Source organism: Panthera onca, chromosome A1 (genome assembly GCF_046562875.1).
Source record: "Panthera onca isolate mPanOnc1 chromosome A1, mPanOnc1 haplotype 2, whole genome shotgun sequence".
In the NCBI taxonomy this organism is placed as follows: Eukaryota; Metazoa; Chordata; class Mammalia; order Carnivora; family Felidae; genus Panthera; species Panthera onca.
The window spans coordinates 94,840,429-95,082,759 of record NC_138339.1 but is presented as its reverse complement, the minus strand read 5'-3'; the positions used below and the strand labels follow the sequence as shown (position 1 = coordinate 95,082,759).

Here is a 242,331-nt window from a genome sequence, read left to right as displayed (position 1 = left end):
ATGGGAGATTGGAGGGTCCCAAGGTGGCAAATTTGGATGAAGGCACAGATCTCCTATCCTCTATTTAAAAAAAAAAAAAAAGTTTTTATTAAAGTATAGTACATACTAAAAGGTGCACATTACACAAGTTCAATGATTTCGCACAAAATGAAGCATCTTAAAGATCAAGAGACAGAACATTACCAGCTTCCCAGAATGCTCCCTTATATTCTCTCTTTGGAGGGGGCAGGGTACTGCCTTCACTCAGCATAGATTATTTTTGCTTATATTTGAACTTTACAGCAATTGAATCGTACAGAATGTACTCTGTTGTCTGACTTTCTTTCACTGGACATTGTGTTGAAGATGCTAACTGTCCATGGTCATAGTTTGTTCATTCTTTTTGCTGTATAGTATTCCACCGTGTAAATTTACCTAAATTTATTCATTTTGCTACTGATAATCATTTGGTAATTCTCAGGTTTGAGACTTTATAAATCATGCTGCTAGGAACATTAAAGTAAATGTCTTTGGTGAACATTATATACATTTTTGTTGGGTACATACCTAGGAAACATACATACAGACATACATATATGTTCAGCTTCTATAGATATTATGAAATAGGTTTTCAAAGTAGATGATCTAATTTTCACTGTTTAATTAGTTTCTTTTTGCTGCTTGTAACAAATTACCACAAACATAGTGACTTAAAGCATTTTTTATTTTAGAATTTTGGAGGTCAGATGTGCAAATTGAGTTTGCCTTTTCCAGTTTCTAGACGTTGCCTACATTTTTTGGCTGGTGGCCCCTTACTCCAACCTCCAATCTCAATTTCTCTTTCAACTTGGCTGCTGTTGTCACATCTTTTTCTCTCCCTGCTTCCTTCTCTCCCCTAGACCTTCTTGCCTTACCCTTATAAGGACCTTTGTGATTATATTGGGCCCACTCAGATAATCCCATCTGAAGATCCTTAGTTTAATCACATATGCAAAGTTCCTTTTGCCATGTAAGGTAACATATTCATAGATTCCAGAGACAAGAATGTGAACCTTTTTGGGGGCCATTATTCAGCCTACTACACATAGCAGGTTATTGAAACCTGCTATATTGGATGGATAGAGAGAGGCTGGACTGCAACGAAAGAGAGTGAGGGAAAGGGAAAGGAAGGAGGGAAGGAGGAAAGAGAGTGAAAGAAAGGAAAGAGGAAAGAAAGAAAGAAAGAAAGAAAGAAAGAAAGAGAGAAGAGAAAAGAAAGATAAGGAAGAAAGGAAGAAAAAAGAAAAAAAGAAAGAAAAGAAAGATAAGGAAGAAAAAAGGAAGAAAAAAGAAAGAAAGAAAGAAGAAAAGGAAGGAAGGAAGAAAGAAAGAAAGATAAGGAAGAAAGAAAAAAAGAAAGAAAGATGCAGGGAAGAAGGAAGGGAAAGAAAGGCAGAAAGAAAAAAGGATGATGAAGCCTAGAGATTCAATTCACCTGGAGGATTGGCTCTGTTGCCCTAGGGGCTGTGCCAGGACTCATAGGCAGGAGAGGGAGGCTGATGCTGGAATATTACCTCTGGCCACCACTATCCTAGCATCACCAACATGTCTGGGGCCAACGGCTTTCATTGTAGAGAATGAGAGTCTAGGTCAATTTGGGCCTGGGCACTCTGCCAAGTGAAATGTTTGGGAAGGCAGACTTTTCTCTGTGAGTGTTGGTAGCAGCAAGAAAGCAATGGTGAACAGATCACATTATGCACTGTGGGTAAGACCCCATGGTCAGCAGACAGTGCCCCCACCCCACCCATGTTGCTGTCCATCTTCCAGGCTCGGGGGACTGATCTGTTTCAGGGTTGATGGTGGAATTGTGGGGACTGACTTCCCACAGTAGGTGAGGTAAGGTGAGGATGTGATGGGGTGGCAGAGCCTGCCAATCTAGGCAGGCATGCCCATGCCTTCATTGTAATTTGAATGTTAAAGGAAGATGGTTGGTTTTAACTCTCTAGACTTAAGGATCGGGACATATAGTTTCTACCTACTTCTGAATCTAATTTTGGTCCAGCAACCACACCCTCGAAGGAGATAGATGTTATTATCCCCATTGAAGGGGGTAGATGTTATTATCCCTGTTGAAAGAGATTAGATGTTATTATCCCCATTGTACCAATGAGATCACCAGGGCTCCAAGCAGCTTTCTGATTTACTGGAGGAGTCTCAGGAATGGAACCAAGAGCAGAGCAATCCTCATAGCTCTTCTTGCTGCCCTTGGCACTGTCCCACTTCCCTGGTGTGTGAGATCCACTGACACCTGAAGTGATGGGAGCTGAGAGGCAGAGCTGACCCAACATGTGCAAACCAAACTGGACACATCCTACTTTGTTGGTGATTCAGTGGGATTACCTGGTTTAATGCCTTCAAAAATATGTTTTGGTGGGGTTTTAGGAACAAGTAATGATAGATGCATGTGTTTGATAGGCATCTTGATCAGAAATCCCTCTACCAACTTTCTGCCTTCCAGAAACGAGCTGAACACTTTGGTCTATTGATGGAACTCCTCCATTTCTCTTCAGAATGGTTGTTTGTACTACAATTCATTTACTACCTCTTTAATTCAGATCTCAAGACAGAGAAGAGATGTATGGTTAGTCTGTCATTTTGTATATGTGCTGCCGAAGCGAGCACGGTTAGTCTGTCATTTTGAATTAAAAATCCCTTGTTGGGGCACCTGGGTGGCTCGGTCAGTTAAGCATCCAACTTCGGCTCAGGTCGCGATCTCACAGTTCATGGGTTCAAGCCCTGGGTCTGGCTCTGTGCTGACAGCTCAGAGCCTGGAGCCTGCTTCGGACTCTGTGTCTCCCTCTCTCTCTGCCCCTCCCCCACTCACGCTCTCTCTGTCTCTCAAAAATGAATAAACGTTAAAAAAAAAAAACGTTTTTTTTAAATCCCTTCTTGATCATCCTCCTGGTCATAATCATTATTAATTATTGTTCTCCTGGGGACGCCTGGGTGGTTCAGTTGGGGGTTAAGCTCCAACTCTTGATTTTGGCTCAGGTTATGATCTCACAGTTTGTGAATCTGAACCCCGAGTTGGAGCGTGCTTGGGATTCTATCTGCACCCCCTCCCACCCCCGCTCACATGCTCTCTCTTCCAAAAAAAATTTTTTTTAATTAAAAAATAAAATAATTGCTCCCTTGTCTTAAACAGCTTCCCTCTGTCCCAGCCTCTTTGTCTTCCTTTCTATTCCTCCCCCACCCTCCAACTTAGGTTTCTCTGCCTTGACTGCTTACTTAAGTTCTTCAAGTTCCCAAGGATGGTGTCAAATCTTTGGAATCTCCTTTTACCTCACCCTTTTCAAACTTGGGTCAAGTACTTGCTGGGATCCCACAGCTCTGCTGTGACCCTGGGACCTTTTTCTGTGAGTCTCCTGGATGGACCCTATTTTATAGATCCTGTGTCTTTGTCTTCCTTAATTCACTTCCTCTGTTTGTTGGTACATCTCTACAGTAACTTCCTAGGAAGGGTATGTGAAAGCTAAATTTTGGAGTCCTTGCATAGCTGAAAAAGTCTTTATTTTACCCTCACACTGTTTGTTTATCTGAGTATAAAATTCTAAGATGAAAATAATTGTCCTTCAGAAATCTGAAGGCGTTCCTCCTCTATCTTCTAGATCCCAGAGTTATGGAGAGAAAATCTGAAGACATTAAGATTCCTTATTTTTTATTTGGGACATGCCCACCCCCACTCCCACTCTGCCTTTTAGAAACAGGTAGGACTTACTCTTTTTCTACTGTGCTCTAAAATTTCACTTTTATTCACCTTGGTCTGGGTTTATTTTTATGTAATCTTCTAGGAATTTAGGAATCCCTTTGCATCTGTAAACTCATGTAGTTTAGTTCTGGGTAATTTTCTTGGAAATCAGTTATTAAATAGTGCAGTAAACAATATATAGACAGAGTGGTATAAAGCACTTGATTTTTAACTTTGAAGACAAAGCACAGAAGACTTCATTATAATCGCAGGAGAGATTAACCTTTTTATCAATCTCACTGATATAGAGATAAAATTATAGATGGCAGGGGGAATGAGTGGTGCAGTTGGTTAAGTGTCTGACTTTGGCTCAGGTCATGATCTCATGGTTCCTGGGTTCGAGCCCTGCGTCAGGGTCTGTGCTGACAGCTCAGAGCCTGGAAACTGCTTTGGATTCTGTGTCTACCTCTTTCTCTGCCCCTTCCCAGCTCACACTCTGTCTCTGTCTCTGTCTCTCTCTCAAAAATAAATGAACATTAAAAAAAAAGTATACAGGGGCGCCTGGGTGGCGCAGTCGGTTAAGCGTCCGACTTCAGCCAGGTCACGATCTCGCGGTCCGTGAGTTCGAGCCCCGCGTCAGGCTCTGGGCTGATGGCTCGGAGCCTGGAGCCTGTTTCCGATTCTGTGTCTCCCTCTCTCTCTGACCCTTCCCCGTTCATGCTCTGTCTCTCTCTGTCCCAAAATAAATAAAAAACGTTGAAAAAAAAATTAAAAAAAAAAAAAAAGTATACATGGCATAGCAGGGCGTTAGGAGAAAGGAAGTGAGTGAGGGGAGAGTGGGGTCTTTGATAGCCTCATCTTACAAAGTAGGGGGTGGTGGTGAAAAGGTGCTACCTACATTTAATTGAATAGAAATGACAGATGTTAACTACTGGAGACACTGGAATAGTGACACAGCTATCTCTATGGAGGGAAGCAATGGTGTGGTGAGGCTTTAATACTAGGGGAGCAAGCCAGGTTTGGGAGAGGGAATGACCTGTGCTGGGAAAGCAGGGAGGGGGTTAGGGTACAGCATTTAAACAGGCAACTTCTCTTGACCAGTTTTTCTGCCCTGTCTCTCACAAACTTCTTCTGACATGTTTTTGAGAGAGAGAGAGCAAGCAGGGGAGGAATAGAGAGAGGGGGACAGAAGATCCAAAGCTGGCTCCACACTGACAGCACAGAGCCCTACACAAGGCTGGAACTCATGAACCATGAGATCATGACCTGAGCTGAAGTCAGAGGTTTAACCAACTGAGCCACCCAGGTGCCCCTGATATATATTTCTAAAGAAAAAAAAAATTTGAGGTAAAATTCGCACAACAAAATAAACCCTTTTATATATTTATTTTTTCAAAATAAACCATTTTAAAGTTAACAATTCAGAAGTTTCAGAGACAGTATATATATATATATATATATATATATATAATTTTTTTTTTTTCTGAGAGAGAAAGAGTGTGAGTGAGGGAGGGGCAGAGAGAGAATTCCAAGCAGGTTCCCGGCCCCATGTCAAGCAAGACATGGGGCTCTATCCCATGATCCTGAAATCTGGACCTGAGCCGAAATCAAGAGTCAGATGATTAAGTGACTGACCCACCCAGGCACCCCAGCGACAGTTTTTGACAGTCTTAAGTGGTGGGTCCCGGAGCTGGTGTGGCCAAGGGATAACTGTCTCCTCCTTTCCTCCACTGTCAGTGGCCCTTAATCTCCTCATCCATTCAGGAAAATAATTTAGTTTCAGCTCTTGAGATGCAAATACATTTTTCAAGGCCTTTTTCATTTAAGAAAAGATCCAAATACAATGAATATTATCCTTTAGAGAGAGTCCTCTATAGAAGAACCTATAGGCTAAAGGCCATAGGAAAACGTTAAACACTAAGTTCCTTGTCACACTGAGCAAAACAGAGCATATTTTGCTTCCTATATTCATAATTTTCTTCCCCCTGGTTCCTTTCTGGTCATTTCTTTATGTCTCCCTCTTTCTCCATACTGTCCTAGCATAAGTAGAAGTCCCGTGGCTGAGCCTTCCCCCAACATTTTTTTTTTTTTTTGAGAGAGAGAGGGCGCAAGTGAGTGAGGGGGCAGAGAGAGGGAGGCGGGAAGAATCCCACAATCCCCAGCATTTTCTAAACCTTAACATCTTAGAGTGGAGATGGGCTACTTGCTATTTCCAAGCTGCCAGCGTTTTTCTGATTCATCTTTGGGAGAACATTGCTCTCCTGTTCTGGGAAGAAAAAAAAAAAATGCTTTGATATGCTGGAAAGATGGTAAGTGAGGTTTAACATCTCCATTGAAGAGTCCATGCTTAAAATCTGTCAGCCTTAGACTTGGATGTGCCCAGTCTCCCAAAACTCTTAGCTGTTCACAGAGGTCCCATGCATCAGGCCTTCCTAATAGGAGGAAAGTTGCCATTAAAGAATCGCTTCATAATGGCCTTTAAAAGTTACCAATAAAGGGGCGCCTGGGTGGCTCAGTCGGTTAAGCGTCCGACTTCAGCTCAGGTCACGATCTCACGGTCCATGAGTTTGAGCCCTGCATCAGGCTCTGGGCTGATGGCTCAGAGCCTGGAGCCTGCTTCCGATTCTGTGTCTCCCTCTCTCTCTGCCCCTCCCCCATTCATGCTCTGTCTCTCTCTGTCTCAAAAATAAACATTAAAAAAAAATTCAAAAGTTACCAATAAAATAATTAGCAATAAAATCTGTTTTATGTTCAACCCTTGGTCCTTAGGCTACAATCCATAGGCCAGGCCATCTTTTCCCTTGGGGGTTGGAGGTAGGCCTCTGTATCTGCTCTGTATCCTAGCAGATGAATATTTAAGTGGTTCTCTTGGACTGGAGACTGAACCCTTCAGAGTTGAGAGGCCCAATTTTTTGGTCCCTCTGCACATTGACTTCTGTGATATTACAAAAAGGCTGGAATTTTCTAAAATTTAGGAGATGCCTAGGATTCTTTTCTTGGACTTTGTAAATGGCTTAACAAATACAACTGCAGGGGCAGCAGTGATACTGGGTTATCCAGTTTTAGGACCGCTTCCTCAGAACCTAAGTGGGTAGATCCAAATCCTTTTGTGGAATTCAGAATTTCAAGACCATGAGGAACTGCTGTGTATTATGATAAGAAAGATGGACTTTGTTGAGGGTAGAGTTGGCATGGGGGCCTGAACATAGAGAAAATAAGTACTGCACTCTGAGAAGACACAGAACAGGCCTAATGGAGAGGCCAGTTGGGATACCCTGACTTACAGACTTTGGGGCAGTCAGGACCAGGATCTAGATTTAAGTATCAGCAAAGATGGTTTGGGCCCGGTTCAAGTGTTTTTACTAAATGGGTCTCTCTCTGTAAATGTATGTGTACATATATACGTGCATACACACACAAACACACATGTAGTATCTCTCTCTTTCTCCCCCTGTCTCTCTATTCACATAACAAAGAAATCTGTGTTCACCTCATGGTCACAAAATGGCTGCTTAACTTCCAGGCATCATGTCCACATTCCAAAGCCGAAGAAGGGTAAGGGTTAAAGGGCAAAAGATGTACACTATCTGTATCTCTCCTGTTTTTTGTTTTTTGTTCTTGTTTTTTTTTCTTTTTTTTTTTTTTTTTTTTTTTCAGTAAAACAATAGTTTTCCTTGGTACCTGACTCAATGATTTCCCCTTAAATTCACTGACCTGAACTGGGTCATATGGCTACCTCTGCTTGCCAGGGAAGCATGATTTTTTAGTGAATTCATTGAAATTACAATAAAATCAAGGTTATGTTGGTAAAAAAAGACTAACATAAGTTTTCTCCCTGTGACCCTGGACAATTACTTAACCTCTCGGTTTCCAGGTTTCCTCCTCTGGAAACTGGAAAACTGGTCCATAACTGTGCCTATCTCAGAGGATTATTATGAAGATTAAATGAGTTAATTTTTATAAATCACACAAAATATAACACTATAAAAGTGTCTGTTAAATGCATTGATAAAGGGAAGAGTGTTCACTGGATGGGGATGAGTAGGGCCTCCCATTAAGCATGGCTTTTCTGCATGGTAATTCTCTTCTGCAGTAACAGTCTCTTGACTGTTACAAGCTAATGGTAGCTCTACTTCAGGGATTATGGGGAGGGCTGCTGCCCTCACTTGGCGCAGGCAGTTGGCAGCAGCCTGGAAAAGCATTGCAAGGTGGTCTGTAGAGAGTGAGCCGGGGGCTAAACTCCTTAACGTCGCAAGGCACAAGAGTAGTAGCACAGCTGGAGCGGGGATACCGCTACCTTCCCCAGCATCCCTTACAGCTACTGTGACCATGTGACTCGGCTTTTGCCAATAGAGTGAGTGGAAGTGAAATGTGTGGAAAGGAAAACCCCTGGCCTTTGCCTTCTGCTCCTCTCCCATCCAATGACAGTGATGGCCATGCTGGAGCTCCTCTGTGAAGCTGCCAGGAAGCCTGTATCCCCGAATGACTGAGTGATACAGGCCCACCGGTTGACCCAGAACACCTACACTGAACTATTATATGAGAAAGAAAGAAATTTCTATTTTTGTTTGAGCCACTGCATTTGGGACTTATTCATTCCAGCCTTTTACCTCAACTAATACAATTACTATCATAATTTAAACTATTTAGGAAACAACAAAGACTACCTATGCAGAGGGGAATTGAGAGGTTGGGGTATAGTGATGGGAGGGAGTTTTGTTTTATTTTTACTCCATCTCTACAGTTGCTGAAATTTGAACCTTATAAATGTAATACTCAAAATCTTAAAAAATTTCGGGGGTGCCTGGCTGGCTCAGCAGGTTAAGCATCTGACTTCGGCTGGGGTCACGATCTTGTGGGTTCATGGGTTTGTGCCTGGCGTGGACTCTGTGCTGACAGCTCAGAGCCTGGAGCCTGCTTCGGATTCTGTGTCTCCCTCTCTCTCTGCCCCTCCCCTGCTCACACTCTGTCTCATACTCTCAAAAATCAATAAACATTAAAAAAAATTTAATAAAAAAGTAAAAAATTTCAACCCAACTTCAATTGAAACAGTTTAAAAAAATATTTAGTTAACTAGAGATGTCAATCCTTCACCACAGTGGTTTGTCGTTGATTGGCACTCAACCAGCACTTGATTTCCCCTATCCATGAATCCTATGAGCAGGGAGAGGAGAAAGGTGGGGGGGTAAATCTGGCAGAAAGGAGCAGCCAGGTGAATTCGTGAGTGGGAGGCAGACTTGCCTGTCTCCACCCAAGACCTCTCAGCTGGGTGCCGGCGATTGGACTCCTCATCCCCCAGTTGGACTGGGCATCAGCATGAAGGAGGTGATCCCTGCATGCAGATTAATGCCACTTCCATTTCCTGAGCATCCTATGTGCCAAGATGGTATCTTTTAATAGGAGGCACTCCAAGAGGCTTGTCCTGAATTTTTGCTTGGATGAGCAAGGTGATATTTTATACCATTTGAAGGAGCATTCAGTTTTCATCTCTGTGACCTGAGTTGACTTTTCCTGCCTCCTATGTTTTATGTTGGCCTGAAAGAATGGCTTATTATTTTTCCAATTGATGATTTCCAACAAAACTCCCATTTAAGAGACAAAAGGAAAGGGGCAGTATAATATTGAGTGACTTTCTCCTTTGGGACAAAACAGAAGTTTCTTATTTAATGTGGAGCTAGGGAGGGCATTGTGTGATTGATAGTTCAGAATTTTCTCAAAATCTAATGAATATTTGATTTTTTTTTTTTTCAACGTTTTTTATTTATTTTTGGGACAGAGAGAGACAGAGCATGAACGGGGGAGGGGCAGAGAGAGAGGGAGACACAGAATCGGAAACAGGCTCCAGGCTCCGAGCCATCAGCCCAGAGCCCGACGCGGGGCTCGAACTCACGGACCGCGAGATCGTGACCTGGCTGAAGTCGGACGCTTAACCGACTGCGCCACCCAGGCGCCCCAAAATCTAATGAATATTTGAAATGATCATTTTATTCTTGCTTTTTTGTTTTCTTTTAACATACAATGGGTCCTTTTATAAGCACTGCCCCTGGGAAAACACTGATGGCATTTTCCCCTCCTAGGTGCCCTTGAACTCAGTGTATTTTTCCCAGGAGAGTTTCTCAGTTGAAATAGTTGGTAAATTAGTAACAGAAAAAGGAATCAAATACTTTCAGAAATCACTTTTTAATAGTTTGAAAGTTAAAACATTAAAAAACTAATATACTGTTAGTACCAATTTAATGATCTCAGTTTAATCCTCCCCTTTGGTTCTCAGTTGCCCACCAGACTCAGCTTCATGCTGGTCCCTGAGGGTCCCTCATACATCGGCCACAGGCCTTCCTAGCCTTACTACCCGGCATTCCCTGTGGGATTCATCCAGAGCCACAGCCAGACTGGGTGCTGCTGGTTCCTGGGTGCATGCGGCCCACGACTCTCCCCTCAGATGCCATCTTGTCATGAAGTAACTTTCCCCTTCAACCAGAGGCTGCAACCACACTTTGTGGATTTGGGTCCATGTCGTGTGGAGTTAGTGGCACAGGGCTGATCTTAACCATCTTTGCAGTTCTGCAGCCTCTGACCTGGCCCTGGCACATAGTAGATGCTTATGAGTGTGAACTTCACTGAGGGGCTAAAGAAACAACCCAAGGCCAGACACATCTCTGTCAAAAAATGTGCGCTCTGACAGGGCTGACAAACCACAACCCATGGGCCAAGTCTAGCTGCTGCTTTTTTTTTTTTTTTTTTTTTTTACAAGGCTCATGAAATAAGAATGCTTTCATATTTTTACATGGTTGAAAGCAATCAAAAGAAGTAGAATATTTCATGACATTTGAGAATGACACAAAATTGAAATTTTAGTACTCATAAATCAAGTTTTATTGGAACCCAGCCACACCATTAGTTTACATCTTGGTTGTTTCTGTCTTCCCACTTTCACAGCAGAGTTGAGCCGTTGCAACAGTGATCATATGGCCAACAAAACTTGAAATATTCACTGTCACTTTACAGAAAGTTTGCCAGCCCCTGCCTTATAGGCAGAGGTCTTTGAAATGGAAATGTTCGTTTTTGCTCTCTTCCAAATCTATGGTTGTGCTAGAAGCATAAATGGCTATTATTTCTCTGGTTTTAAAATACTATTTACCATTTCAAAATTTTCTGAGTAACTGCCCTGTGTATAATAAACCAGAAGTATTCATTTCCTGTCACCCTCAAGAACATTCAATACATTCAGTACAGGTGGGAGGTGGCTCTCTGGAGATATGGTGACAAGCAAGATAAACAGAGTCTCTCCCCTTGTGCTGTTGACTCTAATGTGTGGAAAATTCAACAATCCATAATATAAAGTATGATCATTGTTTTGATAGAGAAGTTAGAAGGCACTCAGAAAACAGAAGGCAAGAATACCTTAGCTTGTTTAGGTAGCATCAGGGGAGACTTCTCAGAGGTGACATTTTCAGTGAGACCCGAAGGATAAGTAGGTATCATATCAGTGAAGAGTCTTTTACACGGGGGGGAGACAAGCTTCAATCTTATTTAAGCTACTGTTATTTGAGGGTCTCTGTTATATGCATGCAAACCTGTATCATAACGAATACATCTTTTTTTTTTTAAAGATTTTATTTTTAAGTAATCTCTACACCCAATGTGGGGCTCGAGCTCACCCCAAGACTGAGAGTGGCATGCTCTACTGATGGAGCCGGGCAGGCGCCCCCATTATTCATACCAGAACAGACACTTCCTTAAGCAGTTGGCAGGACCTGCTTCTCCTGTGGGAAAGGGAGTCAGAGCCCCTGGGTCGCCCAGTGCAGGGAGGAACTTTGCGTTCCAGGATATGGGACTCTGGGATGCTGGCTGCTTATTTCTCTTTAGGGAGGTTTTCTTTGTTTGGCCTCTGAATATCTTAAAAACGTAACAAAAGCAGAAGGCCTCTTATGTGCTGATACCACTGCATTTTGTCGGAGAAGTTTCTCTCTGAGTTCACTGTTCATTCTGAAAGACTGTCTCAATCCTTGAGCTCCTTGGCAAAACTGTCTTCCCATCTCTTTTCTACACCGCCCTTCCACATTGGCCGTGGAAGTGGTCCCACCTAATGGCAGCAATCTCGTGGAAGCCTGCTTGCCACTTTGTTTTCAGGGTGGAAGAATTGTTTCTGAGGCTTAATGGATTTACTTTGGAAGGAGGCTGAGAGGACTTAGCTCTAGTGTCTCTGCTGACATTTGTCACCGAAATTTCAGGTCACTCAGCCATCCCAGCTGATCTATAAAGCCAGGACAATGCAACATCTTAGGGAAATTAACACCATCTCTGTGAAGAACTTTAGACCAGGACTAAATGCCAGATATTATTTTTTACTTTAAAAATCAATGACAGTGTGTGCTCACAATGAAGATGTGCTTGCTTTTTCCTTCCAGTGATTCATTGTTCATTCCAAGGACTCACTTTGTCATCCAGAGGAGCCATGTAAATAGGAAAAGGCAGCTCAATAAATTAGTATCCTGATGAATATTGTTTCATTAACTGGACCAATCACTGATTCACATAAATCAATGAAGTGATCAAATAATGATGGAATAATCTATCAGCTGTAAACCTCTCCAGAACATAATCACCCTCTTACAAATGCCTCCAAGATGTGTTAAATTTATAATGACAAGTGAGAAAAGTGTGTAGTTAACATTTGTCATTTTGGTTGTCCGACATCCCAAAACTCCTCCTATTTGGGTGAGTGCAAGATAAATGGAGCCCAGGATCAGGTGTACCACTCTGGAAGCTGAAGAGGAGCAGATAATCCTGCTTTCGACTCCCTGGACCTGTGTATAGACATTTGGCCAAGGCTCAGCCAATCAGAGACTCTTCCCAAGACTTTGGCCCTTCAGGGAGTGATAACAAAGCCAGTGATAGTCAAATATCATTCAGAGTGACTGGGTGGAATTAAGACTTGAGTGAATGGTGACAAGTATCCAGGGCTGATGGTGCCAGTGCCAGCACCCTATACTGACTGAACCTCTGGTGGGGTATTGACTGAGCCACATCGCCCTGAATTCCTGTTTCCAAGATGAACTGTCCAATCTTCCAGTATCTTTCCAATAAATTTCTTTTTTGCATCAGTTAGCCAACATTGGTTTTATTATTTGCAAAAACACTGGCTGTTTCATATGCTATGTGAGAATAATATACATGCCATTATTCTGTACCTGGTCCAGTTCTAGACCAGGAAGAATTAATTTTAAAACAACAGTTACTTTAAGGGTCCAACTGACAGGAAAGCATGTATTTTACAAAGAATGTTGAGTTGTAACATGTTTGTTCAGTGCACTTAATTGCTGCTCACTCTTTGAAAGGACAAAGGACCAATCAGAGACAGGCCACAGTCTCCAAGAGCCTGACAGAATGGCAGTGGTATTTTAGAATTCAAAAGGACCTTTGAAACCATCTCAGCCAAACCCTTCATTTTACAAATAAGAAAATTGAGATTCAGGCTGGCCAAATGATTTACTCCAAATTGCATAGCCAATTATGGAAGAGCAGGGATTGTAATCAGTCACCCACTCCTGGAGAATTGTTTTATTTGTCAGGAAAGACAGGCAGGGTGAAGAAGGGAGTGGCGGAGAGAGGTATCTAGTTTGCAGAACTGGGATCACGAAGTGTGTTTGGTCGCAAGGCCAGGGCAGTCACAGGACCGGATGGTGAGGTCAGAGGGTTCCCACATAGAAAAGCTGGCTGCATGTTGAGATGCCGCTGGAATGCAGGGTTGGCTAACAGCATAGTCTCAGAGCTAGAGCCAAACATGAATCTCTCCTCTCATCCCTGAAATGTGTAGACAAGGAGTCTAAGTGTTTAAACAAAAAAAAAAAAAAAAAAAAGAAAAGAAAAGAAAACCCTATTGGAACTTGTCACTTTTTCTGAAACTCTGATGAATATAGCTGTCACTCCTGAAACTTTGATTCCCTCTTTTTTTGGTCTTTATTCTGACATGCCTAGTAGAATCTCATTGCAATTGGACCTGTCACCAGTCGGTGACACTATCTAGTTCTTAGGTAGATTTATCACTTCAGTTTGAGGTGTTTGCTTTACTTGTTGTGGGGCAGATATTAGTTATATGGACACTCCCACTCCCCAAAAGAACTAATAAACCATTTGGGAGGACGGTATTTGATTCATTTAGGCTTGAAAATCAACATGTAAAATAAATGTGCTTTCTCAAGCATCACTGCATGATACAGCATGCTTTCATGTTACGTTATTGACAGATGGGATGTCGATAAAAAAGGTACATCAAAGCACTGATGTACCTCAGGATAACTCATCTCTTCTGTATGCTATAGCCATTTAGAATTGCTTTTTGTTTATCATTTGATATATGCCCAATATAGATCTTCTTACTCTGTTTTAAACTTACATTGCTGCATGAGCAAAAGATCTGCAATGAAAAACAAAAAACTGTTTCCAAACCAAGCTGGTGATCCTGCAGGGAATGGGGGTGTTCCAGAACAGAGAAAACTAGAGAATGCATGCAAAACTGGGACAAGCCTTAGTGGGAAAAGTCCAGCCCATGTTATGCCAGGACAAAGGAGAGTTGAAACAAGAACCATTTCTGCAAGGCTGAGGTTGTAGCTCCTAGTTAACAAATATGGAAGGAAGAAAGAAAACTAAGAAGTGATCACCTGGTTAATATGTAATATTAAAAAAACTTTTTTTAAACTTTGAAAATATTTGGTGAGCATTTTTACAATGTAAAATAGTAGTGTGGTGAAAATAACCAATTGTTACATCCTGCATTAAAGTAATGTTTAGGTGATAATAACTAATCATGGTACAATAGGATTATTTGATGGTTTGTGGATTTAAGTTAAGGATGTTCTATTTCTTTTTGTTTTTTAATTAAATTTACATTGGGTTGAAGGTAGGAAATATGAGGCTCTTTTTTTAAATTTTATTCATTTTGAGAAAGAGAGAGTGAGAGTGTGCATGAACATAGGGCAGAGAGAGAGAGAGAGAGAGAGAGAGAGAGAGAGAGAATCCCAAGCAGGCTCCATGCTATCAGTGCAGAGCCTGATGTGAGGCTCAATCTCACGAACCGTGAAATCATGACCCGAGCCAAAACCAAGAGTTGGAGGCTTAACTGACTGAGCTCAGTGCTCCAAGGATGTTCTATTTCTTAAAGAATGGGGAGGTTAAGAACTAGAAAATTACTAAGAATTAATATCCCTTTCAGTTTTGCTTCCAACTCAAAGGAAATCATTTTAAGGCAGGAAATGTTAAAATGAACTATGAGGCATTCATACCAATGTCATAGAATCCGTATCTTCAAATTCTGTGGAAAAATACCTGTGTGTCAAGGCTCCTTGAAAAAGAATACCTTGTTGTTGTTGTTGTTGTTGTTGTTGTTGTTAGAACCCTTTCTAGTGGCTGAGTTTTAAGTGTTCCTTGACCCCAGTTAAGATTGATTATGTTTGTGACTAGGTAAGAGAGTTCACCCAGAATATTACCAAAGCCATACTTGGTGCAGTTTTCAAGATCTTATGCAAAGTAAGACAGGGATTGAATTCTAATTTTCAAAGAATAGGAAGATGTTTCCAAGATCCTAATAGATTCTGGTTTGCCATCTTGACTAGCATTCTGTAAGGAGTTCCTTAGTGTGGATGCAGTTGCCCCTGGGCAGGTCATTTCTTGGAAATGGACTGGATGCATTCCTTCTTCTAATCCCTTGCTTGCCTATTTTGTCCTTGCCTGCCCCCTCTTCTCCACTCCACATTTCTAAATCTTACAGCTCCTTGGAAACCCAGGGGACCTCCTCCACGGAACCTGTGCTGACCATCTTAACCACTATGGCATACTCCTTTTGTGAGCTCCTATAATATTTGTAAGTAGTAGTCATCTGATCCTTAGTTTGCATGTGGACTACTCTTTATGTGCCTTCTTAGTAAAATGCCAGGCTCTTTAATGTTCAGGGTCATATCTCCCACCTCTCAATTGCCAACAGTGCCACCTCAGTGTAGGCAATGAGCACTGGATGACTGATTGACAGCCCTACTCATCATGGTGGCTTATTTTAAATTCTGCAGAGAGAAAAAAAACCCAGCGTGCAGAGAAAGAGGGCTGCCTTCAGATTTCCAAATCCAAACTCAGCCTGAGGCTCATGTTGGGATTCCCTGTTAGCTTACGTTGACATGAGAAGGCATCTATTACTTGTCTTACAAAGACACGTGGACCTGACAGAACGACATAACGTTCTGGAATGTGGTTGTAAAAGGCAATGTATAACTTCTCAGGTGATCACTGATTTGAACAGGAAGCCTTGGGAGCACTGCAATTGACTAAATGACTCAGAAAGCTTTTACTGAGAGTCTTAAATGTAGGGCAAGGTATGGGAATATAGCAGATGCTTTCAGTACTGATGTCACATCCCCTTGAGCCACCTCTAATTTCAGTCAGGCCCCATAACCTAATAGTGACATTGAGAATGTATCCTTTAAAGAATTTTCATCCTTTCCTGCTTTATTCTCTCATTTCTGCTTCTTAGGATCACATCCCAAATAAATTACTTGTTTCTAGACCTTGTTTAGGCTTTGTGTTAGGGGGAACTTGAGCTAAGAGAGAGAGATATATAGGATATGATACTTGCCCTTAGGGATCTTATAAGTTTAGATGGAGTATTTGGACACATATTCTTGGATACAATAACATGAAAATAAAAGGCAGATTTCAATTTAATGACACACAAGTAGTACAGAGTCTAGTCCATTATGACTGATACAGATTTTATGAAATTTAGTAATAATTCTTCCAGCTCTGATAGTTCTAACTAGGAAGACTTGGTTCTTCCAGAATTATTATCTTTTGATATTTTATTAATCTCATATCTTACTAAAGCATTCTGTTCTTAGCTGAATATGAAGACGTGGGATTGGGTACATTTTGTACTATATCCTTGGTGATCTGTAATTATATCCTGTCATTCAAATGCTAGTCTATTCAACTTTACAGAGCTTAAACATCCCTTAACATTTTACTTCTCCTAATACTAATGGAACACTTAGGTGTTCACAAAATTATCTTGGAACATGTCATGAGAATAAACAAAATGAATTGAAGTTATCATTTTGTACTTGGGGCCAATTATTTTAAAGGAAAAAGACAGGGAACTTAATTTTTTCACTGCAAGACTAATATAGCACTATTTTTGAAAATTGGGAGGTGAATAAATACATCGTTGATAGAAATATATATAGAATATATCAAAGCTTGTTATTGTAATTTTGTAAATTTTTATGATTGGCCATATTATAGATACATTTTTAACACAATTGTAGCACTCGTAAATTTTGTATTAAATTCTATATGGAGCCAATTTTGGAGCTTTAAGAAGTCATTTTGAGAAATTTTCTGGTCACATATACTACTCTGGGATTATAGGCTGTCACTATCTACCAGACAGAGTTCGGTCCCCTTTCTTGAGTCACCTATGTCTTCTAGCCTCTTTTAGATAAGGGAATCTTGGTTGCCATGTTTATAAAGGAAGTCATAAAATTTCTTAAGATAATCAAGCTTTTAAAATATTGCAATGATTTTTTTTAAAGCTTTGTTGAAGAGAAATATGTGTCCTGAAAGCAGGGCATTGCTTGGATTTGCATTTCAGAGTCCGGGCAAGACCTTTCTTTCCTGCTAGATTTTAATTTTTTTCCAAGCCTTATGATAATAAGCATTTGTCTTCAGAGATGATGGTAGGCCTTAGTTTTGGTCTTTTACATTTATTTTTCCTATGCTTTCAGTGAATTTTTACTATGAATACTCTTGTCCTTCAATTCTAGGGACTTTCACGATTTCTTTGATACTTTATTTGTTTCCATTTTCTCTATTCTACTTTTTGGATCTTGTATTTTTGGCATATTAATCCTCTTGGATTAATCATGTGTATAATTTCTCTCCTAATATGCAACTTTTTGTCTTTTCTGCTTTTGGCAGGATTTTCTCAGACTTATCTTTGAACTTTATAAGAGATTTCTTTCATTACTAACATCATATTTAAATTTTTTTATTTATTAGTTAATTTTTAACAACTGAGACTTACTGAAAATATCAAAAGAAAGCACTTCATACACACAGTTGCCAACAGAAATAGGCAGCTCAGTAGAATAATAAAAAGTGGCTTATCAGGCTGTTTGTTGAATGGAGTATGCCACTAAGGACGCTTAAGCGTAGCCATGATACCTTTTTTGTTGTTGTTGAGAACTAACATCATATTTTTTAACTTCCGAGAACTCTTTTTTGGCATCTGAATATTCTTTTTCTATAGCATCACTCTTTTATTTCACAGGTACGTTATCTAGTTTAACCTAAGGCTATTATTAATAAGATCATTTTGAAATTCTCTTCTTTTCATTTTCTCTGAGTTCATATTTTCCACCTCACACTCTCACAACTTTAAATCTAGTGGAAGAGAGTCTTCAAAAATATAAGCAAAATTCCCAGAGTTTGATTTTATGGCCTCTGATTGACACAACTTGGGCTACTTGCTCATTATTGAACAAGTTATTGTGTAGGGCAATGCAGCTTTTTTTAAGTTTATTTATTTATTTTCAGAGAGACAGAGAGAGAGAGAGAGAGAGAGAGAGAGAGAGAGCGAGCAGGCTCCCTGCTGCCAGCACTGAGCCCGATGCAGGGCTCAAACCCAGGAACTGTGAGATCATGACTTGAGCCGAAATCAGCAGTCAGTAGCTTAACAGACTGTGCCACTCAGGCAACATTTGGAGATGTCATTTTCATGGTTGGTTGGGAGCGGATCAATGTTCTTCCCCTAGAACTAGAGAGAGTCAGCTCTGTTAGAACTGAAAGTGAGAGATGAGTAATTTTCAAAGAAAACGAGGAGGTTGTTTCTAGGAAGAGAGTCCATGGATATCAGATGGCCGAAAAATAAGACACATTCAGTAAAGCTCCTGGCAGAGGGGTTTCCTCACAACAACTTGGCCCAGAGCTCAAAAAGCCAGTGTCTGAATTCCTGCAGTGACCAGTTACTCACAGTTTCAAGGAATCCAGTTAATATCCAGACGATACTACTTTTTAAGGAAGTCTTACATTATGCCAAACCCTAGCTTCCTTCAGCTGTCATCTGTGATGGCTGCACCTTGGAGTTATGTGAAGGCAGCACTTACATTCTCAGGTCTTTCTTTTCAGACTCAGCATCTCATGTTGCTATAGCTCTTCCTCACCTGACAGCATTTTGAATCCTTTTTCTATCTTAGATCTTCTCTTTTTTCCTCTAGTTTTGTGCATTTTGCTGTAGCATGAGCAGTCTAGAGTACAGAGTACCATCAGGCAGTACAATTGATTCAAATTGGTTTCTGAATGTAATCTAAGATCAAGTAAAGAATTTCATTTATTCACTTAATATGTATTGAGCTATCACTATAATGATTCTTAAACCTCTGATGCACACTAGAGCCACTAAAGAAACTTGAAAATCCTTGCAGTGGAGCTCACAGGTCCGCACCCTGCCCTTGCTGCGGTCCCCATCCAGGGCCCTCACTGTCAGAGTAATTTATTGTGGCACTTGAGGCTACAAGTGTAAGTATCTTAAGCTCAAGAAGAAGTTAGAAGATGATGTCCCCAAATGCCTGGACATCTGCGGCGAGGGGACTCCCCAGGCCACATGCTTCTTTGAAGTGATGGTACCAAGGAAGTTGGTTCACTCCAAGAAGAGAGGTGATGGCTACGTGGACAAGGAGAGCAAATTTCTGAAGCTGGTGGCTGCCATGAAAACCAGCTTGGCTCAGGGCTAATGTGCCCTGAAGGCAGAGTCCAGTGCCCTTGGGCCAGCCCCTTGTGGCAGACACTTCAAGATGGGAAGGACTGAAATGTCTTGTGGGTGCATGGTCTCTTTCCCTGATGTCCCTGTGGCTGCTGGGTGGGGGCAGAGACAAACCCTGGTCCTTGTGTGTGTATGTGTGTGTGTGTGTGTGTGTGTGTGTGTGTGTCCCTGGGAGTGTAGCTCTGCACCCTCCCTTCCTTGCTTCTTCCTCTCCCTGCTTTTCCCCTTCTCCTGGCATCTCCCAGGCCCTGGCTACTCTCTGGCATTCGGGGTGGTCCTGCTTGGGGCTTCCGTCTCAGGGGGTGGCCAAGAGAGGAATCTGGATGAGTGACTTGCAGATTTCAGCAGTGTTGGCAACAGTTTACTATTCAATAAGCATTGGATGAGTTAAACAAAAAAAAAAAAAAAAAAAAAAAAAAAAAGGAGGAGAAGGAGGGGGAGGAGGAAGGGAAGAAGGAAGGAAGGGAGGAGCTTAAAATTCCTGATGCCCAGACCACACACCAGACCAAAATTGGGCTCTCTGGGATGAGGGGATGAGAACTCAAGTATCACTACTTTTTTAAGCTCCCCAGGGGACTGTGATGTGCAGCTAGAGTGGAGAATCACTTCTCTACTATGTGGCAGACCTCCTTAAAAATATAATCTCCATTCTTACGGGTTCCTTTAATGTATGTTTTTCAGAAAATGAATTAAAAAATTTTTTAATGTTTATTTATTTTTGAGACAGAGAGACAGAGCTCGAGTGGGGGAGGGGCAGAGAGAGAGGGAGACACAGAATCCAAAACAGGCTCCAGGCTCTGAGTTGTCAGCAGAGAGCCCGATGTAGTGCTGGAACCCCTCGAACCACGAGATCATGACCTGAGCCAAAGTCGCATGTTTAACTGACTGAGCCACCCAGGAGCCCCATTTCAGAAAATGAATTTGAGGCTTATTTGCATCATTTGCCTCTAAGCTTATTCACTTTCTGCATAGGACTGTTCATCAAGTCACATCAGGGAAAGCAACCTGGGGCAAGATAAGCCATTCGGCCAATGTGTAATTATTGAGGTTTCTGAAAAAAGTGATTATGTTAATACTAGATAAAATCTTACTTTTACATAATTTTCTCAGTTTGGCTGATAACTCCTAGAGGATAGTGTCTGAGTTTATTTAATTGACCTCACACTGCATCAAGGGTAACGTTATGTTCTGGTGAAAACTTAAGAGCTTTTGGAATTATTTTCAACCAAAAAAAAAAAATGTAGTGAATTAGAAACCATCTGTGAAGCTGCTGAATTTTATAGAAAAGGCTTCATTTAGACTGACATTTATCTTGTAATGTGGCAGTAGAAAAAAATTCTGAAACATTTTCAGAACAAAGGTTAAGGCCAAACTTACTCAGTGTGATGTTTATAAAGCATAAATCTGCACAGAAGAGGGTAGATGTATTATTTATGTTTAAGTACATGTCTATTGTGTGTTTTAAAATCTCATATTAAATAAAGTAGATTCACTGAGGAAAAAGGGAAAGGAGGGAGGTTGAGAATAGGGAATGAAGCAGGTCTCCTTTCATTTCCTGACTTTAGTTTTATTTATTTATTTTTAAAGTTCATGTATTTATTATGAGAGAGAGAGACAGCGTGAGCAGACAAGCAGCAGAGAGAGAGAATCTCAAGCAGACACTGCATGAAGCCCAATGGCAGGGCTTGAATTCATCATGAACTGTGAGATAACGACCTGATCTGAAATCAAGAGTCGGACGCTTAACTGACTGAGCCACCCAGGTGCCCCACACATTTCCTGACTTTAGAACACTTCTGCCCATTTTTATTTTGAATATTTTCAAACATGTAGAAAAGCTGAAAAGAATATTGCAGTAACATCTGTGTATCCTTATGTATTCCAAAGGCTCGAGAACCAGGAGAGCTGATGGTGTAGCCCTTGTTCAAAGGCCAGCAGGCTTGAGATTCAGGAAGAACCAAAATTTTAGTTCAAGTTCGAAGGCAGGAAGTAAAGCTGATATCTTACTTCGAAGGCAGTCAGGCAGGAAGAATTTTCTCTTAATAATGTGTGGCAAGATCAACCTTTTGTTCTATGAGGCCTTCAACTGAATGGATGAGACCCAGTCATGTAAGGGAGGACAGACTGTCTACCTATTTAAATGTGAATCTCATCCAAAAACACCCTCCCAGAAACTTTCAGAATAATGTTTGACCAAATACATCTGGACACTCTGTGGCCCAGTTAAGTCGACACATAAAATTATTAATTGTATTGGTTTTCTATTGGTGCAAACTTACATCACAAATTTAGCAGCATAAAACAACACCAATTTGTTATCTCACAGTTTCTGTGAGTCAGGATCCTGGGCATGGCTTAGCGGGGTCCTGTTCTTAGGGTCTCACAAGGCTGCACAAGGTGTCCCACAGGGCTGTGTTCTCATCTGAGACTTGACTGGGAAAGGATTTGCTTCTAAGTTCACTCAGGTTGTTGGCAGACTTCAGTTCTTTGAGGGCTCTGATTTCTTGCTGGCTGTCAGCTGGGGGCCATCCTCAGCTCCCAGAGGCCACGACAGTTCCTTGCCATGTGGGATCCCCGACATGGCCAGTTACTTCATCGAAGATAGCAAGCAAGGGAGAGGGGGACTCCACTCAGAAGCCACAGTCTTGCATAATTTAATTACATAATCATGTGGTTAAACATGTACATCCTGTCACCTTTGCCTTTTTTTATTTTGTAGAAGCAAGTCACAGGTCCTGGTCACACTCAAGGATAAGAAGTCACATAAGAGGATGAACACCAGGAGGTGGGGATCGTGGGAGCCACTCTAACTTTGCGTACCCAAGTCTCTATTTAGATATAAGAATTGCTAACATTTTGGGGCTCCTGGGTGGCTCAGTTGGTTAAGCATCCAACTCTTGATTTCAGCTCAGGTCATAATCTTATGGTTCATGAGTTCAAGCCCCTTCTTGGGCTTTGCACTGACAGCCTGCTTGGGATTTTCTCTCTCCATCTCTCTCTCTGTCCCTCTTCCACTTGTGCTCCCTCTCTCTCAAAAAAACTTAGAAAAAAAGAATTAACATTTTGCCACATCTGCCTTCTTTCTCTCTCTCTCCACACACACACAGACACACAGATACCACATATACACACACTCCCACATTTTTGTTGAACTACTTATAAATGTCATGATTAACGTTACCCTCTAAATACTCATTCATCTCCTAAGGGTAGTGCATTTCTACATAACTATGATGGTGTTATCAAGCTATTTTCGCCATTTATTTATTTATTTATTTATTTATTTATGCCCTCTTTAGCCATTAAATCTCAGCTCAGGTGTCACTGCCTCTGAGAAGCCTTCTTTGACTTCCTCAGCCAAAGTGAAGTTTCCTTTCCCACATCTCCTACTTTACCTGCTATTTTGTGCTTTTGCACATCACTGTTTGCTTACATGTTTGATTCTCAAATGAACCATGGGTTCCTTGAGATCAGAAACCATGTGTTATTGTCTTTGGATTCCATGTGCTGATGTGACTTACGTAGATGCTTAAGAATTTTTTGATGAAGGAAGGAATCTTAAAATTGAGTCTGCAGTGGGGCTGCAGGTGGGACAGTGGGGGCTGTGTTTTCACAGATAGGATCTTGTTTGATCCTGGACCATCAATTCCATGGGGGCAGATCTGCATCAGTTTTGTTCCCTCCTGTATCCCCATTGCTGAGCACGGTGCCTGGAAAGTGCGCAATAGAAGTGTTTTATATAAAAGCTCAATAAATGATTTTTAAAGTTTATTTATTTATTTTGAGAGAGAGACAGGACGAGCAGGGGAGGGGAGAGAGAGGGAAAGAGAGAATCCCAAGAGGCTCCACACCTCTAGCATGGAGCCCGATGTGGGGCCCAGACCCACTAACTGAGAGATCATGACCTGAGCTGAAACCAAGAGTTGGAGGCTCAACCGCCTGAGCCACCCAGGTGCCCCTCAATAAATCATTTTTGTGTGCATGAGTGATAACTCTGTGGGCTGAGACAGGTGCTGACATCATAATTTAGTGGAAGAACCAGCATCTTGGGGAGGTCAAATAACCAGCCCACGTGTTTTGGACAAGCCAAGCCTCAGAGTACCTGGCCTGCCACACCCCTTTTAGAGAGGGAGGGAAGACAGCTGCTCAACACACTTGGTTGACCAGGGAGGGAACTTTGTCCCACAAGCAGCCAGTCCTTATTGGGCTGACTTTAAAAGGTAAGTTCAGGGGCACCTGTGTAGCCCAGTCGGTTGAGTGTCCGACTTTGGCTTAGGTCATGATGTCATGGTTTGTGAGTTCGAGCCCCACATCAAGCTCTGTGCTGACAGCTCGGAGCCTGGGGCCTGCTTCAGATTCTGTGTCTCCTTCTCTCTCTGCCCCTCCCCAACTAGTGCTCTGTCTCTCTATGTCTCTCAAAAAATAAATAAGTGTAAAAAAAATTTTTTTAAAGGTAAGTTCAAACAATCATATTACTGCTTGAGAATCTGAATTAAGTAACAGAAGAGGGGTACCTGGCTGGCTCAGTCAGAGGAGTAGGTGACTCTTGATCTCAGAGTATTCAGTTCGAGCCCCACATTGGGTGCAGAGATACCTAAAAATAAAATATATTAAAAAAGGAAACAGAGAAGATGAGGACTCAGTAGTGGGAGGTGATAGGCTGGAGTTATGAGGGGCACACAATGCAAATCAGACACAGCAGGAAAGAGACCACACCTGGCAACCAGCAGAGCCACCCCCTCCCGCCCCTTTCCGAGTAGCCTTCCCATTCCCATTTCAATGTGTGTATGTCTTTATAGTCAACACTCTGTCCCACCCAATCACCCAAGGTAATTCCAGGAGGGTTACTTATGCCTTGCAACTAAGGTTTTTAATAAATGTTCCTATATGGACCCAGAATTGAAACCCAGGCTTCTGAGTCCAGTGCTCTTTCTACTTTTCCAGGGCTTAGGGACATTATCTTTGTGCAAATTTTAGCAGAGGGCAATGCAAAAATGGTGTATATTAAATGTATTTTAATGACAATGAAAAAAGCTATCTTCGTGACTATGAGTGGGAGGAAACAGCCATTGAGGCAAACCAAATCCCCTCTCAATTTAAGCTAGACCAGTTCGAGGGTCCCAAGAAACCGAAAACAGGCCTTTAACGAAGTACTTATTTGTTCAAGGTGTCTGCCTTCTCTGGTCTTTCAACACAGATCCCCAGGAGTTCTGGTCGCCCCCTCCCACCACCTGCCACCAGGCTTGCTGGGCAGGTGGGGCCAAAAGAGGAAGACAGGTGGCCACTTGAGCACGTGGCTTCTGCCCTTCAAGTTTCAAGGCTGCCTGCAAAGAATGCCAAGATTTTGGTTTCTATCGATGTGTGGCTTTTGACACGCGAGCTAATGAATATATTCCAGGTGCAAATCGTTCTTTCCCACGAGCTGTTTCTGCGGGTCTCCAGTGAGACAATTACCCGGTTCTACTTAACAGAATGACTCAAGGACGGATCTAAGGGCTGGCTCGTGACAAAGCCTGTATGTTTTCCTGCCCTCTTCCCTGGCTTTAGAAATTGCATTGAAAAGTTAACGTACACAATGTTGCAGCTCCCCTCGTTGCCCCCCACGCAGCTGCTTGTGAGGGCAGCTCACAAGCTGCTTGTGAGTGCTCCCGGCAGGCACTGCTTTTCAAGCGCTGAATGGGTAGGTTCACAACTCCCCGCAATGACAACGGTGGACCCAGAGGGGCTGGCTCACTCCCTCATTTCTCTGCAGAGATGCCTCTACTTAACGATTACCTACCTGGGCGTCACCTTTTGAAACTGACTGAAAAGAGCTTATCTTATAATCAACATTTCCCAGAAATCACTGGCAAGCCACAGGCTATGAAAAGAAACAGATTTTGAGAAATTGCACTTAATGTACGTTGTCAAAAGTCTGCAGAGCTGAAGGCCAGCACTTTGAATATTTTCAGATTTGATTTTCCAAAGAAAGGCTGTTTGAAGCTGCAGATATCTGGAGACGCTGATAAAAAACAAGAGGGAGATGTCCTATTGGAGCTGTATTTTCAGGAGCATGAGGGAGACCATTTTAAAGGTTAGACTTCACCCTTCAGTGGTTTTTTTTTTTATTATTATTATTAAAATTTATTGTCAAATTGGCTTACGTACAACACCCAGTGCTCATCCCAACATTCACCTTTCAGTTTTAATCTAAGCTTGAAAAATCATTAACTATGGAGAAGGAGACAATTAGGATTCAATTATAAATAAAAAAAACTACCACTAGGGTTGACATTCGGCTTAGACTGAACTACAGATTCTTTAAAAAAAGCATCCTGATAGACCCCCAAATGTGACATTTAGTGCTTAAGAGACTGTTGCCTTTTTTCAAAAAACTTTCTGATGTGAAAAGGAAACAACTCCTAGGAGGCATATAGCACAATATCTTTTTCAGTCACTTTCATTACTGTGAGGGTTTGTTTTCTGTGTTAACTTGGCCAGGCTATAGTACATGGTGATTTAATCAAACACAGATCTAGGTGTTGCTGTGAAGGTATTTTATAGATATAGTCAACACCTACAATCAGTTGACCTTAAGTAAAGGATATCACCCTTGACAACTGGCCTAATCTAATCAAAAGCAAGGCTTTTCCAGAAAAGAAATGGTCTCAAGATTTCAATATCAACTTCTGGCTGAATTTCCAGCCTGCTGGCCTGCCCTCACAACTGCATGAGTCAATTCTCTAAAATTAATCTCTTAGTATGTATTTCTTATTGTTTCTCTAGGGAAAATCTGGACCAATACTCAATGACATGTATGCACTTGATGTAATAGCTGAAGTTTTTAAGCTGGAAATTCAGTGCCAGTCAATATGGATGAGCCTGCTTTCTGCCCCCCTGAGTCTATACTAAGTGAATTGATAACATTCTTGATTTCAACCCAAATGTCACAAAGTGCTGTAGAGGTAGGAAGTGAGAAAGATGGGTGGTCAGGCTCCCTGGGGATGTTCACCAGCGAACTCTGGGTGACGTGAGGGCCAGCAAGAAGCAGTCACCAGCTGAAGGCCTGTGGGCATCAGACCCCCTTCCCACTCACAGTTAGGAACAAAGACCTTCCAGGAGTACATTTTGAGGAGAGAATATAGACAAGTCTGTGCCACTTATGGCCTATTGGGGAAGGACAGGCTTCCTATTCTAGATGGAAAAGCCAAATAAGAATATACCTCTTAACAGAAGAACATTTTTTACTAAATATAATGACATAGGCAATGAGAATATAGGTAATATAAAAACTAAAATCCAAGCCCAATGTGTAATGTTAAAAAAAGCCTGTAAATAATAAAATTATATACCTGTGCAAAGGGTGGTCTTATTTGTTCCATTCTTTACAAGAGACATTTAGTCTCTGCCCATGAATGAGTCACTTTCCTAAAATAAGGAGTTCTTTTCTAAGACCTGAACCCTGCTTATATTTCTCACAACCATTAAAGAACAATTAGCCTTAATGCCTTTTAGTCTTCTGGGTTCAAACACTTCAGGGAGCCTCACTAGAAGCAAGATGCATTTCCAAACCATCCACCCAAATCTCTTAACCTCAGAACAAAGATTCAAAAAATAGAAAACTCAGAAAGATATAGGTACCTCATGTGTATTACATTATTTATAATAGCCAAGATATGGAAGCAACCCAAGCGTCCATCTGTAGACGAATGGATAAAGAAGAGTGGTGCACGCACACGCACACACACACACACACACACACACAGAGCGGGGGGGGGGGGGGTGGAGAGAGAGAGAGAGAGAGAGAGAGAGAGAGAGAGAGATATTACTTAGCCGTAAAAAATGAGATCTTGTCATTTGAGACAACATGGATGGACCTAGAAGCTTTTATGCTAAGTGAAATAAGTAAAAAAAGACAAATACTATATGATGTCACTTATATATGGAATCTAAACAAAACAAAATAAATGAATAAATAACAAGCAAAAACAGACCTGTAAATACAGAAAACAAACTGATGGTTGCCAGAGGGGAAGGATGTAGGGGAATGGGCAAAATGGGTGAAGAAGACTAGGAGATCAGGCTTCCAGTTATGGAATGAGTAAGTCACGGGGATAAAAGGTGCAGCATAGGGAACATAGTCACCGGTATCGTAGTAGCATTTTATAGTGACAGATGGTAACTACACTTGTGGTGAGCAAAGCATAATATATAAACTTGTGGAATCACTATGTGGTACACCTGGAACTAATGTAACATTGGGTGTCAACTATACTTCAATTTAAAAAAAAGGAATTAACTAGATCCTTTACAAGGGAAAAAAGGAAAGAAAGAGAAGAAATAGAAAAAAAGAACAATCAGGAGAAGCAGCAGTTGTGAGTCTGGTATCTGTCTCTTTCCCTTTACAGATGTGGCGGAGTCTGGTGCTAGGTTCACTGAACCTGTTTCCTCTTCCCTCTGGTCCACAGCTAGCCTACATTTTGCAGCCTCCTGGCATTAGGGTGTGATTATGTGACAAAGTTTTGGCCGGAGGACTGTGGGGGAAAGTGGTATGTGTTCCTTCAAAGCTTGCCCTGACAGACCTCCCACATGTGATCTTCTGTGCTCTTTCCTTTTTAGCAACAACCTTGGAAATCCCTAGTTGAAGATAGAATCTCCAAGGTGGAGGGAGTCTGAATCCCTGAATCTCCACCCGGAGAGCTGCCTACTGGTCAGAAACACCTCTGTTGCACTTTATTTGAGCAAGAAATAAGCTTCCATGGTGTTAAGTCATTGAGATTTGGGGTTTATCTGCTAAGGTAGTAAATCCTTAACCAACACAGTAAGTGGCTAGCATTGCTTTTCACTTTTCATGTACTGTAGGGAAAGCTCACATCAAGTTTGTTTTCGTCTATTGACTGGGAATGTAATTTATAGCCATGTGGCTAATACAATGAAATGCCAAATCAACTCCAAATGCGGATGCCACATAGAATTTATTATAATGAGATTGACTATATGAGAGAAATTAAATGTGACATTTCAATTCCAGATTGCAAGATTCTATCTATCAACATTTTGAAGATGCTAGACATCTTGAGGGGAGACAAAGGTAAGGTAGTTTCTGCCTGGAAACAGCTGGCAGTCTGGCATAGCTGAACGAGCAAACACTATTAATTGTATTCTCATGTTCATCCTCCTTTCTTCCTTGCCAGGAGAACTTTGATTTTGTTGGGGTGGTGGGGAACAAAATGATAGGTGTTGGTCAAGATTCGTTTTAAGGCAGAGATCCTGAATTCTGATGTGCATTAGTAGAATTAGACTCAAGTGCTAGGAGGATGTGGGACAGGTTTTGCTTTCCTGATGAAAGGGAAATATGTGCCTGACATTTCTCACTTCCTCTCTTCCTCCTGCTGTGAACATGGCTTAATTTCTGAAGCAGCAGTAGTCATTTTGAAATCTTGAGGGAAAACCCCAGAGAATCACAGAGCCAGTAAATCCAAATTTGTTTACCCCACTGTTAACTGGACTTGCTGGTACTTGCAGCTGAAGACACTCCTAATTGATAAAAGAGAGATGAGAATAACAAACAGCTGTTAGGCAAGCTGCGGGTAAGTGCTATAACAGAGATAGGTAGCACTGGGTGATTCAGAGGAGGGTGAGAAGGAAGGCTTCATGAAAGAGGGAGCCCTCTGAATTTGGACAGGACTCTGAGGAACACATATGATTTACACTCGACGATACAGGGATGGAGCCATTATATGGAGAGAGAACTGCATAAGGAAGGGGATGTGTGTGGCAAAGCTTGGCTCTATGTGGGGACTTGTGAGGAGCTGCGGGTGGCTTGTGTGTGACATGGAGGGAGTAGAAATTTTAGACAGTAAGTCTGGGAAGATTGATCATTGCCATCTGGAGAAGACCATAAAGGCCAAGGTGGAGTTTGGTCTTAGCTGGGTCAGCATGAAGGGGAGACGGTGGCATAATAAGAGGTGCAGTTCAGAGACTATTTGTTGGCCATGTTTATCATAGTTTATTTGGATTGAAAACCACCAATTTAGATTACCCCAACAGTCCAAGTGAGAGCAAATAAAGACCTGAACTAGATATGGTTATGAAAGAGAACAGATTGGCGAAGTGAGGTGAAGTAGGTGAAGTAGGTGCTTGCCGCTGGATGGACCTGGGGCCTGATGACACCTGCCCTTCCTTGGTAAGGCCTTGTTCTGGGTTTTGGAATCTGGAGATGAAGTTTCTTCATGGTTTTTCCTCTGCCGGGAGCATATATCTGCCTTCCTCCTGACCGTCAGTCTCCATCTCTCTAGATCCTTCAATACCAAGCTCAAATCCCACTTCAGAAGAGTCCACATGTCTATCAATAGGAAAAAGGATAAACAAATGGTGGTGTGGCCATATAGTGGACACTACAAAGTTATAAAAAGGAACAAACCAGTGACACATGTAACAGCATGGCTGACTCTCACATAAATGATGCTGAGTGAAATAAGTCAGACATCCTGTATGATTCCATTCATACGAAGTTCAGAAACAGGCAAAAATAATCTAAAATGAGGAAAAAAAGCCCCAGAATAGTGCTTGCTATTGGAAAGGGGTATGAAGGAGTTTTCCGGGGTGATGGACAGAGGTTTGGGTCATGAAGACACATGGATTTACTAAAACCTGTAAAATGCTACACTTAAGATCTGCATTTCTCCATGTAGATCTTACCCTTCCCCCCAAAAGTAAACAAATTTTGAACTGTAGTTAATGACATACAAGCTTAAGAATCTAAGGATGAAACATCCTGAGATCTAAACTTACTTGGAAATGTATCAAAATATAAGAATGACTGATGGCTGGCTGGCTGGCTAAATATGTGGTAAAGCAGAGATAGCAGTGTTAACAATGACAGAATCTAGGTGATGGATAAGAATGGGTGCTTAATGTATAATTCAGCTTCTCTGTGTGCTTGAAATAGTTCATAATAAAATACTACAGGAAAACCCTTGAGCTTAAGATTTGATAATTCACCTATCAAAGAGGACTGGCAATAAAAAAAACCTGCGGGCAAACATTGGCCCTTTGCAGGTGCTATGACCAGGGGCTCTAAAAAAGGCGTCATTCAGGATGCCTTGACAAATAATTTTGTCTAGTAGGTGCAGCAGAAATTCTCTTCTCTATTTTCTACACTTTTTCCTGAGCTCCGGCATCATTAAGTCTTCCCCCCTTACAGACTAACCCTCTATTCCTTCAGGGTTTGTGTGTCCGATGGTCCTGGGGCAAAGAAGTACAGACCACCTAAAACATGTCCTCCAGTACTAAGTTTCACATCTAGTTTAATTACTGACTGCAAAGTTATTTGAAAATACCACACAACAGGGGTGCCTGGGTGGCTCAGTTGGTTGAGCATTGGCTCAGGTCATGATCTCAGGGCTGTTGAGGTCAAGTCCCACGTCAAGGTTTGCGCTGTCAGCGCGGAGTCTACTTGGGATTCCCTCTCTCTCGAAATTATACAAATTTAAAACACACACACACACACACACACACACACACACACACACACACCAGTGTGGTTTGTTCCTTTGTTCCAAGAGTAAAGAGATTTAGAGAATAAAGAAATGTCAATGTACAGACAGAAAAACTTCCCGGTCCCCTTGAGGTTTCCTGGGGAACAGAAAGGGCAGGACCAAATAATTAGAAATGGTCAGCAATGCAATTTCATTTTTGCCCCAGGAAAAGCCCAACTTCACATAGATTGTAGGGCTTCTTTCCTCTGTGTTTAGCCAGAAGCTCTATCCCTTTTATGACCAATACCTTTTCGTTAAGAGTCTCTAATTCTACTCCTGATACTCATTTAATGATGTATTTCTTTTTTGTCCTAACTGGAACATCCTTGTTCACAAGTTTCAATCTTTCAGAAATCACTATTTTTCGGAACCCTTTCGGCAGCTGGCCAGCCGACTTTTCCCTTACAAAGTCATGTTGCCTATAGGTCATTTGCTGCAGTTTTTAGTTTACCAAATATATATAAAGCATCTTGTTAAAGGGACATCTGTTCCTGTGTTTACTTACTATGTATCTCTTTGAGCTACTGATGTTACTTTCGTATGTATTTTTATTACATATTTAATGAAAATCTAGTTCTTAATATAGATCAGCAACACATCGTTCTAACCTTTACAATTTTACTTTCTCCAATCTCATACATGTTGATTTACAATTTGCTCATTTTTCTATTTTGCTTTATTCAGATGTCCTAGAGATATGAAATAAAGTTTCAGGGTTTTTTTGTTTTGTTTTTTTTCCCCTTGGAGGGCCAGAAGCACTCTAACTCAGTGATTTACATCCTTGGATACGCTTTAGACTCATCTGGGGGTGTTGTTTACTCTGCAGATTCTGGAACCCATCCCTCATACAGGTGTACTAGGGAGGACATTTTGAGAAACATTTATTAGGACATGGGTATGTTACATAATTTCAACCTCACAGAAACATAAAATGGGCTAACCTGAATATTTAGAACATATGTTCATGTTTTATTATTTACATTTTAGCCTCCAATTATCAACACTTGACAGTGCTGTTTTATAAATCAATGTGGAAAAAGGAAGACTTGCATTTGTCTTGAAAATGAACAAACCAGGCACCACGAGAGAAAGCCTGATGGTTTTCTAGCAATCGGTCTTAGGAATTTTGTGTGACCCTTGGCTAATTATGTTTTCTTCTTTACATTTTTAAGCGGACTCTGGGGATAAATTGCCATTAAGAGTCTGAAATTTTATGTGAGGTGTTCGAGTACCAGGAGGTCAGCACTTACAAACTAGCAACTTATTAAGGAAGAATTTTTACTAAATACATGAAAATGGTTAAATAAAATCAAGATCCCTAAAGTTTTGCAGTGAAAACAGTAGTCTCCTGCTCTCTCCCCCCAACCTCAAATGTCCTTTTCATTGGCAAGCATTTTCATCCTCTTAGCTTTTCCTTCTGGTAGTTACGTTCATGTTGGTTTCTTTCCTCCAGTTAACTATTTTGGTCATTTTTCAAATGAATGCATGTATTAAGGTATATTATTTTTAGCCTCTTAAAGTTTATAAAAAACCTGAGCAGTCTTCTGCCCCACACCCTCCCAACTCTCCAGATTAATGGCTTTTAACAGTTTCTTCTGTTGTTTTTTCTCAAATAATTGATTACATCTTGATTTGTTACTTTACATATTAGTGATTTCCTGATAGGTCAATGAGGATTTAGCAGTTAGACAGCTATCCCCACTTTTCCTCTCATATTGTCCCCAAATAGTTACCAGACTTAAGTCCTTTAGTCCGTTTGGGTTGCTGCTACATTCTCTTGCAAATTTCTAGATAGCAACATAGAAGGATTTCTCTTGGTATTTATCCATGAGTACAAATGTTAGGTCGAAGGGTATGTGCTTCTTCATCCTGAATAAATATTGCCAACAAACATGGTAAAAGGCTGACAATGTCAAGTGTTGGTGAGAATGCCACATCTGAGTATGTGGGATGGTACCTTACTGCAGTTTTAATTTGCATTTCCTCAGTTACTAGTGGGAATATTTATCTTTGCATGTATTTATTGGCTATTTGGGTTTCCTCTTCTCTAGATGGCTTGCTTCTAAGTATCTGAGTCCTAAAAATTCTAGATACCTGTAGTAATAGTTTGCTGATTATGTTCCTTGCAGAAAGCTCCACTGTTTTCTTAAGGATTGTAAGTCTCATGCAGTATTGATTCCTTTTCTTGTCTGTGATCTGTTTGGTTTTTTTTTTTTTTCCCCCTCTTTGGAAGATTTTAGTAAATTCCTTTATACTCTTGATTTCTATATTCTAATTTTACTGCTGAACATAAGGGGCTCAATTATTATGTTAATTGTTCATGAAATCCAGCACATAATACTTAAAAAAATCTAATTACAATAGGCATACCTAATTCATAAAATAACATGCTCAACTCTGATACTGTCGACAGTTTCAGCATACATTTTCCTACACATACTATATACCATCAGTAAATTTTTTAGGTATGATACACAATTCGCTTCTTTTATTTAACAGTCTTTGGCATTTTTCTGTCAGTACCTCATTCTTTTTAACTGTTACAGACAATATTAAATTCTACAGACATATTGGTTGGTTATTTCTTTATTGATTGTCATTTGGGCTGTTTCCAAGTTTTATTTTTTAAGGTTTTTTTTTTAAAGTTTATTTATTTTGAGAGAGAGAGTGCACGTGTGTGAGTTGGCAAGGGGAGCAGTGCAGAGGAGAGAGAGAATCTTAAGCAGGCTCTGTGCTGTCGGTGCAGAATCCGATGTGGCTTGATCTCATGAACTGTGAGATCATGACCTGAGTTGAGATCAAGAGTCTGACGCTTACCCGAATGAGCCACCCAGGTAGCCCTGTTTCCAAGTTGGAAAAAATTCTCAGTGCAACAAATTCTCTTGGGTCTATCTCTTTGTTGTTCAGGATTAATATTTAGAAGTAGAAACTCAGCTCTGGGTCCAAACCCAGAATATTTTTAATTTTAATTGATATTGTTAACTTAAATTCTAAAAAAGTTGTATTAATTTACAAGGCAAAAAATGCCCTTTCTTTGGATACCTAACAAATCCAAATCTTTGCTAACATGGTAGGAAAACATGTTTTAATTTTCACTTTTTAATTCAGTGAAGTTTAATTTTGTTTCCAACTTCATAAGTTTGGTTTCTTGCATTATCTAGTTTCATTTCACTACCTTTTTAATTTCTAATTTTAGCCATATGCTTGTTTTAAATCACTCTTTTTTGTAAAGAACAACTTTATTCTTCTATCATTGTAACATCCATGGAATCCCACAGAAGATCAGAGGCAGAATTTTTAGAGGTCTCAGACCTTTTCTTTTAACCTTCAAAAAGACAGTGTCCTACCTGCCTCTTTACTATCCCAATGGAATATACCAGAGTTCCCTCAACTTACTGATTGCCTGAGTGAACAGAACCTTTTTTGAGAAGAGTGAATGAAATGCATGGAGAATTCAAAGTCTCTATTTTGATTTAATTTTCTTTTAATATCTGAGTTCTATCTCTTCTGTTTATAATCCATGTCTGACCTTTGGACAAATCTGCCTAGTTCTATCTCTATAGGTCCTGGTTTCAACTCATGCTCTCGGGGAATTTTTTCAACTTTGGTTTTTGAAAGATATGCTACTGTAGGCAGGTGCTGGTCCTTGATGGGCATCATACAGCTATAGCAAAAAAGGTTTCATAAATGGTTATCTGATATGGAATAGTAAGACTAATCTTAACTATAGTCTACTTAAGATTAATTTATAAAATCTCATTGCTTACAAATAATTAGCCATTGACCTAAAGTCACAAAAGTCTTTTTTTCTAATATTAAAAAATATGTAATTGGAGGGGAGGGGGAACAACTAACTTGAAATAAACCAGAAAACACCTTCACATTAATTGTTCTTCTCATATACTTCAAATTTGTACTTAATGCTTTTCTCCTCCTGGATATCAGAAAGAACACCTGGGTATCTGTAAAAGAAAAATATGTGGAATAATTTGTCAATTAAAAAAAAGATATATACTGTGTCAATTAAAAAGAGATAGCTCAGCCAAAAGGCATCAATAAAGTAAATAAAAGTTTCGTCTTCATTTTTTTTTTCCACAATGGTAAGTCACGGTGAAACTGGGTATCATACAAATACACTATGGAACAGTGTAGGAAACAGAAAGAAAAACTTGCAAACTGTACAGAAAGTTAGGAAACAAAAAGTGCAATTTATCCTTTCCTTCTGACTCCTAATTCTTCTGTCTCAAACTAGCCACTGTCAGCAGTTTCTCTTTTACCTTTCCACTATCACCCAGCTAGTATGAAATGTAGTAACATTTTGCAAATCTTACACTTGATATCAAATTTCTTACGTGAGCAAATGAAAAACAAGATACAACCTTTAGCTGCTTAGAGTAGAACTGAAGTTATGTGTCCCGTATGGTGAAAGATTCTGCTGTTTAATCAGTGGACACCACGCTGCTCTAATTTCCCAGAGTGTTCCTCACGGCAGTTCTTTTATGGACATCACTGTTTATCTGAAATTTTCTCTCACTTAGATCTGTGTTCCCGCCACCTTCCAATTGAAAACCCAAGCCCTCCTTTGCGTATATACCAAGAGGCAGAGTTGCTAGATCATGTGGTAGTTCTATTTTTAATTTTTTTGAGGAGCCTCCATACTGTTTCCACAGTGGCTGCTACCAGTTTGCATTCCCACCAACAGTGCACAAGAGTTTCTCTACATCCTCACCAACACCAACACTTGTTATCTCGTTTTTTGTTTTTGATAACATATCAGGACCTCAAAGAAATATATATCCTCCCATGTTCACTGCAGCCTAGTTTACAGTAGCTAAGCAACCTAAATGCCCATCAACAGATGAACGATTAAACAAAAATGCTGTATTTACATACAATGGAATATTGTTCAACTTCAAGAAAGAAGGAAATCCTGCCATATGCAGCAACATGGATGAACCTGGAGGTCATTATGCTAAGTGAAATAAGCCAGTCACAGAAGGACAAATACTGCATTATCTAAAATGGTCAGACTCGGGGCGCCTGGGTGGCGCAGTCGGTTAAGCGTCCGACTTCAGCCAGGTCACGATCTCGCGGTCCGTGAGTTCGAGCCCCACGTCAGGCTCTGGGCTGATGGCTCAGAGCCTGGAGCCTGTTTCCGATTCTGTGTCTCCCTCTCTCTCTGCCTCTCCCCCGTTCATGCTCTGTCTCTCTCTGTCCCAAAAATAAATAAAAAACGTTGAAAAAAAATATTTAAAATGGTCAGACTCATAAGAACAGAGAGTAGAAGGGTGGTTGACAGGTGTTGGGGGAAAGGGGAAACACAGTTGTTCAAAGGGAATAAAGTTTGTTGTGTAAGATGATTAAATTCCAGAGATGTGCTGTGCAATGCTGTGTCTACAGTTAACAACACTGAATTGGAAAACTAAAATTTTGTTGAGAGGAGGTCTCATATTGTATTCTTACAATAAAATTTTTTTCCCACTGAAAAACCCACCACCAACAAAAAATCCCCTCAGGTCCTCCACTGAGGACTGTACTGACCACTGAAAAACCCACCACCAACAAAAAATCCCCTCAGGTCCTCCACTGAGGACTGTACTGACCACTCTCGTCTCCAACCCAAATCTTATACTTCCTCAGTATTGTGCGAGCTGCACCCCCATGTGCTCCAGGTGGGGATGAGGAACACCTGCTTTGATCAGACTTATGTTTGACTCTGGTTCTGTTGTCTTCATCCTTATGAATAATCTGGCCCTGAGTTCATTACATTAAGTGCTCTATAAATGTTATTCTTTAGTATTATGAGTTTCTTTCACCCCGTATTTTCTAAACTCACTGTAGCAGGGATAAGATAGGAAAAGATTTAAACCTCTTATGATACCCAGTGCAATGCTGAGTAATAACAGGTATTAACCTTTTGTTGACTAATCAGAGGTATGCCATTTGATAAAAAACATAAACATATAAAGTAACAATAGTATAATAACATATAAAGAAAATAAAATCTATGTTTCTATTTACTAACCATTTCCTGAGCTGTTTCTGTTCAACTGTTTTAGTAGCAATATAGCATTTTTCTTTTTTTAAAGCAGTGATTTTTCAAGGCCAACTTTTAACCATAATTTTAGTTTCTTTGGAATGAGTCACCAAAAAGTAACATTTACATTTTTGTGTGTTTGTAAAATTCTCAAGAGTATCAAGATTCTCAGTTAAAAGATAAAAGCAAAATATCAAAATTATTTCTAAAACCACAAATAATACTTAGAAATACTATGTTATTGGCTGGGTATAGTCAGCAGCCACGGTATTAATGTTAATCTGCTCTGTGAAACTGAAATTCAACTCTGCTTCGGCTTAATTTTACTTTTCACAATATTTATATATTCAGTCTATTATTCGTTCAAGAGAGAGAGCATGCCTACACATAGAGAGGGAGGGAGAGAATCCCAAGCAGACTCCATGCCCAGCGCAGAGCCTGACACAGGGCTCAATCTCACCACTGTGAGATCATGACCTGAGCCGAAATCAAGACTCAGACACTTAACTGATTAAGTGACCCAGGCGCCCCCATATTCAGTCTGTTTAATAATGACAGAACTACCCCAACCATCATAATTCCAAACTTTTCTGAAGAGCAAACTGCTTAGGAGCCACATATGAACTCTGAGTTTAAGCCTAACAGGATGTGGAAATGCCTCCTATTTGTTATGAACCACCCAGATAGAGATCCCCCTCTAGAATCTTCAGGCAGTAAGGAATCCAGTAGCTAAGAAGAAACATAAGATTCGAACTGACAAAGCATGAGAATACTGAGATGATGTAATGTAAAGTCTAAGAAAGAGGTAAATAGTTATCTATAAGAAACAACTCACAACTAAATTTAAATGAAGACTATAGCAAGCACAGGCTCAGGAGTCGTCGTACAAATAGAATGAATAAGGATCCTGTTGGCTAGTCAGGAACTAATGGGAACAGAAGAGGAACTGTTAGCCCATCAAAAACTTTCTTAAATTTGTCTATTGAAAAGGGGCATCTGTCCCAGCTCTGGAGCCAACTACGGCCTCAAAGGCCTCTTCTGGCCTTTATCCTCTTTGCATAGTTACATGGAACGCTGTTAACTACAAGGAAAAACCTGTTTGGGGCTCATTAAGCAGAAAACTGCTGGTATAAAACATTTAGGCCTGCTGGTTTGGCTGGAGCCTAGTGTGAAATAGTTTGAGATGGGAAAGATTTCTTATAGGTAAGATGAATGAGGGCACAGCCTTAGAGGACAGGCTGGAATGCTGCTGTCAAAAAAAAAAAAAAAAAAAAAAAAAGAAGAAAAAAAAGAATTATGCAGACAATGACCCATGGGGGAAAAAGGCAGACGCAAAGTAAAACCTAACTTTGTTAAGATTTTTTTTCTGCTTTTAGGTTTCTACCACTTGTGGCTTCACCCACATTCTAATTTTATTCCCTTTGCACTTCACAATAGTCCTCTCATCTTTATTTCATTTTACTAGTGCTTTTATTACCAGGAAGTATGGTGTTAATAAAAGATAACTGTTTGAACTGAAACTTATGTCACTACAAGAGGGCCACTAATAGGGAGAATGGGGGGTCTAACCTCTGTGTAGCTGTGGGAAAAGAAAAAGGGGAAGTAGAGAACAATCAGAGCTCATTTCTGGACAGTACGGAGCAATTCTAAGTTCCCCAGTGTACAGACATTTGGAGAGAATGCAGCTCAAGAATTGAGCAACATTACGGATTTTCAGGGACAAAGTATATTCTCTTTGTCTTTCCAGGTTTCTCTTTTTTCTACCTCAGGAAAGACTGACCTACTCCAGATCTCCCCTTAGGGGATTCCCTCCACTCTGCGTTCAGGAGGTTGTCACTATGTTGGTACAACTTCAGAGTAAGACAACCATCAAATTATGTAACAGGAAAAAAAAAAAAAAAAGACTCCATTTTCTTTCATAGCCTTGTCTAGAATGTCCATTTTTGAGCAATTTCCTTGGAATTTGGTTTTGGATAGAAATTTCCTATCTGAAGCTTCCCACTATTAAAATCTTCTAAGACATTTAAAGAACTGGGGAGCCTGGGTGGCTCAGTCACTTAAGTATCCGACTTTCGGTTTCGGCTCAGGTCATGATCTCACAGTTCATGGGTTTGAGCACCGCATCGGGCTCTGTGCTCCCAGTGAAGAGCCTGCTTGGGATTCTCTCTCAATCCCTTTTCTGTGCCCTTCCCTCATTCTCTCTCTCTCTTAAAATAAATAAATAAACTTAAAAAAATAAGTAAGAACTAACACCAATCCTTCACAAACTCTTTCGAAAAAATAGAAGAGGAAAGAGACCATTTCCTGACTCATTCTGTGAGGCTGGTATTCTCCTGACACCAAAACAAGGTGAACACATTATTAAAAAATGAAACTACAGACCAATATCCATTATGAATATAAATGCAAAAATCCTCAACAAAATATAAGCAAATTAAATCCAGGAACATATAAAAAGGACTACACATTACTACCAAGTGGATTTATTCCAGAAATGCTAGAATAGTTTAACACGAAAATCATTGAATATAATACACCGTATTTATTAATATTTATTAATATTAGAAGGATGTGTTAAAACCTAGTCTGAAAGCATTGATACGATTAATCTTCTACTTTTACTCTTCATAGCCAAAAGCTGAGAAGTACTTAAAAAAACTTTTTTTTAAAGTTGACGTATGAAAAGTGCTTTTAAACTAAAATGCTGTGAGTTTTCAAAATCAGGCAGTTTCATGCTGAAATCTTAACTCCATCTTTTCTTCCATCACCACCACTGCTATCCAAGTCCCTTGTTCTTTCACCTCAACTCCTGCAGCTAACTGGTCTCCCAGCTTCACTCTTGTCCCTTCTGTTCTCCACAAACAGCTGGAACAATGTCACCCTCTCTTCAAACCCTCTAAACTTGTGTCTGGTCTGACCCCTCTGGCCTCCCCCTTGCTTATAATGCTCAGAGTAGTCAGTCCCTGCTCAGGGTCAGGGAGCACAACCAAGCTTGTTCCTGCCCTCTGGTCTCTACACGAGCTATTTCTCTGGTTTCTGGAATGCTCTTCTCTTTGCATGGTTGGCTTCTTGACATTTAGATCTCAGCGTAGACACCACCTCTTCAGAGAGGACTTCTCAGACAATACGGTATTTACCACATCACAATATTTCAGTTCTCCATATAGCAACTCTCTTAATGTTTACCTTTCATTTACTACTCTCCTTTTCTACTACAAATACTCTAATCTTAGAGAGCAGTGACATCTTGGTAAGCACGGCTTCCCCAGTGCCTAAGACAGTGTCTGATGCTAAGCAGAGACCTCATAGAATGAGCTAATGACTACTCTCTAGATTTCAGTCAAATTATTAAAACTTAAACATCCCAAGTTTGTTAAAGCAGATTTCCCAAAATTCCTAGTTTTTTTTTTTAAATTTTTTAATGTTTATTTATTTTTGAGACAGAGACAGAGCATGAACGGGGGAGGGGCAGAGAGAGAGGGAGACACAGAATCGGAAGCAGGCTCCATCCAGGCTCTGAGCCATCAGCCCAGAGCCCAATGCGGGGCTCGAACTCACAGACCGCGAGATCGTGACCTGAGCTGAAGTCAGACGCTTAACCGACTGAGCCACGCAGGTGCCCCTCAAAATTCCTAGTTTTTGTCTGCAGAACACATTTCTACTCCAAATTCAATATGAAGAGATATACTGTTTCTCTGATTCTTAAGCAGGAAATCCAAAAGTACTTCAGACAAATTAATAACATTTTACTTACTCTGGGAGAAGTTTATATTTCTCCAAATCAATTTCTGGAAAAAATGTGTCACTTTCAAACTCCTGCATAATCCTTGTCACAAATAGTCTAACGTGGCCTGGCCTGTTCATGGCTTCCTTTGAAAAAACACAAGAGGCATCAATTTCTTTATTTATCTGTCAAAAGAAACAAACTCTTAAGATTTGTTTGTTTTAATTACATAGTCAAGTTTGTATCTGGTATTAAGAGACATGCTCCATAACTTGTCACCTCCAAAGCATGCTATTTAAATATCCTATTATTAAGTTTGGGGTCCTGCAAAGTATGTCTTAGTTATTTTGAGAATGGCACTAATAATTATCACTAATTATGAGAGTGAGTTTAAATATATTCTGGCCTCTAGTTTGCTTACATGAATTCTTTTTTCATTTAAGCATTCAGTATTATCTTCTTTCTTTGGTGGTTGTTTAAGAATTAAGAACCCTAAATTATCTAGTTGCTCTCCACAGAAAAATTTGCATATGTATATATATGGATAAGATAGTATATAATTTTATGAGACTTTGATTACTAAAAATCCCAAGGGCATACTTAATTAGTACATTTACACAGAATTTAATAATGCTTCCATTTCTTAGGAGATAGCTACAATGCTAGCAGGTAATTTACTTTCTTAGCCTCTGTTGCTAATGATTGTATTGGCCTTATATTGTTAATGACTTTTCTAACTATAGCCTATGCTACTGTTGATAGTTTCTATAGAAAAAACTGCACTTGAATGAATATCTTAAAACTCTAATAAAAAGTCATGAGTCCTAATTGCATCTCCAAGAAAGTAATAACCCTTGATTTTCAAATAACTTATGGAAGAAAAAAATATAAAATTTCAAGTGTGTGTTATCCTTGAAATTCCAAATAAGGGCATAGAACAAATGTTACTTTTTATTTTTGGCTTTTTACTACAGCAAATATAAACTCACTTATTCTCTTGCCCCAATCAAATAAATATCCTACCAATTTTTAATGTTATCAAAAATTAGAAAAACTGAATAGGACGAACCACAGCAGCATCTGAAAGTCTGTATCCAAGGAAATACTATATGGCACAACCTTTTCTGTAAAGGGTCATATGCAAATACTTTAGGCTTTGTGGACCATGTGGTTTCCTTCTTTCCTTTGTGGGCAACAGCAGCTGTAGACAATACTAAACCAATGGGCATAGCTGTGTTCCAATGAAACTGTGTTTACAAAAACAGGCTGGCCCCAGGGAAGATGAGCCTAAAAGTTCTACAAGTTATGGTGATGAGAGGCAGGTGCATAATACAAAATTACCAGTTGGAGATTCTACTTCCTTATGTGAGTTCGAGCCCCGCATCAGGCTCTGTGCTGACAGCTCAGGGCCTGGAGCCTGCTTTGGATTCTGTGTCTCCCTCTCTCTCTGCTCCTCCCCTGCTCACACTTTGTCTCACTGTTTTTCAAAAATGAATAAACGTAAAAAAAAAAAAAAATTAAATATTTATAAAAAGTAGATTTTCAAGTGAATGTGGTATTAAATCATTCAAAATGCATATTGAACAAGATAAAGAAATGACTTGTTTTCCTAAAAATTCATGCCTGGCTGAAAGATCAAAGGAAAATGTCCATTTCCTCATAAAACAAATAAAGCAAACCAAAGGTTGTAGAAACAGGTCTGGGATCCTGGTATATCTTTTCTTTTAAAACAAATTCAGTGTATATATGTTATAACAAGACACCAAAGTGTAGGGGCTGGCTTTTTTCCTTCCCATAAACTTTAATTTTTTATTAGTGTTTTAAGAGTCCAAAAATTCTATTTATTATCCTCAAAAATTTTGAAAGCTGAAAGTCATTTGGTATTCAAAAGAAGAAATATTTTGGAGCACCTGGCTGTCTCAGTCTGTGGAATGTGACACTCCTGATGTGAGGGTTGTGGGTTTAAGCCCCATGTTGGGTATAGCGATTACTTAGAAAAATAAAATCTTATGGGGTGCCTGCGTGGCTCAGCCGGTTGAGCATCAGACTTCAGCTCAGGTCACGATCTTGCAATTTTTGAGTTTGAGCCCCGTGTCAGGCTCTGTGCTGACAGCTCGGAGCCTGGAGCTTGCTTCAGATTCTGTCTCTCTCTCTCTCTCTCTCTCAAAAGTAAATAAACATTAAAAAATAAAATAAAATTAAATTAAAAAAAAAAAATACGAAGTTTTCAGCCGGAGCCTCCATCTTCCAGTAATTCACCAAGGGAAAGAGGAGAGGCACCTGCTGAATGTGCTCTAGGTGTTCTAGGAAACATGGAGTTGTTCTGTTGGCTACATACCTGTGAATCTACAAGAAAGGTTTATTTTGGACATCAAGGGAATAGGCACTGTTCAACAAGAAATGTTTCACAAATGTTACCACTGCAAAACTGGAAGAGTCTACAATGTTACCCAGCATGCTACTTGCATTGCTGTAAACAAACAAGGGCAGATTTTTGCCAGGAGAGTTAATGTATGTATTGAGCAAATGCACTCAAAAGAGCCGAGATAGCTTCCTGAAGTGTGTAAAAGAAAATGATCTGAAAAAGAAGGAAGCCAAAGAGAAAGGTACATGGGTTCAACTGAAAAGCCAGCCTGCTCCACCCAGAGAAGTACATTTTGGGAGAACCAATGGAAAAGAGCCTGAACTGTTGGAACCCCTTCCCTATGAATTCCTGGCATGATAAGTGTAAAAAAAAAAAAAACAAACAAAAAAACAGACCTCAAGACTGGGGAAAAAAAAAAAAAAAAAAGGACTATTTTCTCTTTTACTCGTTTTTTCTATTATTATGAAACATGTAATAGTTTTCCTATGCTTTCATATTATACAAAATTGTTAAGTTTTAACAAATTCGTATACATTTAGTCAGTGTATAGTAACTGAGAGCCCCATCCCTTTCTCAGTAAGGACCTATATATTCTTGGAAAAAGGGGAGAATTCAGTATATCAGGGCACATCTAGGGAGTAGAAAACAGTGCAATGCAAGTACAATTCTAAGGGAAGTATTTAGAATGTTTTTATCATTTTTTTTAGTGTTTATTTATTTTGAGAGAGGGAGAGACAGGGTGGGGAAGGGGCAAAGAGAGAGGGAGACACAGAATCTGAAGCAGGCTCCAGGCTCCAGCTGTAGGCAGAGAGCCTGACACAGGGCTTGAACCCATGAACCGTGAGATCATGACCCAATCCGAAGTTGGTTGCTTAGCCAACTGAGCTACCCAGGAGCCCCTAGAATATTTTTAAATTAGAAACATCAACTATTTGGAATTGAAAATCAACTGGAACAGGCTTAAAAACTCGCTTTTATATTTTTATTTACTTTTCATGATAGTATCTAAAACGAATAAATCAAATTGACAATGTGTCTAGTTTATAGTAGGGATAATGTACTTCCTTTGCTCATGGCCTAATTTTTTAAAAGTTCAGATGGCAGGGAATCTGAAGGCAAGTGGGGTAGAACATTTCTTTATGATTTTACTTACCTTATAAACAGAACTGCCTCCCACTACCCAAACCATGTCCACTTTATGTGCTAATTCTGGTTGCTCAGTAAGTTGTAAGGCATCATCCAGACTTTTGGCAAGAAAATGAGCTCCTTGTGGAGGTTCCCTGAATTTAAAAAAATTACAAATAATGTCTATAAAACCCATTCATACCAGTCAAGTAATCTGAATTGGAATAAGTAATTATAAAACCAAAATCATCATAAATATGAATTCTTTCAATAATAAACACTTAACATCAATATGGCCTATGACCAAAAATTCAAACCATATTTGTGTATGTACGGTCCACAATGAATCAAAAAACAGAAACACTTCTGGTATCTTGTGATATTTATGGTTGAAAAAAATCAGAAGAGTAGTGGTCTCTGGAGGGATGGGGTAAAGATTCACTGGGAAGAGGCATAGGGGAACTTAGGAGGGGTCATGGTAAAATTCTCCATCTTTGATATGAGGTTACATAGGTGCCTACATTTGTCAAAATTTAGCAAAAGTACATTTAAGACTTGTACATTTCATTGTATGTAATATTTATCTCAAAAGATGGGGCACCTGGGAGGCTCAGTTGGTTAAGCGTCTGACTCTTGATTTCAGCTTATGTCATGATCTCAGGATTCCTGAGATGAAGCCCTGCATTGGGCTCTGCGCTGTCAGCTTGGGATTCTTGCTCTCCCTCTCTCTGCCCCTCCCGAACTTGTGTGTGGGCGTGCTTGTGTGTTTGCTCTCTTTCAAAATAAATAAACTTAAAAAAAAAAAATTGTAAAGAAATATTGAACTCTAGTTAATGATATATATGCTGAAGTATTTAAGGGAAAACATACTGATGTTTCCATGTTACTCTGAAATGCTTAAAAAAAAAGATCATTGGATGCATGGATGGATGGTAAAACAAGCATAATAAATTGTTAATGGTGGAATCTATGTGTTAGGTATACAGGTGTTTAAGGTTCTTTATGTTTGAAAGATTCATAAAAAATGTTGGAGAGAGAGTAGTATGTTTGAATGACTGTAGTTTGGAATGATATTCGAACTGTTAATATGTGATGAATGGGGAGTAAAAGACTTTTCATGTTTCAAATATAGAAGTGGATGAAGTATTAATAAGCATGTATATTTTTTAAATTAAAATCCAAAGGAGAAAGAATTAATTTCAGTGTTACATCTTCAGTTTAATTTCTCCCTATCTCCACAACTGTTTATTTTTTCCTGGGGGGGGGGGGGGGGAGGGGGCGGGTGGAGAGTGATAATTCCCTTTATAATTGAAGAAACATAGAATTTGACTTTCATTGTAATTAGAGAACAGAAATTATAAATCAAAGTCAAGTTCTCAGAGTGATGCTTTAAAAAATTATGTAACTGCCTTTGAACTAGTGCTTGTAATAATGATTAATCAACAGCTAATGGAGATTATTAATTCTCTTCACTGCCTCCTCCCTCACCTCCTTCATAGATATTTTACTTATTTCACCCTTTGTCATCTCTAAAGGAGTAAGATAGCACAAAGAATGTATTTTGACTAAAAGCTGAAAAAAAGACTTGCACACCAGGGTGAGGTTAAATGAGCCAAGGAAGTCTCTAAGGTGTCAGGGAGGCTGCAGCGAGTAGGCTGGACAAGGCTGTGTAGGGGGAGAACTGAGTCTAGATTTGAGCTTGGGGAGAAGGTAGTCTAGCTAAAGTCTAGAATGACAAACAGAGTCCAGGTGGTTTTAGTAACTGAGGATGCTGAAGTCAGAAATGATGACAGGTGTCAGGGAAGAATGAAAAATGGTGGTTTAGGATCTGACTTAGTGACTTAGGATCTGACATAAGAGGAGAATTTGAAGAGGTGTCCTAGAAATTGGTGGGTTGTAGCAAAATAATTTAGAAGGTGGTATAAATGTTTGGTGTGGATTCAAAGAAAGGGGGCAATCATTCTGTGTAGATTGTGGAACAATGGCTTGAAATGCTTCCAGGGCTTAAGGTGAAGACTACTTTTTTGACCTTTTGTAATGAGTCTGTTAAAGGAAAACAAAGACTAGATTAAGGATTTGTTTCAGATTTTAATTATCATAAAGACATGGAGGAAATGCTTCTGCAAAATGTTATTCCTTAGCAGTTTAGGAATGTTTGAAACACTTGACCCAAGATGGGTATAAAAATATAAGCAAAAAGTTGAGCTAATGTTTGAGCTAATTAGGCCACTGTGTTCACTGTGTAAAAGCACAAATCCTAGGAACACAGTGAATAGTATATAGCAAACACTCAATACTGTGACTTATTTCATTGCCCACTTTACTTCCTCTATTTATCTCAGACTAAGAGAGATTGCATTCCCTGACAAGAGAGTTGGTATGTGGTTCCATATGTAGTCAAGCATGTGGACATCTTTGATACCTTGTTTCAAACTTAGAATCTTAGCTCCTGAAGAGGGCTGGCATGAGGACTAAGAGATAATGCAAAACAGTAGGCACACCAGTGATACTTCCATCCTTCTCCCTTCTCCAGAGAGGCTGCTTTTTACCCGGATAGTTACATTAGAAAGAAAATATCTAACATTTGAGGACCCGTTTGCTCTCCGAAGTAGTGGGAACAGGTAGTACTTTATATGCATCAGACTAGCAGTCCTATGTAAGTACTTTTATTCCTTTTTATAGATGATATTGAGGCTGAGGGATTCAGTGGCCAGTGGCTATAGATCTAGGAAAAGGTGGACCTGAGATTTCAACTCCAGCAGCCCGACATTGGGAGTCTGTGTGTTACAACTCCCTACATAGACAAGGGATTCAACTGGTGGCCATAGGCTACAAAGGTGTCAAATTCTCGTCCCCTCAGACCTCAGGATGGTGTGGCCTAGTTTAGCAGAGCCTTAAGACAAGTGTCCTCTGGCCTTGAGCAGCCTCATTTGATTACCTCAGGGTACCATATAAACATTATCCTTTCTCACTGTGCCTGATGTGAAAGATGATGTGGCAGATGGAATTCTGGCTCAATTTCCTAGACTGTTGGGAAAGCATTTAAAAAACAAAAAACCCTAGGCTAGAATCATATCTTAACCAGAATTCAAAAATACGTTCAATTTAAGACCTTTCAAACTCAGTCTCTGAAACAGAATTTCCAACTAAAATTAAAATTGGTTCAAGCATGCTCCATCCTCATAATCGAATACTATGTAGCCACTAAAAATATTCATAGAAATTAATCTTTCCATATATCAAATGGGAAAAAAAAGACAGGTTACAAAGTGATATTATGTGGGATCATCCTATTTTTATAAATCACCTAAAGACCATCCATTCTGTAAAAATTTCTGAACCCCTGCTTTGCTACGGGATATACTAAGTGCTGGGATATACTAAGTGCCACTGTACCAGTGGCAGGCAGAGCTCTATCTCAGCAGTGGCCATAATATGAAAAGGATATGCGATGGGGATGTGTGGAGGATGCCAGGTAGGCAGAGGTGGTACATCATCTGGGTGGGGTGATGAAGGAGAATACTCCTTGGAGAATGATCCCTTAGCTGACAGTCTCAAAGGAGATAAAAACATGTGCAAGACACGGAAGTGATGGATGACCATAGAGGATACTGAGGTTTATACTGAAGTTACAGAAGTTATTTATTTAACACAAGAAAGCTCCAAGAAAGTTGAAGGTAGAAGTAGTATGTAGTGAGGTTTAAAACAGTAAAGGGTAGCACAACAGAGCAAGGTCTTGAGAACAGGAGAAAACGGGAGTCTAGGATAAAGTGGTGGGGGCAGACGGAGGATTCTGGTTGACAGGAGGGGATTTTTGACTCAAGACTGTGGGAAGGAAGAACAAAGTGAATAGATAAGGGCAAAAAATGAGATCACAAACCTGCTCATTGTGCTCCCGTTAATATTTTCTATTAGAGACCAAAGGTAATTCTGCCAAAATAGAAAAGCTGGGACAGTAGGATCTGATATTGATAGGGTACTTTCTGTGTGCCATAAATTTAACATAAAAAATTTCAATTAATCCTCAAAATCACCCTAAGAAGTTCTCATTATTAATCCCATTTAGTAGATAAGGAAACTGTCATTCAGCAAGGCATCAAGTTAATAGGTACCAGACGAGGTAGTAGAAGCCAGGTTGGTAACTCTTTGCTGTACCAAGTATGTGAATAGTGAGGACAGAAGAGAGAAAGCTTTAATCACTGTGGAGAATATGACAGACCGTAAAAAATTATTATACTATGAGATATCAAATAGCTTTCATGAGTTGAAGACAATTTACAACAACTTATATCATGAAGGAAATTTTGGATTTACTAAAGATGCTCTCAAAGCTATAGCAATGTGGTAAAATTTATTTAATTTTTGGTTCCAAAGCCTTAAAAAATTACTTTATTGAGCTATAAGTTATATACAATTCAATTTATCCTTGAGGATTCAACTTCTTACATTGGAGGGTGGTGGTGAAAAACAGTATTTCTAAAAGCTTGCCTGAGCAATAGCGATTACATGGGTAAATCTCTCCCCTTTAATTCAGAATCTAGCACTGTGTGGCATACAGCAGGTGCCCAGGTTATGTGTGTAACTGACCCCCAAGTAGGGAAGCAGAAGGAAGCACAAAAAATAAACTCTAAAATGTTTTCCTAACTGGTATGTTTATTTCCTCAGAATAACTGATAATAAAAACTCTGAAATTTTCTGTCTTAAAAAAAAAACAAGTGAAATATAGCAACAAATGTTATATAAGAAACAACCAAACCCAATTACATGCACAACAGTGGGGGGGGGGGGGGTCATAAAGAAGAAATTAGACTCATCATTTGCAGAGATTTGCTGGCTCAATTGAATATCCCCCCCACTGAGATTTGTTTATATCTGTTGTAGCTCAAGCTAGCCATAAATAAACTTGAGTAGTATTCAAGAAGATGTTATTAAAGAGTCTCTGGGAATGGCTATACAGTCTGTGAATTTGGATTCTACCAAGTAAAAAAGATAATCAGAATATCCTAGCAACCAGAATAAGAGAACAGTATAAAGACTGAGGCAGATGGCAAGATGCACATCAACTTTTTCCTCATCATCCAAGGCGATCAATGCAAATACTCTGGTATACTTTCTTTCATGTTTTTACCTGTGCCATTCTAGAAGGGATTTGGGGAAAAAATCTATATAAGCCTGAACCCCCTTGGCCTACAGTTGTATAATGTTTTTTTCCTGCTCATAGTGTGATGGTCTTTGATGTGTTCACTTGGCTGGGCTATAGTCCTTGGTTATTGAGACACTAATCTAAGTATTACTGTAAAGGTATTTTGTAGAAGTGATTAAAGTTGATAAATTGACTTCAATCTGGGTAGGCAGGATTGAATCAGTTGAAAGGCCTTAAGAGCAGCTCCTCCAGCTTCCCTGAAGAAAAAATTTCACCTGCAGATAGCAGTTTCAGGCCCTGGTGAAGAGTTCCAGCATGCCCTTTCTGATGGTGTGCCCTACAGAGTTTTGGACTTGCCTAGCCGGCACCACAAATGTGTAGGCCAATTCCTTGTAATAAAGTCCCCAGGGCATTTCCAGGCATCAGGAACTATCTACTCCAATGTTAGATTGGAGGACAGGAAAATTCCTAGCAGAAGGCAACTGGAGACACTTCTCTTTCTTCAGGATCCCTAGGTCAATTCCAATACTTTCATTTTTTTCACCTGTAGACATTGCATAAAGAATACAAGTACAAAATATTATTTGGGTGTTGTGGTAAACTAGGAATAATCGGGCACAAGGTTATGACTGATTTTTAGCCCATCCTAAAATTTCTATCTTACTGTATCCAGGGCAGGGTATGGAGAGGGGATAAACCACTTAATCTTGGTAAACCCCAAAACATATGTGAAACTAGAAAAAAGTTATTAACTGTATTGTATACATGATAATTGAGCCTATTGAGTGACAGTTCAAAGAAACTGGCAAAGCTGTTACCCCAGTGACATTTAATGTAACTTTTCAGAGTGGTGAAATCAATCACTTAAGTAGCAGAGTGAAATTATTGTCATGTGGCATAAATAACTGCTTATTCATTTTCTGTAATCACCTTTATGACATTAAGCAGTGTGATCAATAGCGCTATATTTATACAATTTTGTTTTGTCATACACAGACCTCTACCATAAGAAATGGGACATGATTTTCTTGTGGTGAATTTGTGATAATACTTACTTGAGGTCTCTACTGAGAACTATATTAATTCTGTCCTTTAAAGGTCGATTCTTCTCCGGAATAGAGAACCATGTCTTTCTACCCATAATCACCAAATTCTGTTTACCTAAAAAATCACATAAAAATAAGTATATTCTGGGAGTATACATTTATATTTTCATATATTCATTTACATGTGCAGAGATAGGACTGTCACAGTGACACCTAGTGGATCTGCTTTAAAAATTAAAACTTAAAAACAGGCTTACAAAATTGACATTTATCACCCATTTCCTAAATATACTATTTTTCTCTTTGGTGTTATCTGATTTATATCCAATATTTAGTTTTAATCAATTGCAATTATGTATAATAGTGAAGAGCCAAGATTCTGGGGCAAAGTGCTGAAACTGAATGTATTCAGTCATCTACTAGGCAAGTCATGAATCTTCTGTGCCTTATGTTAATGGAGATAACAGTAGTTCCTAGTTCTAGGGTTATTGTGGGGATTGAGATTTAGAACATCTAGTAAGTACTGTTTAACTGTTTGATGTAATAGTATTATTCATTTGTATACTTTGTATTTATATTAGTAGCCATACTTTTAAAGATAGCTGTTTAGTATTCCACTCAATTAAAAAGCCAAAATGCTTTCAATTGTGCCTCTATTTTTTAAGTAAAATGCTTCCATAGAAACTTTATACACATAACTTCCATTTTTCATATAATTACGTGGAAGAAAAATCTTGGGAGTCAGATATCTGGATCAAAGGAATACACACATTTCTATAACTCTGGGTATGTTCTGGCAGGCTATCAAAAGAAGTGCACGTGTCTGTTTTAAAGAATCATCATTAGTTTGAATTTCTTTAAACAAAAATACTAACATTTACAAAATACAAGTACACTAAGCATTTTTCTGTATTTTACATCATTACTCATAACCAAATTATCACCTCCAAATGTGGAGACAAATTTTTTTCCTCTAAGAATTAAAACCCCAATAATTCATGGTGCCCCCTGTAGAATATGCACTGCATTTTCAAGGACAGAGCTTTAAGTGTTAATAAGGAGATATCAGTGATCAAAAATAACAGAGGCAAAAGGTGAGGAATTCTGATGAGAAATGGTACAGACTTGGCCTAACAACAAAGGTGGAGATAATGAGTGAAGAGCATAGGAAGACATTGGAAAAAAATTTAAAAAAAAAGAAAGAAAAAGAAAAAAGAACAAAAAGCCAAGTCGACCTTGGTATCCTTTCATCCACTCATCAAAGAAACACTGTGTTTACTGAAAGCAAGTGAATAGGCCAGGTGTTGGATGCTTTTCCTATTACTAGATCATACACTGGATTCTAGAGTGGTTCATGTCAATTCTTTAGCTTCAAGCTCCTGCTATCTTGTCTCTACCGGTGACCCAAGTGCAAGATCCAAGGACCTTGTACCTGTCCTGTTAAAGTTATGCTGCATCTGCTTTCTGATTGACTGTTTGTCTTTTACTCTACTATTTCTTCTCCTATGACCAAATACATATCTCTTAGGTTTTCAACGGGCATCTCACCACTATATTCTCTTCCATAGTTGTCCTCTCCAGTGGCTCAATTCACCCACTTTGCTGTACCTGAAATTATCCTGGAGATCCCACAAATTCCTCAAACCTCAAAATTATCATTACACCTGCACACTCTTCTCCACTTCTTTATTCTCCATGTCACCCAGACTCTCAAACTGAAGATCTGAGAGTTCATCCTTGATTCTTTCCTGCATCACCTTCACCTTTCTGATCTCCACATCGAGTTCATGTAACTGTTTCTTTTTGTTGTTGTTTTTTTACTTTTATCTTCTTCACTGCCTTCCAGGCCCTACCATCGCTGTTAGCAGCTATGCCAAAGGCCTCCTCTGGTCTCCTTCCCTGCTCTTTCCCTAAAGCCTGTACCTAGCTGCTAATTCTGCCCAGTACCTCAATTTACGCGTGCCCACATAAAATTTCAAAGAACTTTTTTTTAAAAAACGTGACAAACCTTGGGAACTGCGTATAAATCACTGGTAAGACAAAAGGTCCCAGATTAACATGGAAAACTTTTTATTTAAGTAAAATTTGCACTGATAAGCTTACTCAAGCAAGATGTTTCCCAAACCTCAATCACTTAAAAATCCCACATTACCTTCTACGGATGAGGTTGTGGTCATCCTTTGGAAATACTTGAATTCATTCCTATAAATTAGACAAACAGCGTTACTCAGAACATTATCTGGTAGGCTCAAGCCGTAACCCTCCCGACAGACGCTGCACTGGGGGTGGGGGGGTGGGGGTGGGGGTGGGGAAAAGTCCTCGCCTGGCAACAGGAGCAGGACGGAAATCGAGAACGTGGCCGGCCGGCTCCAGATGGCGGAAGGAAGCCCTGGTCCAGCTCCTGCCTGATCAGGTGAAAAGTCCGATCCCATCCTCCCAACCGAGAGTGTCTGTTAGGCCCCGCCCTGGTGCCGCGATCAAAAGCAACCCGCGCCAGTTCTCCCCGTCCCCCAACACCCAATCCAGCTCCGGGCCTGTAAGTACCTGAGCGGCGGCCAGGGCAGGTCCCCGTTCTTGCCGATGCCCATGTTCTGGGACACAGCGACGATACAGTTTAGCGGACGAACCATGACAGCCACTGTGAACACCACACCGCTTGCTCACAACCCTGGGAATCCCGGCCGACCTTGGCGCCAAATTGCAGCCATCCCGCCCCCTCGGTCCTATTTGTGCAGCCGAGACCCCGCCCCCTGCCCCGGCGCACGGCAGGGTCGTGACGTGCTCGCGCACGCAGACTAGGGGAGCTGCGGTAGCGTGCTCGCGCTCCCGCTTGGGCCCTGCCCCAGTGGCGTCAATCTGTGCCCTGCGATGTCGGGTCGGAAGCCTGCCTCTAGTCGCGCCGCTGCCGCCGGCCCAGCCCCTGCAAGGCAAGAGGTTTTGAGCAGATTCTTCCAGTCTACGGGAAACCTGAAATCCACTACGTCCCCCACGGGTGCAGTCCCGAAGGCCGGCCCTGACTCTGATTCCGCAGCGCCCCTAGCGTCCACTCTCCCGCCTCAGTTGCCGCCACACGTGGTGGGTTCGGTCCAGGACGGGGCGGGGCCAGCGGGGTAGATGGGACGGGACTAGATGGGCGGGGACGGTGCTTGTGGGTGGAGCAGGAGGAGATGGGAGCAGTACGCGAGAATCGACGAGATGAACCCGCACGATGAGATAGGGGCGGGGCTCAAAAGGGAGAAGGCGGGAAAAGCCCGGCGGGTCTCCTTTAAAAATGTAGTTCAAAGATTGTACTTTCCACTTGGAGTAATAGACTCGAGGCCAAGATCACACAAGTTCTTAATGGCAGAACTGAGAGAGGAACAGAGGGCTCCTGACTTCCATTCTGATTTGCCTGTGGGCAAAGGATACATCTTTTAACCTCTATTCTGCCTCCTTTTTAAAAAAAAAAATCTGGATTGAAAATTGAAGAGGAGCTTTATTTACCTTATTTATATGTACTTGGTTAGGTGACTGGAAGAAAATTGCCACTGAATCTCTAGTTTTTAAGGGTGCAACAGTGGTGCTAATATTCTCAAGCGACTGGGGTATAAAGGCAGTCATATTGTGCAGTTCCTCAGTGACTATACTTCTTATAGGTAAGATTATAAAGTCTGATAGACAATTTGGGTTAAGTTCCTTAAGGTGGTGCAGATGTGAATGGTTAGTCATTGGTTCCTTTCTGTTGCTTGCCACCTTTCAACTGAGTCAAGTAAGTTAAGTTTGCTTTGTTTTTACCAGGGACACTGCCACCAGGGAAAACCTCAGGGTGAGCCCCTCACTGGGTCTCCCTGGTACAGTATTTTTAAACTGAGAATATGGAAAGGGATTGCAGACTGGCTTTAAGCCACCTTCCAAGTTTGTTTTGTTTGGTTGTTTTATTTATTTTGAGAGAGAGAAAGAGCAATTGGGAAAGGGGCAGAGACAGAGGGAGACAGAATCCTAAGTAGGCTCTGCACTGCCAGGGCTCGTCAAACTTACAAACCCATGAGATCATAACCTGAGCCCCTCCAATGCGCCTACTGAGCCACCCAGGTGCCCACACCTTCCAAGTTTTAATACGGATGGGGTGACAGCTACTTCAAAGTCTTCCTTTCATTTATATTTCTTCCAAAGAGTGATTGTTCCTCTCTTGTCTTTGATTTTTGATGATAGTCTACATTTTCATGAATACACCAAGATTTTATTTTATAGCTACCGTTTAGAGGTTATTTGGTGAAGATCTTAATTTTTGACAGGTTTCCTACCAGCACATAGGTCATAATCTTACGGTATTTTTGGTAGTGAACATAAGCCAAGTTTGGATATGAAACAGTTACATTACAATTCACAATTCGAAAATGACAGTGTTCTTTTATTATCTACTTAATTTCACCTTTCCTAAATTGATATTTTTTTAGAAGGTATTTTATTTAACATAGGTAAGTAGGATGATTCAGGGTTTATAATCTGTGATAGGTGAAGGCTGACTGAGTACATAAAGCTATCAGTCTTAGTTCTAATTAATTGTAGCAGGGCTTGAGGTGCTGAGGTTCATGACCTGCCAGGCTTTACATTGTCTTTCATGATGGTAAAGACAGTTCACCCACAGTTCTTTCTAGAGCTGAAAGTATTTGATTCTGTGAAGAATGGAAGGCAAAGACCTTGTCATTCAGAAGTAAGGCTTAAATTATTTTGCATACATCAAGTTTTGAGATTAGACATAACACATCACTTTCCAATATAGGTTGTGGAAATCGGCAGAAGTAAAAAGAGACCACTGGAGAATGATGGGCCTGTTCAAAAGAAAGCAAAGAAAGTCCAAGAAAAGGAAGGAAGGAGTGATTCAGTAACGTCTGGGAATGTTGGTGAGTCTTGGGGCGAGGAGTCTTCATTCTCAGGAGTCATGACACTGACACTGTATTCTCCAAAGAGCAGAGGAGGTTATTGGAGAGTTGTGCCATTTTTTCCCTTTGTGGAAAAAAGATCTCCATTGCGTTTGAGTAGTGTGGCCCCTTCATATGTGGTGGTGTGAGTAGGAGGTTGGGGGAGTGGAGGTAGAGCTGGAATTCTGGAATTTGCTGTGGTTCTTCCCATTTTCTCTTTTATTTCTCCTACCTAATTTTTTGTCCTGATTTTTAAAAATGTTTATTTATTTTGAGAGAAAGAGAGAGAGTGAGCGAGAGAGAATCCCAAGCAGGCTCCATGCCCAGTGCAGAGCCTGATGTGGGACTTGATCCCACGACCATGAGATCATGACCTGAGCTGAAATCAAGAGTTGGATGCTTAATCGACTAAACCACCCAGGTGCCTCTGTCCTGATTTTAAAAGTTTTATAAAAATTTCAAATATAGAAATGTACAAGGTAGACCATGAAAGGACACTATAGTCACTCCCTTTTAGTGAGGCCTTATGGTAACACATATTTTGTATGTTATGTATATTATATGCTGTATTTTTAGACCAAAGTAAGCCAGAGGAAACAAAATGTTATTAAGAAAATTATAGGAGAAAATATATTGACAGTAGTGTACTGTTATTTATTGAAAAAAATCCCCAGTAAGTGGACCTGTGTAGTTCAAACCATGTTGTTTAAGGGTCAACTGTATTTTATAAATTGTATTATACTGTATGTACTAATTTACAGCTATCATTTTCCACTTAACAGAACACTTCAAACAGTTTTCAATGTCAAGGACATGTAAATCTACCCTGTGCTTTTTTAGCATGGCAGTGTTCTTTCTGTATGCTAAAAGTCTTTGGATAAAACCACCATTCTTGAGCTTGTGCACTTCTGGGGGTGGTGTTGGATTTATAGATGGCTGAGCAATGTTTCTTTAGTTTTTGGCCTCAGAGAGCTTGTTATGAGATGACAGAAAATGCTTCTTTCTTTATTATCCCTCAAAATGAGGTAGAGAATGAGACAAAAGAAAAGCCAAAAAAGTCTCATTTTAGTGGGTCAGCATTAAGGTATCTATCCTTCCTCAGAAGGTAAAATTTGGATTTGGGGTCAGCATGAAAGCCTTAGTATGAAATAACTATAGAGATGGGAAGGTATACTTAAAGAGAAAGATAAATCTGATAATACTCTTTCTGTTGTCAGTAAGGCAGTCGACTTAGGATGTTTTGAAATAAGACCTTTGCTACTTGTTAAAAATGGCGCTCGGGAAAAAGGGAAAGGAACACCTACCAGTCAAGCTCTTCCATTTGGTTTCCAGTCTTATTAGACCTTGTGCTTCATTTTCGATCAGTTCTCCTGCTGTGTTTTCAAATTCAGTAATCTTCTGTGGTGTCTGATTTGCCATAAATCTCATTCAGTGAAATGTTCGTTTCAGATATTATACTTTTCACCCTTAGAATTTCTACTTCTTTTAAAAAACACTCCTGTTTGTGTGAATTATATCTCAGTAGAGCTATTACCAAAAAAAAAAAACCCTAACAAAAACAAACAAACAAAAAAAACAAAAAAACCCACAAAACAAAAAACAAATTCAAAGAAACAAAACTTCCCTTTTGTTCTTTATTTTTTTTAATTTATTTTGTTCTTGTTTTTTTTCTTTACTTTTTTGATTATGTGGAATATATTTATAATATCATGTCTCTGTATGCTAATTCTGTCATCTCTGTCATTTTTGGGTCTAACCCTTGACTGTTATTTCCTTCTTTTTTCATGTCTAGAAATTGTTTGGATCACAGATACTTTGGACTCTCTGTTAATTACATGTTAGGTTTTGTGTTTCTTTAACGAACGTTGGATATTGTTCTTGCAAGCAGTTAAATTCTTCGTGGATTTGTTTGATCTTTTTAAGAATTGCTTTTAAATTTTGGAAGAGAAGATTTAGAGTAGTTCTTAAAGTTTGATTTTCTAGAGTTAGAAAGGAGTGCTCGGTAGCAGTAGCACATTATTGTATAGTATTTCTACTACCGGGAGACGACATTCTACCTTTAGAACATAGGTAATAGTGAAGGATAGTAACACTTTTAGAAGATGATGAGGTTTGAGTATTTATTATCTTTGTTTTTAATATAATTTATTTAACTGTAAATTTATATAATCTAATTTGTAATAATGGCTGTGTTTGACAACTGGTTCACAAAATTCTTAAAGATTTAACAGTTGCCTCTAGTAAGTAAACCAATATCAACTGGGCACATCCAATACACCACTAGTATGTAAGCTAGTTTGAGTTTTCTCATAGCTTGAGTCTCCAAGGATGACCACCCGGAGAGTCAGACAGAAGCTGTATTGATTTTAAGATCTAGCTCCAGAATTTACATAGTGTTGCATCTGCCTTACTGTGTTGGTTGAGTTAGTTACAAAGATCTGTCTTCGTTCAATGGGAGAGAACATATAGATCCTGTCTCTCAGTACAGGAGCATTAGCATCACATTGTAGGAAGAGCGAATGGGATGGGATATATATGTTTGGCCATTTTTGATAAATAAAATCTCCTACATTGCTCAAAATTCAGACTTGACATTTTTTGTTATTAATATTCTTATGTGAATTACATAAACATAGAACTCTATCTCAGAAGCATTTTAATAAATACAAATATCTGTTATCTTAATGCTATATAAATAAATTCACACTTTTATGAATACAATCCAAAGACTTGTAACCCACCCCCATCCTGGGAAAGTTACATTACATCTGTAGAAGGGAAGTCCTTGTATAATATACACACTCGTAGTATAGAGTGATTCATGTATACATTTTATTTTTCTATTTATTTATTTATTTACATCCAAGTTAGTTAGCATATAGTGCAATAATTTCAGGAGTAGATTCTATTGATTCATCCCCTACATATAACATGCAGTGCCCATCCCAACAAGTGTCTAATGCCCTTTACCCATTTAGCCCATCCCCCTGCAGCAACCCTCAGTTTGTTCTCTGTATTTAAAATTCCTCCAGCAACCCTCAGTTTGTTCTTTGTATTTAAAAGTTTTGGATGTTTTGTTGCCCTCCTTGTTTTTATATTATTTTTGCTTTCCTTCCCTTATGTTCATCTGTTTATATCTTAAATTCCTCATGTGAGTGAAGTCAACGATATTTGTCTTTCTGTGACTAATTTGGCTTAACATAATACCCTTTAGTTCCATCCACATAGTTGCAAATGGCAAGATTTCATTCTTTTTTGATTGCTGAGTAATACTGCATATATATATATATACACATACATACATACATACATACACACCACATCTTCGTTATCCATTCATCTGTTGGTGGACATTTGGGCTCTTTCCATACTTCAATTATTGTCGATAGCACTGCTATAAACATTGGAGTGCATGTGCCCCTTTGAAACAGGACACCTATATCCCTTGGATAAATACCTAGTAGTGCGACTGCTGGGTCCTAGGTAGTTGTATTTTTAGTTTTTTGAGGGACCTCCATACTGTTTTCCAGAGTGGCTGCACCATATTGCATTCTCACCAGCAGTGCAAAAGAGATCCTCTTTCTCTGTATCCTTGCCAACGTCTGTTGTTGCCTGAGTTGTTAATTTTAGCCATTCTGGGGGCGCCTGGGTGGCTCAGTCGGTTAAACATCCGACTTCAGCTCAGGTCATGATCTCTTGATTTGTGAGTTCAAGCCCCACGTCGGGCTCTGTGCTGACAGCTCAGAGCCTGGAGCCTCTTTCGGATTCTGTGTCTCCTCCTCTCTCTGCCCCTCCCCTGCTCATGCTCTGTCTCTCTCTGTCTCTTAATAATAAATGTTTAAAAAAAATTTTAGCCATTCTGATAGGTGTGAGGTGGCATCTCATTGTGATTTTGATTTGTATTTCCCTGATGATGAGAGATGTGTCGGCCATCTGGAGTCGTCTTTTGGAGAAGTGTCTATTCATGTCTTTTGCCCATTTCTTCATTGAATTATTATTTTTGGGGGGCATTGAGTTTGGTAAGTTCTTTATAGATTTTGGATGCTAACCCTTTATCTGATATGTCATTTGCAAATATCTTCTCCCATTCCGTTGGTTGCCTTTTAGTTTTGCTGATTGTTTCCTTTGCTGTGCAGAAGCTTTTTATCTTGATGAAGTCCCATTCATTCGTTTTTGCTTTTGTTTCCCTTGACTCCAGAGACCTCTTGACTAAGAAGTTGCTATGGCCAAGGTTAAAGGGTCTTTTGCCTGCTTTCTCCTCTAGGATTTTGATGGCTTCTTGTCTTACATTTAGGTCTTTCATCCATTTTGAGTTTATTTTTGTGCATGGTGTAAGAAAGTGGTCCAGGTTCATTCTTCTGCATGTTGCTGTCCAGTTTTCCCAGCACCTCTTGCTGAAGAGACTGTCTTTATTCCGTTGGATATTCTTTCTTGCTTTGTCAAAGATTAGTTGGCCATATGTTTGTGGGTCCATTTCTGGGTTCTCTATCCTGTTCCATTGATCTGAGTGTCTGTTTTTGTGCCAGTACGATACTGTCTTGATGATTACAGCTTTGTAATACAGCTTGAAATCTGGGATTGTGATACCTCCAGCTTTGGTTTTCTTTTTCAGGGTTGCTTTGGCTATTTGGGGTCTTGTCTGGTTCCATACAAATTTTAGGATTGTTTGTTCTACCTCTGTGAAGAATGCTGGTGTTATTTTGATAGAAATTGCATTGAATATGTAGATTTCTTTGAGCTGTATCTACATTTTAACAATATTTTTTCTTCCAATCCAGGAACATAGAATATTTTTCCATTTTTTTTGGTCTTCTTTAATTTCTTTCATAAGCTTTCTCTAGTTTTCAGTGTATAGATTTTTCACCTCTTTGGTTAGATTTATTTCTAGGTATTTTATGGTTTTTGGTATAGTTGTAAATGGGATCGATTTCTTGATTTCTCTTTCCATTGCTTCATTATTGGTGTGTAGGAATGTAACTGATTTCTGTACATTGATTTTATATCCTGCGACTTTGATGAATTCATGGATAAGTTCTAGAAGTTTTTTCGTGGAATCTTTTGGGTTTTCCATATAGAGTATCATGTCTGCGAAGAGTGACTTCCTCCTTGCTGACTTGGATGCCTTTATTCATTTGTGTTGTCTGATTGCTGAGGCTAGGACTTCTAATACTAGGTTGAATAACAGTGGTGAGAGTGGACATCCCTGTTGTGTTTCTGACCTTTGGGGGAAAGCTCTCAGTTTTTCCCCATTGAAGATGATATTAGCGATGAGTCTTTTCTATATGAGTTTTATGATCTTGAGGTATGATCCTTCTATCCTTGCTTTCTCGAGGCTTTTTATCAAGAAATGATACTGTATTTTGTCAAAAGCTTTCTCTGCATCTATTGAGAGAATCATGTGGTTCTTGTCCTTTCTTTTATTGATGTGATGTATCACATTGATTGTTTTGTGGTTATTGAACCATCCCTGCATCCCAGGTATAAATCCCACTTGGCCGTGGTGAATAATTATTTTAATGTATTGTTGGATCCGGTTGGCTAGTTGTTGAGGATTTTTGCATCCATGTTCATCAGGGAAATTGGTCTGTAGTTCTCCTTTTTAGTGGGGTATTTAGTTTTGGAATCAAGGTAATGCTGGCTTCATAGAAAGAGTTGAAAGTTTTCCTTCCATTTCTATTTTTTGGAACAGCTTCAAAAAATAGGTGTTAACTCTTCTTTAAACGTTTGGTAGAATTTCCTTGGAAAGGCTTCTGGTCCTGGACTTTTGTTTTTTGGGGGATTTTTGATTACTGATTCGATATCTTTACTGGTTATGGATCTGTTCAAATTTTCTATTCTTGTTTCAGTTTTGGTAGTTGAAATGTTTTTGGGAACTTGTCCATTTCTTCCAAATTGCCCAATTTATTGGCATATAATTGCTCATAATATTCTCTTATTTGTATTTCTGCAGTGTTGGTTGTGATCTCTCCTCTTTCATTCTTGCTTCTGTTTATTTAGGTCCTTTTTTTTTTTTTTTTTTTTCTTTTTGATCAAACTGGCTAGGGGTTTATCAATTTTGTTAATTCTTTCAAAGAACCAGCTCCTGGCTTCATTGATCTGTTGTACTGTTTGTTGTTGTTGTTGTTGTTGTTGTTGTTTCAATAGCGTTGATTTCTGCTGTTCATTCTTTAATAGGATGTGCTTTTGTCTCCCAAGTATTGATTGTCTTTCCAAATTTTTTCTTGTGGTTGATTTTGAGTTTCATAGTGTTGTGGTCTGAAAATATGCACAGTATGATCTCAATCTTTTTATACTTGTTGAGGTTTGATTTGTGTCCCAGTATGTGATCTATTCTGGAGAGTGTTCCATGTGCACTTGAGAAGAATGTGTATTCTGCTGCTTTAGGATGAAATGTTCTGAATATACCTATTAAGTCCATCTGGTCCAGTGTGTCATTCAAAGCCATTGTTTCCTTGTTGATTTTCTGTTTAGATGATCTGTCCATTGCTGTTAAGTGGGGTGTTGAAGTCCCCTACTATTATAGTATTAGTATCAGTGAGTTTCTTTATATTTGTGATTAATTGATTTATATATTTGGGTGCTTTCACATTTGGAGCATAAATGTTTACAATTGTTATATCTTGGTGGATAGACCCCATAATTATGATGTAATGCCCTTCTTCATCTCTTGTTACAGTCTTTATTTTAAAATCTACATGGGGCGCCTGGGTGGCGCAGTCGGTTGGGCGTCCGACTTCAGCCGGGTCACGATCTCGCGGTCCGTGAGTTCGAGCCCCGCGTCAGGCTCTGGGCTGATGGCTCGGAGCCTGGAGCCTGTTTCCGATTCTGTGTCTCCCTCTCTCTCTGCCCCTCCCCCGTTCATGCTCTGTCTCTCTCTGTCCCAAAAATAAATAAAAAACGTTGAAAAAAAAATTTAAAATCTACATATACGGCTACTCCAGTTTTCTTTTGTCGACCATTAGCATAATAGATGGTTCTCCATCCCCTTACTTTCAATCTGAAGGTGTCTTTAGGTCTAAAATGGGTCTCTTGTAAACAGCTCATAGATGAATCTTATTTTCTTATCCATTCTGTTACCCTCTATCTCTTGATTGGAGCATTTAGTCTATTGATGTTTAGAGTGAGTACTGAAAGTTATGAATTTATTGCCATTATGTTGCCTGTAGAGTTGGAGTTTCTGGTGGTGTTCTCTGGTCCTGTCTAGTCTTTGTTGCTTTTGGTCTTTCTTGTTTGTTTGTTTGTTTGTTTGTTTTTTTCATATTTTCTGCTCTCAGAAAGTCTCTCCTAAAATTTCTCACAGGGCTGGTTTAATGGCCACAAACTCCTTTAGTTTTTGTCTGGGAAACTTTTTCTCTCTCCTTCTGTTTTAAATGACAGCCTTGCTGGATAAAGAATTCTTGGCTGCATATTTTTCCAATTCAGCACATTGAATATATCCTGCCACTCCTTTCTGGCCTGCCAAGTTTCTTTGGATAGGTCTGCTGCAAACCTGATATGTCTTTCCTTGTAGGTTAAGATCTGTTTTTCCCTTGCTGCTTTCATGATTCTTTCCTTGCCTGAGCATTTTGTGAATTTGACTATCATATGGCTTGTTGATGGTTGGTTTTTATTGAATCTAATGGGAGTTCTCCATGCTTCCTGGATTTTGAGGTCTGTGTCTTTGCCCAGGTTAGGAAAGTTTTCTGCTATGATTTGTTCATATAAACTTTCTACCCCTTTTTCCTCTCTTTTCATCTTCTGGGGCTCCTGTGATTCTGAAGTTATTCCTTTTTTTTTTTTTTTTTTTTTTTAATTTTTTTTTTTTTTTAACATTTATTTATTTTTGAGACAGAGAGAGACAGAGCATGAACGGGGGAGGGTCAGAGAGAGGGAGACACAGAATCTGAAACAGGCTCCAGGCTCTGAGCTGTCAACACAGAGCCTGACGCGGGGCTCGAACTCATGGACGGCAAGATCATGACCTGAGCCGAAGTCGGCCACTTAACCGACTGAGCCACCCAGGCGCCCCTGAAGTTATTCCTTTTTAATGAACCACTGATTTCTCTAATTCTTAAGTCGTGCTCTTTTGCCTTAATTTCCCTCTTTTTTCTGCTTCATTATTCTCCATAAGTTTGTCCTCTATATCGGTGATTCGCTGCTCTGCTTCATCAGTCCTTGCCGCTGTGGCATCCATTTGAGATTGCATTTCGGTTATAGCATTTTTAATTTCGTCCTGACTAGCTTTTACTTCTTTTATCTCCACATTAAGGGATTCTATGCTTTTTTCAACCCCAGCTAGTATTCTTATTATCATGATTCTAAATTCTTGTTTAGATTTCTTGCTTGCTGTGTCTTTGTTAATTCCCTGGCTGTCACTTCTTCCTGTTCCTTATTTTGGGGTCAGTTCCTTCGTTTCATCGTTTTGGAGGAGGAAAAAGAATTAATAAAATAAAAAAACATAAAAATTAAAAAATTAGAAACAACACAAAAGAATCAAATAAATGGTACTAGATCCTAGGTGTGTTTTTGTTCTGGTTGTGAAAGAAGCTTGATGGAGTAGTGAAAAAAGGGAGAGAAAAGAAAAGGAAAAAAGGGGGGATAAGGGAAAATGTTTGACGATTAAAAAAAAAATGAATACAGTAAAATAGAATAAAATGAAAGTAAAATAGAATTTAAAAAACTTACAAGAAAGTAAAAAAAAAAGTAAAAAAGAATTAAAAATACTTTTTATAATAACAGAAAATATAAACTTTTTCTTTCTGTATTTAAGAACCAGAAAAGAAAAAGAAAAAAATTTGAGTAGATGGACCAGCAAACAGAATGAAATAAGATGGAAATTACATCCAGTTTCCCCTAGAAGTCAAACTATGAAGCACTTTATAGTCCATAAACTAAGCAGGCATAGAGACTGGTGGTGTTCCTCTAGAGTGTGGTTGGCCCAGTTGGTGTAACAGCTCCATTCTCCACTAGGTGGTGTTGCTTAGTTTACTGGGGTGGATCGTTGTGGTGCTTATAGGCGTGTATAACCAGGAGCGGGAGGAGTGAAAATGGTGTCACCCAGCTAACCAGCCTCTACTATCAGAACTCTGTGCTCTCGCCCATTGGCAATCAAGCACCCCTCCTTTGTCTCCAGCTTCCATCCACTCCCCACTTCTACACTGTCGGTGACCAAGCCAGGTGACTTCCAGGCGGCACCTCCCTCCCAAGTTTTATCTCAGATGGGGCTGTATTTCCAAATCCCGCACTTCTGAGGGCCCTGCAGCTTTGACCTGCTCAGACCCTCTGGGGGAGGGTCTCGCAGATCAATGGCCCATTGCCAACCTGCCCCCAGGAATGTTCCAGAGACCGCGCTGCTGCCAAGGCCCAGAGACTGTGGTGGGGTGCCAGCCTGTCCCAGAAAAAGTTTGCACGATTGTGTAGCAGCAGCGTTTCAGGGATTATGGTAAATCACAACACACATCTGGCGCCAGGCTTTATCCTTAACTTCTTTGTTCTGACACCAGCAAACATGGCTGTTCTCTGGGGTCTGATGAGACCTTTGTATGTGGGGAGGCCCCACAGCCTACCAAATGTCCTCCCAGCAGGGGAACTGCCTTTCGCCATGTGGCCCGAGGACCCCTTGGACCTCACTGTCTGCTTCTGGGGATTTTGCCCTTACCACCAGAGCTCTGCCAGGTATTGAGCTGCAGAGTTTTAGACTCTGTGCTCCCCCTGTTTATAGAATCTTAATGGTATTTAAACCCTCTCCTTTCTCCTTTCTCCCTTTCTTGTTGATTCCTTTGCAGCTGTTTCCATTCTTCTACTTTCTCTCCAGCTGCTTTCGGGGAGGGGTGCTTTACTCGTACTCTTCCTGTCTCCATCCTCTCTCTGCAAGCAAAAACAGCTCCCTCCCCTCCATGGTTTCTCTCTCCCCCAGTTCACCTCTTCACGCTTAGTACCTGCTGAGTTCTCTAGTTCAAGTTGTGCAGATTGTTGTGTTGATCCTCACATCAGTTTTCTAGGTGTGCAAGATGGTTTGGTGTTGATCTAGCTGCATTTCAGGGATGAGAGACACAAAACAAACTTCCATGTTACTCTGCCATCTTGGCCCCTGATTCATGTATACATTTTGAAAAGGGGAGAATAATTTGAAAGATTCACGTGTACGTTATCCTAGTTACAAGATTAGCAGGAGACAAGGTAAAATATACATCTGAAGAGAGCTTTAAATATGAATATAAAATATATGTATATGTATAATTAAATATAAATATGAAAAGTTTTAAACTCTTAGGAATAGGCAAAACACAAGTTTGCCCTCAGAGTGTTTTTGCTTTAATAGGAAAGGTAAGAGATGATATGAAATCCCTTTTTCATCATATTTAGTAGTAGGAAAAATAATGTATTCTGGCATATGGTAGATAGTAGACAGTAAATGATAGTTTTCCTTCTTTTTTATGGGTTGCTTGCCTATGAGTAACTGCCAGGTGGCAGATTGTGGTAAATGCTATGGCGAAATGTGATCCTGTTATAGGGACATGGACAAAAGATGATTTTAAGCTAGGGGAGTTACCAAAGAGTTTCATGGAAAAAGTAGTTTTGAGAGGGATCTTGAAGAATGAGTATGATTTTGACACATAGAAATTGGGGTCAGGGCATTCCAGGGAGAAAGAGTAGCATGAGCAAAGCTGTGCAGGTGGGATAGCAGGTGTGTTGGGAAAGGGTGGTGATCTGCCTTCCTTGGTGAACCCCCTGGTGTTGGTATCTCTAGGTCTTTCCCATTAAGATGATCAGTTCCGATAGACCAGTCTTCCCTGCTCTGGCCTGGAGTGGAGAGCTCTGGCTGCCTGTTATGAGAGCTGATGAAGAAGAGGCTGGGGTCTTAGCTTACAGTAAACCCATCTTCCCATTATTCCTCTGGCTTGGACCTAGTACTCCATCTTTGCCGTGCCTGTTTTACCTTCTCCAGAGGAACTTTCAGTCTTCTGCCGAGGTGGAGGAAGCACAGCTGCCCTTGAGCTTGGAGTAGGGTAGGGGTTTAGGATCAACTTGCTTTGAGCCAGTCTTTATTTTAGAAACTCCCTTTATTACATATTCTGTTGCCCCGATTCCTGAGCCTTTTAATTTTTTCGTGTTATAAATGGTATTGGTTCTTAGTTTTCTTCACTACTGGTTTTGGATTTAGCTTTCAGGTGTGCTAAATTGGTTATTGTTTATTCATTTTTCCTTCTAGCTTCAGATATTTTATTTGCACCTGTCACCTCTCCTTTTCTCTCTGTCCTTATCTGCTCATATATTTAAAAAAAAAAAAAAGGCAAAACCCTACTGTAGTTTGTAATGGAGTTTCATGGCCAAGGGAAATTATATGTATGTTTCAGCATGCTATCTTTACCCTGAATCTAAACGTTTCTTTATTTCCTTATCATGTTGTAGTTAGATTTATTGCTTTAATGAGAAGCTCCCTCAAAAATCTTACACTGGTTATGAATTGATATATGAGAACAAAATACTATTGTTATATTTTCTTCTAATTTGCTAACTAAGAGCCAAAGAAAGGTCTGAGGATGAAGACTGTTTTAAAGTCTCTGGAAAAATTGAAAGAATTCTGCTGCGATTCTGCCCTTCCTCAAAATAGAGTCCAGACAGAGCCTCCTCAGGAGAGATACGCAGTTCTGCCAAAATGTACTGATTTTGACGATATCAGTCGTCTCCGTGCAAAGAATGCAGTTTCTTCTGAAGATTCCAAATCTCAAATTAGTCAAAAGGTATGTGTTATATAGATGAATACCGATTACTCAGATCAATAGGTTCTTTTTTTTTTTTTTTTTTTTTTTTATTAATTTATTTTCTTTTAAGTTTATATGTTTATCTTGAGCGAGAGATTCCCAAGCACTGTCATTGCAGAGGCTGATGCGGGGCTCCAACTCATGAGCCCTGAGATCATGACCTGAGCCAAAACCAAGAGTCAGCTGCTTAAATGACTCAGCCACCCAGGTGCCCCAGTAGGTTCTGAGGTGCCATTAGGTTCTCTGAGTTCACACAAGGCAGTGGTTCCCAAACTTGGATAATCACCTGAATTAGCTGAGGCTGCTTTTGCATTTTAGTTTATTTTTTCAGTCCCTGGAGATTCTGATTTACTTTGTCTTAATGAGGGATGAATTGGTTTGTATTAAAATGTAATAAGAGCCATGTGATTCTAATGTACAGCCTGGATTATGAGCCCCTGACTTGGGGAGCTTCTTGATAATAAATACTAGCACAGTGTTTTATAGTCCTTAGAGTTACCATCATTAGCCTGGAAAATCACAGGCAACATATATTGTTTCTGTGGTTTTTAGTTGAAAGCTTGGTGATATAAATTCAAAGGCAAACTAAATATATATATAGATCTTTACTTCCACTGTTATATGATACATTAATGTTTTTTTCATCGTTGCCAAATTAGGAATTTAACTTTTGCTCCATCACTAACATCTCCAATTCAGAACAGTGCTTCTCAGCCCAGCTTTAAATTAGAATCACCTGGAGGACTTTAAAAACAGATAAAAAAAGACTTTTCTTCAGAATCATATTGGTCTTCACTAAGAACTGACTGCGTGTTGTTTAAAGCTTTCATTTTATTTTATTTTATTTATTTTTTTGAAAGTTTTTATTTTTATTTTTGAAGGAGAGAGAGAGCATGAGTGGGGGAAGAGCAGAGAGAGGGAGACACAGAATCCGAAGCAGGCTCCAGGCTTTGAGCTGTCAGCACAGAGCCTGATGCAGGGCTCGAACTCATGAACTGTGAGATCATGACCTGAATTGAAGCTGGACGCTTGACCAACTGAGCCATCCAGACGCCCCTAAAACTTTCGTTTTAACGTGTAGCAATGGTTGAGAGCCAATGAATTAGAGAAATAGCCTTTTATTTTTTTGAGTCATTTAAATGAAAAACTATGGATTTTTGAAAAGTTATGGATTGAAAGCTATGGATTCTTTACTCAGAAAAATACTCACACCAACACAATTTTGTATATATTATTAAGAAGTTTACACTTCTTCCCACCAAGTCCAGATTTATGAGCTCCTCCTTCAACTAAGCTGAGATCCATTGACTTATCTTAGGTCATCAGGAAAAAAAAAAAGGTTTTTTGTTTTTGTGGGTTTGTTTGTTTAATTTACACTTTCTTTTAATACTTAGAAGCAGTTCACCTGAGTGTAGTGGTCATAAAGTATAGATATCAAAAAGTTTGTCTATTAAATCTCATTTTATTAATTGGAGAATTTATCCTAGGGCTTCATGAGAGCTTGTTAACTAATTATACATAAAACAACCAGCTTGTTGTTTCTGATTCACTGCACATTAGAAGTCACCAGTTAGAAGGGACACCTAGAAGTAGTACATGGACGTCATTACAGGAGATACCTGACTGTTTGGTGTTATGGAAGGACACACATGAATGGTAAAAAGCTACCAATTGAAGTTAAATGCCCAGGGTCTACAACCATTAGTGTGGGGATCATCTGCCCCGTAAGTCTTGGTAGGTTTTAAAATTCCCATTTTATTGTGCTGATCATCCTGTATTGTCAAGACAAAGTTAAATTGAGTTCAGAATGCTGTCCCTGAGAATATAAAAAAGAGTATAGTGTATCATAAGTTTTTCCACCCAAATGATGAAAAACAACTTGCTTAATATTCAAGTATTCAGATAGACTTGGTATACTATATGGATAAAAGTTTCTGCATGCCTACTCTTCATTCCATATATGAATAAAGTATAAAGAACTTTTTTTTTCTGTAGGAGATATATTTTCTTAAAGTTTTAAGTTTTACAATATGTAGTATTCCTGGATTTTACATAAAAGATATAGAAACGAAATAGAAAATCCATCAAAATTAAAAGCAGATGACATTCTCTCATCTGATACATTGACCCACTTTTCTGTTGCCACAACTCCCCACACTTCACCATACCTCACCATCTCATTGCTGATCTTTGGAGATTTGCTTGGCTACACTACTCAGATAAATTACATCTCTACCTACTCTTGCAGCTAAGATGAATTTTTTAAACAGTTAGCAACTGTAGAGTACATGTTCCTGGACTTCCTCTTTGACCAGAGTCCCCTTACTGGGCCATATAGGACATTTCTCTTTTTCTCTTCTCTTCCCCTGCTGATCACTCTGTTTTCAATACATACATACATATATAGATATCTATATATGTATATCTATATCTATATATATCTATGTACATATATAGATATATAAATATAAATATAAATATAAATATAAATATAAATATAAATATATATTTATTTATAGAGAATGCATGGGAGAGGCAGAGAGAGAGGGAGAGAGAGAGAATCCTAAACAGTCTCCTGCTGACAGTGCTGAGCCCCACACGGGCTCAAACTCACAAACTGTGAGATCGTGACCTGAGTTGAAATCAAGAATCAGATGCTTAACCGACTGAGCCACCCAGGTGCCCCTAGGCTATATTTTTAATTCCAAGTGTAGCTGATAAAATTTTCAGATGATAGCAGTGATACAGTGACAGTTAGTTAGAAGGCAGATTTATGCTACAAATTTGTGTCATTTTACCTTTTATATAAATAAATCCCATAAAAAGGAATTTGCCTTAAGCTCTAAACTGGAATTATGGTTTTCACACATGAAGGTAAGGATAGCAGGAATACTAATGTTGAATTGTGACTTTGTGTTTTATATTTTCCAAAAGCTCTGTGTCATATTTCTTTACCAAAAAAATCGTGCTTCTTTCTTGGAATCAAGATTAATGGAATATACTTTTAGACTGTGCTTGGAAATTTGAAGCATTAAGTGCAGCTATAACAGATAGCATATGCTTATTGAAAGTGGTTTTACTTACTGTTGAGAGACCGATATTCATGTCTGCTCACTTTTTGTGCCTTATGCATCTGGGAATAAATAAGGAAAAGAAGAATGTTAATTACAGTAGATTTAATGAAATAAAACTTAAAAAGAGGTATATAACTCTTTAAAATATGTAGGTTTTTAAAATTTCCTTAAATAGTTGTACAGAGTTTAGTTTGGCTCATTTTTTAAAAGTCTTTTACTCTGAAAAAATTTCAAACTTGCAAAAATGTTTATCTGAATATACTATGTGCCTCCTACAAACTTTCACTTAGATAAACTAATTATTAGGTTTGTGCTGAATTTGCATTCTCTCTCTTTCTGAAAACTATTACTATGGTTAATACTTTGTAAACTATAAAAATCTTTTTGGTTGCCAGGACAAGACACTTTTCGATCTCAGTCCTTCTGGATCTTCACAAAAGGGTAATGACAATTTACAGACAACTTCTGATCCTAAACCATCTAACAAACGGACCAAAAGCATCTACACACCTTTAGAATTACAGTACATTGAATTGAAGCAGCAGCAGAAAGATGCAATTTTGTGTGTGGAATGTGGATATAAGTATAGATTCTTTGGGGAAGATGCAGAGGTAAGTTATTTTTGCAAATACTGTTCCATGTTTTCCTTATCCAGCCTTAAGTATTTTGCAATATTTTTGTTTCCATTTCTGACCTTATGAGAGAGCTAACGTAATCAGTTGCCCTTGAAAAATGCTGTCATTTAAAGTAAAAACTATAAATAAACACGGGCAAACTTGGTGGATGCTAGGCTTTTAGGGGAGGAAGTGAGGAACCCCTTTTGGAATGTCGTGTCTGTTCTCCATGGTGCTCACCCAGTACCTTTCATCCATTGCACGGTGATTGGATGAATCACTTAGTGAATGAACCATAATCGTGTGAATATTTACGTTTCCTGATGAAGACTCAAGCAGAAAAAATTTTGAGATGACCCATTTACTCTTAATTTATAAATTTTGATAGCCAGGAACATAGTTCCATGTCAGTGGAAGAGCACATTAACAGCCAGCCATCCACAGAAGGTGTTTGAAGTGTTACAGTGTCTTTGTATGTCCATCATCTTTTTATGCTAGTCTGAGTTGATTTTGTATTTGATTTTGAGGTATTTGATATAGGCCGAAGTTAATGAACATCAGAAGTGAATTTGAGTATTTAGTGGGCAGGCTTAGGGAAAGCATTGCTGGTGATGTCCTGTTGGAGTCATGTGTGATTGTGATCCTTCCACACTTTTAAGTCTCTGGCATCATGCATCATATGTCCTCAGAGAGTGATGAGGTGGCACATCTAACATCTATCTTGTGCGATAGTAAGTACAGACTTGGCCAACTTTTTTCTTCCAGCTTTTAAAATCCTATTGTGGCACAAAAGTGATGTTCTTTAGTTCAGGTGGCATCATGTGTTTGGTGTCATGAAGTAAAAGTTTGAAATAGCATGTTTTCTGGGGACACAAACAGATATGTAGTTGTCATTGTATAGGTAAAGGGTGAAAGAAAATGCTGTTTTCTCCCCTTCTCTCCAGGTTGAGTAGTAGATTTAGTCTTACCACCCAGTAAAGGCTGGTGTTTTCTAGCCTTGCAATGAGGAACTACTGTTCAGAGATGGGTGGGGCAGGGAATGAGAATGTTGGGATGAGCATTCCATGGCTCCAATGGACAGTGTCTGAGCCGTGGTGTTCTCCGGTAGAAAGCGGGGAGTTAGGTGGTGCTGCCTGATTCTGCACTCCTCTCATTTATGCATCTGATTAGCTAACCATACCAGGGGTTTCTCTTCTCACTTCCTCAAAGATGCCCACTGTCTGAGTAGCTTCAGAATTTATGTTTTATAGTATCTCCTAATTTTCAGTTAGTTGCATGTGCTATGTAGCAAATTCTTACTCTATTATAGTGTTTTGTTCTGCATTGAATATCATTGTGCAGGCTTTTAGGGGAGGCTCAGCACTTTAAGGTTTTGTTAGATCTAATCAGCATAGAAGACATGGCATATTTTTCCACGACATTGATATTACAGATGTTGGCTCTGAGGTTAGGTCATGGGAACTGCCAAAAAATAGATTAAACTATAGGCTTCTGTATGGGGACTGTCTTTAAAATTTTGTATTGATAGGCCATTCACGTAGAGAAGAAGTGCACAAATCCTAAGTGTATACCTTGATGGATTTTTAGCAAAGTGAGCGAACACCACGTGGGGATTCTTGAAATAGACATTTATTGATACTCTCTTTTTTAATTTTTTAGGTTGCAGCCCGGGAGCTCAATATTTATTGCCATTTAGATCACAACTTTATGACAGCAAGCATACCTACTCACAGACTGTTTGTTCATGTACGCCGCCTCGTGGCCAAGGGATATAAGGTCAGCCTTGTCTTTGACTTGAGGGAACAGGGTGATTGGATTCCCTTCCAGAGAGTGAAAGCATGTTTCATAAGATGGTATTATAATGGGAATTTGGCATTTGGGAAACAAAAGTGTGTCACAATTATTAGCATTATATCTTTGTGAGTTTTTAGCTTATTAGATTTTTAAGGTAATTTTTTTTTAAGTTTACTCATTTATTTTGTGAGATAGAGGGAGAGCATGAGTAGGGAAAGAGCAGGGAGAAAGGGAGAGAGAGAATCCCAAGCAGGCTCTGTGTTGTTAGTGTGGAACTTGATGTGGGGCTCAGTCTCACGAACTGTGGGATCATGACCTGAGCTGAAATCAGTAATTGGGCACTTAACCATTGAGCCACCCAGGGGCCTCTAAAATAAATTAAAAAAAAATGTGTGTGTGTGTGTATGTATATATATATATACATATATATATCTGTGGTAGAGTGTTTCTTAGTGGTTCACTTGAAAGCTCCTTGTAGTGTTTACTTCTTAAGCCCGACATGTGGACGTTGTGGACTAAGGTGTTTATTTTTAAATGTTTCAGAATTAACCTTTTAAGTCTTGAAGTGTGTTTCTTTAAAAGAAATTTCCATCAGATTTGATATTCAGTATTTCTTCTTTTTGTTGAAGGTGGGAGTCGTGAAGCAGACTGAAACTGCGGCATTAAAGGCCATTGGGGATAACAAAAGTTCACTTTTTTCCCGGAAATTGACTGCTCTTTATACAAAATCTACACTTATTGGAGAAGATATCCTTTTCAAATAGTAATTTTTCTCTTAAATATTACAATGGCTTTGTTTAAATAACATTTTTACTTAACTGTTCTTTGAATGGGTACCTTTTTGGTGAGATAAGGTAATCTAGTTACTTTGACCTTTGATTAGTGCACTACTGAAGAGGGAGGGATTGGGAATGGCTGGAAACAAGCATTTTCAAATGCCATAGTAAAAGGGGAGTTTGTCATACTTTAAGAGCAAAAAAGAGAGCCCGATGAAAGATGATAGCAAGTTAGCAACTGATTTGAATTGCATCTTCCCTACACTGTATGGGTGATAGTTAGGTGCTTAGGGCCTATAGGCCCCTCGAGATCCTCCCTAAGACAAGACCTAAAAAACAGCTTGTTAACTTCAGAATGTGAAAAGAAAACTACGAAGTTAACACACAGTTAATTGCTTATGAAAGGTAATAGTAGGCCATCCTCATTAATTGTTAGCTTCATAAGAATTTTATTATTTTAAAAAATAGATTGTGGGTGAACCTTTCTCACTTTGTGAGAACCCTCGGTGTGCACAGTGATTGCCCCCCAATTTTATAGTCATTCATTAATTTAGTGAATTACTTGAAGCAAAATGATTCTAATAGCACAATCATAAAATTCTATTTTTTAAAAACCCAGTAACTATATATGAAATGGGACAAAGATGCGTTTTAAAATGTTTACTGTGGAAAAAAAAAGCAAAAAAAAAATGTTTACTGTGGGATGGGGTCAGGTCTCAAAAAAAAATGTAGAGATAAGGTCTTAAAAGATACCGTGTGAAAACATTTCTTTTATGATTTAATACCAACCTACTTATTTAGAAACCTGCTTCTACCCAAATCAGCAAGACCATTTTGTTCCAATAAGATTACGAATAGGTACAACTCAGAATAGACCCAAAACCATGAACAATTCTGTACTGTTCTAAGCTGATCAGGCTGTAAGAACCTGGTAATTTTATTGTTTCTTTTACCTGAACTTGCATCTCTTATTAAAGCCTGCTCCTAAAATGGTACACCTCCCTGCTTCTCTTTTGGTGTTGTTATAACTCTTGCCTGCTGTTGCCTAAGTTGGGTTGTTTCCAGACTGACTTCATCCCAACTCAACACTTATCCCTGAGAATTTAATTAATGGACTCACTAAACACACACACACACAAACATACACATGTACACATACTATGTTTCTGTTTTCTTTTTTGGTTTTCTTTTTCATGTCTTTTAAAAATTCTCTTGCTATTTCTGAAAGCTTTAGGCACTTTAAAGGAGGAAAGTAATTTACATTATTTTAGTGTATTCATGCTTTGGAATTAAGGATCATGGGATTCAAGTCTCAACGTTATCCAAATAAAGAAGAGGGTTAATATTTGAGCTTCCCCAAGGGGTACTCTCCTAGGCTCTTTGGGAAGTGAGAACATAATAGCTGTCTATCCTCATGAGTCGCATATCTCAGGGGAGTTAAGGCATGTAACTATAATCAGAGTAAATCAGAACAATGAAGCCTGTGTGGAAGATTTTGCATAGAGCAAAAATGTCTGGGACAATGAACCATTGTTTTAAAGGAGAAAGCAGTTAATGGGAATGTAGCATATAATTTTCTTTAATAATTATTACATGTGAATCCTTTAGTCAAGCTGGATGATGCTATAAATGTCGATGAGATAGTGACTGACAATTCTACCAACTTTCTTCTGTGTATCTGTGAAGATCAGGAAAATGTTAAGGACAAAAAAAAGGGGAACATTTTCATTGGAATGGTGGTAAGTACTTTGTAGGTGAAGAATGAATGATAGATGTTCATGGTATCTCTGTGAGTAATCTTGTATGGTTTATAATGAGACTGATCAAGTGTGCCCTCAAGTAACTTACTAGAAAAATATTTTCCTCATAATTTGATATGTTAAATCACTAGTTACAAGTTTTCTCATATGGCTACTTGGCACTCTGTACTATGGAGACATCCAGGTAGTTTCTGTCCATGTGCTCTATGCATTTAGGGTTCAGGATGGACACAGTGACAGGTATAGATATAGATAAGAAACAGAGCAGAATAAAACACTAAGCCAACACTATGTATGGATAGCAAAGGGTTTTACAAATTTCCTCTAGGGATTTGAAATTAAATGCATGATTTTGTGATTGTTGTATATAGATTTGGAGTAAAGGGGATAGTTAAGGGGAAACGATAGTTGGCCAATGCAAAACTCCACGTTTAATTAACGTTAGGAATACTTACAGTCAGTTTTCTAGAGAAATATAATTTGTGAATCATGGTTTTATTGATTTTACCCTCTGGCAGTTTGTGAGTAAATTTGCCCATTTACAGACCCACATGGACTTGGCTCAAAACCTTAGAATTTTTAGTGCCCTTCAGAACTATTAGATTTTCTTTTTCTCTTGTTGTTAAAGCAAAAGTAGGACTCCTTGCCTAAGTAATAACTAAGTCTCTTTGGTTTTTTTTTTCTAATTTTTGCAATCAGCTGCAATATCAACACAGTTCTTTTTTTTTCCAGCAAAAATTCTTAACAACCCAAATGTCTCCAAAGTACCTTTTTAAAAAAATTAAAAAAAAATTTTTTTCAATGTTTATTTATTTTTGAGAGAGAGAGAGAGAGAGAGAGAGAGAGACATAGAACACGAGTGGGGAAGGGGCAGAGAGAGGAGACACAGAATCTGAAGCAGGCTCCAGGCTCTGAGCCATCAGCACAGAGCCCGATGTGGGGCTCTAACTCTCACAAACTGTGAGATCATGACTTGAGCTGAAGTCGGATGCTCGACCGACTGAGCCACCCAGACGCCCCTAAAAAAATTTTTTTTAATCAAGTGTTTATTTCTGAGAGAGATAGAAGGGGGTGGCATAGTGAGAGGGGGGTAGAGGATTCGAAGCAGTCTGTGTGCTGACAGCAGAGAGCCCGATACAGGGCTAGAACCCATGAACCATGAGATTATGACCTGAGCTAAAGTCAGATGCTTAACTGCTGAGCCACTCAGGGGCGCCTCCAAAGTACCTTCTAATACCTTATTTTGGGGGGATAACTCTCTGCTAACTTGACCTTTGCTTAACCAATAAACTTTCAGAGAGTTTGCATTACTGTTGGGTGGCTCTGAATGATTTTTTTTTTCTAAATTTTTTTTTTATCTTTGAGAAGCACTTTTTATCTAGTCACAGGCAATTGGATTTATTTACAAATAGTAAGGTTATTTGCTTTTAAGCTCTAACATATGTAATTTGCTAATTTATATTTACCTGAAACTCAGCCTAAAGAATAGAGTTGAATGTATATGATTCCTCTTTAGTGCTGAGTGGTTGCTGCCAGAATTAACCATTGTGTATGAACTGTGATGTGAAAAAATGAGAAATGATAGTTTGCCTCTCAAGTGTTTTCTTGGGTCTTGTCCTTGTTCTCAATGACCACTTTTGGGCTGATGACATCCAAAGCTCTGGGTCCAGGCTGCACCTCTCTCCTGACCTCTAGCCTCTTATATCTATCTTTTTGCTGGGCACGGCACTCAGAATTTGTCCTGACTCCTCAAACTCAGTGTGGCTACAATAGATCTGTTCTTTTTTTACCCTCAGTACTATTCTTGTTGGCTTTTGCCCTGTTGTGATGAGTGTCACTACCTAGGAGCTATCTTTTGGGTATTGGCAGTTAGTCTAAAATCAAAGTCTTTAGCATTGATAGTATCACTGCAGTTAGGCCCTCTGCCTTCATTCTGGGCAGTGCATGGTTTTATACAGACTAACTTTTTGTTACTTAGTGTCACATAGTAATAGATGTTGCAGGCATTATAATATAGACCATTTCTCTAATTAAAAAAAAAGCAGGGAGGTGGCGCCTGGGTGGTTCAGTCAGTTAAGTGTCTGACTTCAGCCCAGGTCACGATCTCATGGTGCCTGAGTTCAAGCCCCCACATCAGGCTCACTGCTATCAGTGCAGAGCCCACTTGGGATCCTCATTCTCCCTCTCTCTCTATCCCTCCCCTACTCATATTCTTTCAAAAATAAACGTTAAAAAAATAATTAAAAAGGCAGAGGGGAATTTGTCTGATAAATTTGTTACTTGAACTTCTATAAATAGCTTTTGTAAATGCTAGATAGATTGGGAGATAAACTTACTTATGTATACTAACGTACTTACATTCCAGCTATCTGGGCACTAGAGAAGGCCTCTCAGCTATCATTAAGGAGGTACTTTGAGCCAAAAATGAGGGACTTCAAAAAATTATAAAATATTCAAAAGAAAAATTAATGAAACAGTGCTTAATTATGGTAATATGAGACAGCGCTCTAGGGGTTAGGAAATATTTCCTCTGGGAAATAGGACATTGCCTTGAGAAGGGCCCCCTTCCTTCAGCAGAGGTTAACTGTAATCCAGACTTGTATGATAATAATTTCCTTGCTTTTAGTTCTAGTTTTACCTCCTTAAACTATATACAAATGTAAACATATTGTGTCTTTGGGAGTCTTGCTTCCTTTGCTTGCAAACTACTCTCATATAGTATTTGTATATGAGATTTATTTGTGTTACTGTAGTAGTTCTTACATTGTCATTGCCATATTTTATTTTATGATTTTCAGTTCATTCATTCTTCTCTTGATGGACATGTGGGTTCTTTTCGGTTTTGGTTGTACAGAGAATGCTGTTATAAACTTTTTTGTGCACGTTTTGTGGTATACCTATGGTATACCCTGAGTATATACCTAGGAAGGATTTGAGTTAGGAGTATGGAGTTTACAACTTTGCTAGGAAATATGACGCTGTTTTCCAAAGAAGCCATGCCAGTTGACCTTCTGTCAGCCATGTTTGAGTATGGGGGTGAGTATAGCTTATACCATCTGTCACTAGTGCCATGCATTTCTTCTTTCTTTTTTTTTTTTTAATTTTTTAAAAAATGTTTATTTTGACAGAGAGAGACAGATCATGAGCAGGGGAGGGGCAGAGAGAGAGGGAGACACAAAATCCCAAGCAGCCTACGGGCTCTGAGCTGTCAGCACAGAGCCCAATGCGGGGCTTGAACTCACAAACTGTGGGATCACGACCTGAGCCGAAGTCAGATGCTTAACTGATTGAGCCACCCAGGTGCCCCACTTTTTTTTTATGTTTATTTATTTATTTTGAGAGAGAGAGTGTAAATGGGGAAGAGGCAGAGAGAGAGAGGAAGACACAGAGTTCAAAGCAGGCTCCAGGCTCTGAGCTGTCAGCACAGAGCCTGACGCGGGGCGAGAACTCATGAACCGGGAGATCATGACCTGAGCCAAAGTTGGCCACTTAACCGACTGAGTCACCCAAGTGCCCCAGTGCCATGCATTTCTTTTCTCTTTTCTTTCTTTTTAATTTTTATTTATTTCTGAGAGACAGAGGGTGAGCAGGGCAGGGGCAGAGAGAGAGGGAGACACAGAATCCGGAGCAGGCTCCAGTCTCTGAGCTGTCAGGACAGAGCCTGATGTGGGGCTCAAACTCACAAACCATGAGATCATGACCTGAGCCGAAATCAGACGCTTAACTGACTGGGCCACCCAGGCGCCCCCATGCATTTATTTACCATCAGCAGAGGGCATGAGAGTGGCCTGTGGAGTGAGATCACCTGGATCTTGTTTCCACCACTTTATCACTCTGCAACCTTGGCTAGGTTTCTTACCTTTTTTCTCCTTTCTCAAACCATGAGTTTTTCCGGTTTATCTTTGCTATATTGGCTTGGGATGCTAGGGGGTAGCTTTTAGTTTTTATGGTTATTTCCCTAGATAAACTCTCTACTTGGGATTCATTCAGAGTTTGCTATATTTGTGTTAGTTTTTGGAAAAATTATATTTTTATTGATTAATTTTATAAAATGAAATAGAAATTTACTACTGCTCTGGTGGCCATGTTACTAGGAACTTATTACTGTTTAGTGATGACAACTGTTATTTGTACAGTACTATATAGTTTATAAAGCATTCGTGTTTGTTTGATCTGACCATTGCAGCGGCCTGAAGATGAAAGTCGGCTGGTTTATTCCCACTTAGAGGAGGAAACTGAGGGTTTGGTGACTTGTCAGAGTCATTCTGTCAGGTTCGTTGGATCTAAAACTTGGCTCAGGCTGTTTCTCGCATAGTGTAGATATTGGTCAATCTGACTTCTTACATAAGAATCTTGGAAAGTACACAGGTTTTCAAACACTTTAGAACTGGACTACACACTAGAGAGTGTATCCTCTTTACTGTTTCCATGTGTGTTTATAATGTGTCAAGGTTATATTTGGGAAAAATAATTTTTCTGTGATGTTGCATTTTTGTTTTCAGGGAGTGCAGCCTGCCACAGGTGAAGTCGTGTTTGATAGTTTCCAGGACTCTGCTTCCCGTTTGGAGCTCGAAACTCGGATATTGTGCCTGCAGCCCGTGGAGCTACTGCTCCCCTCACACTTGTCAGAGCAAACAGAGATGCTTATCCACAGAGCCACAGCTGCTCGGTGAGTTGGCACATCATTGGAAAATACTACTGATTTTGAAACTCAGATTTAATTCCCAGACTGGGAATTAAACTCATTAAATTTACACTCATTGAAGTTGTTAACAAGTTTTTACTTACAGAAGTATTTTAACAGTAGTGGTGGAAATTAAAAAAAAAAGAAAGAAAAAGGAAATTACTCATAATATCACCTTAATGTAGGACTGTTAGAGCGGTTTAATGATACTATTCAGTAATTTATCTTCAGTTTTTAGAGGTAATTTAGAGTTCATTTCTTAGAAAGGTTATTTAATTTTGAAAATGCTGAAAGTTTTAATTTGTGGCTGTGTCCAGGAGTTTTATTGATTAGATCTAATGTCATACGTCTTACTTATGCAGCAGTGTACTAGGCACTGTGGCATCCAGAGGAAGAGGATGTGTTTGTCGTCCATGTTTGGCAGAGTTTATAATCCATCAGGAGAGGCAGACGTGTACATATCTAACAAGATTCACAAAGCATGATGTTAAGTGACAACATGAAGGTACCTTGTTGGGACCATTCCATACTGCCACCTGGAGGAGTATATGGGGAGAAAAGACACTGGAAAGGCGGGCAATGGCTCCAGGGGACAGGACTATATGAACTGAGGAATTTGGACTTTAGACTAAGCAGGAAAGCCCATAAAGATTTTTATTTAGTAGATTGACAAATCAGGAAGTCAAATTGATGGGTAAGTGAAGTTCCAACTATTTTTTTGTTCTTAGAGTTAAGAGTGTCACGTTTTCATTTAAATTGAACTTCTAAGTAGCTTTCATAATAAATATTTTTTATTATAACACTAATCCGTGACCATTTAGGAAAAATTGGGAGTTACCAAAAAAATGAAGAGCTAAAAATAAGTCAAATCCTATAACCCGGAGATAGTTATTCTTAAATGTTTTGGTGTGTTAATTCTATGCATAGATATCACATTTTTTGATTTATGAAGTTGGATTCATGTTGCAAAATCAGTTTTGTGTCCTGTATTTTTACTTAAAATTCCCATAGTTAAAAAAAATTTTTTTTAATCTTTATTTATTTTTGAGAGAGAGAGAGAGAGAGAGAGAGTGCGAGCTGGGGGGGAACAGAGAGAGAGGGAGACACAGAATCCGAAGCAGGCTCCAGGCTCCAAGCTGTCAGCACAGAGCCTGACGTGCGGCTGGAACCCACAAACCTTGAGATCATGACCTGAGCTCAAGTTGGATGCTTAATTGACTGAACCACCCACAGGCACCCTCCATACTTTTTAAAGGGAAATTTATCTTATTTTATTATGGAAAACATATAAAATTATACCGAATAGTGTAGTGAACCACATGAATTCATCAGCCAGCTTCAACATTGCTCAACTCAGACAATTTCATTTCATCTATATCCCTACTCCCTCTCTTCTTAGATTATTTACTTGAAGCAAATTCTAGAGAACATCATTTCATCTGCTGATATTTCAGCAGGTACTCAATGGAAACAAAATGACTGCATCTCATTCAGTCATGTAAATGGATAATTTATCTATTCCCCTTTTGTTATGCTATGTTCATTTTTTTAACTTCCACAAATATTACTGTGATGAGTATCCATGCATAGAAATATTTGTGTGCATTTCTGATTATTTCCTTAAGCTAAATTCCTCCAAGTGGAATTACTGGGTCACAGGGTATAAACATTTATAAAGCTTTAGAATTGGTAATAGCAATTTATACTTCTGTTGCTACAGTACAGGAGAGTTGCTTGAACCTTGCTTACAATGGATCATGTAAACAATCTCTGCCAACTGGATAGGTGAAAAATTCTCTATCAAGTCCCCTTATTTGGTTTATAATCCTTTTCTGACAATGAGTTAAAACCTGAATAATTAAAACTGACACAGTAGACTGATTAAATAAAAAAATTAATAAAATTTCTAAAAATTTTTAAAAGTCTTCTAAAACTTTATTTCCAATATTTTGTGGTTTTAGTTTTGTTCATTTTTCTTTATAACTGTGTATATTCAGTTGACTTAGATATAACAGAGACTAAAGTTGATCAATTGAATGAATACTTCCATTTTTCTGATTTCTACTTTTTAAAAACAAAATAATAAAGGCAAAAATTCAATAAAAGGTGAAAATATTCCACAAAAACATTGCCAAAAATGAGTTTTTTTGGCTGGCGGCAGCATTGCCTATGATATTGCTAAATGTTTATTCATCAAATGAAATTCAGAAGGCATTTGGCATACTAAAAGATAGTTCTGGTGTCATATGTGGGCTTTCCCAAATTTGATGCTGCCTTTGTTTTGTTTTTATTTGTATTTCTTTAGTTAGCATTGAGAGTGTACAACTTTTCCTATTTTCCCGCGCTCATGTAATTTTTGTTTTATTCGCATTTTAGACTAAGCAAAGTCAAAAGTTAATCCCCGTTTCTGTGAGTGTCTAAAGCTGACTTATATCCATGGACACATGGAGTGCTAGAGATTCACAAGTTGAGCAAATATTGTAGCTCTTGTGATGTAGGGTTTGGGTTGGAAAATTGGCTTTTCACCTTACCGACTTTCAGTACTCACTCAACTGTGTTGTGTTGTCCTTCAGTTTCCTTTCCTTTCCTTTTTTTTTTTTTTCCTCCTTTTCTTTAATATAGGGATAATAAGAGTGCTTACCTCATAGGATTATTCTGAGTATTAAATAAGTTAATACAAGTAAAATGTTTGCAATAGTGGCTGGCATAGAAAGCCCTCTATAGATTGCAAGCTGTCTGTTAACTGTATGATTATTATTTATTATTATTTGCCATTGTGTTTTTAAATATTGCCTCTTCCCTGTTCTTTTCTGGAATGCCTTCTTATTCTGCTCTCTACGCATGGCCCTTTATGGTGTTATCTCCCACCTCCAGCCTTCTTTTAAAATTTTTTAAAAATGTTTTTATTTCTTTTTGAAGGAGAGAGAGAGACAGAGCATGAGCAGGGGAGGGGCAGAGAGAGAGGGAGACACAGAATCCGAAGGAGGCTCCAGGCTCTGAGCTGTCAGCACAGAGCCCGACGTGGGGCTCGAACTCATGAACACTGAGATCATGACCTGAGCCGAAGTCAGATGTTTAATCTACTGAGCCCCCCAGGTGCCCCTCCCACTTCCAGCCTTCTGAAACAAATGTCTCTCCTGTTATTTTTGGCTCTTGGGGATTTCCTCTTTTTTGTTGTTGGTTTTTGACTTTGTTTAAGAAACATTTTTGATTATATTTTAATTCACTGTTTCTATGGGTTTTTTAAATTTTTTTTTTTAAAGTTTATTTTTGAGACAGAGAGAGACAGAGCATGAACGGGGGAGGGTCAGAGAGAGGGAAACACAGAATCTGAAACAGGCTCCAGGCTCTGAGCTGTCAGCACAGAGCCCGATGCGGGGCTCGAACTCACGGACCGCAGAATCATGACCTGAGTCGAAGTCGGCCGCTTAACCGACTAAGCCACCCAGGCGCCCCTCTATGGGTTGTTTAGTATACTGTCTGGACCAAGTAAGTTTTTCATGCTTACAGTAGCATTCTCTTATTTTTGTACTTGGATCTCTCCCCATTTTGAAACTACTTCAGTAATCATCTGTATTTTAGTCCATTTTGATTTTCTTTAAAATTTAATCTAATTTTTAGCATTTAACACTTAATTCACTTTTTTTAATTTTATTTTTACTGTGTCAGGTGTGGTCCTGCCTTAATTTCCCCATGAGTGCTCGTGAGTCCATTTTACATTCATAACTTAGCTTTTATCAATCTGAGATAAAATTCCATCCATATTTTTTTAAGAAAGAACAAAAATCAGCAACAAGGATAGGGAATAGTTTTAATGTATGAACAACATAGCCTGTCAAAATTCTGTTCCATATTTACTACCAGTAAACCATATAGCCTTGAATTTTCAAGAAGAAATTTTTTTTTTAATGTTTATATATTTTTTTAGAGAGAAATGAGCAGGGGAGGGGAAAAGAGAGAGGGGGCAGAGGATCCAAAGTGGGCTCTGCACTGATAGCACAGACCCCGATGCTGGGCTCCGACTCAAGAACTGTGAGATCATGACCTGAGCTGAACTTGGATGCTTAACCGATTGAACCACCCAGATGCCCATTTTGTTTTTGTTGGACTTTTGCCTGTTTTAAACAGTGATAGGTAGATTCTGGTGTCTCAGACTTAGAATCCACTCTTTTTCTTCTGTAAATCTGAAGGTAAAAATAGCAGTTTTTGTCAGTTACCGGTTAATATATATTGATATTGAAGAACAAATAAAGCTGTGTGAGAAAAGGAAGAATGGCTTGGAATTAATGGAATATGCATTTTAAAGTATTAGCGTTTTTTTATAATCTTTGGCCACAAGGGGTCTCCAAAGGATTTTCTATTCTGTGAATTATCATTTAAAGAGTACCAGAACCTTCACATTTATTTTTATATCTCCAGGTAGACTTAGTTACTTTGTATCACATGGTAATTAAGAATAACTACATATTAGTGAAAGGTGACGCTAAGATAAAATTGTTTCTAAGTAATGATAAATAGATTTTCTTAGGTTATTTTTATTTATGTAAAATATGTTCATGAAGTTTTGGTTTGGATCTTAGGAAATCATTTTTACTATTTTTTGTTACCTTTCCCATTTGTTGTGAGAATATATAGAGAGAAACAAAGGGAGAAGGATGATTTTCAACCCTATATTAGTTGCACTTAAGGTCGCTTTAGCTTAGAGATGTTATATGTCTATAAAACTGGTTGAGAGGAAAACTATCGAAAACAATAGACAAATATTAGGCTGTGTTTAATAGTTCTCAAAGAAAGTGATATTTGAAGCAAATCAGAAGAACAGAGCAGATGGTGCCCAATTTTGTGTTCAGAGAGGTGAGGGCTTCCTGGGCCCTGGCCAGCCAAAGAAGGCTTTATGTAGGAGGTGGGCTGGGCTGGCAACATTTGCGGGATGGGAGGCTTTGAATTGGTAGTGGGGAGGAGGGAAGGGTGTGCTGTGTGTGTGCACATGTGTACGTATTTGTAAACAGTATGAGCTCTGAGGCACACAGGCTGGAAATACTAGAGGAGGTGTGAGGACGGAGGTGACACTTTTTCTAATTGGAGGTGAACTTTCATGTTGAGTAATGGGGAAGAAAGCGTTGACCATAAAATCCAGCCACGGCGACTGGAATCTGATGGAAGTCAGTAAGGCTTCTGAGCAAAAGAATGGCATGACAAAAGAGAAGAGGCAAGTCTACTACCTAAATGGGAGAACTGAACTTAAAACAAAACAAAACAAAACAAGACCCGTTTCCCTGAGGGGCAACAAGAATAAGTACAGGGAGTCTGGAGAATGTCATAGCTGGGAGTAGGAGGAAGGAAAATAGAAAGAAATGGAAAGGAAGGGGATAAAAGAGCTGGGTATAGAGCCAGGGCAAAGCAGGGATATGTGGTCATTATTTATCTGTTGCAAATGATATGGCCAATGGTATGTGTTAATTTTTTAGAGTATTGACTGTTAAAATTTTCTGAAGCTGCATGATATTGACAAAGATAGTTGGTTATAAATTAACCCTAACCAGTTCAGATCACTTATGAAGTATCTATAGAAGAATGACCTTCAGTACTACAGTGATCTAAGCAATTTGGCTTAGGAAATCCATGCTTGAACACATTAGGATTTACTCAAAGGTAGATGTGTATGCTGCCTATTTGAAGAAAACATTCAAATCTTGATGTTGGGGAATAAGAATAACTCCTACTGTGGATACTTCCAGTGTTAGAAAGAGAAATACATTATTATGTTTTTGTGTCCACAGACGGCCTTACATCTTCAAAAGTTTAGTCAAAACCATTATCTGACGTGATTGTTTATAACGGAGATTTGTACCATCTGAGTGTCTTTTATAGATATTTGAAATTACCATTGCTATGTTTTAATTTTGTGTTTCTCTTTTATTAAATTGTATTGGAGATTAAGTACTACTTTGTCATGCTTTGATTTTCAAATTTTTAATGGAAAATGTTTTATAGTTTCAGTATTAAAGTGAGATTATTACTTTGAGACCATGTGCATAAATTATCAGAGCAATTGTTATGTAAATTAGGTATCTGTGTTATGGCTAAAGTCCAACTTCTTGCTAATGTCATTAGTTGAATTTAGCATTAGTTAAAAAGTATCAAATATTTTTGAAGGATGAGAGGAAAAAAATAGACAGATATTACTGATTAACTTGGTTAAGAGGAAGTGTTCCACACGTATGAAATGTTAAGTGGCTAGTACTTGATGGTCTGAATTTAGTGATTGCACTCTTCTAATATGTTTTGTCAAAGCTTAGTAAGTTTCGTGCCTTGGGCTTATATGAAGTCATTTCAGTATGATTCTTATTAGGAGTTGTTGGGAACCAAGTAAATGTGGCATGTATCAAACACTGGGTGGCAGGCAGATACGAGCCAAAAAGTCCCTAAATTTGGTGGGAAGATGAATCTGGGTAAGGTGAGGGCATTCAAGGGAGTGTGAACACAGGATGGGGTAAGGGAATTGTGAACAGTGAGTTGAATGGGGTGTTGGGTGTGTATGGGCAAAGAGTGGCTTGGGACAGAATCTAGCACTTAACTGCTTAGCGAACATTTGCTACATGCCAGTGTGTTTATGGACAGAGGGGAGGACTGTACCTGTTTCATGGAGGATGCTGGGCACTACTGGGAAGAATTTGTGCTTTATTTTGATGTTTTATCTACTTTGGTGTACTGACTCCTTTTATTTAGTATTTTGTGTTAGAATTTTCTTCTTGTAAATTTGTCAAATTACTGGGGTAGTACATGTCTTTTGTAAAAGTAAAAATAATCTATTTTTTTAAAGTTTATTTATTTTTTTTAGTAATCTCTATACACAACATTTGGGGCTCAAACTCATGACCCCAAGATCAAGAGTTGGATACTCTACCAACCAAATCAGCCAGGTGCCCCCAAAATACCTGTTGTAAAGAAAACAATTCTTGCTAACCTTCCCACCCAATTTGATTTAAAGTATTTGTGTTAGAATGTGACTTTAATATTTATAAAACTTAGAATTTAGTGCTTTAACTTTATATCTTCTTTTTTTGTAGCAGTAGTCAAAATAAAAGTTGAAATTAAAATCAGGCAAATGTATAAAACTAGTAAACGGAAGTGAACAGTATTTTGGTACAAAGGATGATGTTCTTGTCTGAAAATAAATTGTTCCTCCTAATTTGAGTGGGATGTGTCCCCCATTAAGGACCAGGTTCTTTGCAGTAGTTTATTTTTTCTATACTGTGATGTGCTTTGTAGACTCAGCTTTTTACCACAGTTTTTCTTTTTGAACCACAGTGTAACTTAAGTGATTTGCTCTCTACTTTCATTTGAAGACTGCCTCTTTTTTTTTTCTGATTACACCTCAACAACGCAAGTGCTCTTTATTGCTAATGTGATGTTAAGCATAAACAGAAATGCAGGAACTGAAGCATGTGGCAAAATTCATTAAAAAATTTTTTTTTAATGTTTATATTTGAGAGAGAGAGACAGACAGACAGACAGATAGAGTGTGAGGGGAGAGAGGGGCAGAGAGAGAGGGAGACACAGAATCTGAAGCGGACTCCAGGCTCTGAGCTGTCAGCACAGAGGCAGGCACAGGGCAGGGCTTGAGCTCACAAACCGTGAGATCATGGCCTGAGCTGAAGTCAGATGCCTAATTGACTGATCCACCCAGGCGCCCCTTAAAAGGTGGTAATCTAGTTGATTTAGGACAGGTTTTTTTCAAACCAAAGTTCATAAAGTCAGTGTGGTAGTTTGCACCTAACAGTGAAAAAAAATAAAATAGAATTTATCAAAGTGCTTCACATGTAGTAAAGGTTAAGTGTTTCATAAAAGGCTTTTTTTTCAGTTTTATTTGTCTATGCATTATTTCTGCCTATAGGTATGCCTTCTGATCCTCTTTGCAATTCCTATCATGTTTGTAATTCTCCAAGAAGGGGATTAAACTCCTCATATAATATATTAATTAAATGTTATCTTAAATGATCTCATATATACATTCTTATTACCTAAAACTGATCAGATACTACCGAGAAGTATATTTTTAAATAGTACAAATGAGAGGCAGTTAACATTTAAGGACTGTATATTGAAAACTCTAAAGTTGATTTGCATACCATATATTGCCTACATAGAAAATGCAGAAGTGACAGATTTTTAGAAGTAATAAGGGTTCATCAAGATTGTTAAGTGAAATCAGTAAATGAAAATGAATAGTGTCTTAATACAGCAGCAACAAATAGTAAATATCTTAAAAGAAGGTACTACTTGGAATAGCAGCAAAAGCCGTATTATTTAGGACTGTATTCACCAAAAGAAAAACAAGACCTTAAAGAAAATTTCAAAACTTTACTGAACAAAGAAGAACTAAATCATGGAAGGAGGTGTATTAAAAATGTGTAATTAGTAAAGTAAACCTGTGATTTTACAAATATTTATGGTGTAGAATACAGATTCTTAAGTTGGTATTTGAGTTTAAAAAAATGTGGATTGATTTAACAGAAACTTGGATTGTAGTGGTGATATGCTCATAGATGTGGTAACGTCTTAAAAAACTTTGTTTTAATGCTTTTATTTTTATTTTTGAGAGAGAGAGAGACAGAGCTTGAGCGGGGAAAGGGCAGAGAGTGAGGGAGACACAGTCTCAGCTGAGCTGTCTCCCTGGTGGTCTAGTGGTTAGGATTCAGTGCTCTCAGCTGAGCTGTGAGCACAGAACCTGATGTGGGGCTCGAACTCAAGAACTGTGAGATCATGACCTGAGCCGAAGTCGGATGCTTTAACCCACTGAGCTACCCAGATGCCCCTAGATGTGGTAACATTTTTGAAGATGCAGGGGATAACTTAAGTTAGGGAATTGTGCTGGAGCACATAGTAAGGGCAGTGTATGTCATGTTTTTCTGTTTCTTGTCATTTAGATTTTGTATGTGTGTTTGAGCTAAATCTAATATAAATGGGAACATTGCTTGCATGGAAAAAAATTTCAGACCAGAGGTTTAGGGAAGTACAGATGATGATGAATTTGAAGCTTAGGTCACTTAAATTCCATGAAGATGGGTTACTCTCCATTTTTCAAAATAGTTTGCCTTTCTAAGTAAGATACTTTATTCTGCCTTCAAGTTCATGTTATTAATTTAGATAGCAGTAAATTCTAATTGATTATTTTGTTTTAAGTTTATTTTTGAGAGAGAGAGAAAGTACAAATTGGGGAGGAGCAGAGAGAGAGAGGGAGAGAGAGAATCCCAAGGAGAGGCTTGGGAATCCCCCATCAAGGGGCTTTACCTCAAGAACCATGAGATCATGACCTGAGCCAAAATCAAGAGCCAAATGCTTAACTGACTGAGCCAGCCAGGCACCCTGATTATTTTTTTCTTATCACTAAAACTATCTGTAATGATAGATATTTCTAGGATATTCTCAATTTATTGATACATCTTCTGAGTTATGCATTATAATACATTCATTTATTCTTAAAAACGTTTATTGGGTGCTTACTGGGTACCAAGTTCATTATTAGATAGTGAAGATGCAAAAATGAATAGGATCCCTATTCTCCCAATTCTTATTGTCTAGGGGATTGGTATTCATGGAAGTAAATAAACAATGATAACGAAAGCGCTGATTGTTAAGGTTCCAGAAAGTGACTGGTAGCATGAGGACATCAAGCTTTGCTAGAAGGAGTTAGGTGAGGCTTCCCAGAAGAATAGTCCAGCCCTGAGACTAGAAAAATGATAGCCAGGCAGATGGAGGTGTAGGAGAGCATGGTTTTCTTAGGGAACAGAAGCTAGTTTGGTCTGCCAGGGCAGGCATGGCAGCGTGAGACAGGACAGATGTGGGGTTTGGAGAGAAAGGTTGTGTAAAGTGAAAGTGAAAAAGAACCACGAGAGAAAGCAATGTAATGGAGGGGTTGGACAAAAAGTTTCCTGTGAAAAAGATGGAGAAGGAATGACTGGTGGCAAAAACTATATCATAATGATCCTTTGTGTCCCCAGTACCTATTATATATGGCTTGCATATACTAGGTACTTAATAAATGATCAATGAATGATTAAACAAGTGACTTTTGGAATAGGGAAGAAATGGGTATTTCCTATTTGTTTTTCTTAAGAAAAATGATTTAGGTTTTATAAAATGGAGGGATTGTTGTAGTTGGATATTCATACATGCAATATATATGATGATAAAGGTACATTTAAATGGTATAGATGTGGCCAACTCATTTACTTCTTTTGGGAAGACCATATTAATTCCTTATCATTTGGAAATTAAATAAAAACTTAACAAAAAAAAATTCCATATCATTTTTGCCTATGGTTTCTAGTCTTTAAAAAAAATAGTGTCACTTTAAATTAATTTATTTAAGCTTCTTGACATTTCCATGGATACTCCCTTACAGTAAATACTAATGGAATCTACATGGCTAAGTTTTCCTGTACAGGGAATTATATAATTATTTTAAAGATTGATATTGATGGGAAAAACAAGGTCCCAACCTCATTTCTGGTACTTGAAACCTTTCCTGTGTGGTACTCATAGGAAATCTCCCCCCCCCCCATGTTTGTTTGTTTTTTTTATCTTCCTCATTTCCTTAATTCTAGAGTAAGAGATAAATAAAAGTTGACTCCTTCGTTACTGCATTTCATTGTTTATTTTATGGTAATTTCACTTTACTATTTAGAAAACTCAGAATAAAAAAAGTTGCTCATGATAGTGGATTAAATAGCAGAAAAAATCTCATACACAGGAAGGAAATATCTTTAAGAAAACATTTAAAGAAAAGTCTTCTTAATAATAAAAATCTGTTTTATATTGGTTTTTTTAAAAAAATATTAATTCCTTTCCTGCTGGAAATGCCATTGTATTTTCAGTAGTTCTTTTTTTTTTTCTTTTTAATAACCAAATACAGAAGAAACATTCATAAGATTTTTTCCTTGTGGCCTTAACAAGAAAACAATTGTTTTTGTATTTAAGATTTGTATTGTGTTATTTTTATTGAGGTATAATTGACATAAAACATATTAGATTCAGATGTACAACGTAATGGTTTGATATTTATATTGTGAAATGATCAAAATAAGTTAACATCTAGTTAACATCCATCACCATGCATAGTTACAAATTTTTTTCTCATGATGAAAACTTTTAAGATCCACTCTCTTGGAAACTTTCAATATACAAGACAGTATTATTAACTGTAGTCACCATGCTGTACATTACATCCCCAACTAATAGTTTTTAATATATGCAGTCAGCACTTTTAATGGGTATGCTTAATATATATCAAACGGGCGTGTTCTTATATATGAAAATGCAGATTTTAATGTTCATTTATTTTTGCGAGAGAGGGAGGGAGGGAGGAAGAAAGAGAGAGGGAGAAAAAAAGAATGAGTGGGGGAGGGGCAGAGAGAGAGGGAGACAAAGAACCTGAAGCAGGTTCCGGGCTCTGAGCTGTCAGCACAGAGGGCAATGCAGGGCTCAAACTCATGAACTGCAAGATCATGACCTGAGAGCTGAAGTCTGATGCTTAACTGACTTGAGCCACCTGGGCGCCCCAAAATCCAGATTTTAAAACATGGTAAATAAATACATGATAGTTACTGTACAACAGTGTTTGCTATAGGGTTTATCTAAATTCTGAGCCCTTGTGTATTTTCATTGAGTATAACTCCTCAGGGGTGTCTTTACTTGGAAAGTATAAATGGAGTGTACATGTAATAGGTTTACTGAGAGCAGCTGAATAGGAAGAAACAGCATTTAAAGAGTCTGGAGGAATGACTTAACTGATTAATACAGAGAACCCCCAAGATGGGGCAAGACTGCTTAAACAGAAGGTTCGAAAAGCATTGCGTGAGGTATACACAGTTGTTTTACTGCTTCTGCTTGATTTTTGTAAATACACCTATTCATTTGGGGTTGGAGATTTAATTGCATAAAGTCCCCCAATTAAAGCATTTTATTCTGAAGTTACAAGGTCACTGAGGTAGTAAGTGGCAAAGTCCACTAGGACTAGATCCCCAGTCCTAATTGATGCTGGTAAGTCCACTTTTTACTGTCATTAAGATATAACCTAGTGGCAATCTAGAATACAAATATCTCCATAATTGAACTCTTTTTTTTTTTTAATTTTTTTTTTTTTAATGTTTATTTATTTTTGAGACAGAGAGACAGAGCATGAACAGGGGAGGGGCAGAGAGAGAGGGAGACACAGAACTGGAAGCAGGCTCCAGGCTCTGAGCCATCAGCCCAGAGCCTGACGCGGGGCTCGAACTCACGGTCCGTGAGATTGTGACCTGAGCTGAAGTCGGACGCTCAACCGACTGAGCCACCCAGGCGCCCCAAGAACTCTTAATATAGGTAGCCATCTGTGTATAATCTCTCTTCAGTTACTTCTTTCTTCCCTTTCCCTCTTCATGGTTCAGGAAGAGATTCCTTCTCCTTTCTTCCCTTGTAGCAAAACTTCCTTTCACTATCTATTTTAAATAAAATCTTGAGGCTAGCTTGATTTGAGAGCTTCTCTGGGCTTGCTTATGGTCTAAGTCTTGTCTAAGCCTATGTCTAAGTGGACTTAGACTTTTCATTTAGTCTTTGCAATGACTCCTACCTGTCAAATCTTCCCACTGAAGAGAGATTTCTAATTTCCTTTATTTTTCTTGATTACTCTGAGATTATTCTCTTATCTCTTGTTTTCAGGCCAGAAATTTCTTCTCTCTCCCATCTTTTTTGGTGGGTTATTTTTAACTGCTAGCCTGAGTTTTGATTTCTAGAGCAATAAAAGTCTGTGAAGTCCTGCTGTGTTTTTTTCCCCTCTACCATTTTGCTTTCCACTCTGTTCCTTCCTTACTCTCTTATCCCTGTTTTTGTCTTCTGTTTGGTGTTTGATTTAATAAATAATTTGACTTAATATACATAATACTGAGGTTGATGATGTTTCTCCAGGTTTACTTGGGAGCTCCCGCACACCCCAACAATTTAGAAAACTCTGACAAGTTCTTGGGACTGTTTCCTTCAGTGTCATCTTGAACTCTTTCTTTTTGTACCTTCAGCTGTGACACACTCTTCTTGGCCAGGCTGAGCTGGGCTCTGCCTCTCATAGGAGTGCTTGTGAATCCTAAACACACAATGTGGTTATACTAGGTTGTCCCCAACCCTAATAGGAAGGCTGGGAGAGAGGGGAATGCATGAGTGGATCTGCATTCCTTCCTTGATGGCCTTGTTGGATCATGACCATCCACAGATTTAGTCTTTACCTGGTAGGACCATTGAGATCAGAGGAGTGTCTTTAGGGTGCTTTGTGTCTAGTCAGGAAGGCCTGCACCTGAGCCATCATGGCAGTGCTTTTTTAACTGTGGTCCCAAGTCATTAATGACTCATGAAAACAATTTTATGGATGGCAATTACCATTTTAAAAAATGCATTAGAATAGTATAGAGTTGAAGATAGATAAGTACATTGTATGTAATAATCTAAGTATTGTTTAATGAAGCTTTTTCCATTTGCTATATATCCTAATCCTGTCTAACCCAAGAAAAAGTTGCTTCAAAGAATGACATATTGACTTCTGGTCATTCCTGTTAATGATGTATATACAATTAACACATTAACCGAATGTTTCCCTTTTCATTCAGCTTCACAAACATTTATTATACAATTGTCATGAATCTCATTGAGATTAGATTACTACCTTTGGGGTGCCTGGGTGGCTCAGTCGGTTAAGTGTCTGACTCTTGGTTTTGGCTCAGGTCATGATCTCATGGTTTGTGAGTTCAGGCCCTTTCTCGGGCTCCGTGCTGACAGTAGAGAGCCTGCTTGGGATTCTCTCTTTGCCTCTCCCCTGCTTGGTCTTTCTGTCTCTCTCTCAAAAATAAATAAACCTAAAAAAATTTTTGAAAAAAAAAAAGGAAATTATTACTTTTGCCCAGTGAGGGCTCCTAGTCTATTTGGAGAGCCAGCACATAATACTCATTGCTCTGGGTACAAAGCAGGTTAATACAGTGTGATAGGAAAGCAAACTGAATACTAAGAGTACACGAGAAGGAGAGAATGGAGCAGTATTCCTTAGTAGAAATGTGATCCACAAATGCAAGTCACATGTTATTTTGTTTATTTTTAAATGTTTTATTTATTTTTCAGAGAGAGAGACACACACAGTGCCATGGGCAGAGAGAGAGGGAGACACAGAATCCGAAGCAGGCTCTGACATGGGGCCTGAACTCACAAGCTGTGAGATCATGACCTGAGCTGAAGTCAGAGGCTTAACTGACTGAGCCACCCAGGCGCCCCCTTGTTTATTTTTTATTAAAGTATAGTTGACACACAATGTTACATTAGTTTCAGGTGTACCACACAGTGAATGATTCCCCAAGTCTGTACATTATGCCTATGCTCACCACAAGTGTAGTACCTACTATCTGTCACTGTGCAACACTGACTGTTCTTATGATACCATTGAACACATAAGCAATTTTAAATTTTCTGGTAGCCAGGGGTGGTGCCTGAGTGGCTTAGTCGGGTAAGTGTCTGACTCTTTGGTTTTGACTCTGGTCATGATCTCACGGTTTGTGAGATGGAGCCCTGTGTTGGGCTCTGTGCTGACAGCCTGGAGCCTTTTTGGGATTCTGTCTCCCTCTCTCTTTGCCCCTCCCTTACTTGTGTTCTCTCTCTCTCTCTCAGTAAATAAACTAAATTTTCTGGTATCCACAATGAAAAATAAAAGGAAACAAGTGAATTTAATTTTGAGGGTACGTTTAATTTAACATATCCCAAACAATCATTTCAACATGTTCTTCTTTTGCATTCTTTTTTATACACTAATTCTTTACATTCCTTTTTACACACTCAGTTTTTAAAATCCAGTATGTGTTTTACACTTAAAGCACATCTCGGTTCTGACTAGCCACTAGCCACATTTCAAGGGGTCAGTAGCCAGCCACATGTGATGAGTAGCTACTATGTCAGGCAATGGAGTTTTACAGAATGTAGGGAAACTTTATGTAAGAGAGGGCCTGGAATGATAGGTAGCACTTAACTAGACAGGTGCTGGGAAAAGCATTCCACCGTGAGAGAAAAGTTTAAACAGAGATGAAATAAGAATTTGTTAAAAAAAAAAAAAAGTTAGTGAAGCTCTTAGTATATACCAGGCATATTCTTTTACTAACATATAAACAACAGTTCTTTGAAGTAGTAACTATGTAATTTACAAACTATACATTTTTATAAATGAGGAAACAGGCTTAAGTAGTCGAGTAGCTCTGCACACAGGTGTGTGTGTGTCTTTCTGTCTGTAGAAGGCAGAAGGATGGCCCTCCAGAGATATTCACGTCCCAGTTCCTGGAACCTGTGAATACGTCAGATTACATGGTAAGGGGGAATTAAGGTTGCTGCTCAGATGACTTTAAGATGGGGAGATAGTCCTGAATTATCTAGATGGGCCCAGTTAATCACAGGAGTCCTTTAAATGTGGAAGAGGGAAGTAGAGGAGGTCAGAGTGATATGATGTACTTAATTTGACCCACAATGCGGGCTTTGAGGCAGAGAAGACAGCATGAACCAGAGAATGTAGCCTGCCTCTAGAAACTGGAATAAACAAGGTAGGAATCCCCCGGGCCTACACCAATGGGTTAACAAGGCATAAAGAAACACAAAGTCATAAAATGCTCACACCTGAGTTTGGGTGACCAGATTGGCACTCCAAGAATAGGGAGGCACAAAGGTGCCATGAATAGGGAAGTGCAAAGGCACCCCAAAATAGGGAGGGGTTGCTGAACCCCCCCCCCCCCCCAAATAAAGGCAAAGGCCTGAAATAGAATTGGCGCAAAGGTGCCCAATACATAGGAATAACAAGACTAGATATTCAGGATGAAAGCATCCCAAGTTTATTTAGCACTATAGCAGAAAGCTGCTTTCATAGGAGAATAGGGCCAGGTCAGGTAAATTGGTGAATTGGACTTTGAACAGCTGAGCTGTAGGCAAAGCAGCTAGGAGCAGAGATGGTTAACAAAAGAAAAGGTGTCTCGTTAGCCCTGAGGTTATTCCCCCTATCTGTCTCATCCCCCTAGGCTGGCAAAGATAAACAGGCACAGCACCTCCTGTCTGCTGTTAACAACCACCTACCCATCTGCCCACCGCCTGGATTTTGTTTTCTATTGACCCAAACCCCAAACACTGTGTATCTTCAAAATCCCCTTTCCCCCCTCACATCCACAAGTTAATGTTCTTAGTTTCTTTGTCTCTTTGTACACGCGCATCACGTTTGCAAGCCTTCTGATGTGAATAAATACAGGGCAAGGACCCTTATGCGGGCTCTTCTTGTCCCCCCCCCCCCCCCCCCCACATTAGCCATCTCTTGTTTTAATCCTGCATCCGCTCTTTTGCTAGACAAAAAGAGAACTTTAGACAAAGTCTATGACAACAAGGAACCCCATTCTCACCTGGAGCATCCAGAAAGGAACATAGCCCTGCCCAGTGAGACCAGTGTCAGACTTCTGACCTAAGTAACTATGATAATAAATGACTGTTGTTTTAAGTTTGTAGTAATTTGTTACAGTGGCAATAGCAGAGTAATACACTCAATATCTGTGGGTTCTGGCTAATGATGTAAAATGTTTTTCTTAACCTTTTGTTCATCAGTAGCTATTTACTGGAATTAAGTCAGACCACTGTCTCTCTTTCTTGGATGCTGAGTTTATTCTACCTCATTTTTCCCAGTAGCTGGAAAATGACAGGTGTTTAATACTGTTTAACTAGACATAACTTTTCTTGCAAATAGGAATATAAATACTAGCTGTGGTTCTGACTGAAATATTGGGAGTTTGGAAGTACTTGATAAAGTGGTGACTGCCATTTTCAAGTCTGAACAGTTTCTAATTGCTAAGTCAGGGTATCATTTATGTATGAATTACCTTATAGGTAAGTATACTTTACAGTTTTTTATGTAACTCTTAACTATCAGCCCCCAGATGTCACAAAGTTTATCTGTGGGTGATTAAATTGAGTAAGACAAGAGATTGCCCACCCATACATAATGAAATCCTCTTTCTTCTACCTCCCAGAGAACAGTGAGAACAGCTTGGCCTGTGGGTTGATTGTCATATTCTGCTTCCTTCCCACCTACTTTTTGCTACAGAGAGACAGAGCTTAGACTCTCCTCACATTCTGTGAAGAAAGGGCTTCCTTAGGTTAGTTCCATGGCCCTGTGTACAGAGAAGGAGAGAAGCTTCTGTCTTGCTTCCTGCTTGCATATTTCCTTCCACTTTATATTTCCTTCTATGCTAACAGTGCAAAGATTTCACTTCAGAGATATGTATTTTATCCACTCCTATCGTTATCCCATATGCTAAAATACTACCTTTGTCAAAGTGCTGATGTATGACAATGCTGTGCAAACACGTAAATATACGGTGATTTTTTTAAAAGTACAATTCTAGAGTTAAATGCTGGCTAAATGTAGCAGACAACAGTGGAATTCCTTAGTCCCCTGGGGCTGTGGTGATGTGAAGTGTTTGTGGGTGTCTCTATTCTAACTTCAGAAGTGGAAAATTTTCCTGCTTGCCTGTGCTTCGGGTGCTTATTGTGTGCAGCCTCATCTTCTGGAATTCTCTTTGTGGCTTGGAGAATCTGTATGCTTTTTCCTGCTTTTATTCCCAGAGGCTCTAAGCCATGCTGATTGCTCCTGAGTGACTACAGGTGCTTTTTTACCTTCTAAGCAATCCTTCCACGTAAAAACTGAGAATTAGACACGCAACAGATAAGGAGACGGTGATTTTGTTTTATGGAGAGATTTTCTCTTGCAGACTTCTAGGCATTTTCAGATTCTAATTTGATTTGGTGCATTTAAATAACAAGTCATGCAAGAAGGTTAAATTAATCCACTTTCGAAGAGTTTGATTTGCAAACCCATTACTTGTGTAAGGTAACCTATACCTGAGGCCAGAAGAATGGCACCCTTTCTCCCACCTCGTCTCTTATCCTTGTCCCTGGGCCCTAGCTGCACCAGACTATTGGCATGTTCAGAACATGTCATGTACAGTGAGAAATGGCAAGAACAGTGGTCTGAGTACAACGTCTAGGGCCAGACACCCTGCGTTTGAATCCTAGCTTCCTCACTTTTTAGCTGTGGATCTTAACATTTTTTGTGGCTCTGTTTTCCTTACTCAAAAACAGGTATGTAATAATACAACTATCTCATGAAATTGTAGTGAGGATTAAGTTAGTTAATACTCGTAAGGGCTTAAAACAGTGCCTAGAACATAGTGAGCACTGAGTAAATATTAGCTCTTATTTTTCTTTCATCATTTATTTTCTATCATTCTTAAGCTATTCTTAGGTTGCACATTGTGTTTTTCCCACATCTATCTTTTAAAATACTCTATATCCTAACAGTCTTACTGCTTTTCTGAAGCTGTCCTACACTTTTTAGGTATGATTCCAACCTTGGCTATAATTGGAATCGCATGTGGATATTAAATCCTGATGCTTGCATTTTTGGTCTGTGCCACAGCTGGCTTGTAGAAGCTTTGTGAATGAATTGTTATGTTTCCAGGAGTTTTCTGTCATGTTGTTAATGCAGGGGTAGCTTAAAGTCAGCCATAGCGGGTATGTTTACACACTTGGAATTGGCAGATACCACCATAGCATTCTTCTCAATCTGTTTGGTATTCTAGTGATTTGTTTATAAGCCTCTCTAAATACATGTTCAGCCTTTTGCAGAGTATATTAATTTGCTAGGGCTACTGTAACAAAGTATCACAGATTGGGTGGCTTAAAGACCAGAAATGTATCGTCTCCCAGTTCCGGAGGCCAGGAGTCCCAAGATCAAGGTATCAACAGGGTCGATTCCTTCTAAGGGCAGTGATGGAAGGATCCTCCAGGCTTCTTTCTGTGCCTCACAGAGAGTTATCTCCTTCCTCTATTTCTTTATATTGTCTTCCCTTCTGTGTGGGTCTTTACGTGCATATTTCCCTTTGTCATAAGGACCCCTGTCATACCGGCTTAGAGCCCACCCTAAGAACCTCACTTTAACTTGATTACCTTTGTAAGGACCCTGTCTCCAAATAAAGTCATATTCTGAGATACTGGGGGTTAGGACTTCCACATAATGGTTTTAGGGGGACACAGTTCAACCTATAACACAGGCAGGGACCTTCCTTTTTCTTTTTCTCTGTTTGTTCCTGTAGTATTTACACAGTGAAGATGTGTTGACTTGAATGAAAAAGGAAACACCAGTTAACTGGTGTGTTGTGTATAATTTTTTTAATTGTACTATGAATTTCAGATAGTCAATTTGTTGAATTTTTTTGAAGCATGTCTTTCTGGGCATAATATAAGAGTCAGTATTTATAGAGAAAAGCATTAGTTTAGGAAGATTTGTTATTTTAGGTTGTCTGAGGCAGGTGTGAGCTTGTTAGTCAACTCAAAAGGCATATGATCGGAGTGAAATAGTCTTGATTTTGTGTCTTGCTGAGAAAATGCTTTTAATCATGCATGAAAAAAATGAGATGAATTTGCAGTGATCTGAGAATGTTTTAATGCTGATAGTCATCTTTAGGATTACATAAGATGATTGTTCTCAAAAAAGTAGGTTTTATTTTCTTCTTTTTCTCAAAGGCAAATATGTCACGTAACGATTTTGTGATACTTGTGATTGGAAAAATATCTTTGGAAGCACAGGAAGCATAAATTATTTTTTAAAAAATTTACCTTGTGTTGAATGATTATATGTATATAAAACAGTGGATAACATTTAAACTGTGATCATCTCAAATTTGGAGCAGACTTTTTGAAGTTAAATATTTTTCTTCAAAATCATACACTTCTCCACACCACTGCTTTTTGCTGAATAAATATTGGAATTAGAAAGTTATTCCAAAAATGTACTTGAAATACACATGTGCACAGGAATTTCTGTAATTGTTCAGTTTTTGTTTAGTAGAAAAATTTCAGTTATAAATTATATCTCACAAATATCAAAGGCTTTATTTTTAATCTGCTTTAATCAAGTATAATTTACATGCAATAAAATTTCCACATTTTAAATGTATGAATCAAATCAATCTTGACAAATGGGTACATCAGTATAAACAACCCCCCAATTAGGATGTAGAACATTTCCATCTTACCAGAAGGTTCCCTGTGCCTCTTTGCAGCCATTTTCTCCCTGCCTCTGCCTCCTACTCTAAGCAAATACTGGTCTTATTAGACTGTTTTAGAATTTCACATCAATGTAATCATATACTTTTATGTCCAGCTTCTTTTAGCATAATGCCTATGAAATTCACCCATGTTTCTGTGTATCAGTAAGTTTTTTTAAATTGTTCAGTAATACTGCATTGTAGGAATGTACCAAAATGTGTTCATCCATTCACTTGCTGAACATTTGGCTTTTGCCTTTTTTCAGTAAAGCTGCTAAGAACATTTGTATACTAGTTTCTTTTTTTAATGTTTATTTATTTTTGAGAGAGAGAGAGCGAGACAGAGTGCAAGTTGGGGAGGGACAGAGAGAGAGGGAGACAAAGAATCTGAAGCAGGCTCCAGGCTCTGAGCTGTCAGCACAGAGCCTGATGTGTGGCCTGAACCCACAAACTGTGAGATCATGACCTGAGCCGAACTCGGACGCTTAACCAACTGAGCCACCCGGGCACCCCCGTATACTAGTTTTTTTTTAATGGACATATGTTTTTATTTGGGGTAAATACCTAGGGGTAGTGGAAGTGGAATTGCTGGGTTGGGTAAATACTTAACTGTGTAAGAAACAACTAAACTATTTTTCAAAGTAGTTCCCCCGTTAAATACTCCCACCAGTAGGGTATGAGAGTCGTAGTTGCCCTATGTCTGCATTGCCAGCTCTTGGTATTGCTAGTCTTATAATTTTAGCCCTTACAGTGAGTGTGAAGTGGTGACTCATTTTGGTTTAACTTCCTTTTTGGGGGTTGGCCAGTGATATTTTCATGTACTTACTGGCTATTTTGGGTTATATTGGGTTACTTGTCTGATTGAGCTATAAGAATTAGAATTCTTTCTACCTTCTGAATAAAAATGCTTTGTGAGGTATATGTATTGTGACTATTTCCTCCCAGCCTCTGGCTTGCCTTTTAATTTTCTTGATGACCTTGGAATACCAAAAGGATTTTTTTATTTGTTTGTTTGTTTTGTTATTTTTTAGAGAGAGAGAGAGAGAGAGAGAGAGAGTGTGTGTGTGTAAATGCAAGCTGGGGAGAGGGAGAGGAAGAGAGAATCTTAAGTAGATTGCACACCCCTTGTGGAGCCAGGTACAGGACAGAAGGTTTTGTTTTTGATGGTTTTGTCGATTTCTTCTTTTATGGTTAGTGCTTTTTGTGACCTAAGAAATCTTTGCCTACTTGAAGGTCATGAAGATTTTTCTCTTATGTTTTCTTCTAGAAGTTTTATAGTTTTAACTTTAACTTTTGGCTCTCTTACATATTTGGATTAAATTTTTTGGGCATAGTAGGAGTATGGGGATTGAAGTTCCTTTTTCTCCATGTAATTACTAGTTGTTTTCACTTTGGTAGTTGAAAAGACGCTTCTAGCCACATTTAATTATGGTTAGGCTTTACTTTGAGCTTAACTTTGAAAAGTAACCTGGATTTTTATGTTCTTCTAGTAGATATTTTAGACACTGAGTTTCTAGGATGTCATTTTAAAAAGTTTGGTCTCAAATGTTATTAATGTATTAGAAACATAGAGTGAATGGGACAGGAGCTCTAGACGCCCACTGTGCCGATTTGTCCCTACTAGACCCAATTAGAGATGAGTATAAAATCGATGACTCTGTGTGTGTGTGTGTGTGTGTGTGTGTGTGTGTGTGTGTGTGTGTGAAAAATTAAGCTAAAGCGTTGGTGGATCATCCAGGAAAACACAAAAATAAAGACTACACAATAAGTACAGTCTTAAGTAGTCAATTTTAGAGCTTAGCTGCTTTTGTTTTTAATTTTCCTTGTGTTTAAAAAATGATGTTACTATAGGTTAGCCTTTCTATATCTTTTTGTTCTCTAATGTTTTTTTGAAGACTGCTATTTAAGTGACTACTGAGTAACTTTTGTTTCTACTTGTGAAATGAAAATGCTTTGTGTCTAAGGAGCTTTCAAGTATCAGAAATAGGTGAGATGGTATGGAAGGGGTGCAGTGATTTCTGAAATCACCTATTAGCTTTTCCTCCCTTCACCCTTGTTCCGTTGGGGTGAAAAAGGTGCTATTGGAGACCTATCTTGGTAGCTACTGGAAATATTCCTTATTGCTGACATGTCTTTTTCCTTTTCCTGTCTCCTCCAGTTACACCTATTCTAAAGCTCTCTCTCTTTTTCCCCTTTTCTTTTGAGTATGTGACTACTTTCTTTTATTCTTAAGTAGTGGTAATAATAGTAATAATAATAGCAATAGCTAACAATATGTTTTAGACACTATTCTAAGTGCTTTCTATTTACTGACAGATTTAATCTTCACAAATACCCTGTGAAAGAGCTACTGTTCTTTTAACACTGATTTTATAGATGAGGCAACTGAGCAGAGAGATGTTGAGTCTAGGGTTGTATAACTGGTAAATGGCAGAACTGGCATTTGGTCCAGACTTCCTGGCTCTGAAGCACATGCTTTCAACCACAGTGTTACATGACCTTTCAGGAAAAACACACAAGGAAGTAACCATTCCCTTCCTTCACCTCTGTTTCTGGACTTAAAAAGGAGTAATGTTTTATAGCATAGTTGACCTATTATTTTGGTTAATATTTCATGAAATTTTCATTCCGTTATAATGCATATTACAGTTTGTATTTCTGTCTCTGGCAATAAAGTTTCTAACAAAAAGCATGTGTGCTTAAAACAAGGTAGCTTTATTTCTAAAGCTATTACTTTACAAACCACAGTCCCACGTGTCTAGTAGAAAGCACACGCCTTCCTAGCATGTGGTTCTTCTTCTGGGAAAGTGTCTTAGAGAAGGTGAGTCTTGGCCCAACTTTTAAATAAGAATGTGCACAGAGGTCTGGGGTATGGTCTGTGGAGATTGTAATGGGCAGACAGTTAAGAAAGTATGGAGGCTTTAAAATGTTGTTGAAGAGAATTCATTGTAAGAGATTTCCAGGGTCAGGGAAGAAAAGCTGGAAAGTCATGACCCTGGGCAGAAATGAATGGCTTCTTGAGGCCCTTGGGCTTTTTCTGCCTCCATTTCCTCCCCTTCACGTTTCCCCTTTCCCTTCGGTTTCCCAAGTTCGAGTATTGTAATCCTCTTATTTTCCTCACTTCATTGCAGAGAAGTAGTTTCATGTCAGGTTTGCCAAGACAGATTGGAGATTTTTTTAATGTATGTATTTTTAAAATTCATTTTATTTTATTTATTTTTTTAAAGTTCATTTATTCATTTTGAGAGAGAGATCACACCCGAGTAGGGGAAGGGGAGCGAGAGAGAGAGAGAGAGAGAGAGAGAGAGAGAGAGAGAGAGAGAGAGAGAATCCTAAGCAGCTCAGTGCTGAGTGGCTTTCCATCTCATGACCATGAGATGGTGATCATGACCTGACCCGAAATCAAGAGTTGCATGCTCAACTGACTGAGCCACCCAGGCACCCCAGATTGGAGATTTTTTGATGCATCTTTTCCTTAACAACAACAAAATAAGTAGTAATCACTATAGAAGAAGAAAAAGTAAAACCAAAAGTTTAGAGAAAGCTAGAGAAAGTTTTAGAAAGACATGAATTTTCTTAGTACAGACTTCTTACATTAATGTAAAACTTACCTCTTCTTCTTTCAAAGATCACAGCAGCCCTGCATGCTGGCCTTGAATAGTTCCTGGGGTTTGGCCCTCTGTCCTGAGGCCTCATGGAGCTTGCATAGTGAGTGAGGAACTTCTCAGTCCTCCCTTCTATTCCCCATCAGGCCTGTCCTTTGTGGATGGGCCTGGTGTGTTTACTTCCACTCTCTAATCCAGCAGAGGATCTAAATCTGCTTTTAGTTTTTAGTCCCCAATGGCACCTTGGCTAAGATTCTATCTCCTCCGCTTGGTGAGGAAGGCTGGGAGGAGGGTCCTTCTAGTCTCCAGAATCTCCAGGTACTCTGCCTGCCTGTTGGTTTGATCTAAAGCAGACTTAACCAGCTAAAATCAAACTTTAGGTCTTCCTTGCCTCAGTTCACTGTTGGCCATGTGGACTTGGGTAGAACTTGCCAACTTTCTTAGAAGCTGTGTTATAGTGTCTACTTCCTTCTCTGAGTAGCAAAAGATTCCGTTTCTCAGTTTGAAATCTCTTATTTTGTAGTGAGTTCTTACCAAAAATTTTTAAAGTTGAATGTGAACATATCAGCACGTATAAGTGAAAAGCTTGAAAGTAGGCTGGAATCAGGCCTGGCTGCATTTAGGAGCTCTTCTCCTTTGTCTCACCTCCTTGTGTTCACCTTCCTCTCATGTTCCACAAGGTGGCAGGATGGCTCCAGCGACTCTGTCCCTGGACTCAGACTCCAGGGTTCAAGTCCAGGGAAGTGGATGAACATCTCCTGGGAGTTTCTGTATAAATTCTGTAATCCATTCTTTCCTCTTCTTTCGCTTTTCTAATCAACAGTTTTATTTTTTGAAGAGGTAGTATATTCTAGTGGCTCAAAAATCTAAAAGAATTTGAAAGATAATGGGGTGAAAAGTCTTTCTTTCATCTCCTTTTTGTCAGTATGGAGCACCTGTCTTTGTCTTATTTAGTGCTTTTTGCCCTGAATTCTGTCTTGCCTGATAATAAAACCTTGTCCCATCTTTTCTTTTTAATTTGCGTTTGACTAGTCTATTCATCTAGGCAAGTTTTTTCCAGTGATCCCTTTGTTTTTAACCTTTCTGAATTACTTTCTTGTAAGTTTTACTCCTGATTATAGCAGAATTTTTTTTCCCCTTTGTAATCCAATCTGAGATCACTTCTATTTTAATAAGTGAGTTCATCCTATTTACATTTGTTGTTTTGGCAGATATATTTGATATTAGGTTTTTATTCTTTTTTTGTGTATTTTAAAGACTTTCACCATGTGGCCTATTGTCCTTGTTTTTGTGGGATGATTCTGATATTTGTGGTTGTCTTTATAATTTTAATTTCACATAATGCCCTTAGCCTTCCTGTAGTTCCCTACTATAAATGGTGATAAGACTAATGAATTTCATACTAATTCTCATACAGAGACATCGTAACTCTGTTACATGGTCTGTTTTATTCATTCTGGATCTGTGTTACATGCTATCCTCAGAAGAGAGAATTAATCATTCAGCCAGGATGCTTGGAACTCCATCAGTATTTTTATTATCAGTAAGAATACTGTCAGTAGAGGCTTTGTGAGTTTTCCTATAGCAGATTGTCAGCCTTTAACAAGGCTCTTTTTGTCTATAAAAATTATAGTTTCTAAAGTTAGCATAGATCATAAAATTGGTAAGCTGACATTTGTTTGGTCACAGTTGAACATTAGATCAAGATCTTTGTAGGTGGTCTATTATTCAACACCAGAGAGTCATCAGTTTTATGTTCAAGTTGACATTAAAAGATATTATTGGATCTGAAGTTACTTTTTTTTTTTTTTTTTTTTTTTTTTTTTAGTGTGGGTTCCACACTCATTGAGAGTTTTATCACCATTTAATTTTTCAAAAACAATACATTTGGCAACAGAGAGGCATGTTGCATATGAAAAGGATTTTTTTTTAATTAGAAATCTTAATTTAAAACAGTCCAGCTTGGCATACCCCATGTAATGACTGAGACTGCTATTTTGACCATAGTCCTCCGATCCAGCATAGAAGGGGAGTCACCACCCTGGGCCCAGGGAGGAGCACAGCCTCTGTTTAGTTTCCTTTCCATTCAGGAGGCTTATGCCCTGGCCACAAACAGCCTCTGTAAAGGATGGGAAAGGGAGAGTGTCTTTATAATTTTTTAGACTCAGGTCAGTTACATGACCATAGTTTATTTCTTTAAAATTTTTTTGGTGGAAGGATACTTACTACCCACCTGTAAAAGAGCAGCTGAAACCTAGACTGTTGTTGGAAAAGATTTACACTTCCTCTTTGTGTTCTAGTCTTGCAGTGACTGCCAGTGTGGCTCATGTAGATGACTGTTTCCAGTCTGCAGATTGCCTGTGAATCATCCTGAAAACTCTGTTGAAAATGAAAATACCCCTTCTCCCCTAACTTCCTGCTGAATTCAGATCCAACACATTTGGAGTATGGGATCTGTGCCTTTAATGTGTGTTGCAGGTGATTCTCATGCAGGTATTCCACAGACTGTAGTTTGAGGACATCCAGATCAAGAGTTCTCTGCTTAATGTAGAAGTTTTACTAAAATCTAGTTTGGCAAAATTCTGGTTGGATATTACTCATTATGTACACAGTGTTTAAAGTAGACATTTGTTTTAAAGATAGTGATTTAAATTTACCATAACTTTCTTCAATTAAGAAATCTGACAAAACAGATTTTATAACTCCAACCAGTTTGTGGAAAAATGTTTGCATGAAGATGTTCAATATACAGATTGCAGAATGATGAATTTAACACTCTTGTAATACTTCCATGAAAGCCTTAAGGATAACTAACAAGTCCATTTTTATCAAATTTAATGGGTTTCTAAATCCTTATCTGCTTATCAAACAAAACGTTAATTAGAACAGTAATTGAGTAACCAGCTGCCTCTTGCGTTCATTCTAGGAATTTGTACAAAATCACTGTGGAGCTCATGTAAGGTCATTCACTGTTTTTTGAGTTCCTAAATAATACCTTTACTACAGGCTTCTAAAAATCCAGGTATTAAGGGAGTCTACAGGAAGATAAAAATTGATAAGAGATTTGTTAAAGTTAGTCTGATACTCTCTATCCAGTGGATTAAGGTGAAAAATATCCTTCTTCAGCACCACAGATGGGAGAAAATCCTCCCTCTTAGATTTCTTCCTGGATCAGCTTATGCTTGCCTAGTCTTGTAGTAGGCAGAACAGAAAAAGCTTTTGGAGCTAGGTATGCTGGCACAGATTTTCTGGGGGAAAAAAAACCCAGTAAGAAATCAGGTTTATAACTTTACTTAAGTAGCACAGAACATCATGACAAGGATTATTCAGCATTAGAAAATATGAATAATATATTAAGAAATTAAGTGAGATAAGCCATGTGATTATTTTAACACATGTAGGAAGAGCATTAGGTTAAGACTCAATAATCCTTTATGATGAAACATTTTTTCCCAAAACTGGGAAACTTACCAAATCTTAAGCCAATAAGTCATTTATTCAAAAACTTGTAGCAAGTATTGTACTTAAGAGTGAAACTTTAGAAGGATTCCTATTATTGTCAGCAAGAAGACAAAGGATGCGTGTTAGCATTACCTTTGTTCAACACAGCCTGAAGGTCTTAGCCAGTAGTGTAATGCGATAGGAAAAAGAAAAGAAGATTAGAAATTATAAGGGAGAGATTAAAAAAAAAAACGTTTTTTTTCCAGGTGATATTGATGCATACATAGACAATACAAGAAAATAAATTGGAGTATTCAGTAGTTACTATGTACAAAAATTGATAGGTTCTGTATACCATCATAGCTCTCTAGTAAGTATGTTTCCCTTCACAGTAGTATTAATCTGTACATACCTAGGAGCACAACCAAAGATTATAAAACATGGAGAAAATTACATAACATTATTGTTATGTATAAAAGAGATAGAGAAATTGTACTGTCTTTAACAGTGGGATATCTCGATTTGTTAAGATACTTCTAAATTAATTCATTGTGTATCCATTCAAAATCCTAGTAAGGTTTTTGTGAACTTGGCAAGATGAACCTGAAATTTATAAAGAAAATCAGAGGCCTATGAGTAGTCAAGGCAATCTTGAAAAGCAAGGTCTAGGGGCAGTGCCACAGATACTGATACCACGCCATGGAAATAAAGGTACTGTGGTCCTGATACAGAGATATATTAAAAGAATGGTGGAACAGGATAGAGAAGCCAGTAACAGGGTCACACGTATATAGAAATATGATATTTATTGGATGCAACATTATGAAGTGGTAGAAAAAGACACAATGTTTTATAAACAGTGCTTTGAACATTAATGAATGATCATATGGAAGATCAAACTGTATTTCTAACTTTATACCATCCCCCCAAATAAATTCAGGTGAACTTAATTTGAAAAGCAAACCTTAAAAATTCACTAGAAAATATAAGAAATAATGGAATACTTAGAAGTAGTTAAAAATTAAGAGAGGTTTATCTGGCTTCATGTATAAATTTTCTAATGCTGAATGTAAAAGCAATTTATAGAAGGATAGGTGAAATAAAGTACCACTTAAGTAAAATTTACCACATGAAATAAAACAACATATTGTATAAAAATGCTAAGGTATATTGCAAAGTCTAAAAACCTATGTGGTACTAATATACACCAAATTAAAGATAGTGTTTACTTTTTCAGATGGTAGTGAGATGAATGTGACTGAGGAGGAGTGTGTGCTGTTTGTTTGCTTATTTATTTAACGTAGTGTTTTATTTTTTTTAAAGTCAAAATGGGTGTTTGTTTTATTTATTTATTTATTTATTTATTTATTTATTTATTTATTGTGCTCATGGAATATTTATTTTATACTTTGGGCTAAAATCTTATAGTACATTATTTATTAAGCTGCTCAAATATTTCAGCTTTGGCCATTGGTAGTTCTTTCAATTGACTCCCTGGTGCCCCTTTGACATACCCATCAATGTGAATTTACATTTTTTTATTACTTAAATTTTTATTTTTATTTTATTATTTTTATTTTTTATTTTTTGTTTTTTTTCTGTTTTATTTCCTATTTTATTTTATTTATTTTTTAATATTTAATTTATTGTCAAATTGGTCTTCATACAACGCCATCCCAACAGGTGCCTTTCTCAATGCCTGTCACCCATTTTCCCCTCTTCCCCACCCCCCATCAACCCTCAGTTCTCAGTATTTAAGAGTCTCCTATGGTTTGCCTCCTTCCCTCTCTGTAACTTTCTTTTTCCCCCTTCCCCCCCTTCCCCTCCTCCCTGGTCTTCTGTTGAGTTTTCGAGGATCCACATATGAGTGAAAACATAATGGTATCTGTCTCTCTCTGCCTGACTTATTTCACTTAGCATAACACTCTCCAGTTCCATCCACATTGCTGCAAAGAGCCATATTTCATTCTTTCTCATTGCCAAGTAGTATTCCATTGTATATATAAACCACATCTTCTTTATCCATTCATCAGTTGTTGGACATTTAGGCTCTTTCCATCATTTGGCTATTGTTGAAAGTGCTGCTATAAACATTGGGGTACAAATGCCCCTATGCATTAGCACTCCTGTATCTCTTGGGTAAGTTTTTAGCAGTGCTATTGCTGGGTCATAGGATAGATCTACTTTTAATTTTTTGAGGAACCTCCACACTGTTTTCCAGAGTGGCTGCACCATTTTAGATAAAATGTTCTAAAGCAACATGTGACAAATGTTAACATCAAGTGAATATCCAATAATAAAAGAAATCGGTGAATAAGTTATGACTTTTACATACTATGAAGTATTTTTCAGGCATTACAAACAATTAGCTGTTGCTAGGTCACTTTATGTGGAGAAATTTCCAAGAGTTACTGCTTATGAAATAATACACAGAGCTAGTGTGAAGTCATCCCATTTTTATAAAACAAGGACACGTTTGAGTATGAATGTATATGATATATGCTTGTGTTTGAGCATATGAACATGAAATAAAATTAAGTTTCACTCTAGGCTGTTAACATTGGTTGGTAGTGAGGTGACAAGGGAAGGAGGGGAGGAGGGGGGGAATGGGGAGCTCTGTGCCACAGAAGATGAGAAAGAAAATGTACTAGTCAGCATGGATGATATGGTTTTATGTACTCACATAATCTTAGACACGCATGCGTGCACAGAATTTTACAGAGACTATAGAAGCACTTTAAATGAAGACAGAGTTGACCTAGGGAGAATTTACTGTGTTTGAATGGTGAGTGTGGTAGAAACAGACTTAGCAAAAAGCCAACCAGACAAAGATGCCATTTCAGAGAAAGAATTACTTGATGATGTATTTAATTGGTAGAGTATTTAAACAAATGGTGCAATTAAATTAAAATGATGCTTTTCCATTTTTCTCCCTTTTGTATTTATTAAAGTAATTGACCTCAAATTCAATGGGTTCTTGATAATCCCAGTGTACTACTTGATATAAAATACCAGTGGTAAAAGTGGTAATTATATTTTATGAAATGAGACCTTTTAACAGGGAAACTTTAGATCTTTCTCTTTTTTTCAACTTACGAAGGAATAAAGAATGAATTTCTTTTTTTGGTCAGGCCAAGGCCTAAATACAGATAGTTCCAATTATGAATAATTATCTTTGAGGTTTTCATTTTTTTCTTTCAGTGTGCGGGATGACAGAATTCGAGTAGAAAGGATGGATAACGTGTATTTTGAATACAGCCATGCTTTCCAGGCAGTTACAGAGTTTTATGCAAAAGATGTAGTTGACATCCAAGGTAAATATTGTATATGTGTTAGCCTTAATGTCCTCAAATACAACTGAGTTGAGATTTGGATAAAGGTGCGAGTTTGATTTTCAACTTAATGAAAACTAGGCAGTTACCGCTAAATAACTGGCAAGAGTAGAGGCAGGTGTTCACTGTTCTTGCACTCATCAAAACACCCCCTGCAGCTTCTTCCTTTGTAGTTATGACTGTTTAGTAACTTCATGTTTTTGACAGATTCATTGGAGTGTAAGGTATTACTGATCACTCTTCCTTTTTGCTTCTCTTAAAAAATAGCCCGTTATTTTCCTTGCAGTTTTGCAGAGTATTTGGTTAAATCTCCTGATAAAGGCCAGTGTTTTGTTAGACTGATTGCCAGAATTTAAATACCAGAACATTAATGACAGGGTCTTAATATGTTAAGTAACCATTATTTGTTTAATTCACCTGTCCTCGCCAGGTATCATTGCTTGATTTGGTCTGTACCTCTCCTTTCTGCTAGTCCAACTTCTGTTAAGTTTCATTTTTATATCCTATCACATGTTATAGGACTGTTACCATTAGACCATAGATAGACCAGTCTCCCCTTGGCCCTCCTACAGGCACCAGTGTCTTGTTAGCATTTCTCTGCCCATCTCCTTTAATCTCTTGGTGCCAGATTGAATTGAGTGTCTGTGAGGGTAACCCACTTCTGACACAGTCTGTATTATCACAAGGGATTGTTGTCTTATGCTCAAGTAAAGACAGGACTAAGTCCCAGGCCTACCATAAGCCACTTTTGGCATCAGATTCACTTGGAAGGGTAGGGGAGAGGAAACCCAGCTTGCTAATAGGGCACTTGCTCCTCTTAGTGGGAATAGCCCCGCACAGGGTTTATAGCTGTGCATAGGGTCACTGAGGGCTGAAGTCGTGCTACTGGCCTATCCCTCCGAGTGACAGCTCAGCTGCAGAGGCAGGAGACACTCATCAGGATCTGCCCAGGTTTAGAAGCCTCATACAGTGCCAACTTCAGAGTCAGTATACTCAGAGAAGACCCAAATTGTAGAATCAGTAATTCTTCTTAGTCCAGGTGCCATTTACTGGTTTCAGGCCATTCTTAACTTTCTTTTTTTTTTTTTTTTTTTAATTTTTTTTTTTTTTTAACGTTTTATTTATTTTTGAGACAGAGACACAGCATGAACGGGGGAGGGGCAGAGAGAGAGGGAGACACAGAATCGGAAGCAGGCTCCAGGCTCTGAGCCATCAGCCCAGAGCCCGACGCGGGGCTCGAACTCACGGACCGCAAGATCGTGACCTGAGCTGAAGTCGGCCACCTAACCGACTGAGCCACCCAGGCGCCCCTAGGTCATTCTTAACCACATGCAGTGTTACCTCAGAACTCACTGGCACGTCATCTAATTTATCAGATATCCTGGGGACTAGAGATAGAAAGTTAAAAGATGAAATTCTCAGAAGGTGGAAGAGTTTCGCTAACTCTTTATTTATACCTTGGTTTTATAAAAAGCCACAATTGGAATTAATGTATTTGGTATTACTGATTTGTAGAGGATATTTTGTAATGTTTTTTATTTCTGAAAGTAGCAAATGGCTATTGCAAAAAAAGTCCAAACATAGTCGTGCATAAACAAAAAAGTAAAAGTCCCTCCCCTCAAATCTTTAAGAATTTTTCTATGTACAAATCTACACATATAACTATATGTGCATAATTCTGTATATTTAATCTAACCTGGATTTATTCTTTTAACTAATTTTTATTGATGGCCTATTTTGTGAAGCATCACACATACAATAAGGAATAAAACAGACAAAAATTCCTGCCCTTCTGGAGTTCACATTCTAAGGGCGGATACACACAATAAATTAAGTTAGTGTGTTTGAAGGTGGTAAGTTATTAACAAAGAAAATAACGCATGGAGGAGGGTGAACTTGAATAGGGTGATGAAGTAAGGCCTCACTGAGAAAATGGCACTTGAACAAAGATTTGAGCAAAGATTGAAGGAGTTTAGGGGTAAAGCCATATGGACATGTGAAGGAACAGTGTTTCAGGCAGAGACAACAGTAAGTACAGCATATCTCAGGTACCCGTTATGTTTAAGGAATAAGACGGAGCCTGGGTGCTAGAACAGAGTAACTAAGGAAGAGAATAAAGGAGGTGGAAGGCAAGTTGTGGGGAGTTACTCACCTCCACACCTCTGTAAGGGGTTGAGCTGCTTCTCTCATGTTGGAGGATTTTTATAAGCAAAGGAGTCTAATGGTCTGCTGCACATTTTAAAAAGGATTCTTTTGGCTGCTCTGTTGAGAATAATACCCTGTAAGGCACAGGGATGAAGCTGGGAGACCAGATGGTAAGCAGTATTCCTGCTGAGAGATGAGAATAATTGTACAACTTTTCCCCCCTTCACTCAGCAATATATTATGGATAGTTTTCTGTGCCTTTATAGATAGTTGTAAGTCACTCTTATTGGTAGATGCATAATAATCTGGACTTATCAAAATTTATTTAACTATTACCTTATTGATGTTCAGTTAAGTTGTCTCTAGATTTCACTATTACAAAAGATTTTTCAGCTCACTTCCTTGTAAATACATCTCTGACATGCATTTTAGAGTATTTCTGGGTCAAAGGGGATGGGCATTTTAATATTTTGAAAAAGTTGCTCAATTGCTCAGTTGCTCTCCAGAAAAGGCTTATTTCACTATCAAAATGCCTGTTTTTCCATGACCTAGGTATTTGTAATCTTCTAACATTTTTCCAAAGGGCAGTTTTAGGAAGTATTGTGTAAATTATCATTTCAATAACCATAAGCTGAATTTCACTTAACTTAAAGTTTATTTCTAACAATGGTGAACAATAATTTTAATGAAAGTCTATATTCTGTTTTTTTTTTAGGTTCTCAAAGTTTTTCTGGCATCATTAACTTGGAGAAGACTGTGATTTGCTCTTTGGCTGCTATAATAAGATACCTCAAAGAATTTAACTTGGAAAAGGTGCTTTCCAAACCCAAGTAAGTAATTTTTAAAACAAAACAAAACAAAACAAAACAAAAAAACAAAGGGGGTAGAGTTTTATTAAAAACATTTTCTTTAAGAAAAATTCCTTTTTAAAATTCTTTTGGCTTGAAGTTCATGTGCATTCATTTGGAAGTAAGAGCATCTGGGAAGTTTTACATTATTGACTTTTCTTTGATTATTGACTGACAAAAAGTCATCGTCTGTTTTCTACTGTATGTCGTCATTAAACCATAATACGTCCAGCTTTAGAGTGTGATTCAGTCTCTCCGTATTTCAGTGTATAAAAGTATTTCTTAAATTGAATTTGGTAAGTATGGTACTCAGAGAAGTTCAGCTACTATTGATAGAATATTCTGTTTAGGGGCAAGGATGACCTATATGGGTACTATTGGTGAAACATATTAATTAATATAAAAATATCCATAAGAATTTTGTCAATTTGTATTCATGTAGCTTTTTAATATACTGAATTCTAAAGCACAGTTAATTGGTAAGTAGTATTAAGTACAATTAAGAAGTGGTATTAAAAAACATTCATAAAACTTCACTGCCTTTCTTATTCTTAGTTTCAGTTCTCCATAGATCATAAAGTTGGAGATAAAGAGGATAGATACTAACATAGCTTTTTAAAAGAGTGATTAACTTTGTAGAGTTCAGAGATTTAAAAACTGGCAGTTGACATGCTAGGAAGATAATAGTCTAAAAACCAGTGGAATAAAAAAAGGTAGTGGGATCATTTTCTTGCCTTTCTGTATTTCACTTTCAGCAGCCCCTTGTTTTTGGCTTTGTGAAGAATTACCCTTTATCATTTTGACCTTGATAAGTAAGCTTCTTCCTGTTCTGCAGAGGTGGGTGGGGAAATAGGAGCTACCTCAATAAAATGGCCGAGTATGAAGTGGGGTACAAAGAGGTCGTCCTGATTTGGTTGTTGGGGAGGATGGGAGAAAGGCATGTCCCTTGGGAATCTTTTTGTAATGTCTTTTTTGGTGTGTGTTCTATGTAGTATTTAGGATAGAACAGAATATCATTTCTCTGAAAGCGTTTTGTCCTTTTTAAAATCAGTCTAAATGTCCATCAACAGGAGAGTGGATTTATTATGTTATATTCATGCAGTGTGGTGTTACACAGCAATGAAAATAAATGGACTGGAGTTACACATACCAGTATTCAAAAAATTGTGTTACCATTATATTGAGCCAAAAATCAAATTGCTGAAGGACATATAGTACATACTATTATATGAAGTTAGAAACATGTAAAAAAAGTCAGAACTGAAGTAGTGCTTAGGAATATTAGTTAAGAATACATGCATGTGTATGGGGGTGCCTGCGTGGCTCAGTCGGTTAAGCATCTGACTTGATTTCGGCTCAGATCACGATCTCACCATTTGTGAGATCGAGCTGCACATCAGGCTTCCTGCTTGGGATTCTCTCTCTCCATGTCTCTCTGCTCCTCCTCTGCTTGTGCACGCACTCATATTCTCTCAAAAAAAAAAAAAATTAAAAAGTATACACAGGTATATAGGGAAGGTACAAAGACATACATGGAAGTGATGAACAACAAATTCAGAAGAGTGATTTCTTCTTCTATTGGGGAAGGAGGGGAAGCAATAAAGGTTGGTGGGGGAAATGGCACAGGGGAGTTCTAATTGGTGTTTTATTTTTTAACCTGAGTACTGTATTATTAATCTGTATATCTTTTACTATGGCTGAACTGTTTTGTTAAAGAGTATGAGCCTGGTATTAACACCTCATTGGGTTCCACATTAAGCTCCAGTGATAGGATTATGGCAGAGATTGATCCATACGGTTGACTGTGCTGGATCCCTGTAATGAAAAGATGGCAAACTACCTACCGTTTGACTTCCTCAAGATAGAGAGCCCCTCTAAATGAGGTAGAATTAGTGACTGATAACTTGCCCATTTAGACTTGTTTCTATTCCTATATCACCAAGCAATGAAGTATTAATTTTAGAATAAAGAAACTGACTTTAAAAACAATTTTTTTTAATGTTTATTATTTATTTTTGAGAGAGAGAGAGAGAGACAGAGCATGAACAAGGGAGGGGCAGAGAGAGAGGGAGACACAGAATCTGAAGCAGGCTCCAGGCTCTCGGCTGTCAGCACAGAGTCCAACTCAGGGCTCGAACTCAAGAACCGTGAGATCATGACCTGAGCCAAAGTGGGACGCTAAACCGACTGAGCCACCCAGCCACCACCTCCCTGCCTTTCTATTTATTTATTTATAAAAAAAAATTTTTTTAATGTTTTTATTTATTTTTGAGACAGAGAGAGACAGATCATGAGCAAGGGAAGGGCAAGAGGGGGAGACACAGAATCTGAAGCGGGCTCCAGGCTCTGTGCTGTCAGCACAGAGCCGGACCCGGGGCTCAAACCCACGAACCATGGGATCATGACCTGAGCTGGAGTCGGACGCTTAACCAACTGAGCCACCCGGGCACCCCTCTGTGCCTTTTTAAAATTAAATTAAATTAAATTAAATTAAATTAAGTCAGGCTTTGATGTATTTAGAAGTAGATATATTTGGGTCTAAAAACATTATTGTGTCCTCTTTAGTTTTAAGTCAAAGTAAGAATAATACTAAATAGTAAAACGTGTTTAGTTATATTGAAGTTAAATTAGTTTATTTTTAAATCATCTAACTTGATAAATTACATGAAGCTGAATTCTTCTCATTTTGTATTTGGTGGTGGTGTTGGGCCTTGGTCAGGAAACTGAATCTGCTGATGACTTAGTATGTGTCTAATCTGGTAGTTGGGTGATCCCCTCCTCTCAATGCCATAGAGCCAAAAACAAGAAAAATGGAGATCCACAATGTTAAGCCCTCATATGGTATAAATTTCTATCACTCAGAATATGCCCAGCACCAACCAGGCAATCAGTAAATACAGGATTAATGGAAGAAAAAGAAAGAAGGAAGGAACTCATCCTGTGAGTGTGGTTTTGATTGGAAATTGCCAAAATGTCATTGGCAAACTGGTACTATTGTTTTGCTTAAATGTGAAATATGAATGATGATGTTACATAGATGGCATGTGATTGAACTTTGAAGATAATTACAGAAGAGTGATTCCACACTTACATTTTGGAAAAAGAATGTAACCTCTCAAGGTAATTACTTTGGAAAACATGAATGTTCTTGTGTATTGAGAATTCAGTTATATTACTTTAAAAGTTCAGCAGCATAATGGGGGACGCCTGGGTGGCTCAGTCAGTTAAGCGTCCGATCCCAGGTCAGGTCATGATCCCACAGTTCATGGGTTCGAGACCCGGGTTGGGCTCTGTGCTGACAGCTCAGAACCTGGAGCCTGCTTCGGATTCTGTGTCTACCTCTTTCTGTCCCTCCCTCACTCACACTCTCATTCTCTTTCAAAATTAAATAAACATTTACAAAAAATTTAAAAAACAGTTCAGCAGCATAAGATACTATTATATTTACTTCAAGTGCTGTGTTAATGGGGAAGTTTTTATTTTCCTTGTATTGCAAATGCTTTCATAAAAACTGGCATATTTCATAAAAATCTTGATATGCATTTGTTTTGTGCCTTTACAATAGAAATTTAGGATATTAGAGAAAATATGTCATTTTAGGTATTCTTAAAATTGGATTAAGTGAGGTTTTATTAGATAGGTTAAATTTGGAGGTTCCCAGGGTGGCTGGGTGGCTCAGTCGGTTGGGTGTCCGGCTTCGGCTTAGGTCATGATGTTGCGGTTTGTGAGTTTGAGCCCACATTGGGCTCTGTGTTGACAGCTTAAAGAGCAGAGCCTGCTTCGGATTCTGTGTCTCCCTCTCTCTCCACCCCTCCCCAACTCACACTGTGTCTCTCTCTCTCAAAAATAAAGAAACATTAAAAAGATTAAAAAAAATTTTTCTTGAGGTTCCAGTTTGTTTTGAGAGTTTAAATAGCTTTGTCCAGAGCAAAATAGTATAATAGAATAAATAGAATATAAGGGATATTAGTCATTATGACAGACTCCCATGTTGGATTCCCAAATTGATGAAATTGTAAAGGAATTGGCATTTTGTTAATGTTGGAAATGAGTGCTTTTGTCTTTTCAGATGACTTTTATTAATATTGGTATGGTCAGAACTTCACATGGTTTTTGGAAATTTAGGAAAGAATGAGAAAATCCACCCCAGGTGAACTGTAACAGCTTTTTCTTAGAAAACTTCTTATAACAGAATGGTAATGTAGAGTGTTTACTTTTACTAGTGAAAATGAATTTTACAATTATTTTAATGACCTTTAATGGGTAGAGGCCAGAGATGTGGCTGAATATCCTAAAATGGACAGGATATTCTCTGTAGAAAATACTTATTTAGCCCTAAATTCACTAGTCCAAAAACCAGATAAAGATACCATAAAAGAAGAAACTATAGACCAACATGAATATGGACATGAAAATCTTCAAAAAAATACAAGCAAATGGAATCCAGCAAAATAAAGGATTATACATCATGACTATGGGATTTATTCTAGGACCACAGGTTTGGTCTAACAAATGGAAAATTAACGTTCTGTACCGTGTCAGTATAATAAGAGATAAAAAGTACAGGATCATCTCAACAGACAATTAAAACTCCCCTTCATGAATAGAAACATCCAACAAACTAGAACTAGAAAGGAACTTCCTCAAGGTGAATGAAAAGCTCAGAACCTCATATCATACTTAATGGGAGAAAGAATGAATGCTAACCCCCACCCCGCCCCAAGAACAGGAATAGGAAGAGGCAGTGTTTTCTCACTTTTATTGAGTATTGTCCTAGAAAGTGTAGCCATGGCAATTAGACAAGAAAATGAAATAAAAGGCATCCAAATTGTACAGGAAGAAGTAAAACTGTCTGCTATTGCAGTTAACATGAAATTCTGTATAGAAATCCTAAAGAATCCACAAAAAATATTAAAGCGTATAAAATGAGTTCATGAGGTTGCAGGATATGAGATCAATATACCAAAATTAACTGTATACCTGTATAACTGTATACCTGTATAATTGCAATGAAGAATCTAAAAATGAAATAATTTCATTTATAATAGCATAAAAAAAGAATAAAATACTTAATGCATTTAACAAATGCATTATGAAATTACATAATGATGATGGTTGCGCAATCTAACTGTTAATATACTTAAAAACCATTGAATTGCATACTCCAAATAAATGGTGTGGTATGTGAATTATATCTCAGTGTAACACATATACACATATATATTTAATGTTATTAGTACCAAAATTGGGAAATCCTTGTCTGTGTCTATTTTATTCCCACTCCTAAAGCAGTACTCTTCTGAGGCTTCCACCCAGTGCCTCAGGTATTTTGAGGTATTTCCACCCTAGTTGGTCAGAGAGCAAACTATTGTAAGCCCTGTGTAAACCCTGGTCAATGTTTGACCTAGTGTTTTCTTGTGGTTCTTTCCTTGACCTCATGGAGGTCCCCCCACACATTTAAGGATGAGTACTTGGGCAGAGACCTGAGCGGACCCTTTTGCAGATCTTAGGAGCTCTTTCTGTGTGCATCTCTATCATCTCTGGCTTTCTGTCTTACAAATTCTAGTTCTCTTGTTCTCTGCAAAAAGTCACTCATAATGTTTACCTCATTTGTTTTTCTCGTCTCTGGGATCACGGTTCTGTGCTGTCTGATGTCTAATAGCTGAAAACAGTCTTTTAAAACTATAAAATTGTCCAGTTTTTTAATTGTTTAAAGTTAAAGGATAATTCTCACGCATTTAATCTTTTTGAATGAAAGCAAAAGTCAAGTGCCATTATTGAACATCACACATTAACGACAGAAGAGGGAGATGTGTGAAATTGCACAGCTATCCTAAACGATTCCTCTGTTCTAAAACTTCCAGAAAAATGATTTCACTTAAAAAATAAAAATAGTGGCGTGCTGGGTGCCTCAATCAGTTAAGTGTCCGATTTCGGCTCAGGTCATGATCTCACAGTTCATGAGTTCGAACCCCTTGTTGGGCTCTGCACTGACAGCTGAGAGCCTGGAGCCTGCTTCAGATTCTGTGTCTCCCTCTCTCTCTGTCCCTCCCCCACTCGTGCTTGGACTCTCTCAAAAATAAACAAACATTAAAAAGACAACCAACTTAAAAATTAAAAATAGAAAAAGAACCGAATTCAAATCTTAAACAAAATGTTTATAAGAAGAAACAGAATAAAGAGCCACATAGCATCCTTACAGAAAATGAATGTGTGCCAGAAAGATGCCCACAAATGAAATAAAAACTATAACCTGCTACTTCAAAATACAATGATACTAGATACTAGATAAGAAAATGATACTAGATGTGAAAGAACAAATGAGAAATAGGAAAGCTTTGAAATGAGATGATAGGATTTAAGAATGATCTGTGTATTAAAGAATAAGATCAATTTAGGAGTGAAGAGTAAACTAGAAGGAACACTAAAGTGAATAAACATAACACATATACTTGAAGAGAATTAGAACTTGAAAAGAGAGATGTGCACATAATGGTTAACATAGCAGACCTGATGAGACAACTTGGAAAGACCTACTTGCGAGCTTGACCCTTAACTGGCATCTGGGAAATTTTCCAGCGTTCTCTGATATGAATGGCTTACTCTCCCTAAACTGTGAAAAGAACTTGGTTTATGCTAACTACTTGCTTGTTTCTGGGAGCTGGAATTTTGGTACATGTAAGGGAAAAGATGCCTATGTGACCAGCTTCCAGTGTAAACCCCAGGTGCTGAGTCTCTAATGTGCTTCTCTGGTGGCCATTTCACACATATCATCATAACTCAGTGCTGGGGAAATTAAACACATCCTGTATGACTCCACCAGGAGAAGACTTTTGGAAGCTTGCCCTTAGTTTCCTCCAGACTTTGTCTTATGTGTCTTTAACTTGTTTAAATTTTGCTTTGTGTCCTTTCACTGTTATTATTAATAGCTGTGAATATGGCTATATTCAGTGTCCTGTGTATTATCCTAAAGAATCACTTGGGCCCTTTTATATACCTTTCTTATTATTTTCCTCTCTAATGTACTTGGCATCTTTTAGGAATGTAAAGATACTCATTTTGTTAATTACAAATCAACTTGAAGTGATTCTACAATAAAACTGAAGTTTTATAATAAATAAGTTAATGAAAAGATTAGACACATGGTGAATGTATGAACTATGAAAACTATACATAGAGAACTATTTTCCACTATTCCACCATTTTATAGGTAATGGTAGGGGTTGATTGTTTTTGTTTGTTTCAAGTTTCAAATTATATTTGAATAGGATCTTTGTAAGGGATTGGGCTTTGAGATAACATGTGTACCTTTAACTTCCTCTAAATCAGAAAGATTGGTTTTCATTTTTTAAAAAAACTGGGGTAGGGGTGACACAGAAGCTTAAATTACTCTGGCAGATTTTCAGCAAGGACATTTTCCTCCCATTATAAAACTTCAGGGGGAAAGAAGCATCCTTTGTTTTTTTTGTCTGAAATATTAATGAAGTATTTTCCCATGTTACTTACCTGGCTTTTTATCCAGGTTCACACAACATGAATTCTAGCCAGACAGTGTTGATGGGGTTCATTTCAAAGCACATAAAATTTGACTTTTTCCAAAAGGATAAATAATTTAGAATTGCTTGTTTATTTCATATCGATGATCATATCGATGATCGATGTTGAATTCCTAAGGATGCTGGTAGATAAAACCCTGAGTTCAAAAATATATATAATTCTAGTGGAAATAGGCACTGACAGGAGGAAATTTCTTTTGTATTTGGAAAGAAGAGCCCCACCTCCAAAATACATTATCAAACAAACATATGGGAAACCCAAAAGCCTATTAGGTTTTTATGTTGCTTAATAATTACTGTTTCATAGGAATCATTCCAATTTAATATTGCCCAGTGGTTGATCTCTTTTATTAGAATAAATACAGACGTGAGTTTCAAATAAACTCCTTGCTTCTCACTGTGTCTACTTTGAAATTTAGGGGACTTGTTCAATAAGGGGAAAAAACTAAAGCAAAACAAAAAACTGTATGCACAACTCATTAATACTGCCAATTAATAAAAGAACATATACTGTTTCTCTAAAGGTCTGGTTTTGTGAGCTAAATTAAGTTGCTTTAGTTGTTCAGTTTATTGGGTTCATTTTGGTATTATGAGTATCCAGTAATTATATCCAGTAAAAATATAGGTGAGGACTCTAAGCCTCCTCCCCCAGTGCTCTTTGTACTAGGCTGTGTGTTAGTCCAAACCCAATTCTCTCATGCATATAGATACTTTTTAGCAATAGGGCACAAAAGCAGTCCTGTATTGGCGCCTGGGTGGCTCAGTCAGTTAAGCGTCTGACTCTTGGTTTCACCTCAGGTCATGATCTCATGGTTCGGGAAGATTGGGCCCCACGTTAGGCTCCATGCTGAGCATGGAGCCTGCTTGGGATTCTCTCTCTCCCACTCTCTCTGCCCCTCCCCTGCTTACTGTCTCTCTCCCTCAAAATAAATCAGTAAACATTAAAAAAAAATTTTTTTTAAGCCCTGTAAACTCCTCTGTGAGCTCCATGAAATTCTTTTTTTTTCTTTTTTTAAAAGGTTCTGACAGTGCCTTGCTTCAGAGGTTCATTGGAGGCATAGTAGGAGTAGGATTTCACTTTTAGTTGGAGTTAGGTGACAAAACTCTCAACTAATTGGTGGCACAGGGATTCTTTCAGAATCCTAAACCTAAGACTTCATTCTTCAGGGTATGGACTGTTGAGTTTACTAGTTCTTGTTGAGGGTGAAGCTAGCTGAGCAGTGTTTCTGGACAGTCCACAGATCTTAAATGTCACTTATTTATCTTACAGCTCTGGTGTTCATGGGCGATGAAGACAGCTAGCTGAGATGTTTTAGAAAAGGCTGTTGGATTATGGGTTCTTGATTAGTCTTTCAAACCAGATGAGCATCCCTGTAGAGTCTGTATTTGATGAAGGTACTCAAGTGTTAATCACTTCTAGTTAATCAACTTGTCAGGAACAGGGGAAGGAAATGACTTCTGTCCAAACACATGGGAACTGGCTAGATATTAACTCAAGTTCAGGCTATCAACTCTTCCAACCTGGATCTTTGACCATGGAGGTGTGTGAACACCTGTCAGCTACCCAGTAAATCACTGCCTAATTGTTTCTTTCTGAAAATAATGTTTTACATTTTATTATTGTCCCTGGGTGTTTTATGGACCTTTGTGAGCTTTATTCAAAGGAAACCAACCAACCAAGCCAAACTGGTTTTCCCATAAGAAAATGGCAGACATTTGTTGAACATCTGTGTTCTGCTAGGCTCAGCAGGTGCTGCAAAATGTATGACATAAATAACTCTTGCCTTCAAGGAACTTAGGTCTATTAATGAGGGTAGCAGAAGAACATGTAATTGCTGTAATACAAAGCAAATTAAGTTAAGTGCTCTAAGAAGGAGCGAAAGAGCTACACACACTTGCTGTCAATCAGTGTTAGAGTTTCTTCCTTCTAAAAATCATTAACAGGTTTTCGCAGAAGGTATGTCAAACCTGTCAGAGAAATCATGCTGCTAAAGGACAGTTCTTACTAGGCAGTATTCCTAATAAGCAGTAAGGTATTTCCTTTTCAGAGCTCTGGAGCTTTAGTTGGGAGAGTCATCTACAAGTGAAGGCATCTCTCTGAGCACAGGCTCTGATTTTAGGTTCTAGACTCCTGGATGGAACCTTCTTTCCATAACTGGCTTAGGAACCTGGGTTGTATTTAAATCTTATCACAGCCATGAGAGGTACAGTAGGTTTATAATGCAAACACTCATGCTTTTCCTCCAAATAGTTCAGTGACTTGCCATTTTTTCTTGCCTTTAAGAATAAGCTGTAAAGGGGCGCCTGGGTGGCGCAGTCGGTTAAGCGTCCGACTTCAGCCAGGTCACGATCTCGCGGTCCGTGAGTTCGAGCCCCGCGTCAGGCTCTGGGCTGATGGCTCGGAGCCTGGAGCCTGTTTCCGATTCTGTGTCTCCCTCTCTCTCTGCCCCTCCCCCGTTCATGCTATGTCTCTCTCTGTCCCAAAAATAAATAAAAAACGTTGAAAAAAAAATTTAAAAAAAAAGAATAAGCTGTAAAATCTGGAGTACTGATGCATAGGGGCACTTGTACCCCAGTGTTTATAGCGGCACTCTCAACAATAGCCAAATTATGGAAAGAGCCTAAATGTCCATCAACTGATGAATGGATAAAGAAATTGTGGTTTATATACACAATGGAGTACTACGTGGCAATGAGAAAGAATGAAATATGGCCCTTTGTAGCAATGTGGATGGAACTGGAGAGTGTTCTGCTAAGTGAAATAAGCCATACAGAGAAAGAAAGATACCCTGTGTTTTCACTCTTATGTGGGTCCTGAGAAACTTAACAGAAACCCATGGGGGAGGGGAAGGAAAAAAAAAAAAAGAGATCAGAGTGGGAGAGAGCCAAAGCATAAGAGACTCTTAAAAACTGAAAACAAACTGAGGGTTGATGGGGGGTGGGAGGGAGGGTAGGGTGGGTGATGGGTATTGAGGAGGGCACCTTTTGGGATGAGCACTGGGTGTTGTATGGAAACCAATTTGACAATAAATTTCATATATTGAAAAAAAAAGAATAAGCTGTAAAATCTGTAAGTGCTGTTGATAGAAACATAAGGGAATTGAATTACTGTATTAGGAATGCATTGATTAATATACTTTTTAACATGAAAGACTGCTAAGAACAAAATTGGAATTGTGCATACACTTGTTAATCATCACAGCTCAGGGCGCCTGGGTGGCTCAGTTGGTTAAGCATCCAGCTCTTGATTTTGTCTCAGGTCATGATCTCACAGTTCATGAGATTGAGCCACATGTCGGGCTCCATGTTGAGTGTGGAGCCTGCTTGGGATTATCTTCTCTTCCTCTTCTGCCCCTCCCCTGTTTGTGCACACTGTCTCAAAATTAATAAATAAACATTAAAAAAATCATCACAACTCAATACTCAAGTCTGTTTGCAAGTTAATTGAACTTTAAGCTCATTTGGGATAGTTGTACGGACATAAGGAAAATGTTAATTCTTTGAGCTTAAGGAAGTAATTTTTGCCACTTGGTTTTATACTCCACTAAAACATTAGTCCTATTAATTTGTGTTGTTAATTACAGAGTATATAACATTTGTTGCACCTATCAGAATGTTGATTAAAAGCTGTTAAAGGGTTCATCAAGATGACCTCATGCTAAAGAATAAGAGATGTTTTTAAATACTTTCACATATTTTTCTAACTAATTTCATAGCTTTTCCTAAAGATACCACCACATGCTCTGCTGATGATAAAAGACTGTGTTTGGTTTTATTCCTGGAAATGTAAAAAAGAGATGTTAGTACCATTTATTTCCCTGTGCTTGTTTATGGTGTGAGACAACTATCCTTTTGCATCAGTCTGTTTAATGGCACCAGTATCAATGAAAGACAATATCCCAAAGAATACTCGTTTGCTGCTTTTGGTTTGATTTTCTGTCAAAGAGCTCATTTTTGTCATAATGGTATTGGAATTATCTTTAGTGCCTAAATTAGTTTTTCAAACTCCTTTATGCACTTATATCATGGCTCATGTTTCATTCTTTTACAGGAATTTTAAGCAGTTGTCTGGTGAAATGGAATTCATGACAATTAATGGAACAACATTAAGGAATCTTGAAATCCTACAGAATCAGGTCAGGTAAACATAGAGGGTAACTGATTCAAAACCCCTTTGAAAAAAAACTTGGAATAAAGTAGCAGTCTGTTCTTAAGAGTGCAGGTGAGAACAAGAATATTGTGTTCAACTGATTACTCTGCCTGTACTCTTTAGTAGTTGATAACTGCAGCATCCATTTTTTTTGAGAATCAGATATATGAACTATTTCCCTAGGGGTTACTTTGAGAGCTATAGAACTTCTTTTTTACTTATTGAAGTGACATGCCCATCCTGATAATTTCTGTATCATACATTTCTTTGGAAAGACATCATCTTTGGAAATTAATATAAAGTGGATATTTTGTCTCCTTGATTATATCTTTTCTGTATACCTTAACTTTTCATTGAAATGTTTTGTCTTATTCATTCAGCATTTGAAACAAGTTACTGTGACATTCACTTAGATTGTAAGATGCATAAATTTCATTTCACAAGCTTCTGTCATTTATTTGCCCTTTATTGATGAATTATGAAGATAATGGAGACATTAAATTGATTATTTTAATTTATTGAATTACAACTTAGAAATAAGATATTATATAATGTTAATATAAAGTCACAGAAATAAAAAGCAATTCCAAATCATTTGATAAGTAGTTGCAAAGCTGAATCATCTGAGTTAAATGGTTTAAAGCTCTTCAGAAATATTTATTACTGGGGCACCTGGGTGGCTCTGTTGGTTGAGCACTCAACTCTTGATATCGGCTCAGGTTATGATCTCATGGTTCATTAGTTCGAGCCCCAAGTTGGGTTCTGAGCTGACAGCACAGAACCTGCTGGGGATTCTCTCTCTCCCTCTCTCTCCTGCCCCTCCTCTGCTGTCTCTCTCTCTCAAAATAAATAAATAAACATTAGAAATGTTTCTTACTATTGTGAATTAAAGTAAATGCTGAATTTATTCTCCTGACTCCTAGATTTATGTATTACTAACTAGTTTCTCTTGTTTAGTTTCTTCATCTTCTAAGGTGTCCTTGTATACTAGTCAGTCTTACTTTCATACTGTAACATTTGTTTCTTGTCATTACATTATCCAGAAATTGAGAATTATTCCTGCAAATTTTTTTCATCTACTCTGTATACATTCTCATGATAGCAAATGAGCAGAAGGAAGAAAAGGACATTTCTTGGATGAAGAAGAGCTCAGAGTCAGAGTATTCAGCTGAATACTTTGTTCCAGCCCTGGCATTCCAAACTTTCTTTATTCTGCCACATCCTTCCTGTTCAAATTCTACTGCTGTGGAGTCAGTTCTGAAATTAAATTCCTAAGGGAAAAATCACTTACCATTAAGGTACCCTTATCAGGACTTGGGCCATTATAGAAACAGAGGCTAAGAATTCACATCTTTGGCTTGTCTTTGCACTTGACTTTGGCCTCCATTACCATGGAGGTAATGAGGCGGGTAATGAGGAGGGGGCTGGGTATCAGGGAGAGCAAACGAGTAATAGAGCTGTTTCTCTCCCACCCCTCCCTTTCTTGTCTGAGAGGGTTCTTCAATGATGCAATAAATACGTGGAAAGTTATTCTTGTCCACTTTCCTCTTCCTGGGACCCTTTACTGTACTCAGGCCATTGGGGCTGTTGTTTCAGAAGGAATGGTGCTGTTGTTGATGTGGATTGCCCTGGTTAGTCAGCTCTGTCTGTCCAACTCATTCTCAGGCAGGCCTTCTGTGACCTATGGCTTTCGTGTGTGCTTTGTTTTAAACTCCTAAGGCCTGGCCGCTTTTGTCATCCCTTTCATAGTTAATTTCTGCCAGGTGCCATCATGTGTTAATTATGAGTCATTTCTCCTATACTTGGAAAGAAGTACCCTAAGGGAGGGACTGTATCTTAATACACCTTTGCTGGCCATACAACTGAGTACATAAGAGGTATTCTGTAAGTACCTGCTTGATGATTTGAAGGAAAAGGAAAAAAGTTACAAAAAACTTAGGTGAAAACTGCAATCTTATGTTCCAAATGAGTCTACTGTTAATAGACTTTTTGAAATACCATGTAACCTTGGTTAAAATTAACTATCATCTCTAGTTAATTGTAAATTGTTTTTTTAGTGGTTCAACTTTCAAGTAGCAAAGCATAGATAGATAATTTTTTACTAAGGATTTAATAGAGCAGACTAAAATAAAATCCTTCCAGGGCAAATTCCTAGAGTGCAGTGCATTTTCACTTCGATCTCCAGTACCTTCTGCTTGTTCGGTGTTTTCATGAGAGCATCAGTCCTTAGAATGAGAACTCTGAGGTGGTGGAAGATACTGAATTGCTGAAGGAAATTAAATTATTTTCACTGTACTTGCCAAGGGAGAAAAGTATGTATTTTTAAGAAGCTTAGGACAAGCCTGTATTTTAAAAGATTTCTACATTAAAAAAGGGAGAGGGGTGGCGCCTGGGTGGCTCAGTCAAGAGGTTAAGTGTCTAACTTTGGCTCAGGTCATGATCTCATGGTTTGTGAGTTTGTGCCCACTTTGGGCTCCCTGAGCCTGCCTCAGATCCTCTGTCCCCCTCTCTCTCTGCCCCTCCCCCACCTCTTTCTATCAAACATAATCATTAAAAAGAATATTTCTGAATATTTTTAGTTAACAAAACTACACAGACTGTCCCTTTTTGTGAAGATATCAATACTTTATATAGTGCATGTGTGTTCATATGTACATGCATTCGTCAAACATTAAACACCTGTTATGAGCTGCACTGTATGATAGGCATGTGTAACATTTAAAATTGAGGTATATGGAGGGGTGCCTGGGTGGCTCAGTTGGTTAAGCATCCGACTTGGGCTCAGGTCATGATCTCATGGTTCGTGAGTTGAGCCCTGCGTTGGGCTCTGTGCTAGAAGCTCAGAGCCTGGACCCTGCTTCGGACTCCGTGTCTCCCTCTCTCTCTGCCCCTCCCCCACTCATGCTCTGTCTATCCGAAACGAATAAATCTTAAAAAAAAATTAAAATTGGGGTATATGGAATAATTAAGGCACATGAACAATTAGCAGTTTGGGTATAAATACAATGTCTAGTTAATAAAACTTTTCTTCTGGTCTTTCTTAGACTGACATGAAAACCAAAGGAAGTTTACTTTGGGTTTTAGACCATACTAAAACCTCATTTGGGAAACGGAAGTTAAAGAAGTGGGTGACCCAGCCACTCCTTAAACTAAGGTAAAGGGAATTCTTTTTTGTGTGTTTAATCTGAAATTGTATAAAGTTGTGAAATTAAGTGTGTCTTAGCTTCCTTAAAACCAAAGTTACCATGGCTTAAAGAACAGAATTTTAGGGGTGCCTGGCTGGCTCAGTCAGAGGAGCATGTGATGCTTGATCTCAGGGTCATGAGTTCAAACCCTATGTTGGATGTAGAGATTACTAAAAAAAATAAATAAACTTAAAAAAAAAAGAACAGGAGAACCTGCGTGGCTCAGTTGGTTAAGCGTCCGACTTGGGTTCAGGTCCTGACCTCACAGTTTGTGAGAATGAGTCCTGCTTCAGGCTCTACGTTGACAGCTCAGAGCCTGGAGCCTGCTTCAGATTCTGTGTCTCCCCCCTCTCTCTGCCCCTCCCCTGCTCATGCTCTGTCTCTCTCTGTCTCTCAGTCATAAACAAATGTTAAAAAAAAAAGAACAGAATTTTAAATTGGGGAAGATTTTATTTTGTATCTGGCCATATGCTGTCTAATATTGTGAGGATCTGTTCTTGTCCCAAGAATGAGTCTGCTTACAGGGCGAGTCAAAGGAAAGTGGGTTACCCAGTTAATATGGGTCATCAGTAGTATAAGAGAGTTGGGAGGACGGGGCTGAAGAGATGGGGCACTGCCTATCATAGAAGGCTTTGAAGGCTAGATGGAGTTGGTAGCCAGGGGAAGTTAATCCAGTGATTCTGAGCATGGGATGATAGGATCAGATCTGGGCTTGTTTTGTCCTTAGCAGTCTTTCATGTTAAAAAGTATATTAATCAATGCATTCCTAATACAGTAATTCAATTTCCTTTATGTTTCTATCAACAGCACTTACAGATTTTAAGTGGGGGAGGGAACAAACTTGTGGTGAGGTAAATTGGCAAGTTCACAGGAAGGTTCTGAGGGACCTGAGCTAACGCAGGAACAGTAGGGAATCTGAAAGAGGAGCCAGGTGTGACATATTTGGGAAAGTAAATGAGTAAACTAGGAGCCCCTTCAAGGAAGGTCGCTGAATCTGATGCTTAAAACACAGCTGTTTCCAAGCTTGTCTGCACCTTGCGGTCACTTGGGAAGCTTCACAGATACTGATGTCTGTGTCCAGACCCCCACAAATTGTGATTTAACTTTTTTTTTTTTTTTTTTTTTTTTTTTAATTTATTTTTGGGACAGAGAGAGACAGAGCATGAACCGGGGAGGGGCAGAGAGAGAGGGAGACACAGAATCGGAAACAGGCTCCAGGCTCCGAGCCATCAGCCCAGAGCCTGATGCGGGGCTCGAACTCACGGACCGCGAGATCGTGACCTGGCTGAAGTCGGACGCTTAACCGACTGCGCCACCCAGGCGCCCCCACAAATTGTGATTTAATTGGTCTCCATTGTGGCCTGGGAGTTGGAGGGTTTGAAAGTTTCCCAGGTGATTTCGATATGCAGATAAATTTGGGGACTCTGACCTAGAACAGTGTCTGTCACTTAGTAGGAGCTAAGTAGGAGCTTAGTAGGAACTAACATTCAGTAATGTTTATTGAATGAATGAATGCTGTTATTTATTTCACTTTTACTATGTACCACTATTTAGTACTCAAAATCATCTTCTGAGGTAGGTCCTTGAGCTGAGTAAACAAATTCAGAGCTTCAGTAACTTGTTCAATGATTCATAGCTGGTAGGGCCCAGATTTTAAAAGAGCATTGACTCCAGAGCCGAGCAGGCTCTTAACCATTCTGAACAGCTTCCTGAATAAATAGACCAGAACGAGTGTGGTGAGGTGTTAGAACTGCTGTGTATCAGCTCTGTCAACTGAGTGAGTCAGTCTAGGAAGTCCTTGGGTCCCACGTCATGTCCCAGGTGCCCACCTCCCCATGCCATATTCTCACCTTTGAAATGGTAAACTCCCTCCTCACAGGGTTGAGGTAAGGAATACAATGAGACAGTAACCCTAACTACCACATTTGAGCTCTTTATTACATGACAAGCGCAATGCTGGGGCCTTTATATACATGTGCTGCACAGCTGCCTCACTACTGGCTGCATTTTACGTTCAGCTTAGAAAGTAGTCTTCGGTAAAGATATCAGTGCTGGTGATAAGCTTTAGGACACTTACGTTGATAATGATTACCAAATCACTTCACTTTAATTTTTCTTCTTGAGCATAAAGACCTGCAGATGAGGGAACCTGGGTAAAGAAAACATGCCACGAATGGAAGTAAAGTTGATCCTTGAACAGCACGGCTTTGAACTGTGCAGGTCCACTTATATGCGGATTTTTTCTGATGCAGTACACGCTATCAGTGTGTTTTTCTTAACCATTTTCTTAGCATTTTCTTTCCTATAGCTTACTTTATTATGAGAATACAGAATGTGATACATATATGAAATATATGTTAATCAACTATGTTAATAAGGTTTCTGGTCAACAGTAGGCTATTAGTAGTTAAGTTTTTGGGGAGCCAAAAGCTGTACTAGGATTTTTGACTGTGGGAGGGTCATTGCCCCTAATCCCCACATTGTTCAAGGGTCAACTTATCTACTTTGGTTCAGTACTGAAATGAGGTAAGAGTACCTTGTGGAGCAAAAGCAGACCAGATGGCTTTCTGCAGAGAGTGTGGAAAGACATCTACCTGAGCATCCACAGCACTTCTTACATTCTTCTTCGCTTGGTTGAAATATTCAGCAGAAAGAGTCAGTAGCAGACTTTTTCATGTAAATTAAAACTTTTATTTCTGTTGTTAAATTTGTTTTCTATAACCAGGATTAATTTGAGATAAATTCAGCAGACCATGTCGTATGCTCTCTAAGAGCTGAATTATGTATCTCTTGGGAGTCTACTTTCCCAAGAAGCATGAAAGAAAATATGCCATGTGTTGAACACTGATGCTTTCCAAGTATGAACTTTAGACCAGCCGAACACTTACATAGTTGATAACAAACACACAAAACTTTTTCCTTTTAATTTTAGATCACAATTTTAAAACTTTTATCTTTCTAATCTAAAAATAATTTCAAAAATCATTTGTTAAATCCTAGTTGCCCTTTCATCCTGTTTCCAGTACCTAGAGAAAATTGTCAGCTGGTTAGTCAGTGGTTCAGCTGTGTATTTATTATTGTTTACACTGACTTAGGTGTCATGCAGATCACAGATCATATCAGTATGATTATCCAGGCTAATATTCTGACTCAGATGTTGGCAGCCTTTTAAAAGTTCATTCAGATCCTGATTTTCTTCTATAGCGAGATCATAGAACAAGAAATTGGTGACAAGCGTATTTAGCAAGATAAGGAAGGTCTTCCAAAGTTCTCCAGGAGCCCATTGTTTGTCAGTTATCCATGAATTCTCCCTCAAGAACTTCTTCGTATTTTCAGCCCATTTTAGTTCCAGGGCAATCACACAGATCATAAATCCAGGACCAACTGTTTTTTAAGTTTTAGAGGATTTTCCACTCCCATCACCATTTTTTTTTTTTTTTTTGTATGAAATGGCCTCTTCAGTGTAGAATTTTACTAGTGACTTTTAGAAAGTATACATGACTTTTATCCTATACTTACTGTTTCAAAGACTACTTAGATTATTGACACTGGATTATACTTTATTGAAACCAAATTAGCTTCCCCCCCTTTTATTTATTTTTTTCAGAAGCTGAAAGCCATTTTATTTTTTTATAATTTTTTTATTCAGGTATAATTAACATACAGTGTTATATTGATTTCAGGTGTACAATATACTGATTAAACAATTCTATACATTACTCAGTACTCATCATGATAAATCTGTTCTTAATTCCCTTCACCTCTTTCACCCATCCCCCCTCCCACCTCTCCTCTGGCAACCACCAATTTGTTCTCTGTATTTAAGAGTCTGTTTCTTATAAATAGGTTATGCTTTCTTATGTGTTGTGACCTATACTTTTTATTAGTTCTCTAAGTTTAGGCAAGAAGATGCTTCATTGTAGTTCTCTGGCTTCTTCTTCTTCTTTTTTTTGGGGGGGGGGTTCATTTATTTATTTATTTATTTAAATGTTTATTTATTATGGAGAGACAGAGCATGAGCATGGGAGAGGCAGAGAGAGGGGGAGACACAGAATCTGAAACAGGCTCCAGGCTCTAAGCTGTCAGCACAGAGCCCGACACAGGGGTTGAACTCACAAACCGCAAGATCATGACCTGAGCCGAAGTCCAACACTTAACCGACTGAGCCACCTGGGCTCCCCTTTTATGTTTATTTTTGAGAGAGAGAGAAAACACAAGCAGAAGATGGGCAGAGAGAGAGAGGGAGACACAGAATCCGAAGCAGGCTCCAGGCTCTGAGCTGTCAGCACAGAGCCCGACGTGGGGCTTGAACCCACGAACTGTGAGATCATGACTTGAGCCGAAGTTGGACACTTAACCGACTGAGCCACCCAGGTGGCCCTCTGGCTTCTTCTTATAAATGAATGTCACATTGGCAAGTCATTAGTCCTAAAACCTTTTAATGTTAAATTATGTTGAATTCATGTTTTGAGGTTCGATCTCTGAATTTCTTCTGCTTCTTTGAGTTGATACGATCTTGTCAATTTTTTATATATACACCATAGGCACTTGGTTGGTTTTGTCAAAAAACTTTGAAACATACATTGTTTGTTAATATTGATAGAGAGGGGAAAAGAAAACTTTGGAAAGTATGGGATGAGTCTCTAAAATGTTGCTTTAGGCAAAATATTAATTTTGAAGGCAGATTTGTTCATCTTAAAAGAAGGATTCAAGATTTGGTAGCTTACTGTAAATTTGAATATATTAAACAAAAACAAGTTGTGGATTTCCTTTTTGGATACCTCTTCTGCCTGCACCTTAAATGTTGATGTCACCCAGGGCTCTCTCCTGAGATCTCTTCTTACTTTCAGCCCTGCTTGAGATCTTACCTGGGGTCATCGTTTCTGTAGCTCACATGCTGATGACTTTGTCACATTATTTCCAGCAGCTCCATATTCACACATCTAGGACACTCTGCCTCAGAAAACATTCAGTTTGAATGCCGAATGAAACAGATTGGAAACAAAGCATTTCCTTCAATGAGACAGTGATTTCCATGAGGCAGAATCTGAGAAATCAGTTCCTTCCCTTCTAGTGGATGGATTATTTTGTTCAACAGTGAAGATACTGGATTTCTGGCAAGTGGTAGTATTATATCATCCTGCCTTTTTGTAAAGTCACTTTTTATGAAAGGCAGTCAGATGAAAGGCTTTTTATGAAAGGCTTTTTGTTTATTGAGGAAACTGAGCATCTCCATGCCTCTGGCCTTGCCCTTCTCTGTTTCTGCTCTGCACTACTGATGGATTACTTTTAAAAGTGCATATCTGATGATGCTGTTCCCTACTGTTTACAGTTCCTACAATACACTGAGGTGTATTTCTGGACCTTTGTACGGTCTGTTTCCTTTTTCTAAAGTGGAAACTTGTTCTCATCTTTGTTTCCCTTCTAGTTTGCTGCCTGCTTCTTCAAAGCATCCTTTGCTATTTTCTCATCTTCTAGGTATCATTTCAATGTTGGCGTTTCAGAGGCCTGACCCTTAGGAGCTGAGCTTTCTTCCTTCCCTAAACCTCCTGAACCTAAACCCCTAAACCTCCCCTCACAACCTCTTCTCACTATCTCCTACCCCTACCCCTATGAACATTTCTCTTCCCATGACTGTAATTGTCAAAATGTCAGTGATTCCCAGATTTCTCTCTCTCCTATTCTCCAGGCTTATATATTCAGCTTAGATTCATACACACGTCGGTGCATCACAGAAACTTAATGTATTCAACCCTGTTCCTCCTCCTGGTTTCTCCATTCCAGGAACCAGCACTTACACTGAATGAGTTACTTAGACCAAAAATGGAAGTTATCCTGGACATTTCCTTTCTGACAGCCATGTCCAATCTAATACTAAGCCCTGTTGCCTTTAGCTCTAAAATATGTCTAGAGTCTGTGTATGTCTTGCCATCTCCACTGCCATCAGCCTGGTCTAAAGTATACCAGTTCTCACTTGGACAGCTGCAGTATCCGCCTAACTGATCTCTTTTTCAATATAAAGACTGAATCATGCCACTCCCCTGTTTTAAACTCTTCATTGGCTTTCCACTTGCTTCAAATAAAATTAAAATTCTTTAGGGGTGCGTGGGTGACTCGGTTACTTAGGCATCTGGCTCTTGGGTCCAGCTCTGCTTGTCATCTATGGTTCGTGGGATCGAGCCCCATATTGGTCTCCACGCTGACAGCACAGAACCTGCTTGGGATTCTCTCACTTCTTCCCCTCTCTCTTTTCTCCTTCTCTCTCTCTCTGTTTCTCTCTCTGTCCGTCTTCTACTTGAACTCTCTCTCAAAATAAATAAACTTAAAAAAAAGTTAAAATTCTTGGGGCACCTGGTGACTCAGTTGGTTAATGTCCAGTGCTTGGTTTTGGCTCAGGTTGTGATCTCACAGTTTCTTGGGTTTGAGACCCCCATCAGGCTCTGTGCTGACAGCACCGGTCCTGCTTGGGATTCTCTTGCTCTTCCTGTCTCTCTGCCCCTTCTTCACTTGCACTGTCTCTGTCTCTTTCAAAATGAATAAACTTAAAAAAAAAAATTCTTTAGCATGGCTCTTCCCTGCATTCACACATTCATCATCTTCTGGTCACTCTGGCCTTTTGGTTTCTGAGCTTCTAAAAGTTTTTTCTCATTCTGTGGTCTTTGCATTTGCTGGGCTCTCTACATAGAGTGTTTTTCTTTTTCTCTTTAATCCTCAAATGACTGATTCCTTTTAAGCCTCACCTTTAAAGTGTCATTCTTCAGAGGTTTTCTCTGACCACCTAATCTAAATTGTGTTCCCTGTGTCATTCTTCGGTAGCATATAGGACTATGTATCATGGTTGATATTTGTTTTTTCTGTTTATTTAATATCTAGCTCTTACTAAATTGTGTGACAAGCATTTGATAAATATTTATTAAGTGAATTATTAAAATAGTGAGTCATTCAAGACCAAACTCAGCTCCTTTGAAAAGTCCTCCTTTTCCTCCTTTCTTCCTCTGTAGAAAGTTAATTGGTCTCAATTTTGTCCAGCCCCTACCCCTTCATCACTAACCGATACAGAATGCATGGGGGGCTCATAGTGCTTTGAATTTATAGATGATCAAGAAATATGAACAAATGAATCCATTTGAAAATGAATCCATTTGAAAATCGTAGGGTGAAAATGTTGTGACATTTTGACAATGTCAAATTCATTTTTTTTTTTTAATATATGAAATTTATTGTCAAATTGGTTTCCATACAACACCCAGTGGTCATCCCAAAAGGTGCCCTCCTCAATACCCATCACCCACCCTCCCCTCCCTCCCACCCCCCATCAACCCTCAGTTTGTTCTCAGTTTTTAAGAGTCTCTTACGCTTTGGCTCTCTCCCACTCTAACCTCTTTTTTTTTTTTTTTTTTCTTCCCCTCCCCCATGGGTTTCTGTTAAGTTTCTCAGGATCCACATAAGAGTGAAACCATATGGTATCTGTCTTTCTCTGTATGGCTTATTTCACTTAGCATCACACTCTCCAGTTCCATCCATGTTGCTATAAAAGGCCATATTTCATTCTTTCTCATTGCCATGTAGTATTCCATTGTGTATATAAACCACAATTTCTTTATCCATTCATCAGTTGATGGATATTTAGGCTCTTTCCATAATTTGGCTATTGTTGAGAGTGCTGCTATAAACATTGGGGTACAAGTGCCCCTATGCATCAGTACTCCTGTATCCCTTGGATAAATTCCTAGCAGTGCTATTGCTGGTTCATAGGGTAGGTCTATTTTTAATTTTCTGAGGAACCTCCACACTGCTTTCCAGAGCGGCTGCACCAGTTTGCATTCCCACCAACAGTGCAAGAGGGTTCCCGTTTCTCCACATCCTCTCCAGCATCTATAGTCTCCTGATTTGTTCATTTTGGCCACTCTGACTGGCGTGAGGTGATATCTGAGTGTGGTTTTGATTTGTATTTCCCTGATAAGGAGCGACGTTGAACATCTTTTCATGTGCCTGTTGGCCATCCGGATGTCTTCTTTAGAGAAGTGTCTATTCATGTTTTCTGCCCATTTCTTCACTGGGTTATTTGTTTTTCGGGTGTGGAGTTTGGTGAGCTCTTTATAGATTTCGGATACTAGCCCTTTGTCCGATATGTCATTTGCAAATATCTTTCCCCATTCCATTGGTTGCCTTTTAGTTTTGTTGGTTGTTTCCTTTGCTGTGCAGAAGCAAGGGAATTAAAAGCAAAAGTGAATTACTGGGACCTTATGAAGATCAAATTCATTTGAACAAGTGAATCCATTTGAAAATCATAGGGTTCTCATTAGACTTTGCAAATAAAGGCACACCTATGTGAGAGAAGTTTCTTTTTCTAAGAAAAACAACTTGATTTTAAAAGAACCTTAGAAGCAGGTTTCCTTCATAGGATTCCCTGTTTTCGTGCAACAATCGCTTAATTAGGTCTGAAAACATTAACACTTAACAGTGGAAAATATGGTTTGCCCACATCTTGCATTCTTGTCAATTGTTAGTGGAATTAGAGTAAATAGAAGTTCCTTGGTGAAAGTCAAGTAACTCAGTAAGGAAGCCAGGTTGGGTGATGGGAAGGGACCATCTTCCCACCTTTGGCCCAGCTGGTTTTAAGTATCATGTAAAAGGTTTGACTCATAGCTCTGACCATGTCTAAATAGGAATTTTTTTGTGTAGAGTTATTTGGGTGCACTCTAATTTTCCTTTGGTTCTTTAAGGCCATACCTGTGGAATTTGAATTCCATAATGGATGATTTAGATAGTGTATTAGTTCGCTAGGGGTAACAAAGTATCACAAAGTGGGTAGCATCAACAACACACATTTGTCTCACAGTTCTTTCTGAGGCCTCTGAAGGAGAAGCTGTTCCATACCTGTGTCCTGGCTTTTGCTGGTTTGCTGGCGATCTTTGGTGTCATTTGGCTTGTAGATGCACCTCTTTTCTGTCTGCCTTCACATTCACAGGGTGTTCTTGCAGCGTGCTTATCTCTTCACATGACATTCTTTCAGTAAGGATGTAATCTTACTGGATTAGGGGCCTACCATATTCCAGTATGACCTCATGTTAACTAATTACATCTACAGTTACCCTATTTCTAACTAAGGTCACATTGCGAGGCACTGGTGATTAGCTCTTCGATGTGTATTTTTTGTTGACACAATTTAGCCCATTACAGGTAGGCTTAGTAATTTCATATCTTTTCTTCTTTGGGCACGAGCAGATTGAATATATTCATCTCTTGAATGGAAACAAGTGTTTTGATTCTCATTTAAATATATTGCACATGTATTCAACATCTGAAGTGACATTGTAAAGAACCATCGAATTTTGTAAGTTGTGAACATTGTGCACTTTTGTGCCTGCAGTACAGTATTCTGGAAAATCATTCATCTAGCTTATCTTTGAAAAACGTTCTATTCTGCGTCTATCCAGGTGAAGGTATTTACACAAAATGTTAGATTGATTTAGGGATCAGAAAGAGACATTTATATGTGAAAAAAAAAAAAATAAGGGAAATGTTTGGGTAGAAAGGAACAGAGGTCCAAATCTAAGGGTTGAGGAGAGAAGGGTAGCCAAGATGGGAAGGGAGAGAGCTGAGGGCTAAGAGGTAAGATGTGTTACTCTGTCAGGGGGTCTTGTGTGGGAGTGGAAATAAGATGGCAGGGCAGGAAACTTAACGTCTGACTGTGTTGTGTTATTTTAGTCTGTGATATGTCTATTCTTTCAAATAGTTATTCCATCATTTTATAGAGGGGTAAAACTGAGACTCAGGTTAATTATCCAAGATCATCCAGGTAGCACATAGGGCTCATCTAGAATCATACTTCAGGAGTTATTGAGACTTTACCTTCAGTTCTGACGCCCTCACTCAGTTGTGTCACTTTGTACAAGTTATGAATTTTCATATACCTCTGTTTCTTCACCTGTAAAATGGGAATTATAATACCTTCCTCACTCACAGTGTTGTTGTGAGGACCAAATGAGACAGTATATGCAAAGAATTCCTGTGGTTCTTAGCATCAGTTATGTGGTTAAGAAAATAGCTGTTGTCTTTAGAATTGGTTATAATTTATAACCAAAAAACTGGAGGCAACCTAGCTATTAGTAGGGGAATAGAAAAATAAATTGTAACCAGTCTTACATTAGAATAATGATGCAGCGGTTAAAATAAAGACAGTCGTATGATGACCCAGCTGGAGGCTTCCAGGGATGACAGGGCAGAGGCTGTGCACTGTTGTCAGCTGTCTAGCATCTGTCTGGTTGGTTCTGTATCTGGTTCTTGCCTGTGTTTTATCTTTTGCTTGTAGCTACGGTCAGGATTGTGAGGAGAGTTTGCAAGGAGCACTGGTGAGTAAGTCGTGTCTTTATCAGTCCCCTCTCAGAATGGTGCCACCATTGGTAATTGAGCTCTTTCATTTTATGTGGCTGGGCTTGGATCACAGCCTTTCTCTTTTACTTAGTGCTCTGAACCTGAGTCCTGGGAACTTAGGAAGCTCAGTCTCATGTTCTGATTGAGTACACGTTAATGTGTTTGTTAACACTAAAGGTAGTACATTGGCTGGAGAAACTAAGTGCTTAACAGCAGCAACAAAAAACACCACACGGTTTGATAGTTCTAATAGTGGAAATTTTTATTATTGTTTTTTTTAATGTTTATTTTTGGAGAGAGAGAGACAGAGTGTGAGTGCAGGAAGGGGCAGAGAGAGAAGGAGACGCAGAATCTGAAGCAGGATCCAGGTTCTGAGCTGTCAGCACAGAGCCCGACACAGGGCTTGAATCCATGAACAGCAAGATCATGACCTGAGCCGAAGTCGGACACTTAACTGACTGAGCCACCCAGGCACCCCTAACAGTGGAAACTGGTTTCTTCTTTATCTTTGCATAAACAAACCGTGGCCTTTCCCTGGGTGGGCTGGATTGCGGGTGGGCTGGAACTCTTTACATAGGCATTTAGGAACTCCACAGCCTATTCAGTCTTAAACATGTGATTTCTGAGGTCAACCTGGGTATTGACATCCAGCCAGAGGAAAGGGACAGGGTATGGAGGACATATTTTTGGTTCACCAAGTCTCGCGGTGAGTGGTAAATTTCTGCTCACATGTCATTGGGTAGAACTCATTCTAATGGAATCAGAATGATACCCCTTAACTGCAAGGCAAGTTAACAGATGTTTGTCAAGGACAAAGAAGACATGTTTGATGACTGCCTAGCAGTCTATTGCCAGAGATGGGCTATCCTTTTTTTACCTGTGTATAGTTGTGTTTCAACTGTGTAGTACTTTTTTTTAAAAACATTTTAATGATTAACTTATTTAAATTTCTAAATAGGCAATACCTTCACATAGTTGCAGAGTTTAAAAATGTAAAAAGATAATATAGTGAAGTATTTGTCTTTTATCTCTGCCCCACATCTGTCCAGTTCCTATTGGATAATCATGGTGGTTATTTTCTTGTCTATCTTTCCAGAGACTTTTTGTTTTAAAAGCAAATAAATAAATATGAATATGTATATTCCTGCCTCCCTTTTTCTATGTGGATGGGTGTGTAATATACACAGAACTCTTTGCTTCTTTCCCTTGGTGATATAAGATAGTTATTTTAAATTTTGTGTTAGTCTTTCTCCATTACAAGATGTTGTTCCTACTCTTAAGGAGTTTCTAATCTAATTTGGTCAAGGTCTAATCTAGTGAGGAGGATATGCAGGTAGGGAAAGCTTTTGTACCTAAGATAAAATACTTATCTGGTACACACTATACAGTTCAATGCTATAATTAGAGCAAATGAAGAATCCTTTTTTAATTCGAATTAGATTTTTAGAGAACTTCATAAGAGAATTAAGTGTGCTAAGTTTATTCTTGGCATTTAAATCACATAAACCATTGAAATTAGCAAAACTGAAAATTGTCGGTATTAGGAAATAGGTCTCTGACTATTGGCTACATTTTTGTGTAATTATTGAGAGCACTAAGTACATTCTAGTGATAGTTAATTCTCTTGAATAATTAAATGACTTTTATTTTGGTAAACTCATATGTTTAGAGTATTAACAGTGTTTTTCTAATTCATGGCTCTGGCCTAAATGACAAAGTAATAAAATGTTATGTATTTCCTTCATTTACCATTTAATTTATATTAACAAAACTAAATGCCATTTTTTAAATGTTTATTCATTTTTATGAGTGATGGGGGGGGAAGTGGGAGAATGAGAGAGAGAGAGAGAGAGAGAGAGAGGACAGAGGATGTGACGCAGGCTCTGCACTGACAGCAGAGAGCCTTATGCAGGACTTGAACCCATGAACTGTGAGATCGTGACCTGAGCCCAAGCCAGATGTTCAAGTGACTGAGGTACCCAGAACTTGTTGCACTGAACTGCATTATGAGGCCCAGTTTATTCTTTGTGATTTCCCATTTTCCATGACCTTGCCAACACAGCATTCAGCTTTGGTGACTGTGAATTTCCTCAGCCCAGTGAGACACACAGTACTGCTCATAAATGGAAAGGAAGATTAGTAGGTTGTGCATAGCTGAGAGCTGAGATTGATTGGTGTTGACCCCTGCGTCTTTGCCTTTGCTATGTGACTGTATGAGCAGAAAGTGCTGCTACCAAGAAAAAAGTGACCCCATGTGCCTCTTATCTGAATGTCTGCCCTGACTTAGTGCATATAGAGGAACTAGTGTCTCTTGGGATGCTTATCTTGGGAGCCTGTAGCTGGTCTCTGCTTTGTTGTGTAGTAATAGGCCTCCATGGAAGTCTAAACTGGTTCATGTGACCAGCAGTAAATGGAAGCTTTCATTTGTGCTGAGGAAGAGACGTACAGGAGAGAAGGAGGAGGAAGAATTGGAGATCTTTTCCTTCTTGGCTCTTCCAGCTTTATTTTTCTTTGTGCCTTTACTAGGAGGGATTTTCAGAGTATATCCCCTCAAAATGTTGTGGGAGGACTTCATTTCCTGTGGCTGTAATGTCATAAACATTGTAGAGCTTTTTAAATAATAATAATAACAACAACAACAACAACAATAATAATAATGGGAAAACCTAAGGGAAGAGATTGAAGAAGGAGCTAGAAATGAAAGTGAGTTGACTTTGTTACTACCACAACAACAACAACAATAATGGGAAAACCTAAGGGATCAGATTGAAGAAGGAGCTAGAAATGGAAGTGAGTTGACTTTGCTGTTGCCATTGTCCCCTAGCCTCTGCAGGTGTTGGTAATCAAAAGGATTGGATTTTTAAGAGCCTTGTGGGAAACTGCAGGGAAGGCCTTGTGTCGGTCTTAAGTTAGGGAGGCCAGAGTAATGTGAGACCCTCAAAGGATCATAATCTCACTGAAGAGAGGGGACAAAGAAATATGTCTGTCTTGGCCTAGTCTTTACAAAGGGAAAATTTTCCAAGAACTCTTAACCCAGGTCCACCCTCACTCAGGTTTGCTATTCCAATTTGTACTATCTGTGTGGTCTGGCAATTTCCAACTTGTGAAAGTTGTTTTAAATGGTCCCATGCTGGGGCTCTTGAGTGGCTCAGTCGGTTGAGCATCCAACTCTTGATTTCGGCTCAGGTCATGATCCCAACATCATGGGATCAAGCCCCACATTGGTCTTCACATTGAGCATGGAGCCCACTTAAGATTCTTTCTCTCTCTCCCTCTCTCTCTCTGTCTCTCTCTCCCTCTGCCTCTATTCCTGCTGTCTCTCTCTCTCTCTAAAGACAAAAGAAAAAAAAATGATCCCACACCTCAGGGTTCCTAGCAGAAGCAAATGCAAAGCTTCCCCGAAGGGATACACTCTCAGTCCAGGCTTCCTAGGAATCCCAAAAAGAAAGCTCTACGATAAGCTCAGAAGCCACAATTACAACAGTCACGGGGAAACAAGTAACCATGGCTGTGAGCAGAAATTATAAACAGCAGAATTAGAATCCAAGATATTCAGATAATGAGATTATGAAAGATAAATATCAAACTACCAAGTTGAAAGAAATACAAAAGAAAATGAAAAATATGAGCACAGAACAAAAATGCCATCAAAGGAGAGTAGGTTGTTTTTTAAGAAGAACCGCATACAACTTTTAGAAACAGCAGATGGGTTAAACAGGAATAGATGCATTTTAGTTAAAATGCAGGGTAGTATCTGAAAAACTTACCTGGCATGTAGCACAGAGAGACAGTATGATAAAATGTACAAGAGATTGAAAGAGAATTAGGTGGTCAAACATAATGCTCATTAGCTTTCCAGAGGAAAATTGGAATAGGGAGAGAGACATTATGCAAAGAGATTGTCCTTTGACAATTCTTTATTAGGATGAGAATTTCTTATATTTCATGCAAGATATAGATGGTTAGGTTTTGAAAGCACATGGACCCAAAGTGCATTTGAGAACACAAAAACCCACATTTCAATAGGTCACACTGAAACTATGACACTAAAATCAAATGTAAAAATATTAGAGCAGAGAGCAAAGAAAGATCACTTGTAATGCCCTAAAAATTATATAACTGATTTGATTTCTAATTCCTGTGCTTCATTTGCTTTCTTTCAGTGATTTCTTTTGGATTTGTTGAATTTTTTTTTTTTTTTTTCATTTATTACCACCCATTCCCTGCCCAAAGCTCCGTGGTTTGTATTGCCTTTTCCTGTTGTCTCTTGTTTCTGTTGATTTTTACTCATTTAGTTGCTTTTTATACTTGATTGTCTTTGTGCACTGGTTCTATTCTTTGAACATTTATTTTAAGAATAATGTGAAGGCTAGGATGAAGGTGGCTTTTCTTCTTGTTTGCTTCTGCCAGGTTCTTGGTGGCATGGCCAGTCTGGGACCATCTTAATTTGAGTTCAGTGTTTGATATGTTCTAGTCCATCCAAATGATGCTAACCGAGGCTGTGAGTTCATCTTTCCTATGAGGCCAGTTCACTTTCTGGCAGAATCTTCTGGTATATCTCTTTAGTACAAAAGTGGCTTTGACTGCTGGATTACTTCTCTGGGTTCTTGTTTTTTTAGATTTTGGTGTAGTTATTCCTTACCATTTTGTTAGTTCTTGGATACTTTTATGAACATGTTTTTTATGTTTCATGTGGCTTTTTAAATTGTCCTCATTAGAAGGATGGTCTGAAAGTACTGGTTCCCACCATTACCAAAAGCAAAAATCATATTATGCTCTTTTCAGAGACTCAAGTTTATGTCTTAAATTGGTAATGGATGGTAGCTGTCAGAGAATTGTTCTGCTTAATATTCTGAAAAGAGTGAACTGTGGTCTGTTACTAAAATGATGCATCATTAGAACAGGAGTAATAAAAATCCTTAAAAGCTTGTTGGGTGATTTATAATTTGCAACAGGGTACATATTCACAATAGCACTTTAGAATGTAATTTCATAAGTAAAATAAAAACTTACTTTCGTGGTGTGTAAGGTTCTGAGCCTGATGTTTGTGGATGACTCATACTCCATCTCTTTACATGTTCCTTCTTCCCTCTCCTTCGCTGCCTTATCTATCACAACTCCTGCTAGTTTGACCTCTTTAATGTCTCTTAAAATATGTGCCTTTTCATCCCTCTATTCTCTACCCAAGTTCAGATCATCAAAATCACTCCCCTGGATTACTGAAACAGCCCTCCTGCCACCATCCTTATGTCCTTTCACACATTAACCGTTGGCCCTCATTGTTCTCAGGATAAAGTCAAAGCTCCTGTGTGGCCCGTGCCCCTCACATGACCATTCGCTACCTAGCTGCCTTGCTGCTGCTGTCACACTCTCACACTGTCACCCTCCATCTTCCTGTACATCTGCCTGTGCTCCTTCTACAATTGGCACTTTTGTAAGCACACAGTCATTGTTCATTAAGTGAAGGACTGAATGACGTGTGTGAAGCTAAGGAAATTCAAGTAATCATAAGCCCTCTTACGTTTCTGTTAGAAAGCTGTGTAGGTAGTTGGTTTAGCCATATTGCATGAGTACTATATTAATGTCTGAATTTAATTTATTAATTATATATCATCTGTCTTTAGAGCAAACTTTACAGTGAAAAGTCAAAGCAGAAACAAACAACAAAAAACTACCTCTCTTCAGTAGTTTGTATTTGAGCTTTCCTCCCCCATATAACCTTATGTTAGAATTATAGAGGCTTCTCCACAGATAGCAACCAGGAGGTAAAAACTTCATCACATGTCCTTACAGTGGCAACAGCTGTAGGTTACACACTGTATTTCTGACTGATGACCACACACAACAGATAATAGCATCATTACCCAGTTCATCTTCAAATGTGAAGGACTCCAGTGCCACTCACTTTTAGTCCTTGGGTCTTTTGTGCTAAAGAAGAATCTTTGTCATCCCCAGGACCTCAAGTGTGTGGTTTTTTGTCACATGGAATGAAATGACTCAGGTGCCTTATTTTATTTTGTTTAGGATGTGTCATGCTGTGAGGTCAAATGTAGACTACTATAGGGCATCTTGAAATAAGCATTTTTATCATCATAGTTGACAGTTACTACTTCCTGTTTTGTTGACTGTCACAATCACTGAATGTTTCTTATTGATTGCACCAAAATAATTTTTCTCTCTTTTGGTGATCTCACATATTATTTTATTAGGGTTATTTGGAAAGTCTTGTTACTGCTCCTAATTAAAGAACAGTTCCAAGATATACAGACTCTTTAAAAAACTTGATTAGAAGTCAGTTTATTAATTTGCATTGTGATCTGCATATAGGAGCTAAAAGTAGCTCCCCCAGTGGTGAGAAATTTGTGGTAAACAGTGCCGCACACCCTGTCTCCCTCTTCCTGCCTGTTTTAGACACCTGGAAATGGTATGGCATTCTTTCTCAGTATAGCCTAGTAACCAGTCTCAACACAGTACTTCAGGTCCCCACAACCAGTCAGATTTGGCCCTTGAGATCCCAGGGCTAGCTTTTCTTGTGTATTTCTTCCTTGTTCACTTTGCACAGAATATATATTTTTGCATGTTTGCGCCTTATGGCTCTACACACAGTTATTTTCAAACTTACATTTTGGGTGCTGTTTCTTCCTCCTCCATTATGTTCTTTGTGGTACCTACCAAACAAATTGTCTAAGCAAATAAAGATCACTGTAATAACAGTGATGATAACTAATGTGTATTGAGTGTTTACTATGTACCAGGCACTGTACTAAGTGCTTAACATGCATTATTTCATTGTAATCTTGTAACAACTCTGAGTTAGAGACCACTATTCTTCCCATTTTAAAGATGGAGAAACTAGGGCAAGGCTAAATAACTGGTAAATGGCAGAGCCTCGATTTTCACCAAAGTCACCTGCCTTCTCAACCCCAGTTTTTAACCTCTGAGCTGTTACCTCCTTAACCAGTGAAGGCTGGGTTAAAACCAGAATGATCATAGTAAATATGCTTTTGTCTGTGCTGTCATTGGGCTAAAATAAAAATCCAGTACCTTTGTATTTTCCCAGATTGCAAACCAACTTAGCACAACATTTTTTGTCTCTTTCTAAGAAATTTATAGTTTTATATCTATTTTTAAAAAAATCTTCTGGAAGATTTCATAAATATGACTTAGGTTTTTATTAACCTCTTTTGCTTTTATCTTTCCATATCTCCAACAACCTTTATAATTTTTGAGAGAGTAGCTATCTTTGTAGGCTGTCTTATACGTTCACAGATGGTATTATTCTATCTGTCCTCATACCATCTGCAGCATCAACCTAGTCTATTCCAATTGGTGTTATCTTTCATTTATGCAGGAGTGAGTTATTAAAATAAAACTTTATATTTGTATAGCATTTTGGGTAAACGTTAGGGTAAAACATGGATTTATTTTATCACAACAATCTTATGCAAAGAAAATTTAATTTTTTATTTTTTTCACCTCTTCCTGAATTACTTTATATGTAGTCTTTGGAATTGAATTGAATTGAATTCAACAACTATTTATTGAACACATATTATGATCCCAGACCTGTGAGAATGAAGAAATGATCCCTGTTTTCACTGAGCTTATAGTCCAACAGAAAAGACAGAGAAGTAAATATAATTACAATTTCCACTATGGAAAGACTGTAGAGGGTCATGTGGAAAAGGATGGCAAAGGATTAAATTTGGTCTAGTGAGCCCAGAAAGCCCTTTCAGAAGAAGGGTACGTGGGAGTTTGCCAAACCAAGTAGAGCTGGTAGGCAGTAGGGAAGAGGAAGAGAGTCTTCAAGGCAGAGTGGGCAGCAAATGAGGAGGCTCCGATGTCAGAGAACTTGGACGAAGATATTGGATCAAGTTCATTCTGACTGAGACTTACAGAGAGAGGAGGAGTGGCAGTGGTCAAGGTGAGACTTGAGAGGTAAGGTAGGCAGGGGTACTGGTTACCACAAGGTAACCAGTTGTCTTGTGGGTCAGTGAAGGAATCTAGATTACTGGCAAGTCATTGATGAGCTGAAAGCAGAGGTAAGACATGAACAGATTTGGGTTTTAGGAAGACTGCTCAGACTTCTCAGTATGGAGAATGGATTGGAAAAAGGGACAGAATTAGATAGATCTGGGGAGGAAAGTTAGGAGGCTCTTTTTGTAGTCTGTGTGAGACATGATTTTTACTTACACGAGGGTAATGGCAGTAGAGATGAAAGAAATAGACCGATTTAAGGGACCACTTCACTGAGAATGGAGGAACCAGTCTATATGTTTACAAAGCTCTGGCGTGTTCTGTATCATGCTGAACCAAATGCCTGTTCTACATAGTAGAGCATGAGCCAGAGAAAAATGGAACAAAAATGAAACCAAGTTAGTATGCATTTTGTAAATAGGCATGACCTCACAGAGTAGTTTGAAGGGTAATAAGGAGAAAAGAAATTAATTAGCTGCCAAGTACCATACTCAATTTAACAGTCATCTGGGCAGGATTTGATGTAAGGCTTGCCCTTCACATCAGCATGTGTGATATCAACAGAATTTTGATAGACAAATGTGTATTCAGTAGCTGATGTTTCCCTTTGCCCCTAAATGTCAGTTCCTTCTTTCATTTGCTTGCTTGCTCGTTCTTTTATTCATTCAAAAAAACATTTACTGAGGGCCCACTAAGATACGTTTCTTATCTCAGTCTTTAATACCACATTATGGCGATTGTAACTAGTATAGGCCTTTAGTGTTTATAGGTACTAGATGGGCCACATCTCATTTAGGACACAGTTAGTTAATCAGGTTTCCATTTTAAGTTGACAGTTACGCCATTTCCTCCCAAGCGGCCCACCTGTCACTTAGGGTGCAGCCACTGGTGAAATCCTGCAACGCTGTCTGATATCATTTCTTCTGTATTTTCTGTTGCTGTTCTGAGTCTTTGCTCAGGTTCTGTATGCCTGATCCCATTTTGGTCAAACAGTCAATCAGTTCAGCCACCACCACCAAGTCTTCTATCAAAGTAGTTGGCTGAGTGAGGTTTTTTTTTTGACGGAGGTGATTAGTCGTTACAGTCAGAATGGCAAATTCTCACTTGCCCATTGTAGACTGTTACATTAGTCAAAGGAAAACAAACGGTTGTAAGAAATGAATCCTCAATCTCGGTGGTTTAAATACTATAAAAGTTTATTTTTTGCTAATGTGAAGTCCAGCTGGTGGCAAATGTGGGAGCAATGGGTTTTCTGCTACAGTAAAGGGACCCAGGCTGAGAGAGTCTTCAGGTGGCTCACAAGATTGTTCTGGTCCCAGCATTCAGCTGGGAAAGAGCAAATGTGAAAGATCACACAGGAGGTTTTTATGAGCCAGAGCTAGCCTTGGCTTAATCCTTCCTGCTTGCAGTTTATTGTCTACAACTTGAGTACTTGGCCATACCTAATTGCAGAGGGAAACTGGGAAATGTCTGTGTGTTTGCCCCGGAGGAATGGAAAACCTAATGAGCCAGGTTCTGCTCCACAGAGCTAACGTCTTTCCTTTTGTGATACTTGCTCTTTTATTCAAATGAAAGGGGCAGGGAAGGGCCAGAGGTGTGGAGGAGGAGTCTCTTTTGTGTTTTCTAAGTAGCTGTTGTCTCAGTGCTTGGACAGGAGAGTGGGAAATGTATCTGTTCTGAATTCCTAATATAACTTATAATTGTTATTACTCTGTTCTCACAGGGAGATAAATGCTCGACTAGATGCTGTATCGGAAGTACTCCATTCAGAATCCAGTGTGTTTGGTCAGATAGAAAATCATCTACGTAAATTGCCTGATATAGAGAGAGGACTCTGTAGCATTTATCACAAAAAAGTAAGTGTGATAGACAGCAGTTCTATTAAAACTGGCAATGTTCTTCAGCATGAGGATCCCAGATATTAAAACATCTCAGAGTTTTATTTTTGTTATTATTTTGTGAAATCTTAGAGATCATGACAGAATTCTTAAGAGAATTAAATTATACAAGTTGAAGGTATTCCAGTTTTTGCATTGTAGAAAATAAAGTTTGCCCATTTCTGTTAACTACAACAACAGATAGAAGCCTTTCTGGTATAATACAGGATGTTCTTATGTTGCATCCTAAAAATGTGGACCATCATCACAATAGGAAATTTCTTAGACTAGTCAGTTTTAAAAAGAGATGCCTTATTTCTTTTGACCCCAGAACAACTTATTTAACTTTTCCAAGGGAAAGATCTGCTATTATGTTTGTGGTGGTATCGCTATACAAATAAGTTTGGGTATGGAAGGTAAGCAAAAAGCATTATTGTGACTTTCATCACTTAAGCTTTACAGTTTGTTATAACAATCAATAACAAAAGAGGTTTTCCCCATGAGGCTAGCAGGAGATTTTTCAACAGAAACCTTGTAAGCCAGAAGGGAGTGGCACGATATATTAAAAGCGCTGAATGGGAAAAATCTGCAGCCAAGAATTTTCTATCCAGCGTGGCTATCATTCAGAATACAAGAAGAGATAGAGTTTCCCCAGACAAACAAAAACTAAAGGAGTTCGTGACCACTCAGCCAACTCTGCAGGAGATATTAAAGGGACTTTGAGTAGAGAGACCAAAAGTGAAGTCTAAAGGTAGGAAACCCAAAAGCAATAAAAATGAATATTTCAGTAAAAATCAGTCAAGGAACTCACCCACAAAAAAGGATATAAAATATAATAACATATACCTAAAATGTGGGGAGGAGAGAAAAACGGTTTCAAACTTGAATGACTGTCAACTTAATATACACTGCTACATGCAGATTACATAGTAATCATATATGAAAAACCACTAATAAACTTGTAAAGAATAAAGAAAAAGAAATCTAAATATATCACTGAAGAAAATCAGCAAAATGAAAGAGAAAGACAAGAAAGGATCAGAGAAAGTCTTCAGAAACTACCACAAAATAAGTAATAAAATGGCAATAAATACATATCTATCAATAGTTACTTTAAATGTAAATGGACTAAACAGTCTAATCAAAAGACATAGGGTGACAGAAAGAATAACAAAACAAAACCCATCTATATGCTGCCCACTAGAGACTCATTTTAAACCTAATGACACCTGCTGATTGAAAGTCAGGGGATGGGGAAACATCGACCATGCAAATGGATGTCAAAAGAAAGCCAGAGTAGCAATACTTACATCGGACAAACTAGACTTTTAGGCAAAGACTGTAGCAAGAAGGGCACTATATAATAATAAGGGTGACAATCCAGCAAGATGAAAAAAACAATTGTAAATATTTATGTACTCAAATACATAAACAGTTAATAACAAACATAAATGAACTAATCACTAATAATAATACACAGGACACCATCAAAACCCTAGAGGAGAAAGCAGGAAAAAACCTCTTTGACCTCAGCCGCAGCAATTTCTTACTCGAACATCTCCAAAGGCAAGGGGATTAAAAAGCAAAAATGAACTATTGGGACCTCATCAAGATAAAAAGCTTCTGCACTGCCAAGGAAACAATCAACAAAACTAAAAGGCAATCGATGGAATGGGAAAGATATTTGCAAATGACGTAAAGGGTAAAGGGCTAGTATCTAAAATCTATAAAGAACTCACCTAACTCCACACCTGAAAAACAAATAATCCAGTGAAGAAATGGGCAGAAGACATGAATAGACACTTTTCCAAAGAAGACGTCCAGATGGCCAACAACACATGAAAAGATGCTCAACGTCACTCCTCATCAGGGAAATACAAATCAAAACCACACTGAGATACCACCTCATGCCAGTCAGAGTGGCTAAAATGAACAAATCAGGAGACTATAGATGCTGGAGAGGATGTGGAGAAATGGGAACCCTCTTGCAATGTTGATGGAAATGCAAACTGGTGCAACCGCTCTGGAAAACAGCGTGGAGGTTCCTCAAAAAATTAAAAATAGACCTACCCTATGACCCAGCAGTAGCACTGCTAGGAATTTAGCCAAGGGATACAGGAGTGCTGATGCATAGGGGCACTTGTATCCCAATGTTTACAGCAGCATTTTCAACAATAGCCAAATGATGGAAAGAGCCTAAATGTCCATCAACTGACGAATGGATAAAGAAGATGTGGTTTATATATACAATGGAATACTACTTGGCAATGAGAAGGAATGAAATCTGGCCATTTGCACCAACGTGGATGGAACTGGAGGGTATGCTAAGTGAAATAAGTCAGGCAGAGAAAGACAGATACCATATGTTTTCACTCATATGTGGATCTTGAGAAACTTAACAGAAGACCATGAGGGAGGGGAAGGGGGAAAAATTAGAGGGAGGGAGGCAAACCATGAGAGACTCTTAAGGACTGAGAATAAACTGAGGGTTGATGGGGAGGTGGGGGAGAGGGGAAAGTGGGTGATGGGCATGGAGGAAGGCATTTGTTGGGATGAGCACTGTGTGTTGTATGGAAACCAATTTGACAATAAATTATATTAAAAAATAAAATAAAATAATAGTACAATACCAGTAGGGGACTTTAACACCCCACTTACATCAATGGACAGATCATCTAAACAGAAACTCAGCAACGGCTTTGAATGATACACTGGAACAGATGGATTTAATAGATATATTCAGAACATTCCATCCTAAAACAGCACACTACACATTCTTTTCAAGTGTGTACAGAACATTCTCCAGAATAGATCACATATTAGCCCATAAAACAAACCTCAACAGATTCTAGAAGATCCAAGCCCTCAGCAAAGTAGTATTAGAGGCCACATACCTTAACATAATAGAGGGCAGATATGAAAAACCTACAGCTAACATCATCCTTTTTTTTTTAATGTGTATTTATTTTGAGAGGAAGAGAGTGTGTGAGCAGGGGAGGGGCAGAGAGAGGGAGGGAGAAAATCCCAAGCAGGCTCTGCACTGACAGCATGGGGCCTGATGCAGGGCTTGATCTCACAAACTGTAAGATCATGACGTGAGCCAAAATCAGGAGTCAGATGCTTAAACGACTGAGCCATCCAGGCGCCATTAACATCATCCTTACTGGTGAAAAACTAACTTGTTTTTAGTAAGACAAGGATGTCCACTCTCATCACTTTTTTTTTTTTCTTTTTCTTTTTTTAATGTTTTCATTTATCTTTGAGACAGAGAGAGACAGAGCATGAGCAGGGGAGGGGCAGAGAGAGGGGGAGACACAGAATCCAAAGCAGGCTCCAGGCTCTGAGCTGTCAGCACAGAGCCCGATGCCGGGTTCGAACTCACGGAGTGTGAGATCATGACCTGAGCTGAAGTCGGACGCTCAACCGACTGAGCCACCCAGGCGCCCCTCATCACTTTTTTTCAACATAGTTTTGGAAGTCCTAGACACAGCATTCAGACGACAAAAAGAAATGAAAGACATCCAAAGGGGTAAGGAAGAAGTGTAACTTTCACTATTTGCAGATGGCATGCCACTCTGTGTAGAAAACCCTAAACTCTACCAAAAAACTGCTAGAACTGATAAATTCAGTAAAGTCTCAGGATACAAAATCAGAGTACAGAAATCTGTTGCATTTGTATACACCAATAATGAAGCAACAGAAAGAGAAATTAGGAAAACAATCCCATTTACAGTAGCACCAAAAATAATAAGATACATAGTAATAAATGTAACCTGTACTCCGAAACTATAAAGCTCTGATGAAATGTCCATTGACCAATGAACGGATAAAGATATGGTATATGTATATACATTTATATATACACATTTGTATATACACACATATACACAATGGAATATTACTCAGCCATAAAAGGAATGTGAAATCCTGACATTTGCAATGACGTGGATGGAGCTAGAGAGTATTATGCTAAGTGAAATAAGTCAGAGAAAGACAAATACTTTGTGATTTCACTCATATGTGAAATTTAAGAAACAAATGAGCATAGGGATAAAAAGAGAGATACTCAGTAAACCAAGAAACGGACTCTTAAATATAGAGAACAAACTGATGGTCACCAGAGGGGAGGTGGGGGTTGGGTGGGTGGGTGAAATAAATGATGGAGATTAAGGAGTACACTTGTGATGAACACCAGGTATTGTGGGTAAGTGTTGAGTCACTGAATTGTGTACTTGAAGTACACTGGTAGTACACTGTATATTGACTAGCTGGAGTTTAAATAAAAACTTAAAAAAAAAAAGATGAGCTATAGGAATATTACACAATGGAATATTACTCAGCCGTAAAAAGTATAAGATCTTGCCATTTGCAACAACATCGGTGGACCTAGAGGATTTTATGCTATGTGAAATAAGTCAGACTGAGAAAAATAAAATAAATAAACAAAAAAGCATAATCAGACATGTAAATACAGAGAACAAACTGATGGTTGCCAGAAGGAAGGAGGTGGAGAGATGGGCAAAATGGATAAAGGGGAGTGGGAGGTACATGCTTTCTGTTACTGAATAAATAAATCATGAGAATAAAAGGCGCTGTACAGGGAATATCGTCAATGATATTGTAATGACATTGTAAGGTCACTTGTGGGAGCATACTTTTGTTGTGGGAGCAACAAAAACACTGATGAAATTGAAGATGACACAAAAGAAATGGAAAGACATTCCGTGCTCCAGTATTTGGAAGAACAAATATTACTGATACTGCCCAAAGCAATCTACAGCTTTAATGCAATCCCTATCAAAATACCAACAACTTTTTTCACAAAACTAGAACAAGTAATCCTAAAATTTGTATGGAATCTCAAAAGACACCCAAATAGCTAAAGCAGCCTTGAAAAAGAAAAAGCTAGAGGCATCACATTTCCAGACTTCAAGTTATATTACAAAGGGGTAGTAATTAAAGCCATGTGGTACTGGCACAAAAATAGACATGTAGATCAATAGAATAGAATAGGAAATCCAGAAGTAACCCATAATTTGGTCAATTAATGTTTGACACAACAGGAAAGAATATCCAATGGGAAAAAAGACAATCTCTTCAACAAATGGTGTTGGTTAAACTGGACACTGACGTGCAAAAGAATGAATCTGTACCACTTTCTTACACCATACACGAAAATAAATTCAAAATTGATTAGAGACCTAAATGTGAGACCTGAAACCATAAAAATCCTAGCTACACAGGCAATAACTTCTCTGACATCGGCTGTAGCAGCTTCTTTCTAAATATGTCTCCTAAGGCAAGGGAGATCAAAGCAAAAATAAACAATTGGGACCATATCAAAATAAAAAGCTTCTGTACGGTGAAGGAAACAATCAACAAAAGTAAAAGGCAGCCAACAGAATGGGAGAAGATATTTGCAAATGACATACTGATAAAGGGCTAGTATCCAAAATATATAAAGAACTTATACAGCTCAACACCCAAAAAACAAATAATCCAATTCAAAAATGGGCAAAAGACATGAACAGACATTTCTCCAAAAAAGACATCCAGATGGCCAACAGACAAATGAAAAAATGGTCATCATCACTTATCACAACTGAAAACTACAGTAAGATATCACCACATACCTGTCAGAATGGATAAAATCAACAACATAAGAAACAAAAGGTGTTGGTGAGGATGTGGAGAAAAAGAAACCCTCTTGTACTGTTGGTAGCAATGCAAACTACTGTAGCTAGTGTGGGAAAACAGTATGGAGGTTCCTCAAAAAGTTAAAAATAGAATTACCTTATAATCCAGCAATCACACTACTGGGTATTTACCCAAAGAATACAAAAACACTAATTCAAAGGGATACGTGCACCCTTACATTTATAGCAGCATTATTTATAATAGTCCAGATATGGAAGCAGCCCAACTGTCTGTCAATTGATGAATGGATAAAGAGACTGTGGTATAGGGGCTCCTAGGTGGCTCAGTCGGTTAAATGTCCTACTCTTGATTGCAGTTCAGGTCATGATCTTGAGGTTCAGGAGATAAGACCCACGTCAGGCGAGCCTGCTTGGAATTCCATCCCTGCCCCTCCCCCCTCAAAATAAATAAACATTAAAAAAAAAAGATGTGAGGGGCGCCTGGGTGGCTCAGTCAGTTAAGCGGCCAACTTCAGCTCAGGTCAAGATCTCACGCTCCGTGAGTTCGAGCCCCGCGTCGGGCTCTGGGCTGATGGCTCAGAGCCTGGAGCCTGCTTCCGATTCTATGTCTCCCTCTCTCTCTGCCCCTCCCCCGTTCATGCTCTGTCTCTCTCTGTCTCAAAAATAAATAAACGTTAAAAAAAAAAATTAAAAAAAAAAAAAGATGTGAGATATATATATATATATATATATATATATATATGTACACATATACATATATAGTGGAATATTATTCAGCCGTAAAAAAGGAATGAAATCTTGCCATTTGCAATGACATGGATAGAGGTAAAGATTATAATGTAAGTGAAATAAGTGAGAAAGACAAATACCATATGATTTCACTCATGTGAAATTTAAGAAACAAAACAAACAAGAAGAGGGAAAAAATAGTTGAGAGAGACAAATAAAGAAACAGACTCTTAACTATAGAGAACAAACTGATGGTTACCAGATGGAAGGTAGGTAGGGGGATGGGTTAAATAAGTGTTGGGGTTTAAGGAGTGCAGTTGTCATCATGAACACCACGTGATGTATTGTTGAATCATTATATTGTACACCTGAAACTAATAGTCTTTTAAATATACTGGCATTAAAACAAAAAATTAATGATAATTAAATGAAATAAATGAGAAATTTTCCACACTTAGGGAAATCATTTACCTTCAAAATATGTTTCAAAATAGTTATATTTATAATTGCTAATAAACTTTCTATAGTGTTTTACCTTTTGTTAAATTAATTCACATACATTAGACCCTTTGTCCCTTGTAAAAACTTTATGAAATTGATGAGGGGACACTGTGTTTTTTACCTTCTTACTAATGGGAGGCTATATATACTGCTATCTCTACGTAATGCTACCACAGCTTGCATTACCTTGTATAAATGATGATTCTGAGAAGAGAGTTAGTAGCGTGTTAGTAAATGACAGCTAGTATTTAAACCAGGGTCCTTGACTGGGTTTTTAGTGGATACACTTTCGGACATTACCATTTTTGATGTAGTAGTTACTACCATTGCATTTTTTTTTTTTTTTTTTTTTTTTTTTTTTTTTTTTTTTGGTTATCCCTACATAAGCCATCTTTATTTTCTGCCCCAGTGTAAATCCTTGCCAATGTAATAATTTTTTGTAGGATAATTTTTATGTGCCCACATTTTAGTTGTGACCAATTTTTCATTAGTCTTTACTTTTTTTAGTCCTTTCCCCCACAAAGTTTTACTGGAACGATAAGTGCTGCTTCTGAGAATACTTGCAGTGCCCAAGAGGACTTATGTAACTGTTCCATATGCTTCAGCTAAATTTGAAAACAAAGAACAAACCAGAATTGGGAAATACTAATCCCCAGGAAAAAATGCCCGAGTTGGTTATGGGGTCAGTAGAGTCTGTTGTACTATTACTTGGTACACTTGTGTTGTGGTTTTGCTGGCAGTGGCAGAGGTTGTCCCGATACATTACTCCCCCGTTATCCGCCATCAACAGCAGGCCAGAAGCAGATCATCCTTCTGACGTTTCGTCAGTTGTACAGCCTAGCACTATGTCACAGTGCTTCATTTTATCATGTGGGCATTATACCATCTCACACCATGACAAGAAAGGTGAGTGGAGTACGATGTATTTTGACAGAGAGACCATATTCATATAAGTTTTATTACAGTATATTAAAAATGTCTTATTTTATTGTGCATCTCTTACTGTGCCTAATTTATCAATTAAACTTTATCATAGGTATGTACATAGGAAAGACAGTACATATGAGATTAGGTACTTACTATCTGTGGTTTCAGATACCAGTGGGGATCTTGGAACATATCTCTTGTAGATAAGGGGGAACTACTGTAGTTGAAAATTTTATGGTTGACATTTTGAGGTTAGAGTGGATGTCATACCATTTGTTATGTTGTATCATTGGTCCAGTGCCTGACAATCAGAGCATATTACTACCCTTCGTCAAGCAACAGATCTCCAAGCACCTTGCCTTCACTGCTTGAAAGGATTCACTGACAGTTGTTAAAGATTTTTGTTTTTCTCGAGAAAAAATAGGGACAAAGCTGAGAAAATTGTTAATTGCTAATTAAAAGAGCTGAGTCAAGGGGCGCCTGGGTGTCTCCGTCTATTGAGTGTCTGATTCTTGATTTTGGCTAAGCTCATGATCTCAAGTTTGAGTCCCACATGCATCAGGCTCTGCACTGACAGTGGGGAGACTGCTTGGGATTCTCTCCCTCTGTCTGCCCCCCCCCCAAGTACATAGATAGACTTAAAATATATATATATATTAATATATTAATATATTATATCATTATATATATATATATATATATATGAGCTGAGTCAAAGAATCCATGGCATCAAGACGGAAGCATCTTTCCATGCTACTGTGATTTCTATTCTTTGCTTCCTCTCTTTAAACTTTGATGTTTGCATTTCATGAGGTTTGTGTATTTACAAAAGTTTAAAAAACTCTGATAAAAGTGAGAGTCTAATTCTGTTTTTAAATTGAGATTTAATTAACATAGCATTGTATTACTTTCAGGTTTATCACATTATAAATGGCTTGATATGTGTATATATTGAGAAGTGATCACCACAATAATTCTAACTAACATCCATCACCACTTGTAGTTACAAAGTTGTCTTCTTCTTATGATGAGAACTTTCAAGATATACTCGCTTGGCCACCTTCAAACATACGATACAGTATTATTAACTATAGTTACCATGTTGTACATTACATCTCCAGGACTTAATTTATTTTATAATTGGAAGTTTGTACCTTTTGATCATCTTCACTCATTTCATCAACCTACCTTCCATGCCCCACCTCTGGCAACCACAGATCTATTTTTTGTATCTATGGATTTGCCTTTTTAAAAAATTTCACATAAAATTATATGGTATCGAATCAAATTCATTTTAAAAGTAACCAAGAATGACTTTTGTTTTAGAGTTTCAAACTAGACTTTAGTGAAGGAACTTATGACTCACTCAGAGGTTGTTCGTTGTTGCTGTTTTAATGTTTGCACAAGAGCGTGCCCAAAGATTGATTTGAAAAGTGAGAATTAGAAATGACTTGGTAACAGACCAACTTTAGTAAGCCTAAATGCTTGAAACCAATTTTTTATAGATTAGTTAGCTGGCTCTTGGAACACACCATCAAACACATGTCTGTTCTTTATCATTAGATTACTCTAAATAAACTTCTGCTGTATGCACCAAATGGTGAGTGATATCCTGGGTACAGACTGTGCCAATTATGTAAAATTCATAAAATGGTTAGGAACACTGTTTGGATGTTGTGGAAGTGGTGAGCCTAGGCCATATGGCTGTGTGGAAAGTGCCATGGAACAGTCACAAATAGGTGTTTTCATATTGATATTAGGGGATACCAAGTGGGCTGGCCCTGAAACAAACATTTCTTTTGATAGTAAAATTTCAAATCCAAATCTTAGATAATGGTGCTAGTCTTAGAAACCCATATTAACTGTGCTTAAGACCTGTTTTGTAAGAAAATGATACATGACTGCTAAGGTTGGTGAATACATTTAAAGGATTATAGCACTTAGTAAATGTTAGAGGAGAGTGTTTCCAGAATTTTGTAGGCGAGAATGGTTTCTTGGCCAGACTGGTATAAGCCTACAGCCACCTTTCAGTATGGAACTTAGGCTGGAGTTCTTACAGTCTCATGATGACCTGTTTCCACTCTTATGATGTGTTCTAAAGCTCTTCCACAGGGAAATTTGCTGCTGGAAATGGGATTGAACATGAGTGACTCCAGGAGCAACTACTTCACTCTTATCCTCAGCTTTCTGGCAGTTCTACTGAGGTGTTTTATTTAAGAACCTGGAGAACTGGGGCGCCTGGGTGGCTCAGTCAGTTAAGCATCGGACTTTGGCCCCAGGTCATGATCTTGTGGTTTGTGAGTTTGAGCCCTGCGTCTGGCCCTGTGCTGACAGCTCAGAGCCTGGAGCCTGCTTTGTATTCTATGTCTCCCTCTCTCTTTGCCCCTCCCCTGCTCGCATTCTGTCTGTATTTCTTTCTTAAAAATAAACATTAAAAAAATAATAAAAAAGAAACTGGAGAACAACCTGCCTTGGGCACTTAAAACTTGATTGCAAAGTACTTTTGGTTGTCAGTTTGCTTCTGTTGCTGATTTACACTTTATATCTAAGGGTGAAAAATCAATCCCTCCTAGTCTCTCAAATTACAAAAGTTACAAGAGATTATTATTCAAAAATTGTATTGAAAATGTTTACTTTTAGTTCTTCACTTTTGTTAGAATGTATCTATTTAATAATTAACTATAATAGTATTGGCCAGAATACGTCTAGGCTCCACATTACAAGAATCCAGCTTCCTGTGTGTATCTTTCCCATCATACAGTGGCCTATCTGAGGAAGAGATGCTTTATGATACACTTTGGATTCAGTTGTTATTCACTTGGGCCTAACTTCTTATTTTTTTGCATAATTTGCCTCATTCCTTTTAGTTTAAAATTCTTTCCAAATATGTTCTGTGCATTAATTCATTTTATGCATATTACCTATTATGTATACTTATAATTAACCCTAAATCATCCTCTCATCTCAAGATACTTATTTCCATCACATATTTTATTTCATTTTCTTAAACTTTCTGACCTGATTCACCCTAGACTAGTTGCCCTGTATACTAGTTGTATAGCTATAGTTCATTTCCCTTGAATTGAATCTTCTGTTCAGTCTTTCTGTATTCCATGTCTTCCTCTTAGTTTATTGCTTTCTTCTGATGGAGTACATTCTCTAGAAGCATCCTGGAGAAAAGGTATTGGAAATACAGTTGACCCCTGAACAATGAGGGAATTAAGGGCATCAATCCCTGTACAGTTGAAAATCCATGTGTAACTTTTGACCCCACCCAGCACTTAACTACTAATAGCCTACTTTTGATCTGAAGCTTTAATGACATTTGATTAACAGTATGTTTTGTATATGTACATTATATACTGTATTATTACATTGAGGTAAGCTAGAGATGTGAAGAAAATCATAATGTTAAGAAAATTTCTTTTAAGAGAGAAAACACATTTACAGTACTATAGTATTTATCCAAAAGAATTTGTGTAGAAGTAGACCTATACGTTTCCAACCTGTGTTGTTCGAGTTAACAGTAAACGTTTTGAGATATTGATGTCTGGAAATGTCCTTTTTTTCTACTCACATTTGATTGGTAGTTTTACTGGGTATAAAATTCTAGGCTATACATTACTTGGTGTGATTTTTTTTCTCCCCTTCTAAAAATTTTCTTTTTTTCCCAAGTGTTATAAAATTTCATGTTGATTTTCCATGATTTAGTTCTATTTTCAACCATTGTATTGAGCCCTTCAATCTGGCAACCAAGTTCTGGGAAATTGTCCTGAATTATTTTTTGGTTCTTTCTTTTTTGCAACTATTTTATTTGAATTGATTGAATTCCATTCTTGGAATGTTCTTTTAAGAAAAAAAAATAGTATCCTGTTCTTGTTTCATGTTTGCATTATTCTCTGATTAACTGAGTGTATTGGTTGTTTTTTTTAAAGACATTTTCTTCTGTTTATATATGCTGTGTATATCTATGTAAGTAGAAGAAAATGAATGTCTTAAAAAATTTATTTGTTGATTCATTGTTTATTTTTTTTCATTTCACATTAGAATTTTTTATCTGATGTCTGATCATTTTTAAAGAGTGGAGGGCTAAAATGCTGATAGGAAGTGCTCTGTAGTTGAATATGGTTTGCAAAATATGAGGTGAACTGTACAATATACTAGCTGATCCATTTATGGGGAGAACTGCTTTAGTATCTTCAGAGTTTTCGTCTTGGGCTCATGAGATTCTCCAGGGTCTCTTCTAGCCTTCTAAATGGCTAACAGTGTTCTGGGAGCTAGATGGGGACAACTGGGAATCTCAGCATTCAGTTTGCAACTGTTTTCTTAATCCCTTGCTTTTGGTGGTACTGTCATCCTTCCCTGTGCTTGAAGATGGCTCAAATATCCTATGTTTTCCCTTCTCGAGAGGATAAAACTAGTCTTTTGTCGGGTAGGAGAATGGTCGTTGCTCAGTGGTGTGGAGACAAATAGAGTATTGAGGGATAATTGCTTCTTAATTCATTTTCAAACAGTCATTTTCAACCCACCCCCGGCTTCCTCTTCCAAAGATAATTTGTGCCACCAGTTCCTCAGAATTTTAGGATTCTTGGTGTAACTTAAGTTAGGTCCTAGCTTACCTCACATCTACCTTAAGATTCTAGTATCATGAGTCTTCTAAATCAGTGACCACTTGTCCATTTACTTTATAGCTTCTAAGTTGTTGTTGCTGGTGTCTTTTCTTCTAGTTATTTTTGAGGTTTTATGTCTTTTTAAACAACATTTGACTGTGGTTTCAAGATAGAGTGAAATGAGATACACATGTTCATCTTATTCTCTTTATCAGAAGCTCCAAAAGTAAAAATTATTTATGTTCACGTTAAAAAATCGTCAGTGTGTACAGGAGTATAAGATAAAGTGTAAAAACTTTTCCTCTACTTTCCCCTGCATACACACTACCCAGGGGTAACTAAAGTAAGTTAACAAGTGTACCCTCCAGAAATTTTTTTGTTTATATTTTTATTTATATAGAATAATGTATGTACTATAATCAAAAGTGAAATTTTACTGTATAAATACATATGTGGTATATAGTATAAACATATACAATGTTTAATATGTAGAAATTAGGGAGTTCCATATTGATGTGTACATTAATATGTACAGATGTCTTAATTTTTTAACTGTTTAACAGTATTATATTGTATGAGTTTTTCCTAATAAAATCTCAATTGTTAGGTACTTGTTTCTTATTCATCTTTTTAATATTATTACCAACAGTGCTACTATAAATATTCAGAGCCACATATCTTTTTCACTTCTTGTTATAGTTTTAGTTTAATTGTTAAAAGTGGAATTTAGTCAAACAATCCTCCTCAAAGAGGATATGCCTCTGCTAATGGTATATCAAAGTGTCTTTCTTTATATCCTGTGTGACTCATCTCTTATCAGCCTTTTAAATCTTTGGCATTCTGATAAGTGACAAATACTATCTTGTCATTTTAATTTGCTTGTTCTAATTATATGTGAGGTTAATCAAGTGCTTATTGGACATTCTTTTTTTATGAGCTGCATATTTAGTTCATTTAGCCATTATTGTTTGGATTATTCCTTTTCCAGGTCGATTTGTAAGAGCTTATTATTCTAGGGATAGCTTTGCCCTTTATCATATGTCTTGCAGATATTTCCCCAGGATTGTCCTTTATATTTTTGACATTGTTTACTGTATTTTTGCTATATGGTCAATATATTTTAAAATGAGAAAATATTGAGCAAATATTGGCTTTACTATCCCTGACCCACATTGTTTCCTTGAGAGCTTTAAAATGTTATAAAGTATTTAAACTATTGATTTAACATTTGGAAGGTATCAGCAGTATTTTATTTCAATTAACTAGTTTATAGAGTAAATTAAAATTTTCTTATATTCTAACTTTAAAAAGACTATTAATTAAAAGACCACTAATTAAACATCATGTTCATGTATCTTGTATTATTTAGCTAAAAAATATTTCTATTTTCAGTGTTCTACACAAGAGTTCTTCTTGATTGTCAAAACCCTGTATCACCTGAAGTCAGAATTTCAAGCATTAATACCTGCTGTTAATTCCCACGTTCGGTCAGACTTGCTCCAGACATTTATTTTAGAAATTCCTGAACTCCTCAGTCCAGTGGAACGTTTCTTAAAGCTACTTAATGAACAAGCTGCCAAGTAAGTAGTAGATTCGTAGATTATTGTCACTGCTGGAAATAAAGAACTCATGTATTTGCCCTTTGGTGAATGGATTCCTAAGCTTCCTTAGCAGTAATGGTAGGAATTGCCTGTGAAATTAGAAATGTGATTGGATGCTAAAAGCTGTCAATTACAGCTGGAAGTAACCCTCTGCCATCTAAAACTTAGTTCATTATTTAGGACAATACAGTACTTCTCCAGGTATTGGATGATGAAAAGATAAAGTCCAGGCAGAGCAACTGGTAGCATTTATTAATTTAAAATTGGGTGGCAGATGGCATCTTACACTCATTTGCTAGATATCCAGTGGTCTGCCTTATATTTAGAAATTACAGAAGCAAAGTTATCCTTTAAGAGGTAGTCATTTCACAGTTCATCCCACAAAGAACTCTGTATAAAGGGGGGGAAAAGACAGTATTTTCATTTGTGCTTATTTTCTGAATAGGCAAACAACAAAAAATTTCATTTTATCTCTCACACCATGGAAATCATGAACTTGCAAAATGAAAATGTCTTTAGGATAATTTTGTCTATCTTCAAAGAAATTAAGAAACCTACCTGTAAATACTTAGTGGCAGAACTGGGATTAGAGCCTCGTTTCCTGGCTCCCAACCCTTTGGTCTTTTATCATGCTGTGAAAAATAATTGATGATCGGTATAAGTAGTATGCTTCAATATATATATTTGCTTTTTTTTTCCATTTTTTAGAAGTGGGGATAAAACAGAATTATTCAAAGATCTTTCTGACTTCCCTTTAATAAAAAAGAGGAAGGATGAAATTCAAGAAGTTACTCACAGGATCCAAATACATTTGCAAGATATACGAAAAATACTAAAAAATCCTTCTGCACAGTATGTGACAGTATCAGGACAGGAGGTAATGTCAGACATAATTTTATTTTGCATTAGTTTATCTCAAGCAGAAAAGCTACTTTAAAATGTGAACAAAAATCCGAGGACAGGATGAAAGTTTGTTTTGTTTAGTTTTCATATTTTTTCTTTTGTTCCTTGGAAATAAGATGTAATGCCTTGTTTTGATAAGAATGATTTTAGTAACAGTATTTTGTGTTTATTTACTTTAGTCCCTGGTGAAATCATGCAACGTAATGTTACATGTGTTTTAATGTTATTTCTTGAAATGTATTATAGAAAACCATGATTATTGTAAATAGTAATTTAGAGGATTCATTTACCCTAAATCCAGGAGAGAGAAGTTAGTCTTTGATGTCTGGCCAGCAGATAATGAAATGATATGAAGAGAACCACCTGTGTTGATTGGATCATAGTGATTAAAAGGCAGGGTTTCCTTCTGATGTTAGTGTAGCTGCTAAAAAACAAAAAGAAAAAAAAAGAAACAAAACTATAGTGAAAACCTACAGTTAGTGAGTCTTCCATAAGATTATGTAAGTGCCGTTTAGAATGTATTTTGTTGTTTTTTTTTTGGCATGTGTACCACTGTTTAAAGTTTGGTCTTATAAAGAGTGAGAACCAGAAAGAAGTATGCCTTTTAAATGTAGTCGTATCCTTCGGTCTTATTCTGAGTCTTAGGGCATGCTACTTCTATATCTTATGTTTAATAGAATATAAAGATTCTGAGGGAATTTGAGAAATCCTACTTTGTTAAGATAGCAAATTAGGAAATGTGTGAATAATTTCCAGAGCATGAACATTTTATTCAGAATTTTTAAAAACAGGTATTTTTCTAGTAGGGAAGACCTTAATTTCAAATAAAATTTTTAAATATTTGCATTCCTTTACATATTTAGTGAGAAGATTGTTGATTTGTATGATCATTTGAAATAAGAAATCCTACAGTAAATTATAATCTTTACAGAAACGTTTATTAATCTTGTGCCATTTAATAGACCATTGATTAAGTCAGCCTGTCTTTTGGACTAAAATTAAATCTTTTGGACTCAGGCAGACATTTTGCAGTATATTCCACATAGAACTCCATATAACAGAAAAATAATTTGACAATCTTTATCCTTGGTTGCCCTCCCATAACCAAATATTTAATTGCATCACTTGGTTTCACTATGCAATCAAGACTTGCAAAGTAACATATGACCTTACCACCACTATTCTGAGCTATTGTTGAAAATGAGATGATCAAAACTGTTTAATAACATTAATAAAAGATAGGTAGTAGAAAAGTGGTGACCTGGTGTTACGGTGGGGAAAAGCTGTGTGTGTAAGTGCCCCTTCCCCCACTTACATGCTCTGTGACCAGAGCAGAATCACCTGTGTCATGAGACTACTTTAAAAACCAGTTGAGTTAAAATACATGAAAAGTGCTTTTTAATCCTAAAGCACTATGTAAATGTTCTTCATATACTACTACTACTACTAATATAGTTACCATTTATCAAGCACTTGTTCAGAATGGTGCTAAGTGCTGTACATGTATTTTTTAACCCTTATAATAACACAAAAAGGGGCTTTTGTCATTTTGCAGCAAAGAAAACTGAGGTTTGGAGTAGTTAGGTAAGTTACCCGAGTCAGAAGCCCAGTCCTGCCTGACTCCAGTCTTTCTACCATGTCCTTATTTCACTTTACTCACAAATATTAACATTTTATTTTATAAAACCAGACATCTTAGAGCTCATAATACACAAACTAAAATAAAGCTTAAGTCTTGGGAGGACAGTCCTGTATCCAGCTGGCGGTTTTACAGTGAAAATGGGGAAAACTGATCAGGAATTCATAAGCAATAGTAGACTAGTGTGTTTTGTTTTGTTTTATTGTTTTTTATATCAGTGTGGTAATGAAGTTTAAGAAAAAGCACAGTATGGAGATGAAGTAATTGGATTACAAATAATTAAGGAGATGCAAATTATCTTATTCTTTACTTAACCTTCAGGTTAAGGTGATGAGTTTGAGGCAAGAAATTTCTTAGTTATTAACTGTGGGATGGATTCTTAATGGTTTTAAAAAAAACGTACAGAATTTTAATAGTACATCAGTACAGAATCACTTTTATAACATTTTTTGAGAATTAGTGATTCTATTCAAACACCAAATGAATTCTAGATTTGCAGCATTGTTATCAAATTCTGTTTTAAAAACTTACAAATTATTCAGAAATACTTAAAGTACAGAGAACCGACTCTGTCAAATACGATTACCTCTGAGAAATGAAAGAGGATAGCAGGAAAGTCCTTAATTTATATATGCTCTTCTTTTATACCCTTCTCTTCTAAAATTTTATTCTGTACATATAACATGTGTAACAATTTTTAAAAAACCTGTTTTAGCAGCCCCATGTAGTACATGGATTTTGTTATTATTGGTAAAAATAAGTAGATTGTCAAGCCAGTATTAACTTTTGAGAACATTCATTTTTCACCTTTGTTTCCAGTTTTTATGTACTTATTAGAATACTATAAGCCTTACTGACTATGCACATTATTATCTCTGACTCTGATAGTATTTGTAAGAAAATAGTGAAAGCAGAAACTTAGTTCACTGCTTCTATGATAGTCTTTCTCATATTTTAGATATACAGAGAATTATCTTTTTTTTTAATGTTTATTTATTTATTTGAAAGAGACCAGAGACAGAGACAGAGAGTGTGCACATGTGCGAGTGGGCGAGGGGCAGAGAGAGAGGGAGAGAGAATCCCAAGCAGGCAGGGCTTGATCCCACAACCATGAGATCATGACCTGAACCAAAATCAAGAGTCAGATAACTGACTGAGCCACCCAGGTGCCCCTAGAGAATTATCTTTTAATCTTGAATCAAATATGGAATGGATATGGGGTGATATTTAGATTTGGAGTAGTACTGGTAAGTATTATTCCTAGGGGAAAGGGAAGAAATATTAGGCAGAAATCTTTAGGAAAAAACATTAGTTCACAACATGCAGCATATCCAGATTCTGCTTGGTATGTTTAAGATATGAAAAGCATTCTCCATTAAATCTTACTTCTGAATAAAAAAAAATATTTGAAGATTCTTGAGGAGAAGAAAGAAAAGGGGGATAGAAGGAATGGGTTAAGTGTGGTATTGAAGAAAACAGAGAGCAGTTTCTGGAGTGAATTAAGCAAACTTAGCCATGATGCCAGCCCAGTGATATGACAGACTGTAGTTGAGTAATGGTATCTGACATTTAAGCAACAAAGAATTGGATCCTAGGAGTATGAGAGAAATTGCTAGAACAAATCATGGCACACTTTGCATCAACACCTAAGAAACAGGGACTGTAGAGCAGGGAAAGTGGCTGTGAGAATACTCTAAGCTTTCTGAAATATTTGTTAATTTCCAATTTTAGTTGGTTTCCATTTTTGTAGCAGTAAAATTCTTAAAAGGCCTGTCTGCTCATTCTTAGAATATTTGTGGAAGGAAACAGAGAGAAACTTTCCTATTTCTTAGGTAGTATAGAAGAGAACAAAAACCTGCTAGTCTGTTTTTGGAGAAACCCCAGCTGAGAAGAAGACATATAGGACCAGCACTAACTTGAGGAAGTAATCCCAGGGGTGTAACAAGCAGAAGGTCTATGTGGGCTTTTCCAACTCTCACCCTGTTTTCCATCCAGTATTGGCTCTGCATTTGGCTTCTTTGAGGATCTGTAGTCCTTAGAGTAGACCCTTGATACTTACAGATTGAACCATATGGTGCACACTATTCCCAGCATGCTTCAAAGGGCCATGACTAGTAGCAAGGCACAGATATGAATCCGGTGCCCCATGTTGCCCTGTTACGGCAAATTACTTAAGTAAGCCAGCCTCCCTGGCTGCCCAGTGAGACAGTTTTAACTAATTTTCAAAATTTCCGCCTTCCTTTCCTTAGTAACTCCTGTTGAGCTCTGTGTTAGTTATTACAGTTCTAGATGTATTCTTCCCAAGTATTAGTGACCCACTGTGGTCCTGCATTTTGCAGTTTACCGCAGGCATAGCTCTTCCCAGGATTATTTTATAAAAGGATCAATATACCTTCTTGTTGGGCATTTAAAAATAATACTTAGGCAGTTTTTTTTAGCATAATCTTAAAGCGCTTTTATCTTTCTTGTCAATGATATTTATTTTGTGGGTTTTTTTCCTCAGTTACTTTTTGTAGCCGAAGGCTAGTTTTTAGACTCTTCACTCTTAATTGTTTAACTGGGTGTAGCAGGTTTGAAATTGTATTGTCTCCATATAAGAAGGCCTCATTAGTTGCGAAATTTTTTCTCAGAATGAAAATTCCTAAAATTAACCAATAATTTCTATATTATTTTTTTAAGCAGAATCTTTTTTTTAATGTTTATTTACTTATTTTGAGAGAGAGAGTGTGCACGAGCAAGGGAGAGAGAGAGAGAAAAGGAGAGAGAGAATCCCAAGCAGGCTGTATGCTGTCAGCACAGAGCCCGATGTGGGGCTTGAACTCATGAACCATGAGAGCATGACCTGAGCTGAAACCAAGAGTCGGACACTAAACTGACTGAACCACCCAGGCACTCCAATAATTTCTGTGTTGTTTCTATGAAATATAATTTCTATGAAAAACTGCACAGAAAAATAAACTCAGAAGATAGGCCAACACTACTAATAATATGCATATTGTGAATACCTAAAATGTTATAAAACTGGTATACGTAAAGAAGTTCCTGCCGCCATCTCAAAATTAGTGGTAGCCACAGAGCTTCTGGGTTCCCTCCTGTACAAAATAAATGTTTGTGTCTTTATTCACTTAAATAAAACATTGAATTTCATTGCAATAATATAGGAGAGTAAGCAGGAGGAAGAGATGAGCTACAACTAATGCTAAAAATGAAAGGCATGATAGTAGAAGTTGATTCCACTTGCTTCCTGGCCGATTTCAGAAAAGCTTGCTTGCAGAACGCAGTTGGCTTAATAAAGATATAGTTCATATAAGTGAAAACTTAAAGAAAACACCCTTGGGATAAAATATCTTCTGATAGCTGAAGAAATCTGTGCTTTTTCATGAGGATACTTTTAGATATTGGGCTCTTTGTGTAACAGCCGTGACAATAAATCCTCTTCTGTTCAGAATAAGGGATGGACCATATCTCAAACTGGTATAGCACTTCATAATTGATATTTTAAAATTGTATGTACTTAGAAATTCAATCGTATTACTGAGTAATAGAATTCTTAAGTAAGTGGGTACTAATAAATGAAAGAGACCGTTAAAGAAAAATCACCATTTGTAGTATGCACATGATAATGTTATAAACATTAAGTTGTGAAGTTATATGCTTATTACAAACTTTTGTTGAATACAAGTTGTACTTTATTGCAAGTATTACCACCCTAATTATTAATATTTGGTTGTATACATGAACATATATTTGGACATACATGAACTTCCCTTTTAACAGTATTGGATTTATTTTGAATGTTTACAATAGTATTTACTAAACTGATAGAAGTTTTGAGGAAGCTTTAAAAATATAATGGTTAATCATTTAAATATGTAATTTTTATTTATATTTCTTTTAGTTTATGATTGAAATAAAGAATTCTGCTGTATCTTGTATACCAACTGATTGGGTTAAGGTTGGAAGGTAGGTTTAAAAATACATTTTTTTCTTAACGTGAATTATAATGACACATTATGAGCATGTACACCTGTATGTTTTTGGAATGATAATAACCATATTCATGACATTAAATGTGATTCTTCCCCTTTGGTTTTCTTACGGAACTTTTAACCAAAGAAATAATTATTTTAAACTCTTTCTATCATTGATTTTAAAATATTTTTTCCAAAGAGTATCTTATTTGTATATATTTGTTTTCTTGTTTTATTATTGTTTTATTCTTACACCTTAGAGTACACTTTAAACACATGAAAAAATGTTGGAGGATCTTCAGTTATAAAATTAATTTGGTTGCTTGAATTTTCTGATGAATGCCATACCTGAAATTTCATTTTCTGCTTCACTGAGCTCTCTCTGCATTTCTTTATTGTTGATGCTTTCCATGCCACATAATTATAATAGTTGTTTACATCTTCTTTTTTGTAAGTTGTATCATGAATTGATGAAAACAAATTTAATCAAAAACAAAATTAGAAAACCACATTGAGACTGCCTTTTCTCCTTGGTTAGGCATTAATTCCCAAGAGGGGACTCATTTAAAGAAGTGGTGTTAGAGAAGTATATACTCCTGTGAATCGTATTCTTTGTGAAATATTTATTACTACTGTTATTAATATGTTTGCATGAACTTTAGATGAAAATGTTAGATTTGCCTGAGTAAGCAGAAGAGAGCCTAGTAGCTGGTGATTGTATGAAGGAACTATGTTAAGGATGGGAGAAAATTTTGACATGTATGAACGATTATTATAATTTTAACTTTAATTCAAAAAGAAAATGAGTATCTATTGCCACTATCAAAGAATCCTGAAGGTACAATCGTGGGTTTCTTTAGCTTGTTTTTCTTACATGTTACTAGAAGCCATAATTGAGATTTGAGTATTTTGTTTTTAGGGGATGTTTTCTCTCCTTGCAAATATTCTTTCGTTTTCTGTCCTATACTATAGCTAATGAATCAAAATATGCTTTATGAAGAGAAGTTATTTAAAATTGTGCATCTAATTATCTAAGAAACTGAAATGTTTCACTGAATGAATTTTGTCGGAAGAGAAAGCTATGATAAATAGGTTTGCATGGAAGTCTAGATGACAATTCAGAAGCAATAAGGAAGGCATAAATCAGTGTCAGCATCTTGTGAACATTCAATGATGTAAATTGAAAGAATAAATAAGATAGTTTGGGGGAAGCTCATTGTTATATTTTATATGTTACTTGGCCATCAGAACCTTGACAGGGATAGGTTAGATTATCAGTCAGGTTTTGCATGTGAAAGTCTCACCCCTGTTCCAATAACTTGCCAAATTAAACATACTTGTGACAGGAGTAGGGGAGCAAGCAAAGAACAGAGTGCAGTCTGTCATCACCTGCCTGTCATTTAACTCCAACCTTCTCTTCTCAAGGTTCAAACATAATAATAACATCAACAGTGGTAATGATCACCACATCCACAAAACAATGCTTAACATTGTGTGCTAATGTCATGGGACATTGGCACCTTGCTAAGCACTATCTTATCCTGTTAATAGTACCTATGACATAGATACTGTCATTATCCCCATTTTATAGATGAAGAAAGTGATGTTGAGAGAAGATCAGTAATATTTGCCCAAAGTCACATAGCAAGTAAGTGGCAGGCAGAGTTAGAGCCTTGGGCCAGACTTTTTGACTGGGGACATGTGGCAGGCCCTCTTGTGCTCTGCAGTTTCTTGATGAAGAAGCAGAGATTATACACAAGCTCAGATGAGGAGCATGTGGTATTTCTTCCCTTCTGGAGCCGCTGTGAATCTACAGTTAGATAGCGAAGCATTCTTCTTTGATTGCCTCCTGAATTAATGCATTGCTATTCTTTGTAATTCTTTATAGTTTTCTTTTTTTTCACTGAAATACTGTAGTCATACAGAAAAGTATAAAACTTAAAGAATATTATGACCGTCATCAGTGTATCCAGCTTTTTCAGGACTTACTTGCTTCTGATCTTTTTTTTAATAAGCAAGAATTTTCATTTAGTGTAACTTAAAGAAAAAAGCTTTCTGCTTATGAAATGGAAACTCTAAACTTTGAACTTGTCATATGGGTATAATTTAAAATGCATTTTAGAGCTTCCTGAACAAAGTCCTATGAACTCCAAGTACTTTATTTACAACAGAGATCTTTGGAATCAATAGAATTCAGGACCATAATTAAAGAATGTTCTCTGTTTACAGCTATTTACTTTCAAGGTTCATCAGAGAATAATAAATAACTACTTTAATTTTCTGAAGTGAAGGTATTAGTGGTTTCTTAGTAACCTTGATTTCCTATTTATGTTTCTTCCCCTCTTCTAGCACAAAAGCTGTGAGCCGCTTTCACTCTCCTTTTATTGTAGAAAATTACAGACGTCTGAATCAGCTCCGGGAGCAGCTAGTCCTTGACTGCAGTGCTGAATGGCTTGATTTTCTAGAGTGAGTTTACAATGAAAAATATACTCTGACTTTTTGCTATAAGAAATAGACCGGAAAATCTTTCTATCAAAAAGAAAAGTAGAGATTACTCCTTGTGACCTGCCATAAAATAGTTGAGTACATGTGTTGTCTCATTTTATTTTTAGCTCATTGAAATGTAAGCTCATCTTAGTCCGTAATGAGAGACCTAATATAGTTTATTGTTACTGTACCTACATTTAGTTGCTAAGGATGGTTGGTAGAGTCACGTTTTGAAATTCCACTTTGGACATCATTTACTTATAAAAAAGGCCTAATATTTTCAGAGTTGGACAAATATGGGTTAGTTGTTCTGTTTTTATTATCTCCATTTAATTTTTTTTTCTTATTTTACATCCTATGTATTTCCTAACTTTTTATTTTAAAGAATTTTAAACATGGGAAAGTTGAAATGAACGCTGACACTCTCTTCACTTACATTTATCAAGTGTTAATATTTCACCACATTTTTTTTATATCTCTCATAGACTTTTTTTTCTGAACCATTTGAAAGTACATTTTAGACATTATAACACTTCACCCCTCCCCCTAAATCTTAATTAAGCATACATCTAAAATTAAGGACTTTATACTATATAATCTTAACACCATTATCACATCTAAAAAATTGATATTAATTTAAGGAATATTGAGTTTCTTTAATTCTGCCCCCCTCCCCGATTTTTAAATGAAAGCTCAAATCAACTTTCACATGTTGCATTTTGTTACTATGTTTCTTTTCTAGTTGAATCTAGGATAATCTCCCACATTTTTTTGTTTTTTATGAGATTTTCTTTTGAAGAGCCCTTGCCATTGCCTCAAAGAATGTTTCATAGCTGGATTTATTCATAGCTGTGTGTTCATACGGACAGGGTTAAGTCTGGGGTGTGCTGGTAAATAAATGAAAAACAGCCAGCTCTCTGGAAGAATAGTAGTGTTTGTGGTGCTGTTGATTTCTATAGTGTAAACACTCCTACCTGGGCTGATTTCAAGCTGCTGCTGGATTGGAGTTGGGAAAAGAGATGTACAATTGACCTTCATGAGTCCACAGCTATGAACCGCTCATCCAAGCACTTTATTATTCTTCAGATGATATCTTTGAGTGAGATATTATCACCCCCTATTTACAAATGAATTAATTGAGATACAGAAATAAGGAGTAAGTTGCCTACATTGGTTGGAGCCGAGATTCAACTCAGGGTATCTAGTGGTAGGTTGTGCCCTTTACCATCAGGTTGTAGAGGCTGCCTATGGTAAATACGTAGGCATCACTCTGAACAGAAATCTCTCTGGTAGTCTTTCTCTTTAAAACCTTAAACAGTAAGTATTCAGCGAGGTTCTCCAGGAGCTAAGTAACCAGTCTGGCGAGTGAAAAAAAAAGATTCTGTGTGACAGTTTTTAAAAGGTAGCTGTTTGCCCAGAGGAGTCTTGGATTATAGCATCAGAAAGACATTCCACTTTACTTGTCCTGAATCTCCTGAGGTTATCTTGACTCCTAGTTGTGGACCCAGGGATAGAAACTTAGTGGTGTATTCATTTCCTTTTCCACTTCACTTTCAGTTTTCCATTTTAAGGGTTTTCAGGGCCTTTGAGTCTCTAGTTCTCCTGTTTTGCCCTTAGAAGTATCACTGAGACATGAAAATTAGATTCCTTTCAGGCTTCAGGGACCACATTCTAGGATCCTGCAATTTGGTGAGTTGATACATATTCACTCTATTCACAGTATACACAATTTTACACATCTGGTTTATGTTCTCATTGCTAATATTCTAGGCTAAAGGAAGTTCAGATCTCCCAGTGCAAACACTTTGGCTTTATTCTTGATTCTGTCTTCCTTTTTGTCCCTTTATCTGTTATCCTGTTTGTCTTTTTTGCCTTTGAAATGTCTCTTTGATTTGTCCCTTCTGTTGTTCCCTTGTAGCACCCCACCATTTCTGCATACTGTTCTTACTGTTTCAGCCCTCTGCCTGGGCCCTTCTACCAAATTAACCCAGGAGAATTTTACTTTCATCATACCACCACTTTGAGAATTGCTATGAGTAAGCTGACATTAAATACAATATCACAAAGGATATGATATTCATGTTGCATTGCTAAGTGCAGAAAGGATGCAAAACAGTAATGTGTAAATTCATATACACACACAGCATACAAACCTTTTATCTTAAAAGATTAAATATATGTATGCCATTATTATATTATCAATATGCTTATTGGCCATTTATGTATCTTCTTTGAAGAAATGTATTTATATATATCCTCGAGTATTAACTGATTATTTCTGGATGGTGAGGTTACTGGAGATTTTAATTTACTTTGCAAAGACATGATATCAAAAGTATCTTTAATGTACTTACATTACTTTCAAAATAAGAAAAATACATTATATTTTTATCAAAAAAAATATTGGCTCAATTTTAGCTACAGCTTTTGCAACTAGAGCCCCCACTTGAGAACAATATTGTTAAGCACAGTACTTATTAAGGTGCCAGATGGTGTGAATATGATGTCATTTAAAAAAAATGATTAACCTCAATGAACCTGACGTCAGAGGATTGAATACCAGCTATACATGTGTATGTCTCTTATTGAGATACCGTTATGCATTAGTCATACTAGTTTGGATCAAAATATTGCAAGAAATCAAGACTGAAAGAAAGTTCTTTCAAAAGTAAATGGAAACTTCTCTCAAAAAATGTGTCTCTTCTTCTGTATTCTAGAAGATGGGCTGTGGATGTTGAATAATCTTGATTACAGATTTTTAAAAAATTAAGTTATAATGCCTCCTGTACAGTAGTTAAATATTTTAGAAATAAATTTGTAAATAAAAAATAAGATAACTTTCTTTTTGTTAACTTCAGATGTCATTGGGCAACATCTGATGGTAAACTGTCATAACAGCTTTAGATCCCAAGTGTCTTAATCTTTTTCCTGTGGACCTAGCAATATCTTTTGACCAGAGATTAATGGCTTCATTCTTAAATTTGTTGATGGCTTAGTGATAAAGTTTCATGTTATGTTGTAATCCCAGTCTATCAGGTTGTTACTTGAGTTGCCCGTTTTTTAGCTTGTCATTTTTCTAGGTATGGGTAATCTCTTTGAAATTTGGGGAAGTGTGGCAAATGGACAAAGATCAAGAAGTCAAACAAGACTTTGTAAGAGTTATAATGGTGATATTAAAGGTTTATGACGGTTTTTTATTTTATTCACATGTCTTATTTATGTAATTGACATGAGAAAGAACATAATAGGCTACATCAAAATAATTCCCTTATCTCTCTCTGCCTTTTCTTTTTTCTTTTTCTTTCTTTCTTTTTTTTTTTTTTAACTGAAATGGTACCCCCTGAGAGCTGTGTCACTCATTTCAATTCCATATACTAGAATATCATCAAGGACAGTTACCCTCAACCGAAATCTCCTAGATAAGTAGCAAATTAAATTAGGGTCTTGCTGGCCTGGACAAGACCTGAGAAGGAGGGAGTGAGAGTATGAAAAAAATGACTGATGTTTAAAGCTGAAGGTACTTTGATATTCACATCGAGGGAGATAAGAGCAGAAATATCAAATGTAGCTGCTCTCTAGCAAAACAGAGTGCCAGGATAGGAAGACCAAATGGGTCAGTGATGAGAACAGGGACAGAATAGGACACAGCCCAAGAGGTAAACCAGTGGTTAGATCTAAATTGAAGTTACACCGGGAATAACAAGGCATGATCACTGAGCAGTCACTCAGGAATGTAAGGTCTGTGTACCATGTGACATCTTCAAAACTGAGTCATTTTGTTTGTTTATTTATTTATTTTGAGAAAGACATAGTGTGAGTGGGGGAGGGGCAGAGAGAGAAGGGGAGAGAATCCCAAGGAGGCTCTGCACTGCCAGCACAGAGCCTGATGTGGGGCTCAAACTCATGACCGTGAGATCATGACCTGACCTGAAACCAGAAGTCAGATGCTTAACCAACTGAGCCACCCAGGAGCCTCCAAACTGAGTCATTTTTAAGGTGACAACAGAACATTATCTATCTGATGCCAGGGTCCAATCTCCTTTTTGCTTGGGATTTCTTAACACTGTTAGTGGAATTCTTGCTTGTTTTAATGAACATTAATTCAGTGAGAAATAGGTAAATTATATTTGTTATACTATGTTCAGACAAAAAGGTATAAAATATACTGTAAATATACTTTTCAGTTCATAAAGTTAACACAAAAGTAAAACTGGATACTTAAAATGTTGCCTCTATTTGGAAAAGTCATGTATATACAATACCTTTATAATATTACTGGAAAAATCATATTACAGATTCTAAAAACTCAATATAGTGATAATATAGGAATAACTGATTACATAGTAGCTTAATCGGGATATCCTTTTCAAGCTAGGAAGTACTCTAAAACTTTTGAATTTAAGAAGTAAACAGATTAAATCTCAAAGTTTCTGAAACACATTGTACAACAGAGAAATCTTTTTTAAGGGAAGCATTCAGCATAATACTCTCATTTTGGGGGGAATCTTCTTTGAAAGGTTGTGAAGTATACCTGTGATATGAGATAATGGAATAATTTAAGTAAAAAAAAAAACAAAACACTTGCATAATTTCCTATATATTTTTAAATAAATCTTTCAATAACAGTTTTCTAAGCTTTTAATCACCAGCTATTTAGTTAGCCAAAGATTTGAGACAATGATTGTTATCTTTTTAAAAATAAATCTAAAATTTAATTTATATATGCATTTTTAATAATATAACTGAAGATCACTGAAAAAAAGTACTTTTCTTGCTTGCCTTTAACAAAATTTATTATAATGGCTACTGTATACCAAAGTTATGGGTGGTATGTTAGGGCTTGATAATGATAAGCAAATCAGACAAACATGGACTCTACCATCAAGAAGCTTCCAATTCAGCGTGAGAAAAAGATATTGAAACTGTTAATCCTAGTTTGTATGATGCTATCAAGGAGAAGCACAAAGGGAGGCTGACCCATCTGTTGAATGGGTTATTTAAGTTGAATGAAAATGATCACATTTGTGTTAATTATATCTAAGTTGACTTGTCATGGTCAAATGAAATGTGTAATATGGTGTTAATAGTACACATCTTTTTATAGAAGTTATTTTAAATATATGTAGTTCTATCCAAATGAAACAAAAGAAGCCTCAGTAATCAAATTATTATATCAAACTGAAAAGTATTTCAGTGTAATTTCCATGTTTCTTAGGTATCCCTGGTTATTTTGTTTATGCTCATCTTAACAAATAAAGTGATTACTTATTGTACAGCTTTTATAGCTCTAAGAAATCAGTGTCCTCACCTTTTTGTTGTTGCTTCTGTAGGGATTTTAGTGAACATTATCACTCCTTGTGTAAAGCAGTACATCACCTAGCAACTGTTGACTGCATTTTCTCCCTGGCCAAGGTCGCTAAGCAAGGAAATTACTGCAGGTAATGTATTTTTTAACACTCCCCCCCCCCCCCACTTCAGTGCTTTAGATTAGATGGCATTATTCCACTAATTTTAGCATTTTTATTATAAAATATTAAAATATGCAAATATTTTGCACCCTTTGTAAAGCTGAATGTCAACACATATAGCTTGATTTGAAATTAACACATTCCTTTCTTGCTTGCTCTGTCATTTATTACAGTGAAAGCAGATGTGACTCCAGAAGTGATTGTTATATATTTCAGTTTTTAAGTTTATGTGGGTGACATTTAAAAAAAATTTTTTTTAATGTTTATTCATTTTTGAGAGACAGAGGCAGAGTGTGAGTGGGGGAGGGGCAGAGAGAGAGGGGGACACAGAATCCAAAGCAGGCTTCAGGCTCCAGGCTGTCTGCACAGAGCCCAACATGGGGCTCAAACCCACGAATCTGCGAGATCATGACCTGAGCCGAAGTCAGATGCTTAACCAACTGAGCCACCCAGGCGCTCTGGTGACATTTTTTAAAAAGCATAATCCTTTCATTTGTTAGCTTTGACTTAAACACTTTGTAATATGTTTCACTTCATGATTATAAATACCATCTAAATCAGATATGGCCGGGACTCATTGTATGATCCATTTTGAGGAAGTGTTCTCTATTGCTCTCAAATTGTTCTTCCTTAAATTTAAAACCTTAAGCTTGAGCCAAATCTTTGGCTCAGTGCTGTGCCCTCCAGGCCCACTGGGTGAGGATCCTACCTTCCAGACCCACTGGGGCAGCATTTCTGTTCCTGTAGTTTTTCTGGGCAAAGATTGGGCCCCCAGAGCTCCAGGTCATGTTGCCCCTTTGGTGGCCCTATGCCTGGGCCCCATCCCTGAAGTGTTTCTTTGTGATATTCCCATGTCTGCTGGTGCTCTGTGCCTGGCTCCCTCCTGTGGCTCCCCCCAGGCTAGAATTTTGTGCTGGTGGCTCTCTGGGTCTGGAGACCATTGCCCTATTGGGGGCTCTCTGGGCTATCTATTTCATAAAAGCATAGCCCACTCATGAGGGCTGTTATGAACCAATCGCCTTCCAAAGGCCTCACCTCCTAATACCATCACATTAGGTTTCATATGAATTTTGGGGAGGACACAAACATTCAGTTTGTAGCACAAAGCCTATTTTTTCATATACTTAAGGAAATGTAAGGGAATATTTACCTCACTGGCTATGGTGAGGAATAAAAAGAAAACATAGATGTCTTACTGCCTGTCAGTGCTTGTGACATACAGAATTCATTGTGTTTGAGTAGATATGTTTTGCTGTTCATACGTCTTTCGTATCTTGGTTTCTCTTTAGTTTGAGCCAAATAGCTTTTTTTTTGAACATTTCAATGTTCTTTATACCTAGCATAATACCCATAGTGGATGTTAAAAAATTGGTTGTTGTAAAGTATTTATTTATTTATTTATTTATTTATTTATTTATTTATTTATTTAGGGGAGGAGAATTGCAGGAATTGGCTATGCCAGTTTTAGATTAAAAATGTACTTTGCTATTTCATTTCATTTTGTTTTGCCATCTATTTATGTGTGGAGACCAACAGTGTTGGGCACAGTAGTTTTGTTTAAAATAGGTTCTTTGCGTTTTCACTATTGCCCAATTTCTTCTCACATCAGAGGGCTTCAAAAATTTTATCCCATTTATCATCCATAAAAATGAGATCTGTAAATTTACTGTAGTTGAATCTAGTTCTGGGAGAATAAGAATCTACTCTCCATTGACTTGATTTCTTCCTTATGTACTATGATCTTAGTAGGACTTATTTCTTGCTGTACAAGGTTTGTGAAGCTAACTTTTCCTAAAGGATTCTTTTGGTGAATTAAGTAGAGGATCGGCTACAACCTATGCCCTTACTGTGTCTTCCTGCAAAGCTCTTCCCACTGAAAAATACTTGTGCCTGGTTTACCTCTTCTTATACTTCTTCAAGTGGCCTTTTGCCATTTGTTACTGCTGATGCTGCAGCTAGTAAGACCAGAAGAACCATGTCTGTGGTATGTGGTTTATATTATACCAAATTTAAATATTTGTATCTGTATGTGTTTATATATCTATTTGTAAACTTAAACATATATATATATATATATATATATATATATATATATTACACATCGTATATAAGTTTTTTTCTTTCATTTTTTTGTTATGTTCATTTATTTTGAGAGAGAGTGTGCATGCACATAGTGGGGAAGGGCTGAGAGAGTGGGGAAGAAAGAATCTCAAGCAGGCTCTGTACTGTCAGCACAGAGCCTGACGCGGGGCTCGACCGTACAAACTGTGAGATCGTGACCTGAGCTGAAACCAAGAGTCAGACGCTTAACTGACTGAGCCACTCGGGCGCCCCAGGAATTCTTTATGGAGATGTAGGTTTGGCAAAATCTCTGAGGAGTGAAAATACATCCCTTATTACATCACTATAAAACTCTGATTAATTTGTAGACTCATCAGAGATTTAACAAACATTTTAAGTATACACACTAGACAGGTTTGGTCCTAGATTTTTCATTTAGGGACTTCCCCTTTTTTTGGCATCTTCTAGTCCATATATCAAGAGACTTCTTGATTTGCATAAGTAAAATTTGAACTCTTTTAAAGCATATCTTTCAGAGTGTAGACTTTGGATCAGACAGACATGGTTTTGAATACTTGCTTGGTTATTTAACAGCTGACCTTAAGCAAGTTACTTAACCTCTCTGATCCTCAGGTTCTACATTGCCATAATACCTACCTCTCAAGAGATGTGCAGATTAAGTGAGGTAAATCTATATTAACTTTTTAAGCAGGACCAGACAGATGATAAGTACTTAGTAAATAGCAGATAATATTTTTCAAAGATGCTATTTTAAAAATCAGAAGGATTAAGTATTTTAAAAATTACTTGTCTTTAATAAAAATATGGGGTATGTTAGTATGTTTCATACCCATTCAATTTATTTTTTTAAAAATCATTTTTGGTTCTCTATCTTATCTGTCTCTTTGAACATGATAAGCATTGTTATCTTAAAGTCTTTGTCTGATAATTCAAATATCTGGAGTCCTTATGGGTCCTTGTTGCCTTGTTTCTCTTGCCTTGTTTTTGTTCATTTTTGTTCTTATATCTTTTTGATGCCTGGTTGTTTTGATTATGTTATAGGCATTATATTTGTAGAATCATTATAGAAATAACTTGATGTTATATTTCCTCTGAAAGAGTCACATTTGCTTCTACTAGACACCTCAAGACGCTGAAAATACTCTGGCATCACTTAATCTAAATAATCTGTCATCTTATCTGGGCTTGAGATGACTCAAAGGTTCAAAAGCTGCCATTATTGCTTCAAATGTATTTCTTATGTCTGGTGTGCAGCCTGTTGGTGTCTCAGTCCAGAGCCAGGCTATCCCTCGTCTTTACCCTCAGCTGTTTCCTCAGGAATCAACACACTCCCTGGGACTCTGTCCTGCCCCAGGTCTTGGCTTGATAATTCCTTGATGTCCTGTTAGTTATCAGGTACCATCAAGTAACTATTTTCTATACTTTATCTAATTTTTCTTTTTGTCCTCAGTAGGATTGTTCCAAACGACATATTCTATCAGGAAAATGAGTTCAGGAAATATTTCATATGCTAAAATACTTTCCAAATTGGATACTATATATTTTGTATTAAGAAAAATTCACTGGGGTGCCTGGATGGCTCAATCGGTTAAGCATCTGACCTTGGTTCAGGTCATGATCTCACAGCTTGTGAGTTTGAGCCCCACCTCAGGCTCTGTGCTGACAGCATGGAGCCTGGAGCCTGCTTCAGATTCTGTGTCTGCCTCTCTCTCTGCCCCTCCCCACCGCTCGCTCATGCTCTCTGTCTCTCAAAAGTAAATAAACATGTAAAAATTTTTTTTTTTAATTTTTCTTAAAAGAAAAATCCACCTGAATATTTTTAAATGAAAAATCATACCATAAACTTTAGGAAATAAAATCAACTTCTCTTTTTTTAGCAGAAATAAAATTGAGTGTAAATAGCTACCAAATAGGAAACTTTCATCTAAAATGCATTTTAAGTTAGTATTTAAGTATCTGAAGTTTATACTTTTTCCCCCTTAGATTTCCAGCTTGCTCAAAGATATTAGTGCCTTTGAACTATTGATGTTAGTTCAGATTGATTATTGGCTTTATAATCACTATCTTTTTTTTTTTTTTTTTTTTTTTTTTCTAAATACTCTTAGGACATTTTATTCACTATAGCTTAACCTTGAGGCAAAAGTTCTTATTCTGTCTTTCTATCCAATTTGTATTTTGGATATTATATTGTTTTAACTAATTGTATTGTTTCCCTGAGGCATTTAAAGGAGAAAGATGCAGTTTCAAAAATATAAAATAAATTTGTTCAAGTTCAGTGTTTCATTCTTTCCAGGCAGCATCCAGATTTCCTTAGTTCTTTTTAAATGCCATGTCATCAACATGTTTTTCATATCCTTCTTGCTCTATCTTAATGTAGTGTATCGTCTCATTTCTCCAAATTATCATTTGCTTCTCATTCTACCAGGAAGTGTTTTGTCTTTATATAATTTTGATAGCGACAGAGTAAGTCAATCACTTATTTTCACAGATTTTCGAGCAGAACAAATCATTCAAAATTTTATTCTAAAGTGAAGACCTTCCTCAGAAATCCTATCATTGTCATGAATAATGATCTATTGATTTCACTTGGCAGAACACCTAGGATTTTATTTTAAAACTGATATTACTTACAGATGCTTTCATTTTTTTTAGTAGTAAATTTATAATGCACTTTCATTTTTTTTAGTAGTAAATTTATAATGCACCTAGGTAAAAATCCTATCTTTAGAATTGTACTTTGAAATCCAAAAAATGTCCTTTTCCTGTCATTTTAAGTGTCTCTTTCCAAAGGATAATTTTAAATTTTTACTCAGAAGATACTGTAGTTACTTTCTTTGAGAAATGTGAGGGTATATACTTGGGGTTTTGTTAGCCAGATATATTTAAGGAAAAGGATTTAAGTATTTAGGAAAGTACTATTTCTTAGTATTATGAGTAAGTTCAGAAATGTGTTTTATGCTAAAGTTCTGAGTCATAGAACTTAATAATCAATGAGTATAAGTTAACACAATACGAGGACACTGTTCACCCAGCACATTGTCAGAAATTAGAAAATTTAGTAATACCTCCTTTAGGTGAAATTGTGAAAAAACAAGTCAACTTTCATATCCTGCTGGTGGGAAGATAAACTGATACAGATATTTCTTTTTTTTTTTTAAGTGTTTATTTATTTGAAAGAGAGTAAGTGCACACATGTGTGTGTGAATAAGCAAGCGGGAGAAGGGAAGAAAGAGAGGGAAAGAGAGAATCACAAGCAGGCCCTGTGCTATCAGCATAGAGCCCGATGTGGGCCTCAATCTCATGAACTATGAGATCATGACCTGAGCTGAAATCAAGAGTTGGGCACTTAACTGAGCCACGCAGGCATCTGATATAGATGTTTCTGTATGTTAAAATAAAAAATAAGCAAACCCTATGACTTAGAAAGCATACTTCAGGAATTTACTCTAGCTTTGAAAAACACTTGTCTATATGTAATGGGTATGTGAGTGAGTGAGTGTGTGTGTGTGTGTGTGTGTGTGTATAGTGTGTATATATACATGGTTGTTCATTACACTATTGTTTGAAAATCTAAACACAGTCTAAAATATTTAACAACAGAGAACAGCTAACTCATTTATGCGGCAGCTTCCAAAGAATGTTAAAGATATGACAGGAAATTATCCTAAATCTTCAGTATACCATACCGTCAGTGTCCATTGGACCTAATTTCAGCTTTTGAGTTTCTTAAATGTCTTTCAAAGAACAAAGAGAAAATTCATGTTTTTTTAAAAAGAAGAATAAAACTCATTCTGTCTTGCATTTACACTATGGGTCCATTGGACCCTTTTATAAATATGAGATGTATTTTGGGATCTTTAATGATTTTATTTTTTCTATATCTGGAATATCTTGCTATTTCATCATCCCAGGAATTACTTAATTATTGTTTATTGATTATTTCTACTAAAAAGTCTAAGAAAACCAGAGAATGGTAATGCAAAGGTGAGATAGAACTCACTATCACACCATCCTTCAGGGTTCTAATTGTGTTGCCTGAAGTGCTGCATCATCCTTCAGGAAGTTACAAAAAGAATGGAGATAACACCATTATAGTCGGCTTCTAACTTTCTTTGAACATAGCTGAGAACTCACAATTTTTTATTTTTCACCCATAATAGCAAAAAAAAGTGACAGAAGACATTTCACAATTATTAATCAAAAGATGAATGTGAAGAGAAAGATAGTGCTCTAGATACTAATGATGATAATGAAATTTCTTGTATAAACCCAATCTCAGATTATGAGTGTTCAGATGACAGTATCCTGGATGAATTTTCCCAAACTCAAGAATCATTATGCAAATATATTTTTCTAAGGGCAAAGTGAAATGTGTTCTTTTCCAGTCAGTTATTCCATAGGCAGCACACATCATGCAATATTTGGTGACAAGAACCTGATCCATCCTGTTTTTCCAAAAGGACATGTAGTAGTTTCTTTTGTCTTTTATGAAATTTGTGCCCTGAAGTTTACTTGATACTGTTTGTAGGTGGACAGGTGCTTAAGGTAGAAGACTGAAAGAAAATAGACGATGTGAAATAAAAATATTGACTTGATTGACTATTCTGATTTGATATTTATAAATATAAAACTGAAAATTTGTTACAGTTGTGGAGCAAAGAAGATACCTGGCCTCTCCTCAACAAAACTATAAGCTTTAAAAGATTTAAAAAAATTCAAGTATTACATTTTGTCCATGCAAGTTGGGGAAGAACCAAAAATAATGATAAGCCAGAACATTTTAGAAACATATTGAAATCAAAAATTAGTATTTATGAATGTCTGTTGTCCTAGGTACATGCATGATGGTTGGTGAGCAATTAATTACATTGAGAGTGTATTGTCCGTTCCAAGTATATATGCCTTTATGCCTTTATGTGGAATAAAAATATGAGATTTGCTCTAAGTTCTTACTAAAATTCCCCCTCCTGCAAATTATTTGTAAAATGACTGTATTTGTAATGACTGTACATTTTGAAATGTACTTTCATTTGTAAAATGAGAGTATTAAAAAAAAAATAGAAGAGTCCATTGGTGAATAGTGAAGCCAATGTTTTTAGTGTATATTGAGTGTTAAGGGGGGAAATGTAGTTGTAGAAATACACATTACAGTATGATCCTGATTTGTTCTGCTTTTTTTTTTTTTAAAGAAATCGCAAACAAATGCAATGAGTGTATAAAAACCTAAATGCAGAGAAGAAAGTTGGGAAGGATAGATACCACACTGATCTCAGTGGTAATCTCTGGGAAGGAGAATGAGAGTAGGGCAGTGCTCATGGGGGATATGATAAATAGATAAAGCTATAGATAAAAACAAAGTCTAAAAGCTTAAAAAACAAGACCAGCAAGGCAAAAAAATAAGTTTTATATCAAAAAAAAGTGAAAGATACCAATGACCCTAGAAAGATGTTTCAGTTGAACAGAATATAAAAAGTTTAGGTCTCCCAAGTCCAGCACATAATATAATTTCTACTAATGTAATAATTAAATCTGGACTAGTTTTCAGTGATAGCCTTTATTATGCTTATTACTAAAAATGATTTAAATAACACTAATCTGAACTGTAACTTTTAGTAATGAAAATATTGGTCTTAGATAATATTAAGAAAATAAAAATTTAAAAAGATCTTGTAAAGTAGACTTCAGCATTAGAGCTACTGTAGGACTCTGCTGAAGTTTGTCCTTCAAACACTGTTACAATAATTGTCCTCCTAATTCTTATAGTTAAAATTTAACTTTAATACTCAAAGCCTTATTCCGGATGTGTTCTTAAAGTCTGTTTTGTAAGAGAGAACTTAGAGATTTTTTTAAAAGGCAGTTTTCATGCCTAGTAAGTTGAAACATGCTTCTTTTTGCAGACCAACTCTACAAGAAGAAAGGAAGATCATGATTAAAAATGGCCGGCACCCTGTGATTGACGTGTTGCTGGGAGAACAGGATCAATATGTTCCCAACAGTACGAATTTATCAGTAAGTACCATGTGATGCCAAATGAGTAAAAGATGATAACACGGATCCAAACTTTTAAATACAAAATAAGTATTTTTCTGATTTACACAGATTTTAACTGGTTTTCAGCGTTAAGTGTGGTAATCTTGGGCTCTACTTTTATATTCATCACCACATATGGAATTGGTGACATTTTCAATGAAGGATTATCCTTAAGTGGAAAGATGTAGCAACTAAATGGTTAATCTTAAGTTGTTATTCTAGGTAACTCCTAAAAATATTTTTCAGTTATGAATGCCTAAATGTGCTAATAGAGTGGAATCATACCATGGTTTTGCAAATTCCTGTTTGTGTTTATCATTGTATGCTTTGACCTATGTTTCACCATTTTAAAATGTTCTGTGAAAGAATTAGAGGTGTTTCAGCTCATTTCAGTGATGAGAACTTTTGTCATATGGGCTAGAGTTCTCTCACAGAACATTAATGATCCTAAAGATTTCTTCATTTAATACATACTTACTGCATTCCTATTTAGCTTCAGTAGCAAAGCAAGTGTTAGGACAGAGAGTAGTAAGCCAGACAGAGATACACACTGCTCTAAGGGAGCTTGTGACCAAGCCAGAAGGTTGTCCTGCTGTTATAATAGATGATCTAGAAAACCAGGTGGTCCCAGGAACATGTAACAGGTCAGCCTAACTTATTATAGGGGGAACATTGAGCAAGGTTTCCCGGGGATGAGATACTAACTGAAGAGGGAGTCAGCATAGGCCAGAGAAGTAGAGAGGAGTATACCAGGTCAAGGAACCAACATGGGAGAGGCCAAGAGTGAGGCAGAGCAGGGTGAATTCAGGGAAGTGAAAGATGTTGAGTAACCTGGAAAAGTGAGTATGAAGAAAGAAGGGTTCAGAAATAAGGAAGAGGCCAGTTTGCTTGCATGCCATATTAAGGAATTTGAATTTATTCCTAAAGGATTTAGAATACTAGCAAGAGAGTGATTAAAACTGGGGAAAAAAAGCAAACTTATGGGAGGGAGGGTGTGCATGTGTGCCTTGCCTTTGTGTGTGTGTGTGTGTGTGTGTGTGTGTGTGTGTGTGTGTGTTACATAGAGTACACTGTCAAAGGTAAAGCCATACACTAATTAAAGTGGTAAGGGTAGAATCACATTACTGTGATTGCAGTAGGGAAAAGAGGATAGTGTGGACTGAACTCAACTTCAGTTTGTACAGAGATGACTGCGTGTTTTAAAGGGAGAGTGAGGGACTAGGAAAGAGGAATGGGGTGGGTAGTGGAGGGGGTGTCCTGCAGATTAAAGGGAGTAGAAATTGGAACAAGCAGGGAAGGGGATTGGTTAATGTGAAACCTATCTGGGTTTATTAACTGGCAGTTGAAGCTTCTACCCTCATACGGGGAGTGGAAAGAAAGGGAGAGTTGTCTTCTTGAATGTTTGCATTTCAAAGAGATGACTCACCTTGAGAAGACATTTCTAGGTGGTAGAAGATTTACATCTCAAAGGGGCAGAGAATGGATTTCTAACTAAGCTTTCTGAAGGAATTGCTCTCAGAGGAGGTACAGGGGCCTCTCTGCTGGTCATCACCTTTTGGCTGGAAGAAGCAGTAAATTCTCCTGGCAGTCTTGTACTTTTTCAGGTAGGAACTTTAAGAGGGTTGGGGTCATCCTAAGAACATGGCCTTCAGCTGCAAGAAACTGTGCTAGTGTTTATTCTGGTGTCTTAGTGGGGTGAGTAAACAAAATCATTTGTGCTGAAAGTGTGCAATTTTTAGAGGCCATGGTTGAAGCCTAGTGGAGAAGAGGGCCCAGGAGGAGCCTGACTACAATTTGTTCAAAGTGAGAGTCTTGGTCAGCATAGAGTGAAATAATCTGGTGATGAGATCAGTGAATTACTGTAGGGAAGAGTTCAGTGAGAGAGGTTGTATCAAGGAATGAAATGCCTGACTTTAAGATTTCAGAGATAGTGCTCTTCTGGGAGATGGCAAGCCCTAGGTTTGGCCGTGGAAGGTGGGTAGCAGAAGTGGAGGTCTTTGGAGATGAGATCAAGGAACAGAGTTTGGGAAAAAGTCATCCACATGAGTGTTGAAATCATCTAAGAGAACAGCAGCATTTGTAGGGAAAGCCAAAGGTGTTCCAGGTGCCAAAGATTCCAAGGAATGGAGACTGGTGACATGGAAGTTTGTAGATGCCTGCAGTGAGGACAAGCAGAGGTGGTAAAGTTCTAAAGAAACACATAAGAACACATAAGGGAGAACCTCTGAACTCTGAGATGCGTGTGGCAGGATGTGGCCGAAAGTGCAGCCTCCAAACGAAGTGAACAACAGCCAGGTTTCAGTTTAAGCCTTTTTGAAGGAGGTATTAAACAAGAAGGTTAGAACCACAGAAGGGCTTGGGAATTTTTCAGAGTTCATTGGGAAAATTGGAATGTAGCAGAGCAGTTAGAAATTAGGTCAGAGAAAGGAAGTCCAGAACAGCAAGGGAGTTGGGAATATAACAGAGTATTCCCTCTTGGGCTGTGAGCACGGGTGACAGAGATATGCACATGGTGAATTTGGCTGGCCCCAAGTGTGGTAAGTGAAAGGAAATACTTTGAATTACATTAAGTTTAATATTACATTTTGATATAACACACAGACTTGTTGGTAGTGTATAATCTGGTCCGCAAAGTCTGTAAAGTTGTTCGTTCTCATTAGGGAATTTGTAAATTGCTTAAGTTATCAAGCCAAGTTAATACGTACTGATGCTTTATTGACTTTTAAAAGAAGAATGAACGTAAGAATTTCTTTTTCAGTTCCCATAATACCAGTGGGGGTATAGCTTTTCTTGAGAAAGTAATATAGTTGTAACATTTAATACCTTGGTTTATATTTTGCTTCTAAATCTCTTAAACATTACTTCCTGTTACTGTCCCCATCCCCCAGCACGCCAGCCAACTCAAACGCAATCCCAAGTATGTTATCTTCGACATTGATTTTTTTTGTTTTTTTCTCTTTTTCATTCTTTTTTTTTTCTCTTTCACATTATTTTAAAAGTATTATACTGGGGCACCTGGGTGGCTCAGTCGGTTAAGCGTCTGACTTCAGTTTAGGTCATGATCTCATGGTTTGTGAGTTCGAGCCCTGCATCGGGCTCTGTGCTGACAGCTCAGAGCCTGGAGCCTGCTTCAGATTCTGTGTCTCCCTCTCTCTCTGTCTGTACCCCGCTCACGCTCTGTCTCTCTCTCTCAAAAACTGAATAAACGGGAAAAAAATTGTTTTTAATGAATAAAAAATGTATTATACTGTTTAATAAAGCAAGATTTGAGAAACTAAAGTAGCCTTTTACCTAATTACAAAAATGTTTTAAGGAAACATTAAAATTTTATATTTAAATTTTTACAAAATAAATGGAGAGATTTTTTTCCAGTAGGCACTTTAGAATATTCCAGAATATTCATTTCTTTTACATATGCTTTTTCTAACTTGAGTAGGAGTTGATATAGAACTGTTGCTATGGTGAAGTGCATTCTATTTTGCAGGGTATAAATTTATATATAGGGATAGTGTTGAAAAAGAACTTACTATGTAAAACTCAATTTAAAATAATTTATAGGTGTTAATTATAAAATATAGCCTGAAAATAATTTCCTGAAAGTCAAATGACATTGTTGCTTTTGATAATCATGTAATTTTAAGAAATGGTCTTTTGTACATGTGATTATAATATACTTTTCTGGATTCTGTCTTATGTGAACTTATTATAGTTCTTCTGAACAAGCCAACTTTCTGCCTACTTCTCCTCTGCCAGTTTGAAGAATACTCTTTTTTTCACATTTCACAATTTTGCATTTATTTATGAATTTTTATTAGCATTATTTTGTGAATATTTTGTTCTTAGCGATTTTGACGCACTTTGTGTCAGTATTGTGCATGATATCAGGCTTATAAAGAAGAAAGAGACAGACTACCTCCCTAATGTGGTGGGAGACATACTCAATTACATTAACACTAATAGAATATTTAACACAAACCATGAGGGAACTAACAGACTACCTGGTAGGAACATTGGCCCCAAACTTGTACAGGCATTTCAAAGTAAATGGTATCCCAATGGTCATTCAACAGACTAACATTTATTTTCTTGACCTGCTGTATATTAGCTTCTATAGAATACAAAAATATAGCAAAGAATTAAATAGAGAGGAACTGTGACTCTGAGGTGTTTGGGTAACATTGGGTGAAGATCCTAATGTGAAGGTGAATATGAAGACCAAGAGAGAGGTCTGAGCTGGAGTTAGGTATTTTAGGATGATCATGATGTATGTACAGGAGTTTAGATTCTGGATCTCTCAGGGAAATTATGTAACAATGTAAAGAAGGCTGATGAAAAAAAAGCCCTCTCAGGAGCTAACACTGAAGGAGTAGTTTCACTAAAAGCAGGTTTAAGTGAGGACTTTCTAAGAATCTTTTAAACATATTTCCCCTACCTTACTTTCAGAATTCAGAGTTCTAGTTTAGTCACACTTGCTCCAGTGGTAACCAGATGCTACTGTGTATTTCTTCCTATCCTGTGACACCTAGCTCTGCCACATCTTCTAGGAAACCTTGGTTTGACTTCTCCAAGCAGAATTGAAAGGAATACTCTTTTAAATCCTCTTTTTGTTTGCCTTCCCGATTCACTGCATAATCTGAGTGTTTGTGGACTTAGCAGCGCTGGATTTCCCCATGTCCATCTTGCCCATCTCCAGTTCAGTTCTCCATTCTGCAGCTGCAGGGCTTTTCCTAACCTGTCCTGTCACTCTCGCACTTAAAATCATGCTTAAAATTCCAGCCATGTAGTTCCCAAGTTACCATGCCTCTGGGACTTGGCAGATGGCATTCCCTCTGCCTAGAATGTCATCTTTCCCCAACACCATCCACTCCTGCCTCACACACACCCACAACCCACCCCATCCCGCCCTCCAGCTCCTGCTGTTCTTGAAGTCTTGTCTTGGATGTCACTTTCTGCACTGAGCCTTTCCTAACCACTGCTGGGTTGGGTATCTCATCACTTACCCGTTACACTCTTATTTCTCCCCATTTTAGTACTTACCCAGTTAATTATAAGTGCTTTTGTATGTGGTTCCTAGTGTACCGTAAGCTTCATGAGAAGGGAATAGGCTTCTCTGGTTAGTTGTAATGCTGCTGTCAGTCACAGTTCTCTGGCATTTAGCGGGCATCTAATCATATTTGTTAAATAAACAAGGATTAGCTATAAGCCTTGAGCAGTCTCCAAATCTCACTCTAAATTTTTGCCCTTTTTTCCCACAAAATGTTATTTTTTAGGATGTTGTATGGGAGTATCACAATTTCCTGAATAATTATACTGTAGAACTAGAAGGGATGTTAGGGATCATTTCGTGTAACCACCTCTTCTTACTTAGGAGGAAACCAAAGCCCAGAAAGGGGAAGTTGACTTGCCAGAGGTTACCCAAGTTGAGTACTCTTGAACTATTTCCCAGAACACAAAGTATTGTCAGGCAAGCCAATGCTTTTTAATCTTCTTCACTTTTTCACTGTCTTGAAAATGATAAGGGTATGGTGATAAACTGGAATGAAAGGAAAAGGAAAATGTTGCTCAGAGCCAAAGGAGGTTGGCCCAAGGCTCTGGCAACCCCAGCCCCAACTGCCACCTTGAGGATTAGGAGGTCAGCTTCTTAGCATACCTGTGACCCATGAGGCAGACCAAGACATAATGTGCCAAGATAATTCTGCTTGGGAAATGCCACTGCAATCCCGTGCAGTCTCAGCACTGTTTATTTATTAAACCAAATGACTTTCTAATAGATGGATTTTTGACAGCAACTGAAGTTGGAGTTTTAGTTGGTTGTTGGTTTTTTTTGTTTGTTTTTAATGTAAGTAATATAAATTCCCCTTATTGGGAGAGGGAAAGGGAAAATTGTGGTTCAGTGTTTCTCAGTTTGTGGAAGGGAAGAAAATGAGTTGAATGTGCAAAGCAGGAAGGTTCCCAGGAAATACTTGAACCCTGTGGATCTCTGTAACCCCAAGGGAAGTCCACAGCCCAGCGGTGGTGGGTGGACACTGAATTCCCAGTGACAATCCCTTCTCTTGAAATCAAGAAGCGGCTTTAAGCACCTCAGCCCCTAGCACTGTGTGGCACATAGTAAGTGCTCACGCATTTGTTACATGAATGATGCTTGAAAACAGTAAAGATGAGGGTGTACTGGAGGGGAACAAGATCACCAACTTCCCATTTCCTTCCTTCTCCCAAGATAAATACTTCTAGGTACCCTAGAAATACTTGCTTTGACTATATAAAAGACTGATTATACTAATTTCATAAGCTATTTATTGACTCTTTGTACCTAATTACCAAGCAGAGTAGCAGTAATGCATACCATAAAAATATGTCTGAGCACTAAGCTTAATTTAATTCTGTGCCTGAATTATTCTCATAGATTTTGCTATAAATGTGATTTTTGTATAGTATAATCATGGGATCATACTGTTAAAAAAAGAAAGTAGAGGAAACATTAATGGCACTTGAACATTTTTTTCTGTTACTTCTCACCCCTGGTACCCATTTCTTCCTGCTTCTGAACCACTGAGATAAAGAAGGATATTTTATATAACTGATGACTTTTTAATGGGTTCTGACCTGGGCTTCTCTCTTCCTGTCCATAACCCATCTCCACTGATTGAATAAGTACTCATTCCTTATGACCCAAAAGATACTACTGCCTCCTCAGAGCTTTCATCATTACTCTGGTCAGAAATAATCTCTTTTAAAAAACTGAGAACAAACTGAGGGTTGATGGGGGGCGGGAGGGAGGGGAGGGTGGGTGATGGGTATTGAGGAGGGCACCTTTTGGGATGAGCACTGGGTGTTGTATGGAAACCAATTTGACAATAAACTTCATATATTGAAAAAAAAAAGAAATAATCTCTTTTATCCAGGCATTTTCTTTGTTTTGTTTTTAAAACTCTTACCACGTACCACTTGTTGGTACATAGAGGTAGTGGGAGAGTGCCTAACAGTGATTGGAGATGTAAATTCCAGTCCTGTTCTGCCGATGTTTTGCTATCAGCTTGGATAGACCACTGTTCTCTTCATCTATAAAATGAGGGGATTAGGTTGAGTAACAACTAGCTCTTAGTGGAATATAAATTGGGCAGCATCCAGGCATCAGAAGGATTTGGACCCTTTCCTCAGCATCTCAGCTTATAGTCTGTACTCCTCTCCAGCCTCATTATCCCCTTCTGTTTGTAGTTCACCTTGGGTTAAAAGTGCAAGGATTTGGCTAAGAGTTTGTCTGGAGGAGGCTTTCGCTAGGGAGTCTTTTACTGTAACCTGTTATTGATTGACATTTTCAAGGAATAAAACACTTTGAAACTGCCAAACTTTTTCAGCAGTTTGCAACTATTATAAAAATAGTTCTACCATGAGCCTTTCTTGAAGATAGATGTCGATATCGGTACCTGTCAAGGAAAGAAGGCTTTTTTGTAAAAAGCAGCTAATGCCCAAGTCTTGGAAATTAACATGTGACACTTTTGGTGTTTTATTTATTTAATTTTTTTTGCTATACACCTCCTGACTTTAGCACTGTTCTGACCATCATTTTAGTGTACCCAGTGATGGACCCACGGATGCTGGCCCTGCACCAGAGTAGCCCTTGTCCTGTTTAGCAGTGACTGACTCTCTGTCATTGAGTAGGGATCCCCTATGAGACATTTGTCCAGAGATGATCTTTACTTAACATCCCAGTTCTGCTACTTAGTAGCTGCGTGTTACTGGACAAGGTACTTAGAGTCTCCTGGCCTGTGTTTCCTTGCTGTAACATGGAAATACAGTAGTACTATCGTTATCCTGTGAGGCTGTTTGTTGTAAGAGCTAAATGAGATGGTGCACATCAGGTCATCAGCATAGTTATCTGTGGCACTTGTTAGCTGCAGTGTTCTTATGGTACCTTAAAACCTTTTATGTTTTCATCTCCGCTTCGCTTCTCTTTCCACAGAAGACAGAATTCAGTGTGGAAGTTGACTAGTTATCTCAAAACTTACTGGTTTGGATTCAGTGTTTGATTCTTGATATCCACTGCTAGGCTCTTACTGACTGATGCTATCCAGACAGACATCACCAGTACCAAGGTAAAAACTTGAGAGATTGAACTTTAGTCTCCCCAAAGGTTCATCGAGGCAGTAGATGCCATCCAGAAACATAGTCCCCATGGTGGAGTACTTCCGTGTTTGTTTACTGTCTTTTATTCATTCAGCCATCCAGCTGTGATTTTCTGAGAGCTTGCTCTGTGTGCAGCATCACGCTCAGTACCTGGCATAGGTCTGGGCACCATCTAGGCTGTCCAGTTTGATGTGTTCTTGGTAACTTCAGTAGGTTCCGGAAAGGGTAAAGAGTTTTTGCCAATTTTCAGCTTCTCGCTATTCTCTTGCAATGTTTCCTCATCCTGACTGGTTTTCCAGATAGATTTAAGGTGTTTTTCATATCTAGGACCTTTTGATGTGTGGACATCAAAGGACATATGATCCTTGCTGAAAGGTAGATGCATAAAATACATGTGTGAGATTTCTTTTTTCTTTTTTTAATATTTATTCATTTTGGGGAGAAGGTAGGGGAAGGGCAAAAAGAGGGACAGAGGACCTGAAGCGGGTTCCCTACTGAGGCTGACAGCCGCGAGCCTGATGTGGGGTTCAAACTCATTAAGCACAAGATCATAACCTGAACCAAAGTCAGACACTCAACCAATTGAGCCACCCTGGTGCTCCAGGTGTGAGATTTCTTGATCATTTCCTCACTAACTAGGTTATCTTGGGAACTGTAGAGGACAGGGAGTCCCATATTCCTGACTAGTTTCCAGAGAGAATGCACATGATTTTTTGATATATCAGGGTGGTGAATATCCCTGTTGCAGTGCCTTTCACACAATAAATTCATATATTTGACCAGTACTTATTAAGTGCCTTCTTTGTAGCAGGCCATGTTGTATTCATTGGGGATGAGCAAGATAACCTAGTTCCTCTCATGGGAACTAACTTTCTAGCAGTGACGCTGGTAATAAGTAAACAAGAAAATTAAGGAAATCTCAGAGAAGGGTAAAAGATATAAAGAAAATCAAATGGGTGTCATGATAGAGTGTGACAGGGCAAGAGGGGCTTAAGTAGATTGAGTGGTCAGAAAAGGTCTCTCCTGGGAGTTGATGTTTGAGTTTGGACTTGAATGACAAAAAGGATCTAATCAGGGAAGAGTACCCCAGATGCAAGGAACTATGGAAAGGCCTGGACAGCTTGGCACCTTCCAGCAGGTGGAAGAAGAGCATAAACCCAGCCTGGCTAGTAGTAAGTGAATGTGTGGAGGGTGGGAGGAGACTGGGCCAGAGAGGCAGGCATGGCCTTTTGGCAGTGGTGTGGAATCCAGGCTTTATTATTAGAACACTGGGGAGCTGTGTGAGGGCTTTTTAGCAGGAGACCAATTCTGTTTTCATTTTTTAATTTTTTTATTCATTTTTGAGAGACAAAAAGACAGAATGTGAGCAGGGGAGGGGCAGAGAGAGAGGGAAACACAGATCCGAAGCAGGCTCCAGGCTCTGAGCTGTGAGATCAGGTGAGATCATGACCTGAGCCGAAGTCGGACGCTTAGCTGACTGAGCCACGCAGGTGCCCCTGTTTTCATTTTTAAGACCATCACTCTGACTGTTATGTGGAGAACGGACTGTGGGCAGAGAAGCAAGAAGACCAGTTGGGATCTACTGCAGTGGTCCACCAGGATGGTGGCAGTAGAGAGGGGACAGGTAGTATTTATGCATCTCAAAGTCCCTCCTGATTCTCCACAGTGTCTTTTTTACATTAGTGTTTACTAGAGTGTGCCCAGTGTATAATTTAGCTCCCATTGGAGGTATAAATATTAGTGCTTATTGGGAAGGCAGCCACTTTGTCACCTAAAAATAGTTAAGTGAGTTGAAAGCATTTCATTCCTTAAAGCCTCCAAGTTAGTTCTCACCTGAAATCTTCAAATCCTGGATAGGCCTGGAAAGTTCGCTTTCACAGAAGTGACCGCAAGTCTGGGGCACCTGGGTGGCTCAGTCAGTTAGTCATCTGACTTCAGCTCAGGTCATGATCTCACGGTTTGTGAGTTTGAGCCCTGCATTGGGCTCTGTGCAGGCAGCTCAGAACCTGGAGCTTCTGATTTTCTGTCTTCCTCTCTCTCTGCCCCTCCCTCTACCCCTCCCCCACTCGCATTCTGCCTCTATCTCAAAAATAAATAAACACGAAAAAAAAAAAAAAAAGAAGTGACCGCAAGTCTCACTGCGGTCCCTGTGTACCATTTCCCCCAAGCACTTCAGACAAGTGAATCCCAGTTTCCCCTCTTCAGTTGAACACAAAGCCACATCTCCAATGTCATACGCCTGAATTTGGACCTACTATTTTTCAGAGAATCATAGAACTTGAAGGTGAGAGATCATTTAATTCACCCTCATTTAAAAAAAAATTTTTTTTTAACGTTTATTTATTTTTGAGACAGAGAGAGACAGAGCATGAACAGGGGAGGGGCAGAGAGAGAGGGAGACACAGAATCTGAAACAGGCTCCAGGCTCTGAGCTGTCAGCACAGAGCCCGACGCGGGGCTCCAACCCATGGACCGTGAGATCATGACCTGAGCCGAAGTTGGACGCTTAACTGACCAAGCCACCCAGGCGCCCCAAATTCACCCTCATTTTAGACACTAGGGAACTGAGAGCTACACAGTTGCACTGACCTGTCACTACCCTGTCAAATTTTTTATTCTCATTGGATGAGAAAACTGAATCAAGCACTAAGTGTAAATGCTCTTTTCTTTCAAGGCTTTGGAAGGAGTACGGTGTCTACAAATAAAAGGTGTGTAGGAGTACCTGGGTGGCTCAGTTGGTTAAGCGTCTGACTTTGGCTCTGGTCATGATGTCACGGGTTCGTGAGTTTGAGCCCTTCCTTGGTCTCTGAGCTGACAGTGTGGAGCCGGCTTGGGATTCTCTCTCTCCCTCTGCCCCTCCCACAGTAGCATGCTCTCTCTTTCTTTCTCAAAATAAAGAAACAAAAACTTTAAAAAATTACCTTAAAAGTCTTTAAAAAGATAAAAGGTATATATTTTTATTGTTCTTACAGCTTTCCTAAATTATTAAAAGAATTTTTTTTTTTTTTTTTTTTTTTTTTTTTTTTTGCCTGTGCACGTCCATCAGCCCCCTTCATTGTTCATTGAGTTTGGTAATTGCACTTCAGGCAGCTCCACCAACAATGCCTTCATGGTTCGGGACCTCATCATGGTGCATGTAACCCATCTGTGGGTCATTTCCCTTGTGTTACAGTCTTTTACTTTCTATTATATGTTTCTCTTCTGCTGTTCTATTTTTATGTAACTATGCTGGAGGTCCAAATAACAAAATGTCATTTGGAAGTTATATAAATTTTTCCTGAATCTATAAATCAGTTTATAAGAGCTATTTGATGATTCATGATGATTATTCATGAAATGAATAATTAAATCTTAAGATAATTCATTTAAATTTTTAGCTAATATTTCAAACAAATGAAAAAGTGTAGAAAACAGTATAATAGACACCTGTTTACCTTTCACTCAAATATCATAGAGAATGAACTTTTGTAATATGAACGAGATTTATTTAAAGTAAATAAAATGTTACAGATATAGCTAAGGCTTCACATAATTGCTATTTCTTTTTCTCCCCCTTCACCTCCTCTTATTGGTAACCATTATCCTGATGTTATTTATTATCCTTGTGCAAGGTTTGTATTTTGTATATATTTGTATTTTAACTGTATATAATTTTGTGTGTTTTTAAAATGTACATAAATATGGCACATTGCACCTATCCTGTTGTATACTGTTTTGTAAATGATTGTTTAATAATTGTATAGAATACATCTCATTTTCCTGATGATACATTCTTTCCATTTTTTGTCTATTATGAATACAAACAGTACTAGAGTGAACAGTCATAGAAATATCTTTCTGAGTACTTGTGTATCTTTCTAGGGTAGATTACTGAGAGAGGAATTACTGGGTCATGTAGACCAGTATACGCAATCTTTAAGCATTTCCAAATTGTTCTCCGTATCCTTGCCAACATTCTGCATAAATAGACTTTTAAGCCTTTTGATGATCTGATGAATGTGAAAGCTGTCTTTTAAAAAATATTCCTTCAAAAATTTTCACCGTTAGTATTTCTTTATTCCTTCATTTGAATGTTAGGAATAGCTTGTAGATCCCTTGAAAAATCCTGCTGATTTCGTTTTCCTTTTCCTGATTAAGAAAAGTTTTCGGCTTTGAGTGTTTCTTTTTCTGTAAATATCCTGTTTGTGTCCTTTGCCCATTTTTTCATTGTTTTGGTGTTATTACTGTGTAGAAGTACTACTTCTTTATGCCTTTTTATTTTGTGTTTGGTGGCTTAATATAATTTTTTAAAAAATTAATCATAGTCTTTCCTTTTATGATTTATATTGTTGTGTTGCTTTTCCTATTTCTTTCAGTAAATCATTCTCTATCTTGATGCTATTAAGCTGTTTTTCTATGTTTTCATCTAAAAGTTTAAGGTTTGCTTTTCACAATTAATTCCCTCATCTAGATTTGATTTGGGGCCACTGTGTGAGTTTCAGGCCTACGTCTATTTTTTTTCACATGGGTATCCAGTTGTCCCACCGTTGTTTGTTGAACATAGCATACATTGTTTTTGCTGATTTATAGTCCTATTTCTGACCTATACCAACTCATTTGTATTTTTTTTGTCATTTACTTTTAAAGTTTTGTTGACAATTTTTCTTGGGGTTATCTTTCTTTTGATTTGAAGTTTATTTTCTTTATTCTGAGAGAGAGAGAGAGAGAGCATGTGGCAGTGGGGGGCAGGTGGTGAGAGAGAGAGGGAGGGAGGGAGGAAGGGAATCTCAAGCAGGCTCTGCGATGTCTGCACAGAGCCTGAAGCAGGGCTCAATCTCATGAATCGTGAGATCATGAAAACCAAGAGTTGGACACTTAAACACCTGAGCTACCCAGGCACCCCTGATTTGTAGAAGTTCTTTATGTATACTGGATTTGAGTCTTTGGGCAATATATAATCTATACATGTAATCTGTGTTGTAGCTTTTCATTTCCTTAATGGCATCTTTTGGTTAATAGTATTTAGTTTTGTTTTTTTTAATTTTTTTTTAACATTTATTTACTTTTGAGACAGAGAGAAAGACAGAGCATGAACGGGGGAGGGGCAGAGAGAGAGGGAGACACAGAATTGGAAGCAGGCTCCAGGCTCTGAGCCATCAGCCCAGAGCCTGACGCGGGGCTCGAACTCACGGACTGCAAGATCGTGACCTGAGCTGAACTCAGACGCTCAACCACCTGAGCCACCCAGGCGCCCCTAATAGTATTTAGTTTTAATGTACTCCAATTTTTAAATCTTTCTTTAGAGTTAATTATGATTTATGCCTATTAAAGAAATCTTTCTCTACCCCAAGGTCGTATATTATTGTCCAGTTATTTTATTGTATTGTATTGTATTATATTGTATTGTATTGTTTTTTTGGCTGTCAAAGCTATAATCTACCTGGCATTGATTTTTGTTTATGTATGATGGAAGTTAGGAATCAGGATTTCTTATTTTTCTATATGGACATCCTTTTGACCAAACCCCAGTTATTGAAAAGACCATCCTTTGTGTACTTTGCTACAATGTCACTTTTGTCACAAATCAAGTAACTGTGTACACATCAGTCTGTTTCTGGACTTTGATATATTCTACTGTATGTCTTTGTGCCAGAATCACACTAATTTATTTATTTATTGTAGCATTATAATATTAAGCCTTTCAGTCCATGAACATAGTATATTCTTTCATTTAACTAGGTCTTCCTAAATTTCTCTCAAAAATGATTTATAGTTCGCTGTGTAGAGGTCTTGGTCATTTTGTTAGATTTATTCCTAAGTATTTGATTTCTTTTGATATTGTGGTAAATTGTATCATTAAATTTCTTATTTTCGGGGTGCCTGGGTGGCCCAGTCGGTTAAGCGTCTGTCTTCGGCTCAGGTCATGATTTCACCGTTCGTGAGTTCGAGCCCCACGTCATGCTCTGTGCTGATAGCTCAGAGCCTGGAGCCTGCTTCAGATTCTGTGTCTCCCTCTCTGACCCTCCCCCGCTCACACTATGTCTGTCTTTCTCTCTCTCACAAGTAAATAAACTTTAAAAAAAATTTAAATTTCTTATTTTCAATTACTTACTGCTGAAATCTAGAGATAAAGTTTTATATTTATTTTATATAAAGCTCTTGTTTAATTCATTTATTGACTATAATAATTTTTATAGATTTCTTTAACTTTTCTGGGAACATAATCATGACATATAGGAATAATGAGATTTATTATTTCCTTTCTAATAATTATACTTTTTATTTCCTTTTCCTGCACCTGCCCTTTTTTTAATGAGTAGATACTGAATTTTATCAAATGCTTTGGAGATCGTCATCTGATTTGTCTCCTCTGTTTTCTTAATGTGGTAAATTATATTGATTGGCCTTTGATTATTAAACCAACCTTATACTCCTTAAAAACTCTAAATTGTTTATATAATATAGCTTTGGATTGGTTTAATGTATATTCATCCATATATACATAATAGATGAAATTGGTCTGTAATTTTTCTTTTTTATTATGTTCTTGACAGGTTTTTGGTATCAAGATTGTGTTGGGGGGTGCCTGTGTGGCTGACTCGGTTAAGCATTCGACTCTGATCTTGGCTTAGGTCATGTGAAGCCTGCTTGGGATTCTCTTTCTGTCTCTCTCTGCCCTTCCTTCTCTCTCTCCTTCAAAATAAGTAAATAAACTTAAAAAAAAAGATTCTGTTGAATTTTTGGAATGTTTTGGTAAGAGTTACTTTTGTTTGGTTTTGTAGAAGAGTTTTTGTATAAGATTAGTGCTGTTTCTTATATGTTTGCAAGAATTAGTGGGAAAATTATCTGGGTTTGGAGTTTTCTTATGGAAGGGCTTTTAATTACAGATGTAATTTCTTTAATAGATACAAGCTTATTCAGATTGTATTTCTTGTGTCATTTTTGCCAATTTTAAAACAATCAGTTCATTTTATTTAAATTTTTTAAATATTTGGTTATGCCAGATGTTTGGTTATTTATAACAGGTTGATTATTTTTAAGGCTCTGTAAGAGAAATAATTTTATTTTAATCATTATTTTCATCATTCTATTCATGCAAAGTTTCTTTTCTTGTTCTTACTGTGCTAGGCTCTTTCTGTTCCAAGAAACACAGATTCACTCAAGTTCCTTCAAATAATGGAGCTTTATGACACTCATTATAAAACCACATGTAACCATGAGAGAAAGGAATCACAGGAAGAACAAGATCTCTAGTACAGTTTGGCTTTAGCGAGACTGGAAATGTCTGGTTAATTAGGGTATAAGACAGCTTTAGAGATGGAACAGATTTTCTTTTTATCCCCTGAATAGTAAGACTTTATAATATTTTACTTTGAGACTCTCATTATTTGCATGTGCATGAAGTTTCTCAACTCCTTTAGGCTCCTTTGCTTCTTCTTAACCTTTTATTGCTAACTACCCTCTACCCCTTGTTCTGTATAATTTTTCTTCATACTTTGTTTCCTCATAAGTTAATACTTATGGTCCCCAGTGCTTTGTGGTCTTGTTCTGTGTTTCTTTTCAACCTCTACTCCAGATACCAACTGATTGAATCTCTCCATGGTTCTCAGTTTAAACTCCCAAGAGATTATATGGTTAGTTTCAGAAGACCATTTATGTGAGGCCATGTCTTGGGCTCTTGGTCAGGTACAGAGTGGCCACTCTTGACCAGGCAGGTATTGCCCAGAGTGGTGGGTTCACATAGCACAGCACATGGATGTCTCGGGCTCACTCCTCTCTACAAAGGGCTACAGTTGGACAGTTTCCCTTAGGATGAGTCTATATATGGCAAGTACTATAACTGGTTAATAGAGGCAAATTCTAGAAATTAAATTAGTGCAAGTGTTTGAGCTTTGCTGCCTCCTTTACATCCTCTGGTGAAATGCCAGTGAAAAATGCTGATAAAAATGATATCTAGAATTTGGTATTGTAAATCTCTTTAGTAGTCATCTGTCTATACCTGAAAAAATTCCTGTGCTACCAACCCAAATTAAGGCCTTGGGCAATTAGCTGTATAATACCTGTAGGGTTTTTTTTTTTTTTTTAATGTTTATTTATTTTTGAGAGACGCAGAGAGAGACAGAGCTTGAGCAGGGGAGGAGCAGAGAGAGAGAGGGAGACACAGGATCTAAAACAGGCTCCAGGCTTTAAGCTGTCAGCACAGAGCCCGACCTGGGGCTTGAACCCAAGAACCGGGAAATCATGACCTGAGCTGAAGTCAGACGCTTAAGCGACTGAGCCACCCAGGCGCCCTATAAATACCGGTAGTTTTAAGATAGACACATTGATTGGTTTTAAATGTAAGCAATATAAAAAACACACAAAGAGGCAGGTAAATGAATATTTAATGAGAAAGCCATAGTAGTTATCTCATTTAGGTTGCTTCTTGTTTTTTCCTTATTTATACACAGAAACAGTCATGTACATTGCTAAAAATTCACTGTTCTGCAATATCATGGTTCAGGTTTAAGACAAAAAGCCCCTCTTTCCATTTGTAATACTTAGTTGGTAACATATTTAAATATCATAAAGCCATCTTTTACTTAAGGCATTCCCACTTATGGAATAAATTATAGCTGTTATGTAAAAGCCCTTTGGGTACAATAAGTGAAATTGCTTTTTAATTTTCTAGGGGGACTCAGAGAGAGTAATGATAATTACTGGACCAAACATGGGTGGAAAGAGCTCCTACATAAAACAAGTTGCATTGATTACTATCATGGCTCAGATTGGCTCCTATGTTCCTGCAGAGGAAGCAACAATTGGAATTGTGGATGGCATTTTCACAAGGTAAAAACATTAGTTCTATTTGAATGTATTTCTGAAAATAAGTCAGGCCCACATTGTCACATGAATTTTCTGTGTACATATTTAGATGAATAGATTTGCTCTTAAAATATTTAGAGCTTAGGAGCTTAAAGAGAGCATTTCATCATGAATATTAATACCAGAGGAGTCCAAGGAGAGCATTTTGTCCACTAGTTTTCAAGTTATTTTTGGTTACTAAGTTCTTACTTTAAAGAAAATCTTATATAAAAGATGAATATTTAAACAGATAAAAGCAGATCTGCTCTGCCTGAGTCAGAGTGGAAGGCTTACAGACTTGACTGGATGGGCTCTGCAGAGCACAGTCTGAAAACCAGCCCACCCTCCTCATTTTATAGGTGGGGAACTGACATGGAGAAGGGCACTGCCCAAGATTATGTATGTATGTATGTATGTATGTATGTATGTATGTATTTTTAATGCTAAGAACATTACCCGTAACTAAGTCTTACCCTTCATTTATAAACCTAAATTGCATGTCATGTTAGGAATAGAAGTGAAATATCCTGGTCTCACTAATAGGAAAATCATAGTTCAATCTATTTATTCAGATTTATCAGTTCCTTATCAGTATAAGAAGTATCTTATACTTCTTAAGAGCATGGGCATTTTTGGAAAAATTAAATATAGTCCATATGTATGTAGTCAGATTATGTGTATAAGTGTCTGATTGGTTGTGCAGCTGCATATTTCTATAACACTTGACTTTGGAATCACATCAGAATATATCACATACTGAGGCGCCTGAGTAGCTCAGTCAGTTGAGCATCTGACTCTTGATTTTGGCTCAGGTCATGATCCCAGAGTTGTGAGATTGAGCCCCACGTCAGGTTTTGTGCTAAGTGTGGAGCCTGCTTGGGATTCTCTCTCTTTATCCCTCTGCCCCTACTCCACCTGTGCGTGTACTTTCTCTCTTGCTCTCTCTCTAAAATAAAAGAAAAAAAAATACATGCTGATATTGATGCATTTGAGTAGACATTAAAATACTTTATCTTAGGGACGCCTGGGTGGCTCAGTCGGTTGAACATCTGACTTCGGCTCAGGTCATGATCTCGCGGTCTGTGAGTTCAAGCCCCGTGTCGGGCTCTGTGCTGACAGCTCAGAGCCTGGAGCTGCTTCAGATTCTGTGTCTCCCTCTCTCTCTGCCCCTCCCCCGCTCATGCTCCCTCTCTCTCTCAAAAATAAATAAACATTAAAAAAAACTTTTAATAAAAAAAATACTTTATCTTAGAGCTTGTTTTTTAACCTGAGAGTAAGCAGGGACACCTAAATTCTGTTTGATACCATATCACCAAACAGATGTTATTTTGATCTTTATATATTTGTAGATAAATTCAGTATAAGAAATTTAAGGACTCTTTCTTTACTTTTTAAATTGTAATTAGTCTTCTATCTTGTAAAAATAAATATACTAGGTATTTTATTTTGGTTACCTTAGTAGGGAGAGTGACAGAAATTTAACCAAGGGAAAAAAGATTAAAAGGAGAAGAGGGAAAGAGAGAAAGACTTCTTGGGCAAAGTAAGATGGTTTGACTGGAAGAGAATCTTGTTAGTGAGCAGAATATCAGTTATGGATATTTTTAGATATATATGTATTTTAGATATAAGTAATAGAAAAAAAATAAGAGTTTACTTTTCTCATACAATAAGAATGCTTGAGGTGCGCTGTTGTTTCCGCTGTTGTGGTGGTTCTGCAATATTTTTGGCCTTTCCCTCATAGCTGCTAGATAGTTGCTGTGACTCCAGGCATCACATTCATGTTCGCATGTGGGAACAGGAAGAGAGAATGCCACAGGCTCCCCGGCCTCTCCACCCGCCCCCCCCCCCCCCCCCCCCGCCTTGTTTTTTCAGGAAATCAGTGCCTTTTCAGAAGCCTCCCAGAAGACTTCCACATATATTTCACTAACCAGAATTGTGTCTCATGGCCATAATTGCAAGGGAAACAGTAAGAATTTGGTTTTGTCCAGCTTTTCTTATGAAGTTAGGCACATATTTAGGAATGGATTCAGAGATAATCAGAAAATAGTTTTTGCCTGTAAGAAATGAATTCAGTGATAATAATAAAAAGTTAAACTTTATAATAGTAATATATTTAAAATACCAGAAATAACATTCTTACCAATGTATAGTGACTGTTTTATGCCCCTTATATTAAATGCTTTTATAAAGTGCATTCAGGGATAGCAAGTATAAGCCTTCTGAAAAAGGACAAACCACACTAATTTCAAGAAATTTAGGTATTTATTCATTTTAATTTATTCTTTTATCCAGCATATATTAGCATCTAATATATAACAAACAGTGGGACTGCCAAACAAACATATTTTCTGTTCTAGTGAAACTTACCTGGTGGAGATGATCAATATTAACCAAAAAAATTACATAAAAAATGTGAAATTGCAGCAGTGACAAACATATAAAGGCTGTGTACAAGATGCTCTGACAGTCTGCCAGCAGGGTATGAGCTGGACAGAGAAGGCTTCCCTTAGCAAGCAACTCTTGAGGCCTATCTGAAGGGTGAGCTGACTAATCAAAGGAAGAAAGACAATTTCAGACAGGGGGTGTGTGTGCAGAGTCTCTTAGCATTAAAAAAAAAATCATAGATAAGGGACTGAAGAGTGACTCTCTAGGAGAACATTATTCTAGATGAAGTTGAAGAATAGGGAAGGGCAAGTGACACAGAGTTTAGAGGGTTGGGACTTTTTCCTCAGCCATGAGAAACCATTGAAGAGTTCTAAGCAAGGCTTGGCATGATCACATCTACGTTGGCTATAATGCAGGAAACGTTTGGAGAAAGGACCCAGTAGTAACCTTATCAATAGACTCCTGCAGTGGTCTCGGTGAGAGGTATCAGTACTTTGGATGAGGTTTGTAATGTTAGTTTGAGTGGAAAGGAGTCTCATTTGAAAGGTGTTCAGGAAATAAATCAACAGGGGTTGGTGATAGAAGGGATATGCAGCTGAGATGAATGGAGTGTCAGAGATGACAGTGGTTTATGCATCTGGTTTGGACAGTGCTAGCATTTACTGGAAGAGTGTGATTTTCTTTTTGCCATAGATCCTGACTTTTATTTTTATACATAGTAAGGAGAAATACTCAGACATTCTAGGGGAGCTGTCATATAGGCAGTTGGATATAGAGTCCAGAGGAAAAGATGAAAAGTAATGATATAAATTGGCTGTGAGACATCTCTGTATAAGTGGTAAGTGAAGACCTGGGTGTGGCTGAGATCATGTTAGCAGAGAGTATAGTGGAGAAAATAAGGTCCTAAGACTGAGTCTTAGGACTACCAACATGTCATAGGTGAGTAACATGATAAGCTAGAAAAACCAACAAAGGACGAGTAGCCAGAAAGGGAGGACAAAACCAGGATGTTACAGTGTCAGGGAAAGACTCCTTCAAGGAGAAAGTGGCCAGCAGCACAGAGAGGTCAGGTGAAAGGAAGCCTGAAAAGTCAACTTCGATCTTAACAAGGTGGCTGTCACTATTGACCTTAGCAGGAGCTGTTTTGGTGGAATGGTGGGACCATACTCCGGTTAAAAAGGGTTAAAGAGTGAGTGAGAGGTCAAGAAATAGAGTGTTAGTACAGGTGTCACCAGGGCAGCTTGGCCAGGGGGAGACGGTGAGAGATCCGGTGAGGGACTTGTTTTGTTTTTGAATGGTAGACTTGAACATGTTCCAGAGGGATATGTTATATCCATAAATTTCTGATTTAAAAAATGCCTTGATTACCTTGGGGAATATTAGAACAAGTTAGTAATGATACTTCTAACAAAAAATCATTAGTCACTTTGTAGAATGAAAATTGAAAAATAGAGAATCAAGCAGCCAGTCTGTCTTTCCACCCAGGTGAGAGAAAGTTTCTCATGATGGAAGTGTTCCAGCTAATAAGCAAAGAAGGAACGACAGAATTAGTGTGTCACCCTTTTTTTGCAACCCCTCCAGGGTGGAGTTTTTCCAGAGAAGTGATTGGAAGGGCAGAGGGAGTTTAAGAGTTGGCCAGTGTATGTTGGGAATGGTGGACCATGGAACTTTAAGAAGAGGGCTGACAGCACCAGGGAAGGCACGTGGTAGGTGGGCTAGAGTCCTGAGAGGTTTCAACAACAGTCATGGTGGAGGTGCTGTGTGAGCTGGAATGGGCAGCTTTTGAGATGAAACAGTTCATGTCTCTGATGAAGTCCAGGATGTGAGTCTGGTGATGGATGGCTGAGATAGAGTAGAGAAGGAGATGGGCAAAGAGGAGATCTAGGATTGAGCTGGATGGTGTTGGCTGGTTTAGCCACGTGGACCTGAAGGGCTACTGGAAGCAATGGTGGGGCTCTTGGTGGAGACAAGATACACACCAAGTATTAACAGCTTTGATGAATGAAGGGGAGTGATTTGAAACTGAATAGCTGCAGCATGGACAAAAGGAGGATGTTACGGTCTGGTGGTATAACCTCAAAGGAGCTGTTTTTATTACAAGAAGGTAGAGCCTGGAAGGAAGAGCGGTGAGCCTGAGAATCCTTGCAGTATTGGGTGAGGCAAGGAAGCGAATAGCTGGTTCTCCTGAGAGGGCTGCAGGGGAGGGACTGGAGAGGAAAAAGGAGGGAGTGCACTTGTGGAGAAGAGAGCAAGGACACAAGAGAGCTGGCTGGTTATTTGGCAGCTATTCCGAAGTACCTAATGTTTAGGTTTAGGAGGTGAGTGAGGCAGAGAGTTGGATAAAACGTGAGAAGTGTAGAGCCATATGGACTTGATGTTGGTGCCAAAAACCACGGAGGAGGACACACAGTGTTCCGACTGATCAAAATAAGGAAAGTAGAAGAATGGGGTCTGGAGACTAGTCTGACCCAGCTTGGGCAGTGATGGATCCACAAGCTGTAGGTGCTACACACTGCAGCCTAACTGGGTCAGCCGACTGTAGCCCTGAAACGAGACACACACTGTGTCCTCTGGACTCAGAAGCTCATCAATCAAACAGGAAAGAAATAGATAAAAACATGTGCGAGGGTCTGATTGCAGTGTCCCCGCCAGATATTACTGAGTGCCCTCTTAGCCAGTCATGCATCTTTTAATGCTTTAGGCCTAATCTTGGCACCCATTGCTTACTACAAATTATTGCAGAAACTGGTTCCTTTTTTCCTTTTTTCCTTCTCCAGTCAGTTTTCAAGCCCCTGTGAGGTCCTTTCAGAACACAGCTATGATCAAATCATTCTGGTGCTAAACTACAAGTCTCTGAGCAAATCAGTCAAGAACAACCAGATGAACCCCAATCTTTTCAGTCTTGTTTTCTGTTTCTTTCCCTCACCTACCTATGTGTCAACCCAACTCTTCTTTCTGAATTCTAGGAAGCTAGTATGTATTTTCCCATTTGTCTTTTTTCAGTTTATACTATATCCTGGACCAGATATACCTCTCTTGCTATTTTTCTTGTTAAGATTCCACCTCCTTCACGAAGTCTTCCTGGAGCCCCATAGCCACAGTTAATGTTTCTCATCTCTATACTGTGTGTTTTGCCTTTTTTAAAAAAATGTGTATTTGTGTGTGTGTGTGTGTGTGTGTGAGAGAGAGAGAGAGAGAGAGAGAGAGAGCGAGAGAGCACATAAGTTGGGGAGAAGCAGAGAGAGAGAAGGAGACACAGAATCTGAAGCAGGCTCTAAGCTCTGAGCTGTCAGCGCAGAGCCCGATGTGGGGCTCAAACTCACAAATGGTGAGATCATGACCTGAGCCAAAGTTGGACGTTTAACTGACTGAGCCACCCAGGCGCCCCTGTTTTGCCTTTTTTTTTTTAGCCAATAATAATATTCCCATTTATTTATTTATTAATCTACAAAAGGAATTGCTACATTGTATGGTAGTTCTTATTTTGATTTTTTTAAATATGAAATTTATTGTCAAATTGGTTTCCATACAACACCCAGTGCTCATCCCAACAGGTGCCCTCCTCAATGCCCATCACCCACTTTTCCCTCTCCCCCACCCCCCATCAACCCTCAGTTTATTCTCAGTTTTTAAGAGTCTCTTATGGTTTGCCTCTCTCCCTCTCTTTTTTTTTCCTTCCCCTCCCCCATGGTCTTCTGTTAAGTTTCTCAGGATCCACGTAAGAGTGAAAACATATGGTATTTGTCTTTCTCTGTATGACTTATTTCACTTAGCATAACAGTCTCCAGTTCCATCCACGTTGCTATAAAAGGCCAGATTTCATTCTTTCTCATTGTCAAGTAGTACTCCATTGTGTATATAAACCACAATTTCTTTATCCATTCATCAGCTGATGGACATTTAGGCTCTTTCCATAATTTGGCTATTGTTGAAAGTGCTGCTATAAATATTGGGGTACAAGTGTTTTGCCTTTTTTAAAAAGTTCTTACCACTTTTTGTTTTATAGTTATTGGTGTAAACCTCTGCCTCTCCTGTTGCGTAGTCCATTCCCAGAAGATGATTTTCATGTTTTGTACATTTCCCTTCCCCCTCCCCGAACCTGGAACTCTGCTTTGTACATATATAACAGACACCCAACAACAGGGCTATCGAATGAACTGATCTTTAAGTCAAGATCAGGCCAATAGAAGCTAATCCCATGGGCAGTGGGGAGTTGTTGAAGACTTATGAGTAGGAAGATGATGTGATCAGAGTTACTTACAGTTGAGGTTTCAGGAAGATTAATTTGGCCACACTTTGAAAGATGGATTATACAAAGGGATGATGTAATGCAGTTATTCTTGGGGAGATCCTGAGCATCTTAATTAGACTGACAGAAATGGAAGTGGACAAGGGACAGAGGAGAGATGTTACAGGGTTAGAACTGACAGGCTTTGGTAACTACAGTGGATGAAGAGTGATAGATAAAGAACTAGAGACAAGGAGGCATCAAACCTCGGTGACCAAGAGAAGTGAATGGTGGTGTTTGTCAGTGACCCTAAGAAATTCAGGAAGGGGATCTGTTTTCAGAAGTGATCTTAACTTGTAACATGCAGCACAACTAGGAGGCTGCGTGATAAGATCGCCATTAAATTTCCGTGTCTTAAGCAGAAACTATAGACTGTTAGGAGACACTGGCTCAATAACAAGATCAAAACTCCAGTGTACTAAACACGCATTTTTCTTAAAACCTTACAGTGTACCTGAGTTTTATGCTAGGCCTTAGGGATACAAAGCCGAATGAGACCACGTTACCTGCCCTCAAGAAACTCAGGTGTGATAAGGACAATCCATGGAGGCACAAGGCATTCCATTGCTGTAAGATCATGCAGTGCTTGAGAGGTGTTTGTATATGTGTATTTATTTGCTTGCTCGTTCATTAATATTTATCCTGCCATCTTCCAGAAAGTAGTTAAGTCAGTTTACAGAAGATTCCAAATAGCGTGAGTAAAAATGAGGGTAAGGGCTTAAGATGGAGCCAGAAATGAAGCTTACAATATTTATCACATAATGACCAACACTGCTGTGGGGAAGCTATAGATTTGTCTCAAAGGTTTCCATGAAGGTAAACTTGTTCAGTTAAAATAGTTCATAGTACCTAGAAAAACAAATGAATTGCTTAAGAAAACAGCTTTAAAAAACCTGTGTATTTTGTTAGACAACAATTTTTAGTGAAAAGACCAGCTAGTGGCTGACCTAGAAGGTACTCACATGGACCGTGAGCTTTTTCCTCCATGCTGCTGCCATGATAGCATGCCTTTATCTTGTGAGCCAGGAGCAGCCTTGAGGAGCTGGACTGGTTACTAGTCACTGCATAAGGGAGAAACTAAGCTGTAAACCTTGCGAACACCAAAGTCATTGTTTCAGTATAGTGGTTTTCATTCTGAATTAACTTCCTTAAACACACCCATTTTTTTCAGCTACTTGGGAATACATTTTACCATTACCTGGTACTGGTGGGCCCATCCAGAGGTAGTATTACATGAAAGAAAGAATATTCTTGTTACAATAACAAAAAAGAGCTGGTTACAAAACCTGGCATTCTGTTTGATTCCACTTTTGTAGGAGAAATTATATATGTAAATATATGCAGAGAAAATCATCTAAATAGAAGGCTATATTCCCAAGTATCATGAGGGAGATGGGATTGTGGTGAATGTTCTTTTCTTCTGCTTATTAATATTTTTAAAATTCTAAAATAAACGTAAGAGAGATACAACCTCAGATTAAAGGCAGTATCAGTCAAAATAAGATGTTTTATAGGAGTCTTGTGAAATGCTTATATGTTCACTGTCTGAGAACACTTTTTTCCAGGGCAAATTTCTCTTCCCTACTCAGTAGCATGGCATTTGGACTTCTAAGCCTGAACATTCCCAGGTACTTCAGCATATCAGAGCTTACTTTTCCAAAAAGTTTCTAACCCAGCCTGTATGTAACCTTTTTCCTTCCTCCTTTAGTGATGGTTTTCTTGTCTGGATCAATATAGAAGATTGGTGTCTTTAATTTTCATAACACACATATTATCATTTGCACACGGAACATCTAGAAACAGTGAGTTTTAACCCTTAATGTACATTGGACTTTTTTTCAATGGAGCTTTAAAAAATACTGATACTTGGACCCTAAACTCAGTAGTTCTAAGTTGGACTGGGGTCTGGAAGTTGACACTTTTGTAAGTGTCCAGACAACTTTGGAGTGCAGCCAAGAAGCATTTCCACTGCCCTTGCTGGAGAGCTCAGTTGTTTAATTATAAAAATAATAGATCCTATTATGAAAACAATTGAACAGTATGATAGGGTATAAACTAACTTTTACCTTCTCCCCAGGTCAACAACTATTGATGATTCTTTGTATAATTTTCCACCAATTTACAGGTATACATAAATCTTCTCTTATATAAATGGTATTATATTAAACATTATGCTATGCAGCTTGCTTTAATTTCCTAATATGTGGGAGACATATTTCTCTATCACTTCATGCAGATTACTCTCACATGTTTTTTTTAATGTTTTATTTATTTTTTGAGAAAGAGAGAGAGAGAAAGGGAGGGGAGGGGCAAAGAGGGAGACACAGCATCCGAAGCAGGCTCTAGGCTCTGAGCTGTCAGCACAGAGCCTGATGGTGGGCTTGAACCCACGAACTATGAGATCATGACCTGACCTGAAGACAGACACTTAACCGACTGAGCCACTCAGGTACCCCTCGCATGTTTATTTTTTTTAATGTTTGTTTATTTATTTTAAGAGACAAAGAGCACACGCAAATGGGAGAGGCAGAGAGAGAACAGGCTGCACGCTGTTAGCACAGAGCCCTATGTGGCACTCAAACTCACAAACTGTGAGATCATTACCTGAGCCAAAATTAGGAGTTGGACACTCAACCTACTGAGCCACCCAGGTGCCCCAGTCTTGCATGTTTTAATGGCTGCACTGGATCTGCTGTGCAGAGATTCCTTGTTTCTTTAACCTCAGAGACCTCCATCTGGGATGCACTGCTTTAGTGTAAGGACCCTGTTCCCTGTCTTTTCTTCTGTTCTTATTCTCTTTCCTGTTATAATTGAAAGGAGTCTGCATGGACCACATTCATTTATATCCTAGATCCTTACTAGAATATGGTCTAATATTATGCCGTTACAGTTTTCATTCATTTATTGTGAAATACTTCAGACATAGGACAGTCCCATAGGTAAATACCACCCTAGAAGTAATAGAACATTTTGCCAATACTATTGAACCCGTAATCCTCCCTGATTCTTTTCCCCTCCACCCCATCTAGAGGAACTGCCCTTTTGTCTTTTTTTTAATGTTTATTTAATTTGAGAGAAAAAGAGAGCACATGCTTTTTTAATGTTTATTTAATTTGAGAGAAAAAGAGAGCGGGGGAGGGGCAGAGAGGTTCAGACCTTGAACCTGAGCCAAAATCAAGAGTTGGGCCCTTAACCAACTGAATCACCCACGTGCCCTGGAACTACCTTTCTTGACTAGTTTTCATCCCATGCATTTCTCTATATTTTTACTCCCTGGGTATGTTTTTTGAGGAACACTTTCTACGTATCACACCACACTGTATATTCTTTTGCACTTGGCTTCCCCCTCCCATGTTATATTTATGAAATTCACCCATATGGATATGTATAATTCTAGTTTACTCATTTTTCTATAATTATGGTATTCTATTGTATGCATCTACCAGTTTATCCATTTTCCTTGATTGGTATTTAACATGATTCAAATTTGTTGCAAATGCAAACAATACTGATACTTGTCTTACATGTGTTTTCTGGTGCATATGAACGAGTTTTCTGAATTGAGGCTATCATTTAGGAGTGGGACTGTGGAGTGTAAGGAATGTGCATCTTTCTTGTTCTTCAAGGGGGCTGGAGCAGTTTAGAATCCTGCTGGCCGTGGGTAAAAGTTTGTACTCGTGCTTTAAAATTAAAGTAGACATACCCATTTGATGATGTTTCTATATAGTCTCCAGAATTGCTCATAAGGAAATTTTCATTTTTATTTACTGACCTTTACGTGGAGTGCCATCTGATAAGTCATTTTTTGTTCATGCTAGGAAATTGTTTTCCCTCCATGTGCATGCTGTGCCTGTTTACAAAAAGACTTGAAGCGATTTATTGGCCTTCTCTGACAAACTGCCAGGCCTCCTGTCATCAGCCAATGGCTGCTTCCTCTTTAATTCCTTTTTGTCTTGCCTGCCAAGAAAGCAAGAGCTAAATTCAAGGCTCAGGTGCAGAAACAAATTTGGTTTAATTTTCCCCCTTCTCTTCTTGCATGGGAGTATTTCTCTAACATGGTTCTTATAACAGCTGCATGAGAACCATAGAGATGCTTGTTTATGATTAATGTTTAAAACTTTCTAAGCCCTGTATCAGAGACCTATTAAATTGGAATTGCAAGGATGAGACCGCAAAATTAGCATTTTCAGAGCTCATGCACAAATATGCTGTCTCAAATGTGAGGACCTACTGTATGGCTTAAAATCTTAGTTTCATATTCATTGTAATTCTTCCACCATAAATATGTTGTTATTGTAAATCACTTCAAATTTTTTTTGTACTCAATGTAAGAAATATTGGAAGTCTAGCAGAGTGAGACATATGCATAAAATTTGTCTCCAAATTTTATCTTTAAATTGGTTATTTTCATATTAATGATTGAACATTTACAGCACTGGGTTTAAATTCATTAATTGCATAAATACTCATCGAATGCCTACTGTGTGCTGTGCACTGTGCCATGAGAAGAATAAATAAATTTTTGAAAAGCTGCAAACAGACAGGATGCTTTAGGAATATTTTTTCTGAATGTTGTAATCTTGTATAATCCTTTCCCTAAGAACATTACTTTTAAAAGTCAAATTTTGGGCTCTTTCCATAATTTGGCTATTGTTGTAAGTGCTGCTATAAACATTGGGGTACAAGTGCCCCTATGCATCAGCGCTCCTGTATCCCTTGGGTAAATTCCTAGCAGTGCTGTTGCTGGGTCATAGGGTAGGTCTATTTTTAATTTTTTGAGGAACCTCTCCACACTGTTTTCCAGAACGGCTGCACCATTTGCATTCCCACCAACAGTGCAAGTGGGTTCCTGTTTCTCCACATCCTCTCCAGCATCTATGTCTCCTGATTTGTTCATCAACTGATGAATGGATAAAGAAATTGTGGTTTATATACACAATGGAATACCACGTGGCAATGAGAAAGAATGAAATATAGCCTTTTGTAACAATATGGATGGAACTGGAGAGTGTTATGCTAAGTGAAATAAGTCATACAGAGAAAGACAGATACTGTATGTTTTCACTCTTATGTATATCCTGAGAAACTTAACAGAAGACCATGGGGGAGGGGAAGGAAAAAAAAAAAGTTAGAGAGGGAGGGAGGCAAACCATAAGAGACTCTTAAAAACTGAGAATAAACTGAGGGTTGATGGGGAGTGGGAGGGAGGGGAGGGTGGGTGATGGGCATTGAGGAGGGCACCTGTTGGGATGAGCACAGGGTTTTGTATGGAACCAATTTGACAATAAATTTCATATTAAAAAAAAAGGTGGAATTTTAGCAAACATATACACTTGGCTCTAATTAGTATTTATGTATTAGTGTTTGTATATATATTTATCAGTGAAATATTTCTAGACACTTATTTCTAAGGATCATTAACATCTTTGAGTGCATCCCTGGAATAAGATCTCTTGTTTGTTATCCTGATAAATGTAGGCTTAAACCTTATTCACCTTTTTAGACTCAGTAATTAAGTTTTAGAAAAGCAATGAATTATTAAGTCTGTCTTGAAAAAAAAAAAGCAAAACACTTGGCTTCTCTCAGCATAATTTATTGCCATTTATGTCACTTAAATTAAATGTTGGTAGAAAGGGATATTTACATTAAGTGGTCCTTGGTTAATAAGTTGCATGCCATGCTACCCATGTAAACCCTCTTATGGCCCCTCAGTTCAGGAATGCTGTGTACTCACCAGTGTGTTTATTTTGAGAGAGAATTAGAGTGTAATAGGCGTTTGAATGCTTAACTTATTTCAGGTATTTGCATTTGTGAGGATGATAACTGATTTGTTTGTCCAGTCGAGTTTAAGTCCACGAATATTGATTGAGCACCTACTGTGGAGTACTTGCACTCTATTAAATATGTATATAATGTATATTTATGTATATTTAATAGATATTTAACATGTATATATATCCTAATGTGTGTGTGTGTGTGTCTGTCTGTCCTCCTTAAACAGAAAGAAAACCCCTTGAATCAGTGCATGTCTTCTAGTTGCTAGTAAATACTAGCATTAAAAATCACACGATAAATGATAACAGCCTAAATGAGTAGGCTGTTATGAATTCTATTGGCATCAAAAGTGTTGCCTGTGAGTATCTCTGTGGTTTATTTAGTTCCCGCAGCTGTGTTTGGCAAACAGGAGATGCCTCACTTCATCTTTTTGCTAGGAAGTGGTCGTATGAATTTAATACTTCAGAGTCACCTGAGGATTTGGTTGGTTTGAAATCCATATCCCAGGCAGTTCTCCTGAAGGCAGATCTCCTGGAGATAGTGCTGTAATTAATTGGTATGATGAGGGGGCTCTTAGACAGAGTCTGTCCATACTTAAGAACCTCTGCAAGTGACTCTAAAACATATCCAGATTTAGGAGCCATTGTTCAGTTTACAGAAGGGACAGCAGAATCCGAGAGATGGTGATTTGCCTGAGTTCTTAATGTGTATTTAATTATAAGGGGGCATCCTTTGGTTGTGTCAGGTTCCCCTTTATTAATCTTATTAATTAATCTGATTAATCTTACCATGATGACTGATGAATCTTACCTTTCTTTTTATGGCCTTAATCATTTGTGGCTTTCACAGATATGGTTACAGTTGGGAAATAACAGTTTCTCTGTTAATTATTTTGCTCTGAAATTCTTGGGACTTTCCCAAGACTTGAAGATGTGTTAGAGAGTAATTTGTCCAGTGAGCACTTCCTGGGGTCTCTTTGATAGGAAAATGCCTGTGCCCTTCCTAAGTGGCCTGCATGTGTTTGTAGATGTTTTCAGTGAACGTGGTTTCCTGAGAACCAACACAAGTTTGGCATTTTCCTGGATTGCCATCTCGATTCTCAGCAATGTTTCCATTGAAATCGAAAGATTGCTGCAGTGTTCTTTGTTTGGCTATATTTGCAGTTCAGTGTTACAACTTGTATAAATTAATTTTAAATACTATAATGTGAACTGATTGCAACTGTTAGTAGAAACAATTATATTAAATTTTCTTCTTTTATAATAATTTCATTGTTGCTAATAAAGTGATTGCTAAAAGAAAGCTGGTTTTTTAACCTGGTAATTACCATCTTTTTGCCTTGTCTCAACATAATGATACAGTAAAGTATTTATCATTATCATTTGTGATTTTTAAAAATAAAATTTGTTTTCTAATTGCACTGTAAAGCTTGTTTGTTGTGCAAAATATAAATATAGAAAAGCTCAAAAATTAGAAATTTAAATCACCTGTAATTCTACTGTGTCGAAATCATTGTTGTTTAGGTATATGGCTTTCCAGACTCTTAAAATGAATCCATGTAGTGATAAAGCATTTGTGATTTCATTCCATTTCTGGGTTAATGTTTATGTTTAAATGTAACACAGATCTGCTTCTTCATATTTTTATGACTTTTAAGAACTACGCAATATCTATACATCTTGTAATAATTGGTATCTTTTTGTAGCTTTTTCCTTGGACTGTATTTTTTTATTTCTACTTCTTATACTGCCCTTCTCAAAAGTTAGAATACTTTGTTATTTAGGAGATTATTTCCCTTTTATAAATTTGCAAAATATGGAAAAAATAAAAGCTTAGACATGTAGACAGTACAGAATTCTGTTAACTCTTTAGCAAAGTGAAGTAAAGAGGAACATCTTCAATTTCAAAAAGAAGGCAAAATAAGCTAACGTAAAAGTCCTCCTCTGTAGAGCACTTAGAACACAAGTAAGGTATTCCCCTTACATGAGGAAGCTGGAATAGGCAAACTCATAGGGACAAAAGGTAGAATAGAGATTACCACAGGCCTCATGGGAAGGAGAGCATAGGGAGTTTGTTTTTTAATGAGTATAGAATTTCTGTTTTGGGGTATTGAAAAGGATCTGGTAACGGATAGTGGTGATGGCTGCACAACATTCGAATGTGCTTAATGCCACTGACTTGTATACCTGAAAAATGTCAACTGGTTGTGTGTGTGTGTGTGTGTGTGTGTGTGTGTGTGCGCACGCATGCATATAACCACAATCTTGAAAGCACTCAAATGTGTCAAAAAGTCCTAATGCAATATAGTAATTGTTGCCTCTATGTAATAATTTTGATATTTAAGCTCTAGTACTGATCATTCAATATGAAAAATTCTTTTTCTTTGTTTATTGCAGTACTTCTCCCTTATGCTAGCATTTTCCTTGTGTAAGACCCAGAAATTGTGATTTGAGGGGACAGAGGTCCAGCCCATTAGCTACCATTGAAAAACATCTAGAATGTTATCTCAAAATATCAAGATCTCATAAAAACAAACTCTTGTTCAAATTTTCATGTAAGTGTTCTTTATTTTAGAAACTGATTCAAAAAAGTATTAATTTCTTTTCTCCATTAATGCTTTATTAAGCTTTGTTGACCTATATAAGGGTAATAGGCGAGGAGGGAGTAGGGGATTAGAAAGATTAGTCAGCAGCCACTCCTAAAAATATCAGAGTGATTTTTTTTCTTAATCACATAACTGTAACCTATGTACTTGGAGCAAAATAACTCTAAGATGAAGTCTAAAGAATGTGTTTTCCATTTTTTACTACTTTGAATATATAGACAGAATTATACTAATTGCATGTTCTAGAATTCCTTAAATCTCTAACATATTTTAACATTTGGAGAATTTCAGAATCATTATCCAGTATTATGTTTTGTGAAATGCTTGTTGAATTAATAAAACATTATAGGGGCGCCTGGGTGGCGCAGTCGGTTAAGCGTCCGACTTCAGCCAGGTCACGATCTCACGGTCCGTGAGTTCGAGCCCCGCGTCGGGCTCTGGGCTGATGGCTCAGAGCCTGGAGCCTGTTTCTGATTCTGTGTCTCCCTCTCTCTCTGTCCCTCCCCCGTTCATGCTCTGTCTCTCTCTGTCCCAAAAATAAATAAACGTTGAAAAAAAAATTTAAAAAAAAAAAAAAAAAAAAAAAACATTATAAAAACTTCTTTAATTTATACTATCTTCAAAAGTGTATTTTTGGTAATTTACTGGGATATATACAATATAGCAGGATAATAAGAGATAGAATGGTATCTAAAGACACTGGAACCAAGAGAAAATGAGTATAGAAACATAATATAAAGTGCGAGTTGTTATTTGTTATTATAAGGTGTTATTCAGTTATTAGTAATCACGATGAAAAGGAAAGTGTGTTTAGTTATAAAATTCTGTGTCCATAAGAATTATATAAAGTCATTATACTGCTGAAATTTATTGGAAAAATAAATGGTATTTCTTAAAGAAAGTTAGCAGAAAATATTTTTATCAGTAAACCTTCCCCATAGTTTTAAACGTACACTTTGCGTGGTAGCCTCAGTTACTGGTTAACAAGCTGGCATTTCTTCAGTGTCTGCTGGGCAGCATTGTTACTTGATCATCATGTGCTGAGGAAAAATAGAATTGTAATAGACAATTTGTTGCCTCCTAAGGCAGTGACTTTCAAACTGTTGTACAGGGTGTTTAGAGTCCCCCAGAGCCCCCTCTGGATGAGGAAAGATGGCCTAATAGTGCTGTGTCTTGACCAAATCAGCACTCCTTTTATCTAATCTGTAGTGAGTTTCTTTGTGAAATTTAATTTGAGCTAGGGATTTAATGGATAAAAAGATATTTGAAAATCACTGGCCTAACAGTAGAGTTAGGACTGTTGCATAATAAAAATACATCTAAGAGCCCCTGAAATCTGATCTCCTCTCCTTAAGGACAGAAATACCATGAGGCACGCTGGGTAATTCAGCTCCAAGCCAGAAACCTGAAGGCCTGTGTATTTTTTTCTTCTCTGTCACAAATTCACTATGTCACCTTGGGAAAGTCACTTGATATCCGAAGTGTTTTCCCTCATGTGTTAAATGGCGGTGTAAAATGATTACTACCAATTTGGCCAGCAGCACGACTTTTTTGACTCTTTTGGCTTGCTGATAGGAAATGCTTTGCTATCATACAGGCTCTTCCCCTTCTGTCAAAGTGGAAGGGACCATTGGAGAAAGAAGTGGCCCAGTTCTCTGTAGGGAATGTGAACATAAGAAAAAAACATTAGTGGAAAGGAGAGTAAATCTGTCTGTACCAATCTTATTTTGGTGTGTACAGCCCTTCTAGTCAGACTGGTCCCATAGGACAGATTCAGTGAGAGCAAAGGCTTTTGATAAAAGGTGACTGAGAGGTTATCTGGGCCCTGATGCTAAGGTCAATAGAGAACAATTTGTGGTCATCAGTGATAAAATCTGAGAGGGTCAGGATGGAGAATGGGTGATCTGTTAGTTTTGTCAGTTAGAAAGGCCCTGAAGACCTTAGCAAGGGTAAAGGGTAGTTTGGATAAACACAAAGTAAATAACATTTTAAAAAATTAATCTTCACCAGCATGGCTTGACTTTACCACTAAAAATTTAGCATAGCTTAAGCATTTGTACATTATATAGGTTATAATGAACAGTAAAATTTGGACTTACTCTTGTATTTATTAATTTTTAAATATTTTATTTGGGGGGGGAGGGGCAGATAGTGGGACAGAGGATCCAAAGTGGGCTCTGTGCTGACAGCAATAAGCTCAACGTGGGGCTCAAACTCACGAATTTTGAGATCATGACATGAGCCGAAGTCAGATGCTCAGCTGACTGAGCCACCCAGGTGCCCCTGGAGTTACTGTTTTAAATGCAGTGTTTTAAAATTGAGTGGAAAATACAAGTGAATACTATCAAGATTGTGTGCTAATTTTTAATTACTGGGTACCATATAATTGTAATAAACATTCCATGAAAATATTAGAAGTTAATTTTTTATGTCCTTTAAACACTTATGCTCCTTAGAAGTTGTACATTGTGATGTTAGAATAAACTCCGTGACAATGTGCAAAGATAACCCTAATTTATACTGAAGCACAAAGGAAAACAGATGTTTTAAATCCTTTCACTCCTTGAGACTTCTCCCACAAATGGTTAGTCAGCACTTCTCTTTTTTAACTTGAAGTTTAGACATTCACATAATTTGTTTACTCTTGAGTCATTTTGGCTGGGTAAGTTGTGTTACAAGCCTCGGAACAAATAATTTTAGCAGTTGAACATGACTGAGTCAGTTCATGTACAGGATGTATTGAAGATCCTGGTCCAAGACACTATGCTTAGCATTTGAGGGGAATGCAAAAGTAAGTGTAGCTTGTAGAAAACAAGGCCGTCAGTTTGTAGAAAAGAGAAGAGGGAAGATTATTCCAGGCTAAGGAAATAATGAGGGAAAACATTGAGGGATAAAGGTGTATCATATCAACTTTCTGAATATATACTAAGCACCACTGAATTATAAATACATTTTAAAGGGTGAGTTTTGTGATGTGTGAATTAAATCTTGATAGAGTTGTTCTGCTTTAAAAGGTATGTGGCATATATCAGGGAGCAAGTATGAATTAAGGTGACAACATGGGGTCTAGGGACAAAAGGAGATGAGATTGGAGAGAGGTGACAGGTTTGGGGCCAGAGTACTCAGAGGCCTTGGAAACCATGCTAGGAATTTAGGGTTTTATTTTCCAGACGTTAGGAAACCATTGTAAGTTTGTTTTCTTAAAAATTTATAAATATTAACTTATTTATTTCTCCTAACCATCATAAGAAGTAGGAAAGCAGGCACTATTGTTGTTACTGTTTACAGATAGGGGAACCGAAGTGTCCTAGCTGGGATTTGTATACTTAGCTATTATCGTCCTGCCGCCTCTTGGATAGTACTGACTCAGTTGATATGTACGTGAAGCTGTTGTCAGCAATTTACTCAACAATTAGTAATAAGATTTTTTTAAAAAGTACATACAAGCTTTTACAGTCATTCATGTTAACATGAACTCTTAACTAACATTGCATAAAAAGCTCTTGTCCAATTTGAGACACCTTGTTTTTCTTATACATTTCCAAAAATTCTTTTACTGTGGTAAGAACAGTTTGGGGCACCTGGGTGGCTCAGTCAGTTGGCCATATGGCTTCAGCTCAGGTCATGATCTTGCAGTCCAGTCCATGGGTTCAAGCCCCACGTCAGGCAGAGCCTGGAGCCTGCTTTTAGATTCTATGTCTTCCTCCCTCTCTCTCTCTCTCTCTCTCTCTCTCTCTCTCTCTCTCTCTCTGCCCCTCCCCCACTTATGCTCTGTCCTCTCTCAAAAATAAATAAACGATAAAAAAATTTTAGGAAAAATAAAAGAAGAGGGTGGGCCCTTAGAGGTTTACTATTCCAACTTACCCGTTTTATGGATGAGGAAGCTAGGACCACACAGAAAAGGTACCTAACTTGGCTAAGATGACACAGTACTTAATGACCAAGCCAGGACAAGAGTGCTGGTCTCTTCACTCAAGGTATTACTCTTCTACCCTATTTAGCTACCTTACGTAATTTATAAATTGCATGACTTTTTAAAAGTTTTCACTCCATCTTATAGACTAGAACTTCCTTTTTCAGTATGACAGTTAATTTTTTAATGCCAAGAAACAGATATATAGAAAGTTCAAGTTCAAGGCCTAAGGCCTAAAATAAGAATTCACATATCTCTAGTGACTAAAACTCAGCCTTTCAGAACATCTCCGTTGTGTAAAATGTGATTTGCTTCTTTAAATGTAAATTTAAGTGACCTTATGTATATACATATATCTATATTTATTGACTCTGTATTTTATTTTGAACTGATTCCTAAAGGCACCTCATTGATAGTAATGAAATGAACACTTACACAGCCATGTTAGGCCAGTATTTCCTACATGTCTTAATCCACTGGAATTGGGAAAGAAGACTTTATTCAATAATATTTTATTCTCTAGTTTTGTATCAGATGTTTTGCTAGGTGCTTAGAAGAAGAGAAAGGGTCACTAACTGACCAGTAATCCCCCACCCTGAGACAATAACTCTAAACATGTAATAACTTTCTATATTTTATTCTGCACAGGCAGTTTTTAATAAAAATGACCTAATATAACATTATTTTTAAGTTTACTTATTTATTTTGAGAGAAAGAGAGAGAGTGAGCAAGCATGCATGTGTGCAAGCAGAGAGATAGAATCCCAAGCAGGCTCTGCACTGTCGGCATGGAGCCCAATGCAGGGTTCGATCCTACAACCCTGAGATCATGACCTGAGCTGAAATCAAGAGTTGATTTCAGCTTACCCAACGGAGCCACCCAGGTGCCCCATAGTATAACATTTTTTAAAAAGTATAATTACGGGGGCACCTGGGTGGCTCAGTTGGTTGAGTGTCCAACTTCAGCTAAGGTTATGATCTCATTGTGAATTCGAGCCCCATATAGGGCTTGCTGCTGTCAGCACTCATTCTGACCCTCCCCCACCCTCACTCTCTCTTTCTCTCTTTCTCAGAAATAAGTAAATACACGTGTGTGTGTGTGTGTGTGTGTGTGTGTGTGTGTGTGTGTGTGTATGTAATTGTAGAAGCAATGCCTGTTATGGTAGAAAACAAACAGTACAGAGGGCACACAATTGAAAACTAAAAGGCTCTCCCCCTACTCCCCATCATCTCTGGCACAGAACCCTAGCCCTGTGCAGTAGGCAGTCACTCTGAGGGTTCCTTATTTTGTTCTGCTGGTAGTTAACATTACAATGTCTATAAAATATTCTTCCCTCTAATTTTAGATTTATTTACTTTAGACAATATCTGTTGAACTTCTGGCAACAAATACAAAGAAATCATTTATCAATCCAAGACCCTTCCAGTTGTTAAAACTGTTCTTACTTTTACCTTTCCAAAAGGTCCCAACATCTGCCCTGCTGTAATTATCTTGTTCTCTTTCATAGGCTAGTTTACAAATAGAAGGACCCAATAATCAACATTTGTATTATTAGGATTCATGTATATGTTACATCCACATTCACTGGAGAGCTTAAGAAGTATGTAATCCTTAAGGCGTTAGACTATCATAGGGGCTCCTCTTAAGCATCCCTCCTTTAAAATTCTCATTTCTTCCCAGCTTTTTTCACTTCCGTTATTCCCTATAGTTCATGTTTTTCTCTTGAATGCTATTTTCTCTTCTGAGCAGTTTTGAGCATGAGGACTCTCTCTTTGAGCAGTTTTTTCATGAGGACTCATGGTGGCTACTTTTCTGAGTTCTTCAGAGTCTAAGATAAGCTTTATTTTGTCTTCATATCTGTTTTGGAAGTTTAAATGAATATAAACTTTCAGATTTTAAATATAAAGGAATTGTTCCCTTCTAGTTTGGCATTCATTGTAGGTAAGGAGTTTGATAGCATCTTATTTTCATCCCTTTGTTAGTAATGTTTTTCCTCTCTTCTCTTCTCTCTCTCTCTCTCTCTCTCTCTCTCTCTCTCTGTCTCTCTGAAGTGTTCAGGATTTTTAATTTATTTTTATTGTTTTTTTTTAAATGTTTACTTATTTATTTTTGAGAGAGAGCACAAGCAGGAGAGGGGCAGAAAGAGAGGAAGACACAGAATCTGAAACAGGCTGCAGGCTCTCAGCTGTCAGTGCAGAGCATGATGCAGGGCTTAAACCCACAAACTGTGAGATCATGACCTGAGCCAAAGTCCGATGCTTAACCGACTGAGCCACCCAGGTACACCTGAAGTGTTCGGGATTTTTAAAAAATTCCTGTCGTTTCTTAAATTTTACCAGTGTGTTTCTAGGTTTAAGTCTTTTATTAATCTTATTCAGCATTTTGTGGAAACTTTCCACTTGAAGATGCATGCCTTATTTCAGTTTAGCAGTAATTTCTTCTATGATATTACTACTTTTGTTGTGTCTGCCTTCTGTACTTCCTATTGGGTGGACTTTAAGCCCTTAGGAACTGGCCTCCATGTTAAAATTATTTGTGTGTATTTTTCATTCCTTGATCTATTCACTGTGCTGAGATATTTCTTTGAATTTATCTTTCAGATTAAAATCTTGGTCCTCCATGGTATCTAATTTTAATCCCGCCTATACAGTGAATTTTTTCAGTTGATCATATTTTTAATTTACAAGATTTTTTTGTTCTCCAGCTGTTCCTTTTTTTGGTGGGCTGTTTTATTTTAAGGCTCCGGTTTCTTAATCTTTCTGAGGCTACCAAATAGAGGTTTTGTTTGTTTTAATTCTGTTCTTTGAATTGTATTTTTATTCATTTCCTTTGTGGTAGTTGTTTTGTTGGTTGTTCTCAGCCCTCGTCTTTCCTACCATTCGTTTTCTTCAACTGTCCTCAAATTTTTCTTTAATTTTGGATGCTGTCCATCTCTCTGAACGGAACACTGCTTCAGGTGCTGTAAACACTGACGTGGCTCAGCAGTTGGGTAGGTCTCTTTGCCTAGCAGATCCCTCCACCGAATCTAAACACTTTCTGGTGACCTAGTGTTTTCACATATGTTGTGACCATTTTTCAGTGTCTAATTTCTAAGTGTACCAGTTCTACTGGTTGCATAGTTTCCACCCAAGTATTATTGCTCTTTCTCTTTTCCTTAGGCATTTGCTTTTTCCAGTTTTTCACTAGATAACATTAAGAAACATATTTGTACACACATTTTTCATACCTCTGTGATAATTTCCACAGCATTAATTCCTAGAGTGAAATTTATGGGTCATGAAAAACTTCTGACAGACGTTGCTAAATTGTGTTTTGGGAGATTGTAACAACTATCAGTCTCACATAAGAATATCCTTTACACTCTTGACAGTGGTAGATGTTATCATTCTTGTTACTCTCTCTGCTAATTGTATATGTAAGACAGCATTTTATTCCTGTTTGAATTTGCATAATATGTATTTTTATTAGTTTTTGTATGTGTGAATTGACTCTTATCCTTTGCCTATCTCTCTGTTGGAATGTTTACCATTTTGTTTAGCTTTATGAAAGTCCTTTTTTTAGGAATATTAACCCTTTGTTATATGTGTTGCAAATATGTTTGTCAGTTTGTGGTGTTTGCTGTACACGTTTTGGTGCTAAGTTTATAACGCCACCTACCTACCTATCCAGAGATTAAATTTCACCTATATCTGTTGGTATGGTTTCTTTTTTTTTACATTAAACTTTTAAATTCATGTAAATTTATTTTGGAATATGGTTTGAGTAGTGGCATACCTGTTTTTTTTTTTTTTTTTTTTCCTGAAACAACCAGTTAGCTAGCATGTTTTTTATTGACTGATCATTCATTCTTTCCTCCCTTCCTGATTTGAAACCTCTTCCTTATCATATACTAAATGTTTTATGTGTGTATGTGTGTATCTGCCTAAAAATATCTTCCCAAGAGCACCCTATGGTTCATGAAATTTCTAACCAGACCACTCTGTAACCATACTGTTTCTAGAAAGCACTGAAGCGTAATACTTAAACTATTATATTACATTTTTTAAATGTTTATTTATTTATTGTTGAGGGAGAAAGGACAGAAGCAGGGGAGGGGCAGAGAGAGAGAAGGAGACACAGAATCTGAAGTGGGCTCCAGGCTCTGAGCTGTCAGCATAGAGCCTGCTGTGGGGCTTGAACTCACAAACCATGAGATCATGAACGAACCTGAAATCAGACGATTAACTGACTCAGCCACCCAGGCACCTCATAAACTATTATATTAAAATCTTATTCAGTGCTTGCCTGTTATTCTAATTCTTGAGAACCGAAGACCTTCCCCCCAATATTTGCCTTATCAGAGCATTTTGTTATCAGTTAAAGATTTATTCTTTTTGTCAGCTTGCAACCTGTCAGGAATAAAAGCAACCATGTTAAATGAGGGTGAAACATGATTCTGAAGAATTCAGAGTAGTTTCAGAGATAGGAAACTTTAATCTTGCTTTTTGGTGGGGAGAAATACCAATAAACATTGACAATTGAGATAAATAACAGTATTTGAACTTTGAAGAAATAGCCAAAATGCTCATAAGTTAGCAACATTTCAGAAATTATGTTTTATAGTTACTGATTTTAAAATGGATAAAATTAAAACACTTTCAGTAAAACTAAATGCCACTAATTTCTAAATTCCACTGATTCCTGGAGCAGTTCTCCTAAGGCTCTACATATCTGTGGGGAAAACATTATACTTCATTCTCCCTGCCCAGAACAAGACTCAAGCCCAGAGATGGGTAAGGCTGGATTTCACCATGAATTTCCCCAGCAAGAAAAGGTACCATTATGCTGCTGTATGTAGGTGACATGTGAACTACTGTAGCAAAACTACATTGATGAAGGTGTTTTGCTGAGAAAATAGTTACCAGAATTCACAAAGCTGGTTAGCAGGTCAAACACCTGAAATCTAGGTTTTGCTATTAACTGTATGACCTGGAGTGGCTATTGCTTAATGATTCTCCCCCCTTCCCCCACCTTTTTTAAAGAATCCTTTTGGACTAAATAGACATTTTCCCAAATGTGTTCTGTAGACCATTATTGCCACAGTTGCCTTGGGAGTGGTAGGTGTCCACAGTTAAGAGAGTTAGACAAATGCTAAATAGTAGATACTTTTCTAGAAACTGCACAATGTGTGGTAGAATATTAAAGGATCACAGAAGTCTTACAGGAAAGAAACTCTTACATCTTTTGCACCCATTTCATGACATCCCTAAGAACTATGTTCCATGAAGTCTACTTTAGGAACCTGTATTAGGTGTCAGAGGTTACTAAACATTTGTGATTCTAATAAAAAGTTTTAGCTTATATAGATAAATTATTTCAACATGGTACTTCAAATTGTAGTACCAAATCTTGAGATACTAGGAAAAAGTCTTTAATTCTAGTACTCATAGATATTTAAACACAGCAACACAGAGAAGCATTATTTTCCCTTGTGAGTACCAAAATTCTGGTTTGGAGTGACTGCTCAGAAGGTAGGGTCATAGGTTTCCCTATTTTGGGGGACCTCTGTCCAGTACCTCAGACTCTACCCACTGCTTCTAAAAGGTGCAGTTTAATGTTAGGCACACAGTGTTTCTAGAAGGTACCATTTGATGTTAGGCACTCTTTTATATCCAACACATGTTTTCTTTTGTTTAGTATGATTTCAGTTATTATTGGCTCAAAGTATATAGACCCTTAGGGATCATTTATGTTTATTGTTCACAAAGTAATACTTGGCTTCCTAAAAATGAAATTCAGAGGAAAAATCAAGGTGTTTTTATTTTATTTGTAGGATGGGTGCTGCAGATAATATATATAAAGGGCAGAGTACCTTTATGGAAGAACTGACTGACACAGCAGAAATAATAAGACAGGCCACATCCCAGTCCTTGGTTATCTTGGATGAATTGGGAAGAGGAACAAGCACCCATGATGGAATCGCCATCGCTTATGCTACACTGGAGCATTTTATTAAAGATGTGAGTATCTTGTACACCTTTTTGTATGTGAATGGTACATAGTATCCAAATTGTTTTTCTTCCTCAGCTTCTAAATATTCAAAGTTATCTTTAATTATTATAATTGACTCTATACCTGTAATTCACCATTAAATCACTATACATTGAATTTAGATAGATTAGCACTGCATAATGTCTGTAATTCTTTGATGTGTCTTCTTTTGCTGAAGCAAAATAAATCTGGTCAGTAGGATAATGGTCTCCTTGGCAATACTTCCACCCAGAACTGTTTCTTATTATCCTTGGCAAACTAAATCAAGAGCAGAGACCCTGCCTGTCCCCCATCCACCTGCAACCCAATCCTTGAAGAAGACAAAAAGGAGATAGAGACATTTTTACCTGTGAAGTAAATTTTTCAGCAATATCCTACAGGATCTTGAGAGAAGGCCTTTGATCTCGTATCTTTGTATCTTTCTGCTTCACTCCTTCAGTCCATGTCTGTGTTTTCCATAGTGCAGTTCTGAGCATCTCAGTGTGAAATTTTGTTTGTGTTGAATTCTCTATCCCTGTCATCTCCCTCAAACTCTCCCCCCCACTTTTTTAAGTTTATTTATTTATTTTGAGAGAGAGAGAGAGAGCAGGGGAGGAGGAGAGAAAGAGGGGAAGAGAGACCAAAGCAGGCTCTGAGCTATGCAGAGCCCAACATAGGACTCAAACTCATGAACCGTAAGATCATGACCTGAGCTGAGATGGATGCTTAACCGACTGAGCCAGCCAGGCACCCCTTCCCTTTATCATTGCTCTCTCTTTCTCTCTCTGTTTGTTTTGGTCTCTCCCTATCTGTCTTCTTTTGACACCTGCCCTGTACCTAGTCTGTTCTAAGATTTTTCTATCTCTGTTTTGTTCTCCACTTTTTAAACACTTTTGTGTCTTTCCTCCATCTTCATCTTTTCCTCTCTTCCTTACATGACCAATACAAGCATATTTTTTATTCCTATTTCTTTGCAAAACATATAATGCAAAAATAAACTCCCCTTTTCTTTAAACTTCTGTGGTCCTCAGTTTTTTGTTTGAACATTCAGTTGGATTACATAATTAATGATGGCATGTTTTCCACTTTAAAATAAGTAATTTTAACTTTTCTTTACAAAAATTCTTTATTTGCAAAAAGAGCTCAAGAACGTTTCTTTAATCATTTTAGAAACTGCATATCACACATTAGTAAAGTCCTATCATTGTCTCCAAAACACATTTTATTTATTTATTTCTGAAACATTAAAAGAAATTTTTTTTTCTTAATGTTTATTTATTTATTTATTTTTGAGAGAGGGCATAAGCAGGGAAGAAGCAGAGAGAGGGAGGGAGACATGGAATCTGAAGCAGGCTACAGGCTCTGAGCTATCAGCACAGACCCCAATGCGGGGCTTGAACCCACAAAGTATGAGATCATGACCTGAGCTGAAGTCAGTCGCTCAACCAACTGAGCCACCCAGGCGCCCCTTATTTTGAAATATATTTTAAACCTTCATTTAAGAGACTTTAGGAATGAATTATGACAGAGTGGATTTGCCACCTCTGAGTTTCATTGTTCCTGCTGTATGGCTGCATATCAGTTAGTATGACTATATAACAAATTACCCCAAGACTAAATGCCTGAAAACAATAATAATCATCTGTTATTTCTCATGATGTCTGGAAGTAAGGAATTTGAGAGTAGCTTAGCTGGGGGGTTATGGCCCAGGGTCTCTCCTGAGGTTGCAGTCAAGTTGTCAGGCAAGGCTGGCATCATCTGAAGGCCTGACTGATGATGGAGGACCTTCTTCCATCGTGGCTCACTCGTTGCTGGCAAACTGGTGCTGGCGGTTCACAAGCGTGAACATGGGGAGGTGAAGAACTTGGTGGCTCTTTTGGGGGCTAGCTACCAAAAGCAGTTTGGCAATATCTTAAAGATCCGTTTAAGAACCCTGGGGAACAAATTATGACAGAATTAAATTTGTCACGTCTCTTCTCATTGCTTTTATAGCAGTTTTTTGACATCTTAAATATTAATGAAGAAAGTGTTATTTTTAGATAAAATTTATGTTAGAGGTAAGTCATTGAAGAGGATTCTTCTGGAGCAAGAATCTCTATGCTTTTTATGGATGAAAATCCTTATTTTCATGGTATCTTTTGATTGCCGACACTGGGAACAGAGATCAGAGAGGAGGAATTAAGAAGCTGTGTGTTTCGGCTGCAAGCTGAAAATGGCCTTGAGGAGAGCTGTGTTGTGACCCAAACCCTTAGGTCTTCTGGTTAGAAATGCCTATCAGCTCAGGGAATGGACATCCTTGAGACAGCTGGTCTGAAGACCCTTCAGGGCAGATTTTAAGAGTGGTTCATCAAAGGAATCCTGCCTTAATAGGTTTTTTCGGGGGGGGGGGGGGGTTGGTTTTTTTGTAATTGTTATAAGAGAGAAGACACATGTTCTGACTTTTAATGAGGTGATTGGCAGATGAATCAGACCTGGAGTTCTTTGATTTAATTACCCTCTTCTGCTAATATTTAGACCAAGATTTGGTGTTAGCTTCTTTTAAGATTTAAGAACTTTGGGGGGCGCCTGGGTGGCGCAGTCGGTTAAGCGTCCGACTTCAGCCAGGTCACGATCTCGCGGTCCGTGAGTTCGAGCCCCGCGTCAGGCTCTGGGCTGATGGCTCGGAGCCTGGAGCCTGTTTCCGATTCTGTGTCTCCCTCTCTCTCTGCCCCTCCCCCATTCATGCTCTGTCTCTCTCTGTCCCAAAAATAAATACAAAACGTTGAAAAAAAAAATTTAAAAAAAAAAAAAAAAAAAAAAATAAGATTTAAGAACTTTGGGATTTCTAGAATACATAATATGTGTGCTTTAAAATAATGCTTATTAAAAATCCACAAATCCATATTAATACTAACAAAACAAAAGTAAACTTTAAAATGATGGGATTAGGGTGAGGAGAAAGAAAAGCTCCTCTTTATAGAATACCAACTAATAAATACAGAGAGAATTTTTTTAAATCAGCATTTACGAGTCACTGCAATAATAACTCATTCAGGCAGTGATGAGCAATGGATGGTAAAACTTTTGGATGAAAGATTGTTGAGGAAAAGAATATTCACACAATCTCAAAGTACTACTCCACAAGTTATTTATTAATTACAAAGGAGAGGGGTGTTAGTATAGTGAAGAAATTTTCTGGGCACTTGCTTAAACCAAATAAGCAAATTTATCATCCCCAATAATGGGTCAAATTGCCATCATATGCCTCCTGATATGATGTACTGAAAAGAGTACATCACCCACATAAATATGTGTAATATTTCTGGCAGTAAGGTTTAATCTTATTAGGAGGAAACAATCAGCCAAATCCAAATTGAGAGACATTATGCAAAACAACTCCTGGATATTTCAAAAACATTAATGTCATAAAGATGAAAAAGAAAGGCTGGGAACTCTTCTAGATTGATGGAGACTATAGAGACATGACTAAGTGCATGGCATGATCCTTGATTTTTTTTTTTTTTAATACAAAGAACATTTATAAAGAATATTACTGGGACAGTTAGGGAAATTTGTGGACTCATGTTAGATAATAATGATATACCTGTGTTAAATTTCTTGATTGTAATAATTCTGATTAAATCAGTAGGAGAATGTTTTTGTTCTTAGAAGACAGAATTCTAAGTACAGTAAAACCTTGTTTGCAAGCATAATTCATTCCAGAAACATGCTTGTAATCCAAAGCACTTGTATATCAAAGTGAATTTCCCATAAGAAATAATGGAAACTCAGATGATTCGTTCCACAACCTAAAAATATTCATATAAAAATGATTATAATACTGTAATATAATATAAAATAATAAAGAAAATACAAAATATAAAGAAAAATAAGCCAATTAACCTGCACTTATCTTTGAAAACAAGAGAGAGGAGGGTTATTGTGTAGGACGACTTTCACTATCACTAACGAATGTTGACTACGGTGCAGTATTAATAAACTCTTATCATATACTACATTTAATGTAACTGGCAATAAGACAACAGAGGAGAGAGTCTATATCTGCAGACAACCTGACCTAGAATGAAGCAGAGCATTCCTAAGCTTACTCTTATATGGAAAAACAAGAGTGTCCATAGGTGCTTTGAAGTGACAAAAAATAAACTGGTTGTGGGCACTTTCCAGTGTTCTGAAAAATCACTGTGCCAAACACAGTGTCTTGGGACCAAGCATTTGAGCATGGGAGACGATCACCCACAATCATGTAGCAAGAGAGAGAGAGAGAAGATGCACTGGCTCCATGTGATCATGTAACATTGAGTGTCACGTACTACTCATATTGTAAGGCATGGCTCATTGATCAAGTCAGAATTTATTAGAAATGTTTGCTTGTCTTGCAGAACATGTTACTCGCAGTCCAAGATTTTACTGTATGTAGGTAGGGGTGAAGTGTCATGTCTGCAGTTCTCACATGGTTCAGGAAAGAATGTGTGTGTGTGTGTGTGTGTGTGTGTGTGTGTGTGTGTGTGTGTGTGTTATGGCAAAATATTAACAGGTGGTTGTCTAGCTAAAGAAAAACGAACATTCATTGCAATGTTCACGAAGTTTTGAACTTTTTCAAAACTAAATTGAAGAAAAGTTTGAAATAAAATTTAAAAATAAAATAACATTTATTATGTCTTACTGCTTTAGGTGAAATCCTTAACCTTGTTTGTCACCCATTATCCACCAGTTTGTGAATTAGAAAAAAGTTACTTACAACAGGTGGGAAATTATCACATGGGATTCTTGGTCAATGAGGATGAAAGCAAAGAGGATCCAGGTATGAAATAATGCTTGCAGTAAGTAAAACTGGAATGTTTTTGGTTTTCGTATTTGATAACTCGAAAATCATACGTACATGAACTTCTTATTAAGTAAAAGCTGTGAATGTTGATTATAAATGACATTTGTCCAAATTCATTTTCTCTAAGCTTCGGGTCAAGGAGAATGTACTTTTATCTTCACAACCTCTGAGTGCTTCTCTGGTCTTTCTTACCTCATTTTACTACAAGAAGAAGATAGGGTCAGGGGCAACGTGTAGGTTTTACTCTTAGATGCATCTCAGGAAAGATACCCTAACCGTCAAGGGTATTAATCACCTTTAGAAATGTCCATTGTGTTTCCCCAAATACCATCCCCAGTATTCTATACTGGACATATGTTTTATCTTAACTTGACAAGGAAACTGAATCTCAGGTAAAGTGGCCAGCCCCTGTGGGCTACTTGGGTGAACTGAGCCTAGAATCAAAAATCTGCTTGCAGGTTCTTTTCTACTCTGTGAAAATGGTATGTGGGGCCTACAGTATTTTACCTACCCTTTCCACTATGTACTAGTGTCGCACGACTGAGACATTTCATGAAAAAGAACATCATTAGCCAATAGAAATAAATTCAAGTGCTGTTAAGTAATGTAGTCAATTTTAGTATAATTTTATTTTCCTGTTCAGTAGTAATTTTTTTAAGCTCCCAACTTTTGGGCCAGTGATGGTTTACACAGTTGCTGCGCTATAATGGAAAATTCATTATCCAAGACACTCCAGAGTCCAAATTTTATTTTGGAAAAGTAATAAAGATGGACCTGAAAAAGAAATCAGGCAGCTGGCCCAAATAAAACAAAGCCCTCGACCTGAGATAAATGTAATGTTAGGCAATCCTTGCCTTTCACCACTACGCAGCCTTGAAAAACACATCATAAATTCTCTCATGGAAGCAGTTTCATGTCTATTAATCTGCATCCAAAATGACAGGAGGAGCTTATAAGCTAAAACCCAGTGGGATAAATAAGAGTTCACCATCAGGGAAGGGTCATTGATAAGCGTTTATGTGAACAGACTACTAAGCCATAAGTGTTTTGGCATTTTATCCTGTTGATTTAAATGTTTATTCATGAGCATAATTTTAAGCATTAAATAATGCTAAAAGGCTCTGGCTAACAGGCGGTAGACCTCTGCTTCTGGCCTTCACCCATGCCCCCTCCCCATCCATTGCCAAGACTGCTGCTTCCAACTCTTTTTTTCTTTTCTTCCATTTCTCTAAATAATAAGCTGATCTTCCTATCTCTGGGTTCATCACCTTGACACATTACTATTTGGCTTCTCATCATGCTGGATGGGAGTCTGCAGCCTTCCCTGCTTTGACCTTCCACTGTACTCATTCCAGGTGCCTTTGGTCTCATTCCTTTTCATAGTTTTCACTGTTGTTGCCAGTAAGGATTGCTTACTCATGAGCCACGTATGAGGACAAGTGCATTCTCTTTGTCTTGCAGCTTTTTTGTTCTTTGTATTTTTGAAGGTAATAATTGCCTTGTTTTCAGTTCATTCTTCTATTTGAGTCTGTATCTGACTCTTCCTGAACCGTCCAATAGCTTTGTAAAATGCCTCTCCAGGCACTTTTCCAGATGACAGAACTATTGGTTCCACCATTCCTCCTGGAGCCCTTTGTCCTGCTCATCTGAACTGTTTGCTCCCTAGCCCTACTGCACAGCTGTTGTTCTGAGACCTGCCTTTACCAGCATCCTAGGAATTCTCTTATCCCACCTTCTGTGCATTTGATTGCCAGTAAAAGAACACTTGGATTCACAAGGGCTCCACTCACAAGAATGTAAATAATCTCACATTACAGGAACTTCAGAGGAAGAGTGGGCTTCAGCTCCTCTTCTTTGCAATTCTCTAGGCTCTGTTTTCCTGCCTTGTTGGCTTTATCATCAGGCTAGTGACAGGGTGGCTGTGGCTCTTTCATGTGTCAAACCCAGAACTGACACTGTCCAAATGACAAAAAGGGACCAGCATTTCCTGTGACTCTTAGGAGCAAGAGAACTTTTCTCATATGCTCACTGGCTTCTCATCATTGTCCCATCTCCTTTTCAGAATTGAATCACATGCTCATTCTTAAACCAGTTCCTAGAAGTGAGAATGGCAAGGATGACTTTGATTAGCCTAGATTAACCAGGATCAATTTTTGGAGCTTGGTATGAGGACATTATCCCTTGAATTAATTCCATATAAAATCAGGGTTTTCTTGGGGTTGGAAAAGATTTTGGATGCCCTACTAATAATACAACTTAAGGAGGTAAATGGAGATTTTGCAGGAATGAAAATGTCTTCAGTATCCCTTCATACTTGATTTATTATTTAGCTAGGAATTTGGGGTTGAAAGTAGCTTTCACTCAAAATGTTGAAGCATTACTCCATTGTCTGATTACTTCCAGTGTTGTTCCTGCTACATTTGTGTTTCATCCATTACCTCTAACCTAACTCCTCTGCTGTCTAAATTAGAGGCCATTGCATAGGTCATCAGTCAAGTGCCCCAAAGGCCTTTTGGGTGGCTTCTAAGATACTGTGTTCTAATTTCCCATAGTGAGGTAGATGAAGCAATTAACTGGTAGTAAGAAACGTGTATTTTTATTCCAGTGTATAAATTCTTGGAAAAGCTACCTAACTTCATCCACCTCTAAATTTTATGAATCTGTCCCAAAAGTGACTTCAGAAACTCTTTGATCAGCACACATCTCTTTAATAACGGCCTAGAGAAATTTGGCTTTCAAACAAATTTTAAGTTCCCTTGTAATAAGCAGGGACATGAATTATTACTTTCACTGACTCTAAGCAATGTCACATAAACTTCTCAGTAGTATCCTTTTAGGAAATGGTTATAGCTTATAAGTGAAGTCCCCACCAAGCAGTTTTATCTTTTTAAATTTTTTTTAATATATGAGATTTATTGTCAAAATGGTTTCCATACAACACCCAGTGCTCATCCCAAAAGATGCCCTCTTCAATACCCATCACCCACCCCCCATCAAACTTCAGTTTGTTCTCAGTTTTTAAGAGTCTCTTATGCTTTGGCTCTCTCCCACTCTAACCTCTTTTTTTTTTCCCCTTCCCCTCCCCCATGGGTTCCTGTTAAGTTTCTCAGGATCCACATAAGAGTGAAAACATATGGTATCTGTCTTTCTCTGTATGGCTTATTTCATTTAGCATCACACTCTCCAGTTCCATCCACGTTGCTACAAAAAGCCATATTTCATTCTTTCTCATTGCCACGTAGTACTCCATTGTGTATATAAACCACAATTTCTTTATCCATTCATCAGTTGATGGACATTTAGGCTCTTTCCATAGTTTGGCTAATGTTGAGAGTGCTGCTGTAAATATTGGGGTACAAGTGCCCCTATGCATCAGTACTCCTGTATCCCTTGGGTAAATTCCTAGCAGCCAAGCACTTTTATTTTTTGTCTTCTCTCCCATCTAGCTCTCTTGCCTCCACATTGCCATCACACACACACACACACACACACACACACACTCTTTCCCCTTCTCCTCTCTAAGAGGCGTGAAGGACAGTATTGATGTACAACATAACTATAAAAACTCCCTAATGTGATTATGGAAGAGTGGTCACATTATTTACCTTGATGGTGTGAAAACTACCATAATGAGTACTACGGTAGAGACCAGTATATGATGACAAATTCAGCACCTGTTTGTACTGAGATATGTTAACTTATTTAGAGCAATATAATATTTTATATAATATAGCTATAAAATATATTTTTATTTAAATGTGTTTATATATTTATATATTATTTGTAAATCTTTATCTTACTCTAATTTATATATAAACATTAATATATAATCAATTAATATATAATTAATATTTTATATATTTAATATATATTAATGTATAATACAGCTATAAAATGTATAGCTATATTAGATATAAAAAGCATTGTATAGCCATATATATGAAGAAAAAAGCCATCAGCAAAGCAAATTTTAACTATGGGGGTTTTGTGACATTTAGTAGGCTTTCAGGAAAGGATAGGATGGATGGATGGATGGATGGATGGATGGATGGATGGATGGATAATGAATGGACAGACAGATGAATGACAAGGACTAGCATGGAGGCTAGGTTATGGAGTAGAGGCTGGAGGTAGGGACTTTAGTTAGCACTAAGCCAGTGGAAGTGATAAAGACTTTTTTGTCTTAAGGATGAGAAGAGTTTGCTTTTTTGAATGCCTGCTGCTGTTTACTTCACTTGTGGTCATGTGAGCAGCAAAGAGTAACAAAAAAGTACTCAGGTTAGCAGGCACTGGTTTCTTCATGTTTCTTTCCTAGTCTATTTCCACCCACCTCCTCACCTGCTCTTTGTGTTCCTTGAGTTTTATTTGGAGTCAAAAGGTATTCTTAGTGCTTTGTAATGAGAATTTTAGTCTGTATTCCTGAGAGTGCCAGCATTCTTTCCACCTCCCACTTTCAGCCTTAGAACAGTGTTATTTGTTGCTGAATTCTTCCAGGAGGTTAAAGAATATTCCATTATCCTTTTTCTTGGTTATGCTTTTTAGTTGTTAGCTGATAAAAGAATAAAGCATACACATTTCTCAAATGACATAATGTATGAGAAAAAGCTCTTGATAAACTTACAATAAGTTTTAGTAAACATAGGGTCTCAGAAATCATTAAAAATCTGGTTCATTTTGGGCATTTTGGCAACACAGTGCAAATTAGATTGAATTTCATAATAAAAGCTGCATAATCTTGAGGTGCTTTAGAGTTATCAAAGATTAAACTGTGCAGCTTTATCTTTATATTATTGTACTTTATTATATCCCAGTTCTTTAGAAGTTTTTAATTTATGTGCATGTATTTGTGTGGTAGACTGGGTTCCTCAGGGAGCAGATTCTGAGATTTCTGTGCCAGGTGTTGACTGGGAGTGCTCTCATGATCAACACCTGAGGGCTGGATTGGGTAGGACCGGGCTGGCTTCAGCCACCCTTATAGAGAGCTGTGAGATGGGATTGGTCCATCAGAGTTACCTCAACCTGGGGAGAGGGAGTGTGACCTTTCTACTCCTTATTAGTTAGCTGTTGTCACATAACAAACATATTGTCGTGGGTTACCCCACAGCATAGCTTAAAACAGTAAACATTTATCATCTGATCATTTCTCTGGGTCAGGAATCCAGGGACAGCTAAGATGGACACTTCAACCTCATGGTTTCTCACAAGACTATTATCAAGGTTGGCTAGGTCACTCATCACTTCAAGGTTTGACTGGGGGAGTTTACTTCCCAGACCTCTTACATGACTGCTGGCAAGCATAGAAAATCTACTTTCAAGTTTACTCATGTGGCTCTTGGTCAGAGACATCATTTTCTTTCCACGTGGGCTTCTTCATAAGGCAGCCCACCATATGGCAATTGGCTTCTCTCAGAGCAAATAAGCAAGAAACTGAAAGTGCCCAGGACAGAGGCCACACGGTCTTTTGTAATCTAATCTTAGAAATGACAACGCATGGGGCGCCTGGGTGGCTCAGTCAGTTAAGCGTCCAACTTTGGCTCAGGTCATAATCTCACAGTTCATGGGTTCGAGCCCCACGTCGGGCTCTGTGCTGATACCTCGGAGCCTGGAGCCTGCTTTGGATTCTGTGTCTCCCTCTCTGTCTGCCCCTCCCTTGCTCATGCTCTGTGTCTGTCTCTCAATAATAAATAAGAGTTAAAAAAAAAAAAAAGAAATGACAACACATCATTTTTACCATGTTTTGTTCATTAGAAGTAAGTCATTAGGTTCTGCCCACCCTCAAGGGCATAGAATGACACAAGGGCATGAGCACCAGGAGGCAGGGTTCTTTGGTGGCCACCTTAGAAGCTGTCTGCCAACCCCCATAGCTACCTATTGAGGTGCAGGCTACCCTAGAAAGGACATGACCTCAGGTGAAGCAGGTCTGGGACTGAGCTGAGGTGACTCCCAAAAAGGGGATATAGCTGAAGATTGTGGGCTAACAACTTCCCTGACAGCTAGGGCAATAAACCCTTTAGTCCTAAGTGTGAGCTGAGTGGTACTGAATAATATTCACTTGAATATAGAACTCTTAGTTAACCCAGTATATTTAATAAACTGGAATTTCTCAGTCTTGTTATTAAACTGTGTAACATGTTGTATTTCTTTATGTGTTTTTTGCTGTTTTGTTTTTAGCATTCTTAGAAATATCTCTTATGTATTTTACTTTGCAGAGTGTATTACATACAAGACCATTTAGCGAGCACATTCTTTTACTGAAAAAACTTTTTTTCGTCTCTTTTAAAGGAGAAATTATATTGTACTATGTATCAGAATTATTCTCTTTCTGATAATAGCAGTAGAGTCCAAATTTTTTAGCCAGCAGCGTAAAATGAAATAAATCTTTACCTTACCCCAAAGCATTGTTAGAAACCCTTTTAGGTGGGGGCACGTGACTGGCTCAGTTGGTAGAGCATGTGACTCTTGACCTCCAGTTTGTAAACTCGAGACCCATGATGAGTGTAGAGATCACTTAAAAACAAAATCTTAAAAAAAAAAAAAGACAAAAAACAAAAACGCTTTTAGGCGAGCTTTTGGGTGTTTCTTTTTCAGATTGCAAATTTTAATTGAAGTTGTAAGAACTTATAGGTCTTATTTAATCTTCTACTTTCAACTTTCAGGCATGGTTTCCTTTATCTCTCTATTTTTTTTTTTTTTTTAATTTGTAGGTGAAGAACAAGTCCCTGATTTTGTCACATTTCTTTATCAAATAACCAGAGGAATTGCAGCAAGGAGTTATGGACTAAATGTGGCTAAACTAGCAGATGTTCCTGAAGAAATTTTAAAGAAAGCAGCTAGCAAGTCAAAAGAATTAGAAGGATTAGTAAATATGAAAAGGTCAGAATGATTGTGTTACAGTTTTTGGTTCATAAACCTTCCAAATTGTCCAGCAGGAAGAGGATTGTCCTGTAAATGAACATAAGGTTTACCTTTAAACATCTCTTCAAATATTCTGAAACATTTAATTACAATAAAATGAAAACAGATCTCTGAAAAGCTCATGTGAATTTAGTCCGCCTTCTCTGCTCAGATCTTTATCTGTTGAGTTGCTAAATTGGTTTTTCAGTGATTTTTCTAAAGAACTAAGTTAACTCCTTACTGTGTGCCAACATGTTAGTTGCTTAAAACATTCAGTTACACAGCAAATTACTAAAAGAAACGACATTTAAAACCTTTAGAGTACTTCTTCTATTCTTATATTGCATTCAGAAATTAAGAATTCTGTCAGGACATGAATGAAAATAATAGTATCATAGAACTACGTAATTGTAGTCAGTATCCCCATGTCACTTCTTTTGTGACAAGATTTTCATTCTAAACTGCCTTCTTTCTGTCACCTAGACTGTTTATGTGAATGTATTCTACTTTTTACCCTTGATATCCAGCCAGTATATAGTCAGTGTATTAACTAATCTTAATATAAATAAATATACTTTGGAAAGAAGATATTCCTAGGAAAATATCCTATTAAAAATAATAAATTGTACCTTTTTTCCCCCAAATACAAGATTTTGTTATAAAAGGACATAAGCTCTTTCTTCATACATCTCCTTCCCCAGCCCTGTACTAGGTGGAGAGTCTGATCTGCCTGGGACAAGACATTACTGCCCTGGCATGAGGGAACAGACTGTTGGCCAAATAGAAAATCTTGTCTGGTCACCATACTATAAGAAACATTTTTAGTCCTGGAAATCATAACCAAATTTAAATATTGAAATAGTAATACCTAATATTAGTTAAACAGTTGCCAACTTGTGTACTACAGTGTAGTTGTGCAGCCAACTCCTCCAGGTCCTTTCTCTTGTGGTTCTGCCGTGGCACTCTACGCTTTGCAATGGTAAATGGTGGTTGACCAAGTCCAAAGTGCTGGAATAGTTTAAATGACATGCAGCTTCTTCTGTTGACACTCTCTTTTGGATCATTTCCACAATGCCCAATTAGAACAGTAATTATTTATTATGAGAGTTTAAAGATAAGCCCTTAGTTCTCTGCAAAGTCCAAGAAAAATTATTTTATTATCTTTTATTATTTTTCTTTTTCCCTGGAGAAACTAGAATAAAACTTTACTACAAAGGGATATATATGCAAGGAGGCAATAAAATATGATAGTTTATACTTACTGCTGCTATATATCCTATATAATAGCAAGAGCAATAAAATTCACAGACTATAATAGTTTAACCCTTCCAACTACTGTGTAATATTTTGAAATCTATAATCTGGACAAGATAGAGAATTGTCAGAAGAGGTTGCATTGGGGTGGAATCATTTATTAGGGTGCATTGGGGGGATCATTTATTAGGACACTATTTTCATTATTTTACCTTTTACTGAAAGTGTTTATCACATCACTTCCATTGGCAAGATCAGAGAAACCAAAGGGAATCTTGTGCATTTGTGTAGCTTTGTTAGAGTAGCTAATATTTATTGAATGCTTGCCATGCACAGAAACAAGTCTAAGCAGTCATTTGCAGCAGCCTAGACACAGTGCCAGTTACTATTCTTACTGCTTTACATACCTTAACTGAATCCTTACGACAGCCTTGTGAGGTAGGTACTGTCATTATTCCCATACGGTAGTTTGGGAAAACGAGGCCAAGCAAGGGTGGGAAATCAACCAGGAAACCAGGGTCCCATAACTATTCAGTGGCGGAGCAGTGACTGGAACTCAGGTACTCTGGCTCCAGACCCTAAACACTTACCTGGCAGTTCTTCTACAGAAAAATGATGTCTGTGTTCTGTTGGCATTCTCTTTTTTTTTTTTTTTTTTTAATTTTTTTTTTAACGTTTTATTTATTTTTGAGACAGAGAGAGACAGAGCATGAACGGGGGAGGGGCAGAGAGAGAGGGAGACACAGAATCAGAAGCAGGCTCCAGGCTCTGAGCCATCAGCCCAGAGCCCGACTTGGGGCTCGAACTCACGGACCACGAGATCGTGACCTGAGCTGAAGTCGGACGCTTAACCGACTGAGCCAACCAGGCGCCCCGGCATTCTCCTCTTTCAATAGCTAGCTTTACGTTATAAAATCGGTTTTACTTTTCATCCTGTGAGCATAGCCTGTGGCCTGAGTTAGAACAAGCTGGGCTCTCCCCTCCTTGGAGGCAGTAGTGGCGGTCAGCAGCCTGAGTCCTTGATTATAACAGCGTCACTAGAAGGCTGGCGCTGGCACAACTTCCTAACCCCAGAGCCCTGCCTGGTATTCCAAAGTCATAGACCTTTTATAGCTTGCAGTGAGATGTATTGTCCCCCAACAAGTTCATTTATAAAATAAATCATGTTTTATTTTCTCTCCAGGAAAAGGCTAAAGTGTTTTGCAAAGTTATGGGTGATAAATGATGCAAAAGGCCTGCAAAAGTGGAGAGACGAGTTTGACGTGGAAGAAATTTCAGGCTTCTCATCTTGATGAAAACGAAGACTACACTTGTGAACAAAACATGGAGAGTTAAAAATGCCATCTGTACAAAACAACCGTCCAGTAACAGCCTATCTTTGTGTGATGTGAGCATAAAATCAGAACTATGGTATATTCCCATTGGAAATAGGCCTTTTGTGTAGAAAGTCTATGCCAGGTTCTTGTCATGCTGTCTTACAAAAGTATAAACAGTTTTGAATATTAAGACTTCTGTTCTATCATTAGAAAACTTCATGAACAGTAAGCTTCACATAAAATCACACCTCCTAAATGAAACCTAACATGGTAAAATACAGTTCACGAACTTTCAGAGAGTGACATAAAAATTTAATTCATATTTTTCTTTGTTCCAGTTCAGATTAATTTGCAGCTGAGTGAGATGTCTAGCAGAAGTGTACCTTTCCATTTAACTAAAATAATTTTATAATGCTACCAGTTTATTCACTATGAGCATAAGAATTTTTGATAAGAAATAGAAAAGATCATCAGGCTTTTAGAAAGTAGAGCACAGAAGGAATAAGATGATATGAAATTTGAAAAGTTAAATACTGTCACAGTTTTAAGCAATTTAGAAATTGTTGGATGAAATTATTTGTCATGCATTCAGGTAATAAACATTTAATGAATACTTGCTATAAATTTTGATTTTTTGTTTGTTGAATTTTGGGGTTCTCCACTGTTTGGCAGTTGGTACTTTTTAGGTTTAGTTATGGAACCAAGGTTGCTTCTCCCACCATATACACAGAACTGAACTTAGTGATTTGGGATCTCTCTGTTAATCAGTATAGAAAGTGTATCATCTCCCCAGAATCAAAGTATTTAGCTTTGTTGATACTTGACAGCACTGCCTCCTTGCACGTTTAGGGTGACATGTGTTCGACTGAGTCCCTGAGTTTTTCACAGCACTTACAACCTGGCTTCTCGTATCCATGTGTTTTTTGTTTCTAAGTATATGATCTTGCACGAAGGCACTCCGTTCTGTTTCCCACCCATTTATTATTCCTACTTGTTAAATGTCTTCCCCGCATTTGGCAGACATATTTCTAATTCCTTCTTTAGTTTATTTCTTACAGTGGCCCTCA

The 242,331-nt window shown here is 38.0% G+C and overlaps 2 protein-coding genes and 1 pseudogene across 10 annotated transcripts; 2 read left to right on the top strand and 1 right to left on the bottom strand.

The window, feature by feature from the left end:
- Nucleotides 1-8,136: 8,136 nt before the first annotated feature.
- Nucleotides 8,137-19,907, top strand: LOC132680401 (selenoprotein W pseudogene; annotated as a pseudogene).
- Nucleotides 19,908-29,475: 9,568 nt separating this feature from the next.
- Nucleotides 29,476-53,407, bottom strand: DHFR (dihydrofolate reductase). 9 transcript variants are annotated; one of them, XM_078448463.2, is made up of 7 exons: nucleotides 53,015-53,404; nucleotides 52,623-52,672; nucleotides 50,480-50,585; nucleotides 44,310-44,436; nucleotides 40,822-40,976; nucleotides 34,886-34,992; nucleotides 29,724-29,835 (listed from the first exon to the last, which is right to left on the bottom strand). In XM_078448463.2, the coding sequence occupies exons 1-6, from the start codon at nucleotides 53,098-53,100 to the stop codon at nucleotides 34,914-34,916; spliced, it is 603 nt and encodes a 200-aa protein (XP_078304589.1). In that variant the 5' UTR covers nucleotides 53,101-53,404; the 3' UTR covers nucleotides 29,724-29,835; nucleotides 34,886-34,913. The 9 variants fall into 9 exon arrangements, 7 of the variants coding, with proteins under 7 accessions (XP_081652688.1, XP_081652689.1, XP_078304589.1 ...); XM_078448473.2 differs by having other exon boundaries at nucleotides 34,907-34,992; XM_081796562.1 differs by lacking the exon at nucleotides 34,886-34,992 and having other exon boundaries at nucleotides 29,476-29,835; nucleotides 53,015-53,407.
- Nucleotides 53,274-241,888, top strand: MSH3 (mutS homolog 3). The gene is made up of 24 exons (XM_078448459.2): nucleotides 53,274-53,545; nucleotides 55,233-55,353; nucleotides 66,874-67,094; nucleotides 70,585-70,800; nucleotides 72,463-72,579; nucleotides 73,227-73,346; nucleotides 74,969-75,112; nucleotides 79,636-79,802; nucleotides 110,203-110,315; nucleotides 113,194-113,308; nucleotides 124,934-125,018; nucleotides 128,077-128,186; nucleotides 148,295-148,427; nucleotides 162,265-162,452; nucleotides 163,182-163,350; nucleotides 168,914-168,978; nucleotides 171,336-171,452; nucleotides 176,804-176,911; nucleotides 184,921-185,032; nucleotides 201,828-201,985; nucleotides 226,779-226,965; nucleotides 231,647-231,776; nucleotides 238,505-238,673; nucleotides 241,132-241,888. The coding sequence occupies exons 1-24, from the start codon at nucleotides 53,339-53,341 to the stop codon at nucleotides 241,238-241,240; spliced, it is 3,381 nt and encodes a 1,126-aa protein (XP_078304585.1). The 5' UTR covers nucleotides 53,274-53,338; the 3' UTR covers nucleotides 241,241-241,888.
- Nucleotides 241,889-242,331: the final 443 nt, after the last annotated feature.

Coding starts and splice junctions, on each gene's coding strand:
- MSH3 (XM_078448459.2), top strand. CDS start 53,339: ATGTCGGGTCGGAAGCCTGCCTCTAGTCGCGCCGCTGCCGCCGGCCCA. Junction 79,803..110,202: donor CACAGAGCCACAGCTGCTCG/GTGAGTTGGCAC, acceptor TTTTTCTTTCAG/TGTGCGGGATGACAGAATTC. Junction 163,351..168,913: donor TGACAGTATCAGGACAGGAG/GTAATGTCAGAC, acceptor TATTTCTTTTAG/TTTATGATTGAAATAAAGAA.
- DHFR (XM_081796562.1), bottom strand. CDS start 53,100: ATGGTTCGTCCGCTAAACTGTATCGTCGCTGTGTCCCAGAACATGGGC. Junction 44,437..50,479: donor GTTCTCAGTAGAGACCTCAA/GTAAGTATTATC, acceptor TTTTAAATTCAG/GGAACCTCCACAAGGAGCTC. Junction 29,836..40,821: donor AAATATAAACTTCTCCCAGA/GTAAGTAAAATG, acceptor TCCTATTGATAG/ACATGTGGACTCTTCTGAAG.